Source organism: Heloderma suspectum, chromosome 10 (assembly GCF_057233095.1).
Source record: "Heloderma suspectum isolate Gila_16-S chromosome 10, 16-S_ref, whole genome shotgun sequence".
NCBI lineage: Eukaryota > Metazoa > Chordata > Lepidosauria > Squamata > Helodermatidae > Heloderma > Heloderma suspectum.
Genome location: NC_139467.1, coordinates 11758183 through 11989661, shown reverse-complemented (window position 1 = coordinate 11989661; position 231479 = coordinate 11758183). Strand labels below are relative to the sequence as shown.

The window sequence follows — 231479 nt, the reverse complement described above, 5'->3', positions numbered from 1 at the left end:
GCGAGCTCTCGGGAGCCACATCCCTGCAAAAGTCAGAGGCAAAACTGGGCTCAAGGACATTCTCACAGACCCAGACACACACTAGTATACACCCATCCAGCCAAAATTCCACTTGAACTTCTCTGTAGCTTCCCCCTCCTGGCAGCAAGCAATAAATCAGTTGGGATAAGCAAACTGGGGAAAATAAATAATATCCAAAGAGTCTGATAATGTTGCTTTATCTATACAGGCTACATACATACAGTCATTAAGCAACAGAAGTTGTGCAATAATATCATTCAGTACCAGAAATAACTAAATGTGTTTTGACCTTAAGTCTTCTTCAGTGGTCTTGTACATAAAAGGTATATGCATACACACACAGAGAGAGATGTATGTATGTATATACAGACATATGCGCGCGCGCACACACACACACTTCAATCCAAACTTCTCACACCTATTCACAATATAGAATCATAGAATAGTGGGGTTGGAAGGGGCCTACAAGGCCATCGAGTCCAACCCCCTGCTCAATGCAGGAATCTAAGTCAGAGCATCCCTGACAGATGGCTGTCCAGCCTCGTCTTGAATGCCTCCAGTGTGGGAGAGCCCACCGCCTCCCTAGGTCATTGGTTCCATTGCCATATTGCTCTAACAGGATGTTTTTCCTGATGTTCAGCCAGAATCCGGCTTCCTGTAACTTGAGCCCATGATTCCATGTCCTGCACTCTGGGATGATCGAGAAGAGATCCTGGCCTTCTTCTCTGTGACAACCTTTCCAGGACTTGAAGAGCGTACACTGGGTCTGTCCAGTTCAGGCACAAATCCATGGACCTTGCAAAAACCAAAAATAATATATACACATGTCACAGCGTATGGGTATCTGAATAGTGAAAAACTGAAAGGGCCCTTAGGTTCTACTTTGAAGATATGGTTCTGAAAAAGGCAGGGAAGTGGTCCTTGGTTCTGAAAAAGGCAAGGACGTGTTTTTTTACAAGGAAGTGAGAAAGGCAGTGGTCATATACCAGAACGTTAATCAAAATATTAATGGAGGCTCCTCACTCAGGAGGCTTCATTTCCAGGAACCTAGAAGTGATCCACAAAAACATCCCACTTCTGACCACTGCAAGACGCAGTCTCAAATGCCAGGCAGCATCAAGGAATACACCGAGACCCTGATTCCACTTTCAGCACAGCTATTCAAGGGCATCATGTTATCCTTCTAGAGCTCTTGGGCTTATTCATCTAAGGGTGCAAGCCTATGTGTGTTTCGACAGAAAAATGTCCTACAACTCCCAGCATTCCCCAGCCAGCTATGCTGGCTGGGAAATGCTGGGAGTTGTAGGACTTTTTTCTGTCGAAACACACATAAGATTGCGCCCTAAATAAATTAAGAGCCAGGGTAGGTAACTCTTAATCCATGCAATCACAGGGAGAGGTTATAGCTCAGTAGCAAGGCACCTGCTTTGCGTGCAAAGGGTCCAAAGTTCACATATATTCCACCCTGTGAAATAGGTCACACCCATTCCCATTTCACTGAGGGCAAGAGACCAGCCAGTGAGCTGAGCTTTCAGTTTTAACCCAGGGTTTGCCAAGACTCCAGCCAGTTCTCACAGGGCTTGAAAATTGTTCTTTGTTGTTGTTGTTGTTTAAAAGCTAAGCTTTTGGAGGCGCTGCATTCTGTGCCCAGGACCTGAAGCCACACTTTTTCCGTGCTTGTGCGGAATTCCGACCACTGTTGCATAGTGATGTGAAGAGTGGCAAGATAGTGGTCAGAGTTAATAATAATAGTAATGATGGTGTTGCATTTCTGGACCAGATCAAGATCCACTGAATCCAGTTGCCGACAGCTGCAAACCAGATTCCCCTGGAAGCTCACAATCGGCATGGAGGTGACAGCCCTCCCTAGTTCTGTCCCCCCAGCATCTGGTTCTCGAAGGGTATACTGGTATACTGGTATACTGCCTGTTTACATGCAGGCTCCATTTAGCTGTCACAACCAATGGCCTTTACAGACCTCTCCTCCAGGACGCCGTGTCTAATCCCTTGTTTTTCAAAAAGCCAAGACGAATTATATAACGTCTGTGAAGCACTTTGAACATCTGAAACGTACTACATGGAAGTGACATATTCTCAAGTATTTCGTTTCTGCAGATGAAAAAAAATGCGGGAGTCCTGCCAGGAACAAAAAGGGGAAGCAGGGAAGCGACTTTAGTGACTTGCCCAGGCTGTGACTTGCCCAGGCTGGGATCTGAACCTGGGTCAAAGGGCAACCACTGCCACACGCTCGTGCGAAATGTTCTTAAATGCCCAGGTGAGGCGTTGCTTCCTCCGACCGACCCGCTGCAGATGAGCTCCTGGAGTCGGCCTGTCCTTTGGCACAGCAGCCGCGCCCTGCTCTCATCTCCGCCACCCTGGGCTCGCCCTTGTCTGTTCTTGTTCTTGCATCGCTTTCCTCTCCAGGGAGCTCCTGTGCGCGCCGCTCCTGCTGCCTGCAAGTCAGCCAAAGCCCTTGATCTCCCCCATGCCGGCTTTCGAGCTGACGGCGCTCGCCCTCGGCGCGGGGCGTGTGCCGCTTCGCGGACTCTTTGGTTCCCGCTGACCCAGATCGGCTGGGGGAGCTTTTCAGCGCTTTGTTGGACACGCCGTTGTCGGTGTCAGGTGAGATGCAGTCGGCTCCTGCTTGGCGCTGTTTTTTTTAAACCTGGGCAAGATCCGAGCCTGAATGGACCTCGTGCCAACTTGGCACTAGGGTTGCCAAGGCTGTTGTTGTTTCCTCCTACCCCGCTCCTGTGCCTTTAACAGCAGCCTTGCACTCATCAGTTTAACAGGCAGAAGCTTTCCTGAGGTGGAGATAAAGCGATGGGAGAAGTTCAACCTGTTAAAATTTGGCCCAGGAGCAGTAAGGCAGTTGGCCCACCCTCTTATTAATCACATGTCTATCCCAGCCTGTCTTGGGGCATCTCTACACCAGCCTAAAATCCTGCATTTAAAACGGGGCTTTCTGCTTCCGTTTTAAATGCAGGATCACCACTTCAAATGCAGGATCACCCCTTTACACGGGCTCCTTTCCCTCCCTCCTTCTCCCCCTTATCTTTCATTGATCTCGCTTCTCTTCTTGCCGCTTTGCCTCTTTTCAGGGAGGAAACTGAAGCGGAACACAACGGGGTAATTTGAGAGCTCATCTACGATCTATTTAAAAACGGAACAAAGGGCATTGAGTGCAGGAGGGTCACCGCCTCATGTAAAGAAACTGCAACTTCCCTGAAGGAGCAATCTCAATCACAGGATAAAAGCCCTTGAAGGAGCTTTTATCCTTCCGGTGTGAAGGAGCCCTTGCTCAGGGCAGCCTGCACGGGGTTGTGAACTGAGGCTGGCTAATGGGAGTTGTAGTCCAATCTGGAAGACACCAGGTTGGGTAAGGCTGTTCTAGCCTCTTGCCCAGGAGGTATGAAGCCAACCAAGACTTCACAGCACCCTCTGCTGTTGTTAACAAAGAGACTTCTGGTGCCGTAAAGACTAAGGCTGCCTTTACGTTAAAGAAAAAGCCGCAGTCCTCCCATTGTGGAGCCTTTCCGCATTTACAGGGGCTCCCAGACTGCGACCACATGATTGCTGAGAGGGGAAGTTTTTAATTTCCAAGGTTCCACAGAGATCAATGAAACAACGCCATCTAGTGGCTGTTTTAATAGCGTAACAATCCAACTTGAATAGTTCATTATTTCCTGATCTTTTCGAGATGGAATAACTAGGAAATACCTCTGGATGTGCCTTGGAGGTTGACAACATCATGAAAAGGACCCGCAAACTTCCGTGAGCAAGCAATCTCAATAGCAGGGTAAAAGCTCCATGTGAAGAAGCCCTAACACATTTAGGGTGCAATCCTATGCATGTTTAGACAGAAAAAAGGCAAACAATTGCCAGCATGCTGGAAGCCTTTTCTCTGTCTAAACATGCATAGAATTGCACCTTTATTATGTGTGTTTTATCCTCACAGCATTGTTATGAAGCAGGTCAGTGTGAGAGATCATGACAAGACCAGAATCACCCAGCAAGTGTAATGGGTGAGTGGGAATTTGAACCCGAGTCTCTCCCCAGCCCTCGTCCAACACTGACAACTATGCCACACTCACTCTTCACATGGTAGAGTTATCTTTATTAAAGTCACAGGAGCGGAAACAATTTCAAAAAATGTTGGCAACCCAACACACACAGTTGACACCGTCAGCCAGCATGGTGCAGCAGTTAGAGTACTGGGCTGTGACTGGGGACACTCAGGTTCTAGTCCTCACTCAGCCATGAAGCAAACTGGGTGACAAACTGGTATGCCTATGTGCACAAGTTGCTGGGGAACATGGGTGGCTTGCTGCTGTTGCACTCATGTCTTGTTCGTGGGTTTCCCACAGGCAGCTGGTTGGCTGTGTGAGCAGAATGCTGGACTAGATGGACCTTGGTCTGACCCAGCAAGGCTCGTCTTATGTTCTTACGACCATGCACTGACTCTCAGCCTAACCTACCACACAGGGCTGTTGTGAAGATAAAATGGAGAGGAAGAGGACAATTATGTAGGCCACCTTGGGCTCCTTGGAGAAAAGGTGGAATATAAATCTAACAAATGAATAGACCTTTGCTTCTCTCTGAATACGTATGTTATGGCAGGAGTGGGAAACCTGTAGCCCTCCAGAGGTTGCTGGATTACAACTTCCACTATCCCTGACCATTGGCCATGCTAGCTGGGGCTGACAGGAGTTGGAGGACAACATCTGGAAGGCTGCAGGTTTTCTACCTCTATGTTATGGCACCTGGCACCTCTCCCAAATGTTGGTTTCTTCTTTTTAACTGACTGTTTGACCAGCATGTGCTTTCAGAAAGGAGATCTAGTGAACAGGGCAGGGTCATAGAAACAGAACTCAATTCAGACACCAAAAACCTACACAAGGAGTCTAATAGGGGTTCATTTATGAAAATATTTCAATGACACATGATCTGCTAATGATATCATAACTGGGATTTTTTTTTTCCATTGTGCTTCAGAGTTCCCCCAGAACTCTTAAGAAAACAACAGACCATTTTCTAGGGGACTTATCTTTAACACAGGGACTTTTATTTTTTCACCAGCTTATATGGTGTGCCCCAGCCTGAGAAATTTTGTTCATCTTAAAGTGCAACCCTATGGCTAGCTGGGGAAAGCTGGGAGTTGTAGGGCTTTTTTTCTAGCTAAACACGCATAGGATTGTGCCCTTAATGAGATTCTTTTAACTTCTCTCAAAAACTTCCACAGATGGTTCACCTCAACAGGACCCTCCAGATTTGTTTTGAAGTATGGTGGCAAATCTAATTACATCCCAGGTTCCTGCCGAGTAACAGAGAGGTGTCACATTGTGGTTTTTTTGGTTTGTCATTATTTTGTTGTTGTTTTTACTTCCCCTGGTCCTGTGCCTTTAACCAGCATGAAGCGATAGGGAAAATGTTAGCAACTAAACTGATGCATGCCAGGGCCACTGTTGAAGGCACAGGGCCAGTAAAAAAAAAGAAAAAGAGTTGGCAATCTGCCTCTTTTACTTGTTGCTAATTAACGCACACTAACAGACAACACTCCCAACTTTGTGCTTACAATAGGTCTCTTTCAGCTTTACACTAACTGCAGAAGAGATGTCAGGGAAGAACGTCCTAGTGGCTGGGATAGCTGAATTGGCACACCACTGGGGAAGAGGGTGCACGTTCTGTGAGAAAGACCTATGGAATTAGCCCCCGGACATATGGTTGCAACATCATTTAAACCAGGGTTGTTGAACCCCAGGCGTGTGGGTCAAATTCAGCCTGCCTGGAATCTCAATCCAGGCCTCTGAAGTTTCCCAGATTGCCCCATCCCCTTTTCCCCAACTGTCAGTCATTTCCCAGCTTTTCTGCAGTTTCCCCCCTCCATTCTAAATGGTTGAAATGTGTCTCAGAGCCCATCAGCTGATTTCCTACTTCTGATATATTGAAAGGGTTTTTCTTTTGTTACTGATGGTGTTAATGTTACTAGCAACATGCTCCTCAAAATCCTTGTTTGCACCCTTTTTGTCTGCTTGCATTTCCTTTGTGCAAATTTGTGTTCCTTTTTGTTCTCATTTAGGCAAGGCTTCCATTTTCTGAAGGAAGCCTTCTTATCTCTAAGCTTCCTTGACTTGTTAACCATCGCTCTGATGCTGTGCTGCCTTTCCCGAACTGCAGTATACACTCTAGCTGAGCTTCTATTATTGTGGTTTTGAGTAACCCCCAAGCATTCTGAAGAGATTCGACCCTCTTGACTTTCCCTATAATCTTCCTTTTTTTACCAGTCCCCTTATTTTAAAGAAGTTTCCTCTTTTGAAGCCAAATTGACTGTGTTGACTTTCCTTGGCAATTTTCCACTTACATATGAATTAAATCTGATGGCACTAGGTTCCTGGTTCCAGTTGTTTCAACAGCACTCATATCTCGCACTAGGTTCTGGGCACCACTGAGAATTAAGTGCATCCCCTTGTATACGTTCAGTGCCCACTTGTTCTAGGGCACAACCGTTTAGGGCATCGAGAAATTTTACCTCTCTGTCATGACTGGAATATGCCTTTATCCACTATATATATGTGAGGGTAAGTGAAGTCACCCATTACCACAACACTTCCTCTTTTGAATGCCTCCCTGACTTCGTTTTCCATCTCAAGACCACCCAGAGCATTTTGGTCAGGGTGATAACAGCATGCGGCCAATACTAAATTACTTCTGGGGCCTGGAGAAGCCCATTGTGAAGGAGGCTGCCTCATTTGAGGCTTCTAGTTTGTCTGGCAGAATTCCTTGTTTGATGTATCAAGTGACACCACCCCAGTGAGCCTTTTCCTGTCCGTATAGGATGCATTCAGAGCTAGCCGTATCCTACTGGATCTCCACCCTTTAATGAGCTTCCGCCGTGCATTAAAAACATGGTTGTTCAGGCAGGCATTTGGGGTGTGTTTTAGAAAATGTTTTGATTGTAGAATTTTATTGTTTTAAACTGTTTTATTATATGCTTGTACATTGCCCAGAGTGGCTGGGTGACCAGCCAGATGGGCAATTAATAAATTTAATAATAAATAAAATAAATTTTACAACTCTTGTAAAATATTCTCCTCCAGCCGTTTCCAACTTTGGAATTCACCTTCATTTTTTTATATGAAGACAACAAGGTGATTGATGGACCAAGCAACCAAAGACCTCCTGAGCCAACCATCAACCCCCTGCCTTAGCTCCACCCACTCTGTTCTGTGATGTCAGCCTTTCTGAGACGGGAGGGAGCAGCTGCCTTGCATATATTACTCCAGCAAACCACACCCACAATGAGGCTGATGTGATAGCATCACATCGATGGACTTTGCTCCGCCTTGTCCTCTTAGCTGGTGGGTTTTCCTCTGGCTATTTACTGAGCAGCAAGGGGACATCTTCAGTGGTTAATGGGGTTTACAACAACAAGAAATCTCATGGCTCAAGTCTACATTGAACTTGAAGTTATGCCCTCCCTCCATCCCTGATGTGTTGGCTCTAATCACCAATAGAGAGAAAAGAACACTCTGCATGTGCTTGAGGGCACCCTTCTTTTCTATTTACTCTACAGTATCATGAGCTGTTTTGAAAGATTGTTCCAAACGTAAGTGACCATAAGTGAAGGTGGAATAATTACGGAATAATGGGCTCAAGTTACAGGAAGCCAGATTCCGGCTGAACATCCGGAAAAATTTCCTGACTGTTAGAGCAGTACAACAATGGAACCAATGACCTAGGGAGGCGGTGGGCTCTCGCACACTGGAGGCATTCAAGACGAGGCTGGACAGCCATCTGTCAGGGATGCTCTGACTTGGATTCCTGCATTGAGAGGGGGTTCACCCTACTATTCTATGATTCTAAGGCCAATGGCATAATCGATGTCCCTTGAAGGCCCAGGACATTTTGCTGCCTGAAGCAAAGGACAAGATTGTCCCCATTCCTGGTACAGAAGCTGATCAGACTGGCAGCTGAATCTTATTTTGACACTGGTGATGGCAGAGTGTTTCTCCTGAGGGCACAGGGGAGCGCATGGCAGGCCATATGGTCCACACAGGGGTGTCCCCCAACATCTCACCACTACTACCCACCCCCCAATATCTGCTGCCAGAGGTGGGTGCTTCACTTTGCCTAATGGGAGGGCCGGCCCTCCTTGAAAGGGACCTTTTCAGTGGTGGAACCCCATTTATGGAATGCCCTCCTCAAGGAGAAACACCCAATGGCCTCTTTATTAAAGTTCAGATGCTAGGTTAAGACGTTTCCATTTGTCCAGGCATTTTAGCAGAACATGGTTTTACAGAACAGCACCCTGATGCGATATTCACATTGAATGGTTTTAATTGCTCTTTTATCTGATGTCTTACTATTATACCGCTTCTATGCCTTTATGGTTGTTGTTTTTAGCTAACTAATTTGCTGATACGATGATTGTCTTGTGTGCGTCTTTATTATGTTATTTATTTTGTTATCATAAATGGACTGTTCTATGTTTTTAACTGTGTGCGCCGCTCTGGGAATGTTAGCTTCTATAGAGAAGCGGGCTGTTATTACTTTAAATAATAAATAAACTAGATCATTTATTTATTTATTTCATTTATATCCTGCCTTTCTTCCTCTTGCAAGGAACCCAAGGCAGCTTACATTTTCCTCCTCCTCTCCATTTTATCCTCACAACAACAACCCTGTGAGGTAGGTTGGGCTGAGCGTCTGTGACAGGCCCAGAGTCACCCAGTGAGCTTCCGTGGCTGAGTGGGGACTAGAACCCAGATCTCCCGGCTCCTGGTCCAACACTCTCACCACTACAGCACACTGGCTCTCGAGATCAGGACTCCACAGAACAGCCCCTCACTGCTGAACAGATCCAGCAATGGGCGGATGGGCCGCTTTCACTCTGGTTGACCCCTGCCAGCAGTGGCAATTTAAAAAAAAAAAATCAAGTTATTGTTGCTGTTCTGGTAGCTGACCACCAGGGTCAACCACTTCCCTGGCTGATCCAGAAGAGTTCAGCCAAGTTTAGAGTCTACCGGTTGCCCATTCAGTTTGATGTGCCCCTTGCCGCATCGCACCGGGACATAATGCAGTGGAAGCTGGTGGCTCCGATGTCAGTGGGGCAGTGAATCCACTCTGGAGTTCAGTCAGAACCAGTCAGAACTCTAAAGGAGCCATCCAAGGTGCTTGCAGAGTTCTGATTGGTTCTGACTGAACCTCGGAGCAGATCCACCGCCCCACTGACATCGGAGCCACCAGCTTCCACTGACATAATGTTTGGTGCCCCTCACCACTCACAGACTGGGTTTGCACAATCGCAGGAGTAAAAGAAGCCATCGTGACTTCTCCCCCCACCCCTGCGTGTGCCACGTGTGCACGCCGGTTGTTCACAGGATTACCAGCGCTGCAGGATGGGTCGGCGGGCCGTCCGAACCCGACGCAGGGTGCGGGAGAGTGGCTTTGTACCCACCCCACAACCCCTACTGCATGTCGTGGGTTGTAGGGTGGTATGAAGCCATGCGCCAGGTCCGGATGACACGCCAACCCGCACTGTAGCACGGGTAATTATGTGAGCAACCGGTGTGCGCACGGCATGTGTACGGGCAGGGGGAGAACCCAGGGTGGCTTCTTTGACCCCCGTGATTGTGCAAACCCAGCCAGTGTGTGCGAAATCTGGCTGTTCAGTAGCCTGCACTGGCAGGCCTTAACATCCGCTCCAACCTTCCCCAACCTCGTGCCCTCCAGATATTTATTTATTATTACATTTCTATCCCACCATTTTTTCTTCTTGGAAGGAACCAAGGCAGCTCACATAGTTCTCATCCTCTCTGCTTTATCCTCACAACAAACCTGTGAGGTAGATTAGGCTGAGAGTCAGTGACTGGCCCTAAGCCACCCAGTGATCTTCATGGCCGAGTAGGGCCTAGAACCCAGATCTCCCGAGTCCCAGTCCAACACTACACCACCCTGGCTCACCAGTTCTCTTATTCACTCATTCATTCGAAATGTTTTTGTCCCCCACTTCAGTCAAAATGTTCTCAGAGTGGCTTCTAATAACAGTCCCTGCCCTTGGGCTCACAGTCTAAAAAGAAATGAGACATAAGGGGAGGGATTGGGAGGGAGGAGGAAATAAATGCATGCTGGTGATGCTTGATTCAGTTGCCCAGATGGATGGGAATATATTTAGGGAGCAAGCCTATGCACGTTTAGACAGAAAAAGCTGCACAATTCCCAGCAGGCCCCAGGCCATCTGGGAAGGAGGGACCACCACTGGAAGCTAGATGGTGGCAACTCACCATGCTGGCTGGGGGATGCTGGGAGTTTTAGTCCAAAACACTTGGAGGGCACCAGGTTGGGGCAGGCTGATCTACACTGAAAGTTGGCGAGAAGTGTGTGTCTCCAGATGGTAGGCGTTCAATTCACTGGACAGGGGGCTTTTCTACACGAGCCATTTATCGTGCACTCATCATTCTCTAATCACAGTTGTTTATGGGTTCTTTAGACAACATTGTGACCCTCCCATTTTGATTCTGTTTCTAATAAGCACTTTCCGTGAGTTTTTTCAGAGCAGGGGAAATGCAGTATTTAATTGTGAAAGCAAAAGAAACTGGGATTTTCACTTGTGGATTTGTGCTATTCCAATAGACCACAGTGCCACCTAGAGGCTATGTAACAGAAAAGCAAGCAGGAAAGGAAACACTCATCATGTAGCACTCAGATCTCAATTTTGCAACAAAACCAAAAGTAGATACAGCGAATTAACAGCCAATTAATGTGTAGAAAAGCTCTAAAACTAGTTAACTGTGCGGCCTATGGACTTTAACTCACATGGTAAGAGTGAAGTGAAGCAGGGTAAGAAGCAGAGTGATGTACTTCTGCTTGCCCAGTCATAAGGATGGCCATGCATCTGTTTACCTAGTCCAAGAGTAAACTCCCAGAGAAACACCTTAAAAGTACACACCAACAGTTCCCTGAGTTTAACCAATCACTCATGTTGCTTTACTATCTGTGCTGGATGGGAGAGGATAGCAGACTTTTCTTTAAAGAGGAATAGATACCCATAAATAGGGCTGCCACTGTTTTTCTAGTCCTGCTCCTGCCTGGCCCCAAAAAATGGAGTGGGGCAGCTTTTCCCTTCTCTTTATCTTTATTTATTGCAACATTAACAAGATTTCCACACTGTCAGCCTTCAAGGTGGTTAAGGAAAGACTTCACCTGCCAAATTTCTCTGAGTCAGGCAGCTGTTAGATGCAAAGCAGCAGGTAAAGGGGGATGGGAGGTGACAACCTGGTAAACCTAATCCTGCTATCTCCAATTAGGTGCTCTCTTGGAACCTTCCAGGCTCCCTCTCACCTCCTGCTTTTTATTTTATTTCTTAATAGATTTTGTATTAATTGTTTTTAACTGGGAGGCTAAAAAGCATGGTGTTTTTAAACATGCTTTGTAACTAGCACGAGGCAAAGCGAAGTGCTGCCCTCCAGCTCCATCTTTGTTGTTCAGTCGTTAAGTCGTGTCCGACTCTTCGTGACCCCATGGACCATAGCACGCCAGGCCTTCCTGTCCTCCGCTCTCTCCCGGAGCATGGACAGAGCGGAGGACAGGAAGGCCTGGCATGCTATGGGTTCAAAAGAGTGGTTTTGTGTTTTGGAGCTCAGATCCCACTTCTGCCTTGTACTTAAGTTCTTGGGCAAGTTACTTCTCTTTTAGTCTCACTCATTTCCCTTCTGGGAAATGCCTGTTTTCTGACCAGCCATGCCCACCATGGCAGCCATTTTATAAATGGGCAACCCCCCAGGGCACTCATTTTGTGACCGCACCCACAACACTCTCTCAAAATTCCAGATGTGCCCACTGGCTCAAAAACACTGAGGACCCTGAAACTTAATCCCTTTTCCTGCATTTCTTGTTCATAGGATTTCCAACTGACTTGTCTGCTTGTTTTTTAAATGCCAACTGGCCAGTATTTTACTGGTCATATGAAGAGCATCAGACCAAAGTTCCATCTGGTCCAGTATTCTGCTTTCCACAGCAGCCAACAAGGCTCCTCCATGAAGCCCACACAAGCAGGGCGTAAATAGAAGGCAATCGTGTTTTTTCAGTGATATTCCATGGCATACCTCTCTGAACTCACTGATTCCATATAGCCATCATGGGTAAGAGATACTGATAGACCTTCCTCCTCCTTGAATTTGTATAATCCCCATCTAATCAGCAGCCTTCACCACATTGTGTGGCAACAAGTCCCATAAGCTATTTATGCATTGTGCAAAGAAATACTTATTTCATCCCTCCTGAATCAACTGCTCACCAGTTGCATTGGAAGACCGGGGTTTTTTCCACTAGCCCTGCCAGTAAAACTGTGTCTAAGGTTGCCAGTATTTGCTATCTATTTGATAGATATATATCCTGCATTTTTACTAGAGTCCTTATGGTGGCTTGCAATATTTTTAAAATACAATGGATTCACTAAGAATCACATGCTCAAAAACCAACTCCACCGGAACAGGAGCAGACACTCTTTCCCACAGATATCTGGCTATAGGGGTGGACAATCCAGACAAAACAGGCAGGCGGATGTCTTCTTTTCCTGACTAGCTCCCTCCCCCATCCCTTCCTCTTGTACTGACCTCCCTGAACCTGGGCCTAACATTTCACAGAAGCCTTATACACAAAAATTAAGCAACAGCACCTCTCCCCATCACTATATGCTTCACCTACATAATTTTTGCATCAGGCTGCTGTTAAAAGTCAGAAGCCAAAGAAACAAACAAACCTAAGGCAACAGCACTGGGGTCTGAAAAGTCAGTCAACATCTGTTTGTTCCAGGATCCTTCCCCTCACCTGACAGCTTCTACTGTGGCCTCACTTGCCTTAGCGCTGTTCTCTGGCCATTCAGGGAGCCAATATTTTTGCACTGGACGGTGGTAACCATGTCAATATTACTAAGTTAGAACAGTGTTGTCGCTTCTTAGGGTGGCCCCATGCAAAAGAGGACATGGTTCTTGCATCTTTAATAGTTGTGTAAGGGGTGGGCAGAAAGTAAATTGTCACATGTTTTGGACGTCAGCTCCCAGTATTCTTGACAATTGGCCATTCTTCTGTCAGGGGCTTCTGGGAGCGGAAGTCCAAAACATCTGAAGATCTACCTCCTGCCCACCCCTGGTGTAGAAGGTGCATCACAAGCTGTATCTGCTGGAATTCCCTCTGCTATACAGCTATTATTGATGGTGCAGGAGCCCTGTCCTCTTTTGCATCTGGTCACCTTGCTTTCCATAATGCCCCTGTCCACTGCAGAAAGAAAGGCTGTTTTCTCTCTGGAAAAAAGAATTCTGGGATATATAAGGGAGTGTAATCCCAACACAGTGTTGTGTAATCCCAACAGTTGTGTAATCCCAACACAGTATACCACTTACAGTCTAACACTGAACCATCCAGTGCAAAGTATGCTGGGCTTTCCACCGTAGAGATGCTAGGGCTTAGATTAGCGATATCATTCTGCACCCATGGAGAATAGAGAAGCTGAGTGTGGCAGCTCTCAGTTTATAACAAAAACACCACCCCTGTGTGACTTTCCTGTCTCAATGGTCTCATATTGTTTTATTGAACATCCTTGTGTGCCAAAGGCGGGACACATATTTCTGTAAAATATACATGTGAACATTTGTTCCTGAGTAAAACTCTCTGTTCAGTGCAGCCTTCACCAGCCTAGTGACCTCCAGATATGTTGGACTACAACTCCCAGCATCCCCAACCAATTCATCTGGAGGGCACCAGTTTAGGGAAAGCTGGTCTAGAGCAGTTGGCTGAGACTCTGTGTTATTACTCGTTTGGCTTGTATTGCCTGGTTTGGGGCCTGTAATCAATATGAGGAAGAAATTCACAAAGAGCTCGCTTTTACAGGCCTCCACCTCCCCTTTTTCCTTGGCAGCAATTCCATAGGTGAAGCATTCCCCCGCTATTGCACCCCACAGGCACCTGGTGAATTTCTAATTGTTGTGGAACTGGTTTTTTTTTAAAAAAAAGGAGTCCTCCAAGTAGAAGAGAAAAATCAACCCTCACCGTTTTTATGTTAGTCTGTTGCAGTAGCAACAGCAAAGAGTTTTGCGGCACATTAAAAAGATGAGCAAAAGTACTAAAGAATGCACTAGTTAAGCTTTAACGTGTCACAAGATTCTTTGTTTTTCATCGTTTTTAGGGTAGGAGTCAGGAGCCAGTTTTACTTTCACTTTTGCTCGGTTACGGACTTTGTTCCCTGAACGGAAAGGCGTGAAGAAAAAAACCCTTGGGCGATGTGCGTGCCTGCGGAAGGTTGTGCAACCCCCCCCCCCCCCCGCAGCGGTAGCAAGCTGAGACAATGGCCCACGTGGAAATTCCCATACTGAGGGGAAATCTGATCCTTGTATTACTTCAGACTCTTGGCGAAATGCCTTCCCTCTCGCCACGCCAGAGCCTGAGAACCTAACAAGGCTCTCCTCCACTGTTGCTGTCTGTCGATTCCAGCGCTCATTCGCCAGGTTTCTTGGTTTGGTAACAAAGGGCCCCATTACAATCTCTTGAGATCCACCAAGGGATCCTTCTTAATCATTTCTTCATTGCATTTTTTCCCCGAGGAGTGCAGGGCAGCTTCTCAGCCCCACCATTTTGTCCTCACAACAACCCTGCGAGGTAGGTTGAGAGAAAGAGAGAGATTGGCCCAAGGTCGCACAGTGAGCTTCATAACTGAGCATGGACTTGAACCCACACAAACCATTACATCACACTGGTACCATACCATCTCGAGGCATCAGGTTTAGCCAGCAATGGTCCGGGGGAAACCTTTCTTAGGGCCTGTTCCTCCCCCCCCTCCCCCATTATGGAATTCCTTCCCATTACAGGCTCGCCGAAGTCCAGTTCTGGGCACCACACTTTAAGAAGGATGCAGACAAACTGGAGAGGGTTCAGAGGAGGGCAACAGAGATGATCAGCGGACTGGAGACAAAGCCCTATGAAGAGAGGCTGAAAGAACTGGCCATGTTTAGCCTTGAGAAGAGAAGACTGAGGGGAGATATGATAGCGCTCTTCAAGGACTTGAAAGGTTGTCACAGAGAAAAAGGCCAGGATCTCTTCTTGATCCTCCCACAGTGCAGGACATGGAATAATGGGCTCACGTTACAGGAAGCCAGATTCCGGCTGAACATCAGGAAAAACTTCCTGAGTGTCAGAGCAATACGACAATGGAACCAATTACCTGGGGAGGCGGGGGGCTCTCCCACACTGGAGGCCTTCAAGGCGAGGCTGGACAGCCATCTGTCAGGGATGCTCTGACTTGGATTCCTGCATTGAGCAGGGGGTTGGACTTGATGGCCTTGTGGGCCCCTTCCAGCCTTACTATTCTATGATTCTATGACTTTCAGAAGCATTAAGGACCAAAACCTTAATTTAGATCTTCCACCTTAAAAAAAAACAACTGTGTGGAGGGGCAGGGTACCAAATTGAATCAGCATAGTGGCTTGGGAGCTCGAAGCTGTAGCAATGGTAGGGGAAAGGGTTGTCGCCACATTGCTTCAGCCGGGTTTGATGAAATTCCATTCCGCCCCCGTGTATTTACTTTTGTTCCAATTTCCAGAGGGGAAGCTGTGTTAGGGTGCAATCTTATACATGTGTAGGCAGAAAAAAGTCCTACAACTCCCAGCATTCCCCAGGCCTTTTTTCTGTCTGAACAAGCATAGGATTGTCCCCTTAGTCTGTTGCAGCAAAAACAACAGTCTTGTAGGACCTTAAAGATGAACAAATTCACTCTGGCATAAGCTTTCGTGGAAGCGGTCCGTGTCCACAAAACCCTTATGCCAGAGTGAATTTCTTCATCTTTAAGGTGCCACAAGACTCTTTGTTGATGTTTTTACTTTTGTTTATCGCTGCTCTAAATATACTCAATGGCCTTGCAGGCCCCTTCCAACCCTACTATTCTATGATTCTATACAACTGCGTGCGATCCCGTGTCAGGAGAAAGGCCCGCCGAGTTCAGTGGGGCCTACTCCCAGGTAAATGCACATAGGATTGAAGCAGCTTAATGCTAACAATCCTGTACCCACTCTCCTGGCAGTATATAAACCCCATCAAGTTCAATGGGAATGACTTCTGAGGACACGTGTCTAGGATTGGGCCGTCGGAAACCGATCTGCAACACCCATGCAAAGCAGAGCCGGCCGGGAGCGGCGTCATCCGAGGCCCCGGGGGAGGCGGGATGTACTCGGGACGGCTCCCCAGGGTTTGAGGCCAGCGCCGGCTGACGTTGCCTGGGCTCCCGTGGGCGGTTGGGAAAGTTGCGGGGTGCAAGGTCCGGGAGAGAAAACTGCCCCAACTGGGTCCGCCATGCCGTGGCGTTCGAGCGATCATGTGCGCCCTCCTCGACGGGAACGCGCGTGCGGCGCGCCTTCTCCCGCTTCCCATCCCCGTGTAGACGGGGCCGGGCTAGAACCGTGGGAGCAGCCACCCAGAGCCCCGGGCGGGGGAGGAGCAGCAGCGCCCCCACGCCCGCCGCCCGGGGATTCCCGGCAGGCTGCTGCGCCCGGCTGCCCCGCGCCGCCTCCTCTCGGCCCCCGCGTCTGAGCTTGGGCACCGCGACCCCGCCCCCCGCGCGCGCGTGTCGTCGGAGCCGCTGATTGAGTTCCTGAACTGGCCTCTCCGGTTTAGTTTGTTATTAACTTCCGCACCCCGCGCGACGGGGCAGAGCCCGCGCTCCCCGGGAAGAGCAGGCTGTGCGCGGACCCGCGGGAGGCTCGTCGGGGCGGGATCGCGGCGGGGCAGGCCGGCTCGGCGCTTCTCCAGCCGCCCCCCTCTGCGCCCCTGCTCGGGGAGCTCTGGCGCGCTAGGCCGCTGACGGGACTCTCCTTCTGTGGGTTCCCTGCCCCTGCCCCTGCCCTTGCAGGACGAAGCAAGCCGAGGGAGGAGGAAGGAAGCCTTGTTAGTGGCCAGGCGGACGCGCAGGAGCGCGATGGCGCAGTTTCCACCCGGCCTTTGGCTTCTGGCCCTGGGCCTGGCTGTGACCCCCCGCCTCTCCCAGGCAGGTGAGTCAGGTCCGAACACGTTGTTGCACAGGTTGGGTCGTCGGAGGTGGGCGTGGGGGAGACGCTTGCGGGGAGCCCACTTCCCTGCTGGGGCGGCCACCTCTTAAAACTCGCCATGCTGTTGCGCCTTTGCTTGGAAGGACCGCAGTGCCGTGGTGAAGCACACGTTTTCGGTGCAAAAGGGCCCAGATTCGGTGCCCTGGTGTCTCTGGTTGTAGAGGCACCCCGGAGCAAGTGATGGGAAACTGTCTGCCTAAAACCTTAGGGTGTAAGCCGCCGCCGTCATTCAGAGCAGCCTTTCGGAACCGGGGTCCTCCAGATGTTGTGGCCTTCGACTCCCATTAGGCCCAGCCAGCATGGAAATTGTAGTCCAACACATTTGGAGAGCACCAGGTTGGGGGAGGTTGACTCAATATACAGTGGTCAGCTAGAATAAGCACAAGGCCACTTCCTGCATTTCTTTATAGCTGCAGTCAGGCAGCTACAGGTGGACAAAACGTTTCAGGACATGGAGATAAATAGTGGAGGAAAGTTTCTCCTGCTGGTTTTCTGTTTCAGTTTTGTTAAAGGCACAGGAGCAGGGTCAGAATAAACAGTTGGCAGCTGTCTTTTTCAGCCTCACGGCAGCTTAGTCCTGCTTCTGTCGGTGAAACCTGCAAGGCTGGGAGATCTTGTGGGACAGGGAAGAGCTGGTCCGCCCCATCATTAAGCCTTAAAATGGAGTTTGTAATTAATGAAAGGAAAACCGCCTTGTTTGGCCACTGTTGTGGCTTATGGAGGGTAGGAGACTGCACAGTGACTCAGGGACGTCCCCACTTGAATCTCATTTCTGACCTGACTAGGTGGTCTTAGACAAGTCGCTCCCTCCAAGCCTCCTCCCCCCACCCCCGTCTGCAGATTTTGCAGATACTAATAGTCAGCAATCTTACAGGCTTGATTTAAAGATTACAGTGTCTGCAGATGCAAAGTATTCTTTATTATACGTATTAATTGGTGTTACTCAAAGAGATCTCTGGGGCTCAGGCATGTCTGGATGCTTTGCCTGCTCACCCCAATGCAGATATGTGAGAGGTGGCTGTGGGTACTCAGATAATGGAAAGCACTTTGTATATGCTTCATGTATGCTGGAGTTGAGCCAGGAGTGTTTGCAACAGGTTCTGAGGCTGAGCCCCTGTGATCGCTAAAATCAAGCCCCAGGTTATGTTTGGGACCAAACTGCCCCAACCTGGCACCCTCCAGTTGTGTCAGATTACAACTTCCATAATCCCCAGCCAGCATGGGAATTGTAGTCCAACATATCTGGAGGGCACCAGTTGGGGAAGGTTTGGAGAATGGGACACACAAAGAAAACAAGGGTGCAACCCTATAGATGTCTAGACAGAGAAAAGTCAACTTTTGTAGGACTTTTTCTGTCTAAACATGCATAGGATTGCACCCTAAGTGGTTTAAAATCGAAGAATTATACAAGAAACACACTAAAAGGGGAAGATATCAAGAAATAGCAACAAGCACGAAGAAGGCTGATCCAGGACTGATCTAGTCCAGGGTTGTGGGACTGACTGTGCAGGGTGTCGGAGAATGGTAGACTGTATTTCATTCTTGCCCCGCCGTCTTCATAATTGCAGGGTACCCCATCATCCGCCTCAATGAGCCAGACGGTCCTATCCTTGAAGGCAGCAACGTGACTCTGGAGTGCCTGACCGACGAAGCAGGGGAGGACTTAAGTGGATTCACCTTCCAGAAATACAGCAAGGTCAGGCATTAAAAGGATCCCTTCTGTTCCTTACTTCCGCCTTCCCCAACCTGGTGTCCTCCAGAGGTTTTGAACTACAATTCCCAGCATTCCTGACCATTAGATTGGGGAAGGCAGCATTACCCCACCTCACTGATGAGTGAGAAGGGTTGTTTGCTCAACAGGGGGCGCTGTATTACTATTGCTGAACATGTAGTGAGTGATGACAGCGCACGGGGCAGCACACATCTTGCAGAAATGTACAGGTGGTTTATAGCCCAGAGCAGTGTAGACTTGGGAATTGTAGTAGGAATCAGTAACAGATCATTCTCACCTTCCCATTACTGCAAGTCCCAGAATTCTTTGGGCAAAGCCATGGCAGCTAGTGCTGTTAAACTGATGTAAGCTCGTGGTTTGAAAATGACCTTTTCTTTGGCTCAAAGACTGACACCTAAGTTGCAGGGATGTGGTAAGGGAGAGTCATGTGACAGCATGGATAGCAAGCATACTTCAAATTTAAATAGGTATGAAATCGGTTTAGTTGTTCTGGCTCCCCTCAAGGAACTTTGGGAATTGTTATTTGCGAGAGTTTCTTGAGACACATTGAGTGGCACAGAAACATGAGGCACACGCCAGATTGCATGCTGTGCTCAGATAGGGGAGAGTAGCTGAACACCAGCAAGGCTTCAGGTAAACGTATACACGTGTTGTTTTAACACTGACATTTACAGAAAAGAAGCAGTGATTAGTAGACCGGTGCCTGGCACTGGAACAGGCAGACTATTCCATATGATGGGAATAGATGATGCCCATCGCTACAAGATACAGTGAAGGCCATCAATTTGGATGGCTTTAAAAGGGAACTGGACAAATTCCTGGAGGAGAAGTCTATCGATGGCTACTAGTTGTGATGGCTATATGCTACCTCCAGTGTCAGAGGCAGTAAGCCTGTGAACACCAGTTGCTGGGGAACGAGAACAGAAGGGTGCTATTGCTGTCATGCCCTCCTTGTGGGTTTCCCACAGGCAGCTGGTTGGCCACTATGTGAACAGAATGCTGGATGAGATAGACCAGCCTTCCCAAACCTGGTGCCCTCCAACCTGGCATCCCTGATACTGCAGCGATGCACCCACTGTGGAGGTCCCTTGGGTGTCCAGGCAGTTATCTGAGCTCCCAGTGCTGTTGGGCAGGACCACGGAGATGGGATGGATGTTGCTTCAATGCCACAGTGGAGGTTTCACAGGGTATGAAGCTCTGTCTAGGTATAGAAGGAAGCAAGGGAGGTAAAGAGGAAAGCTCTGGTCTGGGAAACCTTGGTTCGGTGCCAGCGGGGGAATGATGCTAGGCCTGGATTGTGCAGAACAGGCAGCGTGACATGTGAACCCTGGGGGAACTGTAGGTCAACACAGAGCAGCCTTCCCCAACTTGGTGTCTCCCTGATGTTGTTGGACTTCAACTCCAATAGCATGGTCGGGAATGCTGGGAATTGTAGTTCAAAACATCCACAAGATTGGGGAAGCCTGCCCCAGACGGTCCTGCAGTCGCACTCTGGGGGACCAGATTCCATGGCAGTTGCATAGTTCAGGCTACGAGCACAAAGGAGACAACAACGTTGGGTGTGTTCCAGAGGAGGGTAAACAAAAGAAACAACGGCCGAGTTCAACAATCAACAGGGAAAAGAAGCCACAGTGGGTTATTTTCCCTGCCCTGCGCATGCTGCTTGTGCACCCACCATTTCCCTAATTACCCTCACTGCACCGTAGGTTTCCATGTCGTCCGAACCTAGTGAGGTGCATGGTGGGGGTGGCTTCCAAGCCACCCCACAGCCCACGGCTTGTAGGGGTTACAGGTGGCTTGTTTTCCTCCACTGGTTGTCTGAACCCATTCAGTAGCTTGGTTCCTGGAGTGATAGACGGCTTCCTTTCAACTCCTGGCTTCTTAATTGAACTTGGGCTGCGTGACAAAAGCCATGCTTCCAGGGAGAAAGAGGTGGAGGTTCCCAGAACAAAAGGGGCCACAAGAGGTAACCTGCTGATCTATCAGGATGATACCATATTTCCTGTCAAGGCTTTAGACTGGCAAGTTTGGGCCAGCCTCCTGAGTTGCTTGACAAGAGTGAGGAGGCGGGAGGAGGAAAGTCAGGAAGACCGCCCATCTTGCAATAGGGCAGTTCCTTATAATCCAGTGGGCTCATGCAGAGAGAGTGGCCTGGTGCTCAAGACACGAGGGTGGCTAATATGATACGGTGGCTTCAGTGGAGGCTGGTGGCTCCGATGTCAGTGGGATGGTGAATGTGCTCCAGGTTTTAGTCAGAACTCTGCAACAGCTATGCAAGGTGCTTCACCTGACTGAAACCTGGAGTGGATTCGCCACCCCACTGACATGGGAGCCACCAGCGACCACAGGGTGGCTTGTTAACCACCCCTGCACGTACTGGCAGATTCCCCATAAGGGCCCTCGCCAGGTGTGGGTTGTCGTGATGTCAGAAGCTGGTGAGGGTGGGTACCTGAGGTGGTTAACAAAACACACAGAACCCACGGTCTCTTGTGGGCTTACTGACCACCCTTGTGTCGTGCAAACCAGCCTGGTAAGTTATGGGGGAATCAGCACTTCCAAGCGGCTACCAGGGAGGGATGCTGAGCTGAAGAAGATAGAACCATAGGGTAAGTATGGGGGGGGGGGGGCTTTGCAGTACTCAGATGCATACTGGAACGCTTGTTCCATTGAAAGGGACCTTATTTTGGCTCCCTTTGTCTCCTCCCTGAAGGCAGTGTCTATGCAGCAGCTTCTATCAAGCCCTGATGAATTGCCATCAGCCCTTCTTCTACAGTCCCAATGTATTGCCTGGTAATGGCCATGGTTTCACTCAAAGTGCGTTAATATGAATGAACAGCACTGAAGTGCATTGAAGTCTGTGATACTGTGGTTTTATCAGGGTGAGGGATGTTATGCTCTGAAGAGGACCAGTGCTTCCTTCCCAGTTGGTTTTGCAGATAGGAGACATCAGGCACTGCCGTGGAAAAGGCAATGAAAAATGTGAGGTATTTTTTCTCCCCTCTGCAGTGGCTCCACACCTGGATCTCTCTGGACAAAACTAGCGAACTGCGCTGCTGGTTTTATGATGTTACGGTGAGACACGATGACGGGCGCCTCCTGTTGACCATCAGTGATGCACAGTCTTGGCATGCTGGATCCTACCGCTGTGCTAGTTCCAATTCCACCGGCAACGCCTCTGTCTCCAATGACCTAAACCTGCAAATGGAGTGTATGTGGGGTTTCTTCCTTTGGCCACTAGGTGACAACAGGGAAGTGGTACATAAGGACTAGGAGCTTGTGATATCACCGCCTTTGAACCTAGAGCTCAATGTAGGACAAACCTATCTGTGGATCTGTAGGGGAGCATGTAGGTTAAAAAGGTATAGAATAACAAAATAGGGAATCGAAGGGCTAATACAAAGAGAGTGTACAGTACATTTACTTACTAAGGAGTAGTGATGTAACGGGATAGCTGAAACTGTCAACTGAGTGTACAGCTGCTGTTAGAAAGGCAGATTCTATGTAGGGGATCATTAGGAAAGGAAGAAAACAAAACTGTCCATATCATAATGCCCTTATACAAATCTGTGGTGCGGATCACTTGGAGTACTGTGAAAGTTCTGGTCATTGAACCTCAGAAAGTATATTGTAGAACCAGTAAAGATGCAGAAGGAGCAGCCAAATGATCAAGAGACCGGAGCAAATCCCCTGTGAAAAAAGGTTACAATGTTTGGGGCTCTTTCACTTAGAACAAAGGCAAGTAAGGGGGACGGGACAGAGGTGTATAAAATTATTCAATGTGTACAGAAAGTGGATAAGGAGTTGTTTCTGTCCTCTCATCATACAAAAACCTGGGGTCATCCAATGAAACTGAGCGGCGGGAGACTCAGGACAGATAAAAGCATGTATTTGTTCACACCGAGAATAGTTGAACTCTGGAATTCGCTACCACAAGATGTAGTGATGGCCGCCAACTTGGACAGCTTGAAAAGGGGGGTAGATAAATTCATCTGGTCATGATGGCTACATATTACCTTCAATATCAGAGGCAATATGCTATTGTGTTCATGTTGGTTTGTGGGCTTCCCACAGGCATGTGGTTGGCCCTTGTGTGAACAAAATGGTGGACTAGATAGACCTTTGTCTGATCCAGCAGGGCTGCGCTTATGTTCCTGTAGCAGCTCATTAGCAGTATTCTGTATTTCCCTTCACACATCACCACTCTCCACATGATTGAGGTCATACTGAAGATCAGCCCTTTGGGGGTCTTCTGGGTGGGGCATCACAGCTCTCTCAGGAATTGGGAAGGACAGTTTTCCTTACAATTAAAATGTTTAAAGCAGGAGTATATCTCCACAACAGTTTTGGGGTGGTTCCAGATGAGGCTACTAACACTACCAGTCAAAACACATTATGCACCTATTCTATCCTTCTGAACATACTTTTTTATGGAAAGAAAAATGACAGAAGCAGCAGTGGGAGAACATTGGGGGGCGGGGGGAGGATGTGGTTACAAATGGAAGATGACATAATCTGGACCCCCCTGTAAAGCTGTAAATGAGGCAGGGCGGTTGCAGGATAAAAGGCTGGTCTGGAAGCATACTTAAACTGGTGTCATTGTTGTTCCCTCTTCCCAGTGAATTTTGAGAACTATAGTTCTGTGGGGCTGTATTCTCAGCACCCTCACTAAACTACAGTTCCCAGGATGCGGGGGGGGGGGGGGCAGCAGGAGCCATTGCATTTAAACTTGTATGAAGCCTGTATATGTTCGTAATGTGGTAGATCTCCCTTTTGTTTACTAGCCAGCAGTAGACTCTCATCTGTGACAAAACTCTGAGAATGGCACAAATCCATTTTTCTCTCTCCTGCCCCAGATCTCCGTAGCATCTTCCTCAGTCGTGCAAACACCTGGTGCGGGACAGTAGGGGATTCTCTCACAGTGCTTGAAGGCGAGGACGTGAAACTTTACTGCACAGCAGATGCCTCGCAGACCCCACTCTATGAATGGACCCGAGAGGTGAGATTTTTAGAGGGAAGGAGTGGGGGCCGGGGGGGGGGTATCTGTGAGACCCTGATCCTCTGTGCTGGAGTTCAGTGGAGGAACAGATCACTCTTACACCATAGAAAATGAGACTTTGCCCCACGGGGAAGGAAGGGGCCTTCCGCATCTGCACCAGTTAGGGCTATGCCAAATGTCTGTCCATTTCTTCAGAACAAAAGTCATTCTTATGTATGGGGGATATTTCCTGAAACCTGCTCTCTCCTCGTCCCCACTTCAATGTTCGTTTTCCCGATCAGTTGCTGCTGAGGCAACATTTGTTGAAGAAACCGTGTTCCTTTCTTCCTGGTCTACCCCCCACCCCCAAAGCCATTTTCACCTGAGCTTGGCTTACTTGTATATAATCTCAGAGCCTGAGAGGAAAATGAGATTAAAATGATGGGGGGCGGGATTTCCAAGCTAAAAAGGGCTGCTGGGGATGTGTTAAGCACCCTTTCCCGTCATTAATCCACTCATGCAGGCATCTTGCCACCCCCGGTCCCTGTATTAGCATTGTGAGGTAAATACAGAGCTGGGAAGGCTGTGTTTACCTCGTAACACACTGTTCCGCCCTCCGTTTTTACCTCTGGTGCCAAAATGTGTACAGCCAACACTTTTCTCCATGTGGTGTGATATTGAGGGTGAGAGTAGGCTTATAGCAGACATTTTGTGTTGAGGGGGCTGGAGGATACACTGCAGGGGTGGGGTGGGGCTGTTAACTCCATACAGCTTAGGAGGAAGATATCCAGATTAGAAGATGTGGCTTTCCAGCACCTTCTTTTCAGGACAAACCCACTGCTATTCTATCCCATTGTGTCCCCCATCCAAGGTTGTAGCCACAAGGAGGACTGTCTGGGACCCACCGAGCTGCTCAGGGATATCCTAACTCCCCTTCCCTGAATGCTCAGTTATTATTATTTTTAAAACCAGGTTTCTGAACTTTTGATTAAGGAAGAAGAAAGGGAAAATGCGCAGGCAGTATTTGACTTCCTCAGGGTTCCCTCAGAAGTAAAAGTACTCCTGGCTTTGGTCAATGATTACAAGTGCACTGGAATGATTGCTCCAGGCATTAATTTACATGTTAAAACAAGTGAAATAATTTTAAATGCATTGCGTAACTAAGTTTTCGGTGCTTACTGCTTTGTGTGGATCGCTGCTGTCACAGCTAGTTTGGCCCCTAAGCCCTAACATTTGAAACAGGTTCAGGGCTTGTGGCCTGGCTCAAGCTAAGGCTCGATTCCACTGCTTGGAATGTTAAAATATCTTTGCTCCCACAACAGGGGGATGACTGGATTGTGGCATCCAGTTTGTTAAATCTTGCCAAGGTGAACCAGGAGCAAGCAGGGACCTATATTTGCCAGGCTCAGCATCCCACCTTGCCCCAGCTGGCCGACAGCAAGTCCATCCGCCTGTTTGTGGAGCGGAGTGAGCGTGCATTTTCATTCGGTAAGAACCCTTTGCCAGCAGCCACCCAAGCCCTGTGTGAGGTTGCTTCCAGACGAGCCTTTTATTGTGCAAATGCCCTGCCTCAAACGGTAAATATTACTGGGGGTCCAGAGGACATCGTCTTTCATTTGTAACCCTCCCCTTCCATCTTTTTTCTTTCCACAAGAAAACCATTAAGGAGGGAAAAAACAAAATAGCGGCACAATGCCTTTTGATTGGTGAAGCTAGGAGCTGTCTGAATGGAAGCACTCTGTCTGGAGGGCAAAGTCTGGGCACCGGAAAGCCTGTGCAGGCCATTAGATGCATGCCTCCTTTCTGAATATGAGCAGCTGAGCGCCTCCCAACAGCAGTGGCCTCTTTAGGTCTTAACCCCTGGAATCTATTTCTTCCTTTACCACTGATACACAAAGTACTATATTGCAGCCCCATCCTGTGCATGTTTACATAGAAGTCCTACTATGTTAAGTGGCACTTACTGTCCCAGTAAGTATGCAAAGGATTTCAGTCTTGCACAAAAGTATGCATGATTACAGATCCATGAAGAGCAGTTGGTCACCATAGGTAGAGTTTCCATGTACTCAGGAAGTATGCCTCAGAACACCGGATACCAGGGACAAACAACAGAAGGCCACACCTTTCATGCCCTGCTTGTGAATGTCCAGAAGAATCATCTGTGTAGCTGCTGTTGGAAAAGTGGGTTGGATCCAGCCTTAGTCATACAAGAGTAGACCCATTGAAATCAGTGGGACGTAAGTTAATCAGGACTGTCTTACGTCCAATTGATTTCAAAGGGTCTGCTCTTAAGTATGACTAAATCTGAATCCAACCCACTGCTATGCTGGACAAGGCAGACCGTCTGGTCTGATCCTACATAGCAGGCATTGGGAACTGTGACCTTCCAAATGACCCTGCATGGCAGGGGTTGAGGATGTTGAACTACAACACGCATCATCCTTGGTCATTGCCCATGCTGGCTGGGGGAGATGGGAGTCGGGAGTCCAACAACGCCTAGAGGACCACAGGTTCCCCACCCCTGCTACAAGGCATTTCTTGTGTAATTATTTTTCTGGAAGAAAATTGTCTGCTTCACTCAGCCCGTGTGCAGATTTTCCCCGCAGCACCCCTGTCTGCAGTCCATCCCCAGTGCCGTGAGATGTTCAGGGAAGCCTTTGGAGCTCTCAAAGACCTGCAGTGTCTTTGGGCGTTTTTAAAAAACTACACCAATCATTTGCAAATATACAGTGAGACAAATCTTATCTCTGTGTATTGAGACAAATCTTATCTCTGTGCATCAGCTAACATAGGCATCACCTAGCATCAAAGCCAGCCTCAGAAGTCAAGTTGTTCCGGATTTCATCGAGCTCATCTGGCTTTTCTCGTGTTTCTTTATTTAAAAAGCATCTTACAGTCATAATCAAACTCTGGCATTTCCCTCAGTAGCCCCACACAGCCCTGAGTGTGTGCTTTCCAGAAGGAGTTGAGGCAGGCCGTGACCCTGGGAAAAACAGACGTTAAGGGCTGCTCGTTGCAACTAAGGGGCCCTTTGAATAGAGGCATCGCTTTGTATAAATAGGGTACACAGGGACGTTTCCTCTGTGGCTGGGCCAGGTGCGTGGGGATGTCTGTGTCTTGCTGGAGGGAAGAACTGAGTGTGGCTGTGTTGAGCCTTGCCCCAGATGAGGTGCTGGCACGTCATCTGTGTCTGACTTGCTTTCTCCAGAGTCTTTGATGTCGCTCAGCACCCCAATGCTGGCCCTGGCTGTGGCACTGCCTGCGCTGCTGCTGCTGCTCCTAATCATGGTCTTTGCCGTCCTCATCCCCCGCCGTCGGGCAGCTGCTGCCAAGAAGAAAGCAGCCCAGTGAGTGCCTTGTGGAACTGTATTGCTGCCGGGGGGGGGGGATTCTACTTCTGTGGGCATTCTGCTCCCGGGCAGCAGAACTGAGCTTAATGGCCTGCTGGGTCTCTTCTCAACCCCACAATTCAAAACTGTAGTCTGTGCAGGTTACTTTACCTAAAATTTTAAAAAAAGGTTGTGAAGAGTCTCCACTCCAGGTTGCACAGATGCCAGTTCCAATCCATAGGCGTTCTTTATTCACGGCCTTCCTTGGACAATTAAGCACAATTAGTTTAATGGAGCTCAGTTCACACATGCTCACCACTTGATGTGTGAACAAGCATGAAGTACTAATTCATTTCCCTTCACGTCGCTCTGTGCAATATGGCCCCCGCATCGCCCCCATGCCTGCTTAATCTCAATATTTTTCAGTTCATACATTTTATCAAGTGATGGAGAAACTAAGCTGGAATGCTGTTGTTTGCCTTTCTCCAGGCAAGACTCTGGCCAGCGCACCCCTATCTACAAAGGCAGCTTGGAGTCTGTGCCTTCTGTCGTAGGGGATACACACCCCCTGGTGATGTAATAAACAGCACACAGGTTGGTAGAACTACATAGGCTGAAACATCTTCTCTTTCCTGTCTGTTGTCTTCCTTGTTTCTGAAATCCTAGGGGGGAGGTTTGTTCATTGCTGGGGGTTCCTCACTTTAGCATTCCATAGAGAATATAGAAATTGGCACATCTGGGTTTCCTGAGCATCTTTGCAGGAATCTTCCTATATGTCAAGAGCAATCTGTGATAACTTCAGTATGTAATGATGGTATAAATGCTCCCCCCACCAATCTGGTCAGATCAGGCTTAACATATGCACAGATTTCAGGCAACATAAAGACCAGTTCTGTCTTTCTCGGGGTCAAACCTTAATGGGACAGTTCCCCTATGGATGATTATAATTTCCCCGTGGGTATTGCTTTTTGTTATGTCAGTTTGCAGTCCCATGGGACTGTTTTGAAGATCGGGGAAGTTTAGGTCTTTCCTCTTGTGACTTTTCCCTGATATAAATTGCACACCTTTTCGCACCCCTCAAAGCCATTTTTCAAAGCCCTCAAAGCCATTTTTCACCCCCTCAAAGCTAAAGAAGAAAAGGACAGGTACAGATTGTTCCCATCTCTGCCACCCCCACCCCACCCCACCCCACCCCACCCCACCCCAACACACACACTCACTCACTCACTCACTCACTCACTTCAATTGAATTGAATTGAATTGAATTGAATCAACCATTGAATTGATAGTGGCTTTTGGAGGATTTCCATTGGGGTAAGGGCAAAAAAGAAAGGGTTAAAACCCCTCCAATCTTCAAAGGAGCCCCAGGACTGCTAATTAGCAGTTCTGCTATAACCAAAGCACCATATAGTGGCTGTAAAATGAAACATACAGAACTTGCCAAGAAAGGAATTCCCCAGTTCAAAGCACGTGTCTGCCTGTGTAAAGGCAGTCTTAATCCCGCACAGAATACAGAAGCAGAAGTCCCAATAAGAGTGCAGGATTTTAGTCTCATGTGTTGAAGCTCTAAGCCTTAGAATAGGGGGAAAAACAGCACAAAAGCTGAGAAATCATGAAAGGGGTGGGCTAGGGGAACGGGGCACAACTAGGTCCACATGTGGCTCTCAGTCTAATTTCACTGGATGGGAAAGAGGGAGGGAGAAGGCGGGGGCGGGGGGAGAGGCTCTGGCCCTGCCTTTAGCCAGCCCAAACAGATTACCTCCAAGGGAATGTGGCCCTCCACAGAATAAAGGTTCCCCACTCCTGTGCTGCAGCATTAAAAGTAGCTGCCTGGATGCAGCAGCCTAAGAAGCAAATTCAGAAAAAATAATGAGCATCAGAAACTTTAACCACTCAATAAATTATGGATGGCACCGTAGAAATGGCAGGCTGGGGAGGGTCTAAATATATAGCCCTTGCATCCTGTTTCTGTTCAGAAGCTACCCTGTGGGCGTCAAGACCGTGATTCAGATAAAGGGAGCTGTTCTACCCTTTTATCTCTGCGGGGAAATGCCTTAGTTGCTTGGTATGGCTGCATTCAGTTGGAAACTGGGGGTGCCACTCAAATCGCATCAGGACTCAGACCCTTTAGATCAGTAGTCCCCAACCTTGGGTCCCCTGATATTGTTGGATTACAACTACCATCATCCTCAGCCAGCATGGCCAATGGTCAGGGATGCTAGAACGTGTAGTCCAACAACATTTGGAGAACCAAGCTGGGGGATGCTGCTGCTGAGGATGGCCCAAGAAGTATGGGCCCAATTGTACTAAGATTTTACAGCTTCCTCTACTGGCTTATTAACCTTTTTTCTTTTTTCCCAGGTTGAAATGGATTCTGTGTTTTTATTTCTTTTCGTCACTTTCAAGATCCAGCTTCTTTTGACTATGGGATGGTGGGGAGGATTTCATCGATGTACAGTGACTGTTTTTGTGTGTATATGTTTGAGGTATTAATTGTCTTCTTGTTTTTGTTTTAAGAAGTGGGGAGGTGGAGCTATTGGGACCAAAAGTGTGAGGGACGCAGTGATGTTGTTGTGTATATAGGAATCCCCCCTCCCCTTTTCTGGGTTCATTGCTGTTTGCCTGGAATTCTGCTTGCCTGTATGAGGGTGAGAGATTGTCTTCTGCTCAAGGGCTGCTCTTTAACCCCTGTCTGTCCTGAAGAGAGTTAGCCCCTTCCTATTCAAATTGATACTACCTTTTAAAGTATTTTTTTACTTACAGTAGAGTAAGTCAGGCAGCCACCACACAAGGGTGTGCTTTGCAGGATTTTTAAAAAATGACTCTGTCCCCTTCACAGTATAACCTGTTCCCTTTTTTCTCCATGTCATTACTGCCTGATGCATTACTGGCATACCAACGAGGATAATATTCTTCAAAAGTTTCCATCTAGGAAAGGCATAATCCCTTTTATTAAAGGGAGAGCTAACCCCCTTCTAAAGTCCTCAAGAAGCAATTGAAAGGCAAACAAAAAAAGTGTGTGTGGGGAATTAATGGACTGCTGGACGGAGGGCGGTGGGGGGGGCTTTCCTCCTGTAACTCTTGGACTGGCCCTGAATGGTAGCCCTCTGCAGCAGGGCCTGAATTTCTGATTAAGCCACAAACCTATAACCAGGGCTAAATAATCCATAGCCATTTGTTCCTGTGGATAGTGGGAAAGGGTCTGGGGTAGCTCTCCTCCTTTGGGGCCTGGGCTCTATTTGAAAATATAACCCATTTTGATTTTCGTGAGTCCTCTTTTAGGCCTTCAAGGACCTGGCCTCTGTTGCAGCCCTGCACCAAAACTGAGCCCTTTTGCTAGCTCTAAGGCCAAGAAGCAGCAATATGTCTTGAATTTCAGTTGTGCTTTGCTATTATTTGCATACCAGCACCTAGGGTGGCAGTGGTGTAAGGAGGAGCAAGTGTATATCATTCCTGTCTCTGCAGTGTGCAGTGTAAATGTCCCCCCATCCGGCACTTCCTTTCATCAAAATAAAAAATCACAAAATCTTGCATCGGTGGCTGTTTGGAGCATGCAGCATCAGGGTTTTTTTTTTTCTTTTATCACCAGCGTTCTCCATGGTACCCAAGGGGGATATAAACCAACCCAAGCCAACGACAGGCACCGAGCAGCACTCCCCACTTCTACAGAAACCAGAGCCATAAAAGGCCTCTGCTGGATATTAAGCCCTAATAAAAAACACATCCTCCCTTCTGTCTATGTATATGTCAGAGACAGTGCCTCTGCATCATGCAAAACCAGTGGTCCTACATCATCCCAGATAAGAGCAGAGAATGCACAGGATGGCACAGGGTTGGAGTGTTAGATGCTGACCTGCAGTGGGTGCCTGCTGCTGCCCTTCTCCTGGTACAAATTACTTAGCTTGTGGTCTGATTTGGGTTTGGCCTCTGTCTTTGTAGTCAAAGTAACTTTTAGAGATAAAATGATGCCCCAGATAGTTATCTTTGGCCAAAGAGACCTGTACATCAGCAACAGTGGCAGAGCATTCACGTACCTTTAGCATGATGGGAAGAAATTCAGCAGGTGCGGCCTCCCCCAGCATTGAAGTACAAGGAAGGTAAAGCTTCATCTATTGATTTTCTGCCTGTCATGCAGGTGTTTAAAGACCTGTAATCTGGCTCTGCTTTGCAAAGCTTTACCATAAGGGACAAAGTTTGTCAACTCTTCTGAAGTATCCTAAATGCTGCCTCACTCACCTCTTGCCCTCCAAGTCACACACAGAATCCTGAGGCATTAAATGTGACTGCCTCCCCTGCCAGAATTTTTTGGGAGAGTTTGATTCTCCTATGTTGCACTCTAAAAATGACCTAAAATTTTAGGGGAGCCTATAATGACAGTGGGTATCCTCCTTCCCCAGTGGGGAACTGTTTGTGAAAAGATCCATAAAAGTTAATGTGGGGTGTAATACGAGCCGTGCAGCCTTATGAGCTGCTGAAATTTGATGGCTGCCATGAAATTCAGTATCTTATGACTGCAAAAGAAGAGTTTCTGCTAAGCGGCAGACTTTGTGCTGAGACAGATCTAGGCTGCAATTTAAAGCAGCATGTTGCCGAGGGGACAAGAGAGCACTGTAGTTGCAGCACCAAGTGGAAGGGAGTTGATCTCTGTGGCTAATGTTGCCAGATATTTTCTTCCCTCCAGTAGGGCTCCTGTGCTTTTGACAGCTACATGAAAAGCAGAAACTCAACTGGCAAAGATTTTTTCTTTGCTGCATCTGCATGCTTTTTTTAAAAAAAAAATCAGCACAGCGCAGTTCCTTCCCCCCCCCAAAGGGCACAATTTAAACTTTCGGGGTGGGGGGGGTACAGATTTCAGCAGGGTGGAAGCAGAGACTGACAGCGAGGAATTTTCTCTTGGATGTATTCAAGATTGGATTGCAAAACTGCAATGCATTTTAAGAGGATGTGGTTATATCATCATAACCAGAGAGATACATGCTCCTGAAGAATAATTTCATGTGACTTGGAACACAGGTGGGGGGAAGGGGCTGCCCCTTCCCAAATATTGAAACTAGAGTGGCTAGTAGAAACTGAAGATGATTAATCGTACCCAGGCCAGATGACAAATTACATTTGCAATACTGGGTAAGCCACGTCTGATCTCTGCCAGGATTTACCCCCCACCACCACCAATGAAGCTACATTCAACTTCAGCCACACACCACACCATTGCCTTCACGTACTGTGGTCCTGTACAATTTGCCACCCATCTCTACCATGTGGCACTGCCCTCAGCAGTCTCCCCACCAGGGAATAAATAGGGTTGTTTGGGGGGTTTGATGTGATTGGATTCACCTTGAGAAGTGGCAACAGAGCGGGAAAGGGTGGATGTAGGTGAGGTTCAGGACTAAGGGACCTGCCAGTTGTCTCTTTTCGACATCTCTCCTGTCCTGTCGTCGAGACACTCCGCACTTTGCCTAATGAACCAGAAAGGAAAACTACTCTCTCTGCCGGGAGCTGGTCCAGCAGGGACTTTCAAACCTTACAGTGGGCCCTCCCTCTGTGGAAAACAACTCTCCCAGCCACCTTTGCACATAATGCAAACAGACAGAGGACTCTGCTTGAATCTGCCACTCTGATTTCGTTTTAAGGAGGAGAAGGGCGCAGCCTTATTACATGGATTTATGTGTTTTAATGTGTCAGACAGAGCTCCCCCCACCCAAAAAAAATTGAGGGGAGAAAATCGATGGTGTCCGAACCTAATATATCTTCACCTGTGACCTTTGCTCCTCCTTCAACTCTTACTACCCGGTCTCCTCCCTCAAATGGCTCTGCCATTTCTTCCTTGCTGCCCATTATGCCAATGCTCGCTTCAAAGGCCAGCTCAAACCCTGCCTCTTCCATGAAGCCTTTGGCTTTATCTTCAGTCCTCATCCCCGGCCCATACAATGCCAGAGGTACAGGGAACTGCACTTATCCCCATTTATCCATGTCTCCCTTGCGCTGATGTCTAAATTCAATTGGCTGATTCCTTGGGGCAGGGATCTTCCTTTTGCCTGTGTTGCTCTGCCAAGAGTCCCATGGTGTCCTTTGTATAAAACATCAATGAAAGCACCAAAGCTAATTGCAGCTCTAACTCTAGGATTGCTCAAGAGACACATTCTCAAAACGGGAGGGAAGGTTGGAAAGGTCTCAATCACTTGGCTACTCTTTTGTGTTTTTCCAAGCATCTCCTCCCCTGCAGCTGTCCAGATCCATAGCGAAGGCCTCCTGGTGTCTCTGAGGGAAAGGGCTCCCACACGGTGCATGCCATATATTCCGCCATGCCCCATGCAACCCTAGCTGTGGGGGACTTCACTTGAAGCCTCATTTCAACTCGGGCCTGGTACATGGTAATAAAGAGAAACGCATGTTCCACCCTTGATCTGCCATAGTGGTCCCCACAACATCACACAAGTTGATAAAGCAGCTTCCAAATCAGATGGAAATGGTTTCTTGACAGGCATAAGCCCCAACACCTTTCTTCATAGAAAACAAACCCTTTCTTCCTCCACTCATCCACCCTCAGGATCCATTTTATGTCTGTTCAGCGTTTAACTTGCTGTTTTGTTAATGCCCCGACAGTGTTTGCAGACTGATTGGATTAGGCACCCAATGAAGCCCAGGACCACAAGGCCGGGGAAGATACTCACCTTTTAATGAGCAAAATGAGACTCGTTAGAAACAGTTTGATTCCCAGATGAGCTTGCTGCCCCAGTGAGCAGACACTATCCATCTTTCTTCTGGCAGTTGCCATAACATTCAGGATTCAGGGACAGATGGGCCCACTGACTTGATTCAGCAGGGGCAGGAGAGCAACATGGGACCATGGAACTGGGAAACACGTGTAGACAGACAGCTATTAAAGGGCCATAGGTCAGAGGGGCTTTTTAGACTGTTGAATGCGGGATGTGTGTGGAAGAGGGGTTCAGTTTTGCTCAAACTGTGAGATAAGGACTACTGGAAAATGTCACAACTATAACAGTACCAAAACTGTGTAGGCTACCATCTAGAATTGTCTTATCAGGTCAGTCAAGACTGGGAGAATGTGATCTAGTGGGGCAGGGGTGGGGAACCTCCACCCCACGGGCCAAATTTGGCCCACCAGGCCATCTCATGTGGCCTGCGGTTCCTCAAGGGAGGCCCTACCCCCTCAGAAGAGAGGGGGGTGGGATAACAAGCCACAGAGGCTATGGCTTGGGGAAGGGGAGGGGGGAGCAAAGCCAGCTCAGGACTCAGCCATGGCTTTGAGGAATCATAGAATAGTAGGGTTGGAAGGGGCCTACAAGACCATCAAGTCCAGCCCCCTGCTCAATGCAGGAATCCAAGTCAAAGCATCCCAGACAGATGGCTGTGCAGTCTCGTCTCGAATGCCTCCAGTGAGGGAGAGCCCACCACCTCCCTAGGTAATTGGTTCCATTGTATTGCTCTAATAGGAAGTTTTTCCTGATGTTCAGCCGGAATCTGGCTTCCTGTAACTTGAGCCCATTATTCCATGTCCTGCACTCTGGGATGAGTTAGGAGCACTAAGTCAGGGGTTTGAAGGGCCCATTGTTGAGTAAAATATACATGGTCATGGGGAGGTGGGATAGATAAAACAGGGAATATCAGCCAGTAGGGGCTGGAAGTCTTCAGCAGGGCAGGTAGAGGAACATTACAACCCTAAACAGAGCTGGGAACTAGACAGAGGAGTAATTTTCTTCGGAAAGCAATCCCTTCTCCCCTCTCGTACTTCCCTTTCAGTTTCCCTCATTTTATGTCTGCTCAGCATTGAAACTCACTGTTCTGTTAACACTTCAACGGGGGTTGGGGGCAGAAGAAAGTTGCTGATCCTAACAGGCCCTGAATGAAGCCCAAGCTGGAAGATACTCGGCTGTTAATGAGTATTGAGACTCGTTAGGGGCAATTTGATTCCTACAGGACTTTGCTGCCTTTTACTTAAGGGCTCGTTGATATGGCCCTGAGCGGAAAAGACAGGCTAAAGGAAGAAGGCATGAACAGAAATTTGGATGAAAGAGGTTTGGACACACGTTTGCTACATTCCAAGGCTTCTGTTTTCAGGGCAGAGTTTAGCTGTGTTCAAACCATGCTGGCATTTAGAATCTACGCCTGTCATCACCCTTAGCCTATGTGAGGTGGAAGTGACTTCCTGGCACACTGTGAACATGGAACATCCTTGGGCAGCTGCTGGTATCCCAGCGTCCCAGCGGGATCCACAGCTGCTGATGCCTGTCCCACCTCTCCCCACTTCAAAACAGTTTCCCCCCCTTGCCATCCCAATGAGCACCAGGCAGCTTGGTGCTGCCATAGCATCACTCTGATGCATTCAAATGGTGGTCTCCCACCACTGGGTGCTGCCATTTTAATCTCCCATAATGCCCCAGAGTAATCTGGCCCCATCACTTCCTGGAATATAGAAGGGGAAGAAATGGAAGCTGTGGCAGATTTTTTTTACTTGGGCTCCAAGATCACTGCAGACGGTGACTGTAGCCATGAAATTAAAAGACGCTTGCTCCTTGGGAGGAAAACTATGGCAAACCTAGACAGCATAGTAAGAAGCAGAGACATCACCTTGCCGACAAAGGTCCGTCTAATCAAAGCTATGGTTTTCCCAGTAGCAACATATGGCTGTGAGAGCTGGACTATAAGGAAGGCTGAGCGCCGAAGAATGGATGCGTTCGAACTGTGGTGCTGGAGAAGACTCTTGCAAGTCCCCTGGACTGCAAGGAGGTCCAATCAGTCAATCCTAAAGGAAATCAACCCTGACTGCTCATTGGAAGGACAGATACTGAAGCTGAAGCTCCAATATTTTGGCCACCTAATGCGAAGAGAAAACTCACTGGAAGAGACCCTGATGCTGGGAAAGATTGAAGGCAAAAGGAGAAGGGGACGGCAGAGGATGAGATGGCTAGATAGCATCACCGATGCAATGAATATGAACTTGAGCACACTCCGGGAGAGAGCGGAGGACAGGAAGGCCTGGCGTGCTATGGTCCATGGGGTCACGAAGAGTCGGACACAACTTAACCACTGAACAACAACAACAACACTCCATCAGGGTATTGTGGGAAAATATAACAGTGTCCACATCAGAATGTTGTTGCCACCCCATATGCCTACAAGGGGATCCACTGAGGTTGCCAGGGATGCATCAGCTAAGCTTTTGGCCAAGAGCTCTCTCCAATCTGGTGACTTGGGCCCCATCTACACAAGCCATTTACTGCAGGGCTGCTGCGATTCAAGGTCCTTCAGGACACGTGATGCAGTCACCACTTTGCAGCCTGTGGTTTTCACCCGGAACATGTGGATTTCCAAAGACGCGTTTTGCTGCGATGTTTTTGGTTTGCTGCGGGTTTCCCGCGGTTGTGAGCTGTCTGTCCCTTCCCCAAACTGACTTTGCATTTTGTGGTGGGTGTGTGGTAGGCGTGCCTAGTGCTTGTGTCACTCTGTGACGCCCCTTCACTCCTCCCTGTTCCTCTGTGGATGCGCAGTTACAGAGGCATGGGGAAGCGTGCTCATTTCTTCAACCATACTTTTGCACACCTTTGCAGCTTCGTATCTTCGCAGTGGCTACTTTGGAGTTAGTGGCCAAGGGCTGGGGGGTGTTGGGGGAGCAGAAGGGCGAGGACTAACTTCGCTCCAGCCACCATTTTGGAATGATGGATAGGCACGTACTTCCCATGGGCACACGCCTTGGTGTGTACGAACCATCGTGAGAGTCTCAGGGTGGAGGACTGCCAAACAGTTGGCATGGTAATGAAGGAGCAGAACACCCACATTTTACCTAGCGAGGAATGGACTGACACAAAAGAACCCCTAAAATACAAAACAGCCACTAAAACCCAAAGTGTCGCACCCCCACCTTCACGTGCCTGCGCAGCTGTGCATTTAAATATCATGTTTTTTAAAAGGGCAGCGTGACTGCCACAGTTTGCTTCACTTCAATGGCTATGTGACACAGCCTATGTGACAATGGCCATGTGACACAACTTCAATGGCACAGCAGATTTTCCCATTGGAGAAGTCTGCAGTAAATCACACGTCTACCACAGCAGAAGCTAATTCACAGCTACAATGCTGCGCAGTTACAACAGAGTGAAGGTTGAAAGCGGTGCCATGTGGATGGCCTCCAGGACCCACCTTTGCTCTCAAAAGAAATGCCCCATAATGCAGCAAGCTTTCACTACACCAGAATGCATGTTTGTCTTCACCCTAAATCATGGGTGCGATGCAGGTCATAGGCTATGAGCTAAGTGGGTCCACAGGTATCTAGAATGGAGACCTCAAAATAGCTGTAATCCAAAATGGCTAGATGGGCTTCTTGGCCTGGTTCTGACTGGGGAAACCAAATTTATATGTCAGTGATCATAGACCCTGGTACAGCACTAGAGGTGTTGGTCCTGTTGCTTTTACTGGGATCATTGCTCTAGCTACTTTGACAGCGCAAGTAAAAAGAGCTGCAAACTTAGAATTTATGCCATTTTGTTGAACATTAAATCCCCCCACCCTACCCCTGCAATTGTTTTAAAATATTTTTACCGGTAGCTCCCCATCGAAATGTTTTCCACGAGAAGAGAGCTTTGTACAGAATGACAGATGGGGGACGTGTAGAGAGACCCGGCGGAGTAATAAAAATGAGAGTGAAGGAGAGAAATGGAAGGAAAGCAGGAACAATGTAAAGGCGCTGGAATACTGTGTCTACAGCCAAAACAGGGGCTTCGTGCATTTGTTAAGGGTCCCTGACTGAAAACAAGCACTGCAGAAGACCGGGAGTGGAGCAGGGGGAACCTGAAGACAGACAGTGATGCCTGCAAGAGGCGAGTGTGTCTGGAGCAAGGGTGGCAGGTAAGAGCTGTAGCAGAGAGGCAGGCCTGGAAGAGCTAACGGAGCTTTAGGTGATGCAGGAAAAGCTAGGTGTGCACAATGCACTTGGATGGGGACTAGGTTCAAATTCCTATTTAATGAAGCTCATTGGGTGGCCTGGAGCCACTCTCTTTTTCTAAGGTTTACTGTGAGAATAAAATGGAGGAGAAAGCATGCTTCCCTGAGCTCCTCAGAGGAAGGCTGGGATCCAAATGTGCAGCTTTCCAAAGACAGAACAGGATCTAGGACACAAGAGTTCAAACCCCACCTCTGGCATGGACACTTGCACCGTCCTGGGCAAGTCACTCTCTCTCAACCTCAATTCCCCCATCTGTAAAATGGGAACAGTGGTGACATACCTCCAGCAGATTCAGTGTTTTGAAGGAACTCTCATAATGTAAGTGTGAAACTCTGTGCTGAGTGATGGATGTGAACTCCACAGGGTTTTTCTGGTAGTCCATCCCTGCCTGGTTCATATGTCTGTTGCCCGCTTTTGCCACTGTTTACCTCGTAAGGTTATTGTCAGGGAAGAAACGTTGCATTTGCTTTATATTACTTGATGCAAAGGGCTCCGTATTACGTCTATGTGTTTTAAGCCCCATCAATTCCATCTGCTCCCCCATGTGAGAAAAACAGCCAGATGCCCTGTTCTTTTGGCAAAGGACTCACTCCAGAGGACACTGAGGTTGTGCAGTTGCTGTGGCTCCAAGGCTGGCACATAATCAACCAACAGGGCTATTATTCTAAGTCTAAATTGGGCACCTGCAGAGGCTGGAGGCAAATCATGAGAAGTCTCAGTTTGTGTGTTTCATCTCTTGAACCGGGGGTGGGGAGGTGGGAGAGAGCTTCCAACCCACCCTACCCCCGCAATGTCCTGGAGCTGACATTGCTTCCACATCCTGACAAACACTAATGAAAAAGGATCCCACAACCACTGGTGTTAAAAGAATTAATCAGGGGGATTTATTGAAGTATCAAAGGTGGTTAAAAGGCAGACATAGATATTTACATATATATTAACTTTTGGGCACAGGGGAAACAGTCTTGGGCTGCAGAGGAACAAGCCCCCCACACACTCCCGACCCCCAGTTATATATTAATTATTATATTTTCCATTCTTTTTTTTTTAATCTCCCCTTCCAAGACACAAACAATATAAAATAAAAACCATGAGCCAGAGACGGACACAGAATCACACGTCAGTTTCTTCTTCTGTTTTGTTTTGTTGTTGTTGTTGTTTTTCCCAGACGAAAGACAGAGGGAAAGGGGTGGGAGAATTCAGGGGAGAAGGACATGGGGATGGGGGGGGGAGGAGTGGGCATCTACTGGCACAAGTGAGAAAAGTCAGCAAGGTTGGAAGGAACCAGCAGTCGCCAGAAGTGGGGGCCAGGGAAGAGAGACAGCTTCCAACAACCCCTTTTGTGGCAAAAGCATAATAGCGGGGCTGCACACCAGGGTTGGGGGTAGCAGGTGCCTCTGGAGGAAGCTGTTTCCACAGGGATCCCCCAATGGCAGCCACCCCAGGCATTCTATCCCCAGCAGCATGATGCAAGTGCCTCTGGGGCAGAGTAGCCGTTTGTAACAGTGGCTCCTTTTATGGATACTGTAAAGATAGCTGCATCTAGGGAGGTGAAGATCATTGAAAGAGGATAAAAAATGGGTGCTGAGTGAGGGGTGCCTATTGCTGAGCCTCTCGTTCTGCTCTCTGGGGAACTGCCACCCCCAGCTGCATCTAAGGGAGATCGAGTGCAGAGGGGGGAGGTCTAGGGGTTGGTGAGCTACACCAGGGTGCTTTTATTAGGGTCCGGGGACGGGATGGGATCATGTAACGACACCACCTGCACAACAGGCAAGGAGGAGGAGTTGAAGCTGTCCCTGGTCAATCTGCATTGCCATGTATTTAAATGGATGCATTAAAAAAAAAATCCACACATCCTCCACCCTCAGCAGAAGCTGGGCTTTGGGCCAGGTGAAGTGGCACGCATGGGTTGGGGATTCGATGCTCCGATGGGCTCTGTGTTCCCACCCCCTGCCCCTGGCTGAGCACGTCACGTAACAAGGACAACAGAGACAGACAGAGACCCACACACATTTCCTCTTCCCTCCCCTCCCTCTCCCTCCCCTAACTATCATGGCTTTGAAGGAAAAAAAAATAAAAAGAATCCAACCTGCTTCTTAAGGCCCAACACGGCTTGAGCGGCCCGGCCTTACAGGGGGAAAGCATGCGGCCAAGAGAGATACCATGCTGGACGACCTGAAGAGACATCAAGACCTCTCGGAGACTCCCAGCCTCACACTCCGGCCACCCTGGCGCTCTGGACACTTACTTAGCCCCAGCTGGTTCCCTCCTTAATGGCTGAAAACAGACCTGAGGGGTCCTAACTTGCACACCGGCTCCCCATCCCCACCCAGTCATCTTCCCAGAACTCAGGGTAGAGAAGTTCCCCACCCCTCCAGGGCTGCAGAGAAGGTCCAGGTGCCCCAGAGCAAAATATGTTAGCCCCATCTCCATCCCCAGATATTTTGAGACTCAGTGCTAATATCTGAAAAAATCAGAGCTAACGAGCCACAGTTGCTCCCAAGGGCTGGGCCCTTTTTGCGATGTCATTCCCCACACCACACATTTACTGCCCCTCCGCAATCTTGGCAGCCCTGGTTCCCCATGTGTCTTCTATCTCCCTACCTCCCATAGGGCCACTTCCAAGCTATTTACAAAGAGACACAGCCCTCCCACATAGCTCTGCCTCTCCCCAAAGGGAAAAGGGGTACGGCTGTCTCCCATGCTCTGTTTCACCGAAGCAGAGCCATGTGCGTGTGCACGCACGCACACACACACACACCCCAGAATTAACAGGGTATAACTCTGGTGCAGAGGGCATGGAAAGGGGGAGGGGGACAGCCAATGGCAGGAGGTGGAGCTTCATGGCTGGGGCAGGGCTAGTCTTCGGTTTCAAAAATAAAACCGAAAAAGTGGCGGCCACGTGTTGTTTTATACACAATGGATTTCGTGTGTTTTTAAGCATTTTTTGTTCATTTTTTTCTTTTTTTGTAATCCAACCCCTCCCCCCTCCCAGCTACAGCGGCAGCTTTTCTATAAACCTCTCCTCCATCCAGCGCTCCCCCTCTTCAGCCGCTTCCCTCAACATTCTGTCCCCGAACCCCCTTCCCACTCCCCTTTCCCTTTCCCTTCCCCTCCCTCCCTCCCTCCCTCCCTCCCTCCTTCCCCAGGCTTAGATGAAGAATTCCTCCTTGCGTTTATGGCCATCGCCACCATTGAGAAAGGCCTCGCGGGCTTCTCCGTGCTCATCCAGGCCGCTGGCCTCATGCGTCAGGTAGGATCCTGTAAAAAGAAAATGGAGGGCAGCATAAATGTGAAGTAGGTGCAGACAGCCCCAGAAGAATCCCTTCCCCAATTCTTCCAAAGACATGCCAATCGACAGATTAATTTGTCCTGTTCACACAACCAGAGATGGATCCCACTCTGGTGCAATCTTTCTCTCTCTAAAAGCCAGACCCCAATATTCTGTCACATTCTAGTGTGACCAAGAAACAAAACTCAGGGCAGGGCAGATAGAGGCTGGCTTGGTTCTTGATGGCTTCCACTGCACTGGATGAGACAAAGTTAAATGGCCTGCAATCTACAAGGCAACTGGGGGGGGGGGGCAGGGGAACCTGACCCTCACCCCACACACTGGAATCAACAGAAGCAGGTTAGCCCCGACCCAAAGGGTGTCCAACAAGACATGCTTTGACCTTCTCCTGTCCTTCATTCTGAAGGTGAAATGTGCTACTCTTCAGGAACAAAACCTTCTTACTTCCCCACTCCCTCCTGGAATGCTGTGCACGTGCATGCAAGTAAAAGCAGACTTGGCCCCACCCTTGCTTTGCCAGAGGAATGGTCTCAATGATGGGAGGGTGGGGAGCATGGAAGGAGAAACAACTGAACTCTGTATCCCTCTCTTCACCCTCCCAAATAAAATTTGACAGGCCTTTCCCCGGTACATTTAATCCACCAACTCTGGGTTCCTGAATGTTGTCATATGCCACATATGAGGATGCAAAATCATCCTCTTGTGCTCCATGGTAACAAACTGAGAATTATTAACGCTCCCCAGGCCACAATCAGGAATAGGGATTACAAAAAGAGACTAACAGATCTCTCTCTCTCCCTCTTTCTCATGGCATATGGTTTCATTGTCAAGAGCATTCATGACGCCATCAGATGCAACGGCATCTCTAGCCTCTAAAAGTGTGCGCCACTATATAAATCTGTTCAGCTTTAAGGCACTACAAGAACTATTGTTGTTGTTTCACTGCAGCAAAAGTAAGTACTGCTGCCCCTCTGGAACAGGGATCAGAATCTCTACTTTGTCGACTGTAAAGCGCAAGGGTGGGAAAGGAATCCAGCCTTTAAGCAGTCAGACTGTAAGCATTGCAGGGTGGCTAAAAGCAGAACTCCCCATTAAGCCATCTTCCATATGCGCCTCTAAAGAGGACTGCAGTGGCTTCGAATGCACATGAATAGCTTGCAGAGTTGGTGCAGTTGAACCTGCACCAGCATTTATTCACGAACGCATCTCATGTGGACTCAGTGCCACGAAGGCCTATAGTTGCATAGCTGGCGCCAGGGCTCGGTATGATCGGGCACCTGCTGAAGCCCAAGCCTTGGCAGGGGCCCACTGCCACCTTCTAGAAGCCCCAGCACTGCTGCTCCTGTTCCTGCTCCTCGTGGCCATTGGTCATTAACCTGCCCTCTCCAACCAGTGACATGACGAGGTGAAAGAGAAGATGCCTGCTTCTCTTTCTTCTTATGGGTGGTGGTGAAGATCAGGATCAGAAGAAAAAAGAAAGCGAGTAGGCAGCGAGGGGGAGGAGGAGGAGGGTTCACCAAGGGGGTCTTGCTCAAGAGCCCCTTCCCCCAAAACCAGCACCTGGCAGTGAGTGGTTAACAGGGAGGGGTGACATTCTTCCTCCCATGTTCTAAGGGGAGAATTGGGGGAGATGGTGGGAGAAGCTGGCCTGAAGTGACCGAGTATTTGCCTGGTCGCAGGAAGCTTCACCCCCAAACCCTCCCAGTCTCCTACCTTTTATCGTTTTAATCCTGAAGGCTAGAAATATGCTGTTTAAAAACACACATGTACAAACATGAGAATAGGAAAGCCAAACTTCAGAGGAATTCTGTGCTGTGAAGCGGTGAGGGAACATAGCCACGTAGAGATCCAGCATTCCCATTTATAACCAGTGCCTCCCTGTCAGCCGCCTTGCGTTCCTCTCTCCTGCCCCACACCCTGCCATTCCCAGGTCCCGTTACTGACCTTTCTGCCGGATGGAGCACCACACCATGACTATAAGCACACAGATGACCAGGAAAACAAGGAGTGCCAGGATGCCCCCAACAATGGCATAGGGCACCGAAGTCTGGGCCTCCACAATAGCCCCAGGGTCTGCGGGAGACAAGAAAAGATTTAAGGTGTGTGTGAGAAGAGGGTTCCCTCCATGAGCTGCACTCCTTAGTATGGGGGAAGGGGCTCAGCCTATCCTGTTTCTGGCTGTCCTCCTGGCAGGGAAAAATCAAGCGCCTTGGTTAACAGACACCACATAAGAACAGAGGAAGCTGCCTTATAATGAGTCAGACCTTGGTCCATCTAGCCTAGTGCTATCAACACTAACTGGCAGCGGCTCTCCAGGATTTCAGGCAGAATTTGTTCCTAGCCCTACCTGGAGATCCCAGGGATTGAAACTGGGACCTTCTGCATGCAAAACATGTGCTCTACCCAGATTAAGGCTCAATTTAAGACCCCCAATCTGTACCTCGAGGGAAGGGTGTGGCTCTGGGTATCACAGACAGCTGACTATAATTGACGGCTAACATGATGGAATTATCACCTGAACATAGAAAACTGTATAAAAGGCAGACAGGTTTTAGCCCAGCATTTTCCCTGACATGCTAGTTTTCTATGTGCAAGGAGTTTTTTTTAAAAAAAAAATTTGGGGAGGAATTCAGAGGAATAAGGAAGGGGTTTTTTTTAATAAAAGGCGGGAGAGTTCAGAGGAGCATTCCATCATGCAAATCCCCACCCAGCAACCTGCATTCCAAAGTGGTGCAGTCCAGAAACATATTGAATTGCTCGCCTGCTGTTTGTGAGTGTGAGGCTTTGAACGGAGTGCCATCAGAAGGACAGTGACTGGAGTATTCTAGGCTGAGCTATGAGGAGGCTTCGGGGCACCGGAAGAGCTGAGGGTGAAAATCAGGAACAGCAGAGGGCCTGAGGGCTTTGCTTGCTTACCATAAACCACCAGCACATACTGGTCTGACGAGCGGCCGTGCTTGTTGGCCACCTGGCATGAGTAGGTGCCGTTATCCAGCATGCTGAGGCTGGAGATGGTCAGCACTTCGCCCTCTATCAGGGCCCGCTCAGGCAACGAGTCGTTTGCTCGGCTCCATTTGATATCTGTGGGGCTAAGGACGGAAGTCAGGACAGCCCTGGTTAAGCCTTATTCCTCTTCCCGTAACCCCCATCTTTGGTGCCCCCTGCTGGTCACACACCACACCACATCCTCCCTGCCCTCCCTCCTCACCACAATGGCTTCCTTCCCTTCAAGGTTATTTGCAGCAAGTGCTGCCAGAGCCGGTGATGGATGGGACACATAGCTGGGTGGCTGGATCAAGGGGCGCTCGAGTAATAACTCCGCTCGGGAATTGTATCCATCCGTCAGGCCGGTCAGGAAGAGAGCTACAGCGAGGCAAGGACAATTTGCTGCATGGCAAAGAGATGCAATGAACTGAGGTCGGGGTCACAGGATCTTGAGGAATTGGGCAAGTGAGGGGATTTCCACAGGTGCTGTTTTGTCATGGAAGGTCATGGCAAGAAAAAGAGAAGCTGCCAAAAGTCCTCCACTAGGACAACTGTTCACAGGACAAGAGCCCTCTCCTCCTTTGCATCTACCCAGCATGAAGTCAGAGGTTGGAGACGGACAAGAGTTTTTCAGAGGAATGAATGAGGTTTGTGGGAGGCCTTGCTTCCCACAGTAAGAGCACAACCGTTTGTCAAAGTGTTGCCCTTGGTCAAGCAGGTTTTGAGCATCTTTGAAAAAGATACAAAAACGCGCCAAACCTGATTCCTAGAGGCGGAGAGTGGCATGAGTGTGTACATACAAGCAGTGATCCCTCTTCCAAATTCGTCTCCAGCCTACATCTCATTCCCTAAACACACACACACACACACACCCCTGTTGCTGAAAGAAAGGCTTGTCAGAAGATAGACTGGGATCTGCTTCATTAATTGTTCGGTTCTTTAATTTTAAATATTTCCATGGAGGATGTTTTCTATTTTCTGATTGTAAATGTTTTAACTGAGGATGTTTTGGATCTTGGATACAATACAATCTTGTATTGTAAACCACTTCAGGTCGCTTCTTCAAGATACAGTAAGAAGTTTAGAAATTGATTAAATGAAATAAATAATAAAAACAGATCGTTGGATAGATTTGTACTAGATCAGTACGCGTTTCCAGTTTAATAGCAACAGCAAAAGGCTTCCCACTCCCAAATCAGGCTGATAGAACCCATGATCCATAGTAACTCAGATATAGATTTGTACTTTTATATGCAGGTCATAGACTCATAGAATCATAGGGTTGGAAGGGGCCTACAAGACCATCGAGTCCAACCCCCTGCTCAATGCAGGAAGCCTGATTCCCAGGCAGTCTCCCATCCAAGTACTAACCAGGGCTGACCCTGCTTATTCCGACATCAGATGAGATCGGGCATATCAATGCCTCCGTTGACTACTCCCAGTGTATGGCTCTTGGGGTACAATGGGGAACTGGCTCTACTCCCCAAACCTTCATTGTGTACCTGCCTCTGCCCCCAAAGCCATTATTTTACACCTGGCTTCAGTTGGTAGACCTTGAGAATTTAGTACAAAATAAATTTAAAAGATCCTGCGAGCCTAATGTCTGTCTATCCCTGTTCTAAGACACCATGCACACACACATGCCTAGGGCTGGGGCAAGAATTCGAGCAGAGTTCATATGAGTAGAGTACCCCTGCTCAAGTTGTTGAGAGCAGAACTGGGGTAGGCACCACTCCCCTGGAACAGTCCACCCCCCACACACACACACACTTTGAGTCTACTCAAACCCCACTTGTTGCTATCCCTTCCCTCTCCCCCAAGGACTGAAAAACAAATGCACAAACAACACAGGGAAGGGGTAAGGAGATGTATTTATTTATTTATTTATTTGATGTATACCCCACCTTTCTACCAAAGAATGGCACTCAAGGCAGCAGAGTGCAGCTCCAGCAAAGACTGGAGGGTCCTGGCAGCCCCATATGCAAACTGATAGAGACGTTGTCTCTTTTGGTTTGCAAAGGCCACAGGGGTGGGCAGAAGGTAGATCTCCAGATGTTTTGGCCATCAACTTCCAGGAGCTCCTGCTAGAATGGCCAAAAATCAGGAACGCTGGGAGCTGAAGTCCAAAACATCTGGAGATCTACCTTCTGCCCACCCACAGAGGGTTTTTGAAGGGCTGTATGCAGGAAAACAGCTGTTGCGGGACAAATGCCATCCCTGCAGGAGACCCTTGGGGGGACCTGGAATTCCTCCCTCCCTCCCTCCCTTCCTTCTTTTTCTATACTGCCCATAAGCCAAAGCTCCCTGGGCATTTTATAAAGATTAAAACCCTAAAAATACAATGTTGTTGTTGTTCAGTCCTTAAGTTGTGTCCGACTCTTCGTGAGCCCATGGACCATAGCACACCAGGCCTTCCTGTCCTCCGCTCTCTCCCAGAGTGTGCGGAAAATACAATATGGAAGCATAATATAAAACTATACAAAAATATAAAGCCAATTTTTAAACAATCAACAATACAAATTCCAGGAACTATTAAAAAATATTATTATATGCTGTCAAATGCCTGGGAGCAGGGGAAAGCCTTAACCTGGCGTGGAAAGGCTGACAATGTTGGTGCCAGATGGGTCTTAGTGGGGAGAGCGTTCCACAAGCACAGGGCCATCACTGAGAAGGATGTTGCCATCGTCCAAATCTCCCTCAGAGGAGGCACTCATAGTGTATGGATGCAATTGTTTTTAGTAAAATGCAGATTCAGTTAAATAATCAAAAACATTCAGGTGGCAACTGTAGAAAAATGCTTGACCTGCAGCATTTCTTTGGGTCACAAAATTCAGCTTTTCTTGGTGCCAAATTTGGACTTAATTCATTTGTCTTTTTAAAGGGCAGGATATACATAGCCATGACCATACGCTTCCCCTTCAAAGCATAGCAACAACAAAAAATCTCAGATCCTGTGTGGATCTCTATGCAAAACGTTTCCTGCTCCCACCAGCCAACTATTCTAATTATGTCTTTCCCCATCCTGCGGAAGTACTCACAGTGGATTGCCATTGACGGCACAAGTCAGAACTAACGTGTCTCCTTCCCGCATCACCCCTTGGGGAGGATGGATCCTTGCTGTGGGCGAGTCTAGGGAGACAGGGTGGAAAGAGACAGAATAAACAGGCAGTCACAAAGCAGCCTGCAAAAAAAAGCAACTTTACTTCTCAAGCAGGGGTGGACAATTTGCAATCCTACCTATGAAAAACAATGCTTCCTTGTTCACTTCTATGAGTGATCATGATCTTAAAATTAAGGTTTTAACCAATTTATAAATATATTTCTCCTTATCTTTTCCTTCCTAATGGTCACCTCACTAGAGCAGGGAAGTGGGATTGGGAATGGGAATGGGAAAGAATGCTGGGAATACTTCCCTGTATCTTTTTTTCATCCATGAACAAAAAAATCAATACGATATGAATAAAAATCAACAGTTGCTACAAAACTATATCCATTCATTTGCACGGAAATGTTCAAGTAAACTGAACAATTTTGATAGCCCTCTGAAGAAACTGGGTAGCCTGCTCTTTCCATATTCCATTATATAACATGAAACCCTACAGAGATCTGGGCAGACCCACTACTGGGTAGGGTCAATGCCAGCTCCAGGTTTTTCAGGGCTCTTGGGCATGACACCCACAGTGGCTTATTCCCCCTGCCATGACTGTGAGAACAGACCCGGTGAATCTGATGGGAGTTGCAGTCCACTAACATCTGGAGGGCCGTGTGTTCCCCAAGCCTGGTGTAGATCATCTGAGCCTCCGCCCCATCCTGGGCAACAGCTGTGCCAGAGAGCTGTGCTGTGGAGCACATGAGGAGGGGTGGGAGGCTAACATAGGAAATACAGGAAGCTGCCTAATACCGAGTCAGACCCTTGGTCCATCTAGCCCAGTATTGTTGACATGGACTGGCAGCAGCTCTCCAGAGTTTCAGGGAGTTTTTCCAGCCCTACCTGGAGATGCCGGGGATCGAACTTGGTACCTTCTGCATGCGCAGAAGGGTCTCTACCGCTGAGCCACAGCTCCTCCCCATTCTGGAAAAGTAGGCTAGTAACAAAGCTTGTTTCCAGAGTCATATCTCCTTTTTTTGCCTCTTGTCTTGACATCGGGAAAGCCAGGCACTGTTCCTCCAGAAGTGGTATTTGACCCAGGGACCCACAGTGTAGTAAACTTTGGCCACCCCATCCAAGGGGTGAGAGGGAGGAGCACACAGCAGAATATTACAGAGTGCAATATGGCACTGTTCCTTGATGCCTCTTGCCTCCCTTCCCCAACTTCCTTCCGCCACTCCTGCCCTGCCAGCAAGGCCCCTGCAGTCACTTACACTGTACATCTAGCACGTACTGCGTCTGCTTCCGCTGCCCGCGCAGTGCAGGGTGGGTGGCCTCACACGTCACAATGCTGCTGTGGTCTTTGCGTTCCACCCGAAAGCGCACCACACTGGTAATGCTGAACACTTTCCCATTCTCCTGCTTGCTGCTTCCAGTTCCTGGAAAACGTACACAAGCACACCAGCCCTGCTGGTCAATCCCACAGAGCACTTAAAAAACTTCCCTTTAAAGCCGAGTTAAGAAGACCCGCCTTGCTGAAGGGCTCCTTTTTCTTTTCTTTTTAATTTTCAAATCACATACAATTATAATATTAAGTGCAGTGCACTGGAAGGATAAGCATCCATAACATTACGCCTACTTGCCTTCAACGCTGGCTTAAGAATCTGCTCCTCACAGCCAGAAAGTACTGAGTAAAGCCCAGCATCCCACTTATGGGCCTAAAAGGACCCCCAAAAGGAACATCTGCTTTAGAGCAAATTGCTAAAAAAAATCCACACCAACCTTTCTATTTTAAGTATCTTCCGGGGGACGGTGGGGAGAGGAGTAACAGCTAATAATTCAGTACATGTATACGATTCAATTAAAGAGGCATATGGATACAACCTCAGCCATCCCACAGATTTGGAGAGCGCATCTCCTTAGGGGGTAGATGCTACCTGAAACCCATCCCAAGCTGAAATGGTTAGCACCTTCTAGAGGGGGATAAATGTGTACCCCATCCCTTGACTTCTGCTCGAACTCATGTCCCCAACTATGAAGCCCATTTGGGTCAACACCAAACTTCTATAGCAGGGATGCAGAATCGCTTGCAGCCCAGGGGTTGGATTCTTGGGGGCTGCAATCCAGGGGTGGGAGGGGCCAAAATCGCAAAAATAGCCTATTTTAGGTTAAAGCTCTTACTTCTAGTAACTAAGCTTTAGGAAAAGCATTTCAACTTAGAATCGAGGAAAAGCTGCACAAAAGCCAGGAAACCATCAAACAATCAGTGGTTGTGGGGAAGAGAAAGAAACATGGCCTTCTGGGAAACCCTGGAGGGCCTGATTTGGCCCCTGGGCCTGAGGTTCCGCACTGGTCCTATAGGATGAGAAGCCCTTGGATTCCACTCTCCCGGAAGTTACACCTTTTAGCTCTTTTCGGTCCCGGTACCAGCGCAGGGTAGCAGGAGGGCGTGACCTGGGAACGCTGCAGGTGAGTTCAATTTCTCCTCCTTCCACCGCCTGTTCTTTCACCTCCACCAATGGGTTTTCAGGAGGCACTGTAAGGAAAAGCAGCCAGGTTATGACGCAGGCAGTGGGAATGTTTCCTATTCAGCAACACATCCCACTGTGGCTTCATTCATGGAAACAGCCAAATAAACCTCAAAGGTGGCAACGCTCTAACTCGGGGTTGCACTGGCAAGGGCGGAGAGGTCTTCAGGCAAGGCTCTGTGTGCACTCCATGTTTCCACAAAATTGCCATTACAAATGCATCCTGGAAATTTCCATTTCATTTTTTAAAAACAAAAACAAGCTCCTAGGCCTCAAGCTGAAAGAAAATCTCAGAAGCCAGAGGTGGAGCTGGACAGAGTATACAGTAAAGTTGGCAGGGAATGAGGTTTCAGCGCTCTGCTTAGTACCTTGTCATTGCTTCCCCCACCCCGCCCCAGCCTGCAAAAGTAGAATTATAGAAAATAAGCACACATTTACTTAATTTGCATAATCTTTTTCAGAATGCCTAACTTGGTTTCTGTTAATGAAGAATGTGAAATGCTTTTGCTCTTGGTAGATTATACAGTGTACTGATTTGGGGTATGCTCATTTCATTGCCAATGCCTGACCTTGAAGGATGAACATGAGTTTCTAATAAGTGCATGACAAGTGAGGTAGGTGTTTCAGAGCATGACAGAACACACGCCTTGCATGAAGAAGGTCTGTGCTTCAATCCTTAACATCTCCAAGTAGAGACGGAAAGGCTCCTGTCTGAAACCCCAAAGAGACGCTGGCAGTCAGTGTGGACAATCATGAGATAGGTGGAATCAGATAGGTCTGATTCAGTATCATTATCTTCTCTGCTGGCACCTTTCTATGGGGCACCTGCTCTTCCCTGCAGGTTTGCTACAGTCTGACTTGGTGGGTGAGCAGCTCTGCCTTTGGGTAGGGGCAAAACTGCTGCTAAGCTGTGGTCTGTGTGGATCAGGTGGATCAGGTATGTTCCAAGCCCCTTTGCTGAATATCCAGCTTTCATATAAAACCAGGTCCCCATCTCTTTAAACTCACACACAGAAACAGGGAAAAGGCTCAAGAAATATTTTACCCAACTGCACAGTCCCAGACTGCATGATAGCAGCAGACCTGCATCTTTTAACATGGGTCCGCACCATTCACATATAAGCTGGGGGTGGGATATGCCATTCAAAGGGCGAAACGGACTCACAGGTAAGAGGTACTGAACCCTCGACTGCTCACAACCCTGCATCCTCCTGTCCCTTCAGATGCTTTTCTCCCAGCCAGGCTCTAATACAGGAAGGAAGCCTGACTGGAAGGAATGTTCCTGGGAAAAGGAAAAAGGGAGCCAGAACATGGTAAGGGTTGAGAAGCCCCATCCATGCACTCCTTCGGGCCCTTTAACTTTCATCCTGTTGTTGGACATGTGTATGGAGCAGGCCCACCTTTAAAAGACTGCCCTCACATATTCTTGGGCAGAATAGAACATAGAAATGTTCTATTCACCAGAATATTTCTTACCAATGGAGCCTAAAACAAAATGTTGCAGATGGCAACCTGCGGGGTTCCAGCCATGCCCTTTCCTAAGACACTCCATTCTATTGCTCCTCCCCCACACATCCTGATTTTCCTTCTCCACCACCACAACTAGCATTCTGTGCCTACTGAGCATGCTCAGTCCTCATTGGGCTGCTTGGGGATCTCCCCCCCCCCCCAATTTAAGAGTTTCATCCTTAAAGATGGCCTCAAAATAATTTTAAATAAATTAAGAGGGTTCTTTTCCCTAATGTTTTTATTTTACTTCTGAAACCTTGGGGTTTCCCCATGATACAGATTGCTGAGATCACAGAGTCAGATACAGACTGAGACTCAAAACCTAAATGCAATTTCTGGAACACCTTTATTTAGATAAAATGCAGTTAAAGTTTGTTACTTTGTTTTTATCTGGTACTGTATTTTAAATTTCTTGAGGCTACTCTGTTTATCTTATTTTTATATTGTAGTTTTAAATTTTTATATTGTAGTTTTATATTGCATTTTATCATCTATATTTTATTGTTTCGTATTTTATGGTTTTAATTGTTGTGAACCTTCTGGAGAGCTTTGGCTATTGGGCAGTATAAAAATGTAATAAATAAAATAAAGTCAATCCATTCACACTTTCCACATTCACTCCAATAGTTACCAGTATTGGAGTATGGAACCTGGTGGCCAACCCAGGTTGTATACTTAGAAGTATTAGGTGTGCTGCATGCTACCAGCTTCTCTCTTAGGTGTCCATGTCTTCTTCAGAATTGTGCCGATTTTGGTGTATCTTAAATACTCTTTTTCCCCAAGCATGATGTGGAAAAACATGTCCTTTGACTACATGTCCTGGCTGTACGTTAATTGGGCTCATCTTATCTCTTGGAAACTCCACTTTCCAATGTTAAGGGACATCCCCTTTCCCTCAGATACCTGAACTGTCACTTCACCTGCTGGCAACTTTCCTGAATTATACAACCACTGCCTTGGGTTTTGCACTTAACTTGGAAGTTTCTCTGTCCTGTATGTGTTGTCCCCCCCCGCCCCACATTCCACAGTCAGCTTTGCATGTACGCACACCTGTTCTTCCAATTCTTCAAGCTTTTCCTTCAGGTGACCCCGCATGTTCTTTCTGGTAACGTCCCTCCATTCAAACCTCAGGAACCCTTTCACTCAGATGGGGGCCATTACATGATTTGATGGGACAAGCAAGCCTGCTGATACCTCCCTTCTGTGCATGGATGGTGCTGTTTTGGCTACAAAAGGATCCATCTCCGGAGAAAAAGTTCACCATCACCTATTCCCATCATCCTGGATGCAAAGCTACTGGGCTGACGGACAAGCACATGGGCACTTGCCGCATCTTTTGGTCCTGAACGTCTCACCTCACCCTGCCAACATTTCTGGCTAAAGTCCCCGTAGAACATTAGAACAGATGACCTCCAATTCTATTCCAGCTCTACTATCCCCTAATATTTTATCTTGTGGGCCTCCTTAATGTAGTCTCCCTATTCCAGTTCTCAACACAAACTCAAAGGGGGGTGGGGGAAGGAGAGGGTGTCATGGCTGGGGAAGGGCAGCACACACCCAGTACGGTAAGGATGGCTATCTGATGGTGTGTGTCTTCTGTGTACAGCTGACAAAAGTAGCCACCCTCGTCTTCCAGACGGGCATTGGAGAGCACGATGCGGACCTGCTTCTGGGTGAACTCCACCAGCTGGAAACGTTCATCTTTCAGGGCTGTAAGGAGATGGGGGAAAAGATGTCTCAGTTGTGGGTCAGCCCTCCCTCCGCATAGAATCTTGGTGGGGGCGTGGAGGGTTCTCTTTCAGCCTAAGGGACTGTCACAGTTAGAGATGGAATGCTGGGTAGGCTTGGAATTGTAAACCAGTCTCTTTTCTTTGCAACAGCTCGGTCACAGCCGTCCCTATCAATAGGCAAAGTGAAGAAGGTCCTTCAGGCAGGCAGACTTGGGGCCGCTATTGAAGGGCATCAAAGTGTCTACAAGGATATATTTAGCACCGACGGGATGCCATCTGAGTTTTTTGCCTCCATCACCAAAATATCTGGAGTCGGCCCTAGCCTGTGAATGAGCTGCTCTCATGATCAGGGTTTAACTCAGGCTCCCTTCACACCTTGGTTTTTTACCTGGATTGTTCTTCTTTGAGCACTGGGTTTTGTGGAAGCTTTAAACGCTGCTCTCCTGCTGCTATCTCACAACTTCCCCTCCCTCTTCCCGTGTTATCTGAGAATAGGGAAAACCCAGCATTTTCTGTGCTTGCGATTGAAATCGCCATTTCCCCCCTGTGTATTTCCCCTTTAGCACTTTGTCCTGCTTTGTGTGGGCGTGTGCTGGGTGGTGTTGCTGGGTGGTGTTGAATAACATTGTCATAACAACAAATTGGTGGGAAGGAGGGGCAGGTCACTGATCATGCTTCCAGTGACCGTTTCTGCCTCTCTCCTATTCCAGTATGGGCACTTGAACTATAAAGTGCTTAACCATCCCAAATGCTTCTCCAAGATCCCCCTGAGCACAGTAATGCTTACTTCTAAGTAAACTCATTGGCTGTAAGGTTTTCCTTTCCTGGGAGTAAGTGCCATTGAATCTGTGTGGCTTGATTCTGAGTAGGCATGCATAGGAGTGCATTGTAAGTCTACTTAGGGTAGCAGTCTTAAGGTCTTCTATCCCCTTCAGTGCATGTACTTGGAACCTCCCCCTCCCATTGACTTCACTGACTGCTTCTTCTCCCTTTTGCTCACCAGTTTGATGGGCTTTTTTCCTCCCACGGTGGATGGGGGAGTCTCCCTATGAAGCCATGCAGGAGAAAGGCTTGACAGTTAGGATTTCAATGGGTATTAAAAGTGTCTTTTCTCCTCCCCTAAATAAATTCATCATGCAGACCTTGGAATGGTCATTTTTAATGGTTTCTTTTTTGTGTGTGGAGTTGTTTTAGATAAGGCCGTAATGCTGAGGTGCTTTTCCATAGTACTCCCTCCCACTTAGCCAGCCAATCTCTCTTCTTCTAGCCCACCTTGCAGGTCATTGGGAAGCCAGAACAAGGGGGAAGAACAACAACGGCGCTGGGGGTGGGGAGAAAGCCAGCCACTATCTCTTCTCCTGGCCCACCTTACAGGGTTGTTGGAAAGCCAGAATAAGGGGGGAAAGCAACAACAGTGCATGGGCGGCAGGAGGGAGGGGGCAGGGACAAGCCAGTTGATGGGAAAGTAGAATAAGAGGGGAGAGCAGCCACCGCTGATGACAGATAAGGAAGGAGGGGATGCAGGCAGGCAGGCAGGCAGGCAGGCAGGCAGGTGGGAGTGATGGAGCATCAATCATGTTACAGGAACCAATGATCAACAGAGGGGGGAGGTGCCAGCAGCCACCTTCTGTCCAGATTTTTCCATGCAGCTCCGCTCAGCCGTGAAAAGGAATACAGTGGAGGGAAGCACTATGAGAGATGCCTGTATACAGGGCCAGCCTAAATCCCAGAAATGATCAGGAATCAAAAGGAATGGTTTGTAGTGGAATAAAATGCCAGGTGTGAAGAGAGCCTCAGCCTTCCCCACATCTGGCGCCCTTCAGAAGTGTTGAACTCAACCATGCTGGCTGGGAATTACAGGAGTTGCAGTCCAACAAATCTGGAGGGTGCCAGATGTGGGAAAGGTTGGTGTTACTGATTCTCTTCTATTCAGGTCAGATTAGCTAGTGACTCAGCAATCGGATAGAGTGTGTATGTGTGTGTTTGCTCTCCCTTGAGGCATTTGGCTTGTCTCACTTGCCCAATTTAGCTAGAGCCATCTGCTCTGCAAGCACATCTTCTAGGATGCCTGCCTGTGGCATATGGCATGTTGTGGTCTGGACAGTGTAGTAGACTAACCTGTAGGGGGAGCTGGTGAATAGATGGTCCACCTAGTGGGCATGGTAATATGGAGTGGATGGTATCTCCAGCTCAGACATGAACTCCATGCCCAGCCCAGCATACAACCCGGACCCCACCGTCCCTGGAGCCCCATTACCCCGTGTGCCGTTGAAGAAGAGTGTCTGCCGGGATGGGTTCTGGATCACCACTATGGAACCATCATACTGGTGCAGTTTGCAATTGATCTCGGCCTGGCCACCCTCCGCCACCGTCACATTCTCGGCTTGGACCTCTTGAGCTCTGGCTAGTGCAGAGAGGAAGAGAAAAGAATGGGTTACCAGCACTGTCACCCTGGAGGCAAGAGAAGATTGGGGCTTAATGTGCACTGGGATTCACCTGGACTGAGTTAACATCCAAAACAATACATAAATAAAGACTAAGATCGAAGATTGATAGCACTCATCCAGAGGAAGTCGGAGCGACCACCTGCAGGTATTCCATCCTGCCATTTTTCTCTGCTGGTGAGCAAGGGAATGCTCCTGCAGCATGTGCAGAGAGCCCTGTCCTCACCACAATTAGTTTCTTACACCAGAGATGAGCGAGTGGGCATGGCATCCATGCAGACTTTAAAAATTTAGTAACAGTGAGAACTACGTAAGTCTTTATATCGGGGTGCTGGGCAACCTGTAGCCTTCAGCCTAATTTTAAAACCCTCTGCAAACAACCACTTCAAACCTCTGCTGAGAGTGATCTTCCTCTAGAAAAGAGAAAGAGACACACAGAGAGAAAGGGGCGTCAGAAAATAGGGAAAAGGGGGAGGCAGAAAGTAAGAGAAAAAAGGGGTAACGCCATCCACCACTGGCACGTGGCCCCCAACAGAGTACCACCAAGAGAATGTGGCCCTCGACAGAAGAAAGGATTCCCTTAGTGCTTTATATGCAGGAACAGAACCGCTTAGCCTGGCCATACCCTCAAAAGCCTTCACGGAAGAGGATGCAAAGGGGGCAGCCAGCAAAAGTCTGAAGCCAAAGATCTGGGTGGTTATTGCAAATCAAATCTCTTCTTATTTTTCCAGCTCCTGGTCATGGGCATCTCTCCTGTCTTGCTCATTTGCTCTCTCTGATTCAGTTTCCCTCTCACACCCTTCCTCCTGATCTTTTCCTCCTGTATCACTACCATTACTACTTTCCTGTCCTGTCCCCTGCTGCTGCCTCCTTCCTTTTGTAAAATCTACCCCTCCCTAGCATGGAAGCAGCTCAGCTTTTGGCAGCCTGAAATCATCCTCCTATCTGCCCAACCCCTCTGTGACATCAAAGCAACTCAGCCAATCACTGCCAGAGGCTTCACTTCAGCCACTACAAAACCCTAGTGCGTTCAAATGTGTCCCATCTCCCTGTCTACACTTCTACTGTTCTGTTATTGCACTGTTTTGCAATTAACTCAAGACTATGTTACCAAGTATGGGTATGGATGGAGGGGGACATTGTCTTGAGCAAACTGCTACCACTTACAGCAAAGTGTGCTCCTTGGCTAGCTTACATGAGTCATCTGGAACTACTGGTCTAAAAGTACTTGTTCTGGTTAACTGCTTTTTCTAGACTAGGGTGAACAACCTTTTTTTCTGTCAAGTGCTGCATTCCCTTGCAGGTGATCTCCTGGAGACCACATGTTTATGGTTGGCGGGGTCAAAGCCAGCAGTGGGCAGCACCAAAGCCAAAAATGAGTGAGTCACTTCATTTCTCTTTCTTTTTCTGCCATCCCCCGTCCCTTTCCTTCCCATGCAACAGGCTGCCAGGGAAGGAATAAATTGTTTTGCCAGAAGTCTAAACTGATTGCATGAAAAGGGCTTTTGAAATTAGGCTGAGGGCCACATGAAACTGGGCCAACTGCAGGTTGCCATAGGGCTGCAGGTTGCCCACCCTTGATCTAGACAAGTTTGGATGACAGGGGTCAATAACCAGTGGGTGGGTAGCCCTGCCAACCAGCTGAGTAGATGGCGTTTCAGTCCCCTCCAACTCTCTTGATTTGAAACCAACAGCCCTTTGAATCACCAGAAGCAATAACATGATACCTCTGCAAAACCCATTATTCCACAGAGGCATAAATTACAGGGATATTGCAGTAATGCACAACCCAATAGAACAAAATGTGAACAGTGAAAAGTCTATTAGGATGGGTGGGATACCTTCTAGAAACACAGGCATTCAGGGTGTGTGATGTAGCAGGTGTAAAACAATGTATGGGAAACATCAGACTATATATTCCTCATGTATACATTTTTAGGATTGACTGCATCCTCCTAAGAGATCCAGAGCCTCACTAAATGCAGCACTGTTTGGTGGTGGTGGTTTTATTTTTATTTATTGCTAGTTCTTATAATTCACCTTTCCAGCCCAAAGGTGCTCAAGGCAATGCACAAACAGATACAAACATAGGTTCTTTATATATGGCATGAAAACTAAATGCCCCAAGGTCAGGTTTGGTATCATGTTTTTCCCTCAGACTGCCTCCAACGCCATGTAAACTGAATGCTAAATGGTAAGAGTCGAATGCTAATAGATTTAATAAGATTCAAAGGTTTAGAAGTATTATCCGTGCTACAAAAATGCCAAGAGCTGCATACTACACTGCTATGTACAACCCTGCACAATATAAGCTTTACATAAATTGAGCTTTACATTTAATACCTATCAAATGCATTAACTAAATATATTTAAAAAAAAACGCACACACATGGGGGTAATTATAATCTGCTTAAAGTGTGGCAGCGCCAGACTTTCCAATGGATGTGGGCTTATCCAATAAAGGCAGGGCTGGCCCAAGACATTTTGCTTCTTGAGGCTAATGATAAGATTATATCCTCCATGCCCACCCACATTCCACATGCAGAAGCTGGCCAGACTCTCAGTTCAACTGTACTTTCCAACACTGCTGACAGGACAGCTTCATCCACTGCAACTAAGGGCAGCAGGCTAGCTTGGGGTGAGGGCGCAAAACAGGCCATGGAACCTGTCCCCCAACAAGGGCACAGGAGGAACGACTGGGCTACTGATACTGCTGCCCCACTCGCTAAACACACACTCATTCTGCCTAATGGTAGGGCTGGTGCTGATGAATGGAAGGTTACCAACCTTGTCACCCTGACGTAGCAGCTTGGCCTATCCGAGTCCTCTACTCAATACATCCTCCAGAGGGGGCCCCAAACTTTTTGGATCAGTGGGCACATTTGGAATTCTTAGTGTCGTGAGTGCTCTTACAAAATGGCTAATGAGGGGGCTTGTCCATTCACAAAATGGCTGCCATGCTGGGTGTAATCAGTCACAAAACACTCATTTCCCAGAAAGCAAGCTGTTGAGACTAAAAGAAAAGTATAACTTGCCCAAGAACGTAGTATGAGGCAGATGTGGGGTCCAAACTCCAAAGCACAAAACCACTCTTCTGAACCCAGTTTTCTGCTCTAGCACCCATTTCTCAGAAGGCAAGCTGATGAGGCTCAGAGACAAGTAATTTGGCCAAAAACTGAGTACAAACCAGTAGCATATATGCCCCAAATCACATATTTGCAGCATGCCAACCTCCCAGGTTGGCTAAACAAATGTAATTTTAAAAAAATCTAAAAGGAATAAAAATATAAATCAGGAAGGGCAGGGGGTGAGCAGCAAGGGAAGTGTCTGTGGCGCACCGATGCCCCTGGGCACCATGTTGAAGACTCCAGCTCCAGATGGTAGGCCACCTCATGATGGCTCCAGCCAAGCGTGTACTGTGTGCTGGTGGTAGTTGGTGTGCTCGATGTTCTAACAGAAGCACAGATTCTGTGGCCTTATTACAGTGTCCTTCATACCATTCATTTCAATCTGTGAGCAGTGGCATGTCTTGTAGGAGGAGAATACTTTGAATATCAGCACCGCTAGGGGTGGCTGCCTCAGGCAACGGATGCCAGGCACCAGGAAACTGCTGCAGAATTGGGGTGGGGTGGGGACAGGTCTAACCCATGGGACACAATCCCCTGGGAAAATCTCCTGCACACGCTGTACTAGCATGAACAGAAGCAGCACAACAACATGTAAGCTTTGTGCAAAAGGTATGAGTGCGTGTGCGTTTCCACCTCAGCCAACCCTGACCATCACCACATCAATGACTATTACTGGAGAGAGTTTACTCAGCACTTTGAAAACATCCTAAAAATTCTGCATCAGGATAACCCAGATTTTGCATTAAAAAGAAAAACCCTGAGTTTAACAACATGTATAAATTATGAAAATTAAACAAATCAGAAAAATGTCTGCATCTTAAAAAAAACCCTGTTTTTCACAGGCTTTTTTTCTGGTTCTGCTATTCAGTTCTATCATTGAACAAAGGTGATATGTGCTTCTCCTGAACCACACATAACATTCTGGACATGTAACATTCTAGACACACAGAAGGATACACGGCTTAGAGCTAATCTGAGTGTTGCTTTGGCTCAGTAAAGTCCTTTGCGTGTGTGTGTGTTTTAGAGAGATCTCAAAGCGGTGGAGGGATGAGCAGAGATGTGAACAAATGCACAGCAAAATCTCACAGGTGCAGAGACAAAAGATCACAGAGGCATACGCCGAGACGTACCAAATACGCCTACAGAAAATGCACCTCCATAAAAGGCACAAGAGCTGTCTTGCTCCTCAAGCTTGGCCACATGGGATTTTTTGTCCCTATCTCCAACGATTCCTGAATGCCACGTGGCACCTATCTACCACCCACGCTGATCCTCCACCTGTCCACATGGCAGATGGACTATGCATGGACAGTGTTACTCACACCCGGGGAAGAAGCACTGCAGATGCTCACAACGCTTATACCACATTCCACCTTTTCCCCTCTCAGGCACTGCTTCCTGCATTTCCAATGGAGTGCTGTAATCGCCAAACCAGGAGTGGTGGGAGCTCCTGCATGGTTTCCTGTCCACACAACTATACCTCCCGCTTCCTCCAGTAGCCAAAGAGCCCAAGTGCCCCCAAAGGAATTAATTCCATAAATTCATGTCCAGTTTTGACATTTACTTTTCACAGCTCACTTTCTGAACACGCAAGCTGAGTCCAAAAACAGCCACAGATGATGCACATCTTTAGAAGCTGCAAATTGTCTGGTGCAAATCTTGAGACATCTATCAGGGCAGAGAGCTCCAACTTGTCTGAAGACTTGAGTATAGCCATTCACACATTGCAAAGTCAAAGAGAAGGCAAGACTGAACTCCCCACATTTGATATGCTAGGTTTTTGATACACTGGGAGATTTTAACTGGGGGAGTATTCAAACACGCAGCTCCCCACTGCCACCTGATGTGATGCCCTGCCAGAAAAACTGTATCATACAATTCTTCTGATTGGTTTTAAACCGATGTGGTGAGGCAGCATGTGGACTCAGGGTCACATCACAAAGATGGGGTTGAATGAGGGCTGTGCAGAAGAAGAAAGGGTGGGAGAGATGGCTTCATCATAAAAGATGCTTGCCACCTTGAACATCTAACACAACAGAAAAGCAGGATGAATATTCTTTTAAAATAATAATAATAATAATAATAATAATAATAATAATAATAATAATAAATAGGGAGAATGACGAGCTGGAGGAATAAGTGACAGGTGGAAGGATTTTTTTTTTTTAGACGAATGGATAGAGGCCATGGTGAGGTCCTGCTCCCGTATACATTTTTCCTCCTCCCTCCCCACTCCCATTTGCCCTCTCCCGCCTGTTGGCACCATTGCCTCCCTCTTCCAGTATATGCATAGCCACAGCCTGCTTGAGATTCCTGGGGATGCATTCCAACCATATGCTTCTCACTAAAGGTCATGACTTGAAAATGCCGACCCATCCATCAGGGCGCCGTGCCAGGGACAGAGGAATTAACCCCACTGCTGCAGTGGGTCCCTTGGGCACTTGGGAGCCCTGCAACAAACACATGCTAAAGACAAACACTATCAAGAACAGACCCTCTTCCTGCTTCCACCCACCCCCACCCCACAATAGAGGTCACTGGCATGAGACAAGGATGCACGGATTCAGTTTGCTTGATCCGCATCGGTTGTATACTTCCTGGGGCTGAGCCTGTGTTTGGCCATCTGTATAGTAGGCAGGAATGAAAGTGGAGCCAAAATGAGCCATCCCATCCCAGCAGCCCGGATGGGCCAGGTTAACTCTCAGTACCCTGTGCTGCATATCTCACCACATCTTTTGAGCAACTTTGCCCGAAACCACAGGCTCTGCACCGTTAAATCCGTTCCATCTGTTTTGCAGAATGTAAGGCATCTTCCTTCCGTTGTCCACTCACTGATAGAATCAGATTTTTATTTCATTTTTTAGGTATGTACAAGAATTTAGTTCTTGTTTGCAAATCTACATTTGAGCTATTGCATACTAGTGGTAATCCCCCCAAAAGTTAAAAAAACAAAACAAAACACAGCGGTCTGCAACTCAATAAAAGCCAGTCTGCTGCTGAATTCATAGAATTCATAGGTTGGATTCATAGAAATCCGAACTCATTTGAATCCATTGCAGATTTCTCAGACATCCCTACTTGGCACTAAAGTGACTGGGAACAGTTTAATCTTCATTTATTTATACTGCTACCCCATCCTCTGTCCCAGCAACTCAGGTTAGCTAACAATAGGTCATGCAAATCCATTTCAGCGGGGCTCACCGAGGAGAACTTATGGTGGATTGCGTGCCTTTGGGAAATGATTGGTTGCATAAGCAAAAAGAGGATATAGCTTGATGGAAGAGAATGTGGTTGGCAGGGCAAGAGTGCAGGCTACATCGAAATTATGTGCCTAAACTATCCCTGCCTTCTTAATAAGCCAATGTGCAAAGAGGCGGGGCGGGGGGAGGCTATTTTGCTACAAACAGAAAAAAATCAGAAACATCTACAAACAGCAAAGCTCATTTCATGAAGCTTACCGCAAGGAGAATACATCAGGAAAATGTGACTCTATTACTCGAACTAATAAATCTATCATGTTTCTTGGATTGATTTTAAGTAATTGTGGTCTCACACGCTCCATTCAGCATCAGTAACGGTAACAATCCATACAAGGCAGTTTCATCCAAGCTATGCACATTGAGCATGCTGTCCTAATTCTGGCTTGTACATAGCCACTTGCTGATCCAGGGGTGAGCAACTTTGGACCTCCAGATGTTTTGACCTACAACCCCCAGCCAAATTCCAGGCTACAAAATGACTAAACATGGGTATGTTTGGGAAGGTGGAGAAAATGTTGTGGGTTAGTAACCTTTGTTGATATAATACTATGGCAAAAGAAATTGATCCTGGTGGCTAGTAGTCAGCGACGACAGGAGTGAATTCCATGGGAGAGAAGGGCTGAGGTTGTGAAAGATGTAAAATATCATGCGCCCCTCCAGCCTCAAACTCTATAGCAAATACTGCCATCACTTATTAAGCTTTACCTCATGAAGACTAGAAACATTCCTTAATCAAAATCAAACCAGAGATTATCAGGATGCAAACAGCGGATTGTAGACTCTGTTTTGGCTTACACTATGTCCTTGAAAAAAGGATTGTTCTAAAACTGCGTGAAGGCCTTTAGGTGGCGGGGGGTTAGCTAACCAATGCTGCACATTTTGTTTTCAGACACAGCAACTAGAATGTTTTGTTACTTCCTTTTTCACCTATATCCATGGATGGCCAAGATACAAAGATACAGCTTCTTTCTCTGGAGCTGGGGTCACCAATGTGGTGCCTGTGGGCACCAATGTGCCCATGAATACCTCTCTTGGTGCGTACCAGGCTCCCTGCCCCTCCTGATTATTTTTATTTCTTAAATTTTTTTAAAATGAAAACTTTTTTTAAAAAACGGTAAGCTGACATGCTGCAAAGTGAAGGAGTGCCCTCCAGCTCCATTTTATTTGGGTTCAAAAGACTGGCTTTCTGTTCTGGAGCTCAGACCCCACCTCTAACCTGTACTTAAGTTCTTGGGCAAGTAATTTTTCTTTTAGTCTCAACAATTTGCCTTCTGGGATATGAGTGTTTTGTGACCAGAAATACCCACCATAGCAGTCATTTTATGAATGGATAAACCCGGCTCATGGCAGCCATTTTGTGAGAGCACCCACAACAGTCTGAAAATTCCAAATGTGCCCACCAACCCAAAAAGCTTGGGGACCCAACTTCTCTGAAGTATCAGTAAATATAGCCTCCAGTCTTTCGTCTGGACGAAGTTGAAAGGAAAAAACAACAACTGGCAAATTTGAATTTGCTCATTTTTTAAACTTAAATTTCCACATATTATGAACAGCAACCTTGATACTGAATGGATTGGAAAAATCTGGGCAGGTAGTAACTTGAACTGGTGGACTTCTTCAAAAATATATGGCCAGCAGTTTGGCCTCTCTGGCTATTCCCTCCTCCATGGTAAAACTGGCTCCTTTGATCTTGCACAATCCAAAAATAGATAACCGCTGTCTCATTTTCCCCAACTCCCCAAGAAAACCATCCGCACTGATGCTGTAATGCACAAAATGAAGAATGAACTGTTGCTTCTGACAGTGAAAACCAAAATGGCAGCCACCTCACTGTCCCTGTGAGAAGAACTAACATGTTAACTCCTTTGCAATATGAATTGTAAGTGCACTGTGGAAAGGTGGCCTATACATTTTAGCAAATAAATCAACCAAAAAAATAAAGGCTACCCTCCTGTGTTTCATACAAAAATGGCCACAGCTTGACAATGTGAGACAAAAAGAAAAGAAAGGCCTCTTGCCTTCCTTCCATCCATAGCAATATGGCTGCACTTTGGCTCCATGAATATGCATGGCTACTCTCTCTCCAGCTGAGGAACAAACATGGATACTCCTAGACATTTTACAGAAATATAGTTGCTTCTTCTAACTGCATCTCCCCTAACTCCACACTTGCTCTATAACAATAACTGCAGCTGATTGATGGGAACGATGCTGCTATAGGGACTGTGTGTGCTGAAATGGATGGGGGTGGCGGCAAAATGACATCCTTGGCAGGCAGCCATAATTCACTGTCAGCCAATGGGAAGGAGCTTAGCTTTGAAAATGCTTCCCCGCCTGCATTCATTACATTCATCTCAGCCCGTCCACTGTAGGCAGAATGCATTCCTTCTTCCCAGAGTTGAAAGCGGTCAAGCTCTTAACGTAGTAGAGGGAGAAAAGGTTGTCAGGACTCCTTACTTCTGTTCTCAGCTCTAGAAGGGGTTTATACTGCTTCAAATCCCCTTCTGGCAACATCCAGAAAGAATGTTCTCTAAAGCTTTTTCTAAACCCAATGGAGTTACGCCAGGGGACTCAAGCAACAGAATCCAGGCACTTTATTCTTCATTGTGCTTCAGCACCACAACGAATGTCCAGAAGGTGGTACTGTAGACACCAGCTTGGCCAGAATCAGGTGACACAAAGGGCCAATGGGATTCTGCCCAGTCCTATAAAAGTAGTTGAGTGTGGCTCAGATTCTTAGTCTAAAGTATTTAGGGCCTGCAATCCCCATCTTATTTCTAGAACGCCAGGCTTGAGATGATGATGATGATACATATTTATAAATCGCCCTCTGCCCTCTGGGTGCTTGAGGCAATACATAAAATTCAGATAAAAACAGCAATAAAAACAGAATGAAAAATACATACGTAAATAAACACGTAACGATAGAATAAAAACAGGAGCCATCACAATAAAATCAGAAAACAACATTAAAAACGATTAAAGTCTCAATGAAACTATATAGTAATCTCTGTCCATCTAAAGCATAATAAAGACCGGGCTATGTCTGACCTCCTTAGGAAGGAGGTTCCACTACTGGGGGGGTGCTAGAGAAAAAACCCTGTCTCGAGTGACCACCAACCTAACCTCTCTAGGTAGTGGGACATAACAGGGCCTCTGACAATGATCACAAATTATGGGCAGGTTCTTATGGGACAAAAAAGTCTTTCAGATATACTGGCCCCAAACCATTTAGATTTTATATACCCATTTCTCCACTAGCTAAAATGCTGGGTTTGGAAACTGAGGTTCAAATCCCCACCCAACACTGTAGCTTATTGGATGGCACAGGTTGTCTATTCTACGAAGGCCAAGTGTGATGTACATGGTCAGTGCCATCTTGGAATTCCTCTCCTGCTTCTGGTGGAGGAAAAAGCTGACGACATGGTGGGAGAGAAGGTTTAAGCAGGCTGGAGGCACAAACAAATGACAAAGTTTCACACTGGTTGTTGCCTCCTTTTGATTACTCCATGAACTCCATAATTGCCACCCAGAGCTTCTTGAAAGGGCATGATACAAGATGGGACAAGGCAGTAAAATAAATACATTTACACCAACTTGGCATGTGTTTGATTTTGAATCACCACTGAGGGAATAGGGGTGCTTCCTGATGGAAGCCTTCTACCACTGCCAGTCAAAAGACATTGTGCAGCTATTCCAGCTTTTCTTCCATAATGGCTTTTTTTGTGGGAAGAAAAAAAGATGAAAGATGTGGTGGGAAAACACAGGAGGTTTACGGGCAGATGATGACAACCTCTGGACTTTCTTAGATAACATTCTGTGAATGGGGCAGGATGACTGCATGATAAAAGCCTCATCTGGAAGCACCCAGAGATTTACAGCAACTTCTCATGCAGTGCTTAATTTCTGAAAACTGAGGCAGCTCCACCATGACGTAAAGTGACGCAACTGCTTTGAGCAACAGATTTTACTTATTTATTTATTACATCTATACCCCACCTTTCTTCCATTGTGGAACTCAAGGTGGGTACATGTGGTTCCCAGGTTGTCTCCCGTCTAAGCAGTGACCAGGCCCAGACCTGCTTAGCTTCAGCAAGGTGGCTGCCTCATGTGCCTTCACACTATATAGGTGCCATTGAGAGCAGCAAAGTGAGAGATGAACAGATCTGACCTGTGGGCAAAAGCCCATCAAGATGTTCTCCTGCAGAAGCCCAAGTGAAATGGATGGAACTGTGGAAGAGGCTTTGTTTGATGGAGTTTCTGCAGGAGAACATCCTGGTGAGTGGTGGTGCCTCATGTTATTAGCAGGAGATGGAGTACGCCATGTGAATTTGCTGCCCCGTGTGACAAATCTAGTATGTATCATATCCCATGTTCAAAGGTTTTGTGTTAAATAGGAAAAGGGGAAATAACATGTGGCATACTGCCCCTTTGGCCACCTTCACACATTGTTTTTTTAGCAGGATCGTTGTTCTTTGATCACTGGTTTTCATGGGAGCATTAAACGATGACACTGCTCTCCTGCTGCTATCTCACAACTCCCCCCACCTTCCCGTGTTATCTGAGGACAGGGAAAACCCAGCATTTTCTGTGCTTGCGATTGAAACTGCCCTTTCCCCCCTGTGTATTTCCCCTTTAGCGTTTTGTCCCGCTTTGTGTGGGCGTGTGCTAGGGGGTGTTGCTGGGTGGTGTTGAATAACATTGTTATAACAACAAATTGGTGGGAACGGGGGGCAGGTCACTGACCATGCTTCCAGTGACTGTTTCTGCCTCTCTTCCATTCCACTACGGGCGCTGGAACTGTAAAGTGCTTAACCATCCCAAATGCTTCTCCGAGATCCCCCTGAACACAGCAATGCTTACTTCTGAGTAAACGCATTGGCTGTAAGGCTTTCCTTTCCTCGGAGTAAGTGCTATTGAAATTTGTGTGGCTTGATTCTGAGTAGGCATGCACTGCAAGTCTACTTAAAATAGCAGTCTTAAGGTCTCCCATCCCCTTCAATGCATTTACTTGGAACTTCCCCTCCCACTGACTTTACTGTTTTTTCTCCCTTTTGCTCACCGGTTTGATGGGCTTTTTTTCATACAGCTATTGAATGAACTTGCACTCATGCCTGTGAAAACATCTGTACAACTGGGAAGAAAGCCAGCTACTATCTCTTCTCCTAGCCTACCTTACAAGGTTGTTGGGAAGCCAGAATAAGGCCAGAAACCAGAATAACAAACAACAACAGTGCAAGGGGTGAGTGGGAAGAAATCTGGGTCTAATAAAGAAGGTGTCCCTGTAAAGCAGTCGCAGGGCAGCGGGGGGGTCTGCTAGGGATGGCTTGGTGCATTGACTGTATACAAGTCCTTTTGTGGATTTCTTTCTTATGTAGTTGGGAACCCAGAAATTGGTATACCCTTCCATCTCAGAATTGCAAGCAATGTACTGCATGTAACTCCATCACACACTGGCATATTTAGCAGAGAAGGACTAGCAGCACCAGCAACCTCGGGGTACTCCACCGAGAAGATTCTCTCTCCCTTGCCACAAAGTAGGAGGAAAGTGGGGGGCAGGGGACCAGCTCCCATAGCCCACTATCCTGGTCACGAGAAGGGCTTCCGACTTCCCTCCTGCTGTGGGGGAGTGGAAGGATGGGGCGGAGCCCTCAATCATGTTACAGGAACCAATGATCAGGGGAGGGCGCATGGGGCCAGCAGCCCCCTTCTGTCCTGATTTTTCCGTGCAGCTCCGCCCAGCCATAAAAAGGTATAGAGCGGAGGGACGCACTATGAGAGATGCCTGTATACAGGGCTAGTCTAAATCCTGGAAAGGATCTGAAATCAAAAGGGCCGGCTTGTAGTGGGATAAAATGCCACGTGTGAAGACAGCTTTTGTCTATGGGTTTCTTCACATGGAGCTTTTATCCTGCTATTGAGATTGCTCAGTCACAGAAGTTTGTGGGCCCTTTAGATGACGTCGTGAACCTCCAGGGCATCTCCTGCACTAAAGGACCTTTATTCCATTTTTAAATAGATTGGAGATAATGAGGTATCAAATTACCCCGCTTGAGTTCCCTCATGAAAAAGGAAAAGCTGCAAGAAGAGGAGCTAAGCCAATGAAACTTATGGAACTCAGATAAGGGGGAGAAGGAGGAGGAAAGGGGAGGGGGAAAGGAAGCATGTGTAAAGGGAGTTCGCGGTGATCTTGCATTTAAAACGGAAGCAGAAAGCCCCATTTTAAATGTGGGATTTTAGGCTGGTGTTGAGTCCCACTATGGCAGAGGTGTAGAACAGGCCTGGGGGCCAAATCTGGCCTTCCTAAGGTCCAAATCCAGCCCTCCAGGACTTCTCAGAGGGCTCCACTCCCTTACCCTGGCCCCACCTCTTTCCCCCCGACTCGTTTGCTGGTTTTCTTGCTTTTGCACATTCCCCTACCCCCACCGATTCTAAAAGGTTGAAATACCTCTCCAAAGGCTTAGTTCCTGGATGTGACAGCATAAACTAAAATAAGCTGGTACTTTTTGTATTTTTGCCCTGTCCCACTTTGCCTCTGGCCCTGCCTACCACTGGAATGCAGCCTCCTAGAGTTTCTCGGAAAATTAATTTGGCTCTTGGGCTTAATAGAGGTTCAACACCCTGGCCTACATGGATCACGCTTTCCATGCTCTGCTCATAATCACACATACCATCTCCCATCTGCAGCATGCAGATGTGCTGAGGGTCATCTGCGCCCTTCAACTAGAAGCCTTCTGGGAACAGAGGCTTTTCTCCTCTGTTTACAACTGCTGACTTGATATGAGGGATGCAAGGGGGTTAATACAGAGGGCTCATGGTGGTGGAAAGTTTGGACAAGCAGATCTTCAGGTGCCCTTCCTGCCCTCTGAGATTCTACAATCCTGCCCTATGCCCTCAGGACACAACTGGCCATACATCAAAACAGCCTAAATCAATACATTCAGGGAAACAGTGTTCAAGGAGAGGGGAGAACAAGGGCATTTGCAGCCATCCCTCCATCTGACTCCAGAAGGGAACAATGGGTCCTGTTCTGTCTTGGCCTCAGTTCCATCCATCACTGGAAGTGTTTTGTCGGACAGCTGGCATGGCGCTTGTTGCTGGGGCACGTCCTGGCACTGCATCCTGACCCCTACCAGCCCCTGAACTTATAGATGCATTTATAGCCCAATAAGCAAGGGACACCAGAAACATCTCTCCCCTTGACCTGCAGTGACTTGTCCCACAAGCTCCTCCCAGCCAAGCTTTCATTCATGCCACCTCTGCCCCTTCCCCTCAATTCCTACCCCATCACAAGAAGTGACAAGGCCAGATTTAACACTACGAAGCCCACCTAGGTGACTACCTAGGGAAGCTGTTTTGTGCGGGCAGCTCTTATACTGCAGCCGTACAAAGACAGGACATTTGGCGCATAACCTTCTGCTCCTCTGGAACAGGAAATGACTCACTATTCCATCCAACCTTCCTTCCTAACTAGGTTGTAATACTCTGAAACCTTGGTGCTACATGAAGAATTGAGGGCCTGGAAAAAGAGCTGGGCAGCAAGCAAAGGGTACTAGTGACAGGCATTCAGCTGGGAGGAGCAGGGCCAGAAGTCAAACTTCACAGAAGATAAAATATAAATGCCAGTTCAATGCTGTGACTACTACACTGTACAGTTCAAAAGGATGGAACAGCGCATAGTTAAATTACGGAATTTGCTACCACAAGTTGTAGTGATGGCCACAATGCCAGAAGGCTTTAAAAGGGGATTAGACGAAGTCATGGACAATAGTTGCGATGGCTACACATTACCTCCAGTATCGGAAGCAGTATTACCCTCCATACCTGTGACTGGGGAACACAAGTCATTGTGGATCAGAATGCTGGAACAAATGAGCCTTTGGTCTGATCCAGCAGAGCTCGTCTTAGATTCTTATAGAGAAGTCAGGGGATCGGGGGGGGGGGGGGGAGAACAGCGGATCAGCAACAGCAACACCAAGGACTTTAAGGGGGTTAGACAAATTCCTGGAGAAGGCTATCAATGGCTCCTGGTCCTGATGGCCATGTACTACCTCCAGTATCAGAGGCAGGACACCTATGTACACCAGTTGCTGGGGAATATGAGTGGGAGGATGGTGTTGCATTTGTGTCCTGCTTGTGGGTCTCCTGTGGACAGCTGGTTGGCCGCTGTGTGAACAGAATGCTGGACTAGATGGCTCTTCTTATGTTGTTATGCTCATGATCCAATTGGGAAGGATGAGGACAAGACATAGGACATACCATTTTAACTTTTTCCCCATGGCACTAAAAAGTCTAATGCCAACCCTGGCTAGCAGGTACTCACAGCTGCACCTGGACCATACTGTGCAGTGGCCCATTCCATGCCTACAAAGCACAGACAGGCATCGTTTGCCCTTACTGGGCCTGGTCTCTTCTCTGGATTAAGACCATCTGCCGCTCTTGGCCACCCCAGCTGGCATTCAACAGGCATCAGATGGAGGCCACCATTACCCCTGGCACAGACATGGCAGAGGCAGATCTATGGGGCCTAGAAAGGAGTGAGAGTCTGGTGCCACCTTCTCTCTCTCTCTCTCTCTCTCTCTCTCGCATTAGCTTCGGCTTATGAGGATCCATATTCTTAGGTTGTGCCTGCACTGCTGAGGATCCTGGCTATACTTTGAATGCTTTTAGCTTGCAATGCTTACAAATGCACTGTTCACCTGGCGCCAACTGCTCCTTCTCCCACTCCAGTTATATGTCATGGACTTTCGTTTCACTGCAACATGCTCATTTATGTGCACTGGTTGGTTCAAGAAAACAGAAAAGACAGACGTCCAACAATGGCTGTAGTTACAGGGTTGTGAGGAGTAAAAGCCCTCTGTGCATGCCCAGATTTATTGTCTTTGTTATCGCTTTGGGGGATGAATTCTAGATTCCAAAAACTAGGTTTGAAGCTCAAAACGAGCCTTGGTTTTGTAGGCCATTCCTTCAGATGCCTGGGCAGGGTTTGTTAATTTAACACTCTCCTGGAGGGATTCTTTAAAATCTCACACATTATTAGCACTATTGCACAGGAAGACCACACACATGCACACATCAACAACATCATCAAAAAAGCAAGCACGAGGAAAGGATAGCTATTAACAACAGGACTTCACAAATTGTGTCTCACCAATTCAAATAAACTTCCTGGTTTTGCTATCTGTTGGAAACTGCAAAAATGGGTGTGGAGGCAGAGAGAAACACCTGAGAGGTCACATGAAATGGCTGGCAACCTCTAGTTTGCTTGGTAATTCACAAGGTGATCTACAGCCAACAAGAAAAAAAGCCAGGCACAAAGGGCACACACAATAGTTGACATTTGCACTCTGTAAGGTTCCCCTAGCCACAGACATATACTTGTTGTCTTCCTAGCATAATAAAAAAAAACAGAAAGTCTAGTATTATTTTAAGTACATGCCTACAACAACTGCCAGGTGTTTTCAGGAAAAGAAAGAGGATGTTGGTTAAAGCAGCTTCAGCTTGGTACAGAATCGCCATGCCTTGTTCACTCACATTTACGGGAGGTCTACACAACATAGTTACCCATTTGCAATCTTCCCATGTTTCCCAGTGTTCTTTCTATTGTTTTTCTTGCTAGATAAAGTCTTGACTTTTTTTGAGAAGGACAGAAGAATAACACAGTCTCCACAGGTGTAGATGCCCTGAGCACTACTCTTTCATCTTTTTTAAGACGCATAGATTTGATATGGTCAGTGACCTACCGGGCAGGTAAAGCTATCATAACTCAGCACACATTCAGTATAACATAATTCAGTACACATTCATTGGCATTTTTATACCTGCTTATTTATTTTCCATCTATCTGTTAAATAGCATTAAGAAAGCAATCCTATGGTCCCTGGAGAGCATCTCAGATTCCCCCTGTGCTGCTATGACCTCAGAAAGGGGACTCCAGAATCCAATCCTTCTCCACCCCTCACCCACCATCTTGCAGCTGTGGCAGACAGAGCTGCAGTGTCTGGATTACAAGGTCGCAAAAGCAGCCTTGGAGGATCTTGGAGAGGTCTGAAAGGGGGTGCTCTGATAGGCAGGGACAGGAGGGGAGGCCAGATTACGAAAAATCCTATGGCCTCTCCAGCCCCAGTTGAAGCCTTCCTTCCAAAGAGGGCACAGCACACAAAACTGCATCCTAAGGCACTTTTCCATACACACACACACACACACACACACTTAAGTAACAGTGAAATACCACTTAAACAAAAAGGTGCTATAGTGCTATATTCCTAGAATGCAATATATATATAACAAATTTAAGTGATGAAAAAAGGCCCCTTTCCAATCACCATTTCAGCAAAGGGGTTAATGGTGGTGACCCGAAATGTCTTTTTAAACACTTCTTTTTTTAAATAGCATTTAGTTTTAGGGTTTTGTTGTTGTTTTTTTAGTATTATAGGTTTATACTACTATAGGGTTATACCGCTATACCGCTATAACACAATTTTAAGCATCTAAAAATATTTTAGCATATATAGTACTCTTTAATTTGTGGTATTTTGCTTTCTTTCTTTTTTAATAGTCAGGCGATAAAAGTGACACCCACTGCTAAGGGCATAGTGAATGTGTACTGAGCTGCGAGAGCTTCATATGCCCAATACATCATTACCCATGTCAAAACCAACCCCTTTAAAAAGATAGAAGAGTAGCACTAAGAGTACTGATGTGAACAGAACATAGTGGGATACATACATAGAAAATGTACAATATTCACCGACAGTGTGGGAAAGTTAATGGCAATTCCACTTGTGGTTTATAGAGGAAAAGCAATGATTTATTAGCACTATGAACTGGCTATCTGGAACCAACCAGTATCAGGGGAATCAGATCTCAAATCAAGATCTCCAAGTTCCATGATCAGTGGGCTTGCCAATTGGTTCCGAGGGAAACCCAGCCTGGCCTCTTCTCGTCTTTTCCCTTTAAACAGCAGTTAGAGATCTATTATTATTATTATTATTATTATTAAAATTTATGCATCACTTCCCACTGCAAAAAGCAGACGCAAAGTGACACAAATACAGAAATCCGCGATTAATAGAATTAAAAAATCCTCAAAATCAATATAAACCATAATCAGCACAATAATAAAAATAAGCACCATAAAACATAATTTAAAAGCAATACAATACAAAAAGTGTTCATTTGCAATACAAAAAGTTTCCCCACGCCACCCCCATGCAGCTTAGAACGAACACCACAAAAGCAGCCCACAAAAGAGTCCTATCCAGGTGTTCAGCAATGGTGTAGGGGAGCCAGGGCTCACAGGGATGCAGCCAGCACTTTTTAATTAGTGCTGAGATCATCTGCCACCTCCCTTGGAATTCCCTGTTCCCTGTGAGCTTAGCTGTAATCCTCACATTGGGGGGTGGGGGATGAATTTTCCCAGCAATAATAGTTCCCTGTTGAAATGCAATTTTGTGGTGGCTTGGGTTTGAATGGGCCATTAAGATCCATTAGCTTTACAAAAGACATGCTCCTGGTGGACAAGAAAACTGTTACAACTGGTCTGTTGATATGGATCAGCTGTGCTACCTAAAATTTCATACTCTCCTTGGGGGCGTGGGTATGGGGACCATCATGATGAACTCCTGCACTTCAAAATTTACCACTACACCACTGGTGTTTAGTACCAATGAGTACCAAAGATGTGAAGGGACAAGCAGGAAAATATGAAGTCCGCCCCAACCCCTGATGCAGGCCACCCTACACGCATTAATGGCAACCCCCTTCAGACTGAGTTGATCACGTGACAGCCAGGGTAAACGGCCAGCATGCACCCCATTGTTGAGCAGTTGGGTGGCTAGCCCCATATGTTCACACTTGCCCCAAACTGAACACCTGAAGAGGCTAAGGTGAAGCGTTCTTCATGGTGGGGAGCTTTAAAATTGCTACCAAACTGCTGTTAACAAGTCACCCCAGCTGGTTGAAAAGCTGATGACCCTCACTGGGATGCTGAGTGTGCCTTTGTCCCTCCCCCACAACTCCCTAAGCCAAGGGGACTCCATGACCAAGGCTCTGGATATCCTCTTTAGGACCGTGATGGCAGGGGAGGCCTCAACACAATCCAGTCTGATTAACTTCTAGAGTTCACAAACACAGGATGCAAGAATGACCACTAACTAGCACAGATAGCTTTAAAAGAAGGATTTTACAAAATACATGGAGGGGGAGAGAAGTCTGTCAATGCCTATTCGCCACAGAGGCAGGATCGGAGTACCAGATGCTCGAGCAGGAGTGCACAACCTCTTTCAGCCCAAGGGCTGAATTCCACATTGGAGAAGCTTTTGGGGAGGGGGTTGCATTCCAGTGGTGGGCAGGGCCAAAGGCAAAAGGGGCAGGACCAAAATGCAAAACACCCCCCCCCCCAATCCATCCCAGCATATTGTAGCTGAATACGCCGCCACTGACAAGGCTTAGGAGAGGCATGTCAATCTTTTATAGTGGGGCAAGAAAACTGCACAAAAGCCAGGAAACCACCAGTCAATCAGTGGTTGAGGAAAAGGGAGTGGGGCCAGGGAAAGAGGGCATGGCCCTCTGGGGACCCCCAGTTGGCCAGACTGAGAACCCAGGAGAACTGGATTTGGCCCCGGGACTAAGGTTCTGCACCTCTGTGCTAGAGGGACAGACAACAGGGAAGAGTAATCACTTCCATGCCCTTCTTATAAAGTTCCAAGAGGCTTCAGGCCACTTTTGGCAGGGGATGATAGGAGTTGTGGTCCAAAACATCTAGGGGGGACCAGGTTGGGGAAGGCTGTTCTAGATGGACCTCAGTGTGTGGCTCAGTAGAGAGTTCTTACACTCTTGTAATAGGCTCTTAGAGCACAATGCTATGCATGTTTAGACAGAAAAAAGGCCTACAACTCCCAGCATGCCCCAGCCAGCTATGCTGGGAGTTGTAGGCCTTTTTTCTGTCTAAACATGCATAGGATTCCACCCTTAGTCAGGTAACTCCTGACCGGCCAGCTACACTTAAAGTCAGACCTGGGCAACAAACCTGGGAGGACTGCCAAGCGAGTCTGTATGCTGCGGGATTCATGTGGGTCATGACACTGGATGGGCAATGTCAGATTTATGTATTTTATTTATTTATTTACAGTATTTATATACTGCTCCACATCCAAAGACCTCGGAGCAGTGAACAGCAAACAGGATAAAGAGTAAAATCACCATGTGAAAATAATTTAAATTTAAAAAAAGAAACAGATGGATGTCTTCCTTCCTTCCTTCCTTCCTTCCTTCCTTCCTTCCTTCCTTCCCAGACATTGGTGAAAGGTCTCTATTTGGACATTGTTGCCCAAAGCAATGTACGCAATTGTATTATATGGTGCGGCTGCCATGCACATTCATACATAAACCCATACAATGAAAATCATAATAGCCAGTAGTAGCAAGCAGCCTAATAACAATAAAAGCAGCTGCAGCAGAGAGAGAGAGAGATCTTTCGAGCAATCCGTTCCAGAAGATGGTAGATAGATAGACAGACAGACAGATAGGGACCAAGCAATCCATTCCAGAGGGCATTGCTAAACAAGGCAGCTAGTGAGGTCTGTCTTTCTTGGGAAGACTGTTTTGTAGAATTGGTGCCAATGCAGAAAAGGCCCCATGCTGTGCACCAACAAATCTTAACTTGAGACAGCAGGGAAGTTCATATGGGGCTGGGAGGTCTGGACTAGCACTTGCTGGCTCTGGACTACAGAGGGCTTTAAAGGCAATAACCAGCAGTTTGAATGGGGCTTGGGGTCTAACTGGCACTCTATTCTCAGTGCCGCACTATAGCTGGAGCCTCTGCAATGTATGACTGCTCTGGATACATGGAGCCTCTAGACTGCGATCCCAGACTGCATCTGCAGCTTCTGGAGTCAACCCTGCATGCTTGTGCTGACTGGAGGCATTCAGGCCCCAAGGCAGGAAGAAGCTGTGCTCACATCCTTCACTTCCACTGGGAATTCAGGTGGTTGCATTCTCCAGCATCTGTACGCCAGTGGCAGAAAGTGCAGGTACTGGCCATGGGACACTGTGCTGGTGCCTGATTAAATAGGTCTGGCATGGTACCCTCTCCTCTTGGTGAACTGCTGACCCCAAATCCTGTACATGAGTTTCTGCCCACTGCTTTGAAAGTCCCTGCCCTTTTCCATCCAACCCTTCTGTCCTACACACAATATTGTGTGATAATGACACTGTCTCATTCTGGGTTTTGCTTTTGTGTGTTCCCCTTTTTTGGCTGGATATCGTATAGTGCCTCTGCCATGGATCCTTCTGCATCAAAACGTGCTCTCCAGTGGAGTCTGCGCATCTCCCCAAGTGGCCCTGATATGCAGAACCAGTTCAAACAAATCCTTCCTGGGTAGAGAGGGACAAGGGAAGGGGACAGCCTGGCTAGATGGAGGTTCATCTACCGTGACCCTGGTCAGAGGTAGCACGTTCCGATTGTTCCTGGCCCTCCTGCCCACAGATCTATGCTCGGGATTTAATACCGCAGAAAAGTCCTGGATGCGCCAAACCGCTTAACAGGAGTCTGCATTTGCTGGCTCATTAGCCAGGCACAGACTGCGAAGCAAGACACAGGCATGCAGGGAGGGAGGACAGAGGAGAATGTGCAGCCAGAGCTGCTTTGCTCAAGAGCCTGGGGAGAGAGGAGAACCTAGCAGAGGACATAGTGTGAGCATCCCGTCAGGCTCTCCTTGAGGGAGTCAAAGCAATAAGGGGTCTCTCACTCTACCTCAGTCACTCCTAAATGATGGGTTCTTGGGTTGCTGGAGGACAGCCCCAAGAAGATGACCTCCAGAGCCTGGGGGGTTCATCAACAAGCAAGTTCCATCAATGCAGGCTACTAGCTTTAATTGGAATAACTGGTAGATAATCACCTCCAGTTTTAGCTGATTAATTGGATAAGGGGAGATTTCTAACAAACAGGGTTACAAGTTAAGGACACATTTTTTAAGTGAAAAGCTTAAAAAGATGGCTACTAATATGAGCCAAATAAATGGGGAGGGGGGCAGCAACAACAGCTTAATTCTTTTGCTTTCCACCATTTGTCCACTAAAAATGACCCCCCTTCAACTTTTCTTCTCTCATGGGACAAGATACAGGATTCCCCTCATCTTCTCCTGCATGGCTGGGAAAGCAGCTGCCGGGAGGGGCATTTTTTAGCAGACAAACTGCATGGAAAGAAAGAGTTAAGCAGCCCTGACCTGCTATTTCTCTGCTCAGACTGGTAGCCTCTTCCAATTGTTTCCCATTAAAGACACACACATCAGGAGACTATTCACACAGCTCATCTAGTTTGGCGCTTGTTTATTCTGTTTTCTAGTGTGACACAATATGGATATATAGATAGATGTAGATATTGATATTTAAAGGGTCATTTCGTATAACAATGAACGGTAGCTTCTTTTTACCAAATTCTTTGTTCTGTTCTGCACTCCCTTCAACAGACTTTTTTAAAAGAACCAAACCCCTATATTTATTTATTAAAATCAGGGCTGAGGAATCTCAGGTCCAGGGGGCTAAATCTGGCCATCCTGGGGTCCCAACGTGGCCCTCCAGCATTCCCCAGATGGCCACAACTCCTTCCCCTGGCCCCACCCTGTTTCCCCTAACTATTTATTTATTTATTTATTAAATTTATTAATCGCCCATCTGACTGGTCACCCAGCCACTCTGGGCGATGTACAACCCACCATAAAACAATTTAAAACAATAAAATTTTACCATAATTTTTTTTTTAAAATACCCTAACCCACCCCAAATGCCTGCCTGAACAACCACGTTTTTAATGCATGACGGAAGCTCATTAAAGAGGGGGCATGACAGAGTTCCCTAGGGAGGGAGTTCCACAGAGTGGGGGCCATCACAGAGAAGGCCCTCTCCCTCGTCCCCACCAGTCTAGCTGTCCTGGCTGATGGGACAGAGAGAAGGCCATCTGAGGCTGATCTTGTTAAGCAGCCTGTCTGGTGTTGTACCAATCATTTGGTGGTTTTCTCGGCTTTTGTGCAATTGTTGTGCAATTCTAAAAGACTGAACTGCCTCCACTAAGGCTTAGCTACTGGCAGGAAGAGCTTCGAGCTACAATATGACTGCATTTCTTATATTTCAGCCTCAGCCCTTTTACCATTGGCTCCACCTCTTTTGCCTTCAGCCCTGCCCATCTCTGAAATGTGGCCCCCAAGAGCTTCACCAAAATTAAATTTGGCCCACGGGCTGAGAGAGGTTCCCTACCCCTGATTAAAATAATTAGCCTGTTTTCCCTGTTGCTCAAAGTGATTCAAAAGCACAACAAGAGACATCAATAAATCATCCAAGTTCACCAACAATTAAAACAGCAATTAAAAAAAGACACCTAAGTAAAATAATGGTAACTGTAAGAATAGCAAAGAACAGAAGTTGCGGAGACTTCAAAGGAGTTAAGTCCTTAACGGAGCAATCCTATGCAGGTCTCCCTCAGAAGTAAGTCCCACTGACTTCAGTGGGACTCCTACCAGGTGTGTATAGCAGTCTTCCCCAATCTGGCAAGCTCCGGATGTGCTGAACTACAGCTCCCATTATCCCCAGCCAGCAGGTCCCTGCTGGCTGGGGATGCTGGGAGTAGTAATCCAACACATCTGGAGGGCCCCAGGTTGAAGAAGGTTAGTGTTTAGGATTGCTACATAAGCTTGCAACTCTATTTCACAGTGTGCCTGGCAGGGTTCCTGTGCCTTAATGCCCGCAAGTGAAACCTTCCTCAATACTATAGCTCCAAAGGCTGACACGCATCTCTTAAGAGACACAGATGCTCTGACAGAAAGGAAGACCAAGCAACTCATGCTCCTCCTTCACACAGCCTGCCCCAGTCTGCCTCCAATTTAGAGTTGCCAGCTTTTGAACCTGGATCCTGTCCCTGTCCCAGTGGCAGCTCGGTTTGGAGCAATTAGCAAGCCATCCTGTATATAGCTCCATGCCACAAAAAACTTCCTGGCTGGCTTCTGCACATCTATTCTATTCAAGGCACAGGAGCAGACTAGGCAGTTCTCCCCCCTCCCCAGCAACTCTACTCCAATTTGGCAGCAATTTCGGAGGGGGGGTGGAGCCAAGAACAAGACATCAAGGCTACCAGGTGAAAGAGGAAAGGCTGGGAAACCAAACTGGTACATCGTGGATCCAGGTTTGAAATTGGGAGGCTGATGTTGCCATCTCTTTTTATGGCCCCTGCTCCTATGCCTTGCAAACAGTAGTTTGGCATGTGGTTAATGCTCTTCCTGGTATGGAAATAGGGGGGGGGGGCAATGCCTGCTGAATTTCTGCATGCCAATATGCCATTAAAGGCACAGGAGCAGTGCCAGTAAAAAGGGTGAGCAGCTGCAGAACAAAGACCGCACAGCACCAAAAGGACTGGAAGCCTGGAAGCAGAGGGAGAGAGAGAGAGAGAGAGAGAGAATGAGAATGATTTGGGGTACTTTCAGATGAGGCTTTTATTGTGCAATCACCCTGCCTTATTCACTGAATTTTACAGGGCGGTCCAGACGTAGTCATCATTTGTAACCCTCCCGTGTTTTCCCAGCACTTCTGTCTTTTTTCTTACTGCAGAAAACCCATTACGGGGGTAAAAGGTAGAATAGCTGCACAATGCCTCTTGAATGTTAGTGCTAGGAGCCCTGTGTCTAGGAGCATCCTTTTTACCTCTCTTTCTTTGGGCTACCAGTGAAAATAAATGGGCAACCTAGTAGAGACGCATACTCAAGATCATTTAACACAGATTAACTATCCTTTCCCCCACGGCAACTGCTGTTATGGCCTCGTGAACAAGGGGATTAAATAACATTCAAAGCAAGGGTGAAGAACTATGTTTTGGTGGAGGGACAAGCTTCCACAGAGAGCGGTCATTTTAATTTGCACTATTAATTGAGAGTAGAGGGTGGCAGTTATTATGGAGTAAATAAGAAGTAATTAATCTAGAATTAAAGTAGGGAACAGGGGACAAGAACACCAGGACACTCTAGAGTAGACGGGCGATTGGAAGAGATTGGCAGGGGGGAGCCTGTGGCTAGAACAAACAAAGGGAGGGGGGATTGCTGTGGAACATTTTGTCCCTTTAAATCCCTTGATAATTTGTCCCTCCTCCTTTGACATCATAATGGGTTGCCATGGGAATGGCACTGATGAGCTTGATGCATTTTGGAGCGGAAAGTGAGCAGGAGGAGGGTGCATTTGACCATGGGCTGCTGTAGCAAGGGTTTAAGGCTGGCAGGATCAGGTAGCAAAACATTAGCACCAGCAACCAAAACATGGATGGAAAAAGGGAAGGGAAGCTTGTTGTTCTACACACATTTCCAGAACTCTCTTCGATCCTCAGCCCATCACCGTGCCTTTTTCTATTCAGGCAACACCCTTCTTCAAAAGAGGCGATTCTTACCCTAGCACAGCCTTCCTCAACCTGGCACCCCCTAGACATGTTGGACTACAACTCCCATCACCCCCAGCAAGCAGCATGGCTACTGGCTGGGTTGATGGGGGTTGCAGTCCAACATGTCTGGAGGGCTCCAGGTTGGGGAAGGTTGCCCTAATATCTCTCCCCACAGGCAAGCAAACTCTCCCAATGAGTACCTCACAAATGCCAGGATGCTCTTTTTGATTTCACCTGTTGTCCAGTAGGCCTTCACAGCCCAACCCCTTGGTCATGCCAGTGGCAAATATCCTGCATTTATGTCCATAATTCAGGGGCCCTTCTTACTCTCACTTCCCCCTTGCAGGGCTGTTCAGCTTATATTCTTCAAATTCCTGCCCACTTCAGTGTCTGGGCTGAGCAGGCTGGGCTTTGCCAAAGGTGGAATTTAAATTGTCACCATGCCCAAAACTAACCTAAAGGCGATTTCATGCAGTCTTCCCCAACCTGGTGCCTTCCAGATGTGTTGGACTACAACTTCCACCATGTCCAGTCAGCATGGCCAACCTTAGTCATGCCAGTGGCAAATATCCTGCATTTATGTCCATAATTCAGGGGCCCTTCTTACTCTCACTTCCCCCTTGCAGGGCTGTTCAGCTTATGCTCTTCAAATTCCTGCCCACTTCAGTGTCTGGGCTGAGCAGGCTGGGCTTTGCCAAAGGTGGAATTTAAATTGTCACCATGCCCAAACCTAACCTAAAGGCTATTTCATGCAGTCTTCCCCAACCTGGTGCTTTCCAGATGTGTTAGACTACAACTTCCACCATGCCCAGTCAGCATGGCCAACCAGCATGATGGAAGGTCTAGCCCAATGCATCCGGAAGGCTCCAGCTTGGGGAAAGCTGGATGCCTCCCTGCCATTAGACAGGGTGAAGCAGCTGCCCCCATGGGGCAGATTTTGACAACCATTAAAGGGCAGCAAATCGTTTATAATATTTTGATGGTGGTGGGGGAGGCGGGAGAGGGCATTTGGATTTTCTGTTCTTGAAGAGAAAATGCCTAACACCAGTTCTGATGAGCCTCCCCCTCAACTGGGACCAATACAGATCTGGGTCCCTCTCCATTCCTTTCCACACCTTACATGACAGGAAACCTGGGGTTCCTACTGTATGTACCCTGGACAGGGAGCTATGGCCAATTCTATCTCTCTGTATGGTGTACCTGTATGATGGCCTGTTTCCAAATCTGTGCCTTTCTCATTCACACATTACGTTTTTAGGTGTACACTTAAACAATGTAAGGTGTACACCTAAAAAACCCACTGCAGGTTAGATCCTAACTTAGTCATACTTAGAGTAGACCCACTGGGACAAGTTAGTGATTACTTAAGTCCCACTGATTTCACTGGGTCAAATCAATGACTAAATCTGGATCCAACCCAACCCATGCATGAAATGGCCTTCAATTCTATACTGCAGATATTGCTTTTCCAATATTGTAAAAGTGTTATCCATGGACTAGAATTAAAATCCCAAGAATTAACCTGGAGTCATTCATCATATCCACGTTATGTGGATTGAAACTGTCAGTCCCCATGTGAAATAATCACCAAAGAAAGGAAAAACTTACTCTTCTGCCATTCTAGTACCTACCATGATTGGATGAACAAAAGAGCAGATCAAATGTGTTACCAGGTTAAAAAATGTAGGTAGCCATGTTATTCTGTTAGGAGAGAAAAGATTCAAAAGCCACAGTACGGTAATACCATTATTTGTTGTTGTTGTTCAGTCGTTCAGTCGTGTCCGACTCTTCGTGACCCCATGGACCATAGCACGCCAGGCCTTCCTGTCCTGCGCTCTCTCCCGGAGCGTGCTCAAGTTCATATTCATTGCATCCGTGATGCTATCTAGCCATCTCATCCTCTGCCGTCCCCTTCTCCTTTTGCCTTCAGTCTTTCCCAGCATCAGGGTCTTTTCCAGGGAGTTTTCTCTTCGCATTAGGTGGCCAAAATATTGGAGCTTCAGCTTCATTATCTGTCCTTCCAATGAGCACTCAGGGTTGATTTCCTTTAGGATGGACTGATTTGACCTCCTTGCAGTCCGGGGGACTCGTAAGAGTCTTCTCCAGCACAATACCATTATTACAACCAACTAAAATGTCACAAAATAGTGAGCAAATTTTAGGTTCTCTAGAACTCTTTTTCAGGCTAGATGTTAAGTAAACCAGAGGAGGGTGGCAAAAGCTGGGCATGAAGGAAATGCCTAAGGCTGCACTTTGTAATAGACTTAAGATGGAGTGCTGTAGGTGCTGTGCAATCCTATACATGTTTACTTAGAAGTAAGCTCCACTGATTTTAATAGACTTACTCTTTACTCCTAGCACACCACAGCAGAAGAAGCTGGGAAGCTGGTCTATTCCATCAGCACTGCCCAAAGACCAGTTCCCTCAGGCTCCTGCTCTCTCTGAACTGTCTCCAGGTGGTCATTATTATGCAAACTACTATTTAACTTTAAGAATTCGTGCCAGAGTTTGTTTGTTTGTTTTCCTCTTCCCTCCCCACCCCTTTTCCCATTTGTGTTGTGTGTTTTAGATTGTAAGCCTGTGGGCAGGAACTGTTGTGTGTGTGTGTGTGTGTGTGTGTGTGTGTGTGTGTAGAGCATATATAAACTGCTCTAGGATTTTTTGTGGATGAAGAACAGGGTTAAAAGGCTTTAAGTAAATAGTTAGGTGTGCAGCCTTAAGTAGATTAAACTATGCTAGGTTCAAAAGAGATTTCCAGCACAATCCTGTGAATGCTTAGCTGGTAGTAAGTTCCACTGTGTTCAATGGAGCTTATTCCCAGATAAGTGTGTGCATAGGATTGCAGCCTCTGGGCTGCACCAAGGGTTACTGGGACAAAGAGAGAGGCAGGGGGGATACCCCATTAAAATATAAAGAGAGAGAGAGAGAGAGAGAAAGCTAGCAATTCTAGTACTTAAGTTAAACACACAGGACCCTTTGAGAGCAGAAGAAAAAAGCCATGTGGTGGTCTTTATTTTAGCAAAACTGGAGTTTAATTTTTGGTGTTGCATTAGGTAAAGAGTCAATAGAAACCAAATTGTCTCTTTTGATTTCTATTGTCTCTTTACCTAGCGCACCACGTAAAATTAACCTCCAGAATTTCTAATATAAAGACAAACCAGTGTGATTTGGAACAGGGAAATATCTGGGTCTGAAAGGATCCAGGTTTCTGCAAAATAAGGAGTCCCTCAGGACACTGGCACAGTAGAATGTGTAAAATGGAAGCAAAATGGAATCAACAGACACTCAAAGATGACATATGCAGAACCTCAAGGGACAGAGAAGGACTCTCTGGGGCTGCAGGAAAATGCAACACACTTCAAACCTCTTCCTGATGCTCTCTTCACAGCCAAAGCCTTACCCTACCTGCACAGCCCCCATCCTCGTTGTACCTATGGCCCCATTGCCCATGAGTTCAGTCAGCATTAAGAATTACGCTGTGCTTTCCCCCCATCACTGCAGCCAGCGCAAAATCTGCTGTGGTGGCAAAAAGCAGCAGTAGCTTCCTCCATGGGGATGGGAAATGGTGGGCGACAGAGAACAACCCACTTCCATCACTACTCATCAGTTACATTCCTGCTAAAAGAAGCTCTGCAACAGTCCCCCTCAGTTTGTCGTCCCCACCCCAAATATGCCTCTTTCACCAATTTCTCTCAGGTTTCTGCTTAACCCACTGTCTCACCTGTTTTTCCCACACTGCCAATCTCTTGCACTAGGAATGCTGAGGCCTGCATACCTCAATTTTACCCTTGGTCTGGGCATTTCACACTACCCATTTTTTTCACACCCAGTGCAATGCTAGAGTGTTAAGATCTGATGTGGGAGACCTGAGTTCAAATAATCCTGAACAGACCTGACGCTCACAAGGTGGCCAGAAATCCCAACCTATCCACAAGAACGCAAGAAGAGCCATGCTCAATGAGATCAAAGGCCTGTCAAGTTCAGTATTTTATTCACACAGTAGCCAACCAGCTGCCCGTGGGAAGCCCACAAGTAGGACATGAGTGTAATAGCACCCTCCCAGTCGTGTTCCCCAGCAACTGGTATACAGAGGAATTCTGCCTTCATCTCCCCTGAAACTGGATACTTCATACTACTCAGATTTGTCATCTGTCTCTCCTTCACAATTTTGTTTTACACATTTTTGTGATCTTTGAGTTGGCCTAACAAAGGTATTAAGACTATATGGATTTTGAGATTTTTCGTATGGTCAACATGGCTGCCTTTGTGTTTTGTTTTTTTTTATCTCTTTCACAAATAACTTCTTTTCCATGCAACAAAACTGGGAAGGGAAAATCTTATGTGAGCTACAGACTGCTCCCAGCATGTCCATGGACACATCACAGGAAAACACAGTGTCCCGTGACACACACGCACGCACATTCAGATGCCATAGCAGCTATCCCAAGGGCAGAACTGAGACGTGTTGCTTTTGTGTTTTGTGTGTGTTTTGATTAACAGGGAACACATGAGAACATAGGAAGCTGCCTTAAACTGAGTCAGACTGTTTGTCCATCTAGCCCAGTACTGTTGATGCTGACAGGCAGCAGCTCTCCAGGGTTTCAGGCAGGAATTCTTCCAGCCCTGAACCTGGGACCTTCTGCATGCAAAGCAGGGGCTCTACCATTCAGGCACAGCCCCTCCCTTGTATGACACCAGAGTATGTTTGCAACCAAGAAGGCTGAGAAACAAGCTTCCTTGGTTGTGACTAAGAGTGAAGGCTAGAAAACAACACCTGGCTCCCCACAACTATCCACCAATTTCAACTGGAGACAGAATACTGGAGATGGAAAAAAGAGAGTGTTTATGCTCAGGAACACTTTCAGAATCCCTATTGGCATTTTATTCCCCTTGCTCTTGGTTAAGAAGTCACTTGCATAACTCTTCAGTCAAGAGTGCGGTTATAAGGCAGCCCTGAATTAATAGCAACCTTGCACATTTCAGTTTTCATTTCAGTGGAAATGTTTTGAGAAGTCCAAATAAGAACATTCCCCCCAAACCCATGCCACAACAGCTGGGATTATCTGACCATAAATATGAGGTCTGATTTCCTCCCTCCCCTACTGTGGCCCTGAACCAGGGGTGTTGAACCTCTTTCAGCCCATGGGCCAAATTCCATTTCAGTGACGCTCTCGGGGCTGCATTCCAGTGGTGGATGGGGTGAAAGGGGCAGGGTCAAAAATACCAGAGGAATTTAGCTTAAAACTCTTATTGCCATTAATTAAGCCTTAGGAGAGGCATTTCAATGTGGGGGGGGGGGGCTGCACAAACCCCTGGAGACTACAAAACAGTCAGTGGTTGGGGGAAATGGTTGGGGCCAGTGGAAGGGGGCATGGCCATCTGGCAAGCCCAAGGGGGCCAGATCAAGACCTCAGGTGGGCCAGATTTAGCCCCCAGGCCTGAGGTTCTGCACCCCACCCTAAAAAGTTGCCTTTTGCATATCTTATATTGTTAAAACACGTGATATGATGTGCTACCATCACCATCACTCTTTTGGCAGGCAAATTGCTAGTTAATGTTTCAAGAATGGGCGGTAATGGTTAGGAAATGATCTCCTGATAGTTAGATATCTCTCTGGGGTTTTCTGAATGAGATACCAATTTGAATTTAGAGAAGGTGACATGACGCCCTCCAGCTAAGGGGCAGGAGCAGATGTGCACGTCTAAAGATGAAAACAAAACAAACAAACAGCCATTTGGCAATTTGAATAGGCAAAAAGAGAGCAGAGAGTCTTTAGCTGGAGCTGGCTGAAAATGGGAGTGCAGCCTTTAGGCTGCCCAAGGTGCTCTGACTCTGAGCATCTGCTACCTTGTAGGGGTGCCTGTTCTTTGCCTCCACTTTCTTCTGCTTGTAGATTTCTAAACGAAGCAAATATTAAAAGACAACTTAGACAGCAATCCCATGGCCGCTAGACAGCATCTGGGGGAGCCAGAGAATACTTCAGATTCCCAGATCTGAGGCTGGAGACAGTGCTCCAGCCTCAGAGGAGGGAATCTGCATTCTGCCCCCCTCCCCCACCCCACCGCTGGCTTGGGAAAAAACATGCTGGCTACCCCTCTGAGGTCTGGAACTCAACCTCAGAGAGGAGTAAAGGGGGTGTTCTGGTGGGTGGGGAGGGGAGGAGACTGGAGAGACCGGGATTCCAGCTATCCTACGGCCTCTCTGGCCTCCTTCCCTCCCCCTCCAAAGTGCCCCAACTAGATGGGCAAAAAAGCCCACCTAGCAAAAATGCAAAGTGCATGGAGCAGGGAGGCGACAATTGCTTCCACTGCTCCTCCCACTCTGCACTGGATGCTTGTAAACCTCCAAGTTCACAGGCTTACGAGCATCAAGGGTGTAAACAATAGGATTCTGCCCTTAGTACTCTTTTCTCCAAAGGACACTAAACGTGGTAGCATCGGCTCTGGGGGAAGAGGTGTGTTCATCACAATGTGTACATTTCCTAATGACAGACTGACCTTTAAAAAAAATGTTCTTGGGAACAACAATTTCCTTGCTGGATCATATCAAGGTTAGTCTAGCTCAGCATTCTTGTTTCCAACAGTGGCCACCTATATGATTCCAGAGCATGGGTGGGCAACATGCTCCCCACTTATTTATTTATTTATTTATTTATTATTAAATTTATTAATCGCCCATCTGGCTGGTCACCCAGCCACTCTGGGTGATGTACAACATACAATAAAACAGTTTAAAACAATAAAATTCTACAATAAAAACATTTTCTAAAATACCCTAACCCACCCCAAATGCCTGCCTGAACAACCACGTTTTTAATGCACGACGGAAGCTCATTAAAGAGGGGGCATGACTTCTTGTGCTCTCAATGCTGCTGCTCAATGTGCCACTATGGTGGCAGCCCCAAAGTGGCAATTTTGCTTTAAAACCAGGCACAAAAGCAGAATCTCGTTCCCAGGAGGCTTCTGGGAGTGCAATTCTGCTTCCAAACATGCTCCCCACATGCCTTAGTTTAAAGCAAAATTGCCAGTTTCTAAATCAGCATTTAGCAGAGGTGATGGGGGTGGGGAGGGCAATGTGCCCCTGGCCACCAGGCATTGCCCACCTCTGTTCTCCAGGCTGTTAAGCAGGGCCTCCCATCCTGTTTCATCCTCAGCATCTGGTAGGGCAGCCACTTACACATCGTCAGAAAAGGAGGACAAAAGAGGACCCAGATTTGTATATGCTGATTTACAAGTAGAGATGCAGACGTAGATAATTACTATAATTTCACTAGAAATATAATACATCTCACCCCAGTAGGGGAGACTATGACCAGGTTTGTGTGCCTGCTCAGTCTGCTGTCCAGGTGCTAGCTGCTGATGAGTAACTTCAAGACCCCTGCTGTTCTCCCTTCTTAAGGTTCTTTAATTTAAACTGAGTTTGGACCGGACAGTCCTACAAGGAACGTCCTTTGTAAAGTAGGGCACATGCCTACCCTGGCATCTGGCACGCACTGATATACAGGCCCAGAATATGGAGGTTCCACTCAGGTATGGCAGCTAATAGCTTTTGTTAGCTGTATTCTCCATGAATTTGCCTAATCCATCTTTAAAGCCCCAGCTAAGCCAGTGGCCATCACCACATCTTGAAGCAGTGAACTGCAAAAGTAAATTCTGCATTGTTGTATCAGGTAGATAACGAAGGGGGTGGGGGGAGAACCCCAGTTGCACCACTTTTGAAGCAACCCAGGTAGTAACTATATCTCCCTTACACATCACTGGAATCCCTCCCTCATGGGCTTGGCCTGCATCACTCATCTTATCTGCTACTGACAAAACCTCCTGATCAAACTCTGGATTCCTTGCAAAGTACCCTCATCTCAGATCCACTATCTGGTTTGCCACCTGGGCAATTCTGAACTGTGCTTTTCTGATTTTGCTTTCTCCTCAAGATAGCCAGCCATAAAAAATATTTTAAAAACCTTAGAAGACCCAATTTCACTGCCAGGCAATACACAATTTTACCTCTACACACATTTATAATGAATCAGCAAGTGCCAACCAAAAATAGGCAGTGTTTGCCAGAGGTGGCATCACTTCTGTTATCTCAGCTCTACCTGTTCCCCCATTGTTAGGAACATTCTCCAAACCACACTCTGAAAATGGATTGCCACCTTTCCCCCACCCCTTGGCAGAGTTCCTGTGTCATGATCGTGCTGCCCCTTGAAGGCATCACAGTTAGGGTTGCCAGCTGACTCAAAAATATAACTTGGTTTGCTTGTGCATCGTTATCAATACCTTCAAATGCAGGATGTCAATGTGGCATATGCAATAACTTTTAATATATTTAGCAACAGCAGCTTTTCACAATGCAGAGCTGCAGTGACAGGGAAAGCTTGACCTACTGAATTTCTCTTATGCTGCTAAAGACACAGGAGCCATGGCAGAAGAAAAAGATGGCAACCTTATTTGGGGAGTAAATACATTGTTGGGATTCAAAAGCTTGATTGCCCTCCCCACTTCAGACTATCAGTCCTACAACAGTGTTGTCTATAGGCTGAGTCATGGTTAGGTTTGCCAACTTATCAGAAAAAAAAATGGTCTGATCTGGTCTTGTGCCTTCAACAGCAGTTTGCCGCGCAGGAATAAGCAGGTGATGCTTTTCACAGCACAGAGATAAACATTCTCATTTGCTAATGTCTGCACATCTCACTGTTATTAAAGGCACAGTTACAGAGGCCAGTTTATTTATATTGTATTTTTATCCTGCTTTTCAGCGGGATAAAAGGGGCTCACATAAATTAAAAAACTGTTTAATGAGAGACAGGCCGTGCCTCAAACTTACAGACTAAAAATTCAAGACACACAAGGGAAGGGAAATAGAGGGGAAAGGTAGGAAAGAAGACCAGCTTGATGACGCCAGAACAAAGTGGTGAGTTGCAAACAGGCATGTATATCCAGCTGGGGCCAGGCTCATCTTCCCTTGCCGGTGGTCTTGCCTGGACAGAGATGCTGCTGATGACCCATCAGCCCTGGTTGGTGGCAGCGCAGGTAAGTTAAACTATGGAATTAGCTCCCATAAGGAGCTGTGATGGCTGCCAATTTGGATGACTTTAAGGGGGATTAGACAAATTCATGCAGGATAAGACTGTCAATGGCAGCTAGTCATGATGGTTATATAGTGTCAGAGGCAGGATGCCTCTCAATACCAGTTTGCTGGGGAACACAAGTGGAAGGGTGCTAGCTACAGTGCTCATGACCTGCTTGTGGGCTTCTCACAGTTATCTAGTTGGCCACTGTGGAAACAGAATGCTGGACCAGACAGGCCTTTGCTCTGATCCAGGGTGCTTCCCCTCACTTCTGCAATTCAAGGGCAACTGGAAGTTGGGGCACGTATTCTTTTTCACAGGGAGGGGAAAGCAAGCTGCCTGCAGCTGCTCTTTCACTGGCCGATGGATAGGGCCAGTCTGTTCTTCCCCCGGCCATGTTGTTCTTTCAGGTGGACAGGAGGTACAACAGCCCAGTGGGCCTTGTTCCTGATGGAGAAGGCCAGAGTGAAAAATTGGCAATCCTGGAGGATTGGCCACACAACCAACGTATATTGGAGTTTTACTAGTTTAAGGGCACAATTCTATGCATGTTTAGACAGAAAAGCCCATGCTGGCTGGGGAATGCTGGGAATTGTAGGGCTTTTTTCTGTCTAAATATCCATACGATTGTGCCGTAAGTGTTATAAGATCCTTTCTCCCCAAGAATCTTGGAAGTTATAGTTTGGTGAAGGGGCTGAGACTTTCCCTACCCCTTCACAGAACTACAGTTCCCAGGGTTCCCTAGGGCAAGAGAATGACTTTTACAATGGCTTAAGTCTATATAGTAGGTGGAGGTATGCCCTGTATGAGGCGCGCACACACACACAATGTGGTAATACTGCAGGCCTGGTGAGACTGGCAGGGCAAAAACATCCTCTTATTGTTACTTTGCATTAAAACAGCCCACACCTACCCATCCACAAGAGGTCTCCCTGCTGAAGGAATGGGGAGAGGATGATGGTCTAAGTGCCAGACCTTGATGAGGGGGAAAAGAGCACCACTCTCCCAGCTCCCGGGCCACCCTCCCCACTCTATTCATCTGCAGCTAATCACACGTTGCCATGGAGACTAGCCACCACTATTTGCATAGCCCTGGCACCATGCCATGCGTGTTTGACTTCCAATGGGGCCTGTGAAGAGGGAGAGGGAAGGAGAGGGGAAGGGGGAAGGGGACCAGCCAGTGCTGAAAGAGGCCCTGAGAAGGGTCAGCTCCCCTCTTCCCCCTTGCCTCAAAGAGCAACTGGCACAACGCCTCAGCTCAGGAACGTGCCAACTGTCCCCAACCATAATTTATGTCATCTAGGTATTTTAACAGTCTCCCAAAGGGTGGATTTTCAAGCATGGATGAGTAGGGTAGCCATTTCTCCATGCCCCCCTCCCCCCTAGTACCCTGTGCCTTCAAGCAGCTGCATGGCAGAAAGTCAACAGGTAAAGATTTCTGCCATGATTAATATATCCAAGGTGGGAAAAGCGTTACCAGTTGAGTGTCTGCCCATTGTGCAGCTCTTAAAGTTACAGGAATGTTGACAGAAAACAAATGCTTATATAAATAAAAGCTAGCAATCCGTCAGTGGCCTTTAACCACCCTGGAATACCATTGACAATCAGGGTGGTAACAGGACTGTCTTTTACTTGCTCTTTCAGCAAGTATGAGCAGGGCTGGGATTCAAAACAACCTTAGTGATCGCGAGTACAGAAACAGGAGGTAGCTGATCTTCTGGATTAATTACTGCAGTGTACAGTGATATGATCTTGGGCATGTGGGGTGAGTGTGGTATGGCATCACAACAGGTTGTTGTTGTTGTTCAGTTGTTAAGTCGTGTCCGACTCTTTGTGACCCCATGGACCATAGCATGCCAGGCCTTCCTGTCCTGCGCTCTCTCCAGGAGCGTGCTCAAGTTCATATTCATTGCATCCGTGATGCTATCTAGCCATCTCATCCTCTGCCGTCCCCTTCTCCTTTTGCCTTCAGTCTTTCCCAGCATCAGGGTCTTTTCCAGGGAGTTTTCTCTTCGCATTAGGTGGCCAAAATATTGGAGCTTCAGCTTCAGGATCTGTCCTTCCAATGAGCACTCAGGGTTGATTTCCTTTAGGATTGACTGATTTGACCTCCTTGCAGTCCAGGGGACTCGTAAGAGTCTTCTCCAGCACCACAGTTCAAAGGCATAAATTCTTCAGCGCTCAGCCTTCCTCACAGTCCAGCTCTCACAGCCATACGTTGGTTGATTCCATGTCAAAAGCCAACACTCCAAGCTGGCTCTTAATACTACAGAAAGCCTGTTGGGGGAGCAAAGCCCCTCATTACTTCCCTATATCTCCCCCCCCCCCCCGCCAACACAGGCAGGCACACACAAAGGTAATTACGGAAAGGAGCTGGAGAAACCTACATAAGCCAAAGCAGAAATGCAAGCTACGAGGAAACAAAAGGAGGAAGAGACAAGCAAAGAAGGAATTCTACCAGGAAACAACTTTTTTTCCAAAGGTCCTAGAACAGGACCTTGCAAGCATGATCCCAAATCCACAACCGTGACACTAGTGAAATTGCCCTTATCTCCTTGCCAAGAAAGAAAGAAAAAAACTCTAAATTTTCTGACAGCGAGGCTGCTGTTAAAAGATTCAGGAGCAGGGCCAAGAAAAAGTGGCAACCATATGACAGGTGAAGCCACATCTCTGCAAGGAGGCTCTCCTCTACTAGACGTGCCTGTACAATGCATGGAACGGCCGGACCCAATTTCCCCCTCTCTATCTCCCTTGTCATTTGCCTCCTCACCTTTCCAAAGGATGGGTCACTGAAAACTAACAGCAACAGCACATGTAGATGTTTGCTTCTGAGACATCGGGATGTGGTTAAGCTGCTCCAGCCCCATTTAAACTGAACTCTGGTTATGTCAAACAATGCAGTTCTGACTGGCAGGTCACAACCTGTTGGTCAGCTCTGACACTAAATGGGAGATGCAGCAGCCTTGTGGCTTCTCCCATCCGTTCCTTCCCTGAATCTTTTGTTTCCCCTATCTCTCATGTATGTAGCTAGCAGAACTGAAGGGTGTATGCGACATTCAACCGTCACTGCAAGTAGGAGAACCTACAGCATCTCCCACTTATAAAGCAGTTTTAAAGCAGCAATTCCCAAACTGTGTGCCTGGGTCCATTAAAGTGGGGCAAGAGGGCTGTTTATGGGCTAGGAGAAATAAAAGAATTCTGCGGACACAAAGTACCCACCCCCAGAGGAGGATGTCCACAATATTTCTGTATGATCTATTGCTTTGTCACCTTGGTGGTGGGCTGTGTGTGTTATTCTGCCATGTCTCTGCATCAGGTGAGACTGGGAGCTTCTTTACATGAGCAATTTATTGCACTCTCATGATTGGCCGCTCACGGAAGTTTGCAGGTCCTTTACACGACGACGTCAACCTCCAGAATGCCTTCTGTGCTTTTCTTCATTTATCCCGCTTTGAAAAGACACAGAGATAATCTGATATATTGGCAGCACCAACTACTGGTTGTATAATAAAACATATAGAAAAAGCACATCCCCCATCTGCCTCTGAGGTACTGCCTTCTCGAGATTCCTCTGCGCTGTGTCCTGCATGGGGCGATGGCAGGTGTGCTGACCCGTCCTTCATGCCATGTGGTGGGCCCCCCTCTCCCAGCGGCAGGGAGGCCCCACACCACCCCTCCCAATCCCCCTCCCATGAGAAACCACATGTATGCCCCATGTGAAGGAGCCAATATTAAACTTGCAAAGAAAGCGGAAGCGGAAGCCCCGGTAATGATGCAAGATTTTAGCCTGGTGTGGTGAAGTTCTGGATCATTCAAATCACTCTTTGCGAAGCGATGCAGAAGAATCTCCCTCCTTTAAAAGAGCTGCCCATTTTGTTGCTGCATCCAAATCAGAATGACTCATGAGGAAACACAGAAGGAGAGCAATTTGTAATTTCATACCCTAAAAGTAAACCTTGAGGTGTAAAGGTGAAGCACGTGAGCAAATTTAATACCAAAAAAAGTGTACCTCCATGATCAGACATTTTGGAAATGCCATTTAAAGGAACAAAGCAAATACTCTGGACTGCGGCAAGGATTACAAGGGTGGGGAAGAAAAAGCCCCTACCAAACAATTTCATTCATTTCATTTATTACTTTTCTGTACCGTCTGATAGCCAAAACTCTCTGGGCAGTTTACAAAGATTAAAACCCTAAAAATGCAATATAATAACATAATATAAAACTATTTGCATACAAAATGCAAAACAATTTTGCACCATCAACAATAAAAATCTCAGGACCCATTAAAAATCTTATCATATCCTGCCAAATGCCTGCGAGTAGAGGAAGGCCTTAACCTGGTGCAGGAAAGATGGCAATGTTGGCCCCCAATCTTACTTGGGGGATAATTACAAATGCTACATATGGAAATCTGTTTAAGCCAATTACAGTATCAGTTTCATCCGGCAAAACCACCACGAGCTGCCATTTTTGGCATAGCCACTGGTTTTGTGACATGCCAACTGGTGGCTGACATGTTGCGATTGCAGCTCATCAGTTCAATGTGGGCTTGAGCCAGGCTGCCATGGAGAGACACAGAGTCATCTCAACAAGAGTACAAAACACACACACACCACACACACACACCACACACACACACACACCCATCCTGGCAGCTTGCCACATGCACGTAAAAATGGTTTTATGAATAGACCCTGAGCAAGAAGCCAAGCCAAGCTTTCATGGGTCTCCCCAACACAGCCTCCCATCTCTAGGTGGAGCAGTTTCCAACAACTCAGAGAAAGAGAGAAAAGACACACACACCATCAATCAGATCTGGGAGGCAGGCAACCTTCCAAATAAGGGGAGTGAATCAGTAAGCAAATGAAAGAAGAATAGCTAAGGAGCGAGAGAAAGAACAGAGCAATGAAATCACAAAGGAGAAACTGGGTCAAAGAAAGAAACTAAAAAACAATACTGAGAACAAGCAAGAAAAAATGGGTGAAAAAGAATGAACTGGAAATTAATCAGGCTTAGCAAATAAGAAAGCAGGATTGTCACCTTCTTTTCAATGGCCCTGCTTCTGTGCCTTTAACAGCAACCTGAAACATGAACAAGTGGCAAATAGGACTGCAACCTTTAATAAACTAATCAGTTAGATTAATCAGTTTAAAACCTTTTATTGATGAAGAAGGGATCCAAAATTAATCAGGCAACTTTTTAAAAAGTTAACTGTATTTAATGTAAGTGCTTATAAAAGATGTGGATGGAAGGCGCCACCTTAGGAGAGGCATTCTTTCTTCTATCTCACACCATACGGAATGCCTCTTCTAACATGGCAGCTGCAGCAAACTATCCATGTGCTATCTTCAAACAAAGAAAAGTATGGATTATTTTTGTCTTCAAAACTGTTTTAATAATATGCACATCCATGTTGATTTAAATCTTTATTTGGTTAATTGGCTAAGTCTTCTTTAATCAGGTGGCAGCCTTAGAGGCAACGGAAGGCTCTCTCACCACTTCATCTCCATGCCAGGAAAAGACGGGCACATCAAGCTGCTATTAAAGGCACCCGAGCAGGGCCGTTAAGAAAAAAAGTAGAAATCCTCCAAAGAGAGTAGGTTGCCGGATCAACGAGGAATACAGCTGCCTGCCCCTTGAACAGCTGCAGAGAAAGGAGAATGTGGGCAGAGGCAGCTTCTCCCAACATCGCTGCTGTACCCCCCCCAACTCCCACTGCTCAGCAACTCTTACAAAGCAAAAAAGGAGCCCTGCCTGTACTGAATCTGGCAAGCCGCCACCTGCCCTGTGCTCTCCTGCCATCATTCAAATGGTACCTACAAGGATTTCTCAAAGAGCCTGGTTTCCAAAATTGGTTACTACCTCTGCCTCCATTCTCTCTCTCTCTGTCTCTCTCTCTCTCTCACACACACACACACACCTCCCAGCTTCCATCCTTGTGCATGCTGATTCCAGCATGAGGCGGTGGGCGCATCAAGGATGCAGCTCACGAGGGCTACTGATATTCGACAAAAGGGAGGCAGGGAGCATGAAACGCTGCCGCGCGGCTCGGCCTTGAAGCGAACCCCCCCTCCCCCACCCCACCGCTCTGACCTCTGTGCTGGTGCCTGATTGATATTCCATGCGTCTTTCTCTGCCTATGCCAGGATGGCCTCAGGAGAGAGGCTGCAGGGAAAACCCGCACCTTAAGCCCGGGGCTGGATGCTGCAGGGCGCGGGAGACGGGCAGGGCAGAGACATGCCGGAGAAGACAGGGCTTTTGTTACCTTCTAAGAGTTGGGCAGAAGAAGACATCTTGGCAAGAGCTTAAGAAGAGCACTCCAAAGGTCCATCTTGTTCAGCCTTGGGGAAGGCTGGTTGAGTCCATCTGGTCCAGCATCCCATTTCCCAATGACCAACTGGAAGCTTCTGGAAGCTCACAAGCAGCACATGAAGATGTTAGGCTTCTCCCACCGTTACCCCAGCCAGCAACTGGTATTCAGTGGAATACTGCATCTGAACATGGAGGTTCCATTTAACCATCATGGTTAATAGCTTTAAAAGCCATCAGAGCAAGCATGATTTAAAATCATGGTTAATAGCTTTAAAAGCCATCAGAGCAAGTTGCAATCAGCGCACCTGGCGGCAACAAGTTCCATATGTTGATTCTGAGTTGTGTGAAGAAGTTGTTTCGATTGCCCGTCCTAGGAAATCAATGCCATTGGGACACGGGCACACACACACACACAGTTCCAATGTTATGGGAGAGGGAGAAAAAGAATTACCTGCAGCAATAGGACTAAGATACAAGAAGTTGCAGCTACAGAAATTTCCTCTTTTCCTCAACAACTATTACAAGTCCAGGAGCTCAGCCCTCTATTGCACTTGGTCATCCAGGATACAGGGCCTTTCCTATTTAGAAGATTTTGCTCCATCACCCCTGAAAACAGAGGGTGTCTACTGCCATGGGCCAGTGGCTGTCAATTTTTTTTTACCCACCAACAAAATTTTCAGAACGGTTCAGATGTTACTCTCAATATACATAGAGAGGGGAGTGGGATCATGACTCCTGACCCTTTCCCTCAGTGTGTGTTTGGGGTCATGTCTGAAAAAAAGCCTATGCTCGTTAGCTGTAAACTGTATGTACACAGCCTCTTGCAGACATTATGGCGATTGTGCATAGGGATGGGGGCGACAAGATTATCTAGACCCATTTCAGTCGGGCTTCAGGCTTGGGCATGGGACAGAAATGGCCTTGGTCGCCTTGGCAGATGATATGAGGAGGGCTTTGGATAGGGGTGAATGCTCCTTCCTTGTTCTCCTCGACCTCTCAGCGGCTTTTGATACCGTTGACCACGGTATCCTCCTGGACCGCCTGGAGGGGTTGGGCATTGGAGACACCGTATTGCGGTGGTTCCGGTCCTTCCTCTCCAGCAGGTACCAGAGGGTAGCACTGGGAGAGGAGGTTTCAGACCCGTGGCCACTTACTTGTGGGGTGCCACAGGGTTCCATCCTCTCCCCGATGCTATTTAACATCTATGTGAAGCCGCTGGGGGCTATCATCAGGAGGTTTGGGGTGCAGTGTCATCAATATGCGGATGACACGCAGCTCTACCTCTCATTCAAATCTTCACCAAGGTTGGCCGTAGAATCCCTGTCCAAATGTCTGGAGACGGTGAGTGGCTGGATGGGGAGGAATAAGCTGAAGCTGAACCCTGACAAGACCGAGGTACTTTTGGTGGGAGACAAGAGGAGGCTGGGGGATGTTGACCTGGTGTTGAATGGGGTACGGCTACCCTTGAAAGACCAGGTCCGCAGCCTGGGGGTCATTTTGGACTCCCAGCTGTCCATGGAGGCTCAGGTGTCAGCTGTGAGCTGGACAGCGCTGTATCAACTCCATCTGATACGGTGGCTGCGCCCCTTCCTTCCCGACCATCTGCTCCCATCGGTAGTACATGCCCTGGTCTCCTCTCGTTTAGACTACTGTAATGTGCTCTACGTGGGGTTACCCTTGAAGACGGTTCGGAAACTGCAGCTGGTACAGAACGCGGCGGCTGGTACAGAATGCGGCAGCTCGCCTGATTAAAGGCAGCCGCCGGCGAGATCACATCACTCCAGTACTGAAGGAGTTGCACTGGTTACCAGTTGTTTTCCGGGCCAAATTCAAAGTGTTGGTTTTGACCTTTAAAACCCTATATGGTTCCGGCCCAGCCTATCTTAAGGAGCGCCTCCAGCAGCACCAGACGGACCGCTTAACAAGATCAACCTCGGATGGCCTTCTCTCTGTCCCATCAGCCAGGACAGCTAGACTGGTGGGGACGAGGGAGAGGGCCTTTTCTGTGGTGGCCTCCACTCTGTGGAACTCCCTCCCTAGGGAACTCCGTCATGCCCCCTCTTTAATGAGCTTCCGTCGTGCATTAAAAACGTGGTTGTTCAGGCAGGCATTTGGGGTGGGTTAGGGTATTTTAGAAAATATTTTTATGGTAGAATTTTATTGTTTTAAACTGTTTTATTGTATGTTGTACATCGCCCAGAATGGCTGGGTGACCAGCCAGATGGGCGATTAATAAATTTAATAATAAATAATAATAAAATAAATAAAAAGCGCCATCCTGCTCCCCCCACCCCATCTACAAGCAATCAGACAGCCATCCAAGACAGAAGTTTCGTTTCAGCCCTAGATCACGCCTGGAACTTGCTATTTATTTATAATTTCTATGTATGTATGTATTACATTGATATCCTGCCTTTTTTCCTCCTGAAGCAACCCAAGGTGGCGTACATAATTCTCCTCCTCTCCATTTCATCCTCACAACAACAACCCTGTGAGGTAGGCTGGGCTGAGAGTCTGAGACTGGCCCAAGGTCACCCAGTGAGCTTCCATGGCAAAGTGGGAACTAGAACCCGGATCTCCCGACTCCCAGTCCAACACTCTAGCCACTACACCACACTGAAAAGTTATAACTAACTTTTCTTCCAAGGAGTTCAAGGCAGCATACTACAGCCACTGCAGAGCAATGCCGTCCCAGCACTGACCACTGGAAATCCATCCACAAAGGTTCTTGCAATCCAGGGTGGGGAACCTCTGGCCCGCAGGCCATATCTGGCCCTCTGAGGTTCCTCAGAAGACCATACCCCTCCCCTGGCCCCACCCCCTTTCCCCCAACCACCAATCATTTTGTGGTTTCCTGGTTTCCCCCATTCTAAAAGACTGAGTTGCCTTTCCTGAGGCTTCGTTACTGGAAGCAAGAACTTTAAGCTAAAATATGCTGGAATGTTTTGTATTTTTGGTCCCATGCAACACTGGAGTGTGGCCCATGGAAGCTTTTCCAAAATCCCTCAGGCTGGAAAGTTTCTGCTCGCCTACTGTAACCCAACAGAACTGGAGTGGGGGGGGGGATTGGTGATATATTTTAAGAAGGAGTCCCAGACCAAACTCATCTGTTCTAACACACTATACCTTTTCCCATCCCATTCTGCAACTAGAAACACACAAGAATACACTTCTTCTTCTTTTTAACTCTGAGTTAATTGTCCAAGAATAAGTACCACCCTCAGGGTTTGTATTAATAATCACTGACACTTATTATAATCTTCATTCCACCTGTGTACATGCACTGAAAGAGTGAAGAAAATTCTTTCTACCACTCTTTAAGCAATCTGATTGCGAAAATGAAAGTATGAGCAGGATACCAATGTGATGAATTTTAAAAGAAAGAAAGATGCCTGCTTCCAACATTGCACCACCTCAGAAGTGCAGAACACATTATCATCCATGGAATTCAGCTTCCTAGGAATCTTTCATTCTCCCTTTTCCCACCCACCCCTGGAAAAAAGCACAAGTTTCTATCTTAGCCCTTCCAGATGCAAAAAAAATAAACTTGAAAGATGCATTGGAGATCCCTGGTGAAATCTCAGGAGCCAGGTATGGGCTGAGGAGACATTTCAGTGGTTAGAGGGTGGTGATTCAGTGCTCCATATAGCTCCTTGTTCACAGAAACAGAGTAAATTATGTAAGCTAAGCAAATATATGAACATGTGCTTCATTTGCATAATCTATACAGATGGCAGAAAGCTTGGGTGTAGAAATCTGGATCTTTATTTTTACCATTTTCATTATAACATCCATTTCCCTACCTAGGATGAATCTACACCTGCAGTACTGGAAGTGCATCTTCCACATCTAGAGGCCTCCAAGAACAATGGATGTGAACAGAATCAAGACACTTGAAAAGCCTTTGTTACTTAACATGCACTAGAAGCTGCAGTTTCTAGTGCCACCTCAATCAAAGCAGCCCGTGATCCCTTCATCTGAAAGCACTAGAGAACCAAAGGTTTAATTCAAGTGTTGACACAATCCATGAATGTATTATCATTATGGAGGTTAAATACCCTATGGCCGGTGAAGCAAGAAAATAATAATCATAGGAAAATGTGCAAGCGGCTGGATCAAGAGCAAATACAACAAGCCACAACTCACTGAGAAGAGGTCCAAGTCTGCTGGGCTGCTGCAGTTCCCTGCCACAGAGATATTTTTAAAGCAGTAGACTACTTGACAGAAAAATGTGCAAAACTTAGGTAGATCCTTACCAAGCTGGGTCAACAAGTGCAAACCAGAGCAAAACTGGGAGGTATAAAGCTAAATCCAACAACAAAGTTGTGCAAGGGTGTGTGTGGGCAGTGTGATGGAGAAAGCCAAGGTCCCAAAGAGCTGATAAACCTCTGTTTGGGCTGCACCACTTCAGACTGCAGGTGATGGAACATTCTTCCATGAAAAAGAAAAACAATAAAACATTCCTCCATATTAAACAACAACAACAACAACAACAACAACCCACCAAGTCAGGGAGAAGGGTTCTAGCCTTGCCTTTTCCACTAACATGCTGGCTTTCTATGTGGAGGGATTTTTCCCCCCATTATGAAGGAGCATTCCACCATGGAAGCCTGAACTGAAGACTAAAGAGGTACAGCCCAGATGCAGGTTTAGTTCTTCCTCAGATGCCAAACCCATCTATATCTAGGTTCCCAGATAGAGACAAGTTTAGGAAGAGTACCAATCAGAGAAAGCCTACACAACTTGTGACCCACTAAGCCAGCCTCCCCCAAACTGGCGCCCTGCAGATGTGATTGACTACAACTCCCAGCATCCCCACTCAGCACGCCTAGTGGGGATGCTGGGAGTTGTAGTCCAATACATCTGGAGGGCGCCGGGTTAGGGAAGGATGCACTAAGCTAAGCACAGTTGAACAGCCTGGTACAGTTGCATGCCACGGGCTAGATAATCCTGGTTTTGCTGCCTAACAGAGGCCATGAAAAACCCAGAAGAGACTGGGCAGGGTGGGATTTTCAGGCCCCAACCTTTTTGAGCTGGGGTTTGCTTTGCAGGACGATGGCGGTCACAAGTTGTGCAGGGCTGAATTAGGGTCAAACAACATGACACACTACACTTTTTTTTTTTTTTAAGCGTTTCTTTCTGGAGAAAAAGCAGTCACATGGAGCCCCAACCACAGCCTGCAGAGAGGAGGGTTTCATCCTTTCCTTTCTCCCTGCACCCTTCCCTACCAGTGCCATTGCTATTTCCCCTGAAGATGCTACTTAATGCAAATAGTTATAGTCAATTTATTTGTATAACACTTTTTCCATAATACACTGTGTTCAAAGCAGTTCACAAAAACAAATAAATACAATAGCCATAATTATAAAACAATATTAACTCATTTCCAATTCATGTAAATACGCCCAAGACATACCAATAGGTCAGTTAAAAATATCCAGTACCAGTAATACCAACATTGTACTCCCATCAAACAATTCACTAAACAGTTCATGTTAAGACACCTATCAATACGATACCTCATCCATATCACACTCACAGCAAAAAAGGGAAAGGGGCACACACCCCCCCCAGCACTTCAAACAGCCACCCTGAAGCAGCAGATGATGGGACAAAATAGCAGATGTTGGGATGCTTTTCATCAGGGAAACAGCAAAGCAAGCCAGGGTTAAGCCCCCTTTCCGCATGCTGCAATCCCCATCTGGATCAAGTTCCATAGGGCTGCCTGTTCTCCCCCACCCCTCCCCTACCCCACCCCTACCCCCACCCCACCCCCAAAAAGAAATGGCCAGTGCTAAACTAAGCACACTGTTTAAAATGCATGCTTAGCAGAATCTGAAGATACACCCCTTAGGAACTGTAAACAACGTTTCTATCCCAAGAGAATGAGGCAGAAGTGTGCCCATTCCTAGGGAAATGCTCTACTACAGAAGCCCACCGTCTACTGTAAGCATCCTCTGGTTTAAAGGTCACGACTTTCATGGGCCAAGGACTCCTGAGCAAGGCTAAGGTGTCTGGGGACCTGTGATCTCTGAGCCATCAAACAATTACAAGTTCCTCAGGTGCTTTGTAGGAAGCCAGGAGAGTTAAACTGATTTGTGTGGTATGCCCATGGATCAGGAGTGATCAGCAACAAACAACCACAAGGAAGTTTATACTTCTTTTTTTTTACACTTTAAAGTCTTTTAAAACATTTACATTGTTAGATTATGCTTTAAGTACAGGATCTGAGCAATTCGGGTGTGGGGACAATTCTAGAAAACAACTTGCTTTTCCCATAATCTTTGGCAATGCCTGAATAGCTTATCATGCAAATGAAACATTTTAGAATTGCCAGTTCTCAGCATGGAACCCTCCTCTTCTCCCCGAAGATGTCAAATGCTCAATGAAGGGGTCTTGAGAACTGCCCTAGCAACCGAGCAAAGGTCAGATTCTTCCCTCTGTGGATGTATGTCTATAATTCTGTCTCCTTCCAGATATTTTTCAAATAGCTCACACACAAAAATACGTACATTCTTTCCCTTCTCTTCAACAGAAGTCCTTTACAGAAGTTTAGCAAAATTATGGCATGCCCCGCCACTACTGGTGCTGCTACAACAACTGTAGGGAAGGGAGAGACACTGAGCTGGATCTAGCACTGGTAGAGGAGATGAGGGTTACTTCAGCTCCATTTTGTAGTAACCCCTCTCCATCTCACCACCACCATTTTCTGGCTTTGTTCACCACTGCAAATCCCTCTTAGTAAGAAGCAGATCCAATTTCCTTGTCATGCAAAGCCATCATTAGAGACAGACTCCGCTCCCATCCAATCCCCCAAGAATATTCAAAGCACAGTGAAAGACTTCAAACTCAACCAGGCGGCAACTTTTGCTGGTACAAAACGTAGGAACAGAGGTGGTGAGATGGAAATTATTACAACATGGAGCTAGGCTAACTACAATCTCCCATTCCACTTGTGCTGTCTAAATTCCTTTGCAGAGGATCCAGCTCAGTGCTTCAGTACATCCCAAGGAAAGCCACTGACCTGGTTCAGATGCAGCATTAAAGCAGAGTTTAGCATTACACAAGTGACCCTGCTCAAGAGCTCCCCACTTTTCTCTCCTCCAGCGTACATGAGAAGAGATTAGAACATCTGCCTTCTTTCTTAACACTAATGTATTTTGTTGTTACATCCAAATCAGGCCACACTGTAGCTTCTTTAAAAAACACTGGTTTATTGAAACAAGCTAGGATCAGAAACCCTGGTTTGACCTTGATTTGTTTCAATAAACCATTGTTTAAAAACTAACCACAGTCTGGATGTGAAAACAAACTGTGGTTAGTTTAAACTAACCAACTGTTCCAATCTCCTCTTCTGGCATGCATCCAAGGGGGGGGGGGCCTCAAGGCCGAGAACTGAGCAGGCTCATTTGCTTAGTGCTAAAGCATGGTTTAGCATGTCCAAAGCAGGCCTGTACATCCCCCCCGCCATCCAGTTCTGGCAGGCTTTCAAAGCCTGGGTCAGAACTAGGAAATGAGAAAAAGGAAGTGCTGTAAGCATGTTATGATCAGTGCAGAGTGTGTGAAGAGAGATAAATTCCTACCACCACTTCCCTCTCTCAAACAGACCTAAAATGCAGAATCACCAAATGAACCTGACTAGCAGTAAGTTCAGGAGTGGCAATATTCTTTACACAAAATGTAACTTGCAAAAATCATCAGCACAAGATAGGGTAATGCTGACTTGCTTAGAAAACTTTTTTTTTAAGAGACAACTTCTTGGTCATGACAGAAAACAGAACCCCCATATTCAAAGAGAATATATCTTTGAGAGAGAGAAGCTGGAGATGGCTACCTCCATAATGCCCTGCTTGCAGGTTTCCCAGGCACTAGCGTGTGGCTGTTGTCGGTACACAGAGAACTGGACTGAAGAGACCTTTGGTTGGATCCAGAAAGTCAGGTATGTCCTTCTGTACAGAATGCCTTTTACCAGTGAGTAACCATAAACAGTCCATACACGTCCAGTATTAGAAGGAAAGACTTCCAAGTTAGAAGGTATAACTTCCAGGTGGGCAGAGGCCACATTCTTCTCCCCCACCTCTTTAAAAAACCAAACAAATAGCACTGCATTCAGCCCAGGAAGCCAGCTCTGTGGACTGCAAAACTTGCTGGCTGCATGGAATGGCTAGAATAAGTGCAGGCTGCAGAGATCAGAAGTGTGAACAAACAAACAATGCTCCCAATTGCCAGACTTAAGGCCATCTGGATGAGTCTTTACATATCCCCATGTCTAAACCCTGGGGGAGTTCTATAAATCCTGGGGCTACGCACCAACCTGAAAGCAAGGTATGCCTACAACTTGCGAGTGAGTGAGTAAACACACAGCGTCAGAACATCCCAGAAAAGCAGAACTGAATGTTCAGCTCTGTAAATCTCTCCCAAACTGCTTTGCGGTGGTGGTGCATTCATCATCGCTGTGACTCCTCTCAAATTCCCTCCAATTTGTCAATCTGCCTCTGCCCCAGAAGTCAGCTTGTGATCCCAGGAACAGGCAGGAGACTAGGAGACTCTTGCGTTTTGTACAACCAGGAGGGTTAGCTACTTTCTGTAGCCAAGGAAATAGCATTCTTGGTGACCAAAGGATATAGAAATCGGCCCCTATGCTGGGTACAGAAGCAATCTTAGAATCATAGAATAGTAGGGTTGGAAGGGGCCCTCAAGGTCATCGAGTCCAACCCCTTGCTCAAAGCAGGAATCCAAGTCAGAGCATCTTCCCAACAGATCCTTGTTTGCTGGGTATAGAGGCAATCTTCCCAACAGACCCTTGGTTGGAAATAAACAGCTTTCCCCAAGCCAGCATACACAAAAGGTGTTTGACTACAACTCCCATCATCCCCATTGGCTACGCTGGCTGGGGGTTGTAGGAACTGTAGTCCACCACATCTGAAGGGCATTGGGATGGGGATGGTTGTAACTACAGCTAAACTCCTGCCATCATCTGGGAAAACCCAAACCATGCATCCGACCATAATGTTTCAGACCTTGAACCTGTTCATGAGGCAGAGTTGGAGATGCAGATCCCTCAGCCCCATCTTCCTCTCTCTGCTGCCACGCTACCTTCCACAGGGGGCCATTCATTGTGCTACTGCCATGTCTGTTTGCAAATGGGAGCCATTTGGGGAGAACCACAGGTTAGTCAAGTCCAAAATGGCAGCAGGGCCAAATAGCGACAGGACAACAATGGCTGCATTTTTTTAAATAAAAAAGACATTGAAAAAAGGATTTAATGTACAGCTATGAAAGGTTATCATAGTTTAGTTTAATATGCTTTTTCCTTCTGAAATTTCTCTACTCCACACACACACACACAAACATACACAGCTTGTATAGCCACCAAGAAGTATGCAGCCTGCCACTCCACCCCCCATGGGTAGAGGAAACAGCCCTTCACCCCATCAACACCCAGAAGAACACTGGGAACTCAATGAGACTGGCTGCCAGACAGAGCCTACAGGCTGCAAGCAGTGGCTCTGTAAAGACTGGACTCCAGGGTGCAACTCCAGGAGCCCGCTGCTTGGGGACTCCGCAAACAACCACAGTGGCGGTAGATCATAGAATCATAGAATAGTAGGGTTGGAAGTGGTCTATAAGACCATCAAGTCCAACCCCGCGCTCAATGCAGGAATCCAAGTCAAACCATCCCCGACAGATGGCTGTCCGGCCTCATCTTGAATGCCTCTAGTGTGGGAGAGCCCACTACCTCCCTAGGTAATTGGTTCCATTTTCGTATTGCTCTAACAGTCAGGATGTTTTTCCTGATGTTCAGCCGGAATCTGGCTTCCTGTAACTTGAGCCCATTATTCCTTGTCCTGCACTCTGGGATGATCAAGAAGAGATCCTGGCCTTTCTCTCTGTGACAACCTTTCAAGTTCTTGAAGAGCGCTATCATGTCTCCCTTCAGTCTTCTCTTCTCAAGGCTAAACATGCCCAGTTCTTTCAGTCTCTCCTCAAAGGGCTTTGTTTCCAGTCCCCTGATCATCTTGGTTGCCCCCCTCTGAACCCTCTTCAGTTTGTCTGCATCCTTCTTAAAGTGTGTTGCCCAGAACTGAACACAGTACTCAAGATGAGGCCTAACCAGTGCTGAGTAGAGGAGGTGGGGAGGAGGTGATGGGGTGTGGCAGCAGCAGGAAACTGTGTCAATTCCCACCATGCGCAGCTGCATACCGGGGCTAGTGCCTGGTGCCACACAGCAGCCTTTTCTTTTAAAACGTTTAGTTGGGCAGATGCACTGTGCAGCAAAGCCCCTGCTGCTGAGGTGTCCACCACACCCACCATCTTCAGTTCCCCAAAGTGGGCCCCAAGACACTGTGGAGAAATGAAGATGGTGGACACAGCTGGAGCCAAGGCAGCAGACACTTTACTGCACAGAGTACCTGCCCAACTAAACATTTAAAAAGAAAGCAAGTAAGAACACTTCTTGCTGCTGCATGGTAAGCTGTGGGGAGGGGGAGGGGGTGGAAAGTGGTGTGACCAGGGCATCAGGAGGAGAGACCAGCAGAGGAGGGGGGGGGAGCAGCCAGTGTGGCAGACAGGGCGGGGGGGGGGCTACAAGACACCTTGGCCAGGTCCTCTTCAAACCTGGCAGAGCCACTAGCTGCAAAATATGCACTAGGCCCTAGCTCCCCACATGCCTTGATTTACAGCATGTGGGGAGCTTGTTTTACAGCAAAATCACTGGGGGGATTTGGCAGCTGGAGTGGGGGAGGCGACAAAAGAGGCAACTAGGATAAGCCTGGGATTGTGGTAGCTTAAAATTCATCTTTTTTTATACAAAGCTTCCAGCCTGGCCCAAAGGTAAATAGAGAAACAGTAGATTCCTGCAAACACCACAGAGGATTGTGGACATCCCCTCAAATGGGCACATGGTTACCAAGGAGGTCAAGAGGGTTATTTGGACAGTGGAAAGCAGAACACAGCAGAGACAAAATGCCATGAGTGTTGCTGAAATTGTGGGGAGAGGCAGGCTTAACTCCTATTTGCTCTTCTATCTGGAAATCCTCACAGTAGCAGCCCCTGCACCTAAATCTGAAATCCGAGCCACAGCCTTAGGAGAGGCTGCCAAACATTAGTATTCCAAGTCCCCCTTAGTCGCCAGAGCACGCAACAGGTTGGGAGGTACCGGGGCTCTCCTCTTGGCGGCCAATGGGACATTTCTCTTGCATGCAATTAATTCTCCTTCCCTGATAATTGGAGCTGGCTCCACAATTCTAACCCTAATTAGGAGACACCTGCTCTTCATTAGCAAACCTTTGCTTACACACACACAATTTTTCCCCATTCATCCCTTAATTAAAATGAAGCATCTCAACTGGCACTTCCACAGAGGCCACCGCCTGCCTTAAGCTATACGCCCTTCTTTGTGCTAACACAAGTGCAATGCATGGAAGCTCCAAGACCAAGATCGTTTGCAGCTCCTACAGTCGTTTCCCACACTGCCTCCTGCTGCAAGGGACCAAGGATGGAGTAGCTACGGCAACTTTCGCATAGTTGATGTTTCTGCTCCAGTTTCTGCTCTTTATGATGCTTTTTGGAAGCTATTATCCAGCATAATTTAGATTACTGAAAATTCCAGTAATTATTTAAAAATAAACGTTTCCAGCCCTGTGTTAATGATAGGGGTGGAGAACCTCAGGCCAGGGGACCAAATCCAGGCCGGATTTGTTTCTTTAGGGTTCCCCAGAGGGTCATGACCCTGCTCCTGGCCCCACCTCTCTCCACCATCAGCTGGTTTCCAGGCTTTTGTGCAGGTTTTTCCCCATTCTAAAAGGTTGAAATGCCTCTCCTACAGCAGTAAGATCTCCTCTCCTGCTGTTGCTGCCCTGCTATTGGTATCCAGAGGTAGACTGCTACTAAACATGGAGACTTCACATAGCTGTCACAAAGAATGCCCACTGACAGACCCATCCTCTTCCACAAATTTGCCTAATCCTCTTTTTTAAGCCATCTAAGTCAATCGCTGTCACTCCATCTTGTGATGCTGAATTCCATAAATCAGGCTTCTCCAACTCAGCTCCCTCCAGATATGTTGGACTGCAACTTCCATGATTCCGAGCCAGCAACGGCCATGCTGGTTGGAAATGATGAGAGTTACAGTCCAACGCATCTGGGGGGAGCAAGGTTGGAGAAGGCTGCCATAAATTATATGTTGTGTGAAGAAGTACTTCCTTTTGTTCGTCCTGAATCTATTGCTAAACACGTTCATTTGATGACCTCAAGTTGGATTAGTGCATTAGATGACCACAAGTTGGACTCATGACCCTACCCAGAGATCCTTATACTCCAGAGCAGACTGCATGTACATGATTGCACAGAAGTCCATTTCTGGGCCCAATTTAATTAAATTTAAAGCCCCAAACAGCTTGGGATGAGATTACCTGAAAGGTGACCTTCTTCCAAATATACCTACCTGAAGCTTAAGATCTTCTCCAGAGGTCCTATTCCAATACCCTCCACTGAATAATATTTAGGTGGGTAACTATCAGGGAGAGGGCCTTTTCGGTAGTGGTACTCCAGTTACGGAACAGCCTTCCCGAAGGGGTTCACCTGGCACCATTCTTGTGGTCTTTTCAGCACCAGATGAAGACCTTTCTCCTCAACCCAGGCCCTATATAACTTATGTAGTCTGGGCCTCTTGGTTTTAAAATCTGTGTGTTTAATTTTGCAAGGGTTTTTTCATTGTCATATTTTATATTGTTTTTGATTGTATGGTTTTATGTCCTGTTTTGGATTTAAATTGTTTCTATGTTTGTTGGAAGCACCCAGAGAACGTGCTTATGGGGTAGCAAGCAAATGGATGGATGGAACTTCTGCAGAGGGTGGATGCTGTGTTGAGTTGGGGAGCAGGCAGAAGTCAGGACTGCAAACTCAAAAAAAGTACCAGCTGACTTCCGAACAGCCTGCTATCACGCTCCCCTTGCCACCACCCCTGCTTTCTTCCTCCCTGCACCTGCCACTCTTTTCCCAGGAAAAATACAGCCCCAACTCTGCAGAGACACACACAGAGATGACAGGCTCAGATACACAGCATGCAAACAAAGCATGTTTATGCAAGCAACAAACTTCGCATGGATTTACTGACTGACTGACTGACTGACCTGAGTCTTCCCCACATGCAGCATTGGCTTTCCTTGGTGCAGAATTTGAAATTTTTGACTGTAAGGGTATAATCAGTCCTGGCCATCACTTTGGAGCCAGAGTCCTGCTGGGAATGGAGCCATGGGCATATGTGGGGTGCACAGGGGCAGGAGGGGGAGCCAAGCTCTTTTTGCTTGGGACTAAAATTAAGCTAGGACTTGCCATGGTTGAAGCTCAGAACCCATCAGTACTCATTTTTAGAGTACATGAATCTCTCTCTCTCTCTCTCTCTCTCTCTCTCTCAGAACCTCAGGCCTGGGAGCCATATCTGGCCCTCCAGGGGGGTCTAAGTGTGCCTTACAGGATTCTCCAGATGGCCACACCCCTTTCCCCTAGCTCCCCCTTCCTTCCCCCACTGATTATTTGGTGGTTTCCCAGCTTTTGTGCAGTTTTTTTCCCCATTCTAAAAGGTAGAAATGCCTTTCCTAAGGCTTAGTTGCAGGCAGTGAGAGCTTTAAGCTAATATATGCTGGCATTTTTGGCCGTATCCCTTTTGCCTATGGCCCCACTCACCACTGGAAAGTGGCCCCCGGGGGTTCTCTGAAACAGAATTCAGCCCTCAGCCTGAAGGAAGTTCTACACCCCTGCTCTAAGAGCTGGGTCCCACATTCTGGCACACTCTAGCCATGACAAAGTTAAAAAAAACAAAACCCAGAATGGAGCGATGTAGAAATGAGCAGGTTTGAATCTCAACAGCTGGGGTCACCCAGACGGTTTAGACTGCATCCTAAAGGCACATTTTTACTTTGTCCTACATAAGTGAATGGATGCCATCCTTCCCTACCGGGAAAAGCTAAATGCTACCCTTAGGAACAACGTTATGGCTATGGCAGTAGGGAACTTACAAGTTGGATAAGACAGCCCAGCCGTCCCCAACACAGACATTCTGGAATGGGGAGCCTGGTCCCTCCCCCCTCTTCTGAAGGCAGCTCCAGATTCATGGGAAGGGGGCAATAGTTCCAAAGCTCCCCCTTAACAATGCAAGATGGGTTCAGGGTTGGGGGGGAAGATGAAAGGAAGGAAATAATGCAAAGCAGCTTTGAGGGAAGGGCCTATAGCAGAATGCTGGAGCACTCGTTTTGCCTGCATAGTTCTCAGGTTCAACCCCTGACATCTCCAATTAAAAAGATCAGGTGGCAGGCGATGGGAAAGCATCTCCACCTTAGGTCTTGGAGAGCCACTGCCAGTCAGGGTAGGCAATACTGAGCTGTATGGGCCAGTAGTGTGTCCGCTTATAAAGCAGTTTCCTGTGTGAGGTTCCTCTTCAGGGCCTGGAGGCCACAGGAATTTTGGAAGGACAAGGGATGAGAGACAGGGCTGGAAATGCAAACCTGGCCCCATCCACAGCAATGGCTTGGATGTTGGAAGGGAATTCTCTATCTCTCCACCACTAAGCAAGCTTGACAGACCTTTAGCTAGTTAGCAATAAAAAGACAAGGTTGCCTCAGAGCATGTACAGGGACCCACCCTCCCTTTCTACAAATAACCAAAGCCCACCCTCTACTTATTTGAAATAAGGGCATCCAAGCCAGATGGCCCAGGCCAGCTTGAGTTCTGCAACCTCTCTTTCTAGAAACTCAAGCTGCAATTCTAAGTAAGGAAAGTAAGCCCTATTGACTTTAGCAGGATTTTCTTCTAAGTAAATATGCACAGGATAGGGTAACAGATCTGCAATCTGTCTACTTAGGTTACTGGGAAAGCATCCAGTGTCAGTCCTCCATCTGTGTACATACATACATACACGCACACGCACACCTGCAATGTAACAGCTGGACCTGACTGGAAATGTCATTTGGGGCAAACACAGTTCTGACCAGCAGAGACCATTCTTGGCTTCTGCACACTGCAGCTGTGAAGACAACCTTGGCTGTTTCCCCACCCCAAATATCAATAACAGAGATAAGGAAGGAAAGGGGTCTGCCTGGGACACAACCTCAGGGTTACCCAGCAGCCTCCATCCCAGTTTATGTCACAAGCAGCTGCTGCATCACCATCCCCGGCATGGTTGCCTTAGCAACACCCCCATCAGCTGTTGCTAGGTACCACAAATCTGACATGGTGGCGTGTGGTGAGGGGCGGGGGGGACAGTTTATTGCTGTGTCAGCTCCTTGTATCCCACCCACCCCTCCCTCCAGCTCAAGGGTCTCCATGGTACCTACTGCGCAGCCAGCTGTAACTGTCAAGGTCAGACTCCCCCTCGCCAAGGTCAACAGCCCATCACACACAAGACAGCTTTGCAGACACTCTTCAGGCCCAACCTGCAGCATCTCTCACTATCCCATCTCCAGGTCTCCTCGCTTGCCTCCAGATTCACCAACTCATTTCTGCGCTCTTCGTCCCCCTCCCCACATTCCCTTGGTTCTTGAAAAAGAAAACATTGTTGACTAATTTTGCACGTTTCTCAAAAAGTGTTGGAATGAAGCTCCCTGGGGAGGCCTGGATGGTTGCCAGGGAAGGCGCGAGCACCTCCCGAGTCCCTTCCCAGTGGGTTTCTCATTTGAGCCAGAAGGCGGAATGCCAACCCACTGCCCGTCTTCCACAATTAGTCCAATATAAGAGGCTTGGCCTGGAAGTGAGAATAGTGAACAGAGCAATTATTCTTTCTCTCCCAAAGTGTTAGAATTCATGCTCACCCAATGAATCTGATTGACAGAGGGCTTAGGACGGACAAGACAAAGTTATCCCTTCACCTGATGCATAACTAATGTGTGGAATTCATCGCCAAAGAGTGTTGCAATGGCCCCTTCTCGTAAGCAGCTTTAAAAAAAAGTAGATAAATTTCTGGAGAACGGCTGTTAGCCTCCATGGCAGGAGTCGGGAACCTGTGACCCTCCAGATTATTGTTATTATTTACAAAATGTATAAACTGCTCGAAATCTAAAAAAAAGATTCCAGAGTGAACAGTAAAGAAAAAAGAATACATAAAAGTGTGGCTGCTTATGCAGGGAAAAATGGTTTAAATAAAAATGTCTTCCAACAAAGCAACGTTGGGACCTGCCTGACATCAACTGGCAGGGAACTCCACAGAGAGGGAGCCAGTGCACTCTGAATGGACTCTAAAAAGACCTCAGGGCCAGATGCTGTTGGACTCCATCAGCCCCAGGGAGTTGTAGCCAACAATATCTGGAGGGCCACAGGTTTCCCACCCCTGCCACAGAAACTTCTTCCTTAGACACTCTTGTTCCATAGACATGGTTACCTCTATGGACACAGGCAGCATACTGTCAGGAGCGCCCTAGCTGCCTCTTACAGTCCCCTCCAATAGCCAACTCAAGACATAGACGACGAGGATTCTTTCCAAGGCTTTATTCCTTTATTACTTAATGACTCTTACAGATACTAATCACTAGCAACTAAGCAAGGAACTGCACTGGGGTAGATAGCAGAGTAGCCTAAGCTCCAGTTAAGGCAGTTGGTCTCCGTTTGAAGGAGAAGCGCGGGAAGACTCTGAACTTATGGGCTATGGAGAGATACTCCCTCTTACCCTTGGGTCCTCGGGACGCGACCACTGTTCTAGCGGCAAACGAGCAGAGCGCCTCCTTTCGGCGCCCTCCATCTGGCGCCGCTCCCTGTGTCTGCGCCGAGCGTCCAGCAAGCCCCCCTCCCCCACTCTCTCACTGCCAGGGTCACTCTCTCTCTCAGGAATACTGGCAGGAGGAATCTCTGCCAGCTGCTGTGCTTGTGAGAGATGAGCGAGCTCCTCTCCCATGGATTGCTGTTCTTCTTCAGAATGAGAACTGCTCTGGGGCTCTGTGGGCTCACTTTCCACCCTGACACATACCTCTGCATAACAGGTGCTATGGACAAACAAAAGGGAAAGACTGCCTTCACCATGCCTTGCTTGTAAGCTTAAAGGTTATTTGGCTGTCCCATATTGGAGCTGGATGCTTAGGCTAGCACAGCCTTCTTCAGCCTGATGGTCCCCAGAGGTACTGGACTGCAACTTCCAGAATTCCCAGCCATTGGCCATGCTGGCTGAGAATTATGGGAGTTGCAGCCCAGTACCTCTGGGGACCACCAGGCTGAAGAAGGCTGGGCTAGAGGGACTTGACTCCATGTAGCAATTCTTATCAACAAACTAAAAAAAGGACATTAAGGCAAGAGACCTTAACAGGCCCAAAAAGCTTGCAACAAAAAGAGAGAGAAGGAGTTAGTCAACTTGATGTCCGCTCCTCACCGTTCCTCAAAATCAACCCAAGGAGTGGGAGACCCAACTTTGGAAATGTATGGGTGTGGATGAGTTGACATTCTAGCCAATAGCAGCACACACCTTTTTTGTGGGGGTTGTTTTGGGAAGAAACCAGCCTCTCCCTTGGCAACTTATTTATTGCTCCTACTTGGCTACTTTGTGAGCCCCGGATTTAAGAATTCTGTACAGACACAGGAGGGACAGAAGGTCAGGATTCCTGGCATTTCCTTATGAGAGCCTGCTCAACTATACCCTTATGCAGTGCCCACAAAGTAGCCTATTATTCCGCCTATCCAGCCGCCACCCCAGGCTTATTTCAATTCTAGGGTCACATTCAGAAATGAGAATGTACTTAACATGAAGAGGTGTGGAGTGTCTGTGTTCAAGGGCCACCCCTGCCATAAAATCATTGTGTGAACAAGTCCCTTCTTATCAGCCTCAGTTCCCCATCTGTAAAATGGGAATGCAGAGGTTATGAGAGGCTTTGAAAATTTCAGCTGGAGACAATAATCATTTTTATGAGAGCTGAACATGATCTGGAAGAAGTCTCACTTCCCATTCCTTTTGTCCTATGGTCACCTCTGGTCAAACACATTTTGCAGGGTTTGGGAACCCTACCAAACTTATTTACCAGAGACAAAAGTGGGATTGAGCACACATACCACAAGGACTGATCCCTCTTTCAAACCACCTTCAACTCCCTGAAGGGGGGGGGGGAAAAACTTGTGTTGTCTTTCTGCAGATATGTGTGCTGTATAAACAGAGCGTTTTCACAAATGACGCTAAGAATGGCATTTGAATTTCTCATGTCTGCAAATTGAATGAGCCACATTGATTAGAATGCACATTCAATTTACAAAATTGTGCTACTCCATTCTATATTGCATTAACAACATTCAGAAGTGATGCGTTAAGAGACTAAACACAACTCTCGCGTTCCCTAAACATCCTCCAAGAGGTGTAGCGGGAGAAGACAAATCAAAGTACTCCTGCCCCAGCACTCTCTGTGGAGAGTAATATTGGGGTGGGGGTGGGTAGGAATGATGCAACATCCCTTCCACAGAAACAAGCTGGAGAGGTAAGACAAAAGGAGCATCATCAGGAGTACAGTGACCAACTGCTAGAGGAGGAAAGGGCTCCTGAATCTTTAGCCATCTATGCCCCATCCTGAGTTTGGTTTCCCACAGTCCAACTGTATGTATGTTTACTCAGAAGTCAGTCACACCAAGTTGAATGGAGCTGACTCCCAGGTTGAAGGTGCATATGACCACTAGATCATGACTGAGTGATGAAGATGGACATATTGGGACCAAATACCAACATTCTGTTCCACTCATTCAGCTTCCTGTCATGCTTTAGAGCAGGGGAGTTGAACCTCTTTTGGCAAAGCTCTCAGGAGCCACAGTCGTGGGCAGGGCCAAAGACAATGGGGCGGGTCAAAATAACAACATATTTTAACTTAAAGCTCTAACTGCCAGCAACTAAGCCTGAGGAGAGGCATTGCAACCTTTTAGAATGGGGGAAAACTGCACGAAAGCCAGGAAATCACCAAATGACTGGTGGTTGGGGGAAAGGGGTTGGGGCCTTTGGGAGAACCCCAGAGGGCTGGATTGGGACCCCAGGTGGGCCAAATTTGGCTCCTGGGCCTGGGATTCTGCCCCTCTGCTTTAGAATGACCAAGAAACAGAACCCAGTAAGGAGCGATGCAGACAGGAGCAAGTTTAAAGAGGATTTTGGTAAGGGCAGCTTGTCAGGCACAGTGCAGAGCCACCCTTACTATTAGACAGAGTGAGGCAGCTGCCCCAGGTGGCTGGTTTTGAATGCTATGAAAAAGCTGCAAATTGTTAGTTTCTTAATTTATTTTTATTGTATTTTTTACTCCCGGAGAGAGGCACATGTGGGATTTTCTGGCTCAGATGCCAAAATTACTTGGCCAGCCTTGAGTATAATGCACCTTGATGGGGGTGGGGGGGATTTGCTTTTCCACCTCAGGCAGCACAATGTCTTGGGCTGGACATGCATGCAGGAACAAGAAAAAGATGCTTCTGCTGAAAATTCCCTCCTGTGTGCAGTTATTAACAGTAGGGAGCAAGGGAGCAGGGTATACACATTCACAGAGAACGGTCCTCTGTGTGAAGGCTGCCGGAGGACATCCTATATTTTGGGGGTGGGCAGCTTGTGCCTTCCATATCTTTTGTTTTACAACTCCCATCAGCCCTAGCCAGCACAGCCAGTTAAGGATGATGGGAGTTGCAGGCCAAAACACCTGGAGGGCCACAAATTGTCCACCCTTGCTGCATTTCAAGGGCTGTCCAGTCCAAGTCTGGTTTAAAGATTTTAAAAAATCCTAAAAAGGAAGAGTAGTAGGGGCCCAGATGTCACCCATCAGCAGTTAGCCCCCAGACAGCTGATCAAGCAGCAAGCACACAGGACACTTGGTCACAAACGCCCCCCCCCCCCGCACTATGCTGAGGTCTTTCCCCACTATTATAGCCATTATTTCTAAATACGCATCTATACATAAAAATTAGCACCTGCAAATGTTATGCAACCTGTGCACTCTTTTCTTCTCTTTTTGGTGAAAGATTTCTTCTTTTTTGAAGATGCATAACTGGTCACCCTGATTAGAAGGCACAGAAGTGCAATATACCCCTTTGCGTCTGGTCACCATCATTAGAAGGCTACAGGTGCTGGCGAAAGGAGAGCTGAAGGGCCATGCTCCCCTATCTCACCTATTGGGGAGGGGATTTAAAAGAACGTTCTTGTCTTTTAACTCATCTTCCCCACTCTCCCGATTCTCTTCACCTTCCCCCACCTCCTCCTCCTCAAAAAAAAAGAGCCCCTTGAGCCTTCCTGCACTTCTCCAAGAGTTTCAACAGACAAGCCTGGTGCAATTTGATTATGAGATCATCATTATTTAGGTTTCTAAAAATGTACACAACAGCCCAAAGGCCTCTGAATGCATACACATAATAAAAACACTATAAATCTTTCAGAGGCGTGCACATACAAAAGGATAGCAGATTTAAGTGAGATAAAACGAAAGATTAAACATGGTTTAAAAGTTCAAAAAAATAAAGCCACAAAGACTGCAGATGACTAACACCAGCAGAAGCTATCCTATAATGACAGGGGTGGGGGTTGGGAAGGCGGTGCTGGGAAGAAGAGTTGGGCTGTAACTGCTACATGATACATCTCTAGGGACAACAGTGATGAGGGATAAAGAAGGGCTTCAATTCACATGTTCAGTTCTCGGGCTACAATCCTATATACACTTACTTAAGAGTAGAAGTCCCTATTAACTCACTGGAGCTCACCTCTGAATGCATAGGATTGTGCTGTAATTGACTCAGACATGTTGAATATCAGTTGTGGCCCTCTGGCAACCCTCCCCAACCTGGTGCCATCCAGATGTGCAGGACAACCTCCATCAGCCCCAGCCAACATGCTCAGGGTCGGGTGATAGGCACTGAAGTCCAGCACACGTGGATAGCACCAGGACAGGAAAGGCTGCCCTATGGGGGCTTGAAGGTTATCCCACATCCACATTAGTATCTTCACCCTGACCCTGACCTCCTTGGGTGTTAACGAGGAGGTAGCCAATTACATTCTTCTTAAGATGTCACCATGTATGTGCAAGCAGGGTCTGGCTGACCACTGTGTTTGGAAGTTTTCCATCCCCTCCCAGTGATCCACAATTTGGGGGTAGGAGAGGGGATGATTCCATATATCACCCTCAGCTATTAGCTCCAGAAGATACTGCACCTGCTCTCTCCTTGTGGCACACCGTGGTCTAGGATCAGGGCTGGGCACACAGTAGATCAGGTCCTACTGGTAGATCTCTGGATGATTTGCAGGAATTCACCAAGGGTTTCTGACACAAACAACCATAATAATGAAAAGGCTTCTTCCTCTCCCCCCACCCCCACATTCCCTTCTAACTTAGGCTGCTGAGAGGGAGTGGGACCAGAAGTGTATTTTTGTATAACTGGTCTGCAAATTCACTTCTGGCATACTGGGCCGAGCATGTGCTCAGAGATACCCTTATTCCTCAATTCTAACAGTATGTCCCCTTCACCAAGCCAGTATTTTGCACCTGGCTCCAGTTGGTGGACTTCAGGATTCAAGTCAAACAAAAACCAAAAGTAGCTCCTGCAAGAGTGACATCTGCCCACTCCTGGGCTAAATTGTGTGGGCAGGTGGTCGTCCTGCCTTTCAAAGGGGCTGGACTATTTGACCTCTCAGTCTCCCTTCACCTCTACAATTTGGATGGCCGTAGCTCAGTGACGGAGCACCTGCTTTGCATGCAGGTTTAATCGCCCCAGCATCTCCATTTAGGGCTGGAAAAACTCCTGCCTAAAACCCTGGAGAGCCGCTACAAGTTAGTGTCAACAATACTTGGCTAATGCTCTGATTCAGGATAAAGCAGCTTCCTATGTTCCTTGAAACTACTAAAATCTCTCCCTGCTTCCCCACTCCTATGCTCTACTCCGGTGTCCCAGAACTGGAAGCAGGAATCCCGCCTTCCGGCTCCTCCTGTCTTAATTAAAAAGAAATGTAAACGTTTCTAGCTGTTACCAAAGACATGGTTATGGGGAGTGGTGGATCGGGGGGAGAGAGAGAAGAAAGCAGGGATGGCGTATCAGGAGAGAAGAAGAAAGCTGTTCCTTCTGGGCAGCCAGGCAACGCAGCCTGCCTCGTGCGAGTGCATCCCCTCTAAGGCCAGTCAGTGTCTGGTGCAGAGAGCAGAGGGTCCTGCCAGGATAATAGGGCCGATTACTGAAGGCAGCCAAGCGCTGGCTTTGTGTCAGCTCAGCTGTCAAGGTAACAGCTTCGGGGTAAGGAGAGAAAGTGTGCAAGGCAAAATGAACATAGATCCCAGAAAGGGATGTGCACATATGGGGCGTGGAGGATGGTGGGGAGAAGAGGCTTTTGTGTATCCATCATCCTGCTCCCACTCCAGATGTTTGTCAGGCTCCTGCTGCGTAGCAGCACACAATGCCATACATTCCAAATGTAGCTTTGGGCCACCTAAGACCACTGGATGTGGATCAGTTGCCTACTTGACACTCTTTAGTCACACTGTCATATTCAGTACCATTTGAGTGGCAAAAGGGTGACATTCACCCCCACACTGTCTATGCATGCTCACAGGCTGAACTGGAGATTCTAAAACAGTTATCACTGTGAGTACAGAACCAGTAGGATAGCAGCTTAACCTAGATTTATTATTTTTAAAAGAGTGCAACACTGGCTGCCTAGAATTATAGGGGGCTGAAAGATTGTTGAGCCCAACCGCCTACTGCACGGAACAGTTTAGGACCTGGGTATATCTGGACTGCTACATGAACCTGCCCATGTATTAATATAAGCTTTAGAGGATTTTCTTCTAAGTCCCACAGCCACTGAAGGTGAGAGAGGTGGTGACTAGAGACAGGGCCTTCTCTGTGATGGTACCGCAGCCGTGGAACAATCTCGCTAGAGGTGCACACCCAACACCAAATTTGTCATCTTTTCAGCGCCTGGTGAAATGTTTTCCAGATCTTTTAAATCTGTGTTTTTAACTCAGGAAATTTTCCCCTTGTCAGATGGTTGTTGCTTTGCTATAATTGTTAAAGTTAACTTAGGGCACAATCCTATGGTCACTGGACAGTGGCTAGACGGCCATAGGATTTTTCATTTACTGGAAATCGAACTCGGAGCCAGCACTCAGAGGTTGGTTCCCAGAAAACCACCTCCCGCCCCTTGTAGGGGCATTCCTGGGCGCGGGGAGGGGATGGCGGAAGTGCTATTACAGCACTTCCTATGCACCGTCCAGCCTCCCCACCCCCGCCCAAGGTGCCCCAGCTAGACAGCCAAAATCGGTCATCTAGCCACAAATGCAGGGCAGCCAAAGCACAGAGGAGAAGATCCCCTCCGCGCTCCGCCCACTCTTCATCGGATAGTCGGTCACTCCGAGTTCAGAGGTGGCCAACTATCCCCATAGGATTGAGCCCTCCATGTTTTATATTTTTGTATTGGAACTTGGAAACCTCTCTGAGAACTTGCTCTGAAGAGTGAGCTATCACATGTATGTGTGCATGCATGTCTGTGTAAATATTGAGCCACTCCCACCACTATCTACCCCAGATATTCAATTTAGATCATATGGATTATATCTTGGCCTAGGATCAATGAGTAGCAAGTGCCTTTCTGGATTAGACCAAGAGTCTATCTTGTCTAGTACTCTCTTAAGAATGACCAGCTATATGTCATAGAATGTTCACAGGCATGGCATATTGTAGTAGCCATTCCCTATATGTCTTCAGAGGCAAGAGATAACGCTATTTCTAAATATGGAGGCTCATCATGGCAAATTTGGTTTGTCATGACAAACATCCATTGCAGATTTATTAATTTCATTAACTCCTCCCTTACAGAAACCAAGTTAAAAGCTGAGTTTTAAAACTCCATTGAGATCAACAAGACAATCCATTTCAATGCAAAGAGAGGCAAGCCACCCAGGTTTCAGCGTGTATCATGTGCCAGTGCTGCTCTGACATCAGCATTCTCTTCCTTCTCTCTGCACATGGCCTCCGACACAGACAGTAAAAGCCATTCGAGCCCTGTTGTGAATACACAGAGGCAGCCAATTGTGAAGCAGTTGCAGGGTAACCCATGAGGTCACCTTCCCTGGGACCCAAAATTTCTCAGAAAGCATGAACAATGGTGGAGAGTTCCATGCCAGCATCCATGTCCATGTTCTGCCACTGCTGTAGATATCAGAAAGGCCCACAGTTCCACAACTAGACATCACAGGCTGGGGAGGAGAATGTATTGTTGTGCTGGCCAGTTTCGACAGGCCTCAATCACTCCCCATCTGTCTCTGCTCTGATCCCAGCCAAGCCCGCCTGCCAGTCCCTGTAAGTATTAGATTAATAAGGTGACAATGCCATTTACATGTTGTTGAACATTTCCGTCCATCCTGTAATATAGCAGTTCCCGGATCCCAGCCAATCACCAGCCATCGCCTGGCAGAATGACAACCGCCATAACTTATTGAGCACCCCTCATTCTTTATTCCTTCCCCTCAGGACACCACCCTTTGTGGTGGGGAGGAGGAATACTGAGAAACCAAGGGAGGCTCTGTTTTACCATGTGTCGATTGGATCCTTTCCCTCTTTCCCCCACAGCTCTTTACTGAGGTTTCAGGGCTACTGAAAGGAGTTTGTGGAGCTCAGAGCAAGAGTATGCATTCAACACCCCACTGCTGCAAGGAAGGTCCCACCATCCCAGAGTCTCTCTTGACTGTGGGGGAGGGAGACATTTACTTACTGGGAGCATCCCGTTTGGTACTTCTGGGAGGAGGCTCACAGCACTGGTATTTCCATGGGTCACATTTTTGACTGGAGAGCTAAAGAATGGGCCATTTGACAGACAGTGGGACGTGGATGCCAGTCACTCCAAGGCGCCCTCCAGGAAGGGGAGCATGACCTAGCATTCTTCACAGGCCACAAGCCAGGAGCCTAGAAACGTCAAAGCTGCCCACAGGCATAAATAAGGGCCTCTTTGTTCTGCTGCTGACTCACACTTCTTCATTGAGCTGGGCAGTTCTTCCAGGGAGCTGGGTCCCTCACTCTATCACTGCAGAAGAGCAGGGACCAGTTCATCTTTCTGGCTAGGTGAATGCAATGCACACACATGCTGGAGTAGGGGTGCTGAACCTCTTTCAGCCTGAGGGTTGGATTCCATTTCAGAGAAGCTCTCAGGGGCTGCATTCCAGTGGTAGGTGGGGCCAAAGGCAAAGGGGGTGGGGCCAAACTGCCAGCACAGTTTTGCTTAAAGATCTTACTGCCAATAGCTAAGCCCTAGCAAGGCATGTCCCAGGGCACAGTCTGAAGGCACATGAGGCAGCCACCTCGCTGAAGCTAAGCAGGTCTGGGTCTGGCCAGTGCTTGGAGGGGAGACCACTTGGGAACCACATGTAGCCACCTTGAGTTCCATGATGGAAGAAAGGTGGGATATAAATGTAATTAAATAAATAAATAAAAGTAAATACACAGCACGGGACCACAATACCTGACGGCACGCCTCTCCCAAAATGAACCTACCCATACTCTAGGTTCAACATCTAAGGTCCTCCCAAGTGCCTCCACCAAGGAAAGCTCAGAAGGTGGCAAACAGGGGGACGGCCTTCTTAGTGGTGGCTCCTCATCTGTGGAACAAGTTCCCCGATGAGGTCCGCCTGGCACTAACACTGTTATTTTTTTCGGTGCCAGGTTAAGAGCTCTCTCTTTTTCCAGGCATTTGGCAGCACATGATAAGTTTTAATTGGTCCTGGATGTGTCTTTAGTTATGACTGACAATTCAAAGTTGTTTTTAGTTATATGTTGTTTCTATATGTTGTCTATGTGCTTTCATTTAAATAGCTTTTAAACGTTTTATATTGTAAGTTAATGTTTTAACTTCTGTAAACTGCCCAGAGAGTGTCAACTATGGGGTGGTAAAGAAATGTTAATACTACTAACTACTACTCCTCTTAGAAAGGGGGAAAACTCCACAAAAGCTGGAAAACCACAAAATGAACAGTGGGTGGAGCTAGGAGGAGGGAGTGTGGCCATCTGGAGAACCCCAGAGGGCCAGACTAAGACCCCAGGAGGGCTGGATTTGGTCCCTGGGCCTTAGTTCTGCACCCCTGCACTAAAGGCTCTAGCTCTCTTCATTTCCTTTCATATACTGTTCAAGGCCCTGCGCTCTCCTTCCCTTACATTCCACAACCTCCCTTCACAGTCAATGGATCTCTGCAGAAACATCTGCCCTGAATCCAGAGGAACCCAGACCTCAGAACCAGGGAGGAATTGCTGTCAGAAACAGTGGGTGGTAAAATCCCAGAGCAGGACAAAGAGCAAGGCTTGATCTGAGCCAACAGCAAAGGGGAAACTCCCTATGTGCCAAACGGCACATGCGAAAAGGTTGGGCACATGCACAAAGACTTCATGCCCAGTAACAGGAAGAAAACCTTCCCCCATGGTGGGCCTTGGCATTAGTAAAAGTGGGTGCTAAATAAAGCAGACTGAATCCAGAAACAGAAAGGCTTGGCAAACTTTACTGAGTCATAAACAGATAATCCCTTGGCTATGCAGCCAGAAGCATAGAACAGTAGAGCAAATCAGGCCAAATTTCTACAGAATAAAACCACTACTGCTACATAATCGACTGAACAGTAGATTTATATACAACCCCCCCCCACCCCCCAGCTAAAAGGAAACTTATTTGGATCTACCTGGCTGCTAGGCAACATCCCCCCTCCTCCCCCTGTTGTGACCTGTTTGCACCCAAGGCTCTGATGCATCCAGAGCTGTTAATTAGCTCTGTACCCTGAGTAACCTGAGCTATTGCATATAACGGATTTAAAAACTCCAAGAACAAATTAAACCTTAACTTGCACCTTTATTTGGTGTGATTCCCTGCTTCCGACACTTGGTGCATACAGATAGCTAGTGAGTGTGTGGAGTAAGTCAAGTCCTACCTTGGCCCTCCTTGGGCACTGCGCAGTGATGGTAGAGTATGGTAGAAAACACCCCCCACCCACCCCAGGACCATGACTGCTTGGCACATCTCCTTTTGAAAATTAAGTGCCAGCAACTAGATTGCTCTTGCACCATGGGAAAGGACATAAACACCTGACGCCGAGAGAGGGCTTCTTTCCTTCGCTCCTGTACAGATACCTTAATGATGTATCCCCCCTAAGGTTTAAAAGGTGTAGAGGAGGGGTGCTGAATTCCATTTCAGAGAAACCCTCGGGGGACGCATTCCAGTGGGCGAAGAAGGCAGGGCCAAGGGCAAAAGGGGTGGTGTCAAAATACCAAGAATACCAGTGCAAACTTCTTCCTGCCAGTAACTGATCCTTAGAGAGGCATTTCAGCTAGTCCTGTGCCGAAAATTTCTCCCCATTTTTTTTTTTTACCATCCCCATTCGATTTGATAGAAGAGAAATTGCTTTCAAAAAGAAATTCAATGAAGAAATTTTTGAGAAATTCTCCTGGGTTGGGGTTGGGCTTTCCTTATTTAGGGGGTGGCCGAGGAGTGAGCACAAGTGTCCTGTTTTTCATTGTACAATCATCTCTCTGGCAGCCTGTCAATTAAAGCCCAGGGGAAGCCAACATGAGGTAATTCCTCCCATAGGGCTTTTGCAGATCAGGACGTGCAGGCAGCCTGGGAGGCTAGCTGTGATTAGGTAATCTCAAAAACACCACAAAAATAAATTATAAAACATTCCGAATGAGGCAGAACAAAGGAAGCCTCTTTCATGGGGGGAGAAAACTTTCAGGAAATTGGAGGACAGATTTTGGCAGAGCACTATCTCCACCTCATCCCTGTAGCTGGACACAACACTGCCCCCACCTGCATTGTGGTAGCTGGAAATTGGGGGCAAGCCTGCCAAGATATGCAGCTGCAGCACAAAGATCGCAAAAGCCTTACCAAAAAAGAAAGAAGCTGTGCTACAAGCCCTACCAATGGTGAGCCCTACCTGGAGAAACAGTTGAGAATTTCTCCTTTCCCTGGAGAAATGCGGTGAAATTGTCTCCCAAATTTCTCTGCCCACAAGTAAGGTGGAGAATTTCAAGAGGCCATTTGTGCACAGCTCTAATTTCAACCTTCTAGAAGGGTGGGGGGGAGTGCACAATAGTTGGGAGACCATCAAATCATCAGTGGTCAATGGATGGGGCAGAGCCATCTGGGGAAATTTGGAGAACCAGATTTGGCCCCAGGGCCTGAGGTTCTGCACCCCTGGTTTAAGGAATTTTTAGCATACACTGGCTGCATTCCTACAGAATTATTTATTTATTATTATTGCATTTATATCCCGCCTTTTTTCCTCTTGCAAGGAACCCAAGGCGGCTTACATTATCCTCCTCCTCTCCATTTTATCCTCACAACAACAACCCTGTGAGGTTGGTTGGGCTGAGAGTGTGTGACTGGCCCAAAGTCACCCAGGGAGCTTCCATGGCCGAGTGGGGACTAGAACCCGGATCTCCCAGCTCCCAGTCCAACACTCTTGCCACTACACCACACTGGCTCTGTGTGATTCCGGAGAATCCTGGTTTATTGTGTATCAGCTGCATACATGTGCACATAGCCCATCTACTGCTTTGCTCTTTGCCTCCTCCATGTCAGCACAACCGTTAAACAAACTAAGGGTGCAATCCTATGCACGTTTAGACAGAAAAAGGTCCTACATCTTCCAGCATGCCCCAGCCAGCATGCATAGGATTGTGCCCTAAGAAGGAGTCTGTTTAGTGTGTCACCCAAACGGGAGATTCTGGCTTGTCACTCCCAAACTAGCCAGGATTAGTAAACCAAGAACAAACCCTGGTCTGCAATTCTGGCTTGTAAGGGGAGTGAAAAGCCAGGAACTTTGGTTCAGACAACATGCTTTAAAAAAAAACAAAAAACTTTCATGGTTGATTAGTGATCACCCTGGCAGGGAGGAGCCAAGCTGCAGCCAATGGGCTGCACACACTAGCATGCAATGTGTTCATAATAAGCCAGAATCCTAGCTTATCATTCCATGGGAACATTGCCATGGTGTTTTTTTCCTGATTTTAACCTGTTAATGTATTCACTTTAAACTGCAACCTGTGTTAGGGATAGGATGGACTGCCTGGAAGTTGGAATTCTGCACTCCTGGGCTGCAGGTCAGGAGAGAGTTAGGCCCATGGTATTGTCTGCAGACTTCCACCACTGGAGTAGGGTTGGGTTGGGGGCCGAAGTGGGGTTTCCAGGTGAATCACATCTCCTCTGCTGCCTCCAGTGCTGCAGCAGCAAGAATCCTCAGTTCCCGTCCCTGCAAAGCAATGCCTGTCTCAGCTGCAGCCAGAGATAAGAGGGGGGAATTAATCCAGGCTGTGGAAGAGTATGCAGCACTGTGATCTGGTAACTGCTTCCCTTGGGATGCTCCAGCAGGTTAATCCCTTATCACAGCTTCTGCAGGCTGGATCTTCCCACTGGCTGCTAATGATACCTGGGGCTGGGCTTCCTTTGGTGTTAAAAGGATCTTTGAAACACCTTGGGAGAGGGGCTTGGACACATCCCTGTTCACCCCACCGGGGTGGGTGGGGTAGAGAGAGCAGGAGCTGAATGGGGAGTGCCCCAGGGATGGCTTGGCAAGAGTGCTGTGGTTTGGGATCAAAAGCTAGGGATATGTCTGTTTAGCAAACGACAATCCTAGATAAAATTGGGAAGTGGCGGAAATGCTGGGATTGAGAATATCACCAGGGTCGTTTGAATCCCTTTTTTCTCTATCCCTGGCACACCCCAATATATCCTGGATCCCTCCCTCTAAGCCTCTGGCAACAACTGTCATTGCAGGCTCTCTGCTTATGCCACTTTTGACCTATAAACAGGGCTGCTTCTATACTGCAATTCCGCGGAATCTTAGAAAAAAAAGTGCAGAACGCGTTCCCAGTGGCATAATTCAGCTTGCTGAGAAAGAGCTTTCATTTTCAAAGGAAAGCTTCTAACCCTACTGTGGAGATACGCTGGGAAGGATGGGGGTGGGCAATGCCCACTGAAAGCTCAGAAGCCAGGGAGGCAGCTGCATAGGATTTCCAAGGGTTGGGGGGGGGTTGCTTCGGTGCCCTACATACCTCTTGCCCACCTCCCCTGACTAGCCGAACCATGCAAAATAAGAAATTATGCAAATACAATCCATCTGCGTGCCATGCACAGGTCACAGAATCCAGCTTTTCTTGGCACACAGTTTGGATTGCCAGGGTGCAGAATGTTATTTTAATTTTTAAATCTGGCACAGAATCCACACAAACTGGCCTATAATGCCCAAAGAGATGTAGGCCCTTAAAAATAGTTTTCCCTTCCTTTATGTTCTGCCACAAAAAACACAGGAATAAAATGACAATGGGGAGGAGTCCTAAAAAGAGAGGGCTAAGGGTAGGCTGGCAGTGTGTGATTTGACCTGGAGCACCTGCTACTTCTACTAAATGAGAAAGAGCCTAGGAATTTTGGCTTGCAGCATTCTGCAGATCTAGCCTATAAACCACTTTCTCTGGCTCATATGTCAGCCTAAAACTGGGTCACGGGAATGCAAGAAAAAGGTCAGAGAGTGTGAAGCTATTTGCTAGGTTGCTCCGGGCCATCAGCTGCTCCTGGCTTCCTAAAGGCCACCTTCCACTGACAGGATCCCCCAAATCCTGGCTCCTGACTTTCAAAATGTCATTCTCCCCAACAGCTCCAGAGTAAAAAGAGGAGTTGTGGCCACCAGTGCCACTCCTCACCCCACCCGACTCACACATATCCCTACCTCTTTGCCTCCACACTGCTACCTGTAGTAGTTTCAAGCATTTGACACAAACACTGTGCTGCATAGTACATAGATCTTTTTTCTCCCCTCCCCATTGCCTTTTCCTTGTGTGTCATGCCTTTTTTAGATTGTAAGCGTGTGGGCAGGGACTGTCTTCTTTGTTCATTGATTGTAAGCCGCTCCAGGAGCCTTTTTTGGCTGAGGAGCAGGATAAAAATACAATCAATCAAAGATATGACAAGCCCCTACTCCAGTGGTGGGCAATCTGTGACCCTCTAGATGTTTTGGCCTACAACTCCCATTAGCTCTAGCCAACATAGTCAATGGTGAGGGCTGATGGGAGGTGTAGGCCAAAACATCTGGAGGGCCATAAGTTGCCCACCTCTGGATAACATTTTCAAGTGTTCAGAGAAATTCATGTGCATTATCCAATTCTGATCTTTACAGCAACCCTGTAAGGGAAATTGAGGAGAATCCGGTAGCACTGGCAGTTCCAGCAATACAAAAAAGTACAAAATCCAAATGGCATCTTTCTGAGTTAGGAAAAAAGGTTAGTATGGCATATATTTTGGGGTGGCAGAACCATCACACAGCTAGGTTAGTCACTCTGTCCCCCATCTCTATGGCACAAGAACTTTATGCCTGGGCATTAGTTTCCTCTCAAAATGGCCACATTGAAGTTGATACCCGAAGCGCCAACCAGACCACATTGGTACTGGCACCCCCATCTTGCTAACACAGAACAATCAGCCAGGAAGTCTTTGTGCACAAGCCCCACTGAAGCAGCTCAGCTTGTGCTCATTTCAGTGGGGTTTGCTCCGGACAACGTATGAGTGGGTTGTGCTGCATGGGTCAGATGTGCCTCTCTGCCACTGGTAACAGCACCTTAAACTCACCTCCTTCTCCTGCTAAAGAAATGGACCTTCAGAAAGATCTGGGAAACCTGCTATCTGTTTTCATGACCTTAAACCTCAAGGTTAAATTCTTCACCTTAGCCAGTACGCCCCCAGCTTCCTGTGAAGAACTACAGTTCCCAGCTCTTTGCAGAGGAGCTGGGGCTTCTGCAGGAAGCTAGCATCTCTCCTGCGCTCTCTCTTTCTCTCTCTCTGCAATCCATAATGGGAAAACAGGAGACTTTTTTATATTCCCCTCTGTGAAATTTAAGTGCCTCCTATATTTTAACAATGTCGCTTGCTCCATCTGGAATTATCAGCATTTTACAGCCTCCTATGCTAAAAGGAGGTTATTGATTTGTAGGAACTCCAGGTAAACACAAGGAATTGATGAATAAGACACAGAGCTGTTCAGTTCTAGCAGGGGAAAGGAAGATGGGGTTGATTTTTGGAGAAGGATGGGGATGGAATCAAAAAGCTCTAGCAAAGAGTATTCCAATCAGGACTTGGCTACTTGGAAGGAGCCAGCACTGCCAAAGCAAGCATACCACAGCATAAGCGATCTACCCCCAGCACTGGCACAGATTCTAGGAATCTTCACAGATATGATAATGACATGATATTCCGTCTAACATGGAATACGTTTCCAGATGGGTAGCCACGTTAGTCTGTTGCAGCAATATGCTGCAGCAGACTTACACAGAACATGCTGGCTCCCTCAAAATGCCCAGATGCTCAGCTTTAAATAAAACAACCAGGTTCCTAGCCCTTGTGATTTTGGAAACAAATGTGGTAATCGGAGCAGTTTCCGCCAACCACTTGGTGGTGATGAGACACATAGAAAATGGCATGTGCCAACGTGAAGGTCAAGTGGGCCGTGCAAATTGGGCTGGATGCAAAACAGGTGTTGGATTGCTTCACCACTCATGCAGACTATCATTCGGCCCGCTGTACAGTGAACGGGGTGGGGGTGGGGTAGAGGAATACTGCAGTCTGAACAGCAATTCTGGGTGAGTGGTAAAGGCAAACAGTCAATCATCTTACCAAGAATTCCACCACAGTGTGCATCTAGCTGACCCTCATGCATGCACATATAGAGATGGACAAATGGACCCTTAGAAGGTGAAGCAAGACCAGTGACTAGGAGAGAAAGCCCTGTTCTTCACTTCCATCCATCCAATATCTACACAGCTATCGCTGAACCTCTCTTGGCACTCTGCAACATCCAAACTGTGAGCTCTGCAAGAGGAAGCCCAAGAGTATCACTAACTCAGGGAGCTGCCCACACTTGACCACCCTGAAAGGTAACTTTAGCAGAACTGCAAAACTATGCAAGAAACAGTGTGTTTATATTTTGTTTCATTGTAATATTATTGTAAATGCAATAATAAAATAAATTGTATGACTTTGTCCTGTATTTCCTCTTCTCCTACCCAACCATTCTTTGTTAAGAGTATCCTTAGTAAAATGCATCCTTGGTTAACTATCACAGGGCTCAAAACTGTTTTGTGTAGCAGCCAGGCCAGCCAGGAGCTGGGGACCACTGGGGTTTGTAATATCAGATAAAAAGGTCTAGCCCAACCTTCCCCAGACGTGTTGGACTACAATCCCAGCATCCCCAGCAGCATGGCCATTGAGGGAGTTGTAGTCTAACACATCTGGAGAGCACCAGGTTGAGGAAGGGTGGCCTAGTGATGACAACAACTGCCGTTCTGTTAATTTGGAGTACTCCTGGGTTCTTCCCCAGGATTTTGGAAGTGGGAGCAGGTAAGTTGGGTGCTTGTGTAACCCACTGGTATATTTTTCTTTAAGAATTCTGAGTAGGAATACGCCTGCACATACTCAATAAGGAGTGAGATAGGGAGTGGCCACCATTTTAGGCAGTTACCAAAATGCAGTGTGGAAGAAGCTTGCTTTTTCCTCTCTCTAAGGCCCTGAATCCTTAAGACAGGGCTCTTTACAAAGTTGTTCCCGTGTTGCTGGATCCTGTTCCATTTCGAGAAGATTGCTGTGGAGTTGGAGTGAACTGAGTAGAGACTGTTTTCTTTCTTTGGCCAGCAGAAAAATCAAGCTTCAGAGAGAAGCTTTATTTATATTTTTGTTGTGGACTCAAGCTGAAAGACTTGGGAGGGCTGTGGTCTGTTTTATTGTTTTGGTGATAAGTGAATTGCTATGCATGTACATTACTCATTACATGAGCATTATTGTTGTTTTTAATTAAGAAATTAAAATGATATATGTTAATTGTCCCTGTACCAAGCCTTTGCTGTGACTCCCTTTAGAGACCCTGAAGAAAAGTGTTACACTCGCTCTCTCCTTCTCACGCACCTCTCCTTTCCTAGGCCTGCCTCTATGCCTCACACGAGCAGCTCTGCTGAATCTAGGCCAGCACCCTGTTCCCAGCAGTGGACTGGTAGGAGCCTCTGGAGAGCCCACAAGCCGGGTGATGAAGGCAGCAGCCCTCGCTCCCATTTTGTGCATCCCCACCCCACCCCAAATCATCTGATATTCAGATATATATTTCCTCTGAACATGGAGGTTCTTTTACCATTACAGCTAAACAGCCATTTACAAATAAGCATTTACATTGGGGAAGGGTCCTGGCTCAGTGGTAGAGTACCTGGTTTGTAGGTAGAAGGTCCCAGGGTCAATCCTTAGCATCTCCAGGTAGGACTGGGAAAACTCCTGCCTGAAACCCTGGAGAGCCGCTGCCAGTCAGTGTCAGCAATGCCAGGCTTGATGGACCAAGGGTCTGACTCAAAGGCAGCTTCCTATGTTCTACCCTCCGCAAATCCTCCTAATCCCCTTTAAGGGCAGCACTTCCCTGCTAGCAGCCGGGCTGTTCCCTGAGCCCCTCCCTATTCAGCTGGTGCCAGGAGGCGATGACAGCTCCTGGCTCATCTGGTTGCAAAGAGGCAGCCGATCCTGGTGGAGGGAGAAGAGGGAAAACAAACAGGCCTCGAGGCTGGAAACAAAGGCCTGAGAGGCAGCTCTGTGTGCCTGCAGCCACTGCACAGGGGGCCCCTTATCCTAGCCAGGGAGTGGAGAATGGGCCATTGTGCACCCACAAAACCAGCGGCCCCCTCCCTCACTCCTTGCATTCTACAACCCCACTGATGGTCACTTGAAAGTCTGTGTGGGGAGGATGGCTCCCTGTGGAACGTGCTCAGCAGGCCCCCCACCAAATCCATCCCACCCACCATGGCCCTCATTTCTAAAAGGGCCTGTCTGCTTATGGGAACAGTTAAATGCCATCCCCCTCCCACCTTATGCACAGTAGTCTGGAACAGAGAGGAGTTAGGGTAGCCAACTTTTTTTCCTGCTGGAAGCTCAGCATTTTAAAGTTTCATGACAGGCAAGAATTCCATGGGTAAAGTTTTCCCTATGTGAAGAAAACTGCACCTCTGACCTTTGATCATCCATGCTGGTTGAGCTGATGGATTCTGCATTCAAACCTCACCTGGAAGGCTAAAGGTTCTCCACCCCACCCACCCACCTACCTTTCCCCCATACGAACAACATACTCAAGATAACTGAACCCAGAATAGTTTATCTTTAAATGGCCCATCAGACACAAAGCAGGCTAAGTGTGGCCCAAAAAACACATGGAGACAAAATAACCTACCAAAGGCCACAAAATGAATGGATGGCAGAGTTGGGCTTTGACCTCAGGCCCAGGCCCATTAATTAGCTCTCATGTTTCCCCTTTCAAATCAGTACTCCATGCTCCCACTTTTCCATTTTTCCTCCTCTCCATGTCTCACTCCAGTCCCCCCCACAGAAGATCCCTATGGATACCTTTGCACCATCCCCAGAGATGGTGACACCTCAGCCCTCAACTAGAGAAAGGGATACCCCAACTCCAAAAGCAGAGAAAATGGCCTGCAAAGGTGCATGCTCTCTTTGCTGTGAGAGAAGACAACTGCTGTCCTGTCGTCTCTCCTGGCTCTAGGCTGGTGTCCTCCCAGCAGCTGGCACCAATATCAGAGATCTATTAAGGCCTCGTTCCAAGGATTTAATTCATTTCTGAGTGCAAGGGGGAGAGGGAGCCAGGGGATGTGGGGAACATGCCTCAAGGCTCCCTGCCAACCAATGCAGTGGTGGCGGCAGAGTGGTGCGTGTGTGTGCAGAAATGATGACATGTGGGAAGATCACAGAGCAAGATCACAGGTGGAGGGGTGGCATACGTAACCAGCTGGGCATCAGCCCAAGAATTATTTCATTAAAGCACATAATTGAGACCTCTTGAGGAAGCCAGCAAGTGGTTTCCACAGGGGAAGCCTGCAGTGTGCTTTTCTAACTGGGGAGTGTCCAGACATGGTGTACAATCCAGCCTGACCCATAATTCACCCCTGGATTGGAGGGCCTAGGAGCAGTACACACACACACACAAACTGTGTTACCATGAATCTCCCCAAGAGGTGAAATTTGGAACTTCACAAGCAGGGATGCACATTAAGCAAATTACACTATGTTTTGGTTTGCGCGTGGCAAAGGATTCATCACCATATTAGTGACCAGAAAGGAATATTTACCCCAGGACAGACTGGTTGGTGGCCCTGGGAAAAACAATATTTTTGGCCTATTCTTGTAACATGTGGCTTGGCTCCCTTGTCAGGAGCAATCTGATCTGCCACCTTAGTATAGCATACCTCCTTTTGGAGAGCGTAGTTTGGATTCTACAGGCTACTTGGAGGGATGGGCTGACAAGTGACAGAAATCCTACCTTTGGACAATGGGTTGGACTAGATAGCCTTCCAACAGTTTATTCCCTGGGGTCGTTCTGTTTTGCCATTAGGGCATTTCCATTAACTGGAGAGCACTGAAGTGTTCCAAAGGGAGCTGTGTTGCTGTCTTGCTTCCTTTCCTTCTAGGCAAGGTCAACAGCAAGTCAAGAGGAGATGCACACAGACAAAGAATACGCATTGACTACATGCTGAGGGGTGAGGAGAACAGGCAACAAACCCAGAGCCCGATTAAGGTTAGCTGAGAACCAGGGCAGCAAAGATTGGAGGAATGGTAGCAGGTTTCATAGAAGTAGAATGAAAAGAGGGGACAGGCATGGAGATATTTGCAAACCTTGAGTAGCAACATTGAGGGCTAGAAACTTGCTTTTAGAAAAAGAAAAAGGGAAGCTGAATTCCAATTTCAGATAGCAGACATAATCACAAATTAGAAGAGAGGAAATATTCTTGGCTTCTTTTTCCATAAGGTACCCACTGAGAAGCAACTTAAGAAGCTGCTAAGCAATTATGGGGGTGCAAACACCCTGGATCATGGGGGCCAACCATTTCTCTTATATAGCATGCCTCTGATGCTCCCCTTCTACATGCAATGAAAATAGAGGGAAATTCCCCACAAGACAGTCACAAAACACCTGAGGTTCTGCCCATTCATGAGAACACCCCCTGCTAGGTGAAGACTAGCGAAGGGCTTTCATTCCATCTGCAGCAAGCTCCTTCCTCTCCTGCTGAGCAACAGCAACGCCAGTCCCAGCTTCTCAACACACACACACACATCCCCAGGGAGAGAAAGAGTTTCATTAAATCCTGACAAACAGGAATGAATTACACTCACTTGCCTCTGGCAGCAGTCCGGTCTTCCTCCTTGTCGGGTTGCCCACTGGGATCCCAATTCCTCACGCTCTTGCCAGATCAAATCCACAGCCTGACAAAGGCTGGGCCTGGGACCAGCCAGGATTTCTCCCCGCTAAACTCGCTTACCCCCAGGAGGATCAGGCGAGCAGGCCGGCCCACAACTGCTCTTCTCTCTCACCTGTAGCTCAGCACTGCAGTCTGCTCACAGGCAGAGGGGAAAGGGAGAGAAAAGGAAAACACCATGGATGCGGAAGGACCGGACTTGGCGCTGATCCTGCTAGATCTGCTAATCTCCCTGTCTGCTGTCTTGATGCAGCTCCCCATATGGTTCACAGGTCAAATTGCCTCCTTCCGCCCAGCCCCTCCCCCCTGACAGACATTCCATGCTTTTGACAGCTGTCTGGCAGGTAGAAATCCACCAGGTGAATGGTTTAGTTCTCTCTGCATCACTATGCTGGGGCAAGCTGCACCAGCTGAACTCCAGCCTGCCATACAGCTGGCAAGGAACAAAAATCTCTTGTCAGGAAAAATCTGCAGGTCTCCCAATACCAGAGATATCCTCCATTTGCAAGTCGTCCTAAGGGTTAAAGCAGATATGACCCAAGAGCCCATAACTGGATGTTCCAACTTTCCCCTTTGTATTTCCCCACTCAAAATCCTCCGGCTAGTTCAAAGATGTTATTAGCAGGGGTGGGGGGAAGACAGGTGCCTGCATTTTTCCCCTAGCAGGAAAAATAGCTGATACTGGGGTGGGGAGGGAGATTTAGAACAGTATAAGGGGAAAGGATTTAAATCCCCCTTGCAGCTTCTTATAAGCAAAACAAAGCAAAAGCATCCAATCATGGCTCTCCCGCATCACATCTGGCTTTGGCCCCAAGAGAGAGAGTGCCAAACAGTGCGATTCTACGCAACATTAATCGAGGGCAGGTCACAGACGTCAAGCAATGCAGTTAAACTATCAAGAGCACTGAAGAAGACCGACACATGGCCACAAGTGGAGAAAAAGCAGAGCAAGGAGGATGCATGACACTGTGGGAGAAAAGGCCTAAATGCAGGCCTGAACCAAAATCCCCAGGATGGAAAAGCACAGAGAATTTAACTGAGGAAAATAAGACACAGATAACTGGGTAAGAGGGTGGAATAAACAATCCTGAATACAGATAAAGGAGACTCCAACTCCTATTTCATGAGGACAATAGGCAGGACCCATTGCCTAATGAGATAAGGTACCACCTTGCAGGAATTCGCAAATCATTGAGCCCCAGCTGTGCTTAAGGGTGCATCCATGGATAGGGAGAAGCATTCTGTGCACGTGATACATGCTTGATGCATGCTTGATGATATAGATAACATATGCAAGCTTCTAAGTGGCTAGGATCTCTTGCCTAGTATTTCTTACTATGCACTGTGTTTTCTGATAAAAGCCATGTGTAACCTGTTCCCAACTGGTAGTTCCTTTGTGAATTACCCAAGTATACACATTTATGAATAAAGTGAGATTTCAGATACATGGCCACCAGTCTCATCCTTCAGGAGGGGATGGTTCTCACTCTTTATTTCCCCCACAACACCCACCGAAGTCAGGAAGTGGAAGAACCAAGACTCACTATTTCTGAAGCCACAAACTACTCCTTATTTCTGTCACTATTCCAGGCTTGCAGGCCAAACTCTAAAAACATCCAAATAATTTAATTTCATTATACTTGGACCAGCCTGAAAAACAGGAAGCCATGGGTATACATCATGTTTCCCAGTCTGTGAGAGGGGAAAGGTTCCATAGTCACAATCAGTAACACAGATTAGAATCCCCATCCATAAGCATCCTTTGAAAGACTAGGGCAGAAAACCCCATTCTACCATTAATTCACTCCTGGCCAGTGCCAGCACCTGGCAAGGTTGGGCATCCGCCAAGGCTCATGGGGGCCCACCCAACCAGTCAAGTCCTGCACACAGTAAGGTGCTAATCCAGCATGCAGGGCAGCAAAATGGAGGATGTATTACAGACTGCAAAGATGAAAGAGTGGTCCTGTTCATTCTGGAGGAATGGCCAGCCTCTTGAGGTCCAAGGGGCCCCTACTACAACAGCCAGCGTGGCGTACTAGACTGGGGAGTGCTCCTCCTGTACTCTGAGAGCATGGACTATGGTAGCATGGCCTAACAGCTGAAGGCACTTAAGGATATGATATTTTGTCTTACTATTGAATTCTGTAGATTAGTTATATACAATTGTATTTTATGGGATCTTATTCCACTGTAATGGGGGGCCGTGGTGGCTTAGTGGTTAAGACGCTGAACTGCAGACCGGAAGGTCGGCAGGACAGCAGTTCAAGACCCGAGTGCTGCGTGACAGAGTGAGCTCCCGTCTTCAGTCTCAGCTTTTGCCAACCTAGCAGTTCGAAAGCAAGAAATTGCAAGTAGATAAATAGGTACCGCTTCGGCGGGAAAGGTAACAGCGTTTCGTGCACCTCGGTGTTCAGTCATGCCGGCCACATGACCACGGAAGCGTCTCCGGACAGCGCTGGCTCTTCGGCTTAGAAATGGAGATGAGCACCACACCCTAGAGTCGGACATGTTGGGGACACCTTTACCTTTTTTTTTTATTCCACTGTAATAGCCTTTGGTTATACAGAAAACTGACTGTAGCATAGATCAAGGAGTTTCAGGTTCAAATCCCTGCTCAACCTGCTGAGCAACCCTGGACCCGTCACTCTCTTTCAGTCTACCCAACCTCACAAGGTTGTTGTGAGGATAAGATGGGGGAGGGGAACCATGTTATACTGCCCTGAGCTGTTGAAAAGACAGATAGGATAAAAATGTAATAAATAAGTCAGTCTCTAGCCCACGGATCACAAAACCCAAAGGCAGTTCTTCCTTCACTGGGCCTTGAAGCTTGTTACTCAGTCACTCATTCCTGGCAAGTAACAATCTTTTCCTTAAGCTGTTTCCCTGACCCACTACCCAAGCTGCCCCGGGACAACCAGCTGTACAAAAACAGGTGACGCCTTCTTCCTTCCTCTTTCTTCCTTTTCTTCTTTTGCACTTGCCAGCAAAGCTGCATTAGCCATCCTGATTCTGCATACAAAGGGGTACTTTAAAGTGCATTAAAGGGTATTGAAGATTTACTGAGAAGAATTCAATCAATCAAGATCAGCCCACAGAATTTGGGCTGAAAACAAACAAAAACAAATAGGTCTGGAGTTTGGCTGAGTTAGAGGGTGGGGGTGTTGTTTTTTTAACCAAAGGTGTTGCTCACACCCAAGGTTCCATAGGAAAAGGTTGCATAGTCACAATCAGTAACACAGATTAGAATCCCCATCTTATCCATGAGCATCCTTTAAAAGACTAGGGCAGAAAACTACCATTTAAACATTCATTCACTCCTGGACAGCATCAGCATCCGGCCAGGTTGGGCATCTGCCAAGGCTCATGGATGTCTGAAGGGCCCACCCAACCAGCCGAGCCCTGCACACAGCCAACTGCTAATCCAACATTCAGGGGAGCAAAACAGAAGATGTATGAAAGAATGGACCTGATCACACTGGATGAATGACCCATCTCTTGTTCAAGGGCCAGTGTGGGATAGAGCATTAGATTGGGGAGTACTCATCCTGTACTCTGAGAGCCTGAACTATGATAGCATGGCCTAATGGTTGAAGGCAATCTTGTGCTCTGCTTAATGATATTAACTTCTTCCTTAGTACTGAATATTTGTATATTGGGTTGGGAGGCACAAGGCCCAGGTCAGTGAGTCCTGTGACGTGTCTGACTCGGTTTGCATCTGCAGGCCAAGCCACAGGTTTTCCCCCCAAACTTCAGGAACAAATAGAGATTTGCACAAAGTATGGCCAAAATGTGCATAATCTGTGCAAATTCCAGCTGACATTTCAGCAAATTTGGGCAATTTATGCAAATTAGCACAAATTTCAGACATAATTTGTGCAAATTAAAAAACAATGAAGATCCGCAAACTGGCCTGACTCGCTGGAGACTGGGTTGGGCTCCACAACAGAAAATGGAATAAAGTTCAGGGGGACGAACCAAGGCAATTTTGTCGAGCTCCATCCCCCAAATGGATTCTTCCAACATCCCTACTTCATGGCAGAAATAAACAGATGCAAGTGAAAAGAAATTAAAAACAAACACACTTCCTATACCTGTGAGAATGTAAAACAATAGCATGATCTTTAGAAGCCCAAAGTTTCATATTTTGTGTGGGAAATTTCCAGATTTAAAAATACAAACATACATATATATACTTCATGCAAACAACTACACTAAGAGGTTGCAACTAGGATCACAGGCTTGCAGCATTGTGTGAGATTTCCTAGTAAACATCCTGCATATAACAATATAAAAATGCTGGAATTGACCACCCCCTGCCCGGGGTTATTCAGTGTGTCTTTTTTTTTTTTAAAGAAAACAGAACATATTGAATTGGCAAGCTGCATTCTTTTCAAACTTGTGTTTTTGTCTGGGAGAAGGAAGAGACAAGCACCACAGACAATTGCCAGGGCAAACCTTCCATATTAGAGAACAGCTGCAGTGTGGCAATTGTTTGGGTGTAGAGAGGAAGATAAGTGCAAGTGTGTGCATGTAGCAGCTACTGGGCACATGACAATGATAAATTGTGCTTATACCACTTTAACTGGTCATAGCTTCCCCCAAAGAATCCTGGGAATTATAGTTTGGTAAGGTACTGAAAATTCTGTTACCAATCCCCTAACCTTCCTCCCTATCCCCTTCATAGAACTACATTTCCCAGAGTTCTCTGGGAAAAGGGGGTGACCAGTTAAATCTGTAGTGTAGATATATCCCTCTCAAGTGACCACTTGCCACACGCTTGCACAGATGCTCCACTGGCAGGCAGGTTTTCCTCACTGAGCTCAGCTCCACTCGGTTTCACAAGAACTCTGCAGTGGATAGATGCAACTAAGCTCCCTAAATGCAGCTCTAAAATATGGATTCTATATTGGAGGCAGGCATTTGTGTAATGGGGCAGGGGCAAAGCAAAAACAGTGGCAAGATACAGCTCTTAACATTATTAATTATTACATTTCTTAGACACCTCTCTCAAAAAAGACTCAAGGCAGCAAAATTAAAACATAGGAAATTTAAAACAGCTAACAATGATCCACTAAAATACCAGCACCCCATAAAACAACTAAAACTTCAGTGACAACCAAAACAATTCAACGGATGCATTAAAGAGCCCATCATATGCCATCAAATGCCTGGGAATAGAGGAAAATCTTAATCTGGCGCCAAAAAGACTATAATGTTGGCGCCAGGCAGGCCTAGCTGGGGGGAACATTCCACAATTGGGGGGCCACTGCTGAAAAAGCCCTTCCCCTCGCTGCCATCCTCCAAGCCTCCCTCAGAGGCGGTACTCAGAGGCGGTGCCACTGTACATTCTGTTGTTCAGATGCCTTTCTGCAGGCTAGGGTACCTATTCTCTTTGTGGCACAGTGTGACCAGGATGCATCATACAGCTTGTCCCTTCATCCACCTCAATCAATACCACGGTCCACAACAAGTGGAGAGAAAGGTGCATTTCAGAAGTGCTGCCTAAACGGAAACCTGCTCTACTCAACTGAGCAACAAAGACAAGACAAGTCAAACCACACCACAAGTGACAAGGGTAGGCAATAAAATCCACAGGGTGTTCGAGCAATCTGACTGAGAGGGGGGCAAAAATCCTTCCTGGTCTTGGGAAGTGTCATCAGTCACGTTCCAAGCACAAGCAAAACCCATCCACCAATCAATCTCAAAGGAAATATTTTATTGAGATATAATGCCATGCCACCCAGCATCCTGTTACCAGTTTGCAGAGTGGAGGAAAAACCAGTGCATAATGTGCATTTGCAGTAGAAGCTGGCTGTGTGCACCACTGATTCACTTGAATCAGTATCATCACAAGCCCTGTTTCCCACCTTCCTGGAAAAGTTCTCCATCTCTTTTAAAATTGATTGAGCTTATAGATAGGCAGATAGGCAGACAGGCAGATAGATAGGCAGATGAAGAAGGAAGGAAGGAAGGAAGGAAGGAAGGAAGGAAGGAAGGAAGGAAGGAGCCAAAATGCATGAACTGTGTGGAGTGGAGGTGTTAGACAGATGACTGAATCAGCATTCTAATCTCCAGCCATTATGTCTGTCACATGCATTGGCTCACTCTACAGGAGGACAAACTCACACCAAGTCCTGTTTTGTATGCAGTGGCCAAAGAGAGATGCTAGGGCTGAAATCTATTGGGTGGCCACACCATTTTATCTGCCTCCTAATCTCAGAAACATGAGGACAAGCTGTGGCCCCCTCCGTGGAACAGAAAGGCCTGGGAACGATATGGGACCACTCCTGGGGAAACTAATTGCCTTGCACTTGCAGAGGAATCCACAGGGAACCATGTGCAAGGGGACGTGCAGACAGGTCTATCTACAGAAGCTGGCAGGTGTGGGGTTTTCCTGCTGTGGGAAAGGCTCTGTTTCCCCCACAGCCTTTGCTCTGCCTATGATGGCAGTACCTGCCCTGGATTGAAAGGCAATTTCTGCCCTTCCTACCAATGCATGAGTGAGGCTTTGGGATTTTATTTTTTTAATTAAAATAATTAAAGGTGCCTGACATGTTTATCTAACTAAACATTTATCCAGTGCTGTAACCTTTTAGCCAGTTATGTGTGTGTTTTCCTAAAGTTGAAACATTGTTCTGGTCAGAGAGCAAGGAAGGGAGTAGGGAATGTGGGGTTGTGATTGTTATTAAGGGACCAGCCAGATAGTGAGCTTCTGCTGGAAACTGATAGAACCATTTGCTCAATTCTCCAAGGAAGGCTGGATGTCTGCCAAAAAAAGGGTGAGTGCAGTTACCCAGTGGGTCACCGCTCAAGCCATGCACAACTCTATGCCGCCTAAGATGTTATAACCTTTCTAAAGGACAGAAGTATAATAAAGGGAACAAAGTACTCTTCACATGCTCAAGGGTACCCTTGATTTTATTATTACTTCATAAATCCCATCACTGAGGTTCCAAGGCTTAGCCTTGTTCTGCCTCATAATTAAGCCCCAAATAAAACCCACAAATCCAGGCTCTCTGGTCTCCCTGATCTACCTCAAACACCCTATTGTTGAACAGTAAAACTAACAAACTAAGCAATTAATTTAATCATTAAGAACACTGTGAATTGAAAGAAAAAAAGTACAGGGAGGACACGTACACTTTTCTTCCACTCAGGGCTAGCTCAAGACATTTTGCAGCCTGAGGTGGAATAGCAAATGGCGCCCCCCACTCAGCTGCCTGAAGCAGCTGCCAAATATTCCCAAGTGGCTCTGCTCCCACTTCTTCCTGCCCACCCCCAAATGGTTCCAGTTCATTACCAGAAGGAGAATTCCACCCAGATGGTATTCAGGGAAGGCATCCCTTCTCTGCTATGAAACCCCAATGAATAATTTCGGGAGAAATCAATGGGATGGAAGTGTAAGGAAAGGGAGACTTCCTCAGGAGATAAGAGGCTGAAAGGAAAATGGGACAGAAGCCTAAAAGCAGAGGCCCCGGTATCTTCCCTCCCCTGTATCATCCCACCCCACAGTTTGCTGAGCAAAGATCATCCATCTCACTCCCATCACAGCTGGGACGTTCCCTCTTGTTTCTCCCCAGGAGATACCCAGCTGGATTAAGAATCATTAATGATTGATGGTTACAAAAAGCCAATTGGGCATTTGGAGACGCTGGCTGGCTGGCTGTTAACTGGCTAGCTCTCTACGCAGGCACTTGGTGGAGAAACACGCCAGCGCCCCAGGATCCCTGATTATCAGGAAGGGAGGCAGGAAGGCTGTGCACCTCACTGTTCTTGCAAAAGCCTGCAATATGCTGCTGGCTGCCTGGAGGCCAAGCTAGACACGAGCAGGGAAGCCCCGTTCTGTTTATACATGTCTGCCCCACTCATATATGAGGCAAGGGAAGAGGGCCTGCAGCCACAGAGCACAGTAAGGCAAGGCATGGAAGAAGGAAGGATTCCCTTCACCCAGGCACACATTTGACATTATAACCCCCCCCCCACACACACACACACACACACACACACAACCGCTTAATGCGAGAACAGGGCAGACACATAAACCAACCAACATTGCTGCTCCCATCAGAGCCCTGGTACCACCATCAAGAGGCATCCTTGTAAAATTGCTGGAGCCCTAGCACCCCGGCAGGGGCCATGGCTGACACCTCTCCTCAACCAACCTTGACACTTTTTCCCCCTGGTGGTCAGTGCCAGGTGCCACTATTTTAACTCCCCCCAATATACTATTGCTCTAGGGCAGCCTTCCCTAACCTGGTGCCCTCCTGGTGTTTTAGGCTACCACCATTCCTGAACATTGGCCCTGCTGACTGGGGCTGATGGGACTTGAAGTCCCAAACATCTGGAGGAGAAGGAGAAGGGAGGGACATGTGTGTGTATGCATGCATGCTGGATACATGGGGGTGCGTGCGTGAGTGTGTGTGTGTGTGTGTGTGTGTGTGAGAGAGAGAGAGAGAGAGAGAGAGAGAGAGAGAGAGAGAGCATGAATCTATGCAGATTTAGACAGAACGAAGTCCTACAGCTCCCAGCATTGCCCGGCCAGCATGGCTGGCTGGGGAATGCTAGAAGTTGTAGGACTTTTTCTATCTAAACATGCATAGGATTGCGCCCTAAACTGTGGTGAATTAAAATGACTGCCTCATGGCTCCAAGCAGCATAGTGCTTTCCCCTTTGCTGGGTAAGCCCACTTGGGCGTGGAAAGGGAAAAGGGAAAGGAAGGGAGCTGTCTGTGAAGAAAGCATACTGATTTTCAAACACCATCTTCATAGTAGCACCTCTTGAGGGCTCCTCCTCTCCCTTCCTTTTTCTTTCTTTCTTTCTTTCTTTCTTTTTTCCTTCTTTCCTTCCTTCCCCCTTCTTCTCAGTTCCCCACAGGGATCAGATAGGGGGTGCGAGGCAAATTCAGAGAGACCTGACAAGAGCCTCCATCTCCACAGCTGTCTCTATATCCCCCAAATATCCCTGGGCAAAGAGCTCTCATTTATCAGGCCAAGTCGTCAGGGGAATGCAGGAGCCCTGGGCTTTGCAGCACCCCTTCCTGTTCTTACCCACAGGCCACATTCTTTTCTCACAGCTGAAAACACAACCCAGGAATCCCCAACTCCTAGACCCTCCCCTTCCACATGCACAAGGTGTCTGACATCACACACATGAATGGCCTATGGCCCACTACTAAATAAATGGAAAAATGGACACCACATGCCCCTCTCTGACACTTCCTGAACCGGTGGGGTTTTTGAACTCTCTACCCTAAGGGAACACTTTCCAGATCAACCTTGCCTGCCATGGAACCATAGTGGTTGTGAAGAATTCTGGGGCACTGTTTCAGCCAGAGAATGGTCAGGCCTGTTGGGCCTTATCACTGCCCCCATGTGAACTGTAAATTAACCCTAGAGCAGCCTCCCCCAACCTAGTGCCCCCCAGATTTGTTGAACTGCAACTGTCATCATACCCCACCCACCCAGGTGAGCTTGAGTCCACCTCAAGGGCAGAGTTGGGATGTGGTATGTCCAACAAGTATGCAGAGAGACATGAGCCATTGGCACTGCTCGGCAACCGGGGAGGATGGCAGTCAAAGTTTCTGCCTACCACAAGAGAGATTCTGAATCTATTCCTAGTAGATAGAATCATGTGGGCAGAGTGGAATTTCAGCCTGTACATATGGGGATGCTTGGGTTGTGGCAGGTAGGTTGCTATGTAATGAGGAAACTATAGGCCATTGTATCCAGGGGAGCGGGGGGAGGGGAGGGAGAGAGAGGGAGAGAGAGAGAGAGAGAGAGAGAGAGAGATTGATTTTATTCCTAGCTGGGCCTTTTTCCACACCAGCCTTCCCCTACGTGCTTTGTATTCTGCGTATGTTTTGCATGACAATTCCCATCCACCCAAGTCAGCATAGCCAATGGTCAGGGATGATGGACATTGCAGTCCAAACCTCATAAGAACATAAGAAGAGCCATGCTGGATCAGACCAAGGATCCATCTGGTTCAACACTCTGTTCACACAGTGGTCACCCAGCTGTCAACCAGGAACCCACAAGCAGGACATGAGTGCAACAGCACCCTCCCACCCCTATTCCCCAGCAACGGGTGTACATAGGATCATTTGCCTCTGGCACTGGAGGGCACCAGGTTGGGGAAGGCTGCTCTACACTACCTTCCTCCATGAAGTTGTCTGATCCCCTTTTTAGAATCTCTTTAATAATCTTTTATACATGCCACAACCACCTCCTGACATGTGCACACCCCTTTCAGGCTAAGATGGCCAGGTGCTCACCGCAGCCAGAGACACTCAACCCCATTCCTCCCTTTCAACTAATTGAAATGGGATCGCATGGTAGGGAAACCCTGAACCTTTTTATAGAACTATTACCAATAAGGTGGACAAAACCCCTTCCTCCCCTGCCATTTCCCCGAAATATGCACTCATGCTCCTCGCCCACCAGTTTGCTGAACACTTCACTGAAGGCTGCAATCACTAGATGTGGCTTCCCACTCAAGAGGTAGAAATAGAAGCAGGAGTCCTTCTGACTCCCAGTTCCTTCCCATCACTTTTCTTTTAAAAGCTGAAATGAGAACCTGGAAAACCACATCTAGGCTTTTCCTTTTGAACCACTGGATTGAGAGCAAATAGAACCCAGTGTTTCTAATCCCGTTTTTTGCACCTGCTGGAACCATCTCCCCTCTTCTCCTGAAATCAACCCCCCAAAGCCATGTTTTTTGACAACCTTTAAATCCTTTCCCTCTGCAGAGGGCAAAGGGAGCTTTAGAAACAAGAATGATTCAGGGATGGGAGGGAGGGAGGGAGGGAGGGAGGGAGGGAGAGAAAAAGATAAAAGGAGGAGAGAGAAAAGCAAGCCAAGTAGACAAAGGATGCAGAGGCAGGCACAATTAGACTGTACAGGTTTGAAAGGGATGGAATGAAGTGGAAGAGATGCTCATTGGAGGCAGCACTCCAGCAGGAAGGCAGAGGGCCTGTAACTGCTTCCATACACAAATTCCTGGAAGAGAAGGCTATCAAGGCTACTAATCCTGATGGCTATTTGCTACCTCCAGAATCAAAGGCAGTATGCCTATGTACACAAGTTGCTGGGGAACATGGGCAGGAGGGTATGGTTGCACTTATGTCCTGCTTGTGGGTTTCTCGTGGACAGCTGTTTGGCCACAGTGTGAACAGAATTCTGGACTAGATTGACCCTTGATCTGATCCAGGATGGCTCTTCTTATGTTCATACCACGAACCACCCAGTCTCGCCAATTCCAGGTGGGGCAGGTATTTAGTCGCTGTCTCAAATGCTGCCAGACTGATGGCACTTCCCAGGTTGGTACAACCTCCCATTAAGTGTGTGATATTATGGAAAGGTATCTGAGTGGGTCACAAAGAGTTGGACACGACTGAACAACTGAACAACAACAATATGAGTGGAACTTTCCACAAGGGATCCAGGGATGAAAAACTGTCAATAACCTACACTTCTCTGCACCAATCACATGTAAAGTGGGGTGTGGTTCAAAGTGCAAGAGGGGAGGGTGGGCAGGAGAGCGGAATCTCTACCTTTCCACCGCAATCCACTTCGCCTCTGAGGTCGTTTTCCTCCTAGCTAGGCTCCAAGACTAGAATTGAACCCAAATGAGAGAAAAACAGCAGAAGGGTTTACAACCCTCCCCTCCACACCTCTTCTGTGTTTTAAAGGACCCCGTACCTCGGGGTACCAAGGAGAGGAGAAGAGACCCAGCACCAAAAGGTACCACAAAAGGGAAGTTATGGTGTGGTTCATCAGAGGCTTCATGGGAGAAATGGGATCTGAGAACAGATTTCAACAGAGAGAGAACAGTGAATTGATCAGCAGTCCCAAATTCTACCTTTCACCCTTGTGCACTGTGAGTTCACAGCTTTGAATCAAAGTTATGTGTACTCTGCGCTGCGGTCCCACTTCAAATTCGGTACCAGCATACATCAAATTCTGCAACAACAAAAATGGAGTTCTGCGAACTGCATAAATATAAAACAATCTCTCTTATTTTGTGTAATTTATTCTGCAATTATTATTTTGTTTTCACAATGCTGCATAATATAACCTGGCTAGTCAGTGGGAAAGACAAACAAATGCACCATCCTGAAAATCCTATTTCGCAACTTCTCTGAGATTTCATCCAGCATTGCCAACACACTTTTAAGTACAAATTCATATAAGCATAAGGACTAGAAGCTTTATTTCTATTTTTTTTAATGCAAGTCAAGATCGTTAGGTCAGAAGCTGAATTCTGCAGCCAAATATCGCACTGTGATTTTTCTGCACTCCCACAGAATCATGGCATACACCCATTCCTGTTTTATATGCTCCATATTAATTCATCCAGAATATCAGTACTCATTAACTTGGATTGGATCCTCCCATCACCTATAAACATGCCTTACAAGATATTCTAAGAATTCCACCCTTTCTCCACCCTTTAACTGTTTGGGTTGGGAATACTAAAGAGTAATTACGGGGTGTAACTGATTTGAAGTGACCTTTAGTATTCCCAGCCAGATCTCAGATCCCAGCAGCCTCTACTCTAAATTATTAATCCCATGCCCATCCTGGGATAACTCCAAAATATTCTGACATGTAAGAAACCACTGTCCCAGATTAGAATAATAAGCCTCTCTTCTTCTGGCCTCCCAAACTAAAGCAGCTCATTTAAAAAATAACATCATAACCTGTCAGACCCCCAAGGCCCCTCTGTCATAAACCAGGGCAGAAGGGCATTGGCAAAGGAGGAGAGCTGCCCGCACCTGGGATGGGTACAGTGCACAGCCTGGAGCCGCATAAGCAGAAAGGGCAACACCTCTACCAGACAGCTGAGGGATTTGGGGCCTCCTGTTCACGCAATGAGGCCAGATCTGGAGAGAAGGCAATTTGACACCAGTCGGATGACATGAAAGCTAACAGGGCTGATGAGAGCAAGAGAGACCGCCAGCCTGTTTACAGGGCTGGGCAGAATACATCTTCCTTCCTAAATAATACAAGGCCAAATGCATCACAGTGATTACCATTAAATCCAAACTGAAGGGGCAGATTCACACGGACTCTTGGTGGTGGCGATGAGGGGTCTTTTTCCATCAGCACTGACATCGAGATGGTGAAGCAATGTCCTTCAAGCTGGGTCTAACTTCCCTTGTTCTTTGAGGGACAGATAGATGCTCACAGGTTGTTTCTGGGAGAAGGTTAGGAGAAAGTCATTTGGAGAGGTGATTTTAATCTGCATTAATGATCCAAAGAACACACTGAGTTCACTTTAATCTGGGATGAGAGCCATGATTAAGATAAGATTGTGGAAAGTGTTCCACGGGCATGCTGTGGGAGACTGTGGGGTGATTCCTCACAAATGTAACACGCTTTTAGTTTGCCCATAAACTACTTTGGGAATAGTTCTATGGAAAAGTGCCAGAAATATTATTATACCTTGTCATGAAAGTACATCACTCTTTACAGAGTAACATAAGCAAAGAGAGGAGCAGCCTTCAGACCACTGCTTGGGGTTGCCATGTGTCCTACTTTACAGAGGACAGTTCTGTATTTGAAGGGCTACCCAGTCCAAATCTGGTTTAAAAATAAAGAACCAGGAGAACAAGGGCCTTGAAGTTGCCCATCAACAGTTAGCAGCTAGACAGCAGACTGAACAGGCACACCTCATCACAGTCTTCCCCGACTATGGTCAGATGTATTGTATTTCTATTTAAATTCTAGTAGTTATTTCTACATTTGCATCTATGCACATGTGCAAATGTTATGCAAACCTGTATCACATTTTTGGGTGATGTGTTAAGTAGCCACCTAGCCCAATATTGTTTACACTGGGCAGTGTTGTCCATATAGCCCAGTACTGTCCACATTGACTGGCACTGGCTCTCCCGGGTTTCAGACGGGGTTCTTTCCCAGCCCTACCTGGAGATGCTAGGGATTGAACCCAGGACCATTTGCATGCAACACATGTGATCCACCATTGAGCCATAACCCCTCTCCTAAAGGAAGAGGTGTCTTTTACTATCTAGACTTCAATAGAAGGAGAGGTTGAGGTAATGGCATGAATGGGAGAAAATGCAATTATACATAATCAGGCTTCATTTGGGTTAGAGATAAGGGGCTAAGCCAAAGGAGGGATTTCAAGGAAGGGGTAGAGAGGGGATACCATATAGGAACTCTGAGAGGGAGTTCCAGGCATAAGGGGCAAGAAGGGAGAACAGAAAATTTCAGGACAACTGAAGGCAGGAAAGTTGAAGTAGTAACTGTCACGGGCAGGGATATGATGGAAAACAAGGGTAGTGTCAGCTCCAGATTTGCAGGGGGGGCAGGCAGGATGCTATCACTGCCCCCTCCCCTCCTTGCCATTGTTACCACTGCCTGTTTGCTTCCCCTCTCCCTCTGGGGCCAATCTGCACCAATGCCCAGAAGAGAAGGAAAAGACAAGTGAAGACTACTGCTCCATCTCCTTGCTCTTGACTCTGCCTGCATGCTTGGGGAGGTGAACAGGCAGGAATAGCAAGCAGGAACAGGGGGCTCTGGGGGTGAAACTCCCTTCCTGGGTGGGGGGCTTGGCAGGTGCCTAACAAGACCAACCCCTGACACCAGCCCTGAACAAAGGCAAACAGATAGGCTGAGGGGAAGCTATGGTGAGGTTAACAATATGAACACTTTTCCAAGAGGTGTTTTTAAAAATAGGAGTTTGCAACGAGTAAAGTGGCACACTCCACAGCAGCCACATTCCCCACTTGGTCCAGTTCCAAGTGCTTCCTCCCTTCTGCTCTCCCTCCATTATGATGCCAGTCCCTGGAAATGATTGACACACCCCTGGGAATGATGGACAACAGTTATTTCCAGGGGTACTCAGGGGGTGGATCTGCATGGCAAATCATTTCTTCCCTATGGTACAGCTCCTCTCATACCCATGCCCCTTCTCAGTCAGATGAAGCAGTGTCCACCTCAGCACATACGAAGCTATCTTATACTAGGAGAGACTTGTTTCTCGCCTCGTATTGTCTCCTTTGACTGTCAGCTGCACCCCGATGCCTCAGACTGACAAGGGGCTTTTCCATCATCTGCTTCCTGAGCCTTTTCACTGGAGATGCTGGGAATTGAACCTGGGATGTTCTGCGTGCAGTGCGTCTGCTCTACCACTTGATCTATGGCCCCTCGCCTGAAGCAGTTCATGCATCTTGGGCTCTTCTGTTGCTTCTAGCATGGCTGGCTTCTCACAGTGAGTGAAGTTATGCCTCCAAATCCTCTGTGGCATGGCAGAGGGTTGCAGGGTGAACTTCAGTTCATGCAAGGATGCCCTCACCCACACCACCAAAAAGTGCTTTAAAAAACAACCCTTTAGATGTCCCAGAAATTAAGAAAGGACATCTGTTCCCTGTGGCTTTGCCAATATAATGGTATTTGTAACATGGGCTCTTTTATATAAAGGGATATCCAGGATGTAAACTACATACTTGCCTGGTTGTGCCCAGGAAAAAAAAAAAAAACTGTTTTCAGTAGGGATGGGCTTGTGCATGGATAGTTCAGCACTTTTTGCTAGCATGGAAAGGAGGGAGAAGGTTGCTGGAAGGTTAGAATAGGGGCTGTTGGGACTTGGGGTACCTAGTAGTGGTGGTAGTGTGTGATGTGAGATGCAGGTTGATGCATACAGATGTGCATATCCATGCATAATATTGACTGATGCATGGGCAACACAAGATACACGAGAGGTGAAAAACAGTCTGAACAGCCTGGGTCCTGATTTTCCCAGGGAACATCTCCTCCCCGTGTGAGAACTTCTCAGCAGTTAAGATCTGCAAGTGAGGCCCTGCATCAAATTCCATCTCACATGGAGGCCAGACGAGCCTCCCCAACAAGCAGGGCCTTTTCATGCTGGTCCCAATGCTTTGAAATGCCTTCCACCAGGAGATCCGTATGGCCCCTACCTGCCGTCTTTGCCAAGGCAGCTCGAGGAGACTTTTACTTCCCAAGTTGACCAATTCATTTCACTGCTGTCCTTGTTTGCTGTATTGATGGATGTCTTTGCTTCAACTGGTCTTATGTATTTGAAACTTTTAATATTTGCACATAGCTTTGGAAGTTGTTGGGTGTTTTGTTTTTACTAAAAGCAGTATAGAAACTTGACAAAAAAAAAAAAACCCAACATAAATCCAGTGCTCCCTGAGTAACATGTAGCCAGACGTCTGGTGTTACTTTGTTATGTAGCTCAACCCTACTGCAATTTCACACAAGCTTGTGAGGAATTTCCAACCCACTCCCTTTCCCCGCTCTTCTAAATCATGTTTATGGAACTGCCTCTCTCACAATCCTATCTTAATCCATAGCTTTCGTTCCAGATTAAAATCAGCCCAGAGTGTTCTCAAGATCACTAAATGCAGATTAACATCACCTCTCCAAAATGCTTTCTCCCATCCTTCCCTCAAGAAGAAACAGCTGAACAGCCACTCACAGCTGTAAGTGTCAACCTCCCCCAAAAAGGAAGGGGGAAGGGGGAGTGTGTGTGTGTGTGTGTGTGTGTGTGTGCGCGCATACAGACCCAGATGAGGAAGTTCATGGAAATCTAAGAGAATCATAGTACAGCTGGAACATTTACAGCACAAACTTAGGCTTATTTACTCAGATATAAGCCCCATCATCTTCAATAGGACTTGATCTCTAGTAGTAAGTGTGCTTTTTAGGATTCTAGCCTTAACCTATCAAGCAATCTGATCAATGAAAAATCTAACTGATTGATTTTAAAGGTGCCCCAAATAATCAGGCAACATATTAAAAAAAAAAAACTCACTTATTTTTAATGTTAATACTTGCAAATCCCTGGGTCCCTATCCATGTGGATGGATGCAAAAGGCACAGCATACAATGCTTCTGAATGAATTAGCAGGGCATTTGATGTTTGGGTGATTCAGAAATATCCTAAATAAATAAAATAAAAAAATTTGGAAACAAAACTTTTAAGCTGGTTTCTTGTTCTCAGAAACACTGATATTTTAAATTCAATACTGGAATATAATAATGTGAATTTAATAAAAAATGTAAGAGTTTTAGAATGGGTGAAGCTTTTTGGTGAACTGCTTATATTTGTATCCTCATTTAGTGTGTCCATGGAAGGCCACTGTTAATAACTGTTTTTCCTTACCACAGAAAATATGTTTGGAGTGGAATAGCTCACAAGGCCTTTTGACTGGTAGTCCTAGGAGCCATCCATCTGGAAGCACCCAAAATTCGTTCTCAGGATCCTTAGAGGGAAACTATTATATTGCTACACCTACAGCCAGTACATCAAACATAGGACATAACTGGAACTACTTGTATTCAGTTTAAGTACATGCAACTGCAACCCCCCCTTCTCCCCATTTATCCTCGATGCAATTCCTTCCTCTTCATCCACTGTCTCCCTTGTGTTATTTTATAGATTGTAAGCCCCATGGGGCAGGGACCTGCCTTCTCATTCCTTTGTAAACCACCTTGTGCATGGATGGCTCTATATAAATAATAAAAGAACAATCTACACTATAACTTGTATCCATTTTACACAAGTTAAACTTTTATGGCTTTCCTCAAAGAATCCTGAGGAATCTTTCATGGAACTACAGTTCCCAGGGTTCTCAGGGGAAAAGGGAAATTACTACTAAACCCATTTTAAATCACTAACATAGATATGGCCTGGGAGAAAGCAACTGATCCAAGAATAATGGTTGGCAACCAAGACTCTTAGATTCTGAGAAGACCCAGAATGGAGGATGGGATGTAGCAGTTTCAGAGAATCAAAAAGAACTAAAAGGCTATCAACTAGGGATGGGTCAGAAATTCATTTCAGTTTGTTTTTTTATCAGAATTTATCCAGTTCACACCTCCCAGAAGCTAACGTGGAATCAAACACAATCTTTGGTCCGAAGTTCATACACTTCCAAGCTTGCGTTGCGATTTGCGCAACAACAAAAATGCATTTGAAAAATGCATACATTTGAAAAATGTGCACGAAGAAATACATAGATTTGAAAAATGTGCATGAAAAAATGCATATATTTGAAAAATGCATACAGATGCTTTATTCAATGGCAGAAAAGTGCATACATTAAAAAAATTAACATTTGCTGTGCACATCTGGAAAAATGCACCCAAAAATATGCACAAATTTCATGCAGGAAAAAATCCCAAAGCTCACAATCCAATACAGACAAGAGCAGGATCAAGATTCGAGATGGAAATCTGAGAACCTTGATGAGCTTCACTTTTGCTGAGTCGCACAACCCTACTTTCAACCACGACCCATGGTGAGGCAGGACCAGCCACCTCCTCACTGGCTCATGCAATCTAGGCAGAATCCTCTGCCATCAGCCTAGAGCAGGTGCCCTAGAGAAAGGCATTTACAAAGCAAAACAACTTGGAATGATTCACAGAAGCAAGCCAAGCCATATATGGCAGGAAGAAGATGGGGCACAGACACCTTCACTGCCCCATCTGACCTGGAACAAGGCAGTGGCAATTCTCTCCCAACAGCAAATCCATGCTGACAGTACGGTCATCAGTTCATGTTAACTGACTGTGCAAACACCACCCCTTTCCAGTGCAAAGCAACTACTGCCCTGCCCAGGTTGAGAGACAGCTTCATCTCAAGCTCCAGCAAAGATTTCCTATACAAAACAGCTGCCACTCCTAAGAGACCAAAATGGCCGCATCCCAACAAAGAGGCAAGAGATCCTTGCATAAACAGCCAGTGAAGTGCTCTGGGAAGGACGGCTTTGCTGCGGTTAATTACTCACACTCCATCAGTGCTAAATGCAGCCACAGCCCTGCCTCAATCCCCAGTGGGACCCAGTGCCACTCCAGATCCAGCATTCTCCATCTCGGGATGCTCTATGCAAGCAAGAGAGACTGGGGGAGAGAGAGAAAGCTGGGCAGGAGTCTGTGGAGATGGGCTCTGTAAACACCCTCTGAACATAGAACAATTAGTTCTCCTTGCGGACTCCTAGGTCACTCCATCTTGATATGTGGGTAGCCTAGAGGAGAGAAAACAATCTGGAAATGAGCATGCCATGGTAGCAGTAGGCTCTGAGCTATGGAAGGCAATACTTAGCCCAGATAATAGGGGAGGAAATAATTACACACAGCAATTGAAACCGAGCAAGAAGGGAACAAGCACTGCAAAGACAAGGAAGGATGGGAATGTGACGGGTAGCAGAGAGAAATGAGGGGAGGGGGGAGATTCTGAACTCCTGGGGTATAATATTTACAACAGGGCTGGTTGACCAACAGTGACCATATCCCACAGCTTTTCTTGTCCCTCTCAGAACTCAGCCTGGAGCAAACAGAGCAATGTTCAGTAGGGGCAATTTTTCTCAACAAAGGACAGCCTTTTCTACAGAGCTTACCCTCAGACCTCTCTTTACAAGCCTGAAGTGGGATAGTGTGGTGTCATGGACAGATGCTGGATTTGGACCAAGACCACCTGGATTCCACTCCTTGTGCAGCCATAAAACTCCAGAGTTGACCTCGGGCAGGTCACAGTCTTTCCACCCAATGTACCTCACCGGATTGTTGCAAGGATAAAATATAGTATGTGGGGTCAACCCAAGACGCGCTGCAGCCTGAAGCAAAAGGACAAACTGGCACCCCAACCCATTTCACATACAGAAGCTGATTGGACTGGCAGCTGAATCTCACTTCAACACTGGTGATGGGACAGCATCTTCTACTGCACCCCAGGGCAGCAGCCTAACTTAGGGCAGGCCACATGGCACACATAGCTCTTTCCTCCAAAACTTTGCTACCGCTTGCTCACTGCTCCACCTCGCGCCTGATCAAACAAATGTTGCAGTGCAGTGGCAGCACGAGCACATAGCACCTGAGCAGAGTAACACATGCACACCTATGGCATCTGGAGTGTGTGGCCTCAACTGACTGCTTGCTCAGTCAGGGGCCTTTCCCAACACCACTGTCTCTGATGTGTTAGGAGAAGGCAAACAAGCGAGACCGATGAACAGCAAAGAAGAGCAACAAGTTAATATTGCTGCCACTGGCTCATCTGGAGGATGGGAACATCCAGGGGCAGAGTCAGGAGGAACTGCCTGGGAGGCTGCTGCCGCAACCCTCCCCCGCACCTCAGCATCTGCCGCCTGAGGTGACTGCTTCACTCTGCCTAATGGTAAGGCCAGCCCTGCAGAGGAAAAATGGCATACAAATATGATAAATAAAGCAGAAGGGCATCCTGGACATGTTAGAGTTGCACAGAAGTAAGGATTTCACCGGAGTAGCTTTTCTGGCATGCCACATTTAGGTCTATGAATTTTGGGCCACCAAAATGGTGCAACTATGCCACACACTTAAACCAGTAAGGCATTCCCTTTCCTCAGAGTACCCTGAGAAATACAGCTCTGTGAGAGGGGAATCCACTTCAACATCCCTATTACACAATCCTCAGAAGTCCTCAGGGAAGCCCTAACTGCTAAACTGATATGAAACCCATATACATTTATAGCATAGATATATTTTGTTTTACTTATATACTGCACTTATATACCACTTTTCTGCTCAGGCACTCAAAGCAAAGATAGCCCCTACAGCTTGAAGACAAGAGTCTGAAACTCTCAGGAATAAAGCCTGGAAACCAGGGGATAGCGTGTGTCAAACTTGGGCTGCAGAGCTCTAGGTTCGAATCTCCACTCAGCCAAACAGCATAACAAATGCCCTTGGCCCAGCAGTGACCACCTCTCAACCTAACCTACCTCATAGGGTTGTTGTAGGCATAAAATAAAATCATCCCATGTGTGACACCCTGAACTACTCAGAGGAAAGGGGGGATTAAAATGTCATGAATATTTTTTTAGAACCTAGAAAATGTTCCAGACCCAACCAGAGTGGGCTGCAGAAAAGGAATGGGGTGGGGTGGGGGTGTTATCTACTCAAACTGTAAGGAAGGGGACTATAGTAAAAGCTGTCACATTTTTCAGTGTATAAAGCACTTGTTCCACACCGATCTCACATACTTGCAACAGTCATGTGAAGAAGGTTGTGGAGAAAGAGTGTGATGGGGCCCAGGCCTTCAAGTGAGCATTTTGGCTAGATGACAACTTTAACCAAGGTGTTGGTCATGCAGTGTTGGACCTAGTGGAAAGACAGAGCACCTGAAGCCCAATTCTGTAAGGAAAGACTAACTGTACAGCAGTGGAACGGAGATCAGAACTTCTTCCTTTGGCTTCCAAGTTCTGAGACAGAAGTGAGGCACGGTGCCCAGAGTAGAGTTCTCTCACACGCGCGCAGTTGGCTGTCCTAGAAGCCCGATGGCCTCTTTGGCTTCCATCTCTTCATTAATGCTGTTCTTTAATATCTGTATGATGATGGATTGGCAGGCCCAGCAAGCCTGGCAGAAAATGAGCTGGGCAGCTTTGACAATTTGTGTCAGAGTAGAAACTCGTCTATCCCTACAAGGCTGCTTCTTCCAGGACCCTACCCTACCACCTCTGAGATGATGGTAACTTTCCAACTGCCACACCCATGTCCCGGGCTCACAATTTTAGGAGCACATACCTGGTGCAGTTCAGCTCTTCCGTTGCACACTTGCAAACACAAACACACACACATGCACACACATGAGATCTCACACGTGAACTTGGGATTCATTCCTATAGAACCAAGCTGGTGCCCTCCAGAAGTATTGGACTACAACTCCCATAATTCCCAGCCAGTATAACCAGTACTAACACATCTCGAACACATCTGGAAGGCAACAGGCCGGGCAAGGCTGTTCTCTAGAATAATAGTCTCTAGCCATATCTGCAAAATCCTATCATCCTCTGCCACAGACAGATTTCCTTGGTGCATGAATCAACATAGAAAGGGCTTTCAAAGGTACAAAATGTGAAAACCAGAGGAAAAAGCCTTCCCCTCCTTCGTACTTCATCTATTACACTGTCTTGATCTGATGCCCTCCCCCATGAAAAAAATCTTATGTGGAATTATTCAGGTAAGGCCATGAATTCTGAGTGACAAGAGCAGGGGTCATGCTATTCTGGTCCCCTTGCTGCTGCCAAATCTTACAATATGTTCGCAGTTCAGCAAGGATTGGGTGGCGGCACCAGAACTGAGGATGAAGGAGTATGAGCACAGCTTGAGGGTCTGGTTGGGTCTGGAACATTTTCTAGGTTCTAAAAAAATACTCATGACATTTTAATCCCCCCTTTCCTCTGAGTAGTTCAGGGTGTCACACATGGGATGATTTTATTTTATGCCTACAACAACCCTACAAGGTAAGTTAGGTTGAGAGGTGGTCACTGCTGGCCCAAGGGCATTTGTCATGCTGTTTGGCTGAGTGGAGATTCGAACCTAGAGCTCTGCAGCCCAAGTTTGACTCCTTCAGGAATTCACACCTTATTCATCAGATGATACAACAACTGTTTCCAGCCTGGGATCACAGAACTGCAGCTGGAAGAACTTTAATTATTAGACATTTAGTCTGCCCTATCCTGAGGGCTCAGGGTGGGCAACAATGGTTTATGTTAACCTCAGAGTTTCTAAAATGCTTGGACGCAAAGCTTTTATGGATACCACGAGGAAGTGCGTGTTTATGAAAAAGGAGGCTACATGATCTCAATGATGATGGGTAAATACACACAAAAGTGCCGTGGAGAGGGACAGTGGAGTGCAGAAGTTGGAATGTGCATATGTATGTATGTGTAGTGGGCGAGAAGAGCAAAAAGCAAAGTATGGACAAGTTTCTCTGTGTGAGATCAACTCTTGCACCTGGAACATATAGCCACAGATTCTTACATAAAAATTAAGAGTTGTATCCCGTGTTTGCAAAGAGAAAACTCACTGGAAAAGACCCTGATGCTGGGAAAGATTGAAGGCAAAAGGAGAAGGGGACGGCAGAGGATGAGATGGCTAGATAGCATCACCGATGCAATTAATATGAACTTGAGCACGCTCCGGGAGAGAGCGGAGGACAGGAAGGCCTGGCGTGCTATGGTCCATGGGGTCACGAAGAGTCGGACACAACTTAACAACTGAACAACAATCCAGTGTTAGTCTACTTAGAGTAGACTCATTGACATGAATGGGACTTAAGTTAGTCATGACTTAACTTAAGTTCCATTCATTTCAATGGCTCTATTTATTTTTTATTACATTTCTGTACCTCCCAGTAGCTGAAGCTCTCTGGGCAGTTCACAACAATTGAAACCATAAAATACAACACGATATGATATAAAAGTTCTACTCTAAATAGGACTAACATTGAATACAACCCTAAGTATTCACCTCAAGTAGAGGCTCTGAAATCCCTCCTATCCAAGCCAGATAACATACCTACAGATTTTCGGCAAAGCATAAGCATTTCTTATATAAGGAAAAGCAATATGGAAATTACAGATGGATTCTCATACCCATTTAGGAACCACGATTGCATGTATCCCCTCCCCGCACTCCCACCTCCAAGTTCATGTCAAAATGGGCAAAATTTAGTATCAAATCCTGAGACACACCAACCAGCTAGCTGGCAACCTTGCCTGCATATAAAGTTTATAGTTCTTGTGGTTGTAAATAAAAGCTTAGGAACATGTGGGTGTTGTAGAGGTTCCATGTACAAAGGGAGTGGGGTAGGGGTTTGTTTTATTCCAAAGCAGGGGGGGGGAGGAATCCCTCTGTGTTCATAGGTCATTCCTGCCAACTCCCAAGTAGCAATTACTATAATAATGCCCATTTGAATCAGGTGAGAGGAACTCTGGGAGAGGGGGGGAAGATGGTAATACTTAACCTGGAGAACAGAAGAGGGGTGAAAAATTAAGACAACGGAGTGGATGGAAGGCTACTAACCTTCCAGTCAATTAGCCAGACAGAGATATCTGCAGTTGGAATGAGCAACCAAATTCCCAGATGACAATCTAACCTCATTCTCCATCCTCTCTCTTCCCCAACCTGGTGCCTCTCCAGATGTGTTGGACTGCAACTCCCATCATTCCCAGCCAGCTGGGCACCACTCTTACCCAATCCCCGCCCTCAGAGAAACAAAAATCTTTCTAAAAACCAGAATGTCGGGGAAAAGAAGCAAATATGCAAAATTAAATACATGTGCACCAGCTTAATTAACTTGCATAATTACTTCTGACTGGGTATTATCCTTGACACTGACTCCGGATTTCGGGGAAGTGGGGGAAGGGGCACAGCATGAAAGAAAGAAGCAAGGCAGCTAACCAAAAGGGGGGGGGGGGGGACAACAGCTTTCCACGAACGAAGCCTATACCGGCAGCATAAAAATATACACTGATGTTGCTCGCCCACTTGCAACGGCGCCCAAGTGGCTCTGATCAGGCCGCTCCCCAGGCAGGTGACCTTAATGCCCGCGCCTTCACGCCAATCCCGGCTCCCGCCCCGCGAGGATCCGAGCCGTTCTGAGCGGGGTTTTTATTATTTTCTGAATGGAAGGCGAGAGGCGCGTAGTGAGCTGCATGCTGATCGGGCCCAGCCGGCAGCGCCGCCCTCCGCCGCTTCAGCTGGGTCCTCATGCCCCGCCGCATCCCATTGCTGGAGGACGGGCCGCGGCCCAGGGACTCGCGGCGGACACCGGCTGGCACGCCGCAAGGATGGACAGAAGGCCAGAGGCCAGCGCTTCCCAGACAGCAGGGGGCAGACGATGTTTGGGCCCGAACTGAAATACGACAGCTCCAGTTTGGACAGGACAAGCGCAGGGCTTAATTTGAGGTGGGGCTGAACTCCACAGGAGTCTGTTTAAACGCCAGGCTTCAGCTCAGCCCTGTGATGGAGGGCGGGGGAGGCAAGGAGGCTTTTCTTTTCTTTTTTTACATTTGTATCCTTCCTTTCCTCCAAGCAAGGAAACCAGCAAGCATGCCCCCAACCTCATTTTATCCCAACAACCCCGTGAGGTGGGCTGTGTGAAGCACGTTAGGTTGAAAGAGAGAGAGAGAGACTAGCCCAAGGTCATCTAGTGAGATTCATGACTAAGCAGGGATTTAGGAAGGGTAAGCAATCTGGTGCCCTCCAGATGTTTTGGACTACAACCCCCCTAAGCCCCAGCCAGCATGGCCAATGCCTGGGAACTGTGGGAGTTGTAGCCTAAAACATCTGGAGAGAGCCAGATTGCCTACTACACTACACTAGGATCTAGTGCACCTTCCCCAACCTGGAGACCTCCAGATGTGTTGTAGTCCAACACATCCAGAGGTCACCAGGTTGGGGAAGGCTGATCCAGTGGATACCGTTAGCCTTAGAGCTCAAAAATGTGGGTTCAAATCCTAACTTGGTCATTCAGTTACTATATTCATTCTACTTGCATACAGCTTATCTCTTCCTCAGAAAACTCAAGAATGGCTGACACGGGGCTCCTGCTGTTCTCCCAGACACTGATAGAGTCTGTACTTGCTTCATCTCTTCCACAATGCTAGGGCACCAGATACTCCCAGACCATTCACGGGGCAATCTCATGCAAGTCACCCTCTGCTTCGGTTTCCTACCTATAAAAAGGGACAGATGGGAACCTCACTCAGAGGGGAGCAGTGTGGACGATACAAAACTAAGATAGTAAAGCAAGCTGAGGAACACCTCAAGTATTAAGGAAGCTGCATAGGTATTTGGGGCTAAAAGGAGGACCCTCTCCTAGCCCCATTTAATGCCTCTCATAGTCACTTGCCACCCTGCTCTATAGAGATGTACTAGATTTTAGTAACTAGAATATACAGTTGACTTAGCCTACAGCTTTGTCCCCACCCAGCTTGCTTATATAATGGGAACAATAAGAAGAACCTGGCCCTATGTCTAATGTGGGGCAGGGCTTGCTGGTTTGCTCTGCAATCTAAAAAAATGTGCCTAAAGATCTTTGATATTCCATGCTTACTGGACTATTTATAAAGGGGTGGTGGTGAAACCTTTGTCCAGAGGACAAGCAGCAGGCACTGTAACAGGGGTGCTGAACCTCTACATGCAAAGGTGGCAGATCCATGTCTCTAAACTCAGATCTGTTTCAATCATCTATAAACTGGGACCTGATTTAAAGAGCAAAAGAAACACAAGTGATGAGTGCTGAATCCTTCCCTTGCCCCACAGCTCCTCCCCACAGAACCTTTTCTCTCAGCCACGCTCACGTCCAGTATCAGAGCTTGGGTGGAATTAAAGTAACCTTGGAGAAGAGACTTTGGGGACCGAAGCTATGGGTGGGTGGGTAGGTGGAGGGTTCAGCATCTTCCACATGCACACTCCTTTTGCGTTTTAAGTCAGCTCCCCAACCCCCACTTTTGCTTTATATACAATTGCATCAGAACCACATTTAAAAGCCGCAAGGCTGAAATGCACAGCACTCAGTGTGATGGGGGGTGGGGGAGAATTAGGATCAGGAGCTCTGTGTTGGAACTCAGACGGGAAGTATACAGGGATCATATCTGGCCCATGGGACCCACTTCTGATCCCTACTTTAAGACAAGGTTCAAGATCCCTTCTTCCACCACAAAACAATTAGTTGGCAGAAGCAAAAAACTTGCTGTCTTTTTCTATGACTTAGCAGAGTACAACTGAACTACTTTCCACCAACAGCCTTGCACACTGCAAACCAAAAACACCAGCACAAGCACAACACAAAATTAATCAAGGGAACAAGTACACATGCATAAAGAAATTGCCATTTGATGATAAAACCCACTGCAATTGCAAACTTGCAGGTAGCTCTTTTTAATTCACAACCTGAAACTAACAACGTACATTTTCAGTCTCTGACAGAGAAGCTGCCTCTGAGTGTATGCATACTGCCTTCTCCTCCTCATCACTGCAACCAGCCCCTAAATATTTGACATTTTCAGGAGGGGGGCTGATTCAGAGGGTATGACTTCATTGAAGGCCTGTACCACAATACCTCTTTTTGCAAGTTATACTGTAGGGTACAGTCACACTACTGTTGCTTCCAGGAGTGTCCAAGTAATCCAAGTTTATGACTTCTTAAACCTCCCACAACCGTTTCCAGCATAACTGTTTGTTTCTACTCAGAGTTCTTACAGTGTGAGGGGCCACACCCTTGGGAGTTGTAGCCAGGCAGTTGCTAAGGAAGGAGCAGACTCCTTCCTGACCCCCACCCCAACCCCAGACATGGTATTAAGACAAATGATGGATGAGAGTTGTGCCTTCCCTGTTTTATCACTAGGATGGATGACACCAGGAGGTCCAAGTGGCAAGTCAATAAGCAAATTTGCATGCAGGCCTGCATCATTTACTTTTGAGTTAGAACTGGACTTTCTATGGCATAGAATTTGGGTTCCCTTTGCACCAGAAAGTGAATACATCTCAGACAAGAGGAGCACTGACTGGCAAACCATATGGGATGAGTTGGGTTTGGGCTCTGGGCCTAGCCACATGACCATTTGGGGACATGACAGCCACAGGATGGCCATCATTAGCCAGTTAGGTGTACCCACTACCAACTCACAGGATTCAACTTTTCATGTGCCTCAGGAAGCAGAGTTTTTCCAGAGGCTTGGGGTTCTACTCCCAGCTGCACCAGATACCCAGTGCAACCACATTCCCATCCCTTCCTCTCTAGGGACATCTCTACACCAGCCTAAAATCCTGCATTTAAAACGGCGCTTTCTGCTTCCATTTTAAATGCAGGATCACAATGACTCCCTTTTTCACCCACTTCCTCCCCCCCCCCTTCTCCCCATATCTGAGTCTTCCATGATCTTTCATTGATCTCGCTCCTCTTCTTGCAGCTTTTCCTCTTTTCACAGAGGGAACTCAAGTATAACACAATGGGGTAATTGGGGTAATTTGATAGGTCATTATCTGCAATCTATTTAAAAACGGAACAAAGGGCATTTAATGCAGGAGATGCCCTGGAGGTTAACAGCCTCATGTAAAGAGCCTGCAAACTTCCCTGGGGGAGCAATCTCAATCGCAGGATAAAAGCTCCATGTGAAGAAAGCCTCCATTTATCTGTTCCTCTTTTTCAAGTATTTAGACAGGGACACTTTGTGGGCCAGAGGCAGTAGATCACTTATCTCATCTATACTAAAGCTAATATAGAGGGAGCAAAATACAGTCTGTGCATGCTCAAAGGAAACTTTATTTCACATTACATCTTCCAGAGACAGCCACTGAAAACTGGTTCCGAGTGAAACCCAGCGTAGGTGGAAAACTGTTTCTCTCGCATTATTCAACCCTTGCTAGAACCCAAGAGAGCAATGGAGAGCAAGTAGGAGGACGCAAGAGGGAAGATCTGGAATGCTATAAAAGAGTGCTCCAGGAAAACAAAAGCTAGCTAGCATCCCAGTCCCATCACAGCAGCTATTTTACGCATTAAGAAATAATGCTGTTTTTAAAAGCCCTCCAGACAATTAATGCTGGCATCAAACAGAGAAAGTGTTTTGTAAGCATATTTGCATAAAAGAGCCCAGTTGCACATGCGTGTGCGTGCGCACGCGCGCACACACACACACACACTTCTGTTTGGATGCAGATTTGGGAGTGTGTTCCCATGGCAGGGGGTCTCAAAAAATGAATGGGTGCTTTAATGTGCAAGTTAATGACCAATGGTGGGAAAGGGGAGACTGAAACTGATTCCTTCTACCAGGAAAAACAATGCTCCTACTCAAACAGGATTGTCAGATTCCCCCCCACACACCCCAAATTTTGAGAGGGATCTGTTATTTCAGATTACAGCCCTACAGGGTATAATGAAAGGTTCATCCTCTTTTAGAGCCTCAGACGCTGTATAGAACACAAATGAATGCCCTTTGTTTCAAAATCCCACAACTCTAGAGCATTCCTTATTTTGAACAGGCAACCTGAGCTACAAGAGGTCTCTTATTTTTGAGCTACTGTTTCTTACTCCAGAACCTCCTAACCTATACAACATACAGGATGTTGCTTTGTTCCTCTCCCGGTCCTACCATTTTCAAAGATCAGAGCTTCGTAGAAAATAACAGCCATCTTTTACTTCAAACCCCAGCATTCTAGAGTCCTTTATTTTGAAAATGTTCATCTGACAAGCCTGGCTGCCAGAGTGCTTTTATTTTAAGTGACTGTCCCTTGTTCCTGGGGGGAGGGGGGGAACAGCTGTGCAAAAAGAAGTGGAAATGCAGGACTTAAGCCCACTCCAACTTCAAAATATATGATTTTACAATGGATCGTGCCTTTGAGCATGTACAGAGTTTCATCCCCTGACAAGAAGACTCGTGCATCTGGGGTTATACAGAAGGGCTTCCAGGTCAAATGGTGCGACATCTAAGCAGGCTTTCATGCCAGTAAATCTTTAGAAATTAAAGCATCGTGTCCATTTCCTGTTCAAATCCTAAAGTCACAAGACTCTATAATTATAGCCACTACTGATCAATGTACCTGGTTTGGAAACATTTTCATTTGGCAACCTTATATCCTACATGCATACACCTTGAAGCAGAATAGCTGCTTTCATGATGAGAGAAGTGGGGAAATTGGGGCTTGGGTGCGGAGAAGGAGGACACATACATACACACCCCTCACTGACCTAGAAAGTTGATTTACTCCAGCTATTGATTAAAGTGGAACTGCAATTACCCAGTGCATGGACCTGGTGGCTCTGATAAGAGAAGGAAGAGTTCATTGCAAAGTCACAAAGATTAAAGTGAAGACCAGCTCCCATCCCAGTTCCATTTTTTGCAACCAGATTCTCACCCCTCTTGCCTTCCACCTCCTATCACTTTCCTGATCCCTTCCCCTGCTGGCTAAACATTCCCCCCACCCCCCAATGCCTCCTCTTACAACTCTGAATGTATCTCAGCTGAGTAAACCCTTTTCTTTAGCAGCCAGAGCTTCTGCCTTTCAAATGTCCTCCTATACCTCAAAAGTTGTGTATGTGTATGAAGGGGTTCCTCCTGTTGCTAGGACAGCTCCCTCCCTGACCCCCTGCACTTTTTGGATCCAATTATAGAGCTGGACCCAGTTATGAAAGCATGCCACCTTTATTTTCTCCCCCCCCCCTCTCTCTCTCTCACACACACACACACACACACACACACACAACTTACTTTCCTGCTGCTTTTCAACCTAAAATGAAGGCTAGCCAAGCCTGGGAGAAAGATTCCCCCTGAAGATAAGAGAGCAAAACCAAAACTGAAAACCAGTCTGACACCAAATTGGAACCCGCCAGAGCACTAACAGAAACAGTAACAGAGCTCCAGGCTATTAAAAATACTGAATTTGGAAAATCATGGCTTTTAAAAGCCAACCAGAACTCTGGATTTTATAAAGGCTTTACAGTCAACAACCCAGAGGTTTAAAAGGCCTACCCACAAGGGCTGAATTTATTTACTGAGACTGGTACCCAGATCCCGAACATATTTCCTAGAGAATAAGAACATTCTATTGATGTCATGGAGTTTACTTCCAAGGTAATGTGTTTCATATTAGAATGTTGGTCCCTGCTAAGAAAAATCTGTGCACTACAGAGTTCCATGAAAGTTAAAAGCTTGTACAGACCAACAAAGTTGATCAAGTAAAGTTGGCCCTTTTTACCATCTTCACATTTCCCAGTCCTTTAGACTGTGGTTTATACAGAAACTACAGTCAGTTGTAGAAAAAGGAAGTCACTTCTTGATGCTACTATGCCAGGGTGCCTGGGAGGCCACTTCACTAAATTTCTCCACCATCACCACCTGTCAACCTGGTTTCATATGGTGATGAAATAAACTGAGTTATTTTGAAACTATTTGGAAAAAGCATTTTCCCATCAGAAAAGCATATGAGAACCAGCTCAAAGAAGCTGAGAAGAAAGGCATGAAGATCCACTAGCACACACAATTGCACACAAGCAAACACACACAAAGCCCCACGTGCCCTACACCAAGCTCAATTCATCATCCCAAGCCTTCACTTGCCCACTTTATAATTGCATCCTTGAGCAGTGAAGGACGGAGAGGTGGACAGCTTGCAAGAAAGGAACATGCAATACCACTAGAGAGGCACACACCTGAAAGGCCTGCAGGCTTGGAGCCATGCTGGAACTTCTGCCTGAGCAAAGACTGACCTCTCCAAAGAGAAATTGATTGATTGATTGAGATGCCAGCCACTTGCAAGTAAAGTTCAACACGCTCTTCCATGAACTGCAAAAGAGGGAATCAAAGGCTTGGAAGGATGACCTTTTCAAGGAATCCTCTCCATTTCAAGGTGGGAGAAAGGGATGAAAGCCTCAAGTAACACACATCCCCTGCCTCAAGTCACACACAGCCAGATCCACAATGCAGTTAAGCTGAAACACACAAATTTGGAGTAAATGGGATGTTGTCTCAATCTGTTTAAAAGCAAGTCTTTCAGCCTAGCTGGGCTATTGATGGGACTGAAAGGTTCTTTGGTTTGGGGGGGGGGGTTGTTTGGGTTTTTTCTGTTAAGGCTCAACCATATTTTCTGTGGCTTTGTGGTCTTCCCAGCCACCCCCACCCCAGTGCTTACTGCATCAGATGGGAATTGATGGATACCCAGGATTGGGGGGGGGGGATTTGGGAACGCCATTTTTACTTGTGCTTGTTCCTATAATTTCCCCCATTGATCAAAACAAATGTTTGAAAGATTTCTTTAGAGATGGGGCCAGCTGTCAATCCATTTTGGGTCCCACCAGAGAAGGGGGGCGGGGAGAGAAAAAGCCCCCCCACATGTGGATTCACTCAGAGATTGGTGGCAATACAGCCAGGCAGTCTTATATCCTATTCTACAAACTCAAGGTGCAGGCTGTGATAAAGAATGAAGGGAAAGAGAGAAAGAAGGAAGGAAAGGGGGGAGGGCAGGAGGGAACAGATGATGTAGCTATTTAGATACCCTTTTTTTAGAACTAAGATCTATTTGGGGAAGGGAAATTAAAAAGTAGGAACTGAAAATTTAAACACACAATAATGAACACCAGAAAACTACAGAAAAATAAAATAAGGAATTCCAACCTTTCTTGACATGAAGCTTGAAAATATGAACAGGTTTGCATGGGAAAGTCAGCTCAAGAAACTGCAAGGTGCCCCCACCCAAAGACATAAGCAGACAACATTACCAACTGCCCTCCCCATTCAATTTAGGAGTTGAAAGGGCACAAGTGCCCAACCTCTGGGGCACTATAATTGCCCCTCGGCAGTACCCAGTTGAAAGAAAGATGGTAGAGAGAGAAAATGGGTACCCAATCTATTCACAGGTCGAAGGGACAAAGTGTGGTTAGGATGGGGGGGGGCATAAAAACCCTCCAACAAAGCCCAGCGAATACCACCATCACTGCAGTGACAAGAAAAAGGGGGCGGGTGGGAGCTATGCCATTGTTCCCCATATATATATACACACACACACCCCTTTGCTGCAGCACCAGCCGCTGCGAATATTAGGGTCACACAATGCGGGCAGGAAGGGAGAGGTTGCCCTTTCCTTCGCCACGGCCGCGATCCCGTCTGAGAAACGTCCCTCCGAAGGAAAAAAATTGGATCTGTCCTGCTGGTGGCCGCGGGCAAGATCAGCGACTCTTAACTACCCTTCCAGCCTCGCGCTCCAAGGAGTCGCTGCACGGGCCAGCCTTGGAAGGCTGCAGGGGGTGGGAGAAAGGACGGGGGCGGGGGGAGAGTGGCAGCCGGAGAAAGGCTCCTGCTTCACTGATGCCCTTCTCGATCACATGCGGGTCTCCTGCACTCTTATTCTTCTCCCCGACTCCCCTTGTTTGCGCGCAGCCGGCTCTCCGCAGGAGCGCTCCAACCCGTAGAGGACAAGCGGGTAAGGCCAGAAGCACAAGCAGCAGACCCGGAATGGGGGAGAGGAAGACTCGCCGGTATGGCCCCCTCTCCGCCGCGCTTACCTCTGCCAGCCACGCACAGCAATAAAATCCCAGCCGCGGCCACCAAAGGCGAGTGCCTGCCGCTCCCTGCCGAACGCATCCTGCCTGCCCGCCTTCCCCTCCGGTCTCTCTCTCCCCCTCTCGCCGGCTCTGCACCTGCACTCGAGCTCCCCCAGCGTTAATCTATGCTAATGAGATGCGGGGGCGCGGCCAGTGGCGGGAGGGGCGGGGCCTATCAAAAGGAGTGGGAGGCAACTGTTTACAACTCCCATGCGGGAAAGGGAGGGAGAGAGCCCGTGAGGGAGGGGCTTTAAAGGGGCAGGGCAGCCTCACTTCTTTACCCCACCCCTCCCCAGCCAAAAAAGAGAGCCCCTCTTGCTCTCCTCCCAGGTTCCTCTGCACCCAACGTGGAAATCGTTGGAATCTTCTATTGCAGCAAACTCTCCCTTTTTAAAAATATATTTGCTTCATGCATGGTATTTATTTATTAGCCCAGTCCGTGCCATCCCAAAGCAGCCTATGAATTCAAAATCAAACTAAAATAGTAATCCTGTTATTACTAATGTTGCAATAGCAACAACAGCAATAGCAACAACAATAATAAAGATAGCTGTGTTAACTGTAAGAAAAATTTAAAAACCCATATTAGTGTGATACCTTTATTAAGCAAACCAAGGGAGCACAAAAAATGTGCAAATTTTAAAGATCTCTAGATCTTGAAATACGTAAACATCTTGTCTGATGAAGAGATCTCAAAAGCTTGCACATTTTTTGGTGACCCTTTGGTTGACCTAATAAAGGTATTATACCAATATGGATTTTGGAATAATGATGATGAAATTGCAATCATGTTATTACTGATAACAAGATTTATAAAGAACCAAGTGCCCTAAAAATATTCATTCACGGATAATGCTGTTAAAATTGGTGAAATATGTATCAAAAAGCATATACATATGTGCATAATCCAAATGGAACAGCTCATACAGTCTTTCACTATTACAGAGTATTTAATTCTTGGTGAAGTGTCTTTTAAAAAAAAAAAATTTTTTTTTCCTGCCAAAATGCAGCACTAATGGCTTTTCATGCATTTACATCACTGCTACATCTTAGCCATTCAAAATGTATTGTACTGAATTTCTATGCATATAAATTCTATCTACTAATCATGTACATGGCACAGTTGGTGTACAGCTCTTAACAATCCTTAGCTTCATCAAACTTCTTTAGACAAAGCTCTGAGCAAAGTTCTACTCTTCTTCCTACTTTACAGAAGAGAAAGTAGAAGTCCTCCCATTTGGCCCAGTATAGCTCATAGAATCATAGAATACTAGTGTTGGAAAGGGCCTATAAGACCATCGAGTCCAACCCCTCGAGTCCTGTTATTCAAAACAGGAATAATCTGCAGTGGGTAGCTATCCATTGGAATGTAAAACGATCAGGCCAAAGGCCTATCCAGTTAAACATCCTGTCTCCCACAGTGGCCAGCTGTTTCCAGGAAGTGCAGAACCAGATACTTCTGGTCCGTCCCTCGGTGTCTCTGCCAGAGGGTCAGGGATTCCAAATCCTGTCCCCTGCTTTCTTTTTCTTTTTTAAATTTCAGAGGTCCCCAGCCCAAATTTTGGTGTCTGAAGCAAAACCACAACCAAAAAACTTTAATGGTGCCCCACACCATGGTTAAAATATAATATTGTTGCCTGTGCTTAAACTGTTTAAAAATATGTTGCTTGTAAATGATGTGAGCCCACGTGAATACTATTCCCCCCTTTTTTAATGGGATATACATTTTTGAAAATAAGTAAATAATAAAGAAATACATACATAAATAAAATTAACCTAAACGAAGGACAGTTGCTGCCCTTAAATCAACCTCCCCCAACATGTGTTGGACTTCAATTCCCATCATCCCCAGCCACCACAGCCACTGGTCAGGAATGCTGGGACTTGTAGTCCAAAATATCTGGAGGTCACCGGGTTTCAGAAGGCTGTCCTTAAATGATACTCCAAAATCAGCCACAGCAGACTGCCTCACCATACCTAATGTATGGGCTGTCCTCCCTTTCCCTATTCTTCCTTCCCGCTGCTTTCCCCACAACTTCTAAGATGCAACCATTATGGATTTGTTACCCATAATACAGTTTAATCATCCCTTTTTTAACTTAGAAACAGTACAACAGTTGATCCATTCAATGCACATTTATGGGTGGAACAGAAACTGCTTAAAAACTGGCCACAGCATTACTCTAGCTTAATGAAAGGTGGGGGGGATTTTTGTATGTCCCTGCATGTGGCTGTGTGGTGCCCCCTTGTGGCCCAGCTCTTGGGACAAAAGCCCCAACTTATCCATAAGAAAGCCTGGCCCTGGATGAATGCACAAATGCCTCTCTAAGTACAGGCTACAACTGATCTTCTGGGATCAGAGGCCCTGCCTAAATGCCAGCCCTTATTATTCCTTTTTAATGCTGCCTTAACCATCAGGGGCTAGGATTTTACTATTTTCAATCATTAGGCAAAAAACATTTAATACTTCAGCAGTAAAAGCTCTTCCTCTTGGTTGTTAAACTGTTATTGCAGTTTGGAATGGAAGTGGTTACGAGCTCAGGGTCTGGAAAATACCACCTTCCCTTGTGCCAGCTGACTGGGGGAAGACTTCAGAGAACGAGGTTACACATATGGTTTCAAATAAAATACCCCCCTTTTTTTAAGTTTGCCTAGTCCAGGAGACTTTGGGCAAATATATTTAAAAACACATAACACAGCCACCTAAAGGAAGCTACAAATCAACTAATTTAAAGAGCCAAATAAAGACAGAACAGAGGGGGAAAGTGCTTCTTGTCAAACGCCACCACAGACCCACATCACCAAATGCCAGGCCAAATAAGATTTTACAATGCTTCCAAGAAGCTCAAGTTCAGGCTTTGGCAAACCTCCATAAATGAGTTCCCAAGTTGCAGAGCAACCAAATGCCTCTCTACGTGCACCCATTATATTCCTAACCTGGCACCTTGACAATATTGCCAAGAAGCCTCATTTGGACAAACTGAGAGATCGCAAGGAGACAAAAGTGAGCAGGAAACCCCTTCAGTTTGCTGGCCCACATCCATTATGGGCAGTTTGTCAAGGTGGAATGGATGGATGGAGCCATCAACACATCTTGTTTAATGTTCAATTAAGAGCCACAAATTTCTGGAGGAGGAGAGAAAGGCAGAGATGAAAGGCAGAAATTGTCAGGGACTCCTGCTATTGATCCATGGCCTGAGATTGGGATCAACCCTGGGACTGGACTGTGCCCAGGCCTCAGGGCAATCTCCAGGCAAAGAAGGGAATAGGGGTGTACAACATCTGTCCATGCAATTGGCAGTCAGTATGTAGTATCTGGATTGGCCAAGCCTAGAACTGGGAGAGAAGGAAGGCAGAAGACATGACATACTCCAGAAACTGGTAAGTCAGGTTTCTGACATCTGCATAACTCAAATAAGTGAGCCAAGCTACATATTATAGAGGAAGGCCATCTCTTTTCCTCATCAACCTGACCTTGGGCAAGCTCTTTCACAGTCCAAACTACAGGTCCAGCCCTTAGGCAGAGTGAGGCAGCTGCTCAGGTGCCATACAGCAGAGGTGGGGAACCTCAGGCTAGGGGGCCAAATCCAGCATGCCAGGATTCCCCTGATGGCCATGCCTCCTTCTCCATACCCCACCCCAATTCTAAGTATGTAATGCCTCTCCTAACACTTAGTTACTGGCGGGAAGAGCTGTCAGCTACAATATTGTGGTATTTTTTGTATGTTTGGCCCCATCCCTTTTGCCTTCAGCCCCAGCCACCACTGGAACACTGAGAGCTTCTCCAAAACTGAATTCAGCCCTTGGGATGAAAGAGGTTCCCCACCCCTGCAGTAGAGGGTGCTGTCCCGTCACCAGTGCTGAAGTTAAGATTCTGTTACCAGTCTGGTCAGCTCCTTCTGTGAAGGAGGCAGGGAAATTGCGCAAGAAAAGCCTCTTCTGAAAGCACCCTTAATGGATGGGGAAAGTGCCTTCAGTACACAAAAGTTTCAGTCCAATTGTCCTTTCTTCTCATTTCCCATTGTTACACTGTCTGATGCATCAACAGAAGAGAAACACCAAGATCGGGGGGGGGGGGGAGGGGGGAATAGAGTGAGCCCACAAATGAGATACCAGATTAAATCAAACAATGACTTTCAATAATTTATCCAGCTCTATTTTGAAACCAAATGAGAAGCTTTGCTACAGCAACAACTGTTCTTTGGAGACTATTCCAAAACAGTTTAAATGCCAGATTTACAGCTTTTAGTCAATAGAATTGGCTGAGCTTTTCAGGCAGAAATTATAATTTGCTGAATTTCAGCATATTTCACTGCAGGTGTTTCCTCTCCACTACCATCCCAAATGTCCAAAAGCCCCCAGTAAACTAATCTGACTTCTTAAAAATGAAATACCCCAGACTGGGGTAGGGGGAAGCTTCAGCGGAACCCCCAGAACGATAATAAAACTCCAGTTTGGCAGCATGCTTCATTAGCTGATGGATTACGGCACCAGCTAATTGACCAAAAAAGCAATCCACCGACAACCCTAATGAAAGCAGCCTCGCTTTAATTTTGTAATTCTTGAAATGCTTGTTCCTAAAAAGTATAAGGGTTAGAAACTGAGATCTGTATAGTTATCACTGTGTTGGTATTATCTTTTTAATGACAGTTCCTAGCCTTTAACAGCTGCTGTACATGCAGAAATGCAACAGGGGGCCCTTTTCACAGCAAGGCCATGCTGAATGAAAAATACATTAAGGGATTCATTCATTAAAAGAAGAAAGCTGAGCCCCTTAATCCCAGATGTCTGGATATTGACTTCACCGTTATAAAAATACACTCTGCACATGCTCAGAGACTCACAGCTCTATTACACTGACAGCTCCATTACTACTTTGCTCATTCTAGGGCTGAATCCTTATTGAGATTAAACCCCATAAAAGTTATTTGTTATTTTAATGTACAAAGGAATTGTACTTTGGAACTGATAATGACCCTTCTGGCTTAAGTGACAGGCTGAGCTGTGTCAAGCTGCAATCCCCATGGTCCCTAAAAAGGCATCCCAGGCACACAGGACATAATGGAACTCCCTCTCCGCCTGCAGAGAGGGAAGTCTATGTCTGGAGAAGGAGGTACGCCCTTGGATGCCACCTTTGTACAGCAGTGGGAAGGTCCGCCACCATTGCTCTTCTGCTGCTGGAACACTGACAGCAGAAATCACAAAAGGGAGGTGTTCGTGGGGCAGACTGGGGAGGGTTTGGATACACAGTGAGATACACAGGATACATTAACAAGATTTGATTATCCTAAAGGCATTTTGACCTGGTTCACTTTAACCTAAATCAAGGGTCAAAATTTCCAGGTTTAAGGAGCTTTGAGAAAGGAGCTTAAGTAAAGTTAGCTCAGAAAGTTGAGCAAAGTGCCAGATGTTATCTGTTTTCCCCTTCACTGATAAGAATTGCTGTTCTTACAGTTAAGAAATGACTGCTTGCTAACCAACAGTTTTTGTAAACGTTGCAAAGTCTGTAGTAATCTGGAAGTTGCCATATTATAAGGAAAATCTTAAGTAATGATATATGCTAATAGTATGCTGTACTATGATTGGCCATTTGGCTACAGTTTGATTATATGAGCCTAAAATATATAAGTGTGTGTTTGTTAGAGGAGGGTTGTTGTTCCCACCTGTTGGTGTTCAACCTTGTGCATGAATAAAGGAGCGTTTAACTCAAGCGTGACTTCCAGCCTCATTCCTTATTGAGTGGAGAACCCGACAACAGCATGCAAACCCCTCTGGTTCCCCTGACAAGCCCCGGACTGGGTGGGGGAGAGTGTCTTTCCCTCTCATTGGAAGCAATGGTAGGGGAAAGTTTAAAAAGGACCCCCACCCCCATTTCTTTCAAGCTGGTGCAAGCCCAGCAGGGCACAGGAAGCAAGGGTTTGACCACCACAGATACTCCTTCTAGATTCCCCCCGCCCCAGGATTGCTCTGCCCATGTCACTTTAGATCCCATTTTTAAAATGTAACATTCCATGGAGGCATCCTCCACCTCTGTGAGATCAAGAGCATCTTCTGGATTTTTATACTGTTTTTCAAGAGGAGACCTGGAAATCATAAGTAGGTGCTCCACACAGCCTAATGTAGGAGGGGAATGGGTCTCATCACCCTGCCCTTTTGGTACAGAGCTGAAGAGTTCCACAGCAAGACCACATCATTTGAACTCTTCTGCATGAATCCAGGATAACAACTGCACCTTGGTTCTGTACTCACTTTTTTTTCACCAAAGTGAATCCCTCCTTCACCTACTAGAAGGCATTGGAAAGGTGGGGAGAGGGCGGAAAGCCACCCAGTACCCACCCAGAGTATGCGAAGGTGATTAGAAAACACTGCTACGTGGGTCCAGAGCTGGCTGGAGAACGGTACTCAAAGGGTGCTTGTCAATGGTTCTTTATCAGACTGGAGGGAGGTATCAAGTGGGGTGCTGCAGGGTTAGGTCCTGGGCCCTGTACTCTTCAACATTTTATTATTGGAGGGAGAGGTGGGGGGAATGGTTATCAGATTTACAGAAAACACAAAACTGCATGGGATAGCCAATACCTTAGAAGACAGAAACAACATTCAAAGTGATATTGATAGGTTAGAAAACAGAATGAAATTTAACAGAGCCAATTGCAAAATTCTTCATTTAGGAAAGAGAAATCAAATGCACAAGTATAAAATGAGGGATATCTGGCTTGACAATAGTACATGTGACAAGGACCTTGGAGTTATAGTTGATCACAAGCTGAATATGAGTCAGCAGTGTGATGTGGCTGCAAAAAAGGCAAATGTGATTTTATGCTGAATCAACAGAAATACAGTTTCGAAATCACGAGAAATCTACTCTGCGCTGGTCAGACCTCACCAAATATTGTGTCCAGTTCTAAACAACACAATTTAAGAAGGAGTCAGATAAATTGGAACAGGTTTAGAGAAGGGCCACAAAGATGATCAGGGACTAGAAACTTCCTTGTGGAAAGATGGAAGGAATTGGGATGTTTAACCTAGAAAAGAGAAGACTGTGGGGTGGGAGATATGATTGCACTTTTCAAGTACCTAAAAGGTTGTCACACAGAACAGGGCTGCAACCTCAGGTCGGGCCCTACCATTATGCAGGTTCATGCACCTGTATCGAGCAGCGGAGCCAGACATGCAGCAAATTGTGCCACCTCCCCACCCCCCGCCACTGCTGCCTCCACCAGTGGTTGCCCCAGAGAGCTCTGCCAGCCACTCTTCCAGAGTGCCATTTGCCGCATCATGAGAGCAGCCGTCAGGGCTGTCTGGAGCAGCCAGACAGCTGTCTGTTACTCTCAGCAAGGGCCACACAACCCCCGCAAAAGCTCAGCCAGATCTCGCAAGAGCCCAGGAGGTGCTTCCTGTAGGCGCAAGGCATGGCACCAAAAGTAAGAGGCTGGGGGGCAGAAGAGCACAGCAGCAGCATATGTTATCTCGTGCTTCAGGTGGCAAGAGAGCTTGTGCCAGCCCTGTGCAACCTGATTTCTATCATCCAAGACTGTAGGACAAGTAATAATGGGCTTAAGTTACTGGAAGGCAGATTTCAGTTAAACATCGGGGGGGGGGGCAGAATCCTAACAGTCAGACAATGGAACCAACAGCCTAGGGAGGTGATGGGTTCTCCACTGTTGAAGGTATTCAAGCAAAGATTGAACAGTCATCTGTCATTGATGCTTTAAACTGGATTCCTGCCCTGAGCAGGGGGTTGGATTCAGTGGCCTAAATGACCCCTTCCAACTCTATGATTCTATAAGAGTGTCAATAACAATTATCCCAAAATGCATTGCTAGGTATAATCTGATACCTGCAACAACTACCACTGACTCAATCATTCAGACTGCCAATCTCCATTTTGAGACTGGGTCTATCTAAACTGCATGCATACCTCATGGCTAACATCACCTGGCCTTTTTTTTTTTTTACTTTTCTGTTTCTCCCCACCCCCAATCCCTAGCTTTGTGTACCACCTAGCCTGATGAATAATTCTGAAGAACCCGAAAGCTTGCACATTTTTGTGGGATTTTGGTTAGTTCTAATAAAGGTATTGCACAATTGTGGATCTTTTTTTTCTCTCGCATGGACCAGCACATCTTTGTTTTGTTTTTTAAATCTGTGTTGGGAGATCTTGAACAAGCAGTCCTAGAGGAAGAGGAGGACAGCTTCCAGGCCATCACCAAGTCAGGCTCTGTCTTTTCCTCGCAGAGCAGAACAGAAAGGTTAACTAGAGTGTACACTTAATGCTGAGACAAGCAGGAGGATGAGGAGGGCAAGGAGCTACCAAATTGAACTGGGCAATGGAGCAGAAAGGCAGAGATGAACAGGAGGTGCTTCACAGATCAGAGGGCTGGAGGGTTTGAGTTATGAGGAGAGATTAAATTGGTCCAGACTAGCTAAACAGCCAGACAGGGGAATGTGATAGTCTACACAGGAGACACCCAAGCAAGCAAAAAGGTCACGCATGGAGAGAGATGAGAGCACTGCTCTGGCACTTTTAAGAAAGATGGAGAGGCTACAGTGACATCAACAGCCAAATCTGGACAAGCTGACATGGAAGGGGGGATTAGCCCCAAGGCCCCCCAGTAGGAATGCCAACTTTATGACCAGCCTCTGCTCCTGTGCTTTCAAGGACAGCTTGATCTTCGGACGTTAGTAGATAATAATGTCTATCGCCATGTGGTAAAAAGCCTCAGCTGATTATTTCTGCAGATCAAGCTGCTGCTGAAGGCACAGGAAGAGGCAAGACCAGGGCCCCATCTACATGGCACTGCTTTCACCCCCCACCTCGTCGCAACTGCGCACCATTTGCGCTTCGAAATAGCTTCTGGTGGTATACACTCGTGATTTACTGCGCGCTTCCCTAACAGACTCCACCATGCCCCTTTTTTTGGCCGTTATGCTTAAATGTGCAGCTGTGCAGTCCCATGAGTGTGGGGATGCAACACTTCAGTGGCTGTTTTGTATTTTAGGGGCTCTGCTGGGTCTTTCTGTCCCTCATTAGGTAAAAAGTGAGCGTTTTGTGCACCTTCATTTCCATGCCATCTGTTTGTCAGTTCCCCAGCCTGAGACTCTCACGATGGTTCGCACTCACAAGTGTGAGCAATACGTGCCTACCCATCGCTCTGAATTGGTGGCCGGAGCAAAGATGGTCCTCCAAGACTCCCCTGGCCCTTGGGCACTGAGTCCAAAAGCAACTATTGCGAAGATATGAAGCTGCAAAAAAGTGCAAAAGTGTGATTAAATAAATGAAAACGCGTCTCTGTGCCTCTGTAACTGTGCAGCTGCGAAGGGATGGGGGGAGTAAAGGAGTGTCACAGAGCAACGCAAGCACTATGCACGCCTACAACATGCCCGCCGCAAAATGCGGTCGGTTTGAGGAAAGGACAGATGGCTCGCAACCACGGGAAACCTGCAGCAAACCAAAAACATCATAGAAAAATGCCTCCTTGGCATCTGTGGAAAACCACAGATGGCTGCGAAGTGGCAACTGTGTCGTCTAATCAAAAGAACCTCGACTCGCACCTGCCTCAGAGTAAAAGGCTCATGTAGATGGACCCCCGGTTTTTTCTGGTCAGTTGGCAACAGGAGACCCAACTTAGACCTCTCATATACATGTACTCCACAATCATGTCAGCAAGCTCTGGGGCAGACTTTGAAATGGGTGGGGGGGTGCCTCGACTGCTTTGCAGGGCCAGTCTCCCCACAGAAGTCACAAATACACACTGATGTATAAATGCTCCAATCTGTGGCTATCCAAAGATATAAGAAATGTGCTGGGCTGTACGGGTGGTGTGCTCAGAAAGAAACATTAAAATGCACCTTTCCTGTGTATATTTTTTGTAAGACTTTTAAAAAATCTATACTCTGTTTTTAAGGTTGCTTGCATTCATGATAATAAAATATTAACACCCTCCACAGTTTAAAAACCTAGTAATTTACAGAGAAACAGCAAACAAAGAGGAACAGCTGCAGCAACGCCAATAAAAGCTGCCAAATATCTGATGACAAGCTGCCAAATACCGCCCTCCAAAAGCCATTAAGGGACCTTAAGTACTACCTATGTGTACTTTCAGCAGCCTTCCCCAACCTGGCGCCTTCCAGATGTGTTGGACTACAATTCCCATCACCCCAGCTGGCATGGGGTGATGGGTATTGTAGTCCAACACATCTGGGGGCACCGAATTGGAGAAGGCAGCAGGGCAGTATCCACTTGTTAGGATTCCCCTTACAAAGCAGGGCCAAGAAAGTCTCCTGCCCAAAATCCTGGAACAGCTGCTGCCAGTCAGTGTAGATAATATTGAGCCATATGGACCAATAGCCTGAGTCACTATAAGGCACGTTCTTATGTCCCTATGTAAAATTCAGTTTTCTATATGCTTTTTATGGATAGGGCTAAATTCTGCTGATGGTGCTGAACTGCACTATTCCCCCCATCCTTCCCAGTGCCCAGAAGAAGGCGGTAAGCCCTTGTTTTTTACGCTGGGTCAGAACACTGGTCCAGCCCTACCTGGAGATGCCGGGAATTGAACTTGGGACCCTTTTGCATGCAAATCCTGTGCTCTACCACTGAACTACAGCTTCTGCCTCCAATTTTAATTCAGAAAAAAATGTGCCTCTGCTATCAGTCATTTGGGAAACCTGACTCCCCTCTGCTCCCCTGCAGAATGGAAGGAGTGGGAACTGGCACAGGCCCATGAATGTCACCTTTCCCATGCCATGGCCCAAAATTTTCCTCAATAATCTTTTGCTCGGTGGTTTATTGGTCTTTTACGGCGTTCTCCTTCAAGCACAGCCAGCTTTCATAAGCTCTTCCTTTGAAATGCGAGTCGGTTTACATTCAAGGAAAATGAATAACCTGACGTGCTTGGGGAATGTTTGTTAAGTTTTTTTTAAATGTTGTTACTGGGTTGCCTGAACTGTCTTCTGGCTCTTTGAAGCTTCCTTGTGTAATCCACAGGGACACCAGGGCCTGCTACCAACAAGGGGTTTAAGTTTGATTGATCAGAAGATGCCCTTGCTGTGAATCTCAGAAAATGCAAACACTGTATACACACAAATGTACAGAGGAGCAGCCAACTGAAGTTGGTTTCATAGGTATGTGCAGAGTTCAATTCTCAGCTACCGCTGGAGTTCTCCTGAACTCAGCATTTCCAGATAATTCTGAAATTGAGCCTTGATGGAAGTCTCTGGCCCAAGGACTTCAGCAATGAGAGGGAGAAGGGTCAAGGCTGAAGTATCTGCATCACACTCTGACATCTGCCAAGTCTAGCCTCTGCTCTGGCAATTGTATAATGAAGACTGCAGAACAGCCACAAACAAGAACAGGTTCACAGATTCAGAAAATAATAGGATTGGAAGGGGAATCTTTTCCAACCCTACTGCCGGGCAGGGGAGGGAGGTTGCCAGAAAATTAACCTAAACTTCTTTGCTCATTCTTGTCTCCCCCCGCCCCGACCCCATGTCCACCGACAAAGCTACATCATCATCATTCCAGCAGCTTTCGGTCTTTCACCCTGTAGGGAACACTTTCTCTCCTCCATCCCTTCCCAGAGTTGTGATCATGCAGACACCACGGCTTCAACAAGTCAGAGGTTTTTTCCTCTGTCCCAACTGCCCAAACCTGATTTTTGTAACATCTTGCCTGCTGAAAAGCTTGCACATTTTTTGTGATCTTTCGTTTGGCCTAATAAGTAGTATATACATTACAGTAATATGAATTTTGCTTTTGGCCTTTGCGTTCTAGAACAATTTGTCTGCTAAGAAACTCTTCCATGTCTACCACAGCACCCATGCATGTTACAGAGGATTCTGCACAGTAGGGAGTGCACACAATTCACACAGGGCACTGACCAGATTCTTCAGCCCTCATTGTTATCCCATGAAGTGAAAATGTGCCTTAGAACACATCCAAACTACCCTGTGGCTGTACACTGCAGGGGATTATTGGCCTGTTTTCTAGGAAAACATGTCTGCCTTTACTGATTTTTTTCCCCATCTCAGCTAAGCTTCTGAGGAACACCAGGGCTTCCCTGAACATGGTTTCAATTCATGACTTCTCCCTATCCTCACTAGATAGGATGAACAATTGTGCCTTTTCTTCTTTCTGGCTTCCATGCAAATACACAAAAACAATCAACATATCCCCACTCCACCCATAACCTTCTCTAGATCAAACATACTAATTTCCTTTAGGTTTTCCTCATGGGAACTACAATTCTGATCTATATTTCTGCATAGTTCAATGGGGTGGGGGAGATAATAGATATATGGTAAAAACTGAAGAACTGGAACTAATGTCTGTGTTCTCTGCCACACTGATGCAGAAATGCATCTAAGATCCACCACAAATATCCCAGTGCAAGTGCAAGGGGACAACTGATCCCCTTGTTCTTGGGCTGGGAAGTAGCTCCATCCCCTTTGCTACTCAGTAGTGTACAGATAGGCAAGGTGGTGTGTGCAGGCCCCAGTGTGCCCCTAGCGCATCCCTGCCCACCTTTCTTGCCACCTGTTGAGATGCGCTACCCCTCCCACTTAAAAAAAGGGGGCGCAATCCTATGCAAGTGTAGACAGAAAAAAATGTCCTACAATTCCCAGCATTCTCCAGCCAGCTATTGCAAGGATTGCACCCTTATTTTCTTATTAGCAGCTGGGATTGCTTCAGAGCTAATTGGGAAGAGAGGGAGAAAGACGGGAGGGGATGAGTTGGCTGGGTGGGGAGAGAAAAAGAGTTTGTCTTCTGTGAAATAGGTTTCTGTTGGCACTGAAAGCTGTGGGTTCAAAGGAATTGCTTGGTGTGTTGGGGCTCAGATCCCATCTCTGAGTTGTACCCAGTCTTTTGGGCAGGTTACTTGTCCTTTACCACAACTCCCACAATAGCTATTTTGTGGTGGTGCTCAGGACAGTTTCTCAAATTGCCAAAACTGACCATGAGTCCGAAAAAAGGTTGCCTAATTCTGCTGTAGTGCTTTCTAGTTGCTCTTTCCAAGCCTCTTTGCAGTGCAGCTGTGCCAGAGCTGCTTCTTAGAGGCAGGGCTTCCAGTGGCTGAAAACAGAGACCCCAAAGTGTCACTGGAGACACCTACTCCCTAGCACTAGGAATGCACAGCAATAAGGGGAAGCTTGAGGGTTTAGAGCTGTTGAAATGGCTACTGAGACGGAGCTGCATGGTTCCATTCCATTGGCCCACCATTCTTTATTTACTTATTTAGATTTATTAGACTCCTTATAAAATAGATTCTCTAGGTGTTGAACAAATAGCAAAATCCAATAAAACATAGTACAATGAAAATCCTGCATAGAAATCATATTTTAAAAACCTAAGATCCAGGACAGTAGCCAATATACAAATCACAGAAGCAAAAACCTCAGGAGCAAATAGCAAGAGTTAAAACCACAGCACTACAAGGACTGAAATATACTAAAATCTTTACAAACAAAGCTACTTCAACAACACTGAGAGAGGCATATGAAGAAGAACGCAACAACATAAGAACATCAGAAGTGCCATTCTGGTTCAGACCAAGGGTCCATCTAGTCCAGCATTTTGTTCACACAGTGGCCAACCAGCTGTCGACCAGGAATCCACAAGCAGGACACAAGTGCAAAAGTACCCTCCTGCCCACGTTCCCCAGCAACTGGTGTACACAAGCTTACTGCCTCTGGTACTGGAGGTAGCACATAGCCATCAGGACTAGTAGCCATTGATAGCCTTCTCCCCCAGAAGACCCTGGAGCCCACACCAGCTGGACTCCCTCACTGCCAGGGCTAACCTGTGGGAAGAATCGCAGGAGAGAGAAGGGATGAGGATGAGGATGAGGATGAGGATATGACCAGACACCTGCTTCTATTCTAGCTAGACTCTCCCTGCCCCCGGGGTCATCTTCCACCAACTGCCCTGTGGGAAGGATCCTGATGATTTGGGGGGGGGGGGGACTGTTAATCTTACTATGATTTTATTATTTTATATGTTACTTGTAAGCTGTCTTGGTAGGGTTTGTATCCTGAAAGGTGGCATATAAATGATTGTAATAAATTAAATAAAACAAACACCTTGGGCATTCAACAGATTGCAAAATACCTGACTTGGAATCATAATAATAAGAGAATGATGTTTTAGACTGCAGAAGCACAAATATCTCTTTGCACCCCCAACAGCTGAAGCAGCTTCCCTCTGCCTCAGCCATAGGTTGCCTCAGCAGTAGCCCAAATAAAAATGTAAGGGGGTGGCCATTTTGAACAATAACAACTCCCCTCATCCCTGTGCTTGGTTTTTTTGTGGGAGAGGCTGGCAACAGCAGCAATCTGGAATGGTAAGGGATTAGAGGTGGTGAGTTTTGCCACCCCTGCCAGGTACTACTCTAGGCAGCTGCCCAGGTTTGCCTAGTGGGCCAGGTGGCCCTGATAGCACTTAGAAAAAGAGACCTCCCTCAGGAAATCCCAACAGTTTCAGGAACTTAGGAACAAGACCCAGCAGCTTCTCAAAGGCAAGGCAAGCCTCAGCTGTGTATTAACTGCCATCCAAAACCTTTGCTCGTTTTATTTATTAATTCACTGAGAAACAGAGTCAGGGTTCAAGCCCAGCATTTCTTTCAACAACTGAAATTGCCCCTTCACTTATGAAAAGTGCCAAGGTCCATATCACTTGCCCAGAAATGTCCCACTGTTATCAGCCAAGCACTGTGAATAAACAAGGCAGAGGCATTTTTGCAGTATAGGAGCAAAGGCAAAAGGGGGAAGGAGAAAGAAAGAGATCAATCAAGTTTCCAAAAGATACAAGCCTGATTTTCTGTAGTGGCTTTCAGACCTCTGAGCGAAGCAACAAGTCACCACTTGTTAGCAAAGCAGCTGGGGGAACAGGGCAGGTAGTATGCTGGGCCCAAAGAGAACACATACTGCATCACTAGAACCTGTTTCACAGGTCAGGGCACCATTGCCATTCATTCCCTGACTGCTTTGCCTCAGCCTGAATAAACCGTTCCATGCACACCGATGTGACTAGAATCCTACCTTTTGTTTTCACCTGTGTGGCTCAGCAACGAAGGAGGGGTCTCACTTCTTGACATGACTAATGCAACTCCAACCTCCTGGGTGCCTTTCAAACAGGATGTGGAGCATTTTTAAGAAGTTACATAAGAACCTAAGAGCCATGCTGAAACAGACCACTGTCCTATCTAATCCAGCATTCTGTTCACACAGTGGTCAACCAGCTACCTGTGGGAAATCCATAGGTAGGACATGAGTGCAATAGCACCATTCCACTCATGTTCCCCAGCAATAGGCATACTGCCCCTGATACTGGAATTATCAGCCATTGTTAGCCTTATTTTCCATTAATTTATCTAATCCCCATTTAAACTAAATTGGTCACCATCTTTATATCTTGTTGTAGCAAATTCCATAGTTTAACTGTGCACTGCCTGAAGAGGTTCCTCCTTTTATCTGTCCTTAATCTCCCACCATTCATCTTCATGGGATGACCCAGGCTCTCGTATTATGGGAGAGGAGGGAAATGTCTCCTTATCCACTTTCTCCACACCATGTACAATTTTGTACACCTCTATCATGTCTCCCATACTTGGATTTTTTCCCAAGTTAAACAGTTCCAGTTATTGGTACCTTTCATTTCCTCATACAGGAGTCACTCCAGCCCCTGGATCATTTTGGTTGCCCTTTTCTGCAATTTTTCCAACTCCACAATATCCTTTTTTTAGGTGTGGTGACAGTAGTCCAAGTGTGGCTGCAGCATAGCTCTCTCTTATTCCAGGATTATCACATCACCCCATAAAACAAAATAGGTGCCCCTTACTCAAGGGTTGTTCACTTTGTACTCCCTAATAATCAGCCTGATTCTGAAGTATGTCTCCCATTAGCTTAGCATTTATATAGCACTTCACATGCATTCTATGTAGCCCTCACAACAATCCTGTTAGGCAGGCCAGTATTATCACAGCCCCATGTTGCAGTTGAGGCTGAGAGCGAGCAGCTTGCCAGAAGCCACCTAGCCAGTTGATGGCCAAGGGGAAATTTTAACTCAAGACATCCCAAGCCATACCCTTAGGTCTTGTGTTACAGCAGCTCTGCTCTGAAATTACATACATACTGCTGTATTTATTTTTCTTTAAATTATCTCATATTTACTACATCTATATTTAGAAATGTTTGGTGCAAAAAATATTGTGATGTTTTGAAAGGGAAGGGGTAAAACAAGAGGTAGGAGGCCACACATGAGGACTGGTGGTCTGCCTGGGGTCCCAATCCAGCCCTCAGGGTTCCACAGATAGCTAGGCCCCCTTCCCGTGACCCACCTCCTTTGCCCCAACACTGATCATTTGGTGTTTTCTATGCTTTTGTGCATTTCCTCCCATTCTAAAAGCTTGGAATGCCTCTCCTAAAGCACAGTCACTGGCAGGAACAGCATTAAGTTAAAACATGCTTGAATTTTTGGCACCACCCCTTTTGCTTTCTCCCCCATCTTCCCCAAAGCTTCTCCAAAATGGAATTTGGCCCTTCGGTTGAAAGAAGTTTTTGAAACTTAGAAGTTTTCAAAGGGAAAGCACGGAAACTGTGTTGTGACAGCGGAGATTCTGAGGGACACAAAGGCTGCACCAGAAACTCTTGTCTGTGCAGGATGATCGTCAAAGACATAAAGCCCCAGAGACTCAGAATACAACTTACACCTCTGAATTCAGCATAGAATAGCCTCCCCTCCAACACATTTTTTAAGAACCCAAGATTAATGTTTGAATCCCCTGCACAACAGATATCCGTGTTCATTCCAAACTTGTGAACTGTTCAGGTCATGGCATAAAAAGAGCCTGGCAAATCTTGAGTTATGAAGCCTGCCAAATTTGTGCTGCACAGCTATCTGAATACATTTTTCAACCATTCATCAGATCAGTATTATTTCCCAAATGTCTGAGGAGCACTTTCCCACCACTCCTCCTGAATTCAGATTCAGTACAATTCCCTCTTACACTGGAAAGGTTTACTTTTGGAATGGGTAAGAGAAAAACAAACCACCAGTCCTCAGAGAAGCTTACCACTACCACCCGCTGTATTTCAGAATGTATTCCAGATGTGCACATTGTTTCAGGCGGGGGAGGGGAACCTCTGGCCCACAGGCCTAATCTGGTCCTCTATTGCTCCTTATTGGCCCATAGTGGTTTTGGCTCTCTCTGAGGTCCCCACCCCCTACCCTAGCTCCACTCCCAAGAGTCTACCAAGAGCTTGGGAAGGGGGCAGGAATCTCTCCATTATCTCCATGTAAAGCAGGCTTCACCAACTTAGTGCCATCCAGGTGTGCTGGACTGCAAGTCCCATCATTCTCAGCCAGCATGGCCAATGGCCATACTGGCTAGGAATGATGGGAGTGGCAGTCTAACACATCTGGGGAACACCAGGTTGCAGAAGCCTGCTCTAACGATAGGCATTCCTGATTGCCCCTGCAAAAGGAGTTAACAAAACAGTACTACTACACCTGATGCAAAGACAACCTGGCAGAATTACCTGCCTACCAAAAACTGGAAGGAGACAGGTCCAGAATGGTGACTTATACAGAGACACTGGGCAGCCTCCTCTATCAGGGGATACTTTAGGCTCATGGGTGCTTTTCATTCTTTAATCTATCTATTTCTCCTGGCAGGTTAGCAGTTCTCTCATGTGGCCCAGCACACAGATTGGGAATTATTGCACTGGTTGGGGTTGTAACATGGATCACTGCCCTGGAGGTTGACTGCAAAAAGTTAACTCAGGGTGGAAAAGCAGGTATGAATGCACATCTCTCCTAGTGTGCCAGACATGTCCAATTATGAACTGGTAAAACTGAAGCAGGGGCCCAAAAACCAACAGGTATTAACATTTTGGACCATGGAATGGGCAGCTGGGGGTCTCAATCTGGCCCTCTGGCTCTTGTTTAATAGACTGCCAAGTCAGCTGTAAGGTATTTATTGGAGTGGTGCAGTAACCGGATTCTGGACCCCAGCAACATTGCTGTCATGATTTTCCAAACCTTCATGACATTTAATTACCCCCCATTACATTTTAATGGAAGAGTGATTATATTAAATCATTAATATAGCACTTGGAAAATGCAAAGTGCTTTGGAATTCTAATGTTGTTCACTTTCTGCAAAGTAGATGGTAATAATTCCCATTTTATAGATGGTGGCTGGGAGAGGAAGAAAAGTGTCCAAAGGCCACTTAAGGAATCACAAGTTATGCATTGCCTACCTATGTACCCTTTATTCATCACATCATTCTATATCCCAGCCTTCCCACCTGGGAAGTACCCTCCAGATGTGTTGGACTACAACTCCCAGAATCCCCCAGGGTTGGAGAAGGCTGCGGCATCATCTTCTTGCTCCAAGTAGCTCAAGACAGCATACATAAGGGTTAGCCCAGAGGTCCACAAACTGTGGCCCACAGCCTCTGGTGGTCGGCCAGCTCTATTGAGGTGGTTCACAGAAAGGTTGCAGAACAAGGAGGAGCTTGTAGCTCAGTGGTAGAGCACATGCATTGCATGCAGAAGTTCCCAGGTTTGACGCTTGGCTTATCCAGGGAGAACTGGAAAAACTCCTGCCTAAAATCCTGGAGAGCTGCCCCTGTCAGCGTAGACAATAGTGGGCCTGCACTTTATTTATTTATTTTTTAAAAATGACATAGATAGCAGCCACTTTGACCAGGACATAGAAAGTATCGTAGAATCAAAGCGTTGGAAGGGGCCTACAAGACCATCAAGTCCAACCCCCTGCTCAATGCAGGAAGCCTGATTCCCAGGAAGTATACCATCCAAGTACTAACCAGGGCTGACCCTGCTTAGCTGCCAATATCATATCTGTGTGAGACCAGATTTTGATCACCTGCCACCCCTGTAGTCCAAATAAAGAGCCTGAATGAATGCTGAATCTCACCCCAGGCTAAAGCTGGCAAACATTACACCTCCCTTGACAGAACTTTGCTCACAAAACCAGGCACATCCACTGCATTAGAAAGGCATGTAATTATTAAAAGTATTAAAAGATGAGTTGTGTATGTGCTTTGACTTATAGAACAAAAAAAATCTATGAAACTAAGTGGTGGGAGATTCAGGACAGATAAAAGGAAGTTCTGCATAAAGCACATAGTTAAAACTATGGAATTCACTACTATAAGATGTAGTAATGACTGTCAACTTGGGTGGCTTTAAAAGAGGATCAGGCATTTCTCATTAGGGTGTTTGGTTGGCCATTGTGGGAACAGAATGCTGGATTAGGTAGGCCTTTGGTCTCATCCAGCATGGCTCTTATGTTCCCAATGGTCCACTGAGACCCGCCCAGCAATTTTCAAGTGGTCTCTGGAAGAGGGGAATGGACTGAGAACCACTGGATTAGCTCATTTTATCCAATTAGGGTGAGAGTGATCAGCCCACAGTCACCCACAAAGCTTCACAGTTCTGCAGGGACTTGAACCCAAGACTCCAAACCACTACCCCACACCTGGGAGGGGGCATAGCTCAATGGTGGAGCACATGCTTTGCACATAGAAGGCCCTGGGATTAATTTCTGGCACCCCCAGAGAGGGCTGGGAAATATTAATTCCCATTGTTTTCAATGCATCTGCTCTCTAAGAATGACTAAGTATGGATCCAACACTCTGTATTTATTATTGTGAAAATTATGAATATTTAGACTTGTTAACCAAAGCACATGGATATATACTCTTCACATCATGGCAAAACAGCAGTCTGCTCAATAACTGCTACCTGTGGCTTCTGGAAAGTTTCAGGCACTTAAGTCTACAAATAAGTGATCTTGCTTAGTGTCCTTATCTATGTATGGAGACAGCAAAAAAAAAGTCCTTAATTTCACAATTGTGTCCCTAAGTAAATCTCAGTTCTGTAGTGCAAAAGCCATGTAAGCTACACAACCAGAGGTTTTGGATTATGCACATAGGTAGTATGAATCCTCTATTTAGTTGCAAACAGATATATTTAAATTGTTATAGCAACCAATTAATATGCCTGCCTGTTCAGTAAACAAATGCATTAGAAAGCTGGAAACGTGATTTAAATCAATTATTTAAATTAGCCTATTTTCTTGGCAATTTAAATAATTTACTTAAGATTGCCTTGATTTAAATCAATCCACCCTAGGGCTTACACAGGAAAATTAATACTTCCTGATGGATTGTGCTCCAAAGATTACATTTGTTTTATCTCCCACTCTGCCCCCCCCCCCAAACTTAATGACACCTACAATCCACCACCAGAAGTGGAACCTCATGAGTAGAGGGGGGGGGAGGGGGGCTGTAGCAAAAATCTGGATCCTGCTAGAAAGTTCAATCCAGTCTGTCAGTTGCTGAAAGCCCAAAAAATATTTGTCTAAACAGAAGGTTGAACAAAACAAAAAAATCTGAATCTTACTTGAAGCAGAGATGGAAAAATGGCACAGCTCTTTTCATGAGGGGAAAAAAAAGACATGCAGAAGGTGGTTCCTCAAGCAGTCTGACAAAGCAGAAACATTTCCCATTAAAGAGGCATGAAGGCTGAAACATGACAGAGGAAGTGAGAGAAGCGCAGCCTCGGCGGCCTCGTAATGTCGCCTCAGCCCTTGTCGAAATTTGACTGTGACCATATTTAAATCCACCCGAACCTGCATCTCCTTCTCTCTGCCAATAAAGTTTACAGGATTGAATTGTGCGAGGGAACGTAAAGCAGAGAACACTCGTAAAACGACTCAGGTTGCAATCTGGAAGCTTAATAAACCAAATACACTATTCCCTCCCCTAGGTTGGATGCACCCTGGTGGAGGCTGAGCTTGTAGGAAAAAACAACAAGGGCATTATGCTCTGGGAATGAATTAAGCTATGGGAGTTTAAAGAAAAACATGTGATGAGTTATTGGCACGTTGTGCGTGAGTGTGTGTGTGTGTGTGTGTGTGAGAGAGAGAGAGGGAGAGAGAGAGAAGGAGGGAGGGAGAGAGAGAGAGAGAGAGGGCACACACGTACGTTTATGAGCCAGAGGAAAAATATCACCCAAGTGTCTGACAGATTATAGAAACTGTATCTTTCTGCAGGGGGAGTATTTATTTTGGGAACTGATTTGGTTAAGGGGGTGTGTTTTTTTAAAAAAAAAACTCCTCCCACATAGATCTTTCAGTAACCAAATGATTCCTTCCCTGTGACTGAGTTAATGCCGAAGCAGTGGATAATGGGATGCAAATATATAAATTCAGTGATGGAAAATGTTTCTTGGGTATCTCATGAAGGATGTAGGGGATCCTGCTGCTGTCCTTGGCTCCTCCCGCCCGTTAAGCTTTCTACCCCCTCTGCTGATGCAAAATTGTGTTTGCTTTCAGGGAGGGGACATTTCCCATTCTTATCTGTTCTTCAGGCTGGAATTTTATTTCTTGGACAGGCTCCTCCAGGTCACTTCTGTGATGAAAGTTCTAACATGGACAGATACCTACCTCCATCTACTCACAAGTCACCAGTAGTGGCTCTACATAGTAGAGTGGCTACTTGCCCTGATGGCTATATGCTACATCCACTATCAGAGGCAGTATGCCTATGTACACCAGTTCCTGGGGAACATGGGTGTCGGGGGGTGGGGGGTGCTGTTGCACTCATGTCCTGCTTGTGGGCTTCCCGTCAACAGCTAGTTGGCTGCTGTGTGGGAAAAAAAATGCTGGACTAGATGGACCCTTGGTCTGATCCAGCATGGCTGTTCTTATGTTTAGAGTGGTAGAGCACATGCTTCTCAGGTTCAATCCCTGGCATCTCCAGTTAAAGGATCAGGGGGCAGGAAAGAGCCTCTGACCAAGACCCTGAAGAGCCACTGCCCATCAGAGTTAGGGATGGGAGAACCAGCGATTAAATTATCCAAAAACCACTTCGAAGCTTGTTTCGTCTCACTCTCATTTTGAACCCCTTTTTTCTGGCTTGTTTGGATGGGAAAAGTGTGCATTTATGTGCATATTTTTCAAAAGCACACACTTCCCCCCATTGACTAAAGTGTGAAAATGTGTATTTTTTTTAAAAAATGCTTATTTTAAAGTGTGCATCTTTTAAAAATATAAACTTTTCAAAAGCGATTGCAGATTCTGGAATTTGTGAACATTTCTTTGGGAAAAGGCACTTCTGCTCACATTTGTGCCTGGGATTACAAATGACACGTTTGCATGATTTTCTGAACAGGAACAAAATTCTCATACATTCCTAGTCAGAACAGACAACACTGGGCTAGATGGACCAAACAGTCTGACCTGATATAAAGCAGCCTTCTATATGGAAAGATAGGAAGCTGCCTTATTCTAGTCAACCATTGGTCCATCTAGCCCAGTATTGTCAGCACTGAATGGCAGCAATGGCTCTCCAGGGTTTCAGGCAGGAATTTTTCCAGCCCTACCTGGAGATGCCAGAGACTGAACCTCGGATCTTCTGCATACAAAGTAGGCAATTACATCTGAAATGTAGTCAGATAACATGGCCTTCTCATGTCCCCTTCTCCACACTAGCCTGTCACAGACTAGTCTGTCAGGAGGTAACATCTATAACCTCTATCCTACTGGTCCTCACACAGCAGCCTTGTGGGGATGGGCCACTGTAGACTATGAAACATCCAAGGCCACACATTGTCTTCATTCACATATCACACTAACCCACAGCTTAGTGCAGCCTCCCCCAACCTGGTGCCCTCCAGATGTGTTGGACTATTTATTTACTTATTTATTTGATTTGTACCCCATCTTCCTGCCAAAAATGCACTCAAGGTGGCTTATAATCACTAATAAAACTTGATAAAAACAATAGTAAGTAAATACATTAAAACACAATTAAAAACAATTAAACTACAACTACAACCCCCAGCATCCCAAGGCAGTAGGGCTGGCAGGGGGATGCTGGTTAGTGTAAGATGGATGAACAGGAACAAGTTGCAATGAGCCTTGGGCTTGTGCTCTCCCCACCTTCTCCTCCTCTCGTGTGACATCTACTTCTGCTTTTGGTTAATCACACCTTCCCATATCATCTGGACTTGGAACCGTGGTTATTCTTAACTATGGTTAGTTTAAATAAGCCAGCTTCAATAACTATGGGTTTGAAGTTGGCTTGTTTGGAACTAACGATAGTTAATGTTACCAACAGTTTATCAGTCCAGACAACGTGGCAAACTATGGTTAAGCAAAAGTGGAACAAAAGCTCCCCAACTCCTCCTCATGACCACACGGGAGGAGAAGTGGGGAATGTGCAGGCCCAAGGTTTGCTGAAGCTCATTTCTGCTCGTCCACCTCATGCTAAACTATGGTTTTCACATGATGTGCGAATGCAGCCGGTGAGTCCATAGCTGAGCAGAGACTTGAATACTGACTTCCAAAACACAACACTCAAGGCACTGGATCTCCTCACCTACTCCCTGAATCTTTTTTTGCTACCACTCTGTTGAAATATATTTCTGAAATCCTGAGGGCTAGAACCCTCACTTCTCTTTTAAAAAGTAAAAGCTGGGATCCTGAAGATCTTCAAAGTTCCATTAGGGTGGATAGGTTTTCCATCCCTACTGTGCATACTGGCTCTGTGGTCCAGTATCCTTATGTCAAAGCCTGAAGGGATGCTCTAGACCAGCCTTCCCCAACATGGTGCCCTCCAGATGTGTTGGACTGCAACTCCATGCTTACTGGGAATTATGGGAACTGCAGTCCAACACATCTGGCTGGGGAAGGCTTCTCTAGCAATACATGCTTGAGTAGAATTAAAGCTAGTAGATGGCTCCTCAAGAACAGCAGGATTTGCAGCCACAGGCATGTAAACGCTGAACATGAATGATGCCTTCAAGCATTAATCACAGTCCATAGATATGGTAAGACTGAGGAAGTCAGCAGCATCCAAACTGAAGCTGCTGAGTTAGAGCTGCAGGAGTAGGGGGGGGAAAGTGGTCTACTATGAACTGACAAAAGAGAAGGGAAGGAATCTATCTTTCTTAGGAAAGTGTCTCCCCCTCACCAAATGCAGCCCAAACAGGGAGGGAGGGATGAAGGGCAGGGTAGAAGAGGGTATCTCCTAACAGCAGAGACTCTCTAATCTTGCAGGAAAACATTGAGACAAAATGACACCTCCCTCACCTGCCTGTGGTGGCATACTGCTCAAGAGCTAGCCATGACCTGGAATGGGGGCGGGGGGAGAAGAATCATTGTGTCGGCTCACTTCCTTTTCCCTCAAAACCAATCTCACGGAGGAGCAGGAACAACAGGAATCACACACACACACACACACACACACACACACACACTTCACTGGTGCTGTGGTACTTATCTTTAAAGTCCTAAACAGCTTAGGGCCCTAAGGACCACCTCCTCCCATACCAACCTGCTCACATTCTAAGATAATTAACCAATACCATTTCCCAAATTCTACCTCCATCAGAAGTGAGGTTTGTTGCAACAGGAGAGAGGGCTTTTTTGGTAATGTTGCCCCAGCTATGGAATATCCCCTTCAGGGAGGTATGCCTGGCATCAAGTTTGCAAAACGGACAAGGCAAAACTTTTCTTTCTTTTTTAATTCACCCAGGCATTTTAAAACTCTCCAACTTTTAACTACATTTTTATCTGCTGTTTATTTTGTATGATTTTATTGCTGTTTAACTTGTTTTAATTTGTGTAAACCACCATGAAATCTTTAATGAAAGACATCATACAAATGTTTTAAATAAAGAATAAAACCACATATTGGACGGGAACATGTATTTCTAATCTGAGAGATGAGCAGCTGCATCACATGGCTCCATCAACAGCAGCACAACTGTCTCAAGAGGCATGATGGGTGAGTCTATGAAAAGGACACACACTTCAGACAACAGTTCCAAGAGGTACCCTGTGAGTGGCACACAGTTCATAGGGCGCAGCTCTTTGTTCCCAGCAGACTCTTTAACAAGAAGAAAACTTTCCTGCAATTCAAAACCCCAAAAGAGGGGAAATAATATGAAGTTAACAACGCCAGGTTTTCATTTGCTACAATCCCCAGTGACTGAGCCAGGCACATAACACTTATTTCTGCTTGGAAGATGCAGCCACCTCCCAATGAGTGTCCTTGTAGTTACAGGAACTGGTAGGCAAGGGGACAATCACAGAACACATGACATAAGTTGAAGCAGAAGCCCCTAGTGAGGAAAGAAGCACAAAATCAGGCCCTTGTGCTCCTCTCGTTTAGACTACTGTAATGCGCTCTACGTGGGGTTACCCTTGAAGACAGTTCGGAAGCTGCAGCTGGTACAGAACGCGGCGGCTCGCCTGATTAAAGGCAGCCGCCGGCGAGATCACATCACTCCAGTGCTGAAGGAGTTGCACTGGTTACCAGTTGTTTTCCGGGCCAAATTCAAGGTGTTGGTTTTGACCTTTAAAACCCTATATGGTTCCGGCCCAGCCTATCTTAAGGAGCGCCTCCAGCAACACCAGACAGGCCGCTTAACAAGATCAGCCTCAGATGGCCTTCTCTCTGTCCCATCAGCCAGGACAGCTAGACTGGTGGGGACGAGGGAGAGGGCCTTCTCTGTGGTGGCCCCCACTCTGTGGAACTCCCTCCCTAGGGAACTCTGTCATGCCCCCTCTTTAATGAGCTTCCGTCGTGCATTAAAAACGTGGTTGTTCAGGCAGGCATTTGGGGTGGGTTAGGGTATTTTAAAAAAAAAATTATGGTAAAATTTTATTGTTTTAAATTGTTTTATGGTGGGTTGTACATCACCCAGAGTGGCTGGGTGACCAGTCAGATGGGCGATTAATAAATTTAATAAATAAATAAATAAATAAATAAATAAATAAATAAATAAATTGTGCTTAGGTGAGGATCTAGGGTTGCACCACATCCCCTCGGGGGAATCTGCTTATCTGCCTTGCCAGGTCCAAATCAGGGAAGGGGAATATCACAGGGTAGACCTGCCTAGCCACTACAAAGCATACTTCCTATCCATTTCCTACCCACACTGTGAGGCTACAAGGTACCAAAGGTAGCCTCATCATAACACAGGCTACAGGTCAAACTTTAGGGCTTCAACACACCAGGCTTTTTATCCTGCAATTTACCAGGGCTTCTGCTTCCGGATTCTTTGTGGAATTAAGATCAGCTCCTGACACAGACTCTTTTGGGGGGGCTGTCTTTTTCAGCAAGTTCTCTGCAGCCTCTTCCCCACTTCCTCAGAATTTGCTGCCTCTCTCTGCTTTGTCTAGGAATTGGGAGGAGTGGGGGGGGGAATGCTAAGAGTGGGGATACTTTGTCAGAATTTGCTATGTTTTTTCTTTTCCTCCTCATCCTGCTGACTCCACTGAGGTAGCAGAGAGGGCACCCCAATTTACCCAGTCAGAGAAGACCACCCAGAATATGTAACATCAGCTCCATATTACATGTTTACCCTGCTGTTCTTCCAAAGAACTCAGAGCAGCATACGTGTCTCCTTCCATTATAGAACAACTCTGCAGGGTAGCTTAGGCAAAGGAGAGGGGGGAGGGGAGGCTAGACTAGGGTATCTTCCCTTCTTCATGATGGAGTAGCTTATCATATGGAGCCACCCTATGTTTACCTCATGGCACTGTGGTTATAGCAGAACTGTGCAGTTTCAAACAGCCATTAAAGCGGATTTACATTTAAATACTGCATTATCTTTGCTCTTTTAAAAAGTGGAGTAAAGGTCAAAAACCATGGGAGATGCCCTGGAGGTTGATGACATCATGTAAAGGACCCTCAAACTTCTGTGAGTGACCAATCACGAATGTGCAATAAAACCCTCATGTAGTAATGATCATTGGCACAGCAAATTTGGGGAGCAGTTTAGCAGAAGCACTTTTTATCCCATACATGCCACCCTTGAGTACCATCACTTGCAGCAGCAAGAAGGGACGCAGCTACAAGATGACACCACAGGCATGCACAATGAACAATGCCTTCGTCAAGCAGTCATTGTGGGGCAAGTTTACCTTTGAGATGGTGCCTCCCAAGACCAGCCACTCTAGGAAGCATGAATACAATGCGCAGGCTCTAGTGTGAAATATAGATTTCAATTTACCCAGGACACTGTGTTACTAGCACCACTATGGAGGTGCTTTCCTGCAACCCATTGTACTTTTTGCAGCAGGTCTATTTATGATAAGTAGTTATATCCTGCTTTTCAGACAAGATTGGCTACCGAAATAGCTTGCAGTTAAAAACCGTACAAAGTTACAATATAATTAGGAATACATTACATCAGAGGAAGGCAGTCTCTTCTGGCTCCTGGCAGTTGGTGATACAGTCCATGCATGGACCAGGGAAGGAGCTGTAAATGAACTCAATGACTGTCTGATGGCAAGATCCTCAGAAGCGGCCCTCTGACTCCTGGCAGTTAGCAATACAATCCAGGTTCTTGCAAGGTAGAACGTGGCAGAAGATTTAAGGGCACACGGTCACGCCTGATGACAGCAGTGAGGAAAATCCCTCCAAGCACACGTTTTGTGCACAGGCCTTATAGAGCAAATGCCTTTGGGCAACACTATCTGGTCCACTTCATCCTGCCTGTCCTTTTGATTTTCATTCTGTGAGCTTCTGCCACCTCTTCCCTTCTGGGAAAATTAGAAGAATCTAGGCATCTGCATCACAGCCCATCAGGGGGTGGGAGAGGACCTTGAATTTTCAACCAGGGCAGTAGAGCAGACAGGAAGAGGAGGCGGTGCAGATCAGGATCAGATAGGCTGCAGCCATTTGGAAAGGTTCAGATAGGATGGCCTTTGCTCCTTCATCAAAGGATAGATTTTGACTGAGACCTTATTGACCCATAGATGCTCTATGTGAGGCTGCCCTTATGTATGGTCCGGAAGCTGTAGCTAGTGAAGAATCCAGCAGCGAGATTATTGTGCAACGCATCTAGCTGCTGCCATACAACACCATTGCTAAAAGAACTCCACTGGCTGCCAATTTGCTACTAGGCCAAGTTTAAGGTTTGGGTACTAACCTGTAAGGCCCGAAAGAACTTGGGACCGGGATACCTGAGAAAGTGCTTTCTCCTGCATAGACCTGCCTGGTCACAGCGATCAACATCAGAGGCTCTCCAAGTTGTGCCACATCCTGCAGGCATCCATCTGGCAACAGGCAGGAACAGGGCCTTTACTGTGGTGGCACCCACTCTCTGGAATACCTTCCCCACAGAGAAATAAAACATGCACCAACTCTGATACAAGTTGAAGATTTTTTTGTATTCGTCTCAGCTTTTGATATGTACCATTTTTATTTTGTTTGTTTTCTGATGGCCACTGGTTATGTTTTAATTACATTGTATATTTATATTTTTATATTATGGTTTTAACTTGTACACCACCTGGATATGTTTTACATGACAGGCGGTATAAAAATATTCTTAAATAAATAAATACCCTGAGCAGGTCTGACAGCTGCCAAAGTCTCGCCCTCTAAGCTGAGGAATCAAAGGATTAACAGAGGCAATGCCCTGGCTTTCAGTCCCGCACTGTTGGATGACCTCAGCCAAGTTGTTCTTGTTGCCTCCTCAACTGGGGACCTTCAGGAGAGTAGATAATCTTCAGCGCCTAATGCAGCAAGGCTTCCAGATTCCTCACCTCGATTATCTAAACCCATCATTCTCAGGCTAGCAATTGTCTTCCACCTTCTCTTTGAGGTCTTCAGGGAGCTTCTCCTCAGAGTCTGTCTTAGGCGGCTTTGAGAGCTGTAGGACTTCTGGGATGATGTGACCCTCTGTCTCAGAAAGGGTCCCAGGGCTGAGTTATGACAATCTAATTTATTGATGGATGGATGGATGGATGGATAGATGGATGGATTGAATTTCTTGATCGCCTATCTGGCCGGTCACCCGGCCACTCTGGGCGTTGTACAGCAGTACAAACAGTCTAAAACAGTAAAATTAAATAGTAAAACATCATATCTCTAAAAATGCCTTGACCCTCCCCAAATGCCTGCCTGAACAACCACGTTTTCAATGCGTGGCGGAAACTCATTAAAGAGGGGGCATGGCGGAGTTCCCTAGGGAGGTGGTTCTACAGAGTGGGGGCCGCCACAGAGAAAGGCCCTCTCACTCATCCTCACCAGTCTAGCTGTCCTGGCTGATGGGACAGAGAGAAAGCTATCTGAGGCTGATCTTGTTGAGCAGCCTGTCTGGTGTTGCTGGAGGCGCTCCTTGAGATAGGCTGGGCTGGAACTGTATAGGGTTTTAGAGGTCAAAACTAATGTATTTTCAGCTCAGATGCAAATATCTGCAGTCAGTTTATCATCACCTACATGGCAATCCACAACCACAGTGACTGTGATTAAAGAGCAAAACTAGCCATGTTGATCCATAACAAAAAAAACCCCTACAAAACCCACAATTCAGAACATGTCACAACAAAATAGTGTGCAAGCATTCTAGTTCACCACTCTTTACCAGGCTGAATGATACAAAAAACAGGGCAGGGCAAGAGACAAAACAAAAAAGTACAAAAATCTGGCTGGGTGTTGTAGCCATAAGGACTGCATTTAGATCCAGTCTCAATAATGAATGAATTAGTCTCTGCTATATGCTGTAGGATTCTTGGATCAATAAGTTGGCTAACGCCATTTCTGAGAATATGAAGTCCAGCTGTTACCCTGTCTCTAGCCTTAAGCAAAACAGACTAAGAAATAGTATTGGCACCCACATCACTCAGTCCCTGATTAAGGAGGCACAAAGTGCCTTGTGTACTTGCCTTCCTACCTGTTTAGTCTGATGGCAATTTTGGACTTCCACCTGCCATGTGCAAGTCTGCATCTGTTTGAAGATGTGAATAATCCCTATTATGCATGCAAATATACCACTGATTGATTGGTTTACTTATTATATTTAGCTGATACCCAGTAACTACTGCTATCTGGGAGACATACATAAAATATTACAAACAATTTAAAATAACAAAATCAACAAAAATACCATTCAATAAGACAGCACTAAAACAAACATTATAAAACAAAGAGGAAAGGTTAAAAAAAATCATTCCAACCAGCGTATAATACAAAACCTTTTAAATTCAAAGAGTAAAACAGACACATTTAAATACATCACAATACAGGTTTAAAAATATTAAATTTAAAGGCCTGGGAAAGTAAAAAGGTCTTCACCTGGCACTAAAAATACATTAAAATAGGTGCCAGGTGAGCCTCTCTGAGGAGAGTATTCCATAAATGAGGGGCCACTGCTAAGAAGGCCATATCTCAGCTAGCTGCGGCATTTGGAGAAGGGCCTCCATAGATGATTTCAGGTCACAGGTAGGTACCTATGGGAAGAGGCAATCCTTCAGATATCCTAGCCCCAAGCCACAAAGGGCTTTAAAGGTCAGAACCAAGTCTTTGAAATCGGCCCAGAAATAGACTGGAAGCCAGTGAAAATGATAATGCACTGCTGTAAGAAGCCCATAATTCTTAGTCCCAGTTTCTGGACTGTCTTCACAGGCAGCCTGACATACAGTGCAATACAACAATCAAAATGGATACTGGGGCATAGATCACTGAAGCCAGACTAACTCCATCCAAGCAGGGGCATAGTTGGTATACCAGGCTAAGATGGTGAAAGACACTTCAAGCCACAAAGGATACTTGTCACTTGTAGTGACGAAGATTTGTTTACTTATTTAAAATATTTCTATATCGCCCTTTATCACATCAGATTAACACAAATCATAACAAAACACTATCAAACAGCCATAACAAAAGACAGGAAATAGACATTCTGAGGGATTCTACACATTAAAGCAAGATCAACAAGTACCCCCAGACTACAAACCTGATCCTTTAGGGCATGGGTGCAGAGCCCAGGGATCCCAATCCAGTCCTTTGGGGGTTCCCAGGAGGCCATGCCCCCTTTCCCTAACCCCATCCCTTTCCCCCAATCACCAACTGTTTGGTGGTTTCCACGCTTTTGCATAGTTTTTTTCCCCATTCTAAAAAGTTGAAATGCCTCTCCTAAAGCTTAGTTACTGACACTAAGAGCTTTAAGTTAAAACATGCTTGCATTTGGGGAGGGGGATTGGCGCTGCCAGTTTGCCTTCAGTTCTGCCCACCACTGGAATGTGGACCCCCCCCCCCGTTTCTCCAGAATGGAATTCAACCCTTAGGCTGCAAGAGGTTCTGCATTCCTGATTTAGAGGGAGTGGAATCACCTCTGCAAATCCATTCACCTGGAAAGAGAAACCATCCCACTTATAGGAGCTCTTTCTTATCTGGATTGAGCTTCAGCTTATTGGCCCTCATCCAGCCCATTACCATAGCCAGAATTAGCAGAACTTGGGATGTGACATGCCTCCAGCAAAAAAACCAAACCCGACAAGCATTTATAAAGTCCATTTTTCTCACTTCTCCTGAGTTAAGCATTTAGGCAAATAAAAAGCTAGATATTTGGAGAGTTTTAGCATCCCATCCCATCAGGAATGCCTGCTTCCCAATGGCATTGGAGCAGAACACCCACCAGTTCGCAACAGGTGCACAGGGAGCAGCGTGGTTGCCTCCAAAGTGCTGTTTCAAAGGCAGAAAATCCAGGCATGCAGATAATAAATACTAATGATCATCTCTGCAATCGCTCACTGTGTAATGGATTCACGCCAGCGGTATTGCTATCGGCCTCACTCCATTTATCTTGTTTGAGACTGAAAATGTGCCAGGTTTTTATCATCTGGACCACCCCAACCCCTCTGCCTCTCCTGCCACCAGGTAGGGAAGGTAGTTATAAAGGCACCAAGCTGACATCTTCCAGGACACCCACCAAGTTTGTCTCACCTGTGCTTAATAGGCTGCACCTAGCCAGACTTAAAAGCCCCACCTACCTCAAAGCATTCAAAAAGCAGATCACAAAAGAAAACAAATATGTGTTTTCTGGACTTGGAGCCACTGGTACTCAACAGCACAGAAAAACCAACTGATTATTTAAGGCTGAAATGCAATATCCACTTACTTGAAAGTAAGCTCCATTGAATTAAATGGGACTTCCTTGTTGCTGAATGTCCTCATCCACCTGTGCATGAACTTGCATGTCCACACAAACCCAGAAATGAAGAGATCTGTTATAGAGGCATGGTGCTGCACATGGGAGATCATGCACTGAACATCTTCAACAAATAGGGAAATTAGCTTGAGAACACTGACAGTTGAAACACAGAAGTTTTATTTTACCAAGTTTACAGAAAGAAAATAAATGTACACCAACTGGGCCAGCAGACTATTCCTAATAATAGTGATATAGCAAAAAGAAGACAGAGACAGGGAGTTATGATTTGCCAAATAAAGCAGGGAGGGTGCTAGGGAAAGGGTGAAGCATAGCTTGGAGGGCTAAGTGCATCAAGTTTCAGTGGCAAAGGGCAAGCAGAATTTATAGATTTAGAGCAATTTCAGGAAGAGGAGGAAATAAAGAGTGCTTCCAGACAAAGCTTTTCACATGCAATCTCCCTGTATCATTCATGGAAGTGCACCAGAGGTCCAAACATTATTGCCTTCGACTTGTAAGCCTCCCGTGTTTTCCCACTGTTTCTTCCCTTGGGAATTAACAGACTGTAAGGCAAGCAAATCCCAGGCATATCCAGGAACTGGGTGGCAAAGTGTCTGTCTACACTGAGTCCCAGGATCAAAAAGCAGGCAGCATGGCTGGTCCCATGAGCCCTTATAGACTTCAAGTTGGGAGCAGGAATGGGCAATGGTTTTGGGTGGTCTCTGGATGGGACTGAACAAAGGTTCTAATAGCTTGTCTGGGGATGAATAGGGGCCTTCCTTTGAATTCCTGGCTGCATGACTGAGTTAAGGCTGGCTGATTAAGAATGACAAAGGCCATGCTTCTGAGAGATAATCAAGCAGAGGTACTTAGAACCAAAGGTACAATGAAGGATGCCCTGATGGTGCTTTAAACTGCTGTTTTGAGGTAAGGATGCTTCAGGATGGAACCAGGTTTCCTGCTTAGAGTTTAGACTGACCAATTAAAAGTACCCTTGTGGGTGGCTTGACAACAGTGGAGACCCAGTAGTCTCCAATCACTGCATTTTGCAGGAAGGCAACTCCTCTTAAAACAATTAAGGTAGAGGACATACAGATTATGAATTACAATTCATCAATTACAATAAACGTCAATTACAATAAAAGCAGGTAGTTTTGCATGCTACTATCTTGCTCTTGGCTGCCATGAGACTCTTGCTCATGCAGCTTTTCCCAGAAAAAAAACATATTAAATGAGGTCTAGTGTGATGCCAAAACAAATTCAAAAACTACATGTACAAAAACCAACATGGCTGAGCTTCTCGGTAACATATTTCTGAGTAGACATGCATAGCATTGCACTACATGTCTTGCTAAAGTCTAAGATGGTGATCCACTGAGTCACAAGCCTCACATTCCTCAAAGGATCTGTGGCACCTTGAAGACCAACAATTTTACTGTGGTACTGTGCCAGCTTTAAAGGTGCTACCAAACTGTTTGCTATTTTTGCTGCAACAAACATAACATGTCCCTCTTCCTCTCTGGAATTCAGGGGATGCGGTTCTGATTATTGTTGTCAAATTTCATCACTTTGGGTGCCTGAAATATTAAAAGAATGACACATAATGCTAGCCAATTGCGCTCATTTCACATGCCAGCAAGGTGATGCTCAAAATCCTACAAGCTAGGCTTCAGCAGTATGCGAACCGAGAACTACCGGAAGTACAAGCTGGGTTTAGAAGAGGCAGAGGAACTAGAGATCAAATCGCCAACATTCGCTGCATCACGGAGAAAGCAAGAGAATTCCTGAAAAACGTCTATTTCTGCTTCATTGACTACGCTAAAGCCTTTGATTGTGTGGATCACAACAAACTGTGGCAAATTCTGAAAGTGATGGGAGTACCAGACCACCTTACCTGTCTCCTGAGAAACCTGTACGAGGGTCAAGAAGCAACAGTAAGAACCAGACATGGAACAACCGATTGGTTCAAAATTGGGAAAGGAGTACGACAAGGCTGCATATTGTCACCCTGCTTATTTAACTTATATGCAGAGTACATCATGAGAAATGCCGGGTTGGATGAATCACAGGTCGGAATTAAGACTGCCGGGAGAATTATCAACAACCTCCGATATGCAGACGATATCACCCTAATGGCAGAAAGCGAAGAGGATCTAAAGAGAAATTGAATTTCAATTGTGAATGTTTTGAATTACGCTCCTAGTCCTCATGATTACCTCTCTCAGTTAGAAAAAGTGATGGCACAGATGGTCAAGGATTGGAAAGAAAGAAGCAAATACAAAAGAAACCTTGGCTGATTATATTCTTCAACTCTCCAAATACATAAATATTTATATGAAAAGGACTGGCACAAGCTAATTCATGAGCAGAGGGCTAGCCTATCTAAGCTGCCTCCCCACACAGCAGTTTCTGCAGCACTTTCATGAATCACTCCTCTTCCACACTAACTAGCAACAACCTAGTTTTTCTTCTCTATTGATAGCCAATTTGCAAGTCTTTGGCACAGAATGCTTCAGAAAAGTCCCCCACTGAGCTGAATTCAAGGCGTATGATGTCACTAAGATGCAGCAGGCCAAAAGAGCCAGTTTTGAGGAATTTAACCTCCACTTTAGCGGGGGACAGGATAAGAGGAGGACAGTTGCAGCAGGATCTCATGCAGTGCAAAAAGATGCCCAAGATGCCCCAAGAGTTTTCGATAAGCCTGTATAAGAACATAAGCATCAAAAATTAGGAACCTATGTTTCATGCATCATTTTCTGTTTAAGGCCTCTGCTTTCCTCTTATCTCATCCTAGCCACTACGTCTCGCAAACTTTAATACATTTACATAATTAATCAATGTAAATTAAAAATATATATACCATGACCTCCAACTCGGTCAGCCTTCCCCAACCTAGTGCCCTCCAGTGGCCATGCTGAATGGGAATTATTGGAGTTGCAGTCCAACACATCTGGAGGTTGCTACTGTATTGTCTGGTATAACCTGGTTGTTGTTGTTCAGTCGTTAAGTCATGTCCGACTCTTCGTGACCCCATGAACCATAGCACGCCAGGCCTTCCTGTCCTGCGCTCTCTCCCAGAGTGTGCTCAAGTTCATATTCATTGCATCGGTGATGCTATCTAGCCATCTCATCCTCTGCCATCCCCTTCCCCTTTTGCCTTCAATCTTTCCCAGCATCAGAGTCTTTTCCAGGGAGTTTTCTCTTCGCATTAGGTGGCCAAAATATTTGAGCTTCAGCTTCAGTATCTGTCCTTCCAATGAGCACTCAGGGTTGATTTCCTTTAGGATTGACTGATTTGACCTCCTTACAGTCCAGGGGACTCGTAAGAGTCTTCTCCAGCACCACAGTTCGAAAGCATCAATTCTTCAATTCTGATTCCCAAGATGTTGATGTTCAATCTTGCCATCTCATGTTTGACCACCTCCAGCTTACCTCGATTCATTGATCTTACATTACAGGTTCCTAAACAATATTGTTCTTTTCAGCATCGGACTTTCTTTTCACCACCAGACACATCCACAGCTGAGTGTCCTTTCGGCTTTGGCCCAGCCACTTCACTTTTTCTGGCGCTGCTTGGAAATTCCCTCTGCTCTTCCCCAGAAGTATATTGGACACCTTCCGACCTGAGGGGCTCATCTTCCGGCATCATCTCTTTTAGCCTTGTGATATATTCCATGGGGTTTTCTTGGCAAGAATACTGGAGTGGGTTGCCATTTCCTTCTCCAGTGGACCACATTTTGTCCGAACTCTCCGCCATGACCTGTCTGTCTTGGGAGGCCCTGCACGGCATAGCTTGACTTCACTGAGTTACGCAAGCCCCTTCGCCACAACAAGGCAGTGATCCATGAAGGGGGGTATAACCTGGACTAGGTTGCTATTGTATCATCAGATTATACTGCAGCATAGAAACCCCTTCACTCCTTGGGCTGTGGGCAAAACTTCAACACAAAGAAGGAGCTGCCTCTTGATTTGTTCTAGAGGCATTTCAGCAGGCAATTAGTTAATATATGCCAAGCCTTATAAAAGAGATAAGTATTGCTGCTAATAAAAGCACAGTACCGAGAGCTACCCAGCAAGGAAGAGACCCATCCAGTGGAAAGATATGAGCTGTTGGGAGAGGGGGCGTAAAATGAGGCAGCTGAAAGATCCTCAGGCGTCCTCACAGGGACATGGAAGGCTCAAGGGGGATAGAAAGCAGAAGGAAGGAGGGAAGTGGCAGTGGCACTTAATTATAGCAGTGTTTCCCTGAAATTATCCAAGATAGCGGCGCTAAAAGGAACTCCACAGCCTGAAACAGGGGAGACAAGGTTTTAGTGTCAAAAGAAGATTCAGTAAGGGTTCATCTATTGCCAACATCCTTCTCAATTCTAGACTCTCAAAATGAGACGATGTGGCCTCCAAAGGCACATAATATGACACTTTAAGGTGCAGAGCATGAACATCTCATGTTTCAGGGCTAATCTTGGTTATTTTTGCATCCAAGACAGAAGACATACGTACACAGGCATTTCAGCAATCCCTGAGCCTAGTAGCCCATCCTCTTATCACATGTGATTTTGTCAAGTCCTTATGAGGTCTCCTTCATTCAGTAAAGCATAACAGTTAGCAGACTTCTACTGCAATCCCTAGATGATCCACCCCTCTTCCTGCCCCCTCTAATCCCACTGCCCATCTGAGCTTGTCAGTGACCTGTATGTCACAACTGAATTTTTATTTATTTACTATATTTAGCAGACACTCAATAACTATTGTGCTCTGGGTGATGTACGGAAACTATTTAAAGCGTTCATATTTTATATTGTTTTATGTTGTACTTCGTGGTATTAATTTTTGTGAATTGTCCAGAGAGCTTCAGCTATTGGGCGGTATAGAAATGAAAATAAATAAATAAATAAACAATTTAAAAACACAAAGGGCAGTATTCAACCATGTCATTCAAAAAGTGCTAGCGGAGCTTGGCCAAAACTTTCTATTGTGCAAGTTGCATAAACGTAACTTTAGTTGGATTTTCCTCTTGCGCATAGTTCAGAACTTAGTTTCCACTAGTGCAAAATAATTTGTGCTAGCAGAATGACACAGTTGGATACTGCCCTATATCAACAAAAATACATTTCAGTAAGAGACAGCAAAACAAAAGGCTTTAAAGGTCAGAACCAGCACTTTGAACTAGGCCCAATGGAGATGATAATATACTAGCAACATATTAGAATAATTTAAATGTGAGGTTAATTAGCTATAATAAATTAATCTATTATTTTTAAAATGAAATTAATATAAATAGCATATAGTTTATTACTTTTAAAATTATCAAATTACGTATGTTACAGAGTCCAAAACCTGCAGGTTGAGAAATATATTTGCAGGTCCTCTTTTAGCTATAGTCATTTCACTCTGCACTACACTACATACAGGAGCTAGACATGCCTGTAGAGAGAGGACAGCTTCCTCTCCAGAAAGTAGAACCAAGAGAAGTTGAAAAATACCACTACATTCCTTTCAGTAGACCTGATTGCCCATCTGGGGGAAAATTAGAGTATGTTAAGTTTTATTTAACGATATAAAAGGAAGTTCAAGATGTTAGACACACCTAATGTGGCCTGCCTTTGTTCATATCAGGGGCATGACTTAATATTGATTAGTTACTCCTTAATAACTACCATATCATGCTTACAATCAAAGGCCAAGATCCAAAGAGGGGCTTTAGGAATGCCCAGTGGAAGTAGTAGTGACTTTTTCCACTTTTAATAGCAGACCCACCCTGGCGCATCACATTTTTTAAAGTCCTCTTGGTTTCAAAAGAGGTTTGTCACATGCATGGGGAGCAGGAGAGCTGCCATTCAAGAAATACAAGTTGAAAGCTGGCTATGTGACCATTTCCCTGTTTCTGGAGGGGTTCACAGTGGCCATACACTGGAGCTTGGCAGAAAACCCCAATGGAGCTATTGCTTCAACAATGTTCTGGCTCAGACTGGGAGCTTATATAGGAGCTGGAGGCTCTAACTTTCCTTGCTCTAGGTTAGGCCTTGATCCAGGCAGGTGCCTCTTTGGGCACCCACCCCCTTCCTGAGTAGTCTCACATACAGCTGCATGTGCTAGCTGCATGTCCTTCTGCAGCTAGCTGAGCACCCCTGCCTGGCTTGCTGTCTCCTCTGCTCCTGAGGGTCCAAGAGCCATCCAGAAACCCAAGGTATGGTATGAAACTGGTATGAGGACCTCTGGTCCTGTGTCTGGAATGTCAGGGCTAATGGTTCTGCAGGAATGGCAGATTCATTGGAGTTGCTGGCAGTGCTGAGGGGTCCTGCTCTGCCTCCAAAGTGACCCCAAGTTCAAGATCTGGGCAGGACTGAATACTATCAAATGGGCATGAGAAATGAGCTGCACTATTCTTGGGATCCTAGCCAAGGTAGCCCCCCCCCCCATTTTAGTGCCTCTTATGGATAAAATAGGAACTCTAAAAGGTACTGTCCATTCTCTCACATTGCCCCCTATGTTTGGAACTCCCTCCAAGGTAAATTCCATGTTAGGTATAATTAGGAAAGGAATTGAAAATAAAACTACCAATATCATACTGCCCTTATACAAATGAATGGTGCAACTGCACTTGGAATACTCTGTGCAGTTCTAGTCACTGCACCTAAAAAAGGATATTGTAGAGTTGGAGAAAGTGCAGAAAAGGTCACCTAAAATGATCAAGAGGCTGGAGCAATTCCCCCTATGGGGTAAGGTTACAACGTATGGGGCTGTTTCGGTTCGAAAAGAGGCAAGGAGAGATACAATAGAGATGTACAAAATTATGCATGGTCTGGAGGAAGTGGATAGGGAATGGGTCACCAATGTGAAACCTGCAGGGACTTCCAATGGTGCCCATGAAGCTCCCCACTCCCTGCTCCTTTCTCTCCCCCCAACCCCTTTCCTCACTATTTCTCTCCTTTCCCCATGCCTAGCCTTTGTTCTCTCCCTTTCTAGCCTCTAGTCTTGCTTTCTCTCCCCTTGGCCCCTTTGCCTTGCTATTTTCCCTCCCTTCCAGCCTCTAGCCTTGCTATTTCTACCCAGCAACTCCTTAGATCATTGCTTCTCTCCTCCTAGCCTCCGGCCTTGTTCTTTGCCCCTTTGCTGTGCTGTTTCCTCTCCTGCCCAGCCTCTAGCTTTGCTATTTCTGCCTGACCCCCCACCACACACACTGTAGCTCAGTTTTGACTAGCTAGCCCCCCCTCCCCCCCGGCAGTCATTATGTGACTAGCTATATCCTTAATGGGAGCCATCTTGGGTTGGTGCCCACAACAGTTTCCCAAATGTGCCCATGAGTCCAAAAAAGTTGGGGAATCCTGGGACTGGGAGACAATTTTCTCCCTCTCTCATAATACTAGAATCCAGGGTCATCCCCTGAAGCTTATTGGTGGGAGCTTCAGGACAGATAAAAGGAAGTACTTCTTCACACAGTGCATTGTTAAACTACAGCATTCACTTCCACAAGATGTTGTGATAGCCACTACTTTGGATGGCTTTAAAAGGGGATTGGACATGGAGGATACGTCTATCAATGTCTACTAGTCCTGATGGCTATATGCTACCTCCAGGAATATCAGAGGTTGTATGCCTATGTACACCAGTTGCTGGGGAACATAGGTGGGAAGGTCTTGTTGCACTCATATCCTGCTTGCGGGTTTCCCATGGGCAGTTGTTTGGCCGCTGTGTGAATGCTGGACTACCTTGCTCTGCTCCTATATGGCTCTTATGTTCTTAATGCCTGTGTGTTGCTCCTCTCTGTTCTCTTTTCTTCCTTCAAATCCCTCCTCAAAACTCATCTTTCCCCTGAAGCCTTTGGCTCATCCCTTTAGTTCTCATCCCCAATAGGGATGAGAGAACCAGGGATGCTTGAGCTTTCTGAGATTCTCCAGACTTCACTTCGAAGCTTGATTTGACTTGCTCCTGTTTTTGTTTGCAAGCTGTTTTTTATTTTTGTTTGAATGGGGAAAGTTTTAATGTGTGCATTTTTAAAAAATACTCATTTTTCAAAGACAATTGCAAGTTTGGGAACATGTGAGCTTTTTCTAGAAAATGTGCTCCCATTTGCAGTTAAGGTTTGCAAATGGGACAAGTTTTGATGATTTGTGAAGTGAAATGAAATTGTCGTACATCCCAAATCCCCAGCTGAAAGAAAACATTAGTATGAAAGCTGAAACATTTATTTGAAAAGCCTTGTGATCACCTAAAAAGATGTAATATAACCACTCTGTTAAGAGCTGCAGATGGCAAGCATTGTCTTAGAAGAGGCGTTCCCTCCTTTTCTCTGACACAGGAGGGAATGCTTCTTCTAAGATTGAGCCTGCTATGACACATATACACATCAGGCTTTTCTACATGAGGCTTTTAACTCACACCTTTACTGAAATTTCTGTTTCCAGTTTCTTTGCGGGATTAAGGTCAGCTCTTGTACAGGTGTTTTTCTCCATGTGTGTGTTTCTCTCTTCCTTTCTGTATGTTCCATTACACAACCACTAGGTGGCGCTGTGGTATAGCAGAATTGTGCAATTTCACTAGGTTTGTATAATGCCATTCAGAAAAAATACTAGAGTTCCTCACCATAATGGTTGCAAAGCACAGGAGAGGCCCTGAAGGATGGTGACATCATGTAAAGGACCCGCAAACTACCATGAGTGAGGAATCATGAACACACAATAAAAGCCTCATGTAGAATGGCTCATTATCCAAAAACAAAGGAATTTGCTTTTTTTCTTCAGAACTATTGTATGATTCCTATGCATATATATGCAGATCTAAACCAACTAAAACCGATACAATTAACTGACATGCATTGCAATCACAGGAGTAAGTCCCACTGTGCTCAGTGAGGCTCATTCTCTAGAAGAGATGGGGTGTCTCTCAATTTGCAAGTCTTTGGGACAGAATGCTTCAGGAAAGTCCCCCACTGAGCTGAATTCAAGGCGTATGATGTCACTAAGATGCAGCAAGCCAAAAGAGCCAGTTTTGAGAATTTAATTTCCGTTTTAGCAGGGAACAGGATAAGAGGAGGACAGTTTCAGCAGGATTTCATGCAGTACAAAAAGATTCCCAAGATGCTCCAAGAGTTTTCGATAAGCCTGTATAAGAACGTAAGCATAAAAAATTAGGAACCTATGTTTGTGCATCATTTTCTGTTCAACACCTCTGCTTTTCTCTTATCTCATCCTAGCCACTACCACTCGCCGACTTTAATAAACTTACATAATTAATAATAATCATCAATAATTTAATAATAAATAATTATTAATAATTATTAATATTTAAACTCTAAACTTTCCTTAGTATCAGGGCAGCTGAACCAAAGCCAACCAAGAGGAAGGGCCATAGCTCAGTGGCAGAACTCATGCTTTGCATGCAAAAAGGTCACCAGTTCAATCCCTGGCAGCATCTCCAGGTAGATTCTGGGGAAGGCTCTGCAGAGACCTTGCAGAGCTGCTAACAGTCAGTGTAGACAGTACTTAACTAGATGGACCAATGATCTGATTCAGTATAAGGCAGCTTCCTATGCTCCAATTAATCCTGAATGCCTCAATCTGATAGAGTCAGTAAGTCCTAAATATTGGAGGGGGAGGCTCAAAGTGTGCTCATTGCTTGACTCAGTGGTTGCTTTCATATTCAAGCCCTTCAGCGCTGCTATGCTTTTCTGCTATCAGCTGGAAGTGGAACTGAATTAATGGTTCCACACAGCACTTGATATAGTACCATATTCCCTATAACTACTCCGGAATTCCTGCCCTCCCCACACCAAAGCTAAACATGGGAGGTGCATTACTGCATCAGCCATAGTAGTCCACATTTGCTCATTACACCTTCTCTTTTTACAAAGGGGTTTGCCATGCAGATTAAAGCTCCCATTCATCCCACCAAACTGTGAATCAAGGCTGATAGCTCATGAGAATTCTTGGTGCTTAGAGTGGATCTGGGTTCAGAATCCTACTGTTCATGAGAGTGGTAGTAAATAATAGAAGAGCCACTTGTGGCCCAGAAAAGGGAGGGAAGGAGAAAGAGAAAATAATCACACACTATTTTTCACATGAAAGTTTAACCATCTCTGAACAGTTTTGTAGGATAGGTGCAACATGTTCTTGACAGGCATTTGTTCATGAGAATGACATCCATTTAATGCAGTCTTGCATATTCCTACCCACAAAGGAGCATAACCCTCGCACAGAACAAGGGAGAATTTCAACAGCTGTTGGTCTGAAATCAATGTAAATTAAAAATATATATACCATGACCTCCAACTCGGTCATCCTTCCCCAACCTGGTGCCCTCCAGTGGCCATGCTGATTGGGAATTATGGGAGTTGCAGTCCAACACATCTGGAGGTTGCTATTGTATTGTCTGGTATAACCTGGACTAGGTTGCTATTGTATCATCAGATTATACTGCAGCATAGAAACCCCTTCACTCCTTGGGCTGTGGGCAAAATGTCAACACAAAGGAGGAGCTGCCTCTTGATTTGTTCTAGAGGAATTTCAGCAGGCAATTCACAGGAGTAAGTCCCACTGTGCTCAGTGAGGCTTATTCTCTAGTAAGTGTGTTTAGGAATGCAGCCTAGGATGTCTTTAATTGGATGATAGCCCAAGTAAGTACAGGTAAGTGGATTTGCTCACATTAATCCCTTGTGATCTTTGCTCTCTCCCCTCTCCTCCCTTTTTTTTGGTCTCCAACCTGCTTATCAAATGTTAAATTGTTAGCTCTTAATTGCTTGATTTTGCTTACGTTATTCAGTAAAATGCTATGTACAGTATCGTACAATAATAAGTGATGGGGATAATAAGTTGTAGGAGTGGGGCCACAGCTCAGCATTACAGCACATGCTTTGCATGCAGAAAGTCCCAAATTCAATCCCTGGCATCTTCAGGTAGGGCTGGAAAAACCGTGCCTGAAACCCTGGAGAGCCGCCGCCAATCAGTGTCAAAAATACTGGGCTAGATGGACCAAAAGTCTGACTCAGTATAAGGAAGGCAGCTTCCTCCCTTCCTAACTCACAGATAGTATTTATTACTCTCTTTTAATTAATGTACATGACGAGGTTGCATTTGGTCTGTCTGGCCAACCATGAGGTTGCTTCCTTGGTGAGGCCTACTGACCCAGTGGTGCTGTTAGGGCAGACGTCCAAGACCCAACTCAGTAGAATGAGTTCATAAGTAGATCTGGCATACCACATTTCAAAATAAGTGGAAGTGATGCACATTACCATCTAAAGATTGGGGGGGGGGGATAAAACCATTAAGTCCAGATCCTAATGTTACCTAACTGTACCACTGCATTAACCACTCTGCTTGGGGCTGCATACAGTCCTCTCTGCCCAATGCCAGTAGAATTTCCCATCCTCCTCAGATAAATTATTTCCCCAGGTCTTTCAGCATTTGCCTTTTGAGGGTGAAACAAAAGCAGTTTTTTCCCCCCAACTTCATAAAAACACACATGCTACAAGCACTCACATCTTCCTCTTTATCTGCTCAGGTCTTGTAAAGCAGGCAAATCAACAGCGTGAGGAACAGCCAGCCATGTAACAGCAGATGCCAACTGGTAACGTGTGTCTTTGCAGGCTGCCATTTCATATCAAATTAAGTGAATGCACAGGAGGGAATCCCTCATAAAACTTCACTTAAATATTTTCTTCACTACTTGACTACACATCTCCCGCAGAGTAAGAAAGACAATGATCCAAAGGGAGGCAGTTTGTCAGGCCAAGGTAAATCTTCCTCTCAGGCTTCCATCAACTACAAGCATATAATGATTTTGTCCCTCCTGATAACAGGCAGGAAAAGAAAGCAAACCTGTTAGGAAAAGTTTTTCAGGAAATAGTTTAATCTCTTCTGGGATTTAAATGGTTAGCCTGCATCAGAGCTGGGGTGAAATCCATTCTGATATACTATCATCAAGCTGTATCCCAAGGGTCTTGACTTCTGAACCAAACATCAACAAATTCTGGAAGGAAAATAAATTGGGCAAAATGCCCAGACTTTTATCTTTTGCACTGACTTCAAAAGATAGCCCTTTTTTGTTCGCGAACAGTGCATCAGAACTGGATCGGAGAGAGACAGGTTCAAAATCTACTTAATTCGTGGACACATGAGCCTTAGACAAATCATGTCTCTCACAGCTTCAATTTCCCCATCTATACAATGGGAACAATAATTATTTAAATATGCTCCCAGTCTACTAATTACGAAGTACCAAATGGGTACAAAGCATGTCTGACTTGACAGCTTCAAACATCAACCACCTGATCTCTCTTTCTCTCTCTTTCTGTCCATTACCCTTTCAAACCATTGCTTGCTCCAAAGAACTCCTTGCCTAAAACTCCTTCTCTTGGCAACTATGTAACAAAGTACCTCAGAACAGGAGCTTGTTACCTGGCTCACTAGCATCTCCCCCCAGCTGAGCTAGTAGCCATTGACAGACCAAAGTCAACTGGGTGACTTTAGACCAGTCACTGCCCCTCAGCCTAACCTACTTCACAGGGTTGTTGGGAGGATAAAATGGAGAGGAGGAGAATCATGTACGCTGCCTTGGGCTTCTTGGAGGAAAGGCAAGATATAAATTTAACAAATAAATGAAATAAATCTTGTCCATGACAGATGGTTAGAAAAATTTATGGAGGACAGGCCTATCAATGGCTAGCCATGACATCTAAATGAAACCTCCATGCCGAGAGACAATTTATATCTGTATATCAGCTGCTGGAGCCAAACACCTGGAAAGTTGTTGCCATCATGCCTTGTCTGTATGCTTCTTAGTAATCTGATTAGCCAGAGCTGTATAGAGCTTTGGATGCAATGGATCTCCATCTGATCCAGCTAGCCCCTTCTTATGACTGAGAGCTTAAAACCATCACTCAGGACAGCTCTCTATCTTCTGACAGTGTACGCAATGCTTTTATATTCCCTAGTGCAGCCCTGACCCCTAAGCACACCTAAAGTCTAACCAAATGGTGCTTCTGAAGGTAAGCAGACCTTATGACCAGATCACTGGGCGGTTGTTGTAGGTCACCAGAGCTATCTGGCCAAGTCACATGATGTTACTGTAGGTCAGCTGCCCACATGGCTGCATCACGCAATTATTCAGTGATAACCTAGTTGCAAGCTGCCTTTATGGACAAGATCCACCTTGTCCCTGGAAGTGAGAAACATAGTTTAAAGTTTTTGCTAAGCTCTGAAACTTACTGGCCTAGATGGCAGACCTTCTCCAAAGCATGTTTCAGCTAACAGGGGCGTCTGTGGGTCTGCACACTCCTCCCCTCTGTCCTATCCCACCCATGCCTTTCCCTGGTTAGCAATAACTATGGTTTAGTATTAAAGATATAGACTTGTGCAGCCACTGTTTCCGTTAGCCTTTAAGCCAGAGACTGAAATCAGATCTAACCATGATTTAATCTTTGGCTGAAAGTCTAACCATGGGTTAAAGTGCAGTTAAAGTGCTGCATTCAATATGTCAACAAATCTGGAACACTCAACAGTGGCCACAAGACTGGAAAAGGTCAGTTTACATTTCAATTCCAAAGAAGGGCAACGCCAAAGAGTGTTCAAACTACCGCACAATTGCGCTCATTTCACATGCCAGCAAGGTGATGCTCAAAATCCTACAAGCTAGGCTTCAGCAGTATGCGAACCGAGAACTACCGGAAGTACAAGCTGGGTTTAGAAGAGGCAGAGGAACTAGAGATCAAATCGCCAACATTCGCTGCATCATGGAGAAAGCAAGAGAATTCCAGAAAAACGTCTATTTCTGCTTCATTGACTACGCTAAAGCCTTTGATTGTGTGGATCACAACAAACTGTGGCAAATTCTGAAAGTGATGGGAGTACCAGACCACCTTACCTGTCTCCTGAGAAACCTGTACGAGGGTCAAGAAGCAACAGTAAGAACCAGACATGGAACAACCGATTGGTTCAAAATTGGGAAAGGAGTACGACAAGGCTGCATATTGTCACCCTGCTTATTTAACTTATATGCAGAGTACATCATGAGAAATGCCGGGTTGGATGAATCACAGGTCGGAATTAAGATTGCTGGGAGAATTATCAACAACCTCCGATATGCAGATGATGCCACCCTAATGGCAGAAAGCGAAGAGGATCTCAAGAGCCTCTTGTTGAGGGTGAAAGAGGAGAGTGCAAAAGCTGGGTTGAAACTCAACATTAAAAAAATGAAGATCATGGCATCTGGCCCCATCACTTCCTGGCATATAGAAGGGGAAGAAATGGAAGCAGTGACAGATTTTACTTTCTTGGGCTCCAAGATCACCGCAGACGGTGACTGTAGCCATGAAATTAAAAGACGCTTGCTTCTTGGGAGGAAAGCTATGGCCAACCTAGACAGCATAGTAAGAAGCAGAGACATCACCTTGCCGACAAAGGTCCGTCTAATCAAAGCTATGGTTTTCCCAGTAGTAATGTATGGCTGTGAGAGCTGGACTATAAGGAAGGCTGAGCGCCGAAGAATTGATGCTTTCGAACTGTGGTGCTGGAGAAGACTCTTACGAGTCCCCTGGACTGCAAGGAGGTCAAATCAGTCAATCCTAAAGGAAATCAACCCTGAGTGCTCATTGGAAGGACAGATACTGAAGCTGAAGCTCCAATATTTTGGCCACCTAATGCGAAGAGAAAACTCCCTGGAAAAGACCCTGATGCTGGGAAAGACTGAAGGCAAAAGGAGAAGGGGACGGCAGAGGATGAGATGGCTAGATAGCATCACGGATGCAATGAATATGAACTTGAGCACGCTCCAGGAGAGAGCGCAGGACAGGAAGGCCTGGCGTGCTATGGTCCATGGGGTCACGAAGAGTCGGACACGACTGAACGACTGAACAACAACAACTAACCATGGGTAGCAGTAACTATGGTTACACCAGTTCACTAACTGGGAAAGGGGGAAGGCAGGAGCATCCAAGTCCGAGGGGGAAGCAGCGGAAAAAGTGCATGAGTCTTTGGGGTTCTCTCAGTCACAAAACCAACTATGCTATGATCTCTGAGCCCAGCCACTGGGTGGCCTTGGCTGTCACTGTTCTTCAGCCTAACCTACCTCACAACTTTGTTGTGAAGGTAAAACATGCACCTGAGTTCCTTGGAGGAAAGGCAAGGGTACCAATGTAACTAAATAGATAAATTAAATGATTGCAGGAAAAGCTGCTGAGAATAAGCCCGCCTGCACAAAAAGGTCATTAAAGCAGGTTAACATATCAGAATTACATGATCTTGTTAATGTCATCTCTGTAATATATTACAGTGCTAGGGAGATAAACAGGATCTTGCCCGCCAGGATTTTTTCAGTCACAGCTTTCTGCTCTCTCGTGCTTTTCAATAGATTTGGGACCACAACTGCCTCAGCAAAACTCAAATCCATCTTCCTCCAGCCTTCTGCATTTCCACTATGTCAACCCTGCAAACGCTCTTCAATAAGACCAGTAACAAGAATTCAATAAGATTCACTCGGCTGAAGTTCCAGATATTAATTTTTCTTCCCTCTGTTCACTTCTTCAGTTATGTGCAGTGTCCTGAAAGCTTTTATTACTATGGGCAGCAGGGAGGGGTAAGGGGTGAAGAGAACAGAAAGAATGTGTTCCCAACTGTAAGAACATGGAAACTACTGAAAGTACAAGTGTCAAAAGAGGTTGCCAGCAGCTTCTTTGGGGATAACAATCTCACATTTACATTGAGCTGGTATTCCATCCTTCCTGAAAGGTCCTGGATGACTACATTTCAACTTTGCCAGTGAATTATGCAGCTCTATCCAGCTAGTTCTGACTGCCCACCTGCCCACTGGCATGCCAATTCCCGCTCATCTCTTGAGCATTCCCTTTCAATCCTGATCCATAATTTCACCTCTTTCCTATAATTCCTGATGCTCTCATTCTTCCAAGAGGCTTAGGAAAAACCGACCAGATTGAGTGGGTAGATTAAGAGGCACTTGGGTAGCAGATGCATATTTGTTTATTACCTTTTAAAAGCTCATTGCATTTTTAAAATATGCTTTCTGCATGGAAAGCAGTTCATACGTTGATTGAATCTTTCTCCCTGGTTCATTGTAGGGTGTTTAGCTTTTGATTTAAGTTTCTGCAATAATAACTTTCCCTCGTGTGCCTAGTAAATTAATACTGCTGCAAAGAGCAAATGAGACCACCACCACAATATCTCAGCACATACTCAGGCCAGGCTTGCATCTCCCAAACCTGGAAGTGAAAGCAGGGATTGAGAATGACAAACCCTCCAGCTTACTCCAAAATAAAGCTAAGAGAGAGTAGTCTTTTTATTTTTTCACAGCCAGCAAAGCGAACATGAAAGGAATTTCATATATTACAGCTGTACACGCCCATTTTACTCTGGAGGAAGCTGCAAAAGACTGATTCCAATCCAAATTATTATTATTATTTATTACATTTCTATACCGCCCAATAGCTGGAGCTCTCTGGGCGGTTTACAAAGATTAAAAACATTAAAAATACAATATACAGAGATTAAAAACCACTGACATAAAAAACACATGAACAGACTATATGCACAAAAGAAACATATATCTAATACAACTTCAAACAAACAATCTCAAAACAAAACAAAAACAAATGTTATTTGCCTAGTTTAGATGTTGATGTAATTTCCTGTAAGAATGAACATTCATGTTTGTGGAATTTGGAAATCAGTTTGATAAGAATTTTTTCTGGGACTGTTGGTTTTGACTTTTGTGCCCCTCATTCTTGTCCCATCACACAACCAGGCGCACAAGGGGGGAAATGTTGCAGGTGCAGTGGCCCCAAGTCTCAAGCAATACGTGGCTAAGAGAGAAACTGAGACCCTTATTGAAGCAACCCAGCTGCATAAGCTCCAAACGGTCCCTATTTACCAAGGAGAGTCACTGTTTTCTGAGATCCGCACATGTTAAGTGCCCCACTTGTGTTCTTTCAGGGGATGCCTTTTAACAATTCTTTTAGGGTGAGTTGTTGGAGTTGCCATTCAGGGTTGAGTTCCCTCTCCAGTGTCTGTAGAAGTTACATCTCTGAGTGGGGGTGGAGGTGGATGCCTGGTCTCTCAAGCACATTCATATGAATGCGTGCTCATGAATACTCTGTGCACATGCAGCGCACAGCCTGCCATTTAAACACCAATCTCAGGGCATGATGATGCAGCCATGGTAAGTGCCCCCTGGCACCCTGGGTATGCTGCCTTGGGTTCCATCATGGAAGAAAGGTGGAACATTTATTTATTTACACTTTTAAACCACCCAATAACCAAAGCGCACTGAGTGATGTACAAGTAATTAAAAATAAAATAAAATCAAAACAAAACAACAATGAAATAGCACAAAATAAAATAACATAAAGTAAAATCAGTGGCAAGGGGTAAGAACAGCGTGGCACATTAAAATGAAGTAAAACCAACAGCAAAAATATAAAACAGTGCAGAGATCTAAAAACTCAGTTCTTAAAATGCCTGGGAGAATTAAAAGGCTTATTTAATAAATAAATACTCTCCTGCTGTTGGTGAATTTTTTGAACTGGTCATAACATACTGCAGGACCATTGTGTTTTTCTACTGTATCTTCAGCCAAATACAGAGCTTTGTCACTTAAATCAGTGAAGCATGCACATCAGTATGTGCACGCATGCATGCTCAGGCAGGTGATCCCTGCTACGAAAATAGAAGTATTACAAATGTTTCGCTATTTTCATCTTTGAAATCTTGAAGCATTTGTGGCTTTAGTCCTGGCTGAACTGCACTATGACACTGTAGCATCACCCAGTGCTGCGGAGCTAGTTTTGTGCTTCGGAGATGCCTTGTTGACATCCTGTCTGTGTGAATTGCTAGATTTGTTCTTCTTCAAGTTTAAGCCCTATATGCTCAGTCTGTAAAGAGGAGTGGGCTTCCAGACATTTTGGCCTACAACTCCCATCAGCCCTAGCCAGCATAGTCAATGGTGAGGGCTTATGGGAGTCATAGGCAAAACCATCTAGACAGCTACAAGTTGACCACCCCTGCGTAGAAGTTAAAACTCCAAATTGTGGGGCAACTGCATCTTGTCTATACATACATATACATGTAAATGCACATATAATAAATGAACATTGAGGTACCATGTAGCACAGTACCTGCCAATTAATGTATAGAGGAGGCTCTTTTTGAATGATTTCTTACAGATTATAGGACAGTTACGATCTTTCTAGCATGACTTTAACTGAAATTGCATACACCTTGGTTGTTAAAACAGCATAGCACCAGCTTTTGCAGAGTAAACGTATACATGGATAGGGAACCTCTGGCCCACAGAGGGTTGGGCTCCCTCTGCAGGCTCCTCCCACTTCCCTTTCCAAGCCCCGCCCCCTTATAGCAGAGGGGAAGGAGGAGCGAAGCTAGCTCCCCAATTGAAGCACCGACCGGTGCTTCAGCCCAGGACCCTGATGTCATCTGGGCTGCAGGAGGATCAGCCGGAGCAAACCTCCCCCAGAGCTGATATGCCACTCTCTTTCAGGAAACCATGGCCATGCAGTACAGCCAGACCACCAGGCCTCTCCCTGCCCCTTCAATCTTTGCAAAATTCAGTGTATACCTCGCTACCGGTTTTTTCTCTCCAAACATTGTCAGCGAGAAAGAGAGCGCGCCAGTTTCCCAGTGAAAGCCAGTTTTCCATTTATTTAACTAACTTTGATTTTATTGCTTTGAGGCATGCTCCTGTTCCACCCATTCTGATCCCTGCCACCTACAAAAAGTGCCTGATTTTTTTCCATTACAACAGCATAACATCAGAATCTGCAAGATGATATACGGCCTATTAGATTAATGAAGATTATTACAAAAAGGCTCTCAGCAAAAATGAGACAAGTAAACTGATTAGTACAATGATATGTTAGCCTTCCCTTTCATTTGTAAAGGAGAGGAGAAGTTAACAGACCGCCTCTCTGCCCAAGAAAGGATCTTGGAAGTTTATTGGAAGGGCTAAAAATATAAATATATATAAAGAACGCTCATTTAAAAAAAAAGAATGAAAAAGGCACAGAGTCACTAACTACTGTGGTCGCTATAAGTACTGACGTCTGCCTCTCACCTGAGCCATCACAGCTGTATGCACAGCACATCAGGGACTGCGTTTCCTGGTGCATAAGCGGCGGCTTCTCAATATGAAAGCCTATTTAAAAAATCATTATAATAGCAAAGTAAGTTCGCTCCCTGCATTGAGTGTATGTCCAATGCATATAATTGCAAATGAGAGCCTTAAATCCCATCCAGAGTGCTGGCAACACTCTACACTCAAGATGCTCAGAAGGTCAAAGCAAGATCTCAGCTGCCAAGATCCAGGGGCAGTGGGGCTGCAGATGCGTCACCAGGGGGATTTCCACATGTGAAACAACCATGCCAACTGTTCTAATGACTATCACTGGCAGCCATGACAGAGGTCACACTTTCCTGGAGGCCCAGTGACTGATGGGCTGCCACAGAGACAGAAAATGAGAGCACCTGTCTCATCACTGTGTGTACTGGATGGTATAACCAAGGGCAGAGGGACTGCAATATAGCAAGGAAGGTCAACCTGACAACATCAGTGATGCTGTATCTTTAATAGCTGTGAACACATGGGTATTTTGGCAGACGCAACTTTTCAGCTCCCTGCAGCCCAGTGACATGACAGGTTGTACCTGCTAAAATTCCCTTTTTGACATATCTGTTAAAAGGTGCAGGAGCTGAAAGGCTGGGCATCACTGTGGTATAGCATATCTCAGCCTTCCCCAGCCTGGTGCCCTCCAGATGTGTTGGACTACAACTCCCAGAATTCCCCAGTAGATGGAGAAGGCTGGCATATCTGTTCTGGCCTTTCTGGTGCCCCTGGAGTCGTATTGACAACAGGAGTTATAATAATACAGGTGGGCTTGTCAGTTATGGTAATATTACCTGGACATCCACCTTTTGCTCCAGGAAGATTTGACTACCTTCCAGCCTGCCACTACCTCCTGCTGAACATGTAGCTGCTCAGAAGCTACCTACATAAGGTCACACCTTTGCTCCAAATCATGTAAACAAGAATAGTCCCGTATTCAAAAGCATTAGTGCACATTAGCATTCCTGCATAAGCATGAATTCAATAAGTGTGTGGGAGGGGTGGTACTTATTTTACCCCTCTTTAACCATCCTATTTGTGAGAGCAAATGAGCAGTTTAAGTGATTTTGCGCATGTGAATGCACCTACCAACAAAATAAACAGATGCAAGCCAAGAGTATGAACATATTAAGAATTACTTCTTCTTTTGTATGTACACATGTCACATTTTCTCTCGCACAAACACTTCTACAAACCTAAGTTTCCCTCCTCCACCAATCAGCACACAGCAGGAGCTATAGCAACCAATCAGACCCCACAACAGGGGGTGAATTTAAAAATAGCCAATCAACCAGTCACAACAGGAAATGCAAAACAGCCCAACAACTCTAACAGAAGGGAGAATTCAAGCACCCAATCAGCAAGCCCACCCAGATACTAAATGGGATGGTCAGCTTTAAAGCATAAGGCCTGTTCTGTACTGGACACAAGCCAAGGAGACAAAGACATGCTTCACATACCTGGTGATGCAGGTGACAAATCATCCAGAATCTTTCATACTGGCAATTCCCCCCTTGAGAAGGGCATTAAACACCCTCAAAGTCTAGTGAACCTAGGGGCCTCAGAATAGCACTGCTAATTATTTCTATACAATAACTGGGACCGGAAACAAAATGTTGCCATGTATCCTCCCTCCTGAACGGAGTTCAGGGCTCCAGCCAATCATTTCCTCCAAGCAGGGCATTTCCTACCCCCTGTTCCATTTTTCTTTTCCAACTATCACTCTAACTTTCTATAGCTACTGAGCATGGTCTGTCCTCAGTGGACAGTTCTGGCAGGGAGGTGTTGCCCCCTTGGTGGGTTTTTTTAAGAATCTTTTTTGTCTTTTGGTACTTCTGAGAACTTAGGGAGTTCCCCAGCATGCTGACACTTTCCTTTTGTTTCCCAGTGACACCATTTTGGCCATAATTTTGGCGGCACTGACTGCCTGAATTGAATATTAGAAGGAATAACAACATACAGTGTACATGGTTCTTTACAGAGTAGCATAAGCAAAAGAAAGAGAACAAAAAAAGACAATCCTCTCTTCTCAGAAGCTTACAACGTAACTTTCAGCAATAGGAGAAAACAACAACAAAGGAGGGGTAACACATTAACAGCAGCCTCTCCCTGCCCCTCCAACAAACTACTACCATTTCACAAATGAAAATGGGTTGACTTGTGCATACCCCCCCCCCACCAAGGTTTGCTAGGTTCAATGTAACTGAAGCACTACTTCATGCAACCATTAGGCCAGGGGTGCAGAATCTGACCTTCCGGGGATCCCCAGAAGGCCATTCCCCCTTCCCTGACCATTGATGGTTTGGTGGCTTCCCGGCTTTTCTGTGTTTTTTTCTGCATTCTAAAAGGTTGAAATGTCTGTCCAAGGCTTAATTACTGGCAACAAGACCTTTAGGGTGCAAGTGTAGGAAAAAAGCTGGCTGGGGAATGCTGCGATTTGTAGGACTTTTTTCCGTCTAAACATGCATAGGATTGCGCCCTTAAACTACAATATACTGGCTGGTATTTTGACCCTGCTCCTTTTCCCACTGGCTCCACCCCTTTGCCTTCAGACCCACCCACCACTGGAACACAGCTCCTCAGAGCTTCTCCAAAATTAAATTCAGTCCTCAAGCTGAAAGAGGTTGAAGACCCCTGCATTAGACACATAGTGAAAATCTTGCCCTTGAAGCTAGCAGTGGCATCGGATGGTGATGTCTCTCTCTCAAACTGATTGATTTGCAAGGATGGTGAATATTCAGATCCAATTCACAGACCAACCAGAAGCCTTCAACATAATAACTTTAATTGCATCCTGATAAAAAAAAAAATTCAGCAGCAAACATACAGAAATGCCTCTGAATTTTACCCGCTGATTAATTGTCACAGGATGCGGTAAGGACCACTAGCTTAGCTGGCTTGGAAAAGGGTTCAGCAAGTGCGGGGAACCGTCCCCAAATGTCCACACCCCTTCCCCTGGCCTCACACCCTTTCCCCCAAACATTGATTGTTTGGGCTTTCATGCAGCTTTTTTCTCCTTTCTAAAAGGCTGAAATGCCTCTCCTAAGGATTAGTTATTGGCAGTAGAAGCTTTAAGCTACGACGTGCTGATATGTTTGGTGTTCTTGGCCCTGCCCCATTTGCCTTTGCCATTTCACCTTTGCCCCTGCCCCTGACAGCTTCTCCAAAATGGAAGTGCCCCTTGGCCAGAAAGAGGACCACCCCTGGTTTACGCAAACTCATGGAGGATAGGTCCATCACTGGCTTACTAATGACAATAGCTAAATGGAACCTCAGTGTACAGAGACAGCGTAGCTCTGAACAGTAGATGATGGGGACAAATAAGAGGCAAGAGCTGTTGTCTTTTTGCCTTGCTCGTGGGCTTCCTGGAGGCATCTGGCTAGTCGCAGTGGTCAACATGATGCGGGATTAGATGGACCCCTGGTCTGATTGAGAAGGACCTTTCCATTTGGATCATTCAGCAGAGGCCAGCCTAAGTGCTAAGCCTTGCATCTTCACCCATCACTAAATGCAACTGGTCTAGTGTGTTTCCAACTGTTTAACCACCCATTTGTAGCCTTCAGGATAAATTATGTGCATTTTTTAAAATTATGTGCAGCTGCAAACAAAAAGAACGCTTTCCTCATGGATTTCTTCTCAAACAAGAAGAGGAGAAACTGTTCACAAACCCCAATCTGTTCCAAAGTTGTATATGCCAATTTTTAAAGATTTTATTACACAGATCGTGTTTTGGGATTAAGGCTCAGTAAATTTTTCCGGGCTTCTCAAGGACTAAAAGGGGGGGAAAAGCAGCCAAATGGATTGTTCCCATTTCTTTGGGGGTACAACTATAAGGGCCAGAGGTCCCTAACATGTATTTAATGTCAGCCTTTAAAATGTGTGCAAATGCTTAGGAGAGGCAACACCAAATGGTGAGAAATCTTTGGCTCCTCAGAACATGTGGGATTTTTTTGTTTCTAAAATTTAGCTTGAGCAGAAATGGTCTAGGAGGAGGTTGGGGTGTGTGCGTGCGTACACACACACTCACACACACACAGATATGTACACATGCATCCTGGTTTCAGAGATTTTAAGATCATTTGTATTCAGGGTTTCAAGTTTTTTGCCTAGGCAGCATGACAGGAAAAATACTTTAAAAAACTGACCTGACATTTGCCTCAGTCCCCTGGGAATGTTTAAGAGAGAGAAAAATCACAAGTATTGACAAATCTTACTACTTTCAATGGGAATCATTAAATAAAATGGAAGGGAAAGGCCATACATCTTAGCAATTTAAAAGCTAGTCCTTCCTGCCCCTGGAGCAGGACTGCAGTCACATTCCAGCTGCAATGCTACCAACTTGTGAGGGATGCCCAGCCTCTAAAGATGGTGAAGACAGTAATAATAAATAATAATGGCTTTTAAAATGTACACACAAAATGTACACATAAAATGCACACATTGACACTGGAGGTACTTTGTGTAGCATGTCAGTAGCAATCTAACAGCCTCCAAGTGAATAGGTGTGTGACACTTGCCCAACCAAATTGTACACTTCACTAGCAAACACAACTGATGTGTAAGCAGGGGTGTCACACACGCACAGATGTGCATATAGATGAGCATCACGTTTTCCCTATAACAAAACATTGCAGGGCAGGGGGCGGGGGAGGTTGTTAGATAAATGTAATTACTCTGAAATAAAAGCTAAGGAAAGCTATCTGGTCCTGAGCAACAGTTTCAACAACAGCATCACAACAGTTGTGCCACCACTATCACCAAAATGCGGTCTAGAAAAACCCTAAATCGCACTGCAGCCTAATACCAATACAATAATAAGCTCCACCAACCTGTACAGCTAAATCAAGCTCTGCCCTCTGTCTTTCAGCCATCATGGAAACAATGCCTTCCATCAAAGGGTCCAACTGACCAGAAAAAAACAACAGCCTGGTCTGCTCTTGTGACTTTAACAGCCACTCCAAGAGTTAATTAGCTGAAGAACAGCATATCAATTCTCTGAACAAACAAACAAACAAATAAATAAAAACAGCTTGGGTTCCAGAAACCAACAGGTGTCACATTTTTATGTTCTGGGGATAAGCATAACCCGCATTTCTGCAGCTTAAAACCACTGTTAAAGAAACAAGAGCAGGGTCTGGTTCAAAAGCTGGCAACCCTATCAGGGCCACAGCATCACCACAAATGCCTGGTCCTCTTCCTCTGACCTTGGCAACACTCCCTCCTCAAACATATGCCAATGCCATATTTGTACATGTGCGCATTGCCCACTTCAGTTCACAGTGTCATGGCCAAAAAAAATAACACCAAGCTTGGTTATAAGAATTGTCAAGAATTTGGGCAAAGGCAAATGCATCTACACTAATGGAGACTAAACAATGAGGCACCCAGGATTGCCACAACAAGAGATAAGCTAGTACTGAGTGTCATGGCCCAACTCATGGCCTCTTGAGATTATACAATTGATAGGTTTGGCTCATGCCCAGGATCTTACCAAACACCAGATTTAGGATATGAATTACCTACATTTCATGTCAGCTAGAGACCTTCTGGAGATTTTGTCTTCCTCCTTTTCAGCATGTGGCTGGCTTTGTCTCCTCAAGTCATCTCCTCCATGGGTATACTACTGAAGTTCACCTTGTTGCCTTCTGCTCAGGACACACTGTGGTCTAGGGGGAAAAGCACACAGTACAATCAGCTTTACTTCCAATCACAAGCAGCACTTCTGAGGAATCTTCCTCACCTAAAACCTCTAGTCCACATTTATGGCATTCACCACCCAGTGCGGTTTTCTGCTCCTGGGCAATATTTCCAATAACTTTTGCATGGTGGGCTGTATTCACCTTGGCTTTCCTGTGCTTTCCTCTTGCTCCCCTCAGTAAGGGACTTGCACTGATGTAGCATGGCAACTGAGGAAGAGACTGAGTTGCAAACCAGGAAGTCCACAGTTCTAATGTCACCTCTGCCAGGAACTCACTAGGTGGCCTTAGGCAAGCCACCCACTCAGCCTCAGTTCCCTCCCACCATCTGCAATATACTTGAGAGCATGCCTTCTCCTTTATCAACTTGCCCGGTCACTTAGATCATCTGATGAGGCAGTCCTGGTGCTTCCACGTGGGCCTGAGGTCCATTTGGAGTCCACTTGGAACGCAGCTTTTAGCATACTGGTTCACTCTCTGTGGAATTCCCTGCCAGGTGATGTCAGGCAGGCACCAACATTGCTCTATTTTTGGTATCTGCTAAAAGCATCTTTATTTAAACAAGTTTCCCATGAGTAAAAGACCAGCCATGGTTTTATTGGCATAATTTGATTTTAAATATTCTTATTTCGTATTTTGACATTTTTTTCTTTTACTGTTCACCACTGAGGAATTTTATTTTAGATGTAGAGTGGTTTATAAATATTTTAAATAAACAAAAATAAATAAAAATGAGGTATTAAAAGACTGACCTACCATTGTTGTTGTTCAGTCGTTCAGTCGTGTCCGACTCTTCGTGACCCCATGGACCATAGCACGCCAGGCCTTCCTGTCCTCCGCTCTCTCCCGGAGCGTGCTCAAGTCCATATTCATTGCATCGGTGATGCTATCTAGCCACCTCATCCTCTGCCGCCCCCTTCTCCTTTTGCCTTCAGTCTTTCCCGGCATCAGGGTCTTTTGCAGAGAGTTTTCTCTTCGCATTAGGTGGCCAAAATATTTGAGCTTCAGCTTCAGTATCTGTCCCTCCAATGAGCACTCAGGGTTGATTTCCTTTAAGATTGACTGATTTGACCTCCTTGCAGTCCAGGGGACTCGTAAGAGTCTTCTCCAGCACCACAGTTCGAAAGCATCAATTCTTCTGCGCTCAGCCTTCCTTATAGTCCAGCTCTCACAGCCATACATTACTACTGGGAAAACCCTAACCATACAGGGTTGCTATAAAGGTTGACCTACCTTATAGGGTTGCTATAAAGATCAGAACTAGATAATGCAAGTGAATTGCTTGGAACATTTGAAAGTGTTATTCACCAACTGATGACCCTCCTGATGTTTTGGCCTACAAAACTTCAGCCCTCACCATTAATATGCTGGCTAGGCCTGATCAGAGTTCTAGGCCAAAACATTTGGAGGGCCACAAGCTGTCCACCCCTGTGGTATATACAAATGTTAAATATTGTTATTGCTAAAGGTTCCGTCCGTGCTAGCACCAGCTCTTTGGTCCTTACATTGCTGAATATTCCTCAGGACTTTTGCCTGAGCCACTTGGGTGATCACTGCTTGATGTCCCTCAGGACTTTCGCTTAGCTAGGCCTGAGGGAACTAAATGTCAACATTTCACAGTCCCTTTTACCTGAACCTGGCCTCAGGCTGCAGAAGCTAGTGTTTTCACTCAGACAAGCCTCCAGCTATGACATTCCTCACACCTTTTTCTCTCAGCCAGGCCACTAACTAGGCTTTTTCTTTTCTTTTTTTTTTACCTCAGCTAGGCTTTAAATTCCCAAAGGTACCTCAACACCCTTTCCTCAGCTTCGTCTGAGGCTACCTATATATCCCTTAGCTAGATCAGGTGCCCTAAAAACCTTACGGCAAGTTGGCCTTAATGGATTCACTTGTGTGCCACCTGGTGGCTAACCTCGAGCCCCACACCAGCACATGAAGCACATTGTCTCCAAGATCAGCACCATTTCCAGGATCGGGGCTATGCCAAATCTACATATGTCATGCTCACCCTAATTAAATGCCAGCTACAGCTGCAATTTGAAATATGTAGCTTCAAACACTGGAAATTTTGATTTTAACCCTGAAAGTCAAATTAAAAATATAAACAATGGTTTGTGAGGTGAAGAATTTTTACGTTTTAAGGACTTACTTCAGTTGAGCAGGACGTGCTGTTCGCCAACGTCAGTCACAAAATATCAAACTTCAACCCAGGCAAACCTTACGATGTGGCAAACCTCGCAGCTACGAATTTTCAAAATGCAAATACTAAATTCAGGAAACGCCTCCGATTTTGCATGGGTGCCAACTGCCTGAATACCCACTCATTTGAAATGCACCCACATCCTTACCACGTTGATATTTAAACCAGACTAATCCCAATGAAATTGTAATGATGCTGGAAACATCATCAGAGTTGTTTACTCAATCATGCCGTGTGCTGATGTTGGCTCCAACTACAGAATGAATCATAACCCTGCCTTATTGATGAAGATATATTCTCTTCCCCCACCCCCACTTCCCAGTCCCTTCTCTCCAGCTTTAATAATGATCTAAATGAGAAAGAGAAAGAGCTTGCTGCCCTGGCAAATGAACGCCCATCCCAGGGCTATAGGGTACCATTAAAAGGAAGCATCCAAAAATGACTGTCTAAAAGGCACCAGGCCCCTCCAAACTATTTTGCTTCCCCAAGTGATAAATCTCGGCCACAGAAGCCCCCTCCACACAAGCCGAGCAGCTGTAAGCAACAGCTGCTGCGTCCCTTTTCAAATCCCGCTTCCAGATCAGCGCCGCTATCAGAAATGCATTACTTTGTTGCTGTCGCTTGTCGAAGGCGCCATTTAAAAATTTGCAACGCTCCTCTTTGCTGAAGGCTGTAAATTTCCCCATTTTAATGCCTCTTTATGGGTGGCGAAGGAGCGACAGGTGGGGGGGAAGAGGCCCATCAGGCCCCCACTGTTACGTATATTGAATTAACAATTCTTAGCAGCTCTAATTATTTCCAGAACGGGCTCTCAAAAGACGGCTGGAAAGAGACTGCAGCATATTAAAAACCCGTTCCACACGATTTCGCTCAGTCCCTTGAACAAACATCTCCATGCTTGCAATGAGATCCTGTTCAGCATTTAACAGGCAAGTCTTGTCCAGGCCACTGAGAGCCAATTTTTCATGGAGCTCAACTTGCTTTTCAGAGAGAGTCCTTTAAACCAAGGGGTGCCTAAACTCTGGCTCCCCCAGAGCTCAACTCATTAGCTATGTCAGAGACTGAAGTCTACCTTTAGCAGTCCTTGACAGAAACAAATGACGAACTCCTTCTAACAACCCCTGCTCAACTCCCTCCTCCTCCCACATGATTTTGAAGGCACTTTTAAGGCAAAGCTACAGGCTGCCATAGGGACAGCGGGCTGTTCTTGCCCCCCTCCCACCCAATCTAGCATACTTTAGTATTTCTTGCCAAAGGGGAACAGAGCAGCCATTTCCCCTCCTCCGCCCACACCTCTGCAGTGGTAGCAGTGAAAACCTCTCAATGGCTTGGCTCAGAGGAGGAACAAAATGCAGCACCAGGCTGAATGATGTGAGGAAAGAAGAAAAGCAGAGCAGGAAAACAGCCCAATGGGAGTAAGGCCTATGCCACCAACATCTAATAGCGGCCCTGTACCCATGGCTCCTGCACTCCAGAAGCTATTCAGTCAGGCCTATATCTCCATTATTTAATTTGTATGCATGTACAATTATAGCTTACTCTGCCATTTTCTTATTCCACTCGTACTACCTCTAGATGCATATTAATCAGCAAGGGCTCCACAGGGCCTTATCAGGCCTGCCTAAGCCCCTTCATTTTCCCCATCCCTGTCCTCTCAGAACCATTTGTAGCAGCTGCTAGAGACCAAGCTCATCAGCTCACATAGGAGTTGCCACTTCTTTCCTTCCCCCGGATAGGCCTTGTCCCTGTGCATTTGACAACAGCTTCTGACACAGAAATTAAAACAGGTGCTTTTTTCCAGTGAACAGAGGATAGGAAGTTTTACCTGATTAATTTCTAGTGCTGTGCCAAAAATTTATCCCACATTTTTTTCAACCATTCTCATTCAATTTGATAGAAGAGAAATTGCTTTGAAAATAAATTAAATGGTGAAGAAATTTTGGAGAAATTCTCATGGGTTAGGTTTGGGTTTCTTGGGCTTACCTCACTTAGGACATGGCCAAGGAGAGAGCCCAAGTGACCTGTTTTTCATTGTACAATAATCTGTCTAGCAGCCTCTGGCCTCCTCAGCTTCCTACACTTCAATTAAAGCCCAGTTTAAGGCACCATGAGGTAATTCCGCCATAGGGCTTTTTTCAGATCAGGACATGCAGGCAGCCTGGGAGGCTAGCTGTGATTAGGTAAGCTCAGTAATACCACAAAAATAAATGATAAAACAACCTGAATGAGGCTGAACAATGGAAGCCCCTTTCGGGGGGGGGGGGGGAACTTTCAGGAAACTGGAGGGCAGATTTTGGCAGAGCACTATCTCCACCTTGTCCTGGAGCCAGACGCAACACTGCCCTCACCTACATTGTGGTAGATGCAAATTGGGGGCCAGCCTGCCAAGACAGTTAATGTTGTTGCAGCACAAGCCGCCCCCCCCCCAAAAAAAACCCCTTGCCAAAAGAGAATCTGTGCTACATGTGCTACCTCCTCCCCCTGGAGAAATTCAGTGAAATTATCTCCCTAATTTCTCTGCCCACATGCAGGGTGGAGAATTTCAAGAGGCCATTTGTGCACAGCTCTATTAATTTCTGCATGTCAGGCTGCTTTTAAAAGGCAGAGGAGCAAAAGAGCTGGCAACCTTGACACTTATTTCAGTTAGCCCTGTTAGGCTGGTGCTGTCTGTAGCACGTGCGCTCTCTCTCTATATATATATATATGTGTACACACACAGAGCACCCCCTGAAGACTAAGGTTGTAATCCTATACACACTTACTTAGGAGTAAGCCCCATTGAACCCAAAGGGATTTGCTTCTGAGTAGACACATAGGATTGTTCAGCAACATGATTATGGCATAACGCTTTGGTGGACTGGAACTCAGTTTGATCATAGAATAGTAGGGTTGGAAGGGGCCATCGAGCCCAACCCCCTGCTCAATGCAGGAATCCAAGTCAGCGCATCCCTGACAGATGGCTGTCCAGCCTCGTCTTGAATGCCTCCAGTGTGGGAGAGCCCACCGACTCCCTAGGGAATTGGTTCCATTGTCATATTGCTCGGTCAGGAAGTTTTTCCTGATGTTCAGCTGGAATCTGGCTTCCTGTAACTTGAGCCCATTATTCCATGTCCTGCATTCTTGGATGATGGAGAAGAGATCCTGGCCTTCCTCTCTGTGACCTTTGAAGTACATGAACACATGAAACATTTTCAGTTGGATAGTAAGATGGGCAAGATGGATGGATGATATTCTGGAGGTGACGGACTCAACCTTGGGGGAGCTGGGGGTGGCGACAGCCGACAGGAAGCTCTGGCATGGGCTGGTCCATGAAGTCACGAAGAGTCGGAAGCAACTGACCGAATAAACAACCAAAGTAAGACAAATATAGTAGGGAAACTGTAAACTGTGAACCCAAAAGCACCTGAAATGCAATTATTTCTTGCATTTCATGGTCCTTTTGCCCCAGTTTACCATTCTCTCCATACCTGTATGTATATACACACCTTGCCTGCCAGCTGAGGATAATATTTCATGTATCTGATGAGGTGGACTCAACAAGGGCAGCTCTAACTCAGTTTATGCCACAACATGACTGTTTGCCTTCAAAGATGCTGCTAAACGTTTGTGTTTCGTTATGGAGTTTATCATATTTCACAAACATGCATTGGGAATATCCAGGACTAGGAGTAGCAGCAGTTTCCAGATGCCAACCTCTACTGTAACTGTGCAGGCATAAACAATCTGCCATCCTTCAGTTGTTTTGGACTGCAGCTCCCATAAACCCCAACCAACATGGCCAGTGCTCAGGGATTATGGGAGATGTAGTCTTAAAATATGAACTTGAGCACACTCTGGGAGAGCGGAGGACAGGAAGACCTGGCGTGCTATGGTCCATGGGGTCACGAAGAGTAGGACACGACTTAACGACCGAACAACAAAGTTTTAAAATATCTGGATGGCACTAGGTTATCTACTTTTGGATTAAGGAGCAGATTGACTTCCACCCTAAACTCCCCCAAAAAACACATCAGGAAGACATTGCAAAAACATAGAGAGAGCTCTCATTTGTTTCTTATTGAAAAAGTTACAATTCAGAGCTGGAGACCGATTGCTCCGGAAAACAGATTAACGTTTCTATTATCCTAGTATGTTGGTTCACCTGGATACAATGTTGTCTTACATAGACAAGTTTTGTGTACGCCATCAGATTATGCAAAATATCCTCATCTCTGCTGCACAGGATCTTGAGATACCCAGATTTTCCCAGGGGTGGTGCAAATTCTTAATTGAGTTTGTAAAGTGCTGAGCTCCAGAGACATTCCAGAAGAGCCTATTAGCATCAAGCTGCAGAGTACACTCTGGGGTTCCAGCACCATTGTCAAAGCCACAGTTAAGGCTGCGATGGTAGTTTTATTCCAAAATCCCATGTTTTAAATCATTCACAAACCTTAGGAAAAAGCTCTTGGGGTTACACTACTCACACAGTCTCAAATACGAGTTTATTTTCTTTTCTGCAAAGAAATCAATTTGACTTACATTAAAAATTAAGACGGGATGACAACAGGTATTTTAAGTGAAAACAGAACACATAATTTTAAAAAATGTCAGCGAGTTGCAGTAGGATAATAAAGATCCCAAGGGGTGTTTTTTATGCATGCTGGCTGAAGCATGCTAGGAGCAGCAGGACTTCTCTGTCTAAACATGCATAGGATTACACCCTAACGGTGTTTTAATATATTTGTTTTAATCCAATTTTATTTATCTATTATTGTAAGCTGCCTCCGGCGCTATTTTTTGGTAGTGAGGTGGGGTACAAATCAAACCACTATAACACTCTCCCAGTTAATTTTTTAGAATATCAAATCAGAATACGGTGGCAAAAGGGAATTCATTTTCTGATGTGGGGGTAGAATCCAAATCAAAATTGAAGTGCAAAAGCAGGGAAAGAAGTGATCCCATTTAGTAAAATTTGGCAACTTTGATCAAGCATCAGCGTTCCATACAGAGAAAGCATCCATACACAGCTTCCATACAGAGAAGCATCCAAAATAAGAGTTGTGAAATAATTAAGGAATTTAAATGTGTTATTTTCTGCCTTCTAATCAATTAAGTTTATGTTTGCATATTGAGATTTTGGTAATATAGACATTGAAGTATTTGTAGGAGAAGTTACAGGAAAGCCATCTTTAATATTTTTCAAGCCCTATTATACTAACACAATAGAACCAGAATGGCCTAAAAATATCAGAAGTATGCGCTTAGTAGCTGCCCCAACCAATTAAAGCTTGCCCTCGCCAATTAAGATTAACAAACTAAAACCCTAGTTGTTTTAGGGTCAATCTACCAATTAAAGAGTGCATCCATAACCTGAACAAACAGTACTTCAGCCATATAATATGTTATTAGGGAAGCAACATTTTTGTTTTTTATAATAATTATACATACAGCTGTGTATATTACATACAAGTAAAGTTGCCCGTGAAAATGGGAATAAATGGCAGTTGACATGTAGTTTTCATCCTGAATTCTCAGTTTTTAGAAATTTCTAGTCCTCATGGTTGCAAAGACAAGTCTGAAATAGTGTGGGCATTTTATAGTTAAGCTTTAGATACTACAAAGGGCTAAACACTGCAATGGAGAAGGTGGAAGAAGTGAACCTTCCAGGGAAATAAACACACAGTATCAGTAAATAAAGAGCTTTATTTTTAAACTGAAATTCATTTTAATGTTTCTTGTTTGCGGCTGCCACCTAGAAGAGACAAGAGAAAAGGTTTGTCACAGGGATACACACAGGTAAGTAAGAGCATATGTTTGGTCCAATACAAAATAAATTTCCTACAGTAAGAACAGCTTCCTGGTATTCCAATCATGTATTCCACCCCATTAAGAATGTGGGCTCAGTTCAACACCTTTCATCTATGGCATGACTGCTGCAACCCTATATGCTTTGTATGTATTATGCTTTGGGTGGGATTTTGACAAAGGACCACAAACAACCCCCTCAAGGTGGCCAGAGTTTGGGGTTTTGCACAAACCCTCTTCTAGCAGCACACCCTCTAATCTCTGGTAGCTCAGAGGAAAAGGCACATGAATGCCGTATGGAACTGTGATGCTACAGTCATACAAAGTCATTATCCACTGGCCCAAAACACTGTCAGTTTATCAAGGCAGGACAGAGGCAACAAACTAGAAGGAGCTGGCATCCATCTGTGCATTTTGGTTCAAGTCACCTACAATGCAACAGAGAAATCCATGCCTCATTAGAGAACGCAGGCTGCCCTCCAAGAATCATGTAAAGATGAATTCAGGTGCCAACCTCTGGGGGGGGGGGGGGAGATTTTAAACAGTAAAAAGATTTTACTGTTTAAAATCTAAACAGTAGATTTTAACTGTTCTTTCTTACATTTCCATTACAATGCATGTACATTATCTATCTGTACAACTTTGTTAAAAATGCATAATTGTACAACGATTTACAAGTTATCCATGTTATTAACAATGATAAGATGTATGTATTTTATTCTTAACAAATATATAACCTAAACTAAACTTTCCCTGCAATTTATGTTTGAAAACAT

The 231479-nt window shown here is 46.3% G+C and overlaps 3 protein-coding genes across 16 annotated transcripts in view; 1 reads left to right on the top strand and 2 right to left on the bottom strand.

Moving 5' to 3' along the window:
* Positions 1-16622: 16622 nt before the first annotated feature.
* LOC146337700 (cell surface glycoprotein MUC18-like) lies at positions 16623-30678 on the top strand. Of its 2 annotated transcripts, none has more exons than XM_084815152.1 (8): positions 16623-17054; positions 18680-18807; positions 21850-22051; positions 23697-23839; positions 25141-25306; positions 27027-27165; positions 27637-27741; positions 29509-30678. In XM_084815152.1, exons 1-7 carry the CDS (start codon positions 16982-16984, stop codon positions 27725-27727), a joined length of 942 nt encoding a protein of 313 aa, XP_084671278.1. In that variant the 5' UTR covers positions 16623-16981; the 3' UTR covers positions 27728-27741; positions 29509-30678. The 2 variants fall into 2 exon arrangements, with proteins under 2 accessions (XP_084671278.1, XP_084671277.1); XM_084815151.1 differs by having other exon boundaries at positions 27574-27741.
* On the bottom strand, positions 23697-166037 carry CADM4 (cell adhesion molecule 4). 12 transcript variants are annotated; one of them, XM_084815146.1, is made up of 12 exons: positions 165889-165957; positions 135451-135577; positions 133001-133218; positions 92824-93002; positions 55497-55643; positions 53067-53219; positions 49874-50008; positions 48747-48911; positions 47423-47513; positions 44316-44488; positions 43344-43472; positions 38969-41368 (listed from the first exon to the last, which is right to left on the bottom strand). In XM_084815146.1, exons 4-12 carry the CDS (start codon positions 92864-92866, stop codon positions 41259-41261), a joined length of 1146 nt encoding a protein of 381 aa, XP_084671272.1. In that variant the 5' UTR covers positions 92867-93002; positions 133001-133218; positions 135451-135577; positions 165889-165957; the 3' UTR covers positions 38969-41258. The 12 variants fall into 12 exon arrangements, 11 of the variants coding, with proteins under 11 accessions (XP_084671272.1, XP_084671271.1, XP_084671273.1 ...); XM_084815145.1 differs by lacking the exon at positions 135451-135577 and having other exon boundaries at positions 165889-166007; XM_084815147.1 differs by lacking the exons at positions 135451-135577; positions 165889-165957 and adding an exon at positions 164041-164122.
* A 64544-nt stretch (positions 166038-230581) lies between these two features.
* RPS19 (ribosomal protein S19) overlaps positions 230582-231479 on the bottom strand; it is an 11646-nt gene continuing 10748 nt past the window's right edge. For both annotated transcript variants that reach the window (XM_084815139.1, XM_084815138.1), the window contains one exon: positions 230582-230650. In XM_084815139.1, coding sequence (XP_084671265.1) covers positions 230624-230650 — 27 coding nt within the window. In that variant the 3' untranslated portion in view covers positions 230582-230623. The remainder of the gene's footprint in view (positions 230651-231479) is intronic.

What these genes read in the sequence shown, in the direction of transcription:
- LOC146337700 (XM_084815151.1), top strand. Translation starts at nt 16,982, where the DNA reads ATGGCGCAGTTTCCACCCGGCCTTTGGCTTCTGGCCCTGGGCCTGGCT. An exon ending in CCCCCGCCTCTCCCAGGCAG is followed by an intron (nt 17,055 to 18,679) that starts GTGAGTCAGGTC and finishes TCATAATTGCAG; the next exon opens with GGTACCCCATCATCCGCCTC. An exon ending in CCTTCCAGAAATACAGCAAG is followed by an intron (nt 18,808 to 21,849) that starts GTCAGGCATTAA and finishes TCCCCTCTGCAG; the next exon opens with TGGCTCCACACCTGGATCTC.
- CADM4 (XM_084815140.1), bottom strand. Translation starts at nt 164,170, where the DNA reads ATGGAAGAGCGTGTTGAACTTTACTTGCAAGTGGCTGGCATCTCAATC. An exon ending in CTTCTTCAACGGCACACGGG is followed by an intron (nt 53,220 to 55,496) that starts GTAATGGGGCTC and finishes ATCTCCTTACAG; the next exon opens with CCCTGAAAGATGAACGTTTC. An exon ending in GTACGTGCTAGATGTACAGT is followed by an intron (nt 47,514 to 48,746) that starts GTAAGTGACTGC and finishes CTGTCTCCCTAG; the next exon opens with ACTCGCCCACAGCAAGGATC.